This window comes from Gobius niger (genome assembly GCF_951799975.1).
Source record: "Gobius niger genome assembly, chromosome: 17".
In the NCBI taxonomy this organism is placed as follows: Eukaryota; Metazoa; Chordata; class Actinopteri; order Gobiiformes; family Gobiidae; genus Gobius; species Gobius niger.
Genome location: NC_136868.1, coordinates 1,400,699 through 1,689,056, shown reverse-complemented (window position 1 = coordinate 1,689,056; position 288,358 = coordinate 1,400,699). Strand labels below are relative to the sequence as shown.

General features: G+C 41.5%; 1 protein-coding gene across 1 annotated transcript; it reads left to right on the top strand.

The window, feature by feature from the left end:
- The first annotated feature begins 115,942 nt into the window (after positions 1-115,942).
- Positions 115,943-272,295, top strand: tshz2 (teashirt zinc finger homeobox 2). The gene is made up of 2 exons (XM_079574868.1): positions 115,943-116,094; positions 268,984-272,295. Exons 1-2 carry the CDS (start codon positions 116,055-116,057, stop codon positions 272,052-272,054), a joined length of 3,111 nt encoding a protein of 1,036 aa, XP_079430994.1. The 5' UTR covers positions 115,943-116,054; the 3' UTR covers positions 272,055-272,295.
- Positions 272,296-288,358: the final 16,063 nt, after the last annotated feature.

Sequence of the window (288,358 nt, the reverse complement as noted above, 5' to 3'; positions counted from 1 at the left end):
GGGGAAACCTGCCCGTTCATCTTCAAACAAGGAAAAAAAAGACACCCCTAATATAAAATCAGGTTTTATTTTATCATTTTCTGAGCGGTTTGTCACTTAGGTTCTGAAACACAGATGTCCCACTATTCTTCTTCTTCTTCTTCTTATCAATATTGTGGACGTTAAGAAGCCCGGCGCCTCGCTCAGCCCTCCCGTTCACCTTCCCCAGCTCGCACGTCAGCTCGGAGCGGGTCAAAGTAACATGTTCAAAGTCACTGCGCTAATCTCCTCTGTCACTCATAAAATTTACACTACACGTCCCAACTGGAAGGCTGTCAGTTCGCTGCTGTCAACCCGCTCCCGTAATTACTCTGTGGGATCGGAGCGCCGCTTGATTATTTATGGGCCCGCACGTCAGAGAAGAAAAAGGGGAGAAAAGGATAGTATCGCCTGATTTGAATTACTGCGGGTTAGTAATAATGCAAGAATAGGGTTGTTTTAAATCCTTCATCACGGGTTTGGAAGACGTGTTTGAAAGGAGAGTGGCTAATCCCTGCGCACGTGTATGTTTTATGCTCTGAAAGGTTAGGTTTGAGTGTGTTTTTTTTGTCGTGTAAACTATGCTGTTAATGTTTAATCAGATCTAAAAGACAAAGAGGAAAAGTGGCACAATTAGGTCAATCAAAAAAGTCATTATCAAAAGCGTAGTCAAGTTACAACCAACACACTTAGAAGAGGAAAGATAGAAAGTCAAACATTGGCCCATAATTGACCCTTGCAAAAGCCCCGCCCCCTTAAGAAATGTTTGCTAGCTCTGGCAAGAAGTGAGAATTAGTGAGTCTTTTTGTCCTAGCTATATACGCATTGCCCCACGTGATTTCCGACTGGACAATTAGATCAGCGCTGTCCTTCCTCTCGCCGATCTTTACGTTCACGATTATCAGGGTCCCACACAAGTGAAGTAGGCGGCTGCATATATGAAAAAAAAACACCTAACCCCCAAAAATTTCAATGGTTTTCTGTAGTATCAGGTGTGCTTATTAACATACTAAAAGTCTACCAAAATCTGACCACTGGAAAGGTCAAATTTTCAAGATGGCGTCCAAGAGGGTGGCGAGATCCTCCTTTATTATTCATCCTAGACAAGTCATTTTGGTTCTAGCCCCATGTTTTGGGTGTCTAGGAATCCAATGGGCTTGCTCACATTGTAGTCACATGATCACATAATTGTGAAATAGAAATCGTGGACAAATACTCTATATATTAACAATAGTGAGTTTGTCACAGCAACGGCACGTATTTTCAACGCAACCTTACATCGCTCCCCAAAGGCTTAGAGGGGCACGGATGGGCTCGTTTTAAAGCCCTATTTCATAATTATGTGATCATGTGACTACAATTTGAACAAGCCCATTGGATTCCATTGGGTTTCATTGAGTTAGACACCAAAATGACTTGTCCAGGATGAATAATGAAGGAGTAATGGGCATTTTAAGGATCTCGCCACCCTCTTGGACGCCATCTTGAAAATGAGACCTTTCCAGTGGTCAGATTTTGGTAGACTTTTAGTATGTTAATAAGCACACCTGATACTACAGAAAACCATTGAAAAACCTTTTGTAGCATTTTTTTGGGGGTCAAACCATGTATGCAGCCGGCTAAAGAGATTGCTCAAGGTTTTGTAAAGCACATAAGTTACTGATAGACAGTCACTGCAACGTGTCACAAACATCAGGTCGGATGTGAATCCTGCCCGAAAGGAAACGCCAGTGGTCGTTTAGGCGGAGCTTTTATCTTGGATCTAAAGGCTAGTGTTTACGAATTACAATATAACATGTATCCATCCATCCATTTTCGTCCACTTGTCCGTTGCAGGGTCGTGGTCGCAACTGTTGGAGCTGCCCAAATCACATTGCACCAGCCCCTATGGCTCCTCCTGTAGGTGGTGGGTCCACAGAAGGACGGCCTCATGATTAAACGGGCCTGTCGGTCTCTCATAAGAGGCTTCTGAACCGCTCTTTGTCTGACCCGTCACCTATAGGACCTGTTTGCCATAGGAGACCCTACCAGGGGCACAAAGCCTCCGACAACAGAGCTCCCAGGATCATTCAGGCGCTCAAACCCCTCCACCACGTTAAGGCGGCGGCTCCAGGAGGGGAACATGTAAAAAAAAACTCAATACAATAAAACTACTTACAGGCCGATTTTTTTTAACCCTGTAGCCTATTTTCAGTCGTTCACATCAAAGTGTCTTGAATAGGAACACTGTATAGTCTCGCTCGCCACCGTGCCACAGTCACCGCCACCTGCCGCATCCATGCATCACTAATTCTCTTGTCTCAAAGAAATTAGCGACCTAATATAGAGTATTTATTACATGGTTACTCTGCTCTAGACAGCACAGACACTCGAAAACAGTACATTATTTGCGGATAATAATGAATCGTGAAAGTGAAGTGAAATGAAGGTGAAATTGGATATTTTTCCAAGGCACACCAGACAATATCTCACGGCACAGTGGTTGAAAAACACTGGCTTATACAACCATGGTGCTGATGCTGCTAAATATAAGGTATTTTAAATGCAAAATGGCTAAAATTACTCTATGGACACAGACATTTCTATGGTTAGTCTGGTGTTATAAGTGATTTGCCTCAGGTGCTCTGTGGAGCGGGTCACACTGTTTTTAATGCAGGCTAGCTGATACCATAGACATGCACTAGCCTTGCACTAGCCTAGCGCCACGAAACTCTTCAAATATAAGAACTGCATGAATTTCAAGAAAAATATCTCCAGAAATCAGCAACACTCTGGATAACGAGGAAATGAGGCCCTATGTCAAAAATCCTGAAATATCCCTTATTCATTCACCGACCATCACCAATCTCTCACTCATTCACAACATTCATACACTGGCAAACTATGGATGAATGGTCTTGCTCAAGGACACAACGACAGTATGCACCGGTTTAAGTTTTCTCAAACTGCTGATCTTCACTGCAAAAAGTATTTAACTAGATCAGTATAAACATCTCAATTTGAGCACAATAATCCACATTTTAGTTGTTCTGACTGGTTAAGAAGTTGTTGGGCATTTGTCCTGGATTATTTCACTTGTTCTGAGATGTTTCTGACTCGTTTCGATACATTTCGTCCTTATTTCAGGTCATTTTCTTTGCCAATGGGGAAAGAAAACTGGTCTTATCTCATTGGCAATTTTACTTTCTTATTTCAATTGAGATTTACCCTAGAACTGGTCTGAAATGTCCTCAAACAAGCAAAGGAAACTTGGTCCGATCAGGAAAAGTGTCTAAATGAGTGAAAACCGCTCAAAACAAGAAACATTTCCTCAATTCAAGTCCTTTAAGACAATGCTTGATATTTACTTTTTGTAGTGTTTAGATCTATGGAGGAATGTTCCAACCACTGAGCCACCGTCAGCCCTGACACCGAAACATCCTCCGTGTTCGGGTTTGATCCTAGCAGAGCGGCACGTCGTGTGAGTGAAATGGTTTCTAAACTGTGTAATTGGTTTACTCTTTCTCTTCGAATCAAGTGTAACTCGCCGCGCAAATTGTCAGCTTTGACTGAGACAATAGCACAATAGCGGAGTTAAATGATTATGATGAAATGTAGTGTTGACTGCAGCCTGCCAGCGTTGTTGTTGTTAATGAATAATCGGGGGCTGTGAAAGTTTGACTCGGAAACCGCGGCGGGCGAGTGAGCTGTCAGTCAGAGCTGTCAGTCACAGTCACACCTCACGTCTCAGGGCCATTAGCCATAAATCCCAATAATGGAGCCGAGACTTACACCCTCCTCGCTCATTCCTGTCTGCAGTCTCCGCCGCTTTACAGCCGCCGCGTAATTGCCACCTGAACGGTGATTATGATACTTAAAGAGACATACTCAGTGGTCAGATACGTGTTTGTATTTGTAATGTAACGATTAATATTGCACTCTGTACGGACGTGTTCGAGAGCTGCAAGGGTAATGGCACTCAAAGCAATATTGTAGTTTAAAGAGTGGTTCTGAATGGTCGGGCCGGGACTCAGAAGTGGGCCACGGATCACTTTTTGTAGGTCGCAAGCTTTTGCCAGGAATCGAACCTTATGTAAAAGTAAGATACGTATTAATAAGTAACTGTAAAAGGCTTGAGTCTGGGGTAAGATTGTTTTGATCATCTGCTTTATTGACTTAGTTAAAGGCACTAAACTCATGTATTGTTTTCCTTAAAGGGGCTAGATTCAAGTTAGCCATTTTATACTCACTACTGCCACCTCAGGTCATACGTGTAGCTGCAGCTTCTATATTAAGCTCATGCATGACGACACTTCGGACCCGAATTAACACCTTTCTGAGTGACAGGGCAGTTGTGGTGAACAGGTCTGGGCTCATTACACATATATTATACATGTAGAGGGAGGAAAATACATACTTTTAATATTTTTGAACTCCGCATAGTCCCTTTAAGTATACTGTAAACTCAGACATTTGTGGAGTAAACACTGTTCATATGACGATAACGCATTTGTATCATTTTTATGAAGTTTCAGGCTTTTCTCGCGTTTCTGTGAAAGTGACCCTGAGAAGTGGTGAATTGTGCTTGTAAACTCGCCCCTGTGAAGATTTGTGATGCTACAAATATGTTCGGAAAGTTAGGAATGACTTTGGCTTCCTCTTTGACTGTCTGTAAAAAAAAAAAGAAAAAGAAAATCTGGAAGGACCTTGATGTCTTGATTTTGGTTTAAATGTAATGTGACATTGTGCTGAAATAGTTCAGTACAATAGGCCTGGACGTTGCTCCTCAGCCGGATAGAGGGACCCCCACCAGCCCTGGGTCTACTGTAGCCTGTCTGTCCATGGGAGTGGATCTCTCAGGGGACGCCCTGGACACGTTTCCATCTGCTGCTGACGGCTTCTTTAAACATTACATCTGTTTGGACTAAGGCCGGGTTTGCCTGGAAAGAGTCTGGTGACGTTTCTGCGTATGGGCCAATCAGAGAAGGGTGGGTACCTTTAAACCATACCAGTATGGCATCGATAAAAGCTTTAGGTACTATTGGTATCCGAAAAAACAGTATGGAAAGCAGGTACCAAAACTAATATGATATCTTTGCCAACTTTAGATGCCTGTTGGGTCCAGGGACAGCATTACAGGAAGTTTGTTGTTTCAGCACCAATATTTGTTTGTATACTTCATTGCCCCTGTAGGGAAATGTGTCCTCTGCATTTAACCCATGCTTCGATGCCGCTGGGGCGACCCGTCAGGAGCAGTGGTCGACGGCAGTGCTGCGCCCGGAGACCCGTCTCCATGATGTGGAGCCAGGCTGATGGTCAGAATCACCTGGCTGGAGGATTCACCTATTGCACATGTTTTTAGTGGTAGGTGTACCTGGAGGAACCCTACGCAGACACGGGGAGAACATGCAAACTCCACACAGAAAGGCCCCGTCCTGGTGGGAATCGAACCCAGAACCTTCTAGATGTGAAGCGAGGGCGCTAACCGCTGTGCTACCGTGCCGCCCATAAATGATGCACATTTAAAATAAATAGTCTTTTATGGAATAAATTAAAGGAATAGGCCACCGTTTTTATATACTGAGATATGCTCTTACCTCACTTTAGTCGAGTTAATATATCCCCGTCTGGTCTTTGTCCGTGCGCTCACACATACGCAGCCTCTCCCACATGTCATATAGCTCCAAAAAAGCTCACGATAGAAGCTACCAAGCTCTTCCACGTGTTCCCTATTTAAATAAAGTTACGTGGACGCGGACGTTTTGCTCCTCGTATCATTACGCCTCACAATATAGTTCCCCTTTTTATTTGCTTATAAAATCCACATGTTACATTTCTGTGTAAATATACTTCGCATGAAAACACTTCACGTAACTTTATTTAAATAGGGAACACGTGGAAGAGCTTGGTAGCTTCTATCGTGAGCTTTTTTGGAGCTATGTGACATGTGGGAGAGGCTGCGTATGTGCTCCGTTTGACAGAGCGCACGGACAAAGACCAGACGGGGATATATTAACTTGGCTAAAGTGAAGTAAGAGCATATCTCAGTACGTAAAAACGGTGGCCTATTCCTTTAACATTATTTTTCTGTTTTCTGGTTCTAGATGACTTTTGTATAGGTCAGGTATCAGCCCTAGTTTGGACATTACATTGTTTATTGTTTCACTATTTTATGTTTGGTGCAGCCATGACTTAAAGGAACAGGCCACCATTTTGACATACTGAGATATGTTCTTGCCTGAGCTTAGACGAGTTGATACGTACCTGTCTGGTCTTTGTGTGTGCCCTCAGTCACGCAAAACAACCAAAATGTTAGCACTTGGCCTCTCCCAATATATTCCTATAGCTCCAAACAGGGGTGAAGTTGGAAGCTACCGCGCTCTTCCACGGGCACATATAAATACCAGAGAGGTACGAATCAACTCGTCTAAGCTCAGGTAAGAACATATCTCAGTGTGTACAAACGGTGGCCTGTTCCTTTAAAGGGACTAGATACAAGTTGGTAGTTTTTTACACTCACTACTGCCACCTCAGGTCTTTCGTGTAACTGCAGGTTCTATATTAAGGTCGTGCTTGACGGCACTTCGGATTAACACCTTTGTGAGTGACAGTGCAGGATTTTAGAGACAGTTGTGGTGAACATCTGGGCTCATTCTACACATTAGAACATATAGCTGGAACATGTAGGAGGAGGAAAATACATAATTTTAACTCATGACATGATATCATCCTTTCCAAAACAACAAAAACGTATTCATTCCCTTTATTTGATCAGGCAAAACATTAACAACAAATTCTTATTTACAACGTTGGCCTGGACTTGCTTCAAGTGCACTCACAGGGACAGGGAAGGGGATGCAAAACAAACAACTACGACGAATAATGCATACACAAGACTGTTGCCAAATCACATAAAAAGGTAAAGTAAAAAAGTTGGCTCTGCGTGAGGCTGGATGCTCCCTCTGATGCACTCGGTGAAGGCGTTACAGAGCAGAGTCTGTGTCTGCGTGGAGTGAGGGATGTCAGAGTGAGCCGCTGATGCACACTCGTGTTCCCCTCTGCAGACTGAAGCTTTGTTGCCCCCGTCCGCCTGCTCGCTCAGGGCCTCACTCTCCTCTGACAGATCATACCGGCGCAATCAAATACACTTTTATTGGATCTGTCTTGCCTCTCTCTTGCAACAACATGTTTTGTTCTCTTTAACCTATTCCACGGGGGACGCAAACCAGCGGCGACACTGTCATCCGTGAGCGCCGCGGTCCCACGTGGCACAGATGTCAGATTATCCCGGCGCAGTTCCAGTTATCCTCCCCTAAATATAGCCGCCGCCGCCGTATCACGGGCCTGTCGCAGGAGATCCGCGGCTTCACACGCCCCAGACGCCGGCGCGAGGCGTAACAAGTCGCCAGGACGGGGCTAATTGTACATCCGTGCCTGTGACTCTGAGGAGGGAGACACCTGCCCCCGTCCCGATGTGGGCTCGTGGGCTCGTGATGTGCACTTTTCGCTCCCTGTAGAGATCACGTTCGAACAGTGGATTGTCGCCGCGTATTAGCCTTTGTGTGAAGCCGGAGACTGTCGGCGCCATCAGACACGTGTGATAAGGTCAGTTCATTCTCAAACCAGTCACTCACCCACTGTGGGCATGAAAAATTCAGCTGCACGTTCAACACGCATGCAGACGATGGTGGTATGTTGTGAACTGAGGATCGGAGGAACTGTTTTTTACATACTGAGATATGTTCTTACCTGAGCTTAGACGAGTTGATACGTACCTGTTGTTGTTGATAGGGCTGCTCGATTATTGAAAAAATAATAATCACGATTATTTTTGTCATAATTGAAATCACGATTATTCAAACGATTATTTGTTGCCTTTAAAAAAATCCAGCAAAAAAGTGACAAAAATCCAGCAAAAAAGGACAAAAATCCATCAAAAAAAATGACAAAAATCCATCAAAAAAGTGACAAAAATCCAGCAAAAAAAGACAAAAATCCATCAAAAAAAATGACAAAAATCCATCAAAAAAGTGACAAAAATCCATCAAAAAAGTGACAAAAATCCATCAAAAAAGTGACAAAAATCCATCAAAAAAGTGACAAAAATCCATCAAAAAAATGACAAAAATCCATCAAAAAAGTGACAAAAATCCAGCAGAAAAAAGACAAAAATCCATCAAAAAAATGACAAAAATCCATCAAAAAAAAAAGACAAAAATCCATCAAAAAAAATGACAAAAATCCATCAAAAAAATGACAAAAATCCATCAAAAAAATGACAAAAATCCATCAAAAAATGACAAAAATCCATCAAAAAAATGACAAAAATCCATCAAAAAATGACAAAAATCCATCAAAAAAAATGACAAAAATCCATCAAAAACAGTGACAAAAATCCAGCAAAAAAATTGACAAAAATCCAGCAAAAAAGTGACAAAAATCCTAAAATTAAAAATGAGGAAAAAAAACGTGATTTTTTTTTTTTTGAAAAAATAAAAAAATTGAAAAAACACTATTATAATTGATTTTTTGCGATTATGCTAATTTTGTAATTGTTTATTGTTGTAATCAAAATCGTTATCGAATTTCGATTAATTGCACAGCCCTAATTGTTGATGTTGTTTGCATTTGGCCTCTTCAAATGTATTCCTATAGCTCCAAACGGGGGTGAAGTTAGAAGCTACCGCGCTCTTCCACGGTCACGCACAAAGACCAGACAGGTACGGATCAACTCGTCTAAGCTCAGGAAAGAACATTTCTCAGTATGGAAAAACGGTTCCCTGTTCCTTTAATACCAGAGCAGTATATTCTCTTTTTCTCTTGGGACATGGACATTGTTGAACTCGCAGTGGAATAAATAAACGTTGTAGTTTGTCCTGAGCACATAAAAAGGATGTAGCCTACATGCTGAAGGAGAGAACGCAGGCATTAATGTAAAGATGAGGAGATCGAAGGGGAAGCAGCCACGCCTTCGTCCACACCCTCAGACGACCGGCCGCAAGCACGTGCACACCGTTGTTTGTACGCAAGAAACCTGGTTTTGAGCAGCGCTTTTATCACGGCAGGTGCAAGATCGGGCCTTTTGTCTTTTATAGGGGTCGTCTTGAATTGGTTGTGATCCTCTGTTCCTTCTTCTTTTGTTGTTGTTGTTGCACCTGTCTGATTCAAATTCGTCAGCTTTATTGTCAATTCTGCTAAATGTAAATGCAGAGAATTTAAAATGTATTTCTCTCATGCAAAAAAGACTATAGTTTATAGAGCAATATCAGATATCATGCATATGGGGAAGGAAGAGCGAGCTCAGCTTCCAGCCTGATAGATGAAGCTGTCTCTCAGTCACATGGATCTGTCTCTGGTTGAGACAATGCCGACTTCTTTCTCTTCTGAGACGGCATCGATAATTCTGTCCACTCTGCCACAGAAACAGTGGAACAGGCCCAGTCCAGATCATTGCTGAACCAAAAATAGTACAGAGAAGAGCCAATGGTCTCTACAAGGGAGGACAGTCTTATCATTTGACTTAGGAGCAAGAAAAAGCCTCTGAAGAAAGAGACGAACCACCCAGTTCAGTCATTTGCTAATATGAAAATTCCTGGATCACCGAGAGCTTACACCAATGGCCGCTGGTTGCACTGCTTTAAGACCGTGACGCTAGGGGCCGCTATATGTGTACCTCCATATGTGGGCGGCAAGCTAGCTTTCCATTAGAAAGCATTGCACTTTAGACACATTCTAAACAACTGTAAAGCCTGGTGCCTATTTTCTTTTTAAACTTTCTACTGCTATATTGCTACAATTAAAGGGACCAGGCAGGTTTTCGTAAGAAACATTTGAGAAATCTCGTATATTAACGAGGGCTGGACTGATTGACAGGCCGTTAGCATTAGAGCTAATTGGCTTGTTGCACGGTATGGCTATGCTAGTTCCTCTAACCTGAAGCTGTGAGCGCCAGTACTTCCTGTCTGTATTCTTTTCCTGGAATAATAATCAATATTTTCTAAAGATTTTGTTGTGGGCGGTGAGTTCCTGGTAGATGATCATTTACTGTGTTCAAATGTTGATGTAACAAGTTCAGAGGAGACAACTGTGATCATAAAGGATTGATAGTTTGTCTTGAAGCTAAAGGCTAACATGCTAGAAAAATAATAATATTTCAAATTTTAGAATGCATGAAATTAATGTTAGCCTTTAGCTTCAAGACAAACTCACTGATCGAACAGGAAGTACTAGCGCCCACAACTTCAGCTCAGAGGAACTAGCGTAGCCACATTGCGCAACAAGCCAATGGGGGCCGATTCTACGGTGAAGATCCCGCCCTCATGCCCTTTTTAGGAACATGCTCCGTCACAGCAGGGAAGGAGGAGGAGGAGTCTGTGAGTAGGAGGAGCCACGATTTCCCTTTCGAGCGTGGTCATCATGGTAAACGGGGAGGAGTGAGTGTGTATTAATTCTACAGTCTATGGCTTCCACACACTCAGAGAACACAGCTCTGAGAAACCAGAACTAACATGTTTACATCTCAATCTACCTGACACCGTGATTGAGGACACGCCAACCCCCCCGCCCCCCCCCTGGACGTGTTGTTGTTCCTCCGGTCGCCGGGCTCCTTCGAGAGGGGAACAGGTGCCTGATCTCCGGCGAGTGTGGGCCTCGGGGACGGGAACAGCCGCTCCGCCCTCGCCGGGGCGCTCTGCGCGGCGCGGCCTAATGAATTGCCTGGTTGAGCAGAATTACATCATGCTTGTTTTGCGTAAGAGGATTTGACAGGCGCCCTGATGTGCCGCTTGATGTTATAATTTCGAGTGCGACGCAGCGGGGAGGGACGGAGAGACGGGAGAAGCGCTGGAATGGGTTTCGGCGTTTCGCTAAACGGGAACAAGCAGGTGAGCCATTGATATAACGAAAAGTTGCTGGAGATTCACAAAGCATTCCCCAACATTTACAAACACAGGGACATAATCTTTATTCGGACTATAAACAAAACATAAAAACACAAACTCATACGAACTCAAAACACAACCTGCCATGATTGTGGCAGGTGTGAGCTCAGTTTCAGACGTGCAACTCAATACATTTACATCTTAGTACAAACAATTTTGTTTTACCTTTTGCACCTTTGAGATTAGGCTGTCCGAAAAGGAGTGGGGAAGTAAACACTTATTTAGTCCCACCCCTTTTAAGTACTGTCAGTCTCTTTTCCTATTTACTTTTTAGGCTTCATTAAAACAGTAATTTGAGCTCTGTGATCTAAATCAAGTTGTCATATACAGTGTGAATACTACCAGTCAACATCAGGTTTGCAACAGCTGAACATGAAAAGTCAGAGATTTTCTTCCGATACTTAGAGAATATCCATTCTTTGTATTGATATTTAAACTGTCTGATATTTGGACATGATGTAGTAGGGCTGCTCGATTATTGCAAAAATAATAATCACGATTATTTTTGTCATAATTGAAATCACGAGTTTTCAAACGATTATGTGTTGCCTTTAAAAAAAAAGTCCATCTTTATTTTATTTATTTATTAATCAAAACACTACACTTTATGTTTTCTGGACAGTCATAAAAGTACAAATGACTTCAAGTACGTCTCGATTAAGGAGAGGTCTCTGTTTCACACCTGCCCCCTGCTGGCCAGCCCTCACACCTGCCCCCTGCTGGCCAGCCCTCACACCTGCCCCCTGCTGGCCAGCCCTCACACCTGCCCCCTGCTGGTCAGCCCTCACACCTGCCCCCTGCTGGCCAGCCCTCACACCTGCACAAGCAAACTGAGCGGCGCGGCCTGATGACATCATCACACAGCGCCGTTTGTTTTTATGTCAGGCAAAAGCATGAGCCACGTCACGCGAAAAGCGAAGGGAAAATAATCCCAGCGGCCTGAAATAACGCAAGTCTGCTTTGAAAAAAATAAAGAAAATTGAAAAAAAAAAAAATTTTGAAAAAAAAAAAAATTGAAAAAAATAAATGTTGAAAAAAAAAAGAAAAAATTGAAAAAAAAAAAAATTATAATAGATTTTTTGCGATTATGCTAATTTTGTAATTGTTTACTGTTGTAATCGAAATCGTAGTCGAATTTCGATGAATTGCACAGCCCTATGATGTAGTACTTCTCAGTCCCTAAAACAACCTTTTCCTAACCTTTAAACACAGGGATGAAGACGCGGTGTTACTATGGCAACAGCATCTATTTATGTGCCATGAACGATTAATAAAACATCAGAAAAGCTGTTCATATAATGGATTAACGAATGTGTTTCAGATGCTCAATATTGTAAAGTGTGATCAACTTGTCTATAGTCACGATAAAAACTATATCAGCTTATTCAATGCTCAATATTTATCATTTCTCTAATGCAACTGCTTTACTCATCACCCTTAAGAGGTTGTGTTTCTTTGTACTTTATGTTTATAGTGGGATATTATAAGAGTAAGTGCTTTTCAAACAAAGCGTTGCTGTATTTTTAGAGCAGTAGATTTAGTTTCTATGACATTAAAAGGTCTTCAATTATACCATGTATCGCAATATTTCCGTGGCTCAATATGTTGAATTACTGTGACACACTACAAAAACTAAATATCAGGCATTGGCTTAAATTACTTGAATTGAGGAAATGTTTCTTGTTTTGAGCGGTTTTCACTCATTTAGACACTTTTCCTGATCGGACCGAGTTTACTTTGCTTGTTTGAGGACATTTCACACCAGTTCTAGGGGAAATCTCGCTTGAAATAAGAAAGTTAAACTGCCAATGAGATAAGACCAATTTTCTTTCCCCATTGGCAAAGAAAATGACCTGAAATAAGGACGAAATGTATCGAAACGAGTCAGAAACATCTCAGAACAAGTGAAATAATCTGGGACAAATGCGCAACTTCTTACCTAGTCAAAACAGCTAACATTTGGATTATTATGCTGAAATTGAGATGTTTATCCTGATCTAGTTGTCTGTGATGTTTCGGTAAAAGCATTAGCGAACAGAGGTGGTCCTTCCTGCCATATGTATGTCCCTCTCACGTGGCGGCAGGAGCCTGTTTTAACCTGCATCTGTGTTTTCAAAGGCTATATTCAAGTGCTTTTAAATAACAATGGCTGACACTGAATTCAAGTAAGGTTTTGTGTTGTACCTGAAGGGAAACTTGTCTTTTAGCAATTTCCTTCAGAGGCATTAGCGTGACCTGTACAGAGCGGGGGCGACCACAGGGGCCGGTGCCTTTTACTCTCTATGCCCTGATGAAGATCCAGCCAGGGTCTAAATGCTCCCTCTCTAATAAAGGGGGGGGTTTCGCTGTTCCCGTCTTTGAAGAGCAGCTGATATTTTTACTAGGGGTGTAACGGTTCAGCTGACTCACGGTTCGGTGCATCACGTTGCAAACACAATAGAAAAAAAACGTTGGGCAATATTTCAAATCTCTCTCTGTTTTTTCAAAGCTGCTTTAGAATAAAACGTGGCCCTGGGCTCACAGTGCAATAAAAAATAAAATAAAAATAGTAGCGCAGTGTAGACCATGTCCTCACTAAGTTTAGCGTCGGTACAGCTTGAATATTTAGAGATAGACTCAAACTTGCGGCGTCACTTTCGTACGGTGACATCGTCAGATTGTTAAACCGCGGGGCGCCCTGGCACAGTGCATTGTTACACCCCTAGTTTTTACTCTATACAACACGGATCTCGCTAAACGCTTCCTTTGCTGTTTTTAATCTTTATTTACAGTTCTTGCAAACATAACAATTCGAAAAGGAGGTAACAGTAAAATGTATATGTCCTACCCCTATACTGAGTATGTTCTTGCCTGAGCTTAGACGAGTTGATGTGTAACTGTCTGGTCTTTGTGTGCGCCCTCAGTCATGTAAAACAACCAAAGATGTTGATAGCATTTGGCCTCTCCCAAGATATTCCTATGGCTCTAAACGGGGGTGAAGTTAGAAGCGACCACGCTCTTCCACGGGCACAAAGACCAGACAGGTACACATCAATTCGTCTAAGCTCAGGTAAGAACATATCTCAGTGTGGAAAAACGGTGGCCTGTTCCTTTAAGAAAAAAGTTAATCTTTTCAAACATCCCCACCGTAGCTAATGACAACACTGCAAAAAGTCATTTACTAGATTAATTAGATAGATAGATGTCTCAATTTGAGCATAATAATCCAAATTTTAGTTGTTTTGACTAGTTTACATTTAGTTGGGCATTTGACCTAGATTATTTCACTTGTTCTGAGAGGTTTCTGACTCGTTTCAATACATTTCACCGTTATTTCAAGTACTTTTCTCTGCCAATGGGGTAAGAAAAATGGTCTTGTCCCATTGGCAGTTTTACTTTCTTATTTCAAGCGAGATTTACCCTAGAACTGGTCTGAAATGTCCTCAAACAAGCAAAATAATCTTGGCCAGATCAGGAAAAAGTGTCTAAATGAGTGAAAACCGCTCAAAACGAGATATATTTCCTCAGTTCAAGACATTTAAGCCAATGCTTGATATTTACTTTTTGTAGTGTAGATACCAGAATTTTCATACAACAAAATAAAAATATAATACAGTCAGTCTTCCATATCCTTGTGATTCATTTCTTTGTGAATATTTTAGATTGATGAGAAAAACTAGAGGTAACCCACCTGGAAGTGCAAGTTCTCGCAGCCGCAGAGGGGACCCTATTACACATGTTTTGGGGGCTTGAACGCCCAAACATGACTCACACCCTGGATCCATCCGCCGCCGGCTTGTCTCGTTAGCTAACCGCAAGAACGACGCCACAAACAAACTCACTCCACTTGTATTTTCGCCACTAAATCACAATATTAAGAATTCAGCGAGCGTCTCCCCGCGGCCTCGTGGCGCCGGGAGTTTCCTCGCCCGGCCGCCGCGACGGGAGGAGCACGTATTGCGAGACATATTGCCCTCCGTGTTGCCGACATCTTTACTGTGGCGCATAAAGCCGTGTTAGCGGAGCCGCCGGAATATTACACCAGCTCAACGCTCTGTGGAGATTTGGGGATCAGCAATGTGCAGGCGCTCTTTTTCCCACTGATATGTTTGAATTATTTCTTATGGCCGCGCATAATGGCAATATAAATCTTTTCCGGGTGTGCAATTACAAAGACTGGCGTGCTCTATTCCCCGCTGGGCGATCGCCGCGAACAATGACATATCACCGGCCGGCCAGCAGTGGTCATTAAGAGCTGATGTGGGATTTATGGCCAGTCTTTAAACATGAGATGGTATTGGAGAGATTTGAATGCGGCGAGAATGGCACGAAAGAGCTGAGCCCGGGCACGGCGGAGGTAATGAAGCGGGGCGGAGGGTAGGAAGTTATTTTGGGAAAGGCTAATTTCTCATCAAGCCAGAATGAGTCTGATTGTCAGAGGCCGTAACGAGCCCCGCCGTGTTGTTGTTGTGCGGCTGAAGATGACGGCGGCGACTTTAGGATGTTATTGCATTAACGCGTTGATCAAGCAGCTGCGGAAAGAGAGAGAGAGAGAGAGAGAGAAAAGAGAGAAAGAGAGAAAGAAAAGAGAGAAAGAAAGAGAGAAAAAGAAAGAAAGAAAGAGAAAAGAAAGTAGTTTGTGCATTATCTTTGCCATGTGATTAAGAGTAAATATAAAAGGTGAAACCTTTGCTGTAGATTACTGATAATGAGGCAAAACAACATTAAAAAGAATACAGCACACATTGTTATGGAGGAGATTGTGGATGTATTGTTTAGTTTTTGAATAAGCGATTGGAATTATGAGAAAACCATTCCAAGTTTTTGTAGTGTACATACATTATCTGCCCGTATCTTTTCTGGAAGCTAAATGACCATATCTGAAATACAGCGTCATCTTGGTTGTCTCTCGTGCTACTCGTGGATACCAAACATGTCCATACAGGGTTCATACTGTTTTGACAAGTCAAATGTTATTATTTTTAATACCAATATACAGTAGTATATTTTGAATTGTTTTTTCTGTTGTTGTTCTTTTAAGATTTCATCAAACGGAAAGAGAACTGGACGAAATGGTCCATTGCAGCCAACTCCAACTGAATATATATTTTAATCTTAGTGATGTTCGTTGTGTTTCCATGTGTTACTACCATCCACTTTTGTCACGATCTGACACGTGTCACGATACATACGATACGTATTGTGATACAATAAGTAATTCTGGTAAGTATATTTGCCTTAAAATGTGTGAAAAGTTTATAATCCAAATGCCATTTGGCATTTATTAAAGTGCTGTGTAACTGTTACTGCAGGATAAAAATGCCAAACACAAGTATTGAAAGTATTGAGATACTCGATAAAGCATCTGTATTTGGTGTTGCAGCACACAGTCATCCATCCATCCATCCATCCATCCATTCATTCATTTAGTCAGACACTATAGAGATTATTTTACCTTTTGCCTTCGTCCTCAGAAGAACCACCAGCGTGCGGTGAAGTGTCACTCATCAGCTGCTCTTTCTGCCAGGCCCGTCGGACTGGCCACGCCCCCTGCCGCCCTCTGTTCTCTGGGTTCTAATTAATAATTATACAAATTAACCTGTGGTAGGCGTTCACGTGACGTCACAACATTGTAAACAGTCGATCATTTAAAACTGAGTTGGTGCAGCTCAGACTTCTACCGTGGTAACTACGGTAACCGCCAAAACGCTCAATCCATCCATCCATTTTCTTCCACTTGTCCGTTGCCGGGTCGATCACATTGCACCAGCCCCTATGGCTCCTCCTGCAGGCGGTGGGTCCACAGAAGGACGGCCTCATGGTTCTAACCGGGCCTGTTGGTCTCTCATAAGGGGCTTCTGAACTGCTCTTTGTCTGACCCGTCACCTATAGGACCTGCTTGCCATGGGAGACCCTACAGGGGCACGAAGCCCCGACAACAGAGCTCCCAGGATCATTCGGGCGCTCAAACCCCTCCACCACGTTAAGGTGGCGGTTCCTGGAGGGGCCAAAATGCTCAATTTTATGGTTACTATCTCTGTAATGGCTGGACATATCCACATGAAACAAAAACTGCCGCAAAGTTCCAAGTCTTCTCTCTTAGCACATATGAACGAAGAGCAAATAACTGTCTCATAAAGGTGACGAAGAGTGGAGGTCGAATGAAAGGACTTTCAGCCGCGAGACGGGAAAGTCCAGGGAAAACATGATCAGGGAAAACATTTTGAGATTTTCTTCCCAAAACTCTGTCTGCTTTTCGGGCGTCAAAAACGCGGCTAAAGCCCGTAGTTAGACGCTTGTGCTCACCTGAAGTCAGACAGTCATCGTCAGCCTCGAGGCCCAAACACATTCCCAGCGCAGATTCAGCCACTGAAATAAGTTTTTTTGTCTTTTAATCCTGGTGTTTAGGTAAAGAAACACTGAAGTGTGTCGTTGTAAAAGTCCCAGAGCTGCTGTAGCTCTGGTTACCAATGAAGCTCCGTGACTTGTTTTCATTTTTTTTTTTTTTTTTCTTGGCCGGCACAGAATCTGTCCCGGTGGCTCAGCTACAACGTACGTCACTGTTGGAGAAAGCTCCTGATTGGTCGACGCCCGCAAATTTCTCCAAAAAGTTAAACATTTCCCAACTCTAGCGTGGGCTGCGCTGGACGCCCTGGAGGCGCGGAAAGCTTCAAAACGCGCCGCACAGGAGGCGCGTGACTCACTGCGAGATATTTTGATGCTTCCTGAGGCGCGTCCTCCATGTATTTTCAATGTAAACCCGACGCTTTGCCGCGTTTGGTGTGAACGCACCTTTAGGTCCTCGCTCCAATTGACATGAGAGAACATCGTGAACTCAACCTGTGCATTTTCCTCATTTGGATCATATTTACCATTGTGCCTGTTCCTGCCACACTCAGCCGCTGACTTACCAAACCGGTGGCTGTTTTACTGTACAGAAAAAGCTACGTAAAACACGGCCGTCCCGCAGTCAGCGCCGAATCTCTGCTTGACAACCTCCCCCCCTCCCCCCCTCCTCTCTCTCCCTTTGCATAAGCGCGGTGCTAATTTCTAAGAGCAATTAAGGCGACTCCATTGCGCGCGGTACCTGCTGAGTGAGTCTAAGGAGCTTAAACATCAGATGTGTTCATTGCGAAGTGAGAAATCGAGACTTCTTTTGCCTCATCATATTAGTGCCAGCCCTTTAAAGCGAGTGTTTATCATCAGGTGTAGCGCTCGGGCTTTTAATGAGACTCCTGCCTGTTCCAGTATAATTCCAATTAGTCCCTCCGTCTCGTAATGGCGGTGATCAGCTCGTGAAGCCTCCATTGTTTTGCCTGGGAAAGGAGCACGCCGGCCGCATTACGTGGAGGTGTGTGCGTGTGTGTGTGTGTGTGTGTGTGTGTGTGTGTGTGTGCGGTTTCCCCCCCGTCGGCGCCGCACCTGCCAAAGCCGAGTTCCACCTCCGGCGAGATGATCAGAGCCGCCCGTTCATTAGTAGCGGCGGCGGCGGCGTCTCGAGTGCGGCGCGCGGTCACACCTGCGAGCGGAGAAAAAAGGCGGGGGGGGGTTCGGGAGGCGGCGATCCCATCCTGACCCCGTGATTCGCGCATCAGTTTGAATAAAGCGCAGAATTACCCGACGATTGTGTTTGACTCTTTCTTTTTTTAGGGAGCTCCGCAAAGAGTTCAAACGTTCCATAAACGCCGCCAGAGGTTTTTCCGGTGAGACGATTTCACTTTTGTCGAGCGAGTTAAAGTGGACGTAATGTGCGTAATTGAGGTTTAAACACATTCTTTTGAGTCGCTCAGCGGTGATATTTTATTATCATTACCATTTTAAAATGTGAAATAATGCCTTTGTGAAGGAATGAGTGAGAGGGTTTGAATTCGGCTGCTTTCACACGGCGTCACATGTTAAACGGCCTGTGATTTTCAAATGGAGTTGGTGCAGCAGATAATTATATTGTGGTAAATACAGTACAAGTAAGGATTAAACAGCTCGGAGCCGCGTTAGACGGTTCCGACACAGTGTTGTTCCTCCTGCATTATAACGTCTAACGCGGCTCCTCGTTGTTTAATCCGCTTATTCCAGGGTCCCACAAACCTAACATTTATAATAAATGTTTTTTTCATTGACTAAAGTCACTAAATCTGCCAGACTACGGGACTATTTTGTGTGGGTTATTAGCCGGTCACTGAAGGCTGGTCTCAGAGCGAGTCATTCTCCGCAGCTATTACGAGGATCTCAGTCAGGCTCAACGACACAACATCAGCACAGAATCACAACACAACAGGACTAACCCGGAAACACTTTTCCCTGGAAGTAAACACCGATATGCGGCACTCATGGGCAGGAGTTATTTACCTTTTACAAGGTTTAACCTGAAGCTAGCTAGCTAGCTCAACCAGCTCAACTGTTTATGGAAACAGCTGCGGTGGAGTCGCTCACACCTGGGCCCCCCCAACTCAAACTTTAATGTTTGACTTTACTAATCCAGACAAAGATGCTTCAATGCAGGATCATTTTATGTCCGCCTGAAAATGATGAATAGCCTTAACCGTTTCCAATAGAAATGTAAAGCTCGTATGTTATTAACAGTAGCTAACCTAGCTGCTCACTCTCCTCTACAAACATTTAGCAAACACTAAATCCATCTCATACGTTCCTGTCAGTCACTAATTACGCCTTTATCTGACTCAGCTGTGTCATGCGTTGCTATGACGACGCCACAGCGGAGTGACATCCCAGTGATTTAACTACCGGACTACGTGTGCGGTTACACCAAAATAATGCACCAGCCAATCAGTCTTTAGCTCAGATGCTGTTTGTTTGCTTTTTAAAAGACTCTTTGCAGTAAAAGAATCAATCCATTCACAACAAAAACACAACAAAGATGAAAGCCTCCAGTAAAACAATGTGGAGCACAGAATCCACTCATGCAGTTCACAGGCAAGGCAAAAAACACAGCTGTGCCCAATTGCTGGGTTGCAGGTGACATCACAGCGTTCTAAAGGCCTATATTATTATATAGAGGAAAAATTATTTTGTTTTTGAAGAAATTTTTGGTCTTGTACAGAGAGATCTTGGACCCAGTGACTGATATTAAAGATCATTTTTTAAATTCATATATTTTCTTTTTAGCTATGACTTGTGAAAGTGTAATGTTATTAATAGGAAAAATTGGCTCTTGCCCCCCGCTGGGTCCGATGACATCATCACATTCTAGAACCTGCAACCCAGCAATAGAGAGGCAGGTTGCTGCTTGTTTACACATCGTTATTGTAACGATTCTTCTAAGTTTGGCACAGAATTACCCGACAACTGTGTTTTAGGGACGAGGCCTCGTGGAAGAGCACGTGTGCGGATCGGGAAGTCTGTGACCTGGTTTTACCAGACGCTCGTACTCATTGTGTTTCGTACAAGGGTCTGGACCTTCACAATTGAGCTCCGTTATCAGGTGGGAGGTGAACTCCTTTGAAACCATTGGATCTGATTTGGTCGTGACGTATGTAATGCGCCCGAGTGAGTGAAGCAGCCATTATAACTCTATTATAACTCTATCATAACTCTTGAGGGTATTCCTTGCACATTCCAAGGCTTTTTTCATTTATGGATATTTGGGAGCTGAGACAGAACAGATTGAAGAGCTTCCATTTCTTTCGTATCTGCCGCCATTGCCAAATAAAACTACAACCAGCAAATGCTTGACGTCAACAATAGGGCTGGGTACTGTTCGTTTTTTCGATACCACTACTTTAACGATACCTGCTTTTTGGTACCGGTGCCTTAACGGTACTTTTTCCGAACACGGCAAATCAGAAAACAGGAGCAGCAGCGTCACCTGGAACTTCATGTTTTGAGCAGAATTCCCACTAAAGCCGTGATAAAAAGAGAGTTGGGACATTATTCCCTCCTGAGCTGCAGGAACAGACCAGATCCACATCAGGAGCGTTTACTGAAGATAAACTTTTCTAAACTCACTGAGCTGTTCCACAGTGAAAGCTCCTCACACGTCACAGATCTGTTACATAGTGAGAGCGCTCACTCTGTCACTGACAATGCACCATAACTGTTCCAAACATGGCTAATGCAGAGTGAGCCTCACCTTTTCCAGAAACAATCTTTGATCCAAACGCTCCGGTGCAGCTGGAGTTTAAACAACAGCAGGAACTTCAGGCTCTGCGGCTGATCATCAAGCAGGCGCGTCTGTCCGACACGGGCCGCATTAGACGGTTCTAACGCCCGACACAGTGTTGTTCCTGTCCGACACGGCCAACTACACCTGTGTGGCCAAGAACATCGTGGCCAAGCGCAAGAGCTCCACCGCCGTGGTCATCGTCTACGGATTTCCCATCAACCAGTGCTCCTCCTGTGACCAAAACAGTGAAGATGGCGGCCGCGACACAACCATCTTTCACCAAAGAAAAAAAAGAGTGGTGCGCACTGAATGGGTGCTGCTGCCGGATGCTCTCTCATCGAATGCAATTTCTCCATCTGTGAGATCAATAAAGTACCATCTTATCTTATCTTATCTCTTAAAGCTAAAGCTAAAGGTAAAGCTAAAGCTAAAGCTAAAGCTAAAGGTAAAGGTAAAGCTAAAGGTAAAGCTAAAGCTAAAGGTGAAGCTAAAGGTAAAGCTAAAGCCCATGCTTTTCTCGTTGTCTAAGAGTCTAGTTTCTTATTCAATCCAGGTTTAGTCCTGGTTTAGTCCTGGCTCAGACCGCGGCTCTGCCATCTCAAAGCTATAGTAAGTTAGAGCTTTGCTTCTGCATTTGTGCTGAAGCTGCTCATGAGTTCAGGCTGTTTTAGACTCACTGTGGATCATTTATTGACGTTTGGGGAGAAAAAGTACCGAAAATTAGCACACAAAAAAAAGGTTTTCGATACCGAAAAAACTGAGCTTTTCGGTCGGTACCAAGTAGGAACCGTTTAACGGTGCCCAGCCCTAGTCGCCAACAAACCCCGCCTCCCCCGCTCGCTGAATGGTTGGTTGAAATTCCGATGAAACGCAGCCACTGAGATCAGACCCAGACGTACATGTAGGGAAATGATAATTGACCAGAGTTTACGGATGGTTAAGGCCAGGCTAGACAGTCTGGGCATCTCTGCTGAGACTGCTGAGGCTGCTGCCCCCGCGACCCGGCCCCCGGACAAAGAAAGAAACTGGATGGACGGATGGATGGATGACGCCCCAAATGCTCATTGTGTCATATTTTTAGAGGGTGTTCTTGATGCAGATGACGTCACAGCACGGCAACAGCATAGAAACAGAAACCAAATGAGCGCCGTTTACACATCTAGAAATCTAGTCCGCCTCATTATTAATTTCACTGCATTTTCAATACAATAAAGTATTCCGGAAGCAAAGTATGACATGGACACGCGTTTCTCTGAAAGATAGTGATCGCTAACATATAGTATGATTTCTATACATCGCTACAGCAAAACTAATTAAAAGGTGGTTTCATACGAAGTCTCGCAAAAAGGTAACCGCGAATAAGCCTGTGGGAAAGAACACGAAGTTGGAGAGGTGCCTCTTTTCAAGCAATGATTAATACTTTCACGAGTGTCGGCATCAGAAGCAAAGGCCCATTAGCTCAATTTTGGGGCCCGTCTTCTCCCCGAGGCGGAACAGGGAGCTATTTCTGATCAAAACCCAGGCTGTGTGGAGGAGAGTCACTCATTAGCAAGTGCCATTTGCCCTGTCATCTTGTTTGGACAGGCGGCTCCTCTGCTCTTAGAGAGAAAAGGCCCCGTGCACCTCCGCTCGCACCTGTCATAAGGCCAGCCAGTTCCAACGCGTAATAAGGATAAAAATGTCCCAATATCCCCATGCAAATTTCTCGATTTCTTTATTCGGTTGAAGTTGCGGCGGCAAACTGCAGTCATTTGGCAGATTTCGGTGCCAGACGCCCTCCGGTCGCAATCAGACGCATCGCTGAGGGTGATGGGAGGGAAGTGGGTATCGGGAAATGTGTCCTCTGCGTTTGACCCATCCTTAAGGCGAGACACTGCAGATATCAATTTCAAACTGTTGCTGTAGATCACTGGCAGAAATCCATCCATCCATTTTCTTCCACTTGTCCGTTGCCGGGTCGTGGGGGCAGCTGTTAGATATGCCCAAATCACACTGCACCAGTCCCTTATGGCTCCTCCTGCAGGTGGTGGGTCCACGGAAGGACGGCCTCATGGTTCTAACCGGGCCTGTCGGTCTCTCATAAGGGGCTTCTGAACCGCTCTTTGTCTGACTCGTCACCTGTAGGACCTGTTTGCCCTGGGAGACCCTATAGGGGCACCAAGCCCCCGATAACAGAGCTCCCAGGATCATGCGGGTGCTCAAACCCTCCACCATGTTAAGGTGGCGGTTCCAGGAGGGAACTGGCATAAATGTGAGAAAAAAATACATCGCAAGTTTTCTGTCATTTTATCTTTTCATATAAGAACAAGGTGTTTTATGCCTAAAAATGCCCCAAATTTCCCATCGTTTCGGCGACGAAATCTGAATAATGGACAGAGCTACATTCAAATGTATGGTTTCATTTTATTGATAAATGAGTTGCCAAGACTTTCTCAGAGGGGATTTTGGATTTCTTGTTTAGTTTTAAAATAAGCTGTTTTTTAGTGGAAACATTTGTAAAAATTAAATTTTCGCCTTATTTTTTGACATTCAAAACTCAATAAATGGGGCTTAAGGGATTAAATAATAAAAAATCCCTCTGGAAAAATCTTCCAAATATTGTTCAGTCCAAGGCTGGAAAACGTGAAGTCTTTCGGTCCGACTGACGTGGACATAGTGTCGTCACAATGACAGAAAAATGTGTTTGGAGAAAAAGGCCCTTGAAATTGCATTCTCCCATATAAGTCTATGGGGGAACATTGAATCAGTGCAATATTTAAACATGTTGTTGTGAAGATTAGGCAGATTTTCTGTTTCCGGGTGAAAGCTTATATGTTCAGAGACGAATTTGGCCCAAAACCTGAAAAATGAAAGAATTGAGTTTTGCCTGTAGTGTCTCCCCTTAAGTGCATCCTGTCAGGTTTGAGCTACTTTTTGTCTGGACTATCAAGCTGGAAGAAAAGGACATGCATGTTTTAGAGGGACGGGGGAAACCAGAGCACCCAAGGAAACCCATCCAGACGCGCGGAAAACATGCAAAATCCACACAGATCCGAGAACCTGGCCCCGGACTGACTGTGAGAAAGGAGCGCCGATCGCCAACACGACCTCTAGTGTTGAGTGTAAATGGTTTTCGAGAAGGTCCCGAGTTCAGGATACAATGCGTCCTTAGTCTGAATGATCAACCCGGCTTTATTCAAATGATGAATGAAGCCACTCACCGCTGGACTCTATAGATACACGTTGTTCTGTGCAATAGCAGTCTCGTCTCCCATTTTGACCAGGAAGCTGCCACATTCTGCCCCTCTTTCCAGCCGTCCTCATGTATTATTATCCAGTGAGTCTCCCCATTATAACAAAAGAAATCCGTTTGCTTTTCCAAACTCCGAGCTCTGTCTCTCGCCTCGTGAGACCTGCTGCAGTTGTCGTGAGGTTACACAGCTGTCAAGTGTCCCGTTACGGCCGGGAAACTACCGTATTTTGCCCCTCTTGGAGTCTGGTTGTCCCTTATTTTCAAAAACTATATATGCTTTACAGATATCGCAGCGACTGCCTCACATAAGAGTCTAAAAATGCCCTTCTTCCATTGTGAAATGTTTAGGCTCCATTGGTTTAGCGCAGGGCCAAAGGCCTGGGACAAAATATCGGATTGGATCACAGTACTTTGTGCTGCAATACCAAGTGTCAATACTTTATCAAGTATCGCAATACTTTCAATAATTGTGTTTGGAGGCATTTTTATCCTGCACACCGTTGTTTTCTAGGAACAGTTACACAGCATTTGCTACATTTTGGGTTATTGCACTTTTCAATCTCAACATTTCAATAAATGTCAAATGGCAGGGGGTTTATGTGACTTTTTACACATTTGAGGGTTAACGTTTTACTTATCATAATTACTTATTGTATGGCAATACAGATCGGCCCCTAAGTATCGTGATATGTATCGTAACGGCCGCTGAGTATCGTGATATGTGTCGGATTAGCCCCTGAGTATCGTGATACGTATCGGATTAGCCCCTGAGTATCGTGATATGTATCGTAACGGCCCCTGAGTATCGTGATATGTGACATATCGGCCCGAGAATCGTGATACGTATCGGATCGTGACAAAAGTGCATCACCCCAGCTCTCAAGAGCCACAACTCTTTCAAGTCCGGCCTCTGGTCTGGCTTTTTTGACCTTTGATGAAAAAAAAAAGTTAACTCATAAAGTGTGTTTAACTGAGTGATGAGCTGCTTTAGTATTAGGTACATCTGAGCCAGTGTTAATTTCGTCGACTAAAATATTTAGTCTTAATTTTAGTCAAAGTGATATTTTTGTGACTATAATTGGACTAAAACTAAATTAAAAGTTTCTCATGAGACTAAAACTGTGACTAAAATGTCCAGATATTTTAGTCGACTAAAATAAGACTAAATAAAAATGAAAAGGAGAGACTAAAATCATCCAAACTTGTATTGAGCGTCTGAAAGAGCCTCAGATCATGTAAATTCTCTGTTAAAGGATCAGCTCTGAGCTTTGTTCATGTGGAGCAGAAACATGAAGCAGAGGAACAACATTAAACATGATTATAATCAATATAATCAATGCAAAGTCGACTAAATTCGTCTTAAATTTAGTCGACTATATTTACTTGCAATTTTAGTCGACTAAAACTAGACTAAAATTGAATTACATTTTCATCAAAAGACTAAAACTAAATTCAAATATGTTGTCAAAATTAACACTGATCTGAGCTAGAAAGAAGACAAATGATTTTTTCAAATTTTTCAAGAAAGAAATGCACGGATCCCCCTACATTTCCCTCAAATACATTGTAAAACAAAACAAAAAGTATACTGTACACTGTAAGTTAGTGCTTTATTTGTCATTATGCAATTGTACAAATGTAATTATTCATTAATTGATCACCATACTATCAAAAAAGAATACGTAGGCCTTGTGGTTTGGGGATAAAAATACGACTGATGAAGGTGTCAGACCCATGGTTTAGCGTAACATCTTTAACATTGCCAGATACGAGCCCCCATGTTTCAATCCATGTTTATTTCTGCCGACACCGGAAATGTTGTGTCCTTCTCAGCGCATTTGTTCAGCCAGTAGATGAGATACAAGTTTCTTCGACGAGGTTCCTTAAGATAAGCAGCTCTCGAGAAACCCTCAGTGCAGCAAAAAGTCAGGAAAAATGTGCAATCAAAAAAGAAAAGATGATGTAATGAGTAAATAAAGGGATCTCATGCACCACCCAGTACTGTGTTGTCCAGCCACACCATGAGCACATTAACAACCTGCTTCCATCTTTCTGAAACACCACAGGGCCTACGATGCTGCGACGTCGTCTGAAAACCCACGCAGTTCCTCGAGTGCCGTCTCATAATTGATCCCGAGCACTCCTGCCTGGACACCCGAAAGGTTTCCCTCTCAAATCCCTCTTTAACAGCCTCAACGGGAGAGGACGGTAATAGCCAGAAGAACTTAGACTTATCAAATTTAGATTTTCTGACACTCGTTCAGAAAGAGGAGACGGGAGAGCGCCGCGGAGAAGGGAGGGGGGGAGGCGGGGGGGGGGGGGATGGTAATCTGCTTGAAAACCCTTAAAAGAATCAATTTGGCAAGGTGTCTGAATGTGACTCCATCCGGCACTGTGATTTCCACTGTCTCCGCCGCGAACGGTTTTTTTTGAGTGTCTTTCTTCCGCGTTGACAGGCAGCGCCGGGGCCAAATTGACAGTTCTTTAAAGCTCCCTGACAGAAAGCCGCATTAATTAAGCCGTAGCTGGACTTTAATTGTGTTAAGAAGTTCTGGGGGGGGGGGAGAGAAAATCTAATATGAGAAAAGGTTACCAAGTCCTCTGTGGTGTCAGATTTTCCTACTTTCTATGAATATTAATGCGCCTAATGAAGACAATCTCCGCTTCATCTGCCTATTGTTCTGGATGCAGGTGCCAAGCTTTCACCGCCATTGATTTGTTGTTAAAGAACAAATATGTCACGGGAGGAAATGACTGCCACGTCTTTTATCACGAGCGTATCAGGAAAAGTGCCGCTTTCTTTCAAGGTGGAAGGAGAGGAGTGTGAGATTTTTATTTATCTAAAAAAACTAGAAAAAAAAACTAAAAGGGAGCGAGGGTTTTTTAGCTGAGTGAGTGTCACGCGCAAGTTGTCAAGGTGCGTTAGGGTGTTAATTAGATGAGGTAAGACAAATGTGCTTTTTCTGCGTTTTCACAGAACAAAAGAGGAAGCCGTTCGGAGGAGGAGGAGGAGGAGGAGGAGGAGGAGGAGAGCTGGACAACGCGTCTAAATACTCAGCCAAAGTCTTTGTTTCAGGCTCATTGTGAACGTTCAGTTTGGTTTGGCAGAGCCTGGTATTAGAGCATTATATCACTGCGAGCATCATGAACGTGCTGGGTGTTAATAATGTGTGTTGAGATGTTTTTGACTTCTTTATGGGATTGGGACATGATCTGTTTACTCGTCAGTGACACGACACTAATCGCTGTTCTTTTTTTGTTGTGCTGTTTCATTAAAACCTTTTTTTTAAAATCTACATTAGAGCAGTTTTCAGGTTTTGGGCCAAATTGGTCTCTGAACATATAAGCTTTCACCTGGAAACAGAAAATATGCCTAATCTTCACAATAACATGTTTCAATATTGCGCTGATTCAATGTTCTCCCATAGACTTATATGGGAGAATGCAATTTCAAGGGCCTTTTTCTCCAAACACATTTTTCTGTCATTGTGGCGACACTATGTCCACGTCAGTCGGACCTAAAGACTTCACATTTTCCAGCCTTGGACTGAACAATATTTGGAAGATTTTTTCAAAGGGATTTTTTATTTTTTAATCCCTAAGCCCCATTTATTGAGTTTTGAATGTCAAAAAACGAGGCGAAAATTACATTTTTACAAATTTTTCCACTAAAAAACAGCTTATTTTAAAACTAAACAAGAAATCCAAAATCCGCTCTGAGAAAGTCTTGGCAACTCATTCATCAATAAAATGAAACCATACATTTGAATGTAGCTCTATCCATTATTCAGATTTCGTCGCCGAAAAGATGGGAAATTTGGGGCATTTTTAGGTATAAAACACCTTGTTCTTATATGAAAAGATAAAATGACAGAAAACTTGCCATGTATTTTTTTCTCACATTTGTTCCAGTGATCGACAGAAACAGTTTCAAATTGATATCTGTAAATATGCATTTTTTCCCCTATTCACCTGCAGTGTCTCGCCTTAATTTTACAAATCGGGTGAACAGATTTCTCACATCTAAAACCGGCACACGATTAGAAATGTGTGGCTGGGTTAAACGGCAAAAATGTTTGTAAAATCCATCCATTTCCTCCACTTTTCCAGGTTGTGTGGTGTTGTGTTGCTCCAGCCCCTTATGGCTCCTCCTGCAGGTCCATGGAAGGCCTCATGGTTCTAAAGGTCTCTCATAAGGGGCTTCTGAAACCGCTCCTCGTCTGACCCATCACTTAGGGCCTGTTTGCCCTGGGGACCCTACCAGGGGCACGAAGCCCCCGACAACTGAGCCCTCGGGATCATTCGGGCGCTCAAACCCCTCCACCACGTTAAGGTGGTGGTTCTAGGACGGGATGTTTGTAAAAGTCCAAAAGGTCAATTCAAAGGACCATAGACCTTTGGAAGGGAAGGGAATCTTATTTGTATAGTGCTTTTCATATGACACAAGTCACACCCAAAGCGCTTCACAGCAGTGTTAATTTCGTCGACTAAAATATTTAGTCTTAATTTTAGTCAAAGTGATATTTTTGTGACTAAAACTAAATTAAAAGTTGAGACTAAAACTGTGACTAAAATGTCCAGATATTTGAGTCGACTAAAATGAGACTAAATAAAAATGAAAAGGAGAGACTAAAATCATCCAAACTTGTATTGAGCGTCTGAAAGAGCCTCAGATCATGTAAATTCTCTGTTAAAGGATCAGCTCTGAGCTTTGTTCATGTGGAGCAGAAACATGAAGCAGAGGAACAACATTAAATATGATATAATCAATATTATCAATGCAAAGTCCACTCAATTAGTCTTAAATTTAGTCGACTAAAACTAGACTAAAATTGAAACGATTTTTTTCGACTAAATCTCGACTAAAATCACATTACATTTTAGTCAAAAGACTAAGACTAAAACTAAATTAAAATATGTTGTCAAAATTAACACTGCTTCACACATATAAGGGAGGGGGTTCATTCACTCCATGCTGATGGTGGTCAGCTACATTTAGAGCCACAGTTTCCCCTGGGGCAGACTGACAGAAGTGAGGCTGTTCACATCTGCGCCAACGGTCCCTCTGACCACCACCAACCACTCACACATAGGCATTGGTTGAAGTATCTTGCCCAAGGACACAACAACAGCATGCTTTTGCCGATAGCCTGGGGAAAACTGAGGCATGGTGTGACTGAGGGCTTGGTGAATGGTAAATGGTCTCAACTTATATAGCGCTTTTCCACCTACATGAGGCACTCAAAGCTTTACAGCAAGGATCCACTCACCCATTCATACTCTCATTCATACACCAATGTACGCAGACACTGGGGGCAATGTGGGTGAAGTGTCTTTGTGTGTGCACTTTCAGGAGGTGGGATTCGAACCCCCATGAGACGACCCGCTCTACCATCTGCACCACCGTCGCCCCTCTTCTGCGTCCTCTTCGCACTCTTCTTTTACATGAAATTTACATTCTGCTAACGATGAACGACAAATAATTTCTGCCACTGTGAGTTAAACACTGTCCACGTCCTGAGAGAGGTCGACGGTCCCAAAGCGCTTAAGGTTAGGGCTCTCCACGCCGCGGAAACATCATCAAACTACCAGCTAACCAGCTAACCAGCTAACCAGCTAACCTCACATTCACGTAGGTCAATCAGGTACGGGCTGTCGGAGGTAAAGCTTGGGGGCGGACCACTGCTGAGTCTGTCCAGTCCCAGTCGAGCCACGTGATGCGCCAGGTGAAGCTACAGTCGGGTCCTTGAGGTTTTTATTAAGGGTTCATCCGCTATGGACTTTTTGGTTTTGATGCCAACATAGCCAAGGGTCATCATGTTCCAAGTAAAAAATGCTGGAACTCCAACCTGTGACTGTCCCGGATTAACTTGTATGTCTTGTCACCCTATTTTTAGGCCTTATGCTACAAAAAAACGGGGTGTCTTTAGAGTCCTGTGTCCATGTTGACCAATCATACCCATGTATCTGCAGTCAGTGCGTCTTAGTGACACGCTGCATTGAAATGTTGAGCTCAGATCTGTCTGTTTTCGTTAAATGACGTACATAAGGACATGTTAATTTCATGAACTCACTCGGCACACAGCATCGTAGCCAGCTGCTCCTCAAGGAAAGTCACACATTTTCCTTCACAGATGGCTCCTGTCACAATAGGGCTGGCTGGAGGCAAGATAAATTTGAATCAATCTATAAACTTGAGAGTGGTGTCTGTTTCTCTTCCAAAAAGGAGAGACTCGCAGCATTCTTCACTTACAAGCCTTTACAGAGAAGCCGAAAAGCAGAACACGTCTCAAACTCTCTGGATTTTTTATCAGATCATTTTTAGTGAGGTTTAAATGTGGTTTTATTTTGTTGACATATTAGTAATACATTTTTCGGGGGGATAAGGGGATGAATTTAGTTTTAAAATGAGTTGTTTTGTAGTGCAAAACTCTGTAAAAAATTGAAATTTCACCTTGTCGAAGTTCTCACCTGGAGTACTTTCGACATCCACGCAGTATCGTCGAAGTGTTCCAGGTGTTATTTTGTGTAACGAGCCTTGGATTCATGTAACTGTATTTAAATGTGGAAAATGTGGAAGAGCTCGGTCGCTTCTAACTTCACCCCAGTTTGGAGCCTATGCTGGGAGAGGCTAAATGCTAACACTCGCCTGACTGAGCGCATGCACAGACCAAACAGTTACACATCAACTCGTCTAAGCCAGTGTTTTTCAACCTTTGTTGAGCCACGGCACATTTTTTTCATTAAAATAATCACGAGGCACCACCAGCAGAAAATGTCCTCATCAAAGTGTCTTGAATAGGAACACCGTATAGTCTCGCCACAGTGTCTCAATACATCACTAAATCTCTTGTCTCAAAGAAATGAACTGCCTGATATGGAAGAATATAATATGGTTACTCTGCCGATCACTAGACAGCACAGACACTCGAAAACGGTACATTTTTTGTGGATAACAATGCATTTGTTTAAAAAAAAAACAACTAGGTGAGATTGGATAATTTCCCAAGGCACACCAGACAATATCTCACGACACAGTGGTTGAAAAACACTGGTCTAAGCTAAGGTAAGAACATATCTCACTATATAAAAACCTTTAATTTGATTGTTTTTTGTTGTTGATTTAAGGTCATCATCAACATGATCACTTACGCTCAATCATTTGACTGCTGGTTTAATGTGTTGAATCATTGCAATAATATTATTTATGTTTCCGGGTGATTTTTTTTTACGTTGAAGTGCATATGACAGGTTTTAATTCTTTTGAAAATAGGACTTATTTAGAGGAATCTGTTGTTAGTAATAATAATCATTTTATTTCAGTGAAGAATTTAATGAAGAAATGTTGGAAATAAAAGTTATTTTTATTTGAATTTTTAAGCTACTGACAGGAAGTGACATCGAGATGAAGCACCACAGCAGTTTTACTCATTTCCCATAGATAGAATTGCCCATATAGGGTCATGTTGGAAAATATTTCAGAGAAAAATCTACTTTCTGTAAATATTCAATAACTACTTTAAAGGGACTATGTATATGTTAAAATGAAGTATTTTCCTCCCCCTACATGTTCCTCCATGTCCTAATGTGTAGAATGAGCCCAGACCACAACTGCCTCTAAAATCCTGCACTGTCGCTCAAAAAGGTATTAATTCGGGTCCGAAGTGCCGTCATGCACGAGCTTAACATAGAAGCTGCAGTTACACGTATGACCTGATGTGGCAGTAGTGAGTATAAAATGACCAACTTGCATCTAGCTCCTTTAACAAACGCTGAATTATGAATATAGTTTTCTACTAAATAAAGATACAAAGACATGGAGAGGAGCAAAGTGGTTCAACAGCCCATAAATGCATAAATAATGAATGCTAAAACCAATGGCCGCTGGCTGCTCTGCTTTATGACCACGACACAGGGGGCCGCCATTGCTGTAGTACCTCCATATCGCCACTAGGCCCCCATTGAAAAGCATTGGAGCTTAGACACGTTAAAAACAACTTTAACGCTTGGTTTCAATTGTTTCAACACTAGACTAGGCTGATCTTCCTCCTGAGATAACGCTGGGTTAGTCACAGTTAAAGAAACCAGGCTGGTTTTCGTAGAAGAATTTTTGAAATCTGGTACTTAATGAGGCTCGGACTGTTAGCATCGGAGCAGCACGAGCTACATGTCACACAAGGGCCGAGTCTACGGTGAAGATCCCGCCCTTATGCCCTTTTTAGGAACATGCTTCGTCAGAGCTGGGGAGGCGGAGTCTGTAAATCCGCCATGACTTCCCCCTCGACCGTGGTCATTCTGGTAAACGGGGAGGAGGGAGCATAAGACGTCCATTATTTTTTACAGTCTATGGCTAAAACAATGCTTCATGTTAGCATCGTGCTAATGCTAACGGCTAGCTAGTGCTAGTTACGACTGCCGTTTTTTCACTTCTACTGAACAATACGAGCAATCGCGATGTCGTCACATGGCCGTGGTCGGCATTTTACATTTTCATATTTGATAAACATTTTATTAAAATCCTATAATCAGCAAAAACAATGTCCATAAACAGGGCATTGTTTCTCTTGCGCTGTAACAGATCTATCATTTTATAAAACCGAGATATGCATCAGCTGCCTACCAAACATCCGGCAAAAATTGCGGAAGTAAACAATAACAGCGATCGCTCGTATCTGCTGTGATATTTTCCTACGGGGACAATAAAGTAAACAAACATATTCCACCAGAAAATGGCAAAAACGAGTGTTTCCCCAAAGATTCTATGTATTTCCCCCCTCGGCGAAGCCACGCCCTCTTCTATGACGCGGTGCCGTCTGTGTTCATTAACATAACATGGTCGCACTGCAAAAAGTAGTTAACTAGATTAGCATAAACATCTCAATTTGAGCACAATAATCCAAATTTTAGTTGTTTTGACTAGTTAAGTTGTTCTTGGGCGTTTGTCCCAGATTATTTCACTTGTTCTGAGATGTTTCTGACTCGTTTCGATACATTTCGTCCTTTTTACAGGTCATTTTCTTTGCCAATGGGGAAAGAAAATTGGTCTTGTCTCATTGGCAATTTTACTTTCTTATTCCAAGCGAGATTTACCCTAGAACTGGTCTGAAATGTCCTCAAACAAGCAAAGTAAACTTGCTCCGATCAGGATAAATGTCAAAATTAGCGAAAAACGCTCAAAACAAGATATATTTCCTCAATTCAAGTCATTTGAGCCAATGCTTGATATTTACTTTTTGCAGTGCAGCACTGCAACCGTTTAAAATGGTTCATCTATGTCACTTCCTGTCGGTGTCTAATAAAGAAGTGAAACTAAACATCACGAAACTGGTTTAGCCTAAGAAAGCTGGGTGACATTTTTAGGAAAATCAGACATTTTTTTAACTATGTTTTAGCAAAAAATGTGCAATGTGTCATGTGCACTTCATGAGACCAATTTGGCCCCAAACTGTGGCGCCTGTCGTGTCTCCTATGACGAGGATAACCATGGAAATCGTTCCCTGACATAAACGTGCGCTGATCCCTGAGGTGTCGGAGGTGCTGATCCGCTGCCACACCTGCCGTTTCCGCCGCGAGCCCAACACCAGCTTCAATATTACCTTTTCTCCGTGATCGCCAGGCACACCGAGGAGACGGGAATCCAAATGAACCGCGCGCCGGCGATAAGGCGACCTGAGCGCGGGTGAAAGATGAGCCGCGGCTATTCCTGGCGACGCCGGCGCTCGCTCTCTTGCCACGGGGCACACCGTGAATAGCCCCCGAATTTGGAATTACTTGAAAGGGAGAAAGTGTCTGACGGACTTGGCGCTTGTCATTGAAGGAGGGCCTTTTGTTCGCGGAGCCATAGATCTCCATCAGAGGAACATCACATACAAAAGGAGTCGTGCGTTTTTGCGAATCCTTTTTGTGAAAAATTAACGGGAGGAAGGCGAAAAGGAGCCCTGTCGGAGGATTAATTTTGCAACATCTCATCTGAATTTATGCAAAGAACTGGGGGAAACCTGGCTCGGGCCGCGGCGCCTGGACCCCCTCGGTGGATTTTTTCCCCTTTTCTTAAAACGTCCCGCCGTTTTTTTTTTTTCTCGCTCGACATGGCTAATTCATGCGGCGGGTCTTGCGGATGAAAAATGGGAAGCCGTTGCGGATTCTTTTATTGTACCCGACATGAGATGACTGGGTTGTGATGTCATTCCTGTGTGGCGCTGGGGAGTGGGAGTTCGCTTTTTTCCCCCTTTTTTTTGTCCCAGAGGCAGACGTACGCGAGCTCACAGGAGAAGTTTTGGACAAGTTTTGTGAAAACTTTGCAACTTCAGCGCGTGAGGTGAAGTTGGTTTAAGTCGAGGGACGGGGGAATAGAATGGACCTGTTACGGAGCGGCTGATATTTCCACTTCACTTCATTATCCATCAAAGAATTATAATTACATTTCCCACAAGTTATGCAAATGCACAGATATTAATATCAAAGGTGATTATGAGTACTATCTCATCCCTTTTTTCTGTGGGAAGTTGCGGCACAAAATGGTTCCGTGCCCTTCCTGTCACCAGCCTCTTACAACACTCTACTTAAAGTGGACTTGTGGTGTCGGCGCAATAGAACATTTGCATTTGACCCAGCGGAGAGAAACAGAACCCAGAGGAAACAACAAGCTCCTCACAGAAAGGCCATTCATAACAAGAATACATCAAACTTGTATAGCGCTTAAAGATGCTTTACATTAAAGGAACAGGCCACCGTTTTTCCATACTGAGATATGTTCTTACCTGAGCTTTGACGAGTTCTTTAGGACCTGTCTGATCTTCAGTCACGTAAACACAGCGCAGACGGCGTTAGCATTTAGCCCCTCCCTCTCTCCTCTATAGCTCCAAAACAGGTCAAGATAGAAGCTACCAAGCTCTTCCATGTTTTCCCTATTTAAATATGGTTACGTGAAGTGTTCCACTACAAAGTATAATTACACACAATTAAACAATGTGGATTTTCTAAGCGGATAAAAGGGGGAACTATATTGTAAGGCGGAATAATACCGGCAGTAGTTTGGCATCCGCACAGTAAAGTGAAGATTACTGCGCGGATGATCGAGTTAAAGGGGGGGTATTATGCCAAATGTACTTTTCCAAGCTTTCCATCATGTTATTCTGTCACTCCCTCATTAAAAACATGGCTGAAGTGTTGCCTTGGCACATTCACGTATTTCTGAGTAATCTGTAAAAACTCTGATGGCGGCCATTTTAGGGATAGGTTTGCCTGAGTCCTCCTAGGAACGCCCCCACCTCCTGGAGACGCCTCCGAGCCGAGTAACCAACCACTGCTCCTCAGCAGAACCCCCTCCCCACTGATGCCACAGACAGCGTGTGGAGGGGGCGTGTCTAAAGGCTCAGAGGTTCTTAAAGAGACAGAGGCCTATTTCAAGACATTCACTACAGCCATTTTGAGAGAGACATTTTATACAAGGCAGTTATTCTAATTTACTGCATTTACAGACCAACAGAAGGTTTGTCATCATTGTAGTGTGATATAGACTGGTGTTATGGGACTGACAAAAGCAGAACACCCCCTATTTAAGAGAATTATGAGTTGTTCCATTAAATCTAATCTAGTTAGATCTAAGACCAGACCAAATCTACTCAAACTTTAGATTGAATCTCTTCATTCAAGGAGGTTTCTGTCATTTCTTCCTTAAAATTATTACTATTTTTCCAGTGCACTTTCTACAAGTTGAACATAACATGACCTAATTGGGTGCATTGACAGTATTTCTCCCATTTAACCACAAAAAATGTTAAAGTACTCTCTGATTTGTGTAATAATGTTTCTCAAAATCATCTCGAGGGCCAGAGGTTCTGTGCTGGAGGGCCGGGTTTGGACCCCGGGCCTGAAAAGAAATGTTTTAAAGTTGAGTGAGCTTTACACCGTTACTTCAACATCGATAAGGCGACTTCTCAGCTTTGCATACTATAACACTCCCGTAAGCAGCTCCGGCTCATCCGTTTAAAAGTCTAAACTCTATACGTAACCCCGCGGACCCTTCTAAACATTTAGATTAAACACTTTTTCTTTTATTTATGGCGAAAGTTTAACTCCCGCCTGCTATTACTCCTGGGTCGACTGCGCCTTAGCATCAATCAGCCGCGGTGTTTATGTAGGACTGGCTTTGAACCTCGGACGCCTATTGTAGTGTCGTCCTCATACTTTCCCGTCACCCGTTCTGTCGAAAGTGACCCCCAAAAAAAAAAAAAAAGCAAGACACCAGGGAACAAATGAAGACCTAGAAATTAATGGAAGATCTCTCGACAACACTCCGTCTCCTCTTCCTTTTGGGTCCGGGATACCTATTAACACTCCCTTTAAATTATTCATTCTGATGGATAAAACACCTCCAACAATTAATTGCATGTGAGCCGCCCAGCCCCCTTTTAAATCCGCGAGGAGAAAGTATCATTTCCTGTGCCCCGGACTTTAAAATATGGATCGAAATGTAAAAATAATAACTTCTAGGTAAATACGCTAAAGGAGATTAATGAGGCGGGCGCGGAGCGGTCTCTTCCTCATTGGCCCGGGCGCAGGAAAGGAATATGTGCTTGACTTAAAAGTACGTTAATGTTTTTACTCACCGGGCCGATAATAAGGCAAGTTTGCAGATGAGGATGTTTGTTTAAGGAGGATCTCCGACCGGGAGTTCAGGAGATGCCGGGACCTCTCCAGCACTTTCTAGGTACAGCTCGACAAACACTTTATACAATTCCACTTACACTTTACAACTCACAGTTTTTATGCATTTTCTTTTTGTTCTGAACATGCTGAACACAATATGCAAGAGTTTGGGTCAATATAGTAAAGTATAAGGACAAAACTCAAGTCATTTTCTTTGAAATATCAACGTGACTACTAGGGCTGAAACGACTAATCGATTATTGAAAGAGTCGACTCTGGCTCACACAGACTAAAATGGAGCAAAAATGACCAAAAAATGTAGTATTTTTGAAGAAAACCTACTTTGATTTTATATTTAGTGTCTGTAGTGGTTTGTGCAATGTAAATGTCATGAATAGAGGCTTCAAAAAACATTTCCCTTTAGTTTACTCCATCAGCACTTCCTTAACCTCTTAACCCCCGCCTGAACCCAGAGGATCTTTTTCCTCACGTCATCAGATTTTTTTTCCATCATTTTTTTGTCGGGTATTCAACTCATTTTTGTCATTTTTTGGTCATTTTTTTGTAATTTTTTTGTAATTTTTTGTCACATTTTGTCACATTTTGGTCATTTTTTCATCATTTTTTCATCACTTTTTTGTCACATTTCCATCATTGTTTTCGTCTCAGTTTTGTTCCTATTTTCACAGCTTTTTTCCAGAAGCTTTTGGACTGGGGTGAAGCCAAACTGGAGAAAATGTGCTCAGTTCAGGTGGGAGTTAAGGGGTTAAACAGCGCGACTTAAGCTATAATGTGATAAAATTCACAGCCAATCGATTAATCGTAAAAATAGACTAATCAATTACAAAATAATCGTTAGTTGCAGCTCTAGTGACGACAATCTTTCCGAAGTTAAAGGATCAGGCATTTGTTTTTACATACTGAGATCTAAATCTAAATCTGATGCTGTATTAATCTCTGTAGAGAAATGAGTTCTCTGCATTTGACCCGTCCTCAGTGTCACATGGGGCGACCTGTAGGAGCAGTGAGCTGCCAGCGTGGGCCGGCGCTCGGGGACCCGTCTCCATGATGTGGAGCCAGGCTGGTGATCAGAAACACCTGGCTGGAGGATTCACCTATTGCACATGTTTTATAACCTACCACTAACCTACGCAGACACGGGGAGAACATGCAAACTCCACACAGACTGTCCAAAGAGATCTGTTCTTACCTGAGCTTAGACGAGTTGATTTGTACCTGTCTGGTCTTTGTGCCCGTGGGCTTCTAACTTCACCCCCGTTTGGAGCCATAGAGATATGTTGGGAGAAGCCAAATGCTATCAACATCTTTGGTCTTTTTGCGTGACTGAGGGCGCACACAAAGACCAGACAGGTACGTTAACTCCTCTAAGCTCAGGTAAGAACATACTCAGCCTGGCCTGTTCCTTTAAGAAACCAGCTGTAATAAGGGGTGGGACATATACATTTTACTGTTCCTTACTCCTTTTCGAATTGTTATCTTTGCAAAAACTGTAAATAAAGATTAAAAACAGGGATCCGTGTTGTATATAGTAAAAACTACGGGTGTAACAATGCACTGTGCCAGGGCGGTTTAACAATCTGACGATATCACTTGTCATCATCACTTTGCATTGACAATTTTATTCTGAGATTAGAAATACTGCCCAAAGTTCTTTTTCTATTGTACATGCGCCATGAACCAAAACCGAACCGTGAGACAGCTGAACCCACAGCGAAAACCCCCCAAAATAATAAGTATCCCTTAAAGGAACAGGCCACCATTTTTCCATACTGTGATATGTTCTTACCTGAGCTTAGACGAGTTGATGTGTACCTGTACAAAGACAGACCGGTGCGTATCAACTCAGCTCAGGTAAGAACATATCTCAGGATGAGTTCCCTTCATCCATCACTGTTTTTCCCCCCTTGCTTTTTGTCACGTTTTTGACCCTTTTTAGTCGTGTTTTTGTCGCTTTTTGATTGTGTTATTGTTATTTTTTTCCGGCATATTTTTGGTGCTCTTTTCTTGCCTCTTGGTTGCTTTTTTCTGGCACTTTTTTGTTGCTCTTTTTACTTTGCTTTTTCAACACTTTTTAATTGTGTTTTTGTCACTTGTTTGTGCCCTGTTTCCTTGTTTCCGCTGTAGATTTGTGGAATGCCAAACTGAGTTCAGGTGGGGTTAAGACGTTAAACATTTCCTAATTTAGTTCAGTTTTCGTCTTGTTTTGACTCTGCGTACACTGGTGTATGAATGAGAGTGAATGGGTGACTGGTTTGTTCCTGTAAGGCGCTTTGGGCCTGATAAAGGGCTGTATAAGTTGAGTCCATTTGTTTTGGTCCTTAGGTCATGTTTTTTATGTTATGTTCTTATCTGGGCTTAGATGAGTTGATGTGTACCTGTCTGGTCTTTGTGCGTGCGCTCAGTCACCCAAAGAGACCAAAGATGTAGCTGCATGTTGTTTCAAGCTAGCCACTCATAGCACTCAACACTTTAATCTTGTTATATAAGTTGAGACCATTTACCATTTACCAATTCCTATAAAGGCCCAAAAAACCTTTCAATGGAAACTAGAAGATTTCCAAAGGTTAGTGCTAGATCGTCTGCTCCGGAGGGACGGTCTGCTGCGAGTTTGTCTAAAAATACAAATAATCCTAATCCTTAAAGTTAACCCCTTAACTCCCACCTGAACCGAGCACATTTTCTCCAGTTTGGCTTTACCCCAATCCAAAAGCTTCTGGGGAAAAAAAGCTGTGAAAATAGCAACAAAACAATGATGGAAATGTGACAAAAAAGTGACGAAAAATTTATGAAAAAGTGGCAAAAATGTGATAAAAATGACCAAAACAATACAAAAAAGTGACAAAAAAGTGTCAAAAAATGTGACAAAAAATGGACGAAAAAAGTGACGAAAAAATTACAAAAATGTGACAAAAAATGGACGAAAAAAATGAGAAAAAAATTACAAAAAAGTGACAAAAAATGGGACAAAAAATGGACGAAAAAAGTGACAAAAAATTGATTAAAAATGGACGAAAAAAGTGACGAAAAAATGACAAAAATGTGATAAAAATGACAAAAAAATACAAAAAAGTGACAAAAAAACGTGACAAAAAATGGACGAAAAAAGTGACAAAAATGTGACAAAAAATTGATTAAAAATGGACGAAAAAAGTGACGAAAAAATGACAAAAAATTGATTAAAAATGGACGAAAAAAGTGACGAAAAAATGACTAAAATGTGATAAAAATGACAAAAAAATACAAAAAAATACAAAAAAGTGACAAAAAATGGACGAAAAAAGTGACAAAAATGTGACAAAAAATGGATTAAAAATGGACGAAAAAAGTGACAAAAATGTGACAAAAAATGGATTAAAAATGGACGAAAAAAGTGACGAAGAAATGACAAAAATGTGATTAAAAATGACAAAAAAATTACAAAAATGAGTTAAACACCCAACAAAAAAATGTTGGGAAAAAAATGTGATGACGTGAGGAAAAAGCTCCTCTCGGTTCAGGCGGGAGTTAAGAGGTTAACCATTTCCCTGGCCCTAACCTTAATTTGTGTCATGATATCTCACGTTTTCACAGCAGACTGTCCCTCCGGAGCAGACCATCTAGCACTAACCATTTCCAAACTGCGCAGACTGAGGACTAGGGGCAAGAGGACAACTCCCAGCATGCACTTCTTTGCAAACATTTGTCTAAAATGTATAAAAAATAGAGGTCTGAGGCTCTGTGGGTCCTTGAGGGTCCTTGCTCATTATCTCTGTAGTGGAGGAATTGTGTAATTGCATGAATAATATAAATTATGTTTTGTATAAGCTAAAAAATAATAATCAGTGACACACCAAATACCTTATTGGTCAACAAAGTAGACTCAAATGGGCCGGTGTAAGGTATTACGGGGCTCATTTCTTGATCTGACTGGCCCGACCGGCCCAGAAGTATGTCGGCCCACCGGGAAAACTCCTGGTTCTCCAGCCCTGGGCCTCTCCCAATGTTTTCCTATGGCTCCAAACCGGGGTGAAGTTGGAAGCTTCCACACTCTTCCACGGGCACAAAGACCAGACAGGTACAACTCGTCTAAGCTCAGGTAAGTCATAATCTGGCAGTAGATTTTGTGGAGTGGTTGGCAGGTTCATGGTTTACACTCCCATCAGAGAAAGAAAGACAAAACTTATCTGGTAAATAAAGATTAACATTCAGATTTACAGTCCGTCGAGCAGGTTTACTTTATTCCTCCTTGTGTCCCTTCTTCATACGACGCAGAGAAAAGCCGCACTCCTGATTTGAAACTTTCCCTCCGTTTGTCGATTCTCTTTCATGGACAGCACTTCAGAGAGCAGCGCCACACGGAGGGAGCTCTCATGCAAATTGCATCGGCCCCCGACCTCCCTCCATCCACTCTGCAAACCGCGCCGATGCATAAATCAGCAGCATTATCGATGGATGCGCTATTAATTGTCCCGCGTCTTCAGGAGTGGAAGGGAAAAGGTTTTTTAGCGATGGTCTCCGGGGCGATTCCGGGGTTCATAACAGGCTTCTGAGGCGCCGCTCTTCATTTACAGATGAGGCTGTAATAACTTCTCAAATGATTATAAACGTTACGAACAAAACAAGCACAACACAAAAGCCCAAAAAACTGCCCCCAAAACCCACGGACAAATGATGACGGACTCCCCCCTTTCTCTCTCTCACTGAGAAACCAGAGCGGATTGCTTCGAGTGTGAGATTGTTATCCAAAAAATAAGCCACACTGGAAAAAGGACCATCTTCAATGAGATAATTGACTTAAAATCGCTTGAATGAAGGTTCTTCGTTTTTCAATGAAACTCATGGATGGTTTTGTCTCTCAGTGCTCTTTGAATCACTGACACTAATCTCAGAGTCCTGGGATGATCAGTTTTCAGGTTAAGCCCAGTTAAGGGAAGAAACTACTGAAAAAGGTGTTCCACTTTATTAAGCAAACCATCATTTTCAAGCAATAAGGGAAAGAAAAAGGATCTCTCTGCTGATGAAAAGCGTGAAATAGTTGAATGTCTTGGACTGGGAATGAAAACCTTCGGTATTTCATGAAAGATTTAGTGTAGTCATCGTACTGTTGATTCAGACACACATGGGTTTGTGCAGATAAAGACACAATATGGACGGTTTCAGCCAGACAAATACATCTGATGAAGAGAACAGCTGCTACAAAGTCTTAGTTTTAGTTTAGTTTAGTTTAGTTCAGTCAGTATCTTGACACAGACACGATTAACTACAAATCATCAACACTGAAACAATGACTGAAAAGGGTTTTGGCTGAAGTGAAACACTGATCTAAAGCCAAACCCTGTCGCAACTTCATAGTAACTTAGAGTCTACAGCAGTTTGACCAACTGCAAGATGAGGACAAACTGATTATGTTTCTGTATCAATTAGTTACAAAATGAATTCGCACAAGTCACACATCAATCAATAATGTAATGTAAAGACAAAATATAGTGCACACAGGAGAGTTTATATGTGAGTTAGCGCTAGTGCCTTATAGCTACTAATTACATTAGATTTGAACATTTTTTTGAAAGCGTTTAAGGATGTTGAGTTTTGTAAGGTGTCGTTCAGAATATTCCAGACGTTTCCTCCTCTGACTGAGACACATCTGGCTTTGGTGTTTGTTCCAAATGCACTTTTCTGATAGATATGAGTTCCTCTGAGATTATAGCCAGTCTCTCTGGGTTTAAACCTTTCTTGTTACATTCAGGAAGCTCATGGTTATGAACCATATACATAACAATAGCTGTGCCAAGATCAACTAAGTCGTGCAGTTTTAGTATTTTTGATTTAATGAACAAAGGATTTGTTGGGGCATAATAATCTGCATAGTTGACTATTCTGACCGCTTTTTTTGTAGGATAAAAATGGGTTGGATTGTAGATCATCAAGGTGTCGGACCCTCCAGAGGCTGCAGTTGTGCATAAACCTTCTCTCCGGCCTCCCCTAAACTGTTCATTGAAGCTGAAGCAGAAACGGCTGCAGTGGCCACCATGTCCCAACAAGGCTGTGACATCAGTAAGGAGGGGGGGAGTCATGTTTTGGGCCAGAATCATGGGGAGAGAGCTGGTCGGCCCCTTTGAAAATGACCTCTGAAAACTATGTGGAGCTTCTGACTGACCACTGTCTTCTATGGTACAAAAAGTGATGTGTGCCAATTCACCAAGAAGCCTGAGGACCACACAAAAACCCGGTCTGAGGGCCACACTTGGCCCCAGAGCCGCACTTTGGCCACCGCTGTTCTATAGCAATGCTGTTTTGACATTGACTATCTTGTTTACCCCCCATATACAATGAGGCCTTATTGTTTATATAAAAATGTGAACAAATGAACTGGAGAAATACTTGTTAATTCACAAGGATGTTATAATAAAGTTTGATTTTTGTTTTTGCTTTATTCGCTGGGATTGTCTTGACCAAGAAACTGCTTGTTTACGTCACACTGAACAACCCATAAGTACATGTTTTAACTAACTCCGCACATACAGGCTCCTCGGGCTTGAGAATTGAACCTGGGACCTTCTTGTTGTGAGGTGAGAACAGTGACTTCTGCGCCTCCACCAGCCAGGAGTGAGCAAACAAAGGTCATGGAATCGAACCTGGGACCTTTCTGTTGTGAGGTGAAGGAACTAAATCTGCAAGAAGAAGACGGATATCCAGGATTACTGAAACAAAACACAATCTTTTTCTGAGGGAAGGCAGACGTCCCAGGGTGAAGAGCTCAAAGGAGTACCCCAGGGCCCCGGCATAGGGCCGTTAAAGAACAAATACACAGCGCTAGCACAGCAGTCATTAGGTTAGTGCTAGATGTTCCGGAGGGACAGTCTGCTGTGAAAACGTGAGATATCATGACACAAATTAAGGTTAGGGCCAGGGAAATGGTTCACCTCTTAACTCCCGCCTGAACCGAGAGGATCTTTTTCCTCACGTCATCAGATTTTTTTCCCAACATTTTTTTGTTGGGTGTTCAACTCATTTTTGTAACTTTTTTAGTAATTTTTTTTTATCACATTTTTGTAATTTTGTCGTCACTTTTAAATACATTTTTTGTCACATTTTTGTCATTTTTTTGTCATTTTTTATCACATTTTTGTCATTTTTTGGTCACATTTTTTTCGGCGTTTTTTCGTCAATTTTTCGTCAATTTCTTGTGACATTTTTGTGACATTTTTGCCACTTTTTCATACATTTTTCGTCACTTTTTTGTCAATGTTTTCCCACTTTTTTGTCACATTTCCATCATTGTTTTTTTTTCCATCACTTTTTTCCAGAAGCTTTTGGACGGGGGGCAAAGCCAAACTGGAGAAAATGTGCTCGGTTCAGGTGGGAGTTAAGGGGTTAACTTTAAGGATTAGGGTTAGGATTAGGATTATTTGTATTTTTAGACAAACCAACTCATACATCTATACAAACTCACAGCAGACCGTCCCTCCGGAGCACACGATCTAGCACTAACCCAGTCATTAATGGCACGGATGAGCCGCCTCTCGGACCGCAGCGCTGTGGAATGGAGGCGGTTTACAGCTCCGTACCGCAGTATTGATGCAGGACATAAACATAAAGACAAACAGATGGCCGCTGCTAAACGGAGGCCACTTCTGTATCGACGTCTGTGGACACTGCTGCCGGACAAAGGAAGTGCTAACTCAGAGGGGGAAAGTTACAGTAAGCAAAGCAGGCCAATGCGCTTTGTGTTTTGTTCCAGTTTGCTTCAGAGGCTCATCCACAAGAAGAAGTGTGTGCTGCCGCTGCTGCCGCCGCCGCCGCCGCTGCTGCTGCCTGGCTATTTATTGCCGAGCTGCTGAATGCAACGCCAGCTCAAAAGGCTTCAAATCATTGGGGAGATTGTTAGGCTTCTGTGAAAATTACGGAAATGCCGGGGAAATGGATGAGCAACACTTCATAACAATTAATCAGAGGCGGCTGATTAATAAAGTTCATTTTTTATTCTGGATGATTCAGGGTATTATCAAAAGGACACTGTCCTTGTCATTTTGATTAACAAACCCATCCTCGCTCGGGAGGAGGACGCACTGAAGGGAGACGCTTTCCTTCGTCCATAAAATAAATATTGAATGAGAATATTAACTCGTTAACCTTGACAAGTATTTGTAATTTTCATAAGGGGCAAAACCAGCGGATTCAGCACAAAAAACTGCTGTGGGGGTTTGCGAGCGGCTCGGCGGAGGGCGGGGGGACGACAACACACAACAAATTAGAGAGAATGAAGAATGCTACTGCATGAATCCTGTCATTTTTATGGGCTGTGATGATTAATTTGTTTGTTCAAATTCTCAATTAAGCCGGGAAGGAAGTGGCGGGATTAGAAAGGAGAGCAGAGCGGTGTCGCCTCAGCAGCCCTCGGGGAGACGCGGCCCTACCTGATCCCGGGTCAGCGGGCCACTCCGCGCACCAGCCGTTTTCAAAGCGAGCCGGAAAAATGCAAATCCAAATGTTTCGTCAGCCTTCTGTTTTGATAAATGGCTCTGGCTTTTTCTTTCATTCGTCCAGGTCGCCTTGTCGAGGGTAATGCCCTTAAAATGTCAATCGTCAGAGTGAGCGTGCATCGCATTAGACATAAAGTACAGTTGAGCTCACACAAAGCAGCCGCAGCCAGTCGAGCCGCGCGCAGAGGAAGAAATCAAATATGGCGCCTGCACTTCCCCGCTCCCCAGAGGCCCCTGCACTTATTATTTGTCAGAGTGACAGATGTTTTTCAAATGACGGTGTCTCATGTGAGCTGAACTTCCAGCAAAGCCCCACCGCGAGAGACTGCGGGACGTTACACACCATCTGACGGACTCTGAGGGAGGCGGCTGGGGAGGGGGAGGCAGGGTGGTCCGCATTGTACAGACGCCGCAGACTCATCCAGTCAACAATATGCACAAAGCAGAAGTCGATGTTTCCCCATTCTTCACACATTTACAGTGTTATGTTTGTCTTTTAAGCTCTAATCGCCCATTAGCATTTTTGGCACAAGGCTTTGGAGCAGCTTAAAGACCCATTACCTAGGGCTGCTCGATTATTGAAAACATAATAATCACGATTATTTTTGTCATAATTGAAATCACGATTATTCAAACGATTATTTGTTGCCTTTAAAAAAATCCATCAAAAAAGTGACAAAAATCCAGCAAAAAAAGACAGAAAAACATCAAAAAAATGACAAAAATCCAGCAAAAAAAGACAAAAATCCAGCAAAAAAATTACACTAATCCATCAAAAAAAGACAAAAATCCATCAAAAAAATGACAAAAATCCATCAAAAAAATGACAAAAATCCAGCAAAAAAATGACAAAAATCCAGCAAAAAACATTAAAAAAATGACCAAAAAAACATTAAAAAATGACAAAAATCCAGAAATTTTTTTACAAAAATCCAGCAAAAAATTTACAAAAATCCAGAAAAAAAATGACAAAAATCCAGCAAAAAAAGACAAAAATCCAGCAAAAAATTTACAAAAATCCAGCTAAAAAGTGACAAAAATCCAAAAATTAAAAATGAGGAAAAAAAACGTGAAAATCTTTTCTTTTTTTTTTTTTTTTATAAAAAAATTGAAAAACAAAATTATAATCGATTTTTTGCGATTATGCTAATTTTGTAATCGTTTATTGTTGTAATCGAAATCGTTATCGAATTTCGATTAATTGCACAGCCCTACCATTACCCGATTTCCTTTTTTTCATTAAAGGAACAGACCACCGTTTTTCCACACTGGGATATGTTCTTGCCTGAGTCGAAGAGCTCCTAAGGTATTATTACGCCTTACAATATAGTTCCCCTTTTTATCCAAGATCGGTATGTTTAATTTTGTGTAACTATACTTGGATTGTGTAAACACTAGGGCTGCAGCTACCGATATTTTGTAATCAATTATTCTACCTGTGAATCATGTATGAAAATTGTATAAAAAAAATCAATGATGCTGAAGTGGCATCGCTTGAGGACATGTTGAGTGTTTGTTGGAGGCTCTTGGCACTAATTCTGCTTCTGATTGGATGAGACACAGTCGGATATTTATTAAATATACAAAGTACAAACACTACGGACCCTAACTTTAAAAACAAAGTAGGTTTATAAAAATAAATACACAATATTCATGTGATTTTTGTGTCTATATTTACTAGAAAACGATTGATCGATGACTAAGATCGTTATCGACTATTCCAATAATCCATTAGTTGTCGATTAATCGCTTTGTTCTTTCAGCCCTATAGTAAACGCTCACGTAGCCGTATTTAAAGAGGGAACACGTGGAAGAGCTTGGTCGCTCTTGGTCGGAGAGGAGGAGAGGCTAACTGCGAAAAACATGTTTGGTGTTTTTGCGTGACTGAGCGCACTCACAAAGACCAGACAGGTACACATCAACTCGTCTAAGCTCAGGTAAGAACAAATCTCAGTAGAAACGGTGGCCTGTTCCTTAGAGCATGAAACACGGCAGAATTCCCAAATCTCAGCGATGGATAGATCCAGAGTTAAATGTATGGCTTTGTTTTGTTGATATATTATCACAAAGACAGTTTTTTCGGGGTGTGATCTGGTTTAGTTTTTGAATCAGGCCATTATAGGTGAAAACATCTGTGTAAAGATTCAAACTTTGCCTTGTTTCTTGGGTTTAAAGCTCAATAAATCAGGCTGGGAATTAGAAGGAGCTACTACAGTGGATATGTTGCTGCAAGAGTGGAATGAAAACCATCATTTTGAGAAAACGAGCCCCAAAGTTTTCTACTCTTCTCTCACAGAAAAGAAAAGACCATATTTGCATTATAGCATCGTCACTATGGCAACAAAACCCCATAGAATAAGCATCGTACGGGGTAAGTTTTGTCTGTTTTCTACTCTGACATGAAAACTAGCTGAAAATCTCCACATTTTTACTGTAGCATAACCGTGACAGTGAAGCTCCTCTTTGCTCCTAAAGCTTGTGAAATGTCACAAACTCATCCCTGTGAAGAAACGGGATATAATAGAAAAACAGGATTGAGTTTGGTCCACGACAAACAGCTTCGGAGGAGAGGAACATTCACAGATTTATAATAAAACATCACATTCCAAGGCCGTGGGAACCCAGGGTGCTGAGGGCGCTGCAGCACCCCCTGGTGGATAGTTTGTGAACTGCAGGCAATATTAACCCCTTAACTCCCACCTGAACCGAGCACATTTTCTCCAGCTTTACCCCAATCCAAAAGCTTCTGGGAAAAAGGTGTGAAAATGACAAAAAAAGACAAAAAAAAAGCAAAAAAATGACAAAGAAACAAAAAAAGAACAAAAAATGACAGAAAAAGACAAAAAAAGACAAACAAATGACAAAGAAACAAAAAAAGAACAAAAAATGACAGAAAAAGACAAAAAAAGACAAAAAAATGAAAAAAAAAATGAAAAAGAAAAAGAAAAAAAAAAGAAAAAAAATGACAAAAAAATGACAAAAAATGACAAAAAAATGACAAAAAATGACAAAAAAATGACAAAAAATGACAAAAAAATGACAAAAAATGACAAAAAATGACAAAAAATGACAAAAAATGACAAAAAAAATGACCAAAAAAATGACAAAAAATGACAAAAAATGACAAAAAAATGACAAAAAATGACAAAAAAATGACAAAAAATGACAAAAAATGACAAAAAATGACAAAAAAATGACAAAAAATGACAAAAAAAAGACAAAAAAAAAGACAAAAAATGACAAAAAAAAACAAAAAAAAAAAAATTACAAAAACAACAAAAGACAAAAAAATGACAAAAAAAAGACAAAAAATTACAAAAAAAGACATAAAATGAGTTGAATACCTCCCAAAAAAAAGATGGAAAAAAATCTCATGACGTGAGGAAAAAGATCCATTTAGATGAGTTTTGTAGATCTTAGCTTTCAAATGAGGCATTACTCTGGCCTACAGGGTTTGGGTAAAGCTGAACTGCAGAAAATGCTCTCGGTTCAGGCGGGAGTTAAGAGGTTAATAAATACGATTTATGCACAGGAAAAGTATTTTGGGGGTAAATTTTGTCCCTCAGCGCCCCCTAACTAAAACATCTTCCCACGGCTCTGTCACATTCTACCAAAGACGACCACAGCCCTCCCAGCTCTCAGCCACTGAAGTGTTAATATAAATAACTTTTAGCAGCGAACGCCCTCAAAAAGGCACGAGCACCACTTAAAACGCACTCCAATTCAAGGATGCCCCGGCGCTGTTTTCACTCGGCTTCCTTTTACGTAACGAGTTGTGAAGCCGCGTCTTCTGAATCTAAATGCTTCTTTTTCCGCGTTTAAACGGCGCATTACGGATACGCGACACTCCGGCTCCTCTCTGAACCACTCATGTGCAAACGCCGCCGCCGCCAACGCTTTTGACAAAACGCATTTGAATCAGCTGTGTTTACTTTTGCTTTAAAACTGTGATTTTTTTGAACAAGCGCGTCCTGAGATGTTTGGATCGACAGCACGAAAAGACAAGGCTTCAAATTAAAATTATTTATGACTTCTTACCCACGGGTAAAATGTTAAAACTGTGGAATATGACAGACTCAGATGTTTGTCAGGAGTCCGAATCTACCCTGCATTTGTTTGGGTATTGTCATATTGTGTCTTTGTTTTGAGTAGAAGTTGAAAAAATGCGTTTAAGGATTGGTTTGTTTATGAAGCTTGATGTGGTTTCTGTTACATTAGGAGAGTTTATTGACTGTCATGATTTAGTTAATTTAATTATTGTACTTAGAAAAGTATATGGTTGAAACAGTTAAGCCAAAAAACACAAAAGTAGATGGGATGGTCTCAAATGCTTATTTTGAAAGTGTCATTATTGATTAGATTATATGAAATCTGTTGTCTTCCCTAATTTGAGTGAACATATAAATAAAAGCGTGTGTTGCTGAGCCCGACCTGGACATGATCTGGACTGGACCTGGTTTTAAGAATCCTATAGACCTGGTCTGGTGAAGATAATGTCCTATATTTTTTGAAAAAAAACAAAACAAAAACAAAAATAGACCAAAAAAATAAATTTAAATAATTAAAACAATTATGCATGAATTTGTTGTTAATGAAAATGGTGCTGTCAATGGACCAGCAACACACACAGTTCCTTTGCCACGAACTTTCTTTCTTTGCAGACTGCAGTGATGTATATTGTGGGAGCCAGAGTATTGATACTGTAGGTAACAGCCCTTTTGTGTGAATGAGTGAGAATGAGTGTAAATGGGGGTGGAGGGAGGGAGGGAGGGTTTTTGGGTTGGTGCACTACCTGTAAGTGTATCTTGTGCTTTTATGTTGAATGAATAATAAAAAAAGACGAGGCTAAAACAGGGATGAGCCAAGCCATTCTACACATTAGGACATTGTTGGAACATGTAGGGGAAGGAAAATACATAATTATAGCATTTTTAAACTCCGTATAGTCCCTTTAAGGCAATAAAACAGAGCAAATAACTATAAAAATATAAAGTTCAGGAGAATGAAGTATCCAGGCAGGAACATAATGGGCAGCAGGCGGCGACGAGCGGCATGGGTGTCCCGTCCCCTGTCCATAGACTCTCCAGCACGGCGAGGAAAAACTCAAAAAGTGTGTTCATCACAGTGATTTTGATTAGTTAGCATCAGTGGTAATTTCGGCGACTAAAATATTTAGTCTTAATTTTAGTCAAAGTGATATTTTTGACGACTGAAATGGGACTAAAACTAAATGAAAAGTTTCTCATGAGACTAAAACTGTGACTAAAATGTCCAGATATTTGAGTCGACTAAAATCAGACCAAATAAAAATGAAAAGGAGAGACTAAAATCATCCAAACTTGTATTGAGCGTCTGAAAGAGCCTCAGATCATGTAAATTCTCTGTTAAAGGATCAGCTCTGAGCTTTGTTCATGTGGAGCAGAAACATGAAGCAGAGGAACAACATTAAATATGATTAGAATGAAGATTATCAATGCAAATTTACTTGCAATTTTAGTCGACTAAAACTAGACTAAAATCGAATTACATTTTCGTCAAAAGACTAACACTAAAACTAAATTAAAATATGTTGTCAAAATTAACAGTGGTAGGCATTCCATTAGGTTAAAATGAAAGCTTGTATCTAGTCCTAGAACAGTGCTATTCTTTAAATTATGCTCAGTGAAAATCCAGCACAAATAGGACCCGCCATAGTGGCCCACGCAGCCCACACCCCAGACCTTTGCGTTTGCTGCATATTTGGCATTTTGTTGTTCCAAAGACAGACAAAAGACTTTATGAAACGCACCGAGGTGTAACTTATAGTCGGCTGTTTCTGTTTTACATACACTGCAGAATCCCCCGACCAAAATGCAACTTTGTCATTATGTTTGCCACCATTATATGCTTTTTGTAATGAAATCACGGCGTGTTTTCCGGACCAGTGGCTGCTTTTAATAGCATTGGCCGCTACCTTTTCTCCTCCCTCCCCCCCCCCCCGATTCAAGGTGTCCTCTGCAGAGCATGTGTACACAGAGCGGCGGTGGCGGCGTTGACGAGAGCGAGCGCTGGTGAGGCGGAAATGCTTATTAGTCAAACGGCCCCCATTGGGATCGGGCCGTGGTCAGTCGGTGCTGAGGGAGATCTCTGTCTGCTGGAGGATGGGACCGGGAGCCAACGTGATGTATGCGGCATTCAGCCACTTCGGAAAAATAACCCGAAACGAGGACTGAACACGGGCAGAAAGAAGAAATATCCACCACTTTGTACTGTTCACATTAGGGCTGCACAATATATCGCGAAAAATATCGTATCGCGATATTAGCTGATGCAATATCCGTATCGCGAGAAGCCACGATATATCGCGACATCACCATAGCCTTCATCTGACTGAGATCCACCCTTTTTTTTTTGCAAACTCAAACTCGTGCATGTGTAAAAGTTCAGTTTTAGTTGAAAATGTACTAGCTTTGTTAAATTCTACCCTTGTTTCGGTCCTGATTGGGTGTTTTTTAACCCCTTAACTCCCGCCTGAACCGAGCAAATTTTCTCCAGTTTGGCTTTGCCCCCGTCCAAAAGCTTCTGGAAAAAAGCTGTGAAAATAGCAACAAAACTGAGATGAAAACAATGATGGAAATGTGACATAAAAGTGAGAAAACATTGACAAAAAAGTGACGAAATATTGATGGAAAAATGACAAAAATTTGATAAAATTTGACAATTTTTTTTTACAAAAATGTGACTAAAATGTGATAAAATTTGACAAAAAAAAAAAAAAGTGACTAAAATGTAATAAAATTTGACAAAAAAATACAAATATGTGACAAAAAAATGACAAAAATGTGACAAAATGTGACAAAAAAATGACAAAAATGTGACCAAAAAATGACAAAAATGTGACAAAATGTGACAAAAAAATGACAAAAATGTGACCAAAAAATGACAAAAAATTGATAAAAAGTTGACCAAAAAAAAAAATGACAAAAATGTGATTTAAAAAATGACAATAAAATCACAAAGCTACAAAAATGAGTTGAATACCCAACAAAAAAATGATGGAAAAAAAAATCTGATGACGTGAGTAAAAAGATCCTCTCGGTTCAGGCTGGAGTTAAGAGGTTAAGTCTTCTTGTGACACAATATCGTGTTGGGGGGGAAATATCGCAATAATATCGTTATCGCGATATTGCACAGCCGTATCGCATATTGCAAGTCACTTCAATATCGTGCAGCCCTAGTTCACATGATAGTTACGATGTATTGTCATTGGCAGAAGGACGTCGCCAGTTCCTCTGCGGAAATCTGTCTTTAGCAGGACTGAAACTGTATTTTCCAAAAACACAATATTTCATTCCACTGTTTTGCCGATGATGTCCAAGTCGATCTGCCATTAAAACCAAACACAGATAGCGCCCATGCCCTGGTAAATTGCCTCCAGGAAGTCAAACAGTGGTTGGCTCTAAACTTTTTTAAAGTTTAATGAATCTAAAACCGAGGTTGTAATGTTTGGAAATGCTTTTGATCCTTCCCTTTTAGGCCCTCTGAGTCACCACTGTCACCGAGCAGTCAGAAATCTGGGTGTGATTTTTGACAGCTCCTTCAAGTTGGATCAGCAGATCAGTTCGGTCGTTAAAGTTGTTTTTTACCAGTTGCGCCTTCTGAGCAAAGTAAAACCCGACCTACCACACGCTGACCTAGAGCGTGTAGTCCAGGCCCTGATCTCGTGCCGGTTGGACGACTGTAATTCTTTGTACTATGGATTGTCCCAGGCCTCCATCCATCGCCTGCAGCTGGTCCAAAACGCCGCTGCACGATTACTCATATGGCTTTTCCACCAAGGGGCTGGTTCCGGGCCGGTTCGGAGCCGGTTCAGAGCCGGTGCTGGTGCCGGTTCGGTGCTGCGTTAACTTGGTTTTCCACCAGTGTAGAGCCAGCGTGGTGCTGCGTAGTGACGCTTACGCGCAAACCCCCATTGCCATAGCAACGCTCCCGGAAGCCAGTAGTCACATCAAACATGGATAACAACAACAACTTACTTCTTCCGCTTCTGGCTGCGCAAATACACAAAAACATCCAGAGAAGTGCATTTGCTGCGCTTCGTGACGGCAGAAGGAGGTTGCGATCAAGAAGAGCGGTAAATGGCTTCGCTTTCACTTTCATTTCTTGCCAAATGGACAAGGTACAACGTTACATTTACAGTTGCGTGCGCGACTTTACCTTACAGATTGTATTGTGGCTGAGGGCTAGAGGACGAAGGACGCATGCTGTTTGGACGTATCCCCGCTCCTGCTATTGGTGGGATACCATCGTGCCAACGTTTACGCCAACGCAGTTCGTCCAAAACTTCAGAGTTAGCCGCGAGTCACTTGCGTTTATCACGGAGCAGGTTGGTCAACGCATGGCCAAGATTAACACAAACTACCGCCTGGCTCTACCCGTGAAGAAACGTGTGGCAATCGCGCTGTGGAAGCTGGCAACTGGAGGGGAATACAGAACAATCAGCCAACTTTTTGGGGTGGGCCTGAGTACTGTATTCAACTGTGTACAGGACTTTTGCAACGCAGCAATTCAAGATCTGTCACCCCAACACATCTCCACACCTGATGCTGCCAAATTGGTCGAGCTCGCCACATTCTTTAAGAACCGCTGGAGAGTGCCACAATGTGTTGGTGCCATAGATGGAAGCCACATCCCCATCATGGCACCTGAGGAGTACCCCCGTGACTATTTTAACAGGAAAGGCTGGCACTCCATTGTCCTACAGGCTGTTGTAGATGGGAAAGGGTTGTTTTGGGATGTGTGTGTGGGATTCCCTGGCAGTGTCCATGACGCACGAGTTCTCCGCCAGTCAGACCTGTGGGAACGTTTGGCTGATGGTGCTCTGTTGGGTCAAAACAAAATGAACATTTCCGGAGTCAGTGTTGGTCACTACCTCATAGGTGACCCAGCCTATCCCATGCTGACCTGGCTTATGAAGCCCTTTTCTGACACAGGACGCCTGACCCCTGAGCAACAGAACTACAACTACAGGCTGAGTGCTGCCCGCTCTGTGGTGGAGATGGCCTTTGGCAGGCTGAAGGGGCGATGGAGATGTCTCCTCAAAAGAAATGACTGCAAGCTGGAACTCTGCAAGAAGATGACACTGACTTGTTGCATTCTTCACAACATCTGTGAAGAGCATGGGGACAATTTCATGGAGGAGCATCCTGACAGGCAGCAGAACCATCAGCCCCCTATCCAGGCATTGCCAGATCACGGAGAGCCAGAGGGGGCAGACATAAGGGCTGCTTTAGTTACATACTTCAGCCGAAGAGAGGAGTAATGCGTGTCACTGATCAGTTTTTTTCTTACTTTTAAAAATGTATTTCTAAATAGTTTGGTAAAATTATATTTCTATTGTGATTTCTTTATACTTGGCTTGTTCTAATATTAACTTTATTTGTATTATGAGTGTGAGCGTGAGTGTGTGTATGTGTGTGTGTGTGAGTATTAAGAAGCAAATAGTTTGCAATTTAAATGATTGATGAGAATGTGTTAATACTGAGAATATTTTATGTAATAAAATGTGTTCATTTATTGCTATTGGTGATGTCCCTGCCACATTAAAGGCTTTTTTATTTCAGTCAGAGTGCCTCGGATCACCTCATTTTTAACACTGACATTTTATTGGCAAATAGATTTGTGAAGATGAAATATATACAATAAATATTGATTTGAAGAAAAATGTTGAGCCTAATATATACAGATTGTCATTAGCTTTTTGGTGATACAATAAGCAATACATAAGATTGGAAATGATTTTGTAGAAAAAAATAAATGTACATATTAAAACAAAATATCAACAATAAACAAACTATCTAATTATTTGTCAAAAAACAAAAAAGGCTTGCATATATACAGATTGTTATCTATTTAGATTGTGACTCCATAACAGCCACAATCCTTCCCATGAATCCAAGCAGAGCCGCTGAATCTGCCTCCATCCGTTGCATGCTCTGCCTGCTCATCTCGAAAAACTTCTCGTCTGATTTCTCCATGAATTCAAGAAGGTCATCTTGATCCCGCTTTCTCTTTCCTGTTCACAAACAAACAAAAAATATGCATAATAATTAATTAGGTTGTTTTATGTAATTGAACTATGACATGAAGCTGAAATATTCTCACATCAAAATATACATAAACATTGTTTGTAAGAAAGACAGAATTGTGACTAGTCTGTCTCCAGAGTGGACAATTAAGGGAAGCATTTAAAATGTACAAAATGTAACCAGAGGTGTGGCAATGTCAAAAGAAGATTTAACATCCTTCATCTTAGTTAGAGGCCTTTTGTCTTTTGTTTATCATTGTTTTTCAAAAGTGTCAAACTACGTCGTCGTTCCAAACTGTGGTACATATACCACAGGTGGTCCTCAGGCTCATCTGTCATTTTATTAATTGTAATTTGAATAAATATATTACCAAAGGACATATATTTATCATTTGGGAATGCACAAGTTGTTTTTTTTCTGGTTTAGACATGGATTTAAATCCGGTACAGTGAATAAAGAAAAAGCCTGCACAATTTCTCCAAAAGGACTGCATTTATTAAGACGTTTCGATCCAAGTGGACCGTTCTTTAAATCCAGTGCAGAAATAAACAGAGTTGGTTGTAGAAGCCAAAATATTGGCTCAACCAAGTAAGACGAAGAGTAACGTCACTTTAAAATTATTTTTCAATAGAAGTCAAAAGTACTGTGACAGAATACTCCTTACTTCAGAAAAGAATTCAGTGCATATACTTGAGTAAAAGCAATTAATAATACCATCGTGAGTCCAATTTAGGCTTTTTTAAAAAACATTTTAAACCTATTTTACTGCTTTAGTCTTGATTTTATCTTGATCTAGGCCTAGTGAGACGACAGTCAAACTTTTTATGAAGTGGTATTTGGTGTGAAAAGTTTTGAGAACTAGACTGGGTGAACAAAGAATGATTTGCAGTTGTGTAAAAAGACAAATAGAACATCTCACCTCGTTTGTCCAGTGGTTCAGATGGTTGCCGTCTTCCGGGGACTTGTGAACAGCTTTGCTGAGGAGTTGGTGTCACTGCTGCCTCCTCATCTTCGACTTCATCCGGGAGTTCTGTACATAAATGCATTTTAATTATATTATGTGAGTTAGTCACGGTATGTGCATGTAGTTATTGATTACTCCACTAGAGGGGCGCACGACTGCATATAAACTCGACACACCAGTTTTGACGGGAGTTTTTAGGTCTGAATAACTTTTTTTTTTTTTTTTATTGACCTGATATAACAAGGTGAGGCCAATTGAAAACCAATCCTCATTTACAAGGGCGACTTGGCCTTTGATAACCCCACATCTGAGCATAATGTTGGCCTGTTGCTGTCCTGGAAACTCGTTTTAAAATACTGTAGCCTAACACAAATACTAATACATAAATGCTTACTATAGTTTAGGAGAATAACAGTGTCTTTGGCTAAAATAAACGTGCTAATCGTCCCTGCTAGCTGACGCTGGCGCTGACCAAAACAAGTCTGAAAGCGTAGCGACATTGTAGCATGATGCAGTGACAGTAAAGGCAACTGTAGCATGTAAGAACAGCTGAGACATGACTTACCCAATTCAGCAGGACCCTGAGCGCTGTCATCGACCATAGCCTCCAGGATTGCCGTGGCCGAGTTGATCGCTCCAGTCGCGTTACACGCAGGTCGATCCCCGAGTATTGCGTCCAGGACATCATAGTGTGGGCTTTTTCTTGGCCGGTGATTCCCACTCTTCCCAAATTCCCTCTTCATGTCCCGGTAGTCTTTTTTGAGCTTTTTCAGCTTGTTGACGAGCTGGTCCACGCTCCGCTCGTACCCAGCCGTTATCATTTGCCGTTGAATCTCCTCAAAGACCGGTTTGGTCCTAACAGCCCCCTCAAGTTTCCGCTGAATTTCAGCGGAGGACCACAAACCAAGGAGACAGTTGGTTTCCTCCACTGTCCACTGCTTTGGCTTCTCCATTTGTATTAAAAAATAGTCCGGAGACTTTAAAAATGCCGGGTGCCTGTTGTTTTCCTGGAAGAAAGCCACGCCCCCGGCACCTGACGTCACTAGTGCTCGTTTCTCGGTCCAGCTCTTAACTGGTGCTCACTCGGCACCAGTTTCTGGAACCGAGAGCCAGCATTTTTTGAGTGGAAAACGAAAGAACCGGTTCTGAAGCTGGAACCGGCCCGGAACCAGCACCAGCACCAGCTTGGTGGAAAAGCCCTATCACTGGCTCACGGAGATATGAGCATATTACTCCTGTTCTGGCCTCTTTGGCTCCCAGTGAGCTACAGGGTCCAGTTTAAGATCCTACTGATGGTTTTTAAGTGTTTAAATGGAATGGCCCCGTCTTACCTGTCAGAGCTTCTGTCTGTTTATGTCCCAAAGAGGACAACGAGGTCGGCAGATCAAATACTGCTGGTTGCACCTCGATCTCAGATGAAAACAAGGGGTGACCGAGCTTTTGCTGATACAGGACTCGCACTGTGGAACAGTCTTCCCTCGAGCGTTAAAACAGCTCAGACTTTGAATGTTTTTAAATCTCTTTTGAATCTGTTTGCACTGGCCTTCAACACAAGCTGAGCTGATTTTCTTTGGTGGTTATTATTATTGCTATTGTTTGTTCTGTCTTTGTATTTATGTGTTCAGCACTTTGGGCAGCGATAGTTGTTGTAAATGTGCTTTATAAATACATTTGACCTTGACCTTGATCATCTGCTTTATTAAAGTCAAAGAGTTCATCATTAATGGTCAGTGAGCTTGTAACAGGTGTTCCAACACTCGTAGTCTTAATATTTATACATACATATAATGACAATCTATGTGAAAGTATTATAAAAGTATTCAAAGTGATTGGACAAAGTAACAGAATATGTTACAAAATACATTTTAAGGTCTTCAGTAACTAAATACAATTTCAAAGTATTCTCCCCAACACAGTTAGTTACAGTGTTTAAGTGTTAGTCACACTTAACTACTGACTGGTTCATGATTAATTAAGTGTTACCTCATCATTTATTAAGGCCAAATAAGGTGTAGTTAGTATAGTGTTTCCAAATCATCTTAAAATGATATAATGAATCTTATGTACTAAGGAGCTTATTCCTATTTTAAGCGCAAACATGCTTATTACACTTTCAGATTTGTTTCAGGTCAGAATTAATCAAAATAAGGAAAAAAGTATTCTTAAAGCAGTACTAAGTAACTTGTTTACCTTAGTAAATCCTTTCCGTAGTCCCTTTGGGGAAATACAAGTGTTAATGGGATGATTGGGGGGTCTCTTCACCTCCCCCGAGTGTCTCTGGCCAGAAAACCACAATTGCGACTTTCCGAATCAGGAAGAAGAAGCTAACAGGCAAAAGCTCCCTCTCCTTTTGTCTTTTGTGTCAGCGTAGTATTTACTCTCACGGACAATTAATGAGTAAAAAAAAACGCAACATGCTACGACACCTGCAGTGGCGCTTATGGCCTCTAGGGGCAGGAGTTACTGAGTTCTGCTTTAAGTTCAGTCATTGATTGATTGAACTTTTGCTGGATAAGGCATGATGTCTATGGTTTGAGTCTCATATATGATGTGGAATGAGCAGCAGAGTCGATCTAAAGGACTTTGAACATAAAGAAAAAATAATATTTTAATGGTTAATTGCTCTGACAATGATCCTATTGTTTCATCATTTCGTCAGGATCATAAGGAGAGTAAAGCAGAGGAGAAAATCAATCAATTGTTGACAATCGAAATTCAAGAGATTTATAAGGAGCAAACCCATTACTCTGAACATAGACTAAAACAAAGCTAAACCAGGACCTAATCATTACTTAAAGAAACAGGCCACCGTTTTTGGCATCCGCACAGTAAAGTGAAGATTACTGCGCGGATTTTGAATTACTCCTGGTATTATTACGCCTTACAATATAGTTCCCCCTTTTATCCGCTTAGAAAATCCACATTGTTTAATTGTGTGTAATTATACTTTGTAGTGGAACACTTCACGTAACCATATTTAAATAGGGAAAACGTGGAAGAGCTTGGTAGCTTCTATCTTGACCTGTTTTGGAGCTATAGAGGAGAGAGGGAGAGGCTAAATGCTAACGCCGTCTGCGCTGTGTTTACGTGACTGAAGATCAGACAGGTCCTAAAGAACTCGTCACAGCTCAGGTAAGAACATATCTCAGTATGGAAAAACGGTGGCCTGTTCCTTTAACCAGGTCAAACTTATGTCTATAATCAATATAACATGCCTGAACCAGGGTTACACTTCAACTTTTCAAGCAAAAAATGACTTTTCAGAGCTTTTACCGTGTTACGAAATTGTTTTCTGATCTTTGAGTAATCTTAAGATCATCACCGGATGCTATTCTTAGCACCGGCAGCTCAGAAAGAAGCTGTTCCTAAGACAAGAAGGACCGAACTGTGTAAACACAATGTTCAAGCCATGACTCAACTAGTTCAGTATTAACCAGGATAAACAAACACTGGACTAAACAAGCCGCGGTGTAAACCAGTGGAAGAGACTCCGCCGTAGCCGCGCTCTGGTGTTGAGGGATAACGGTGCCGGCCTGTTGGGGATATGTTTAGTACCGAGCTGCATGATGTATGGACACGTGTGCGGCCGCAGCATCAGGGGACCACACAGCTCCGGCAGAGCGGGATGAGTTACGGCAACCAGCTCCAACAACACAGACACTATGTTCCAGTTTCAAGTGGAACGATCCATGCAAAACCCGATCCAGATCAACGCCTATACGCACGTAAACACATGGATGTTTCCTTTGTTTGCCGGGCCCGTCGTGAACAGTACCTCCTACTACCACTGGCTTCTATAGTGTCCCCACACACTGTCAGGAGGAGAGTTTCAGTGGCCACAGAAATCTCTATGGATTGTAGTTGGAGAGCTGCAAGTTGGCAGGGTTCTGGGTCAGAAGGCCTTCAGAAGTAGGGCACCTAATATTAGTGTGGGGGGTACTGTGTTGGGATAGAATAGAACATCTATAGGGGGGATAGTAGGCAAAATCTACCTTTTAGAGTAGTCTTTGAATCAGCTCCAGTGGTCTGAAAGCTTTCCTCACCTCTGTATCTTGCCAAGCTTACGCCGAACTTACTGAAGTATAGGCCCCGTCCGAAACCAGTAAATTGGTAAGAGGTCAAAGCGGATGTGCGTCAGCGTCCGCCATGACAAGAAGCTTCCGGATTGGGCTGTCAGTGAGGAAGGAATTAGGAAACGAAGCCTCGAAGCTACTATCATAGTTAGCATTGAGGCTAACTATGGTAACTACCGTAAATTCTCTAATACTGGCCTGTATTACATTAGCGGCCAGGTCTCCGACAGAGGCCACGTCTCCGACAGGGGCCGGGTCTCCGACAGGGGCCGGGTTTGCGGCTGGCGGAGGCAAATTAAAGCCGGTCTCTAAAACAGGCCGGGGCTTTTATTAGAAACTATAGCAGTAGAAATATTCCCCATGTTAGGAATTTGCCTCATACTGGTGTAAATGAAAACTCACGTGCAGGAAGTAACAAACGGGAACCCGGGCCGAGGGCGACGCTGCGGAGGAGCTGATCCCAGCGTAACTTTGACACAGATTTAGCCACTTTTCAAACCTCCTGTGACCATATTTGGAAACAGGGCAAATGTTTATGACCCTCCAGGGTTTTAATAAAGTCTCCATCGCGTCTTCAAAGCACGTCCAGCTGCTCCGTGTGCAGGTCAGTCCCACGCCTCAAAATAACTCCTCCCATCAGCGCGAGCGTCTCGTCTTCTCTCGGGTCAGTCTCATGATCGATCACAAACACAAACGCTCCGTCTAAACTCGCCTTTTACACCAGATAACAACAAATAATCCGGTCCGCGGTAAAAACGAAACAGAAACCTGCAGTGACACTGATGTCAAAGCTCCGCTAACAGCAACGAAACACTTCCTGTTGTCCCGACAAAATAAAAGGCGTCAATGTTCCAGCCGCTGGGAGAGGGTTTGAAATGTTCATTAATAAATGAACCTAATATTTTAGGAGCAAATGGACACAAATCTCGTTTTTCTTCATTTTCCTGGTCGTCCGTTTTGCTCAAATAGAAATAAAGGCCTGTCTCTAATTGTGGCCTGGTTCCAATAAAGGCCTGGTCCCAGATGCCCTTGAGTAAATAAAGGCCCCGGCCAATATTAGAGCATTTATGCTATGTTTGCCTATGCTTAAGTCCCTCTTTGCTAAGAGGTCCCTTTAGCAAAGGGACCTCTGATGCAAACAGACCGGTGATTAGGAGCTATGTGCCATCCCATAAGCCACTGCGCCGCCAATCCCCCGCCCCCCTCGCCCCCTCCCTCGAGTGATTCATGCGCAACCACTGTTGATTGACAGGAGCATATTTAATTATAAAAATAATAATTAAAAAAAGAGCTCAGTCACATGTCAGTGTTAAAGAGCCGCCTCAGTAAACGGCTTAAATGAAGACAGTTTGTGCTTTTGTTTTCATTTAGTAGAAACTTGAGCCACGTGGATCATTTGCTGCTGTAGCTTTAAGAAACACCTGTTGAGATAAAATAACATAATAAAGATTTGTTTGTATTGTTTTTCTCTTTAAATGTCTTTGTTTGGACACTATGTTGTTGCTGGACACTCTACTATATACCAGGAGTGCCCAAAGTGGGGCCCGAGTCCCAAATTTGTCCGAAACAATTCTGTTGGCCCGCCAGAGCGTGACCTACTTTTACGCTGCGTGGTTAAAACTCTCTTCCATTCATTCTCAATGGTAAATATGGATGCAGTACACCTTTTGTCCACCTGGTCAAATTGGGGGCGCTGTTTCACTCCTTTTGGAAACACTTTTGTTGCGTCTTGGTATTTATCAATCACAGAGTGTTGTAGCATCAACTTTCACAGTTTTCCAACTTTTATTGCAAAGGTTGTTACGTCGACAACAGTATATGTTAAAAACTGACTTATAAAAGAATTGATGCTGAACTGACACTTTCAAAATGATCTAACGTGGCATTTTCTTTGAGTGAACTCATGAGGTAAAGTTACTGTATGTGCTGTAGATGCAGGTGTTGTTTTTTTACATTTGGCACTATATTGCTACAATTGTTGATTTTCTTTTACTAAAACTAGGCTTTTGCCACAGTTACCATTTGTTTTAATATAGCATGTTATTTGCATAGATAGAATCAAATGCAAATGTAATTTACAGTTATACGTGTTTCATGCTTGACATCGCCGTGTTTGACCTGCGACTCACAGGCACTTTCTCATTTTGGCCCTTGGAGACAAAAAGTTTGGGCACCCCTGCTATATACTATACACTTTTGTTTGGCCTGCACTCCACCAATAACTTTAAAGAAGAAAAACAGCTGTTGGTGATGTCACTTCCCCTGGGTAAGGACGGTCGAATTGGGCAAATGCTGCTTAAGGCGAGACGCTGCAGGTGAATAGGGAAAAAATGTATATTTACAGATATCAATTTGAAACTGTTGCTGTCGATCAGTGGCATAAATGTGAGAAAAAAATACATTGCAAGTTTTCTGTCATTTTATCTTTTCATATAAGAACAAGGTGTTTTATGCCTAAAAATGCCCCAAATTTCCCATCTCTTCGGCAACGAAATCTGAATAATGGACAGAGCTACATTCAAATTTATGGTTTCATTTTATTGATGAATGAGTTGCCAAGACTTTCTCAGAGCGGATTTAGGATTTCTTGTTTAGTTTTGAAATAAGCTGTTTTTTTAGTGGAAAAATGTGTAACAATGTAATTTTCGCCTTATTTTTTGACATTCAAAACTCAATAAATGGGGCTTAAGGGATTAAATAATAAAAAATCCCTCTGAAAAAATCTTCCAAATATTGTTCAGTCCAAGGCTGGAAAATGTGAAGTCTTTAGGCCCGACTGACGTGGACATAGTGTCGCCACAATGACAGAAAAATGTGTTTGGAGAAAAAGGCCCTTGAAATTGCATTCTCCCATATAAGTCTATGGGGGAACATTGAATCAGCGCAATATTTAAACATGTTATTGTGAAGATTAGGCATATTTTTGTCTGTAGTGTCTGCCCTTAAACTCTAGTTCACTAACTGCATAGATCTAACAGTCGACCCCATGAAAGGTTAAGGATTAGTTGCAGTGTTAGTGCTTTGAGGCTATAATTTGATGGTTTCAGACGCAAGAAAATGAGGTAACACAGAAGTGGTTTGTTTACAAATGCTTCTGCTTCACCTGTTGTGCAGTCGTGTCCCCGGTGGTTTGCTCATGTGCCGCTCCGTCGTCATGACTCTGGATAAACAGAGTGTCTGACAGGGCGCACGGACAGAAAGCTGCACGCGTGTCCGTCTGCCTTTCGAACGGAGAGCAAATGGGCTTTTAATCCTTTCATCGGAAAGTAAAAACACTCGCCATAGTTTCACTGCAGCTGCACAGCGAAGGGGAGCCAGAGGAGGGGGGTAGTGGGAGGGGCTTGCGATGAGATTGCGTGAAAATAAGGAAGTTAAACTACCGGATATTTTATTTCAGCCGTTTTAGATCAACATTTTCTAACACACGCTCTTTAATCATCACACATTCAAACAAATGACTCAAAGTTGTCCTTGGCTTTCACATTCGTATTTCTCATTGACTGAAGTTGCCTGGGGAAATACATTATGCTTCAAAAGAAGACTCTGATTTTGAACATTGATGATTTATTCACAGTAGAGTGGTTCTCAAACTGGGGTGTGTGTCACTTGTGATGCTCAGTGGGCTCCTGGTGGTAACTCTGATTGAAATTGGTTGTTTGTTTTTGTTTTTTTTTCACCTTTGTGCCAGACCTTATTTAGATTCAATGTAGTTTGAGCAGGTTTGGGCTCCAGTTTAAAGGATCTATACCCTGCTATTTTAGCCATTCCAAAGTTAAGTATAGGCATTTATATGATATATTGTACCTCTACCACTATGGAGCACTCAATTTTGTGATAAATATAAGTGTTTTCTGGAGGTATTTTTCAAACCCGGAAGACACAACGCTTCGATTCAGTTAACTCCGCCCCCTCTCTCCGCACATACTTTACCGTAATATAAATAAACAACAATAAGTGAAGTTACTTCACGATGCAGTTATACGGAGTTGACATCTGCAACACAGCTTGATAAATGGCTAACACACATGCTAATATGCTAACACACAAGCTAACACACATGCTAATATGCTAACACACATGCTAATATGCTAACACACAAGCTAACACACGTTTGGATTGACTCACCCTCTGGTCCATCACTGTTTACATTATGGGACTCGCGTTGGTTATAAAAGTTAATCCACTTTGGTTCTGGCGAAGGTTCACCAAACATCCATCAGTGACAGTCACAGAAAAACAATATTTTGGTGAAAGTCGCTGAATCCCGGAGAAAAAAAACAACTTCAAGTGGCCTCTCTCAAGTGGCTCACGTCGCCTGGTGCCGGTCAGCAAGCGGGCCGCTGCGTTTTGGACCATTTGTAGCCTCTTAATGGACGCTTTGTCCAAACCACAGTACAAAGCATTACAGTAGTCTAGACCAGTGGTTCTCAAGGGGGATCGCGAGACAAATTTGGGGCGTCGCCAGATCATTTAGATAAAATATACATATTTTCATTACAATATAATCTGATGTTTTATTGTAGCATGTGTTTGCTATTTTACCAGAGTGCCATTGTTTGTTCGTAGTTTGATGAATTTTATTTCAGCCATTTGTTTTTGTTTTTCTGTATTTTTTAAGAATTATGTAGGCTAATGTTCCTATTTCCCACGGTGTGACCCGGGCGGGGGGTCACGAACCTCTTTACCTGTTATAATGGGGGTCGCGGCTCCAAAAGGTTGAGAACCACTAGTCTAGACGAGTGGTAATGAGCGCATGTACTGTTTTTTCAAGTTCGTTTGGAGGAATGGAGGATTTTACTTTACTTAAAAGGCGCCTCTGGAAAAAGCTAGTTTGGATAACTGGACTAATTTGCTTGTGTAGTTTAAAAGAGCTGTCCAACATGACGCCAAGATTCCTCACACATGGACGAACATAAGGAGCAAGTGGGCCAAGCAGAGCAATATCTGCAGCGTTAGAATGACCAAATAATGCCATCTCTGTTTTCTTTTCATTAAGATTCAAGAAATTTTGTGCCATCCAATTTTTTATGTCTTGCAGACGATTTGACAGGGTTTGGAGCGAGGTTGATTTTAGAGGCAGATAAACTTGAATATCATCTGCAAAGCCATGAAAAGAAAGTTTGTGTACTGGTGGCTTGTAGTTACGTAGCATAGGTTTAGATTTCATCCTTTTACCTTTTAAAAGAGTCCCACTGTTAAGCCTATTGAACAAAGCGGAGGCTCTTGCCAGAGCCATGTATTTATTGGGAGGACTCTCTGCGTATGAGGAAAGAGAAAATCAATGTCCCGCCTGCTGATAATTGATCTGATTTTGAGCGCGCCTCAAAGACGATTTGTCAGGTTGGTCATTTCTGAAGAGGTAAACACGAATGGTCAATCTGAAAAGAAGTGCGTTATTGACAGTTTTTCAAGGCCCTTCAGCTCTGGTGATTTTCGAGGGATGAGAAGTCGAAATGTTCGGTTTGACGAAGAGATGAAGTTTTTCATTTTTAACTTAACCTAACTGTTTGGTAAAAGGTCTCTGTCCCCCATAATCCCCGTGACCCCCTCGCTCCAACATGTGACACGAATGGGGCCGAATGGCACTTTTCACCTCTGAAAATTCATAATGGAGGGACAAATACAGAGTGTGATTAGTTAATTTGGGGATTTTACAGAGACAAAGGATTCACCTCTACAACTGGGTTCCATTTAACGGTACTCAATCCATTCTGGAAGAGCACAGAGGGGCCACTGGCTCTAGGGCCACCAGTCCCGCCTCAACCGAGCTTTACGCAAATCTAAAAGCTAAAAAGAAAAGCATCAAAATAGCGAGAAAAAGCGGATGAAAAGTCAACAAAACATGAGAAAAACACGGACATAAAAAAACTACAAAAACGTGAGAAAAACAATAAAAAATGATAGAAAAAATAATTTAAAAAAACAACAAAAATATGACCAAAATGTGGCGACGATCACTTTTGTAGAAGAAGAAGAAGAAGATCTTTATTTATTTAGTATGGTGCACCACAAGGTTCAATTTTGGGAAAATTATTATTTATTATTTATATGAATGATTTTGCTTCTGTTTCTACGACCGCCTTTCCCGCTCTTTTTGCTGATGATGCCGATCAAAAAATAATAATAAAAAGCCAAACTGGGGAAAATGCACTCGTTAATGTTAAGGCGGGGGGTCAGAGGTTCACATATGTATTTGTGGAAGTGTCACAATTACGCTAATTTGGGCCAGGCTGGTCAGAGTCCAGGGCTGGTTTTCAGTCCCAGTCCGGCCCTGACGGTACTAGTACGGTGTTAAGTCAAGGTACTTCTGAGATCGATAGGTCTTGGTGTGACCACATTGGGGTGGGTGGGTTTCTTCTGGGATTTAGTTTAGTTTTTGTTTGGTTTTCTTCCATCCATCTTTGAACTAAACAAATGTACATATATTCACATAATTTTTCTTATGTTATTATGCATGGTTGGTCCTGAGACAGCACTTAAAGGGGCTAGATGCGAGTTAGTCATTTTATACTCACTACTGCCACCTCAGGTCATAAATGTTTCTGCAGTCTCTATATTAAGCTCGTGCATGACGGCACTTCCCCGAATTAAAACCTCTGTGAGTGACAGGGCAGGATTTTAGAGGCAGTTGTGGTGAACAGGTCTGAGCTCATTCTACACATTAGAAAATGGCTGGAACATGTAAGGGGAGGAAAATACTTAGTTGTAACTAGGGAGGCACCGATACCACTTTTTCTAAAACCGATGCGAGTACTTTGATTTAAGTACTCGCCGATACCGAATACCGATACGAGTACAAGGCATTTTCTTCAACATTCTTACTTTTTTCACAGCAGATTGGTTTGTAATTAGTAAATTTACTCATGTACATTTCCTTAAGTAAAGTCGGCGACACATTTAAGAGCAGTTATATTAGAATTGTGCTGATGCCATTTATTTATTTATTTATTTTCATTCAATATAATTTTAAATTTCTATGTCTCTGTCCATCATAGACAGAAAAGCCCATGTCCTAAAACTCCCAATGCCTGAGCTTTATTCATTTATGTGTTTTTATTTAACAATAGTATTGAGATGTTTCTTAAATGGTCTCTTTTCGTCTTTACTTCAGCTCCTGTAGATTTTCTCGTGTGTTTGTAGTAACTTAGCGAGAAGCTACAGCGTTTTCATTGTTCTGCTGCAGCTCATTTTCCCTCAATATAAACATGCTGTATGTCTTTACTTTGGATTTTCTGAGGACTTTTTAGTCGCTGGGTTAGATTTTCAGATGAATAAACCCCTGGGCGTAAAACGGCATCAGAATGGCCTAAACTGTTAGCCGCGAGTTAGCATCGTTAGCCTGTATGTTGTAAACACTGCAGACGCTGCAGCACGAACAACATTAAGCTCTGGTTAAATCCAGCTCAGACTCTGGTTTAGAGAGCGCAGTCTGTAATAAAGTCAGCTCTATGTGGATTATTGTGTTTACACTAAACTATTCTCCAGTTTGTTGCTTCTTCTCTCCTCAGCTGAGAGCTGCGCCTCGTAGCTGCGCCTCGTCAAATTGTATCGGTTCCTGGTATCGGCACCTCATGTATGAGTACAAGCATGTGGTATCGGCCCAATACCCGACACTGGTATCGGTGCATCCCTAGTTTTAACATTTTTGAACTCCGTATAGTCCCTTTAAAGTTCCAGTATCAAAATGTAGCGGTTCCCAGCCCTGATCCTGACCCACCAGTGTAAAACCACTGTCCTAACAATAATGTAGTACTGAAAAAAGCATCTTTCATGTAACAGTATTGTAACCATGCACTGTCAGAGTACTATAATGAAAGTACACAGTCCTATGTTTGGAGATGCTTGTATCAAAGACAAAAGTCTCACTGTCTTTAATACGAGCTACTGGATAACGCATTACAAATAACATTAAAGCCGATCGCCAAATGCAGTGAGGCGCATGTCCTTTCATTACACACTTCTCCCTCTACGTCACCACATCACCAAAGCGTTCCTGTTCTGACCGGACAGTACTTGCCCCGGAGCAGGAGCCGACTCCCCAACTACAAATAGCTACAAGATTTGCAAAAGGTTCCTGCAGTGTGAAAACGCCCACTGTGAGACTTTTAGCATCGCAATACATGAATGTAGTTAGAGAACAATTAGCCGGGATGGATTTCCAAGCTTCGATGTATTTATGTATTAGTCCTAACAGATTCCTTAGCCCCTCTCTGAGCGTATTTGCGTTAGACTCCTGATAAATCTCCCCGTCCTCGTGTGTCTGAGCGCGTTCACAGACACCTCATCATTAGCCGGTAAACCTTCTCAAAATAAATCCAATCCCATAAATCGGGCGCTGAAAGGAATCTGATACTTTTTAAAAACATGACAGCGGCTGACCTTGAGATTTATTTTTGTCACACCAAGAAAACTGTCTCCCTCAGCAACGCGACGGAGAGAGAGGGAGAGAGGGAGAGGGAGAGGGAGAGGGAGAGGGAGAGAGACGCCTGTCCGGGTGGTTTTGTGTGGCATCGTCTTGCTAATTGTCAGTGATGCCATCAAAGGGATGTAGCAGACCTGACAACTTAGCTGATGAGCAATAAGATGAATGTGCAGGGGAGGGGAGGGGCGGGCGGGGGGGGATGGTGGTGTGGGTGTGGGGGTGGGTTGGGAGATTTTGCATTACCAACCTATGTTTTCATTTTTGACTGAAAGACGACAACGATCAGAGTGATATCGAGATACAGGCGAATTACAGCGTGCAATTCTAACACTAACTGGAGCAGGAAACTGTAATGTTGCTTATGTATGTGCCTATACATGTTCTTTAATGACAGTTTTGATTGTGGTGTGGTGGTGTGTGTGTGTGAAATGCCCAGGACCATAAATAGAGGCTTGTCGAGAGCGGGGAGAGAATAGAGTAGGGCTGTGCAATTAATCGAAATTCGATAACAATTTCGATTACAACAATAAACGATTACAAAATTAGCATAATCGCAAAAAATCGATTCTAATTTTTTTTTTTCAAATTTTTTTTTTGTTTTTTTTCATTTTTTTTTCATTTTTTTTTTCATTTTTTTTCCTAATTTTTAATTTTTGGATTTTTGTCACTTTTTTGCTGGATTTGTGTCACTTTTTTGATGGATTTTTGTCACTTTTTTGATGGATTTTTGTCACTTTTTTGTCATTTTTTTGATGTTTTTTTGTCACTTTTTTGATGGATTTTTGTCACTTTTTTGATGGATTTTTGTCACTTTTTTGATGGATTTTTGTCACTTTTTTGATGGATTTTTGTCACTTTTTTGATGGATTTTTTTAAAGGCAACAAATAATCGTTTGAATAATCGTGATTTCAATTATGACAAAAATAATCGTGATTATTATTTTTTCAATAATCGAGCAGCCCTAGAATAGAGTTCTTTGTATTTCGTCATAAAATTAAAGGAATAGGCCACCGTTTTTCCATACTGAGATATGTTCTTACCTGAGCTGTGACGAGTTCTTTAGGACCTGTCTGATCTTCAGTCACGTAAACACAGCGCAGACGGCGTTAGCATTTAGCCTCTCCCTCTCTCCTCTATAGCTCCAAAACAGGTCAAGATAGAAGCTACCAAGCTCTTCCACGTTTTCCCTATTTAAATATGGTTACGTGAAGTGTTCCACTACAAAGTATAATTACACACAATTAAACTATGTGGATTTTCTAAGCGGATAAAAGGGGGAACTATATTGTAAGGCGTAATAATACCAGGAGTAGTTTGGCATCCGCACAGTAAAGTGAAGATTACTGCGCGGATTTCGAACTACTCCTGGTATTATTACGCCTTACAATATAGTATAGAAGACAGGTCCTAAAGAACTCGTCAAAGCTAAGGTAAGAACATATCTCAGTATGGAAAAACGGTGGCCTGTTCCTTTAACATCGCAGGAAAAAGTCTAGTGCTGGTCAGGAGGCAGCAATGTTTATAGAAATACACTGCACGACCAAAAGTATAAAGTCATCTCAAAAAACCTTAGAGAGAGTTGCATAGTCTCCACAACGTCTCCGCAACTCAGACCCAAAGAGATCTCAATGAGGTGTTTCGAGTCTCTTTGAGATCTCCTTGGGATCCAAAAGATCTCAGAGACATTGAAGGGACATCACAGAAACGTCTCACAGGTTGAGGACAACACAGGCCTCCATGTGGTCTCTGCTGAAATCGAATATGTTCATATTAACCGAGACTACCAGGAGACGTGCCAAGCATCTCCAGTCTCCGGTGAGATTGGCCTTTTACCTTTGATCACAGCAGTGTCATTGTTTCAATAAGTTTCTACAATGTCAAAAGATCCGGTGCTGTATTCATTTTTTTTGCCTGGGAAAATCCAGACTCACCGCTAAGCCATCAATTAAGTACATTTCTACTTCTGCAACAACCGTCCTAGAGCAGAACAGACTCCAAGAGGGTCTGAATGCAGCCGATGGAAAGTCACGTGGGTCGTGGAGCTCCACACATCCACAGGGAATGACGTCACCTCCATTTTTTCCATTATTTGTCTGTCAATAACACGCTTTCAGCAAACTTCACTATCCCTAAGGTTAGGTTTAGGGTTAGTTTAAGATAGCGTCCTGTGTAGGTGACGTCATTTCATGTGGAGGTGTGGAGCTCCACTGTTCACATGCTCCTCCATCAGCTGCACCCAGACCCTTCTCCACTGTGAATAAGAGCATGACATGAGTGGCAGGTTCTTTGCTGTAAAGCGCTTTGGGCCTTATGAAGGTGGAAAAGTGCCATATAAGTTGACACCTTTTACAATTTCTCACAGATGCAAGCAAACAGGAAGCGGAATAATAGTGGTCGTGCGTTGATATTTGAACAGGGTTATGAATCTCAAAAGTCACCGACCATTGATGTGTTCGTCTCTTTCTCTTGCTCCCTCCGTAGATTCCATGTCTCAAGAGTGACACTGCTCAACACGTGACGGCCATTTAACAAATCTGATGCACAGATCTGACTTGCCAGGCTTTTAATATTTCACCAAGATGTTGTATTAAGGATGGGAGAATGTAGCCACTGTGCAAAGTTAATTTTGACAACATATTTTATTGTATCATATCGTCTTTAGATGAAAATGTAATTCAATTTTAGTCGAGATTTAGGCAAAAAAATCTTCAATTTTGGTCTAGTTTTTTCGATTAAATTTAAGACAAATTTTATCGACTTTGCATTGATAATATTGATTCTAATCATGTTTAATGTTGTTCCCCTGCTTCATGGAGCTGCTCCACATGAACAAAGCTCAGAGCTGATCCTTTAACAGAGAATTTACATGATCTGAGGCTCTTTCAGACGCTCAATACAAGTTTGGATGATTTTAGTCTCTCCTTTTCATTTTTATTTGGTCTTATTTTAGTCGACTAAAATATCTGGACATTTTAGTCACAGTTTTAGTCTCATGAAAAACGTTTAACTTAGTTTTAGTCCAATTTTAGTCACAAAAATATCACTTTGACTAAAATTAAGACAAAATATTTTAGTCGACGAAATTAACACTGGTTCCATCTCATGCTCCCTGAACCGCTCTTTCACAACGTGAGCCCGATAAATCCTGCCGTTGTCTTCTTGGAATATGCCCGTGCCATCAGGGAAGAAGAAACCCATAGATGGAATAACCTGGTCATTCAGGATGTTCAGGTCGTCAGCTGATCTCACTGAACCCAGACCTGACCAACTGCAGCCACCCCGGATCAAATCCAGACAGTGTACGATAAAAAGTCATCACTATACAGCTCTAACCCAACATAATGCCAGAATATAATGAACGCTCACTCAAGTAGCCGTGTGTGCTACTTGAAATCTTTACTTCATTATGTGCCCAGCGTTTGTTGCTATATTTGTTGTCATTTTCTTCAAGCTCGCTCCTCATTGCAGAGTGTCCGCGTTAAGTCATGACTAGGGAGGCACCGATACCACTTTTTCTAAAACCGATACGAGTGCGAGTACTTGGATTTAAGTACTCGCCGATACCGAATACTGACACGAGTACAAGGCATTTTCTTCAACATTCTTACTTTTTTCACACAGATTGGTTTGTAATTAGTAAATTTACTCATGTACATTTCCTTAAGTAAAGTCTAAGAGCAGTTATATTAGAATTGTGCTGATGCCATTTATTATTTATTTTGTTTTCATTCAATATATTTTTTTATTTGTATGTCTCTGTCCATCATAGACAGAAGAAGAAGAAGAAGAAGAAGATCTTTTTTTATATAGCGCCTTTCACAGACATGGTCACAAAGCGCTTTACATGACAGAAAAGCTCATGTCCTAAAGCTCCCAATGCCTGAGCTTTATTCATGTATGTGTTTTTATTTAACAATAGTATTGAGATGTTTCTTAAATGGTCTCTTTTCGTCTTTACTTCAGCTCCTGTGTATTTTCTCGTGTGTTTGTAGTAACTTAGCGAGAAGCTACAGCGTTTTCATTGTTCTGCTGCAGCTCATTTTCCCTCAATATAAACATGCTGTATGTCTTTACTTTGGATTTTCTGAGGACTTTTTAGTCGCTGGGTCAGTTTTTCAGATGAATAAACCCCTGGGCTTAAAACGGTGTCAGAATGGCCAAAACTGTTAGCCGCGAGTTAGCAACGTTAGCCTGTATGTTGTAAACACTGCAGACGCTGCAGCGCTAACAACATTAAGCTCTGGTTAAATGCCTAGTCATGACACATTGTGCAAAATGAAACCTTTAATGCCATTGGAACACATTAAACTTGATTCCAACAGGCGTTATATCTTGGTTTCTTTCTTGGTTTCAGTGTTTTTACTATAAGTTCAAAGAAAGCAGGAGGAATACGGACCTGAGCAAGATGGCTGTTTGTCCAACATGCGTTAAAATATTGCGTCAGTGCATTAAAAAAGCTTCACATTTTGCTGCCTGTGAAAACCCCTGAATGGAATTCTACAGGGCTCTATATACTGTGCGTGTTCTGCAGCCCGTTTGATCGGCGCACATATAACTGTACTCCCCGCTTTATTGCCAGGTCCCGTCTCCCGCGGTCACAAAGGCTTTTCCTCAGCTGTCACTTCACCGGGCCGGAGCAGACTGCGGCTCCTTTCCCCGGTGACTGTAAAACATGCAAGACAAAACACATGACACAGAGGCCCGACTGACATGTGCTAAGGAACATTACAGTCATCGCCGGCAAAAAGGTCACATTGGCTTCTGGTATAAATCCGACCGGACAGCTCGAGCATACATGCAGTGTCAAGCGTGAGGAGGACTGAAAGAGATTCCCGGCAGACTCTACGGGGCAGTCGGACGGGGAGACGCTGGCGGGGCATCGGCGGGTTTAATCGGGAGTGAAGAAGAGGGGAGTGGAGTCGGTGAAGGAAGTTTGAAAATAGGGACGTAACGAGTGGTTTGTTTGGAGGAAATTACTTTGTAAGTAGAGATAGATAGATAGATAGATAGATAGATAGATAGATAGATAGATAGATAGATAGATAGATAGATAGATAGATAGATAGATAGATAGATAGATAGATAGATAGATAGATAGATAGAAGGTTCTCAATAGGGCTGAGGTCAGGGGAGGAGGGGGTCCACATCATGAGTTTCTCTCCTTTTATGCTCATAGCAGCCAGTGATGCAGAGGTTTTCTTTACAGCAGGACATGGTGCGTTGTCAGGATGAAGAGGATCTTGTTCAGGAAAACACGGCTCTTCTTTTTGTAGCATAGAAGAAAGTGGTCAGTCAGAAAGAGGTCATTTTCACACCTTCAGGGATCCTAAAGGGGCCGACCAGCTCTCTCACCATGATTCCAGGCCATAACATGACTCCGCCCCCTCCTTGCTGACGTCACAGCCTTGTTGGGACATTGTGGCCGTTCACCAACTATCCACTACTCCATTGATCTGACCATCCAGGGTCACACGGCCTCATCAGTGAACAGTTTAGGGGAGGCCGGATAGAAGGTTTATGCACAACTGCAGCCTCTGGAGGGTCCGACACCTTCATGTTCGGGAGACTCCAGAGGCACCAGCAGCTTCAAATACCTGTCTGCTGCTTTGTAGCAGCTGTTCTATTAATGTGATGTGTAGGGCTGCAACTAACGATTATTTTGTCATCGATTAATTTATCGAATTTTTTTTTTTTACAATTAATCGATTAATCGCTTGGCTGTGAATGGTGTAGGAAAATTTGATTTTTAAATTTAATTTATCACATAAAGCTAAAGTGGCGCCGCTTGAGGACGTGTTGATGGAGGAAACTTAAAGTAAATGTTTGTCGGAGGCTCTTGGCACTAATTCTGCTTCTGATTGGATGAGACACAGACGGATATTTATGAAATTTACAATATACAAAACACCACAGACCCGAACTATGAAAAACAAAGTAGGTTTTCATCAAAAATACTACATTTTCATGTCATTTTTGCTCTATTTGAGTCTGTGTGAACCAGAAAACGATTAATCGATTACTAAAATAGTTGTCGACTATTTCAATAATCGATTAGTCGTCGATTAATCGATTAGTCGTTTCAGCCCTAGTGATGTGTTTGTCTGGCTGAAACTTTCCTCATTGTGCCTTTATCTGCACAAACCTGTGTGTGTCTGAATCATCCACAAATCTCTTATCAGTGTGACGATTACGCTTCATCTTTCAGGAAATATCGAAGGCATTCAACTATTTCACTCATCAGCAGAGAGATCCTGCTTAATAAAGTGGAACACCCTTTTTCAGTAGTTTTTCCCTGAACTGGGTTTACCTGAAAACTACTCATCCCAGGTCTCTGAGATTAATGTCAGTGATTCAGAGAGCCCCAAGACACGACACCATCCATGAGTTTCATTGAATTTATTATTTATTTTTTTACCTTTTTGACACAAAAATACAATTTGCATAATAATTTGGAACGAGGTGTAAAAGCTACTGTTTAAGCCTCCAGTTATGAAGCTGCACATCCAGAACCCCTAGTTAAAAAGCTTTAATGGTTCACACTTGAATTGTAAAACCAGAATAAACACAACAATATATATGAAACTTGACAGCCATTTCTAATTCACTCCATTCTCAGTGATGGTAAGCTACTGTCAGCTGTCTCTGGGGTAGACATCGGCCCCTTCAACCACCAACCCCTCACTCACACTGTCATTCATTGTGGCCTATTGTACATGTTTGTAGTGGGAGGGGAAACCGGAGGCCAAGCTTCAATCAAAACTTCCAGAGTTCAGTCACCGAGCTTCGACTCCTCGAGGCCTGCAGCACTAATGGGGACAACAGGCAAACCAGAAGAAAAAAAACAATACAAAAAACACTGGATTTAACCTTAAGTAACAAATAAATAAAGGAATAAAACAGGAAGGAAGTAATTCTTCTGAAAATTAGCATAAACTGTATTTTCCTGGGAGTGTAAAAGCCGATGTTGGAGGTTTTCCTGGATAAACAGTCGCCTTCTCGGTGCAGAGGTGCGATCGCAGTGGGACCGTAAGCGCCGCTGTGCTCCTCGCAGCTAATGAGTAAATCCAGCCCGTGCTATAGAGAAGTGGCTCCAGCACATGTTAATTTGCGGCACGACGCTCGGCTCCGACTAAAGAACAAACCCCTCCTGCGCCACAGCCGACTCCTGCTCTCCCGCACACAAAGGCAAAACGACTTGAAAGGAAATAAGCAAATGAATGCAACGCCTCATTAGCCGCGTTTTCATTTGACCGTAGCCAATTAGAGAGCGTCTGTAATTTAAAACAGTCAACCCCCCGAAAATAATAATAACACTCACGCCAAGAACATGTTTCCTCAAGAGGACCGAGCCTTGTGTTCATCCCGACGATGTTTCAACGCAGACCTTTAGGATTCCTGCATTTACAGGCCACGCATCCAGGAAAAGGAAGTCAGAGAATGAACTTGAACAGTGCGCTCTGCAAATCTTATAAAACGGATTTCAAAGGTCCAATGTCGCGAAGAAAAATAGACTTTTTGGAGCTTTTAACCATGTTGTTTTGCTATTTCCTTCACGCAGTTCTAAGCACTCCTCCTGAATCCTGCAGCTGCCCCGCCCTCTCCTGGAAAACCACTGACTTGTTCCAAAATGGAAGTGGTCGACGTCTGTAATGTAATGCCCTACGCGAGAGGAAGAGCTGGACGTGTCTGCGCCGCGATGCCCCTGTGGAGAAAACAAACGCCCCCCTGAGCTTCTGAACAGACGTCATGTTTGCACCGAAAGCTGTGAAGAAGGAGCTCTTTCTAACCTACTCTGGACACCTGTTCTTTTTTCTTACCTAACGATAATGTGGCTACGAGAGGACAGACTTTCTAATTCAACCTTCCTAAAGAAGAGTCCACTCAGCAGATGTTGGCTTTTCTCTCCGGGATTCAGCGACTCTCAGCCAAAGTAGTGTCTGTGACCGTCACTTCACTGATGTTTGGTGAACCTTGGTCAGAACCAAAGTGGACTCAACTCTTATAATCAGCGATGATGGAGCGGCCGGTGAGACTCCAACTCTGGCCACTTTTAAAGCACGTTTTAAACTGTGACTAAAGGAAAACCAGGCCTGTGACACTTTTAGTTGTTACTGCATTTATTGTTGTCACATTATGTTAATTGTAAATTGTAAATTGTGTATGTGCCGCCTGCCTCGGGACTACAGATGGAAACTAGCATCCCTGCTATAATCTGGCATATTTACAGTGCTCATGTGCAACTGTTCAATATGCATTGTCCCTATCAAATAAATCAATAAATCAATCAAGTGTTAGCTTGTGTGTTAGCCATTTATGAAGCTGTGTTGCAAATGTTAACTCCTTATAACTTCACTTTTTGATGTGATGTTGATTACGGCGTGGGTAAAGAGGTTAACTTCGTCTGGACACGTTTGTGTTTTCCAGTTAGTGTCTTTCTTGTTCAGCAGTTTAAAGGAGTTTGTTTAGGATTTAACACATTTAAACACAAAATATACAAGAAGCTTGAACTTTCCTCCACATTTTTAAATCCCATAATCCATCACCAGAACCGTTCGCAGCAGTTGCACTCTCTAAATACGCAAAAAAAACAAAACTGCACTTCATTTTTTTCTGTTTCTTATTCCCAACGCTGCCAGCAGAGGGCGCTCCAGGCCGAATCGCAATCCTGACCAACACACGCCCACATACAGACATTATTTTAAGGCGAGACGCTGCAGGTGAAAACATTTTCACAAAGTTGGTCAATGTTGAGATTTCAGTTTTATTGTCTGAGTAAAACTAGAGCAAACTCATTCTCTTATTTTAGGACGTTTTGTTGAGGATTGCTGAGTATTGATTCTGTGTTTTCTGGGAAATCACCAGCGCAGCGCTCCAGCTGGTTTTCCACCCTTATTCCTTCACAAATATTGACATGTTTGGTATCCAAGTGTAGCAACGGAGATGACGCTGTAATACAAATATACAAAAATACATAACACAGACTTCACGATACTTGCACTTAACAATATTTTTAAGGGATTTATTCAATTTAGGGATTAATTCAATATCTAGATCCTAGTCTGATTTATTAAGCATTAAACCACTAAAAACAAGGTGAATGTTCAACTAGAATATATATAAACTAAACAAGATATCCATAATAAATCTTTATACCATATCATCAAAATAAAACCATTCATTTAAACCTGGCTCTATGCATTATTTGGATTTTGTCATTGAAAATATCTAGCCTGGCTAACGCTAGACTAAAATCACAAGTGAAATGAGTCTGGGGATCACCAATTCATTTTCTGGTAGGAGAGGTGTGGTTTACGATCGTCCATAGTCGTTTGGTGAATGTCTGTCAGTGTCTGCACGTAGCTATAGTCAATCGTAGGACGTACCCGCTGTAAACTTTCCAGCTAAACTATTTAACAATTTAACACGGTCTAAAGCTTGATCGAAAGATGGCGAAAGATGCTGCTGTCGTGTTGGATCCATAAACAAACTGCCCCCTCATTCAGTGATTGGTCCCCAAATCCAGGCCAAGATCTCGGCCATGGTCCCCAGTCTGCTGTGCACATTTGAGCACACATTTTTATGCATAACATGTCAGAAAACTTGCAATACATTTTCTTGTTTTCTCATGAGGGCAAAAAAAAGATTTATATTTGTTCATATTAGACCTTGTAGTGACCCAGTGTCTGCATCAGTGGTCAGCATGTGGTCCATCACAGTGGTCTCTAGGATCAAATGTTTGGTGGACGGAGCCACCCAACAGAAAAACTACAATACAAGTGATCCTGGACCACTGTGATCGAAAGTTAAGTCGCCATGGTGACATCTCATACAGCCGCTTAGTCACTACATGGTCAATTATGCACAAATATCAGCTTTCTTATAAAAACTTTTAACCTCTTGACTCCCGCCTGAACCGAGAGGATCTTTCTCCTCACGTCATCAGATTTTATTACCATCACTTTTTTGGTGGGTATTACACTCATTTTTGTAACTTTTTTGTAATTTTTTTGACACTTGTTTGTCCCATTTTTGTCCCATTTTTGTCAATTTTTTGACATTTTTTGGTCATTTTTGTGTCACTTTTTTGTCACATTTTTGTAATTTTTTGGTCATTTTTTTGTCACATTTTTGTCCAATTTTTGACATTTTTTGGTCATTTTTTTGTCACATTTTTGTCACATTTTTGTCATTTTTTTGTCACATTTTTGTCATTTTTTTGCCCCATTTTTGTCCAATTTTTGACATTTTTTGGTCATTTTTTTGTCACTTTTTTGTCACATTTTTGTCATTTTTTTAGTCATTTTTTGTCACATTTTTGTCATTTTTTTGTCACATTTTTGTCACATTTTTGTCATTTTTTGATCAACTTTTTATCAACTTTTTGTCATTTCTTCGTCAATTTTTTGTCCATGTCTTGTGACATTTTTGTGACATTTTTGCCACTTTTTTCGTAAATTTTTCGTCACTTTTTTGTCAATGTTTTCTCACTTTTTTGTCACATTTCTTCTTCGTCTCAGTTTTGTTGCTATTTTCACAGCTTTTTCACAGAAGCTTTTGGATTGGGGTAAAGCCAAACTGGGGAAAATGTAATCGGTTCAGGTGGGAGGTAAGGGGTTAATCTAGACCATCATTAGCAGATCATAATTGTATGGTATCTGAAATTCTCCCCTAATGTTATGTTCCAGTAAAAATATTTCGATTCTACTCATACGGTGATTGGAACTCAGTCTGCTGAGGCTAACCAGTGTCACAGCTTTATCTTCTTCACACTTACATTTTTTATAAGCTACTGCACAAACCCCCACAGAAACTGCCCCGTAAACACTTTGCGCAGGTTATCTCCGACGTGTTTAGCCCTGGCTTTTGGCCCCGCGCCGCTCTCTTGTTTTCGCCGCTCTGATCGATATCTGCCCCTCCGTCTTAATCGAGGAGCCACTGAGGTGTTCGGGGCCGTTACCGTGACGACATAAAGTGCTTTTTTTCTTTTCTTTTTTTTGATGGGGGCGAGACTGACAGCGCGATTAGCCCCGGAGCGCGTCTACAGGGACCGATATAAACAGCAAACAAGACGGCGCTGAAATATTGATATAAAGCGGATCAGGAGCTGGAGAGATATATCTGTGGGTGATTGGCAGGTCCACTCTCAACCTGAAGACACAAACACGGCCCTTTTAACATGGGGTTTTTCTGCTTGCAGCATTGAAGGTCCTGGGTTTGATTCCTCCCACTAAAACAGTGGTTCTCAACCTTTTGGAGCCCCCATTATAACAGTTCATTAGGATCGTGCCCCCGCCCGGGACAGACCATGGGAAACACAGGGATATTAACCTATATCATTCTTAAAAAACAAAGAAAAAACAATGGCTGAAATAAAATGTATCAAATTTAGAACAAATAATAGCACTCTGGAATTATAGCATGTATGCTACAACAGAGGTTCCCAACGTTTTTTGTCTTTCGTACCCCTTTGGCCTTTCAGTGGTCAACCGTGTACCGTATCTCAAAGGTCTTTATTTAGAAAGTAATTGCTTAAAAGTGGTATTTGTAAGAAAAAGGACAATGTTGCACTCGAAATAAACCTAAAATTCTCCCAAAGCAACACATTTTACTGAAAAATATAGCTTTTCCTATAACAATGATGTTACATTTTCCCCTTTTTTCAATCTGAAATAGTTCCAAGTACCCCCTGCTAGGTCCTCGAGTACCCCTGGTTGGGAAACACTGTGCTACAACACCATAATAATAATATTAGAATATATATTTTTCTCTATATGCTCTGGCGAGTCCCCAGGTTGAGAAACCCTGCACTAAAACATGAACATCACATGACGCTTCAATATATTCAGCTTGATCAGCTCTTTAGATAATGTCCCACTTTCTTATCCAGACTCTATACTCAAACCGCAATATACCACATCAGGAGTCCTATAGCTTTCTAGGCGGAATATGGTTCTATTACGTCTTTATCTACGTTTTCATTTCTTCCAATGTTCCACCGAACTCGACTTCTTAATATTCATCATGGCGACGCCTAAACAAGCAGCAACCTCCCGCTCTCTTGGTACAGCAGCGTTTTTTGCCTTTTCCTTCTAACTGCATTTGTAGCTTCTGTGTTGTTTTACTGGATGCTTTTGTCCATCTCTTCTGTGTTTTTGTGAGGTTCAGTGGATTTGAAGCCATGAAGGACCCAGCTAGCTTATGAGCTAAAGAGATACACACACACACACTCACCTGCAACACGGTGGAGGCGTCCAAGAGGCGCTACAGGAAACAAAAGTGGCAAACGAGGAGGTATCCGGGCAAGCCTCACAACGAAGCCACATAAATCTTCTATCCCGACTATTGCTCTGGCTAATGTTCGTTCACTGGAGAATAAACTGGATTTTATCCGTCTGCGACGCTCTTCCCAGAAAAATGATAAAAGACTGTTGTGGAAGAGGAAGGAAGGAGCTGATCAGTGCAGGACACCATGCTCTGAAACAGGGACAAACCCAGGAGGCAGAGCACTGTTTCAGAGGCAGTACTCCACAATGACAATGTGCTCAGGACTAACCCAACACCTGAACGCAATTTTATTGTACAATTGTATAATAACAAATAAAGCACTTACTACTTACTTACATCTCCTCTAATGGGGTTTCCTCATTTGGCTCCGCCTTATGTGGAAACAATTTTAGTCCATTTAATCCGTCTGTCTGTGAGTGAGTGAGTGAGTGAGTGAGTGTGTGTGTGTGTGTGTGTGTGTGTGTGTGTGTGTGTGTGTGTGTGTGTGTGTGTGTGTGTGTGTGTGTGTGTGTGTGTGTGTGTGTGTGTGTGTGTGCGTGCGTGCGTGCGTGTGTGTGAGTGAGAGAGGTGTGTTTGCTGCATTTACTGTACATTTGAGGGTTAGGGTTGGGGTGATTTTTATCTGTAAAGGTCTAAAAAGTGCTATATTATTAAAGTTTGATGGATTGATTTTTAAAAATATATATATTTATTTAAAATACTGGAAGAGAAACAACAAACTGTATTTGTCCATTAGTTGTTTTTGACAAGTCTTTTCTGAGTTGTGTCATTGTAAAGAAACAACGATGCAACTAAAATACAGAGTAAATCTTTATTTATATAGCACATCTAACATGCACACATACGCTCATATTTTTGTGAGAGTTCACAAGAGTATCGAGTATATTTAATATTAATATTTAATTTTAGTATTAGTCCTTTTCCTTTTGTCCCACTTTTATCTCTTCATCTTTTTAAAGCAGTCACCCATTAAACATGATGGTTATGTTAGACAGTATCACCTGCCTGTTTTTGGTGATCGTAAAGGACAAAATTTGAGCTTTTGTCAAAGTCAAACTCCCGACGACTTTTGACTTTTTGCTGTGCTGCACCACAAGCCGCCTTTGAGTTGGGAGTTTTTCCCCAAAATGAGCTGAAATGCCCACTTGTGTTTGGACTCCATCATGTCGTATCAGTCTGTGGGGCTCTGACTTCCGGATCAGCGTTTTCTGAAGCGCTCAGAGCTGGTCCGTCCGAATCCACCTCGTCACTTCAGAAGTCACTTAAATATGAACCTGATCTTGACGCTCAGCTCTGAGTTCCACTGGTTTCTCCTGCTCACGTCTGCGAGCCTTAGTATCAGCATCATGTGGGAGAAATGGACTCTTGAAACCAAGTCTTGAGAAGCTACAAGCGAGTGATGCTCTTCATGAAGGTAATGACAGGGAACAAGGTCACAGCAAAGCTCAAACCCCGTCTGCTCTAACCTTGTGCTTCCAGCGACTTTTGGGATTTCACATCTTGAAAGAGTCCAGTCTCCAACGTTCAGAGCATCCTGGTGTTTCGGACCAATCACGAAGCGGTTTTGCCGTGGATAGGCGGGTCTTGCATCGCCAACGACAGCGAGCTCTTTCTATCGATACTAATGAACATCTCGGTGACGATGATCTATAATATCAATCAGTCCCTCCAGGATTTCGCGGGCAATTTTTGAGATTGTTGCGATGAAAAGTCTATGAAACCAAGAACATCCCCGTCCACAGCTGAGGAAGGTGGGCGGAGCAAACAAACGAGACTCAGACCCAGGGTGGAAGGAGCACAGGGCGGCGCTCGCTGTAAAGTCAGACCAGGGCGAGTGAGAGGAGGGCGGGGAACAGATGCAACAGTCAACGCTTCAGTCCTACGAGCAAATATAAGAAATAAAATGGATTTTTACAGGTCAGAAACTCACTTTATTTGTAAGGAAGTTACATGGTTTAGGAATAGTTGCCTATGGTCATGAGATAACCATAGGAGATGACCATGAGATCGTCATGACTGACGAACGAGATCGCGGATATAAGCGGCCAAAATGAGTTTCCTTCGCAGGGTGTCTGGGCGCACCCTTCAAGATCGGGTGAGGAGCTCAGTTACTCGAGAGGAGCTCGGAAAGAGTTGCTGCTCCTTCACATTGAAAGGAGCAGCTGATGTGGCTAGAGCATGTGTCTCGGATGCCCCCTGCCCCCCTTTATCTCGGGAGGTGTTCCAGGCATGTCCTATTGGGAGGAGGCCTCGTGGAAGACCAAGGACACTGGTGGGACTATGTCTCCGAGCTGGCCTGGTGTCGCCTCGGGGTCCCCCAGAACAGCAGCAACCCGGCCCCGGATAAAGCGGAAGAAAATGGATGGATGGAGGAATAGTTGCCCCTCGTGGAACCGCCATTTAAACGTGGTGGAGGGGTTTGAGCGCCCGAATGATCCTGGAGCTCTATTGTTGGTAGGGTCTCCCAGGGCAAACAGGTCCTCGGTGACGGGTCAGACAAAGAGCCCGTATGAGAGACCAACAGGCCCGGTTAGAACCATGAGGCCGTCCTTCCGTGGACCCACCACCTGCAGGAGGAGCCATAGGGGCTGGTGCAATGTGATTTGGGACACGGCAACGGAAAAGTGGAAGAAGATGGATGGATGGATGGATGGAAGGAAATCACGGATTATTGGAATAGTTGTGGTAAAGCTGAAAGTCTTTTTGAAAGGTTTCCGCACTCGTGGGACTGATGCTTGACCCGCTGTGGTGCTGCTGATTCTTCAGGGTAAATATTGTAAGGATTATAACGAAATCTGAACAAACCTCTGACTCATGCTTTGCTCACACGCTACAGAACAAGAAGACCATGTCACTGAGATGAGCTGATAGACAATGGTCCAAACCATAATCATTCTGAACATAACGTGAAGTACAGATAATATACAAACACATAGACACAAACAACTGACTCACAGATAGGCCTCACCCTCTCTGTGCAGAGAAGTGCAAGACTAGGATAAAAGGGGACTGTCAACGGAGGTCTGGACTTCACTTCTTCTCTTTCTCTGAAGTCACCAGCTGGTTATACTGCTTTGTAACGAGGAACAATGGCAATAAAAGCCTTATCTTTGAGACGACTTCTATCTCCAGTGTCTGCTTTGGCTATATCCAAATAAGGCAAGGCAAGGCAAGTTTATTTGTAGAGCACAATTCATACACAAGGCAATTCAAAGTGCTTCACAGTTGCATAAATACAAGAAAACAAATAAAATCAATAAAAACATCAACATAAAATTAATCAATTACAGTAAAAGGTGAGAGTGCAGATAAAATACTTTCAGTCATATGCATTGGTAAAAAGAACTGTTTTCAGCCTGGATTTGAACATTGTCAGAGTTGAGGCCTGTCTCACATCCTCGTGAAGACTGTTCCAGATTTTAGCTGCATGAAACTGAAACGCAGCCTCACCGTGTTTAGTCCTGACTCTGGGAACCACCAGGAGGCCCCTCCCTGAAGTTCTCAGGGCCCGAGATGGTTCATACGGCTCTAACATGTCAGATGGACTTTGGAGCTAAACCATGGAAAGACTTGTAACAAGCAGAGCTGTTTTAAAGTCTATTCTCTGAGTGACAGGAAGCCAGTGCAGAGACCGGAGCACTGGACTAATATGCTCGTATTTCCTGGTTCTTGTCAGGACTCGAGCAGCAGCGTTCTGGAGCTCGTTTAGAGAGGCCAGTGAGCAGCCGTTACAGTCTAACCTGCTGGAGACAAACACATGGATAAGTCTCTCTAAGTCTGGTTTTGACACTATTCCTCTGATCTTAGCCATGTTTTTCAGATGGTAAAAAGCTGCTGATGTTATGGCTTTGATGTGGCTGTTTAAGTTCAGGTCTCAAATAACTGTTCTCGCGTGATGCAAAAGAACCAGATCCTAACAATCTGTACGATCGAATGAAAAAAAGATGAGTCTCTCTTCGAACAGAGCTGTCAAAAATAGCCAGTGTCCGGTCTTGAACGTCACGTCGCTAGTTATTTGGTGGCCTCCCTGATCGGTGGACTTTACTCCCCCGACACTTCTTCTTCCGGACCTGCCCTCGCCCCCCCCCCCCCCCCCCCCCCCCCCCCCATATGTCCCTGCACGTCCCTCAGTCAGAGCCACGAGCCACGAAACGAGCCCGTGTGCCTGTCACTTGTCCCTTACCGTTGCTTTCGCCCGCGTCGGCAGAGTGTCCACCTCGGGTTTGTCACTGTCTGCTCAGAGCCCTCCTCGTCCTGTCCGGGGGCTCACGGCAGCGGGGGCGGGGGGAGAGGGACGGACGGAGGAGGGGGTGATGGACGTATCCAGCTCTCCTTCTCAATGTCCGTCAGCGCGGCGATGGATGCACGCCTGACGCGCTTTAGCCTGAGCTCCTGGAACGTGTTGACGGCTCGCAGGAGGGTGGCCCCGCGCTCGTGTCGCCCCGCGTTAAGGCGGCGGGGGGGGGGGCGGTCCGGACTCCGGCGATGTAGGTTGCCTGCCGCGCATAAATGCTCAGTTGCGGTGGATCGATAGCTCGCTAATAGGTTTTGAAAATGGAAAAACAATGCGAGCGGGGGAGGATGCTGTGGGATTTTTTTTGAAACTCGAACCCCGCGGGCTAAGTGGAGGCTGGAGAAGCGACGCAGTTTCTTTCTTTATTCGCCGTCCGGGAGGATTACTCTCACCGTGTGCCGCGCTTCGCTGCCAGTCAATCTCCTGTTTGTTCTCCTAATTCAGCCTGATGAAAAAGAAGGAGGGTTTAATTAGGCCGCTTTGTGTTCTCTTGAAGCATTTAGAGTGTTTCTTATTGAAGTCGGTTTCCAGTGCAGACAAAGGCGGTTTGGAAAGCCGTGTGCTATAGGTTTCACAATTTTAAAGAATGCATAGTTGGAAATCAATGTTATTATAAGATTACATCAAATGTCAAAGTTTCCCCAAACATTGACATTAATAAAGTGACCCACAGTAGTTCTTATGGTGTCACGACCCACCAGAATCCTGGACAGGGGCGGACTGGCCATATGTCCTGTATTCTGGAAGAGCACAGAAGGGCCACTGGCTCTAGGGCCACCGGTCTGGCCTCTCACTTTACCTTACCCTAACCCCCGAGCTTTACCCAAATCTAAAAGATTAACCTCTTAACTCCCGCCTGAACCGAGAGGATCTTTTTCCTCACGTCATCAGACATTTTTGTCAATTCTTTTGTCATTTTTGTGACATTTTTGCCACTTTTTCATAAATTTTTCATCACATTTTTGTCAAACTTTTCTCACTTTTTTGTCACATTTCCATCATTGTTTTCGCCTCAGTTTTGTCACTCTTTTCACAGCTTTTTTCCAGAAGCTTTTGGACTGGGGTAAAGCCAAACTGGAGAAAATGTGCTCGGTTCAGGTGGGAGTTTAGGGGTTAAAAGAAAAGCATCCAAAAACAAAAATGTGCTGGAAAACCACCAAAAAGCAACAAAAAGGTGACAAAAACACTACAAAATGTGATGAAAACATGACGACAAAGCGATGAAAAAACAACAATAACATGAAAAAAACCCCGAAAAACAAGAGACGAAAACACAACGAAGAGTGAGTGAGTGAGTGAGTGAGTGAGTGAGTGAGTGAGTGAGTGAGTGAGTGAGTGAGTGAGTGAGTGAGTGAGTGAGTGAGTGAGTGAGTGAGTGAGTGAGTGAGTGAGTGAGTGAGTGAGTGAGGGAGGGAGGGAGGGCCCGATGGCACAGACTGGCAGCCTCGCATCTGTCAGTCTACCCCACGGACAGCTGTGGCTACAATAGCTCACCACCACCAAGTCTGGTGTTTTCTGGTTTGAAATAAAGTGGCTTTTCAAAACTCTTCAAACTTTATTTATAAAGCGCTTTTCATACCGAATGGCTTCACAAAGTGCTTTACAGATTACAACATTTAAAACAATGCGCCTGCACAACCTTCCAAATATCTATTTTATATATTAGGATTAAATAAATAGATCAGTCAGTTAAAAGCTAAGCTAAAAAGGTGGGTCTTGAGCTGCTCTTAAAAACATGAACGTTCTCCTCAGCCCTGAGCTCCTCCTCAGGTTTTTAACCTCAGGTAAGAACATATCTCAGATGGAAAAACGGTGGCCTGTTCCTTTAACATTTTGAAGAGCAATGACTGCACAGGTCCGGACCCTGGACATATGTTGAAAGTTATGAAAGAAAAGTTTGCAGACCTCGAGCTGGTTTAGTTGGGGACCCCTGACATAGAGAGCATCGAACACCAATAGTCGACCCGGGGGCCAAATCTGAACCCCCAGTTCTTCTTTCAGAGACAATGTAGTAGTTCATTCCACGTTTTTGGTCTCAAATGATGGCGAACATGCTCGTCTATGATTCTTGTAATTATAAATAAAGCTCAAGTGGTAAGTAGACTTTAACCATTGTGCGAGAGCAGCTGACCCCAGTGTCATTTTGGCCCTGAAGCAAATGTAGTCGGTGACCACTCGTATAGATGTTTAGGAACTGGAATGTACTGCAATGTGTCTTTATCTCAATCATTACAGATGAAACTGAACAAGAGACACAAAATCTCCAAAATAAACCCACACACACATCCATATGTTTCACACATCGCGGAGGATCTTTCACACGAGCCTTGAGATGTTTAAAGGAGAGGCAGTGGAACCTACAGCCGCCGATGCGCTCCCCCCTTGGTCCCGAGGAGGACGACTCCAGCTTTTAATAAACATGTAATAAGAAGGAAAACAGCTGGTCGCCGCTCCACAGATGGCGCCGTTCTTGGCATCTCGGAGGACGGGACCGCACATGCAGATGGCTCATTATTCCGGCATTCGGTGATGCATATTGCACGAAATTTTATTCCAATGCTTAACAGCCAGCGTAAGCAATACAGGTGTTGCTGTTTTTCACAAGGCTCTCGCTGCAGAGATGAGCAGCCGCGAGGACTGCGTGTCGTGTATCCCGCCTGGTCATCTCCGGGGTTTAATACGTCGAGGGAAGGTCATCAAACAGAGCAGCGGTGAAAGGTCGTCGTCATAGTGCTGGCTGCATGCATTTTAAAACCTAATATGTTTCTAATGCTGTGAAGAAAACTCTTTAAATGATCAACTTTGGAGTCTGGCAGGGCCGGACTGGGACTGAAAAACAGCCCTGGGCTCTGACCAGCCTGGCCCAAATTAGCGTAATTGTGACACTTCCACAAACACATATTTTAACCCCTTAACTCCCGCCTGAACCGAGCACATTTTCTCCAGTTTGGCTTTACCCCAATCCAAAAGCTTCTGGGAAAAAGCTGTGAAAATAACGACAAAACTGAGATGAAAACAATGATGGAAATGTGACAAATAGTGACAAAGAATTAATGAAAAAGTGGCAAAAATGTCACAAGAAATTGACGAAAAATTGAAGAAAAAATGACACAAATGTGACAAAAATGTGATAAAAAAGTTATAAAAAATTGACGAAAAAATGATTTAAAAAGATACAAAAATGTTATAAAAATTTGACCAAAAAACGCAAAAAATAGACGAAAAATGACAAAAAATAGACGAAAAATGACTAAAAAATTGACGAAAAATGACAAAAAAATGACAAAAAAGTAAAAAAAAAAATGAGTTGAATACCCAACAAAAAAATGATGGGAAAAAAAATCTGATGACGTGAGGAAAAAGATCCTCTCAGTTCAGGCGGGAGTTAAGGGGTTAACCTCTTACCTCCCGCCTTATCATTAACGAGTGCATTTTCCCCAGGTCGACTTTTTATTATTATTTTTTTGATCGGCATCATCAGCAAAAAGAGCGGGAAAGGTGGTCGTAGAAACAGAAGCAAAATCATGAATATAAATAATAAATAATAATGGTCCCAAAACTGAACCTTGTGGTGCACCATACTCCACGGAATTCCTTTTAGATTCATGTTTTTCTATACTGGGCTTTACCCAAATCTAAAAGCTTCCCGACTGGAGATCAACAATGTAACGCCTCATTTGAAAGCTAAGACCTACAAAAGTGACGGAACCTTTTTTGTCATATTTTTGTTTTTTTAATAATTTTTTCTATCATTTTTTTGTTGTGTTTTTCTCACGTTTTCATCCTCTTTTTCTCGCTATTTTGATGCTTTTCTTTTCAGCTTTTAGATTTGGGTAAAGCTCGGTTGAGGCGGAACCGGTGGCCCTTCTGTGCTCTTCCAGAATGGCCCGTCCGCCCCTGGTGTCCGGCTTTTCTTTTCCTCAGAACATGGATTGATATTTGTGATAGAGCATCCTTCATGAACAGTCGCACAAACTCAATAAAAACAAACTAAATGTCCGCTGTGTCTGAACAATGACCTGCCATAGATCGTCCCTCATTGACTGAAATTAATCTCCGAGGCGGTGATGATGTGTTTAACTGAACTTTTACTCAAGGCGAGACATTTAGTGAAATTTGAAGCTTTTGCTGGAGATTACTGATTTAAATATGAGGAACGTTATGCATAAAAATACCCACATTTATTACATTTTAAATATTATCATAAACATGCTCTAAATAATGGATCGAGCCAGGTTTGATTTATGGTTCATCTAAGTTTAAGTTTAAGTGTAATGGTTTTGTATAGCCCAATATCACAACAGAAGTGGCCTCACAGCTGCACCAAACATCAAGGCAATAAAACAGCAATAAATATGACAATTAAAAGTTCAGGTGAATCCAGGCAAATATAATGTCCAATAGGAGGCAGCGACGAGCGGTGTGGGCGTCCCCCGTCCTTAGACTCTCCAGCACGGCGAGGAAAAACTCCAAAACCCGGCAGGAGAAAAGAGAAACCTTGGGGAGAACCACAGAAGGAGAGATCCACCCCCATGGACGGACAGGCTATAGAGACCCAGGGCCGAAGGATCCCTCAGCAGACGGGCCAAGATCACAGACCGTCCTGTCCTCAGATTCCAGAATGCAGGTTCCTCCGTTCACCCTCCGTTCGATCTAGACAGGCACTCCCTACTGCCACCTCAGGCCATACATGTAACTGCACCTTCTATATTAAGCTCGTGCATGACGGCAATCCGGACCCGAAGTAACTACTGTTTTGAGTGACAGTGCAGGATTTTAGAGGGAGTTGTGGTGAACAGGTCTGGGCTCATTCTACACATTAGGACATTGTTGGAACACGTAGGGGGAGGACAATACATAATTTTAACATTTTTAAACTCCGTATAGTCCCTTTAAAGCTCTGACATGAAGCTGTCCTGACTCCCTGCCTGATCACTCAAAACATGCATTAAAAGTCCAGGTCCGACAACCATATAAGATAATTGACGTCACGGTTAAAAGCTCCATCTCCGGCGCTCTATCAACTCGTGTCTCCCCCCCCTGTCACCCCCCCACCCCCGCCGTGCCGTGATGTGCGAGTGCTATTGCGTGTGTCAATCCTCCAGCGTAGCCATGTTCGCAAAGCTCTTCGTTTTGAAACCAGGCATGAATAATTAAGCCATTTCACAAGGCCGCGTTAACCGTGCTACAATACCCGGGCAGGAAATAGGTCAAGCAGCAGCCGCGCACATTGTTTCCTCCGCTGTTTGTTGGGTTAAAAACGGAACAATGCCGCGGCTCTCTCTCCTCGCGGCCCATATAGTGTAACGGGAAGGGAGAGGGAGAATGACAGCTCCTGCTAAAGAATCATTTTACCCGGGATTCAAAGGGGGGGCTCGTCTGATGAGTTTTGTCTCGGCGATGGCAGTTCCAGTTACATCTGGGTCATAACTCTATTCAACCTGACATAAAGCTGTGTAACAAGAAACTCACCGCGCCGGCGACTCATGGGAAAATGCTGCTGTCTTAACTTTTTTTCCATAAAAGATCAATGTGGGACGCGGGGGCTTCGCATTAACACTGACGATGGCCGACTGCCGTGCACGTCGGAGCTTAAATATAGATGTGGGTTTGTGCGCACGTTAAAGATAAGAAACGTTGTACTCCGATTGTAGGTCGAGTTTAGTTTTCATCTATGGGTTCGATAAAACCATCACGAGGCTTTTGTTAAATGTGACTGTTCCTCCTGTTCATGGCGAGTTTGTTTGTAGAGCTCAAGGTAATTCAAAGTGCTTCACGGTTGCATAAAATTACAAAAAAAAAAAAAAAGTGACGAAAAATTGATGAAAAAATGATTTAAAAAAATTACAAAAATGTGATAAAAATTTGACCAAAAAAATACAAAAAATGACCAAAAAAATGACAAAAAAATGACAAAAAAATGACGAAAAATGACAAAAAAATGACAAAAAAAATGAGTTGAATACCCAACAAAGAAATGATGGAAAAAAAATCTGATGACGTGAGGAAAAAGATCCTCTCGGTTCAGGTGGGAGTTAAGAGGTTAACCTTTTATCCCCCGCCTTAACATTAACGAGTGCATTTTCCCCAGTTCGGCTTTTTATTATTATTTTTCTGATCGGCATCATCAGCAAAAAAGAGCGGGAAAGGCGGTCGTAGAAACAGAAGCAAAATCATTCATATAAATAATAAATAATAACGGTCCCAAAATTGAACCTTGTGGTGCACCATACTCCACGGAATTCCTTTTAGATTCACGTTTTTTTATACTGGGCTTTACCCAAATCTAAAAGCTTCTCGACTGGAGATCATCAATGTAACGCCTCATTTTGAAAGCTAAGACCTACAAGAGTGACGGAAGCTTTTTTGTCATATTTTTGTCGTTTTTTAAATAATTTTTTCTATCATTTTTTTGTTGTGTTTTTCTCATGTTTTCATCCCCTTTTTCTCGCTATTTTGAGAGCACAAGGTAATTCAAAGTGCTTCACAGTTGCATAGAATTACAAAACAAAAACAAATGAAATCAATAGAACATCAACATAAAAATGAATCAATTACAGTAAAAGGAAAGAGAGAGTTCAGATAAAATACTTTCAGTCATATTCATGGGCAAAAATAACTGTTTTCAGCCTGGATTTGAACATTGTCAGAGTCGAGGCCTGTCTCACACCTTCATGAAGACTGTTCCAGATTTTAGCTGCATGAAACTGAAACGCAGCCTCACCGTGTTTAGTCCTGACTCTGGGAACCACCAGGAGGCCCCTCCCTGAAGTTCTCAGGGCCAGAGATGGTTCATACGGCGCTAACATGTCAGAGATAGCCTGGCCTGAACCATCCGTAAACTCCGGTCAATCATCATTTCCCTACATGCACGTCTGGGTCTGACCTCAGTGGCCGCGTTACATTAGGTTGAATTTCAACCGACCATTCAGCGAGCGGGGGAGGCGGGGCTTGTAGGCAGGGGCGTAAGCACCACATTCTGGGCCCTAGGTACAGACTATCTTTTTGGACCCCCTCATATTTCTTGTTCTTTAACCACATAACGGTGGTTTGACAGTGCAGTTGATTTATTTTCTATAATAACTTTATTATAAACAGCGAAAATCTCGATTAGTCCTGGATACTGAGTTCATTGTTTTGTTTTTGTTTGTTTTGTACTCGATGTTTGACTTGAAATTTCATCTGGATCGGCTTCAGTTACAGAAATTGAATAACCTTCAATCCCGGTAGTGATATAGAGGTTTAAATTGGTGGTGGAATATTATCAGACCACAGTAAACAGGCCGACTGCACCAGGGACAGAGGATATTTGTGCTGGGAATAACAAATGTGTGACTTTAAAGTAGGCATTAAAATGAAATATTCTACTATATGTTGTCTCATGAACAAAAAAGCTCAAGGGCTTCAGCCTCATTTAGTCTCGCTCCATGTTTGAAGCTGAACCATTTGGCACATTTTTAAATTCATGTTTGTGCAAAATTCTGTGTAGCAGCCGTTGTATTCCAGCCCGGGTGTTCAGTTCTTATAGTATCAATTATGAGGAAACTTAGGAAAGTACAATACAGAACGCTTTTTGCAGCACTTTTTAGGGCCCCCACCCTGCTCTGGGCCCTGGGTACACAGCACCCTTTACCCCCCCAGTCCGACGCCCCTGGTTGTCGGTGACGTCATTTGCTGGTTGTAGTTTGGCAATAGCGGCGGATACAAAGGTAATGGAAGCTCTTCAATCCGCTCTGGCTCTGCGCGAGGAATGCCCCCAAGAGTTATGATAGAGCTGCTTCACTCACATTACATACGTCACGACCAAACGCTGGCGAAAATCAGATCCAATGGTTTCAAAGGAGTTCACCCTCCCACCTGATAACGGAGCTCAAGTGTGAAGGTCCAGACCCTTGTACGAAACACAATGAGTACGAGCGTCTGGGTAAATGAGATGGACTTTGGTGCCAAACCATGAAAAGACTTGTAACGAGCAGAGCTGTTTTAAAGCCTATTCTCTGAGTGACAGGAAGCCAGTGCAGAGACCGGAGCACTGGACTAATATGGGCGCAATTCCTGGTTCTAGTCAGGACTCAAGCAGCAGCGTTCTGGATGTTCTGCAGCTGTTGTTTTCTGTCAGTGTGAAAACCTGAACCCATTTTCTCACAGATTTGACCTTTTAAAAGCACGTGGTCCTAAACTTTTGATCAGCTGCAAAACCGTCTCTTTCAGCTAAATGGTTGTTTTCGATAAAAGCTGCATTGTTGCATTTTGAAGTTCTACTTGGAACCTTGATGAGATCCAACCATGCGTGTGTGTGCCATGTTTCAACTGGTCTTAAAATTTTGATTGGGATTCTATGTACATTTTCTTTTTTTTATACAAAGTAACAGGGTACCTGATAATCCTAATTTTTGACAATATGAAGCCCAGGCGTGAATTCAACCTGGAAGACTAATTTCAGCGTCACCCACCTCAGCCAGTGATTGCGTCTGCGAGGGTCACACCTCCACCTTATAAGTTATACTTTATTTATCTCTGTAGAGAAACTCTGCATTTCACCCCTCCTCAGTGTTGCTGGGTGAGCTGTAGGAGCTGTGAGCTGCCAGCTTGGGCCGTCTCCATGATGTGGAGTCAGGCTGGTGGCAGAAACACCTGGCTGGAGGATTAACCTATTGCACATGTTTTTACCACGAACCTACGCAGACACAGGGAGAACATGCAATCTCCACCCAGAAAGGCCCCGTCCAGGTGGGAATCGAAAGTTAGCCTCCAGCGTTTTTGCTGCGACCCACCTCCACCCCTTCACCGCCTCCTCTGTCCACGGCTTCACCCCCTGCTGAGTCACTCACAGGCCTCCCAAACCACCACCAGTGTCCAGGCTCCAGGAGAGGAGAGAGGACATCCCCCATCCACACTAACTGTAATCCACTTATCATGTCGGGTCTGATCGGCAAAAATAAGTCACTAAATCTTCCTAATCTCTGCTTTTGTCTGTTTGAGTCGATCCAGGCTGAACTGACTGTGTGTAAGAACCTGAAGCCGCCGCAAACACGACATGTATTATGTTTCTAAACCCCGATAAAGCCCAACATGAGAACTTCCACTTTTGAAGCTCAAACTCAGCTGTCAAGAAAGCGCTTCGACATCAGACTGTGACATGACACGTTTGCTAAGAGGGGGTTTTATGGGCACAACAGGTTTGTATGTTCACGTGGGACGCAGCCTGCCCTTACGGCGCCATCCAAGCAAAAGCCAAACCCGTGTAAGTGATGTCAGAAATCACACGCGGTTCTCAGAAACGCCGCCGCGGCTCGGTCTCTGCGGCGCCGTCTGTTGTACGAGAACGTTTGTGAGTGACGCGAAAGAGAGAGAAAAGCCGCTCCGATGGCTGTCATCTGCGACACTCCGCCCCGGGACACAACACAGAGGCCCAGCAAATCCTTCAACAGAGCTTTTAACAACAGATCACTTCTACTGCAGTGTTTCTGAACCAGAGCAGCTCCAGTCAGACATGAGCCGCCCATGCTCGGACACACAACACGCCTGACCAGGTCCAGGACGGTGAGGACTCGGACACACAACACGCCTGACCAGGTCCAGGACGGTGAGGACTCGGACACACAACACGCCTGACCAGGTCCAGGACGGTGAGGACTCGGACATGACAAAACTGGACTAATGAACAAGGAGCAAACCCGCTCTAATCATTGTTTTACTTGATTATTGTATTCAGGATACTGTAGTTTACAGTAGAGTACCAGGAACCTGTATTCTTAAAAGAGCCATCTAGAAGATCTCCCTGCATATTTTCCTCTGGGGCCAGTTGTCCAAAGATAATCTGGTAGGATTTCGGTTATCGGATTGGATCAAATCTTGAAAATGGGCTGTTCAAAAGGGAAAGAAGGATTCTGTAATCTGTAGATCATGTAATCCATATACTTTTATTCTGGAGCAAACCTTCATTTTGTGTAGTGCAAAACATTTCAGTAGGATCTGGATAACTTTGATAAAAAATAAATAAAAAAAAGACAGGCTTATTTCACGGCGGATCTCAGCAAGAAAATGTAGCAAAACTTAAAGGATCTGTATCCTGCTATTTTAGCCATTCCAAAGTTAAGTATAGGCATGTATATGATATATTGTACCTCTACCTCTATGGAGCCTCATTTTTGTGATAAATATAAGTGTTTTCTGGAGGTATTTTTCGAACCCGGAAGACACAAAGCTTCGATTCAGTTAACTCCGCCCCCTCTCTCCGCACATACTTTACCGTAATATAAATAAACAACAATAAGTGAAGTTACTTCACGATGCAGTTATACAGAGTTGACATCTGCAACACAGCTTCATAAATGGCTAACACACATGCTAATATGCTAACACACAAGCTAACATGCTAACACACAAGCTAATATGCTAACACACATGATAATATGCTAACACACATGATAATATGCTAACACACAAGCTAACCCGCGTTTGGACTGACTCACCCTCTGCTCCATCGCTGTTTACATTATGGGACTCGCGTTGGTTATAAAAGTTAATCCACTTTGGTTCTGGTGAAGGTTCACCAAACATCCATCAGAGACAGTCACAGAAAAACAATATTTTGGTGAAAGTCGCTGAATCCAAGAGAAAAAAACAGCTGAGTGGCCTCTTCCTGAAAAAGGTTGAATAAACTCCTCGTCCTCGTAGCCAAACGCGCTTCTTTTTCTCCGTGACATGATCGTTAGGTAAGAATAAAGAACAGGTGTGTCCAGTTATAACGAGCTCCATCTTCAGCTGCAGCGCAAACATGACTGATCTGTTCAGACGCTCAGGGATGTGTTTGTTTTGACCTCAGCTGACCTGGAAGCACCTTTTTATTCTTTTTTGTCCTTTTTTTTTCCTCTTTCATCTCTCTTACAACAGAAATAATTAAAAAGCTGTTTTACAAATTAAATTCCGTCCGTAAGCATAGAATTAAGACATTACTTTACAGACGTCGAGCACTTCCGTTCCGCTGTGACGACACAACTGAGCAGGTCAGTCGTTCACCAGGAGAGGGCGGAGCCTCAGAGAGCAGGAGGGCGGAGCCTCAGAGAGCAGGATTCAGGAGGATTACTGAGAGCTGCGTGAATGAAGCCACAAACCACTCTGGGGGTGTTTTTGATAAGGAAATAACATTACAACATGGCTTAAAGCTCCAAAAAGTTGATTTTGCAGGATATAGGACCTTTAATAATTTGTCAAATAATCAATTTGTGTTTATTCTTTTATTTATATTTTGCACTTGATTTGTTCAACTGTTACAGTGATGAAGTAGATAAAGTGGACATAGGCAACCAGTGAAGCCTTTCAGTATAGTCAAGGAAAAATAAAATAATGTCACCATGAAATAAACCCACAAACAGATTTGAATAACAAACAGAAATGATATATTTCTGTCATTCATCAAATATCATATATTGATTTCAACAAAACAATCCTCAGAGATGAAACTGTCAAATATCCTTAAAAGATCCAATGTGACAAATCGTTAGCCACATAAGTCTTGTGTTGTTAAAATGGCAATAAGAGAAAAACAATGTGTTTCCTATAAAACGTCTTTTTACATGTTTTCCAAAATCAAAACAAAAATTAGTTAGGCAATTATGCTATGTGGCGAACGATATGTATTCTTCATTAGATATAGTTGGAATACTACATTTTACTGTGTATCTTTAATTTAAGATGCCATATTCCAGGAATCACTTATTTATCAACCATTTCACATTTTAGATCAATGTCATAAACCAGCGTTCAAAACATTAATTACTTTTACATGATAATAAAATTTCTGCATAGCCTCTTGAAATCAGACAATCAATGATGCCTTTCTCAAGAGGAAAACGGAAATATTTCCTTTAACCTTTACCATACCAACTTTATTTATAAAGCACTTTAAGAACTGTACAGTGGCCAAAGTGCCGCACACAGAAACAGATACAAATATTTACAGTAAAAAAATATGAGGTAAAAAGTACAACAACAGCAGCAGCAGCATCAATTTGCGTTAAACGCCAGAGAAAAAAGGTGCGTTTTTAGGAGATTTTAAAAACAGGGACTGGGCCTGTCTAATCTCTAATGGAGCTGGTTCCACAGAGGAGGCCCGATCTCCCCGAAGTTTGCGCTTGGTTTTTGGGACCAGTTGCAGCTGATCCGCCTTTGAAACGGTCCTGTTTAGCGAGAAGGGAGACGACTGTGATTTTCCTACATCCCATTGATTGTAGAAACACTTGAGATGAGAAAATGGTGTGTATTAACAATGTGACAATCTGCTTTTTTTGGTGATATGGTCATGTCGTGATTCAGTTGTTTTTAAAGTGTATTATTACTGCTCTCTCTGCTCAAACACAGACTTTCCCCCATTCACTCACTGCTCCTGCGGGTCAGTCTCGTCAATGTTTGAGTGAGTGACGAGGAGATTTAATAATCACAGCCAACAGTGAACTTTCAGAAGAAGGAGGAGGCTTTAGTTTGTCTCTAAAAGGTGATGAACTGATACGGCCAAAGAGAATTACAATACATTTTTATTGCAGTATCGCCCAAACCTAACACTCAGACTAAAGGCAATATACCTGATTTATTAGTAGTGGAACAGCACATTTCTTTTCCTCCTTTAGTGTATTGTAATCCTATACATTTGAGGGAAAAGAGCTGTGCATCTACTTAACAATATCAGTTTGCTGAATATACAGGCCAGTTTTCTGTGACAGTGACCCTTAAAAGTGAATTAGGAAACGTGGCAATAAACTCGTCCTGTGAAGAAGCGTGATACTACAAATATGTTTGGAAAGTTAGGAATGAGTTTAGACACAACTAACAATTTAGTGGCTTCCTCTTTCATTGTTTGTGGAAAAAACAATCAGGTACAGGGGCTTTCATTTGGTTTAAGAAGAATGACAACTTGAATCAGCACGAACCAAGTCTGAGAAACTGGTGTAAATGTGACAGAGTGGAAGTTTTAGCTTAGTCCAGTTACAGATAAAAGGACCACAGACTCGTTTAACTGATTGACAGAGACATTTTATTTTAGGATTTCTTATCATTTAAACATGTCACTCCAACACAGGTGATGGCAGACCAATAAATGCATTGTTGTAGTAGTTCATGTTTCACGTTACGTTTGCCGAGTCTACGCAACATATGCATTCAGGGTCGGACTGGCCATATGTCCTGTATTCTGGAAGAGCACAGAAGGGCCACTGGCTCTAGGGCCACCGGTCCTGCCTCAACCGTGCTTTACCCAAATCTAAAAGCTTTCAAATGAGGCGTTACATTGATGATCTCCAGTTGAGAAGCTTTTAGATTTGGGTAAAGCCCAGTATTAAAAAAAACATGAATCTAAAAGGAATTCCGTGGAGTATGGTGCACCACAAGGTTCAGTTTTGGGACCATTATTATTTATTATTTATATGAATGATTTTGCTTCTGTTTCTACGACCGCCTTTCCCGTTCTTTTTGCTGATGATGTCAGTCAAAAATAATAATAATCAAAAGCCGAACTCGGGAAAATGCACTCGTTAATGATAAGGCGGGTGGTAAGAGGTTAACCCCTTAACTCCCGCCTGAACCGAGAGGATCTTGTTCCTCACGTCATCAGATTTTTTTTCCATCATTTTTTTGTTGGGTATTCAACTCATTTTTGTAACTTTTTTGTCAATTTTTTGTCATTTTTTCGTCCATTTTTTGGTGATTTTTTTGTCAATTTTTTATCAAATTTTTGTAATTTTTTTGTCACATTTTGTCACATTTTTGTCATTTTTTCTTCAATTTTTTGTCAATTTCTTGTCACATTTCCATCCTTGTTTTCGTCTCAGTTTTGTTGCTATTTTCACAGCTTTTTTCCAGAAGCTTTTGGACTGGGGTAAAGCCAAACTGGAGAAAATGTGCTCGGTTAAGGCGGAGGGTAAGAGGTTAAAATATGTATTTGTGGAAGTGTCACATTTACGCTAATTTGGGCCAGGCTGGTCAGAGTCCAGGGCTGTTTTCAGTCCCGGTCCGCCCCTGTATGCATTGACTGCCATCACATACCGATAATTGGTGTCAGTATCTGCGCCACCCAAATGTGGCCAACCCAACGCGCGTAGCCGGAGTCCAGGGCCACCGCCATGTTGAGACAACAACCACCCATTCAAGGGATATTTCAGGATTTTTGACATAGGGCCTCATTTCCTAGTTATCCAGAGTGTTGCTGATTTCTGGAGATATTTTTTTTTGTAATTCATGCAGTTCTTATATAGGCTAGTGCTAGGCTAGTGCATTTCTATGGTATCAGCTAGCCTGCATTAAAAACAGTGTGACCCGCTCCACAGAGCACCTGAGGCAAATCACTGATAACACCAGACTAACCATATAAATGTCTGTGTCCATAGAGTCATGTTTGGAATATAACTGACCTGCATCACATGAATGATCGCATTTTGAGGGACTATTTTCTAGCAGATCACTCCGCCGCCGCGTAGCTTATACAACCACGAAGCTGATGCTGCTCAAATATAAGTTATTTTAAATAAAAAATGGTTAAAATGATTCTATGGACACAGATATGTATATGGTTAGTCTGGTGTTATCAGTGATTTGCCTCAGGTGCTCTGTGGAGCGGGTCACACTGTTTTTAATGCAGGCTAGCTGATACCATAGACATGCACTAGCCTTGTATTAGCCTAGATCCACGTAGAAGAACGCAAGTTTTTTTACACATTTCTCACCGACGATTCCCCACAGCACCGCCCAGTCACTGGCCTTCACGGCTTTACACAATGACCCTAGTGAGACTGATCGTTCTCTTGGCCCGGTCTCCAGTGTCAGGTGAGGGGACGAACGTAGGTAGTAACGCCCTTTAATAGGTGGGTTTGCAGGGCAGACAAACCCGTCCAAATAAGGGCGAAGCCATGAGTAAACTAGCCCTAAATCAGGACTTAACTATGACTGAACCTGTGCTCAGAATGTATGGGCTAATCCAGGACTAAACCAGGTGTAAAGTCGTTCTACGCTTGGATTAAGCAGCATAGTCCTAATCCAGTCATCAAGACAAAAACCAGGACTGAACCCAATGGTATTTGAAATCCTCCGAAAGCATCCCCGACGACGCGCTTCCAGGCTGTTTAAGTCGACCGCCTTCTCCGCGATTACATCCATCACACGTGTCACTTCTGAAACGCGCCGCCGTTCGCTGGGACTTTATTTGAAAACAACTGTCAATCACGGTGAAATGCGCGCCGGCGTTTTGTAGACACTTTGGTTTAAGTTTTTTTTTTTTTTTACAAATCGAGCTTTCGGCTGCATATGTTTTTTTTTGTTCCGCTTTGAAACCGACAAAAGGCACACTTCAATCACGCTGTCTGTTTCTACACGGGATTTTGACTCAGAACGCCGGCTCAGATGCGGAGCGTTGTTCGGCTTTCATCGAGACCAAAGCCGGGTAATTAATACCGATGTACTTTGGTAAACGCAGACACCAAATGTAATCAAGTCGATGGGTAAGAGTTATATTCCAAACATGATTCAGTCACACAGACATGTATATGGTTAGTCTGGTGTTATCAGTGATTTGCCTCAGGTGCTCTGTGGAGCGGGTCACACTGTTTTTAATGCAGGCTAGCTGATACCATAGACATGCACTAGCCTTGCATTAGCCTAGCGCCACGAAACTCTTCAAACAGAAGAACTGCATGAATTACAAAATAAAATATCTCCAGAAATCAGCAACACTCTGGATAACGAGGAAATGAGGCCCTATGTCAAACACCCTGAAACATCCCTTTAAGGGTCAAATGCACTGGAGCAGTTTCAGTAAACGGCCAATAAAGGCCAGGAAATTGCAACCCAACACCAGAGGAGTAAAATAAGATCATTCTTTCCCATGTGTTCTGTCCTTTGTTGCTGTTGTTGTTTCTTTTACTGTGACGGTATTGCGGTATTGGGAAAATATTTTGGCTAGGGGGTGCTGAGAGACAAGATTGCCCCCCAAAACGCTATTTCTTTGCTTATTTCAGCGACAGAACTGAGACAAAAACAAAGATGAAGATGTGATAAGAAAGTGAGAAAACTTTGGCAAAAAATGACAACAAAAGACAAAAAATTGACCAAAAAAAAGACACAAAAAAAGACACAAAAAATACAAAAAATGACCAAAAAAATTGACCAAAAATGACAAAAATTTTTACAAAAAATGACAAAAAAAATTGACCAAAAATGATCAAAAAATTTACTAAAAATGACCAAAAAAGAAAAAAAAATGACCAAAAAAATACGAAAAATGACAAAAAAATGGACAAAAAATGACAAAAAAAATTGACAAAAAATGACCAAAAAAAGAAAAAAAAATGACAAAAAAATACAAAAAAATACAAAAAAATGACAAAAAAATGACAAAAAAATGACAAAAGAAATTACCAAAAATGACAAAAAAATACGAAAAATGACAAAAAAAATTGACAAAAAAATTGACAAAAAATGACCCAAAAATGACAAAAAAATGACAAAAAAATGACAAAAAAATGAACTAAAATGTGAAAAAAAATGACCAAAAATGAGTTGAATACCCCCCTCAAAATTTTTTTAAAAAAAATCTGATGACGTGAGAAAAAAAGATCCATTTAGATGAGTTTTGTAGATCTTCGCTTTCAAATGAGGCGTTACACTGGCCTACAGGATTTGGGTAAAGCTGAACTGGAGAAAATGCTCTCGGTTCAGGCGGGAGTAAAGAGGTAAATATTGCTTGTCATGCATAGACGATCCACCAGGGGGTGCTGTAGCGCCCTCAGCACCCTGGGTTTCCACGGCCTTGGTATTGCTCACTGAAAGTTGTTAAACCTGATCATAATCTCATCACTCAGGAAGTTCAAATGTGTTCGCTCCCTGTTTCATTGTCTGTAAACCAAAAACAACCAAATCAGACACAGGACTTTTCTTTTGATTTATAGAACTTCATCCCATTTGTTTCAAGAATTAACTTTCAGGTCAAATATTCGAGAACAGAGAACGTGTTTATCACATTTCACTCACATCTCTCACATTTTGTTTTCGCGTGAAGCCATAATAATTTACTTTGACAAGTCAAGGACACCCCCTCTCCACAGTGCCTCTCCCACACCGCTTTATTATAATGTTATCGCTCCAGAAATGTCTACTGTTGACTTGTGGGGAATTCAGGCCATTGTTGAATCAAATCTCCAGCAAACATTTAAGGAATGCACGACGCTCCCTCCCGTCAGCGCCACTTAACAAACAGCTGCTCAATCGCATACGTTAGAGCGCGCGTATTCTGTAAAACCATTAGCCTCGTAACCTGGGTGCCCCACTTTCCCCTTTCTGCTTACAAAACATGTACAACAGTGTCCCCTCTGAGCCCAGAACTCTCCTGAAACAGAGATTATGTGACCATCCTTGTGGCTGCTGGGTTTCCCAAACTTTTCAAACTGTATCTCCCAAAATGATATGGAGCGAACTATCCGGGATCCCCACCATGAAAACACTTTAAAGAGGGGGTATTCTGCTTTTGTCAGTCCCATAGCACCAGTCTATCTCACACTACAATGATGACAAACCTTCTGTTGGTCTGTAAATGCAGTAAATCAGAATAACTGCCTTGTATAAAATGTCTCTCTCAAAATGGCTGTAGTGAATGTCTTGAAATAGGCCTCTGTCTCTTTAAGAACCTCTGAGCCTTTAGACACGCCCCCTCCACACGTCAAAAAAGACAAAAAAAGTGACGAAAAAATGACTAAAAATGATTAAAAAATGACAAAAAAAATGACCAAAAAATGACAAAAAATGACAAAAAATGACAAAAAATGACAAAAAAGTGACTAAAAATTGACAAAAAAAAGTGACTAAAAAATGACGAAAATGTGACAAAAAAAGATTTAAAAAAAAGTGAGTTGAAAAAAAAGAGTTGAATGTCTTGAAATAGGCCTCTGTCTCTTTAAGAACCTCTGAGCCTTTAGACACGCCCCCTCCACACGCTGTCTGTGGCATCAGTGGGGAGGGGGTTCTGCTGAGGAGCAGTGGTTGGTTACTCGACTGGTGACGAAAGCTCGGAGGCGTCTCCAGGAGGTGGGGGCGTTCCTAGGAGGACTCAGGCAAACCTATCCCTAAAATGGCCGCCATCAGAGTTTTTACAGATTACTCAGAAATACATGAATGTGCCAAGGCAACACTTCAGCCATGTTTTTAATGAGGGAGTGACAGAATAACATGATGGAAAGCTTGAAAAAGTCAATTTTGCAGAATACCCCCACTTTAATATTACAGATAATATCAAGCTCAAAACATTGATTTTTACATACAGAGATATGTTCTTACCTGAGCTTAGACGAGTTGATGCGTACCTGTCTGGTCTTTGTGTGTGCGTGCGTTAGCAAAAGCCTCTCCTCTTCTCATCTATGGATCCAAACGGAGGTGAAGTTAAAAGCGACCAAGCTCTTCCACGTTTTCCCCATTTAAAAACAGTTACATGAGCCTTTGCACGATCCAAGTATAGCCACACAAAGTTAAACAGGTTGATTTTCTGAGCAGACAAAAAGGGGAACAAAAAAAAAAAGGCAAAAGCGTAATAACACCAAGAGCACTTCACAGTAAAGTCGATACACTTGGATCGTGTAACGACTCATGTAACCGCATTTAAATAGGGAAAACGTGGAAGAGCTTGGTCGCTTCTAACTTCACCTCCGTTTGGATCCATAGAGGAGAGGAGGAGCATCAACTCGTCTAAGCTCAGGTAAGAACATCTCTCAGTATTTTAAAACAGCGGCCTTTAAAGAGCATTAAAGGAGACCAAAAAGAGTTGAAATTATGATGAAAAAGAATCCAGTCATTGTAAGACAGTGATTCTGTACCTTTAGCTGTTCATAAACATTGTATGATATAAATTATAGGACTTTTTAAGTACCACCAGATCGAGATCAGATCAGGACTGAACTGGGTGTAAAAAGCATCCAATAATAATAACGAGAGCTGATTATTTTTTGCGATTACTTCTGAACTCTTCCCCACATAAAGCTAAAGTGGGCCGCTTGAGGACATGTTCATGGAGTAAACTTAAAGTGAATATATATAAGTTACTACGGCTGAATTTGCTTGCTCACAACACAAGCACAAGTTTCTGTGAGCAAGGCATTCCTCATTTGAAAGCTAAGAATCTCCAGAGTTCGGCCACTGAGTCTGCACTGGCGCTGACTGGGACTTTATCGGGGACAGGAGCTGGGATTGAGGAAGTGAGAGAGATCATTCTTCTTTCTGATTGGATGTTTGTCCTGACACACAGACATATCATATTTATGAAATTTACAAAGTGTGTGTGTGTGTGTACCTTTACTTACGACATTGTGAGGACCAGTTTGACTTTTTAACCAACAGAGTGAGGACATTGTTGTAAAGTGAGGACATTTTGGTTGCTCCTCACTTATTTGAAGGACTGTTTGAGGGTCAAGATGTGGTTTTAGAGTGAGGGTTATAGTCACAGAAAATATATTTACAACAACACACCAAATTGGGAGTTATTGTTGTTACAGAATATACCATTTTAGAAACCTGCATTTCCTTACATTTAACGGTGCAAAAACGTACCTTTTCCATTATCTAACTGTGAAGTTGGCATTGTTAACTGTAAATAATATTACAGAATTGACCTGTAAAAAGTACAGTTTACTCAACGACCAGGTTGGATTACTGTAACGGCCTTTATGCTGGTGTGAGCCAGGGGGCGCTCTCGTTCAGAACGCTGCAGCTCGGCTTTAACAGGGACACGGAAACATGACCAGATCTCAGCGGTTTTAGCTTCTCTCCATTGGCTCCCAGTCAGATTTACAGTTGATTTCAAAATTCTTCTCTTTACTTTTAAAAGTCTGAATGGCCCCGCCCCCTCTCGTGCTCTCAGGTCACGCCCCCTCTCGTGCTCTCAGGTCAGCGGATCAGCTGCGACTGGTCGTCCCAAAAACCAAGCGCAAACTTCGGGGAGATCGGGCCTTCTCTGTGGAACCAGCTCCATTAGATCAGACCGGCCCAGTCCCTGTTTTTAAATCTCTCCTAAAAACGCACCTTTTTTCTCTGGCGTTTAACACAAATTGATGTTGCTGCTGCTGTTGTTGTTGTACTTTTTACCTCATATTTTTTACTGTAAATATTTGTATCTGTTTCTGTGTGCGGCACTTTGGCCACTGTACAGTTTTTAAAGTGCTTTATAAATAAAGTTGGTATGGTATGGTAACATTAACAGAGGAAACCTGTAATAATTACAGAAAATATATGTTGAAAAACACAGTAAATGGGCGTAATTGCGGTTACAGAATCTGTCATTATAAAAACCTGCATTTCTTTAAATTTAACAGTGTAAAAATGTACATTTTCCATTATCTCACTGTAAAATTTACATTATTAACGGTAAATAATTTTACAGAATTGATAGTTTACTCAGCAATAACAGAGTAAACCAGTAATTTTTGCAGCACATTTATGTAAAATGTACAGTATGTCACAGTTTTCAAAAAAATACTTATACACTGTAAAATAAACAGCAATTTTCCATGAAACTATTAACATGCTTTTTCTGTAGGTAAATTACAGTTTTTTACTGTATAATTTACAGACTTTTTTTACAATGTAGAATTGGGTTTAGATTAGGACTAGGGTTAGGATTAAAGTGAGGGTTAGTGGTCTGGGTAATACATTACGCCTATGAGTGTCCTCACTAAGGTAGAAGTACAAGATTGTGTGTGTGTGTATGTGTGTGTGCACGTTCTCAAATCCTGTGGAAACCGTCCTAATTTTTCATTTCTGAACATGCCGCCGCGCCCCCCTCCCCCCCCTCCCACGGCACAGGCCTGTCCGGTGTCCAGGCTCAGACCAGGCTTTGATGGATGGGCCCGGTCCAGCTCCGGTCCAGGGGAGGTCGTCCAGCGCCAGCGTCTCCGCGGACGTGAGTGACGCGCACAAAAGCGGCTGATGGGACGTTATCAGGAAGCCGTTTTGTAGCTGCGCGGCTCCGAGGGGTGTTGTCTCTCCCAAATGAAGTCATCCATCACCGCGCTTCATATTTGATCAGGTCACGAGCGGCTTTTAGGCGGAGGCAAACGCGAGCCGAGAGCGGGGGGGGGGGGCGATCCCGCGGCACCGCAAACAAAGGCGCGGGGCGAGCGTGTGCCAGATCACGTGCTTCACATCTGGAGGGGACGGACAGAGGAAAACACAGACCAAACTCACCCTTTTCAGATGCTTGTTTGGTGATGTTTTGTCCACTAGCTGAGCCGCGACATCGTCTTTCACTCTCTCATCCATTCAGACTCCACGACCGGCGCTCAAGGGAGAGGGTTTGTGGAACATGTGCTTTTGTTTTGGTCGTGTTAACGCAATCATGGCCAAGCGAGCGCCGACCCGGGCCACAGCATATCTCTTTCTCTCGGGACACGAACAATAATAACACAGTTTTTAGTTTGACCTGTGAGAACCGATAATAGATGCAAGTTTGTTATTTTTATACTCACTGCTGCCGCCTCAGGTCATATGTGTCACTGCAGGTTCTATATTAAGCTCGTGCATGACGGCAATTCGGACCCGAAGTAAGAACTTTCTGAGTGACAGTGCAGGATTTTAGAGACTGAAGGTCTGAGCTCATTCTACACATTACGACATGGAGGAACATGTAGGGGGAGGAAAATACGAGGAAATGAACGAGAGGCTTCCATTACTCTCAGTGCTGCTTGTAACAAACCACACCTCAGTCGACCTCTTCTCTTTTTGGCACATAGAGCAACAGCTGCACTAATGGAAGATGACCATCGCGTTTGGAGCAGCGCTGTCCTTGCGCCGGGCATAAGTTCTGCACTACAGTCTTCTACTTTAGATACGTTGTATGTTGTCAAAGCCAGTTTTTTCCAGCTGCGCCTTTTGAGCAAAGTTATACCCTTTCTCTCGCGCCAAGACCTCGAGAAGGCAACGCATGCGTTCATCAGTTCTCGGTTGGACTACTGTACTTCTCTTCTCTGGCCTCCCACACTCGTCACCGGTTACAGTTACAGAAGCAGCAGCCCGTCTTCTCACCGGTTCATCCAGACTCAGCCACGTCACTCCCGTCCTCTCCTCCTGCACTGGCTCCCGCTCCGTTTTCGGATTGATTTCAAAATGTTAATGTTTGTTTTTAAAGCCCTCCATGGTCTCGCTCCGTTATATCTGAGTTGGTGACCGTACATCGCCCCAGCAGAGTCTCCGGTCTCTGAGCAGATGGTTCTGGACGTGCCCAGGTCCCGGTACAAACAGTGGGCGATGGTTCTTTCAGGGTTGTAGCGCCAAAACTGTGGAACAGCCGCCCCTCAGTCTGCGTGTTTTCACAGAGACGTCCCTCTTTAAGTCGAGATTGAAGACACATCTTTTCAAATTGGCTTGTTGCACGGTGTGGCTATGCTAGTTCCTCTGACCTGAAGGTGTGAGCGCCTGGACTTCCTGTCTGTTTTCTTTTCCTGGAATAATAATCATCTTTTCTAAAGATTATGTTGTGGGCGGTGAGTTCCCGGTAGACGATCATTTACTGTGTTCAAATCATGAAGTTCAGATCAGAGACGCCTGTGATCATGAAGGATTGATAGTTTGTCTTGAAGCTAAAGGCTAACATGCTATAAAAATATATATAAAGGCACTATTTCAAGTTGTGTAATGCATTAACCCCTTAACTCCCACCTGAACCGAGCAGGTTTTCTCGACGAAAACAATGATGGAAAAGTGGCAAAAATGTCACAAAAATGTCACAAGAAATTGACGAAAAATGTACGAAAAATGACAAAAATGTGACGAAAAAATGACCAAAAATGTGACAAAAAAATGACCAAAGAATTACAAAAATGTGACAAAAAAATTACAAAAATGTGATAAAAAAAATTTACGAAAAAATGAAAAAAAATAAAAAAAATAAATGTGACCAAAAAAGTGACAAAAATGAAAAAAAAAAATCTGATGACGTGAGGAAAAAAGATCCTCTCGGTTCAGGCGGGAGTTAAGAGGTTAAATTAGCCTTTAGCTTCAAGACAAACTCTCTGATCCTCACAAACATAAACGTCTCCTCTATGGAAATATTTCTACCAGGAACTCACTGGTCTGAGCTCATCTTAATGGAAATTAATATACGAACAGGAAGTACTAGCGCCCACAGCTTCAGCTCAGAGGAACTAGCGTAGCCACATTGTGCAACAAGCCGATTAGCTTTTAAGACTTAGATCGCACTTATTTGATTGATTGATTTTTTAATATTGTTTTATCTTTCTGCGAAGCACTTTGGTCTTCCTTGTGTTGTTGTAAGGTGCTATATAAATAAACTTTGATTGATTGATTGATTGATACAAAGAGATGGAAAGAAATATGTATGTTTTAATTTGTGTGTCACTAATTCTTTTGGCGATGAATTTCATGTCAGAGTGCACAAACAAGGACTATAAACCAGATGTTTTCGCACCTTGTATTATCATAAATATATCATTTGGGTGACACGGTGGCGCAGCGGTTAGCGGTCGTGCTTCACAGCTAGAAGGTTCCAGGTTCGATTCCCACCAGGACTGGGCCCTTTCTGTTTGGAGTTTGCACGTTCTCCGCGTGTGTAGGTTTCCTCCGGGTACTACTGTTTCCCCTACCACTAAAAACATGTACACTCTGGTGTTAACCCCCACCTGAACAAAAGCACAGTTCCTTCAGTTTAGCTTTACCCAAATCTAAAGGCTTCTTGAAAAAAGTGTCAAATTAGCGACAAAAGCGAGGATGGGAAAGCCAGGAAGACGAAGCAGAAAAGTGACAATAAAAAGATCCGTTTAGATCAGTTTTGTTGGTCTTAGCTTTCAAGTGAGGCGTTACTCTGGCCTGTAGTCTGTACCAGTGTTAATTTAGACAACAGATTTTATTTTAGTCTTAGTTTTTTGACTAAAATGTATTTTAATTTTAGTCAAGATTTAGTCCAAAAAAACGTTTCAATTTTAGTCTAGTAAAAGTCTTTAGTCGACTAAAATTGCATGTCAAATTAGTGGACTTTGCATTGATAATATTCAGTATAATCATATTTGATGTTGTTCCTCTGCTTCATGGAGCTGCTCCACATGAACAAAGCTCAGAGCTGATCCTTTGGCAGAGAATTTACATGATCTGAGGCTCTGTCAGACGCTCAATAGAAGTTTGGATGATTTTAGTCTCTCCTTTTCATTTGTATTTAGTCTGATTTTAGTCGACTCAAATATCTGGACATTTTAGTCACAGTTTTAGTCTCATGAGGAACTTTTCATTTAGTTTTAGTCCAATTTTAGTCACAAAAAAATCACTTTGACTAAAATTAAGACTAAATATTTTAGTCGACGAAATTAACACTGGGCTGTACCATTTTAGATTTGGGTAAAGCTGAACTGGGGAAAATGCACCTGGCTCGGTCAAGCAAATAAATGCTACAATTGCATTTTGCAGAAGTGGTTTGCGAGTTGTTGGTTGAGTGATTTGGGGGGAAACGGCCTGTACTGGTAGATTTGGGAGCTCCTGTTTTAGAATCACTTTAGTCATTTTGATGAACTCATTCAGTAAAAACTGTTGAGCGATGTCATCATGTTCCAAGAAATGTACATTTAATGTTAGTGAATGCTTTAATGACGTTTAAGGCTTGAATTCTGGCACAATTCATTCAATGCTTTTAACCCTGAAATTCTCTCAAATAAAAGGTGAAGCTGCTGATTAACTTTATTGCAGTTTTAGGACGAGGTCATTATTTCAAGACCCGAAGAGGCCTTTGTTTTTCCGTGTTACATAAAAGCCGAGGTGTGCACTTTGTTGAGGTTATATCTGCCCTTATTAGGAGCCTTGAACTTTGACCTTTACATGAAACCTGGAAGTCCTTTTATTTTTTACATAAAGGTTCAAATTCACATAACACTGATCAATAACGGGCTGTTCGGTTTTAACAGTCCTTACAAAGTCACATCGTGCCACATGTCAGAAGGAAATAACTCGATTTGTTTTTAAATTCCGCCTTTTTTCTTGCACTGCGCAGCCACTTCGACCTTTGCCCCCCCCGTCCCACCTATTTAAACAATGTCCCACTTTCCCCATAAAGTTAAATTTACATAAAGAATGACAAATGATCCACGTTTGATGATTCATTCAAGGATTTGTGCCAAAATGAAGGCCTTAAATGTCACTGAAAAGCGTTGCAGTTGTTTCCATGTGGCGATAAACCTACAGTTCTCCATCTTTAACGCCATGAATTCAGTCACATTCAACTCTATGTTTCATTATTTGGTCCGTTTTATTATTTTTGGCCTAATTTGTCAAATATCCAAATCTTACTCCATTCCCATTTACTTTAGGAATGATAAATGCACAGATTTCTTTAGGGCCGATATCGGTACATTAAAGGTACCGTAAATTCTCTAATACTGGCCTGTATTCCATTAGCGGCCGGGTCTCTGACAGAGGCCGGGTCTCCGACAGGGGCCGGGTCTCCGACAGGGGCCGGGTCTCCGACAGGGGCCGGGTCTCCGACAGGGGCCGGGTCTCCGACAGAGGCCGGGTCTCTGACAGAGGCCGGGTTCGCGGCTGGCGGAGGCAAATTAAAGCCGGTCTCTAAAACAGGCCGGGGCTTTTATTAGAAACTATAGCTGTAGAAATATTCCCCATGTTAGGAATTTGTCTCAAACTCGTGTAAATGAAAACTCAGGTGCAGGAAGTAACAAATGGGAACCCGGGCCGAGGGGGGACGCTGCGGAGGAGCTGATCCCAGCGTAACTTTGACACAGATTTAGACACTTTTCAAACCTCCAGAGACTATTTGTAGAAACAGGGAAAGCAACAAATGTTGTGTGACCCTCCAGTGTTTTAATAAAGTCTCCATCGCGTCTTCAAAGCACGTCCAGCTGCTCCGTGTGCAGGTCAGTCTCACACCTCAAAATAACTCCTCCCATCAGCGCGAGCGTCTCGTCTTCTCTCGGGTCAGTCTCATGATCGATCACAAACACAAACGCTCCGTCTAAACTCGCCTTTTACACAAGATAACAAATAATCCGGTCCGCGGTAAAAACGAAACAGAAACCTGCAGTGACACTGATGTCAAAGCTCCGCTAACAGCAACGAAACACTTCCTGTTGTCCCGACAAAATAAAAGGCGTCAATGTTCCAGCCGCTGGGAGAGGGTTTGAAATGTTCATTAATAAATGAACCTCATATTTTAGGTGCAAATGGACACAAATCTCGTTTTTCTTCGTTTTCCTGGTCGTCCGTTTTGCTCAAATAGAAATAAAGGCCTGTCTCTAATTGTGGCCTGGTTCCAATAAAGGCCTGGTCCTGATGCCCTTGAGTAAATAAAGGCCCCGGCCTCTATTAGAGCATTTACGGTACTTGGTTTTAGTTACAGAATACTTGCCTTAAACTGTATTGTGTTACATAATCCGTTACTTTGTCCAGAGTATTGCATTCTGAATAATTCATGTTAATCTTCATGCATAAAAGCGGCGTATGATTAAAAAACATGCAGCTACACATCGCCGTTATGAACTTATTCACCATTAACTTGGAATGCAAAAAGCACTTTGTGAATGACCTCAGCCCAGAATAACATAACATATCTGATGGTTATGATTATAAAGCTGAAATGTAGGATTAAATGGAGTATTAGGAAAGTAAGTGTATTCTAAATGGCTGCAAATGATTCACGTCTAAATACACATTAAGTTCTGACCCAACAGTGGTTTTCAGGACCGATACCTGAGCGATACATTCTTCGATACCGAAAATATTTGCCATCTAGAACCAGAAAACAGAACAATAATGTTAATGGTATGTTTATTCATGCTGCGCATTTCGTACACAAGGCAAGTCAATGCGGCTTAAAGGAACAGGCCACAGCTCTTCCACACTGAGATATGTTCTTACCTGAGCTGAGACGAGTTGATCCGTACCTGTCCGGTCTTTGTGCCCGTGGAAGAGCGCGGTCGCTTCCAACTTCACCCCCGTTTGGAGCCATAGGAACACATTGTGAGAGGCCAAATGCTAACAACATTTTTGGTTGTTTTTTGCGTGACTGAGCGCACGCACACAGACCAGACAGGTACGCATCAACTCGTCTAAGCTCAGGTAAGAACATATCTCAGTGTGTAAAAACTGAGATATGTTCCATAACAGACCTTTTCTTTTGAATTTGAATCATTTATTTGCCCCTTCTGGAACCGCCGCCTTAATGTGGTGGAGGGTTTGAGTGTCCGAATGATCCTGGGGGGTATATTGTCGGGGGCTTAGGGTCTCCCAGGGCAAACAGGTCCTCGGTGACGGGTCAGACAAAGAGCGGGTCAGAAGCTCCTTATGAGAGACCAACAGGCCCGGTTAGAATCATGAGGCCGTCCTCCTGTGGACCCACCACCTGCAGGGGGCGCCATAAGGGGCTGGTGCAATGTGATTTGACCCGGACAACGGAAAAGTGGAAGACGATGGATGGATCATTTATTTGAGCTGAAACGACTTCCTCTATTATTTTTCCGGTTCCTTCTTTTAGAGCCTAAACATTTTCTTTTTACCCCCAAACCTAAACTGGTATCGTTGACCCAGCTCAAAACATGTGTTGCATTTGAGGCCCCTGAACCAAGCACATTTTCCCCAGTTCGGCTTTACCCAAATCTAAAAGCTGTTTGACTGGAGCTTTAGAGCCTCTCATTTGAAAGCTAATGTAACCCGTTCATAAGTAATAACGGTATAATTACGCAAAATCGTCCTTTTGGTTACTTGAATTTTGTCCAGACCTGGCGTTTGATACTCTGTGCAGACTTGGTCCTCCAGCCACTTCTTCTATGTTTTCGTTTCTTCTTCGTTGACTTTTGAGATGCCCCTCGTATATATTCGGGGTTTGACCCTTGACCCCTGCCTCTTCCCTTTGCAAATCTGATATTGGGAAGAGGTCAGTCATCCATTGTAATCCAATGTTTAAAGAGTCCGTTTGTCAATATTTTGCATTTATTTTCTTCTGGGAACATATTTGATTTGTATTTACGTTGACATTGAGCTTCATCCACGACAATGTTTTTATCTATTCATGTGAAGAAATGCGTGGAGATGCTAATATTGTCCATTGTCCCTTTAGTTTGGGCTGGATCTTGTTGATGATTGTATTTTTGTATACATTTTTGCCAGAGGAAACGGAGACGCCTCCAAAAGTGACCGCTGTGTCTCATGGAAGTCCACCGGTCACACTAAGACACACAAAACCTGCCTTTTCATCACTTTATCATTGGGTTTTCGTCACTTTTTTGTTTGGCGCTTTCGTGCTTGTTTACGTCTGTTTGGGTAAAGCCGAACTGGAGAAAATATGCCAGATTAAGACGGGGGTATGAGGTTTAAAAGGTATCGGAATTTTCTAGGGCTGAAACGACTAATCGATTAATCGACGACTAATCGAAAGAGTCGATCGTTTTCTGGCTCACACAGACTAAAATGGAGCAAAAATGACCCAAAAATGTAGTATTTTTGATGAAAGCCTTCTTTGATTTTATATTTAGGGTCTGTAGTGGTTTGTACAATGTAAATGTCATGAATAGAGCCTTCAAAAAACATTTCCCTTTAGTTTACTCCATCAGCACTTCCTTAACCCCTTAACCCCCGCCTGAACCCAGAGGATCTTTTTCCTCACGTCATCAGATTTTTTTTCCATCATTTTTTTGTCGGGCGTTCAACTCATTTTTGTCGTTTTTTTGTCATTTTTTGTCATATTTTTTTTCATTTTTTCGTACATTTTTATCAAATTTTGGTCATTTTTTTGTCGGTTGTTCAACTCATTTTTGTAACTTTTTAATCATTTTTTATCACATTTTTTTCATTTTTTTGTCATTTTTTTTATCAAATTTTGGTCATTTTTTTGTCACATTTTGGCCACTTTTTCATCATTTTTTTTCTTTTTTTCGTACATTTTTTATCAAATTTTGGTAATTTTTTGTCGGGTATTCAACTCATTTTTGTAACTTTTTTGTCAATTGTTTGTCACTTTTTTTGTCACATTTCCATCATTGTTTTCGTCTCAGTTTTGTCGCTGTTTTCACACCTTTTTTCCAGAAGCTTTTGGATTGGGGTAAAGCCAAACTGGAGAAAATGTGCTCGGTTCAGGTGGGAGGTAAGGGGTTAAACAGCGCGACTTAAGCTATAATGTGATTTAAAAAAGAAAAAAAAAAAAAAAAAAAAAACTTTACTACACCATTCACAGCCAAGCGATTAATCGTAAAAATGTTCGTTAGACTAATCGATTACAAAATAATCGTTAGTTGCAGCCCATAAAACGTACAATATTGTCTCCTAACATTTCAGATAATAACATTTTGTGACCTTTGTGTGTGTGATTTTGGGGTTTCTACGCTTTGTCCCGCCACGTCACACCTGTCCCGCTTCCACCACCACCTGAGCCGCAGCTCCTCATCCCTGTCACGGTTTTCCACTTCAATTCCCAGACACCGCATCCGAAACAACCTCTGCCTAAAACAAACTACTTTACTTTTCCCTCCGGCTCCGCGCCTTCACCCAACGCGTAACCGCAGCCTCCGTGTGCGGTTGGACGCGGCCCCGGAACCCACCGCGTCCCACCGCGTCCCGGGGCGGTACAGCGCGCCGTCCCCGCGTCCATCCTCCAACAAACTTTATTTCTTTGATCGTGGCGCAGGGCGGAAGCGGTGTGCGCGAGGAGGAACAAAAGCCTCCTCTCTTCTCCCTCTCTCTCCCTCTCCCCCCCCTCTCTCCCCTTCTCTCTCTCTCTCTCCCTCCGCTCCGCTGTGTGCTTTTCCCCGGCCTCTGTTCCTTTAATAAACTCATGGTTATCTAGTGTAACAAATGTCTCGCTGCCATCATCAAGTCCGGGCGAGGAGGGAGGAGTTTTTAATGTTCAGTTTGTTCTATGGATCGATGTCTGCCGCTGCCGCCGCTGCCGCCGCCGCTGGCATCGCCTCTCCCCCTTCGCCTGCACCGCGCGTAATCCACTCCCGTACTCTGTAGCTTTACCTCTTCTTTTTTTCCCCCTTCACCGTTTTCCCCCCCCCCCCCTTCCCTTTGAGCGAGCCCCCTCTTTTACGCACCGCTCCCGCTCCTCTGAAACCTCTCGCGCGCTGAGTGACACGGGTCGATCACATGCGGCTCCGGGGGCTGGAAGGAAGCGGACGGTTCGCTGTTGCTGCTGCTGCCGCCGCCGCTGCTGCTGCTGCTGCTGCTGGGTGAGGAGGAGGACATGACTCGCTCCCTCTGGCTGTAGCGAAAGGGAAGAAGAAGAAGCAGAAGCAGAAGAAGACGCACACACACGAGTGCCCGCGCGCAAGGTGAAAGGAAGCCCTGCTATAGTACTGACACCGCCGTCTGTTTTCCGGAGGATCTTTTTTTATTTTTTTTTATTTTCTTCCTGTACGTTTCTACCAGAGAAGCGAAGAAGAGAAGCCCCCGGACTCTTTGACTCTCTCTCTCTCTCTGAATAAAAAAACACCCCGTGCGGCTTGTATGGACTACTAGAGAGCTCCGGCTTCCACACACTCTCCACCTGGGCGCCCCCGTGAAGAGCCGCCGCCGAACATGCCGCGGAGGAAACAGCAGGCGCCTAAGCGGGCAGCCGGTAAGACACGACCCTTCCACTCCTACCACGAGCCTGTGTGTGTGTGTACTTTGTTTATTCCTCTCGTTATCCCTCTAAAACTTTTGCCAAGTCTCTTACGCTCCGATCACGCCGCGAGTTATACGGACGTGCTTTTTACGCATGGAAGTTTTCCCAAATTTTCAACCAATTTTTTTTTTTTTTTTTTTAAGATTATCAACCCGAAATGGATGTGTTTTCTACAAATAGGAGCTTTGCCTTTTGGAGTCCTTGTTTAAGTAGCGTTGAGACATCAGAGCATCACACACTGTCCCAAAAGGAGGGATAATAATCAGAAAAATCCATCCGTTCTAGGTTTTTCCACCTCCAAATACTCATAATAATAATCATAATTTAAAAAAAAGACATTCCAGCTTCACCCCCTCCCTTGAACAGCCCAGTTCTCGTCCAGCTCTCGCGCATTGATTGATGAGAAAGTTAGTGTTCAAACTAATGTGTGCCTGTCGTTCTGTCGGTGGCGCGTGATTGGACGCAGCCGTAGCAGGAAAGAGAAAAAAGGAGGAAAAAAAAGAGAGCTTGAAAGATGTTGAACTCTGCGTGAACTCTTCATAATCTTATGGACAAATGGAGTGCGCGTTACACTCACTCACACACACACATGCGATCCATCCGCCGCCGCTGCCAGAGAGGAGTACATTACGCACGGACGTCTGAGGCCAGATAACCATTCAGCTGATAGTTTTTTTCCCATAGCGTTTTTTTTTTTAATGTCTGTTCTTGCTCAGATGACAGAGTCCAGTCGCTGTGGCCTTTTTGTCCTGCTTGTTTTTGAAGCCCCACTGTGTTCACTTTTATAGCCGGGGTTTGTGATAAAAGTGCGACGTGACGACAATACGGCACTACTTTACGAAACCCCGGGCGCCTTTAAAACGAAGCAAAAGTCGGAGTCGTGTTTTCCGGCGAATCAGACGCAACAACAAATGAGGGAAACCGTGACTTAAACTCATCTTTTGGCACGTTTTTTAAGTTGCCTCTTGTTTGCGCGAAAAATAAATCGATCTCGATATATCGGGAGCGAGATCGGCGTATCCTCATCTCGGATAATGTCGCAATAACGTGGGCGAAACATCGTGCCGATCCCCACTTCCATTCCAACCTTCAACCTTGAACTTGTACATTTTGTTGTTGTTTTTTTTTCCCCCTCCCTTCTTCTTCTTCTTCTTCTCCTTCTTCTTCTTCTTCTTCTTCTTCTTCTTCTTTTCCTTTTCCTTCTTCTTTTCCTTTTCCTTTTCCTTCTTCTTTTCCTTTTCCTTTACCTTTTCCTTCTCCTTCTTCTTTTCCTTTTCCTTTTCCTTTTCCTTTTCCTTTTCCTTTTCCTTTTCCTTTTCCTTTTCCTTTTCCTTCTCCTTCTCCTTCTCCTTCTTCTCCTTCTCCTTCTCCATCTCCATCTCCTTCTTCTTCTTCTTCTTCTTCTTCTTCTTCTCCTCCTACTCCTTCTCCTTTTCCTTTTCCTTCTTCTTCTTCTTCTTCTTCTTCTTTTCCTTCTTCTTTTCCTTTTCCTTTACCTTTTCCTTCTCCTTCTTCTTTTCCTTTTCCTTTTCCTTTTCCTTCTTCTCCTTCTCCATCTCCTTCTTCTCCATCTCCTTCTTCTCCTTCTCCTTCTTCTTCTTCCCTGGCTAATTCCCCCCCCCCTCCGACCAACGCTGCACCCCCAAAGTTATCAGTCTTTATTACGCTCGCGGATGCAGCGACCAGATGGCGATTGTTCCTTGCCAAAACGACGCGCGTCCCTCCATACCGGCTTAAGATACCGAAACCGCTTATCGACGCCGCGCAGTGCACACACTCGTCACCCCCCCCCCACACCCCACCCTCGTCCACCCCAGAATCCAGAATCCGCCTTTTATCCCGTCTTTCCCCCAAAACAATTATCATGCCCTTGCTTAATTTCCCCCCTTCCTCTCCCTGTTTTTGTTTTGAATTTGCCGAACTTTCTTCCGCGGGGGTTGCCTGAGCGATCCCTTTTTTTTATTTTTTATTTTTTTTCTTTACACACGGCCTCTGGTAAATATGTCAAGCCCCACAGAGGACGGGCCCCGGCTCCTTCCCCCCCAAAAAAAGACTTTCTTCATTGTTGAGGTAATTGTCTCCTCGCCTGACAGCGGCATTCATCAGCGACTTAATGGTCAATCAAAAGTTGGCAGGCAGAGTGTTTTCATTCTTTGCTACTACGCACTACATTAGGAATACTTAATCAAAGTGTCTCCCGGTAATGGCTGCGAAGAGTTCATGACTGACTGATCCGTTGTCTGCCAGCGCCCCGTGGAAAATTAACAGCTCGGCACCGGCGGCGGGAGAGATGCGGGCCCCGCGGATAAACAAATTGTGCATTAATATTTCATCTTCAAGACCTGGGATGTGCTATCAAGCGGGCGGAATATTCCTAGCCGGTGTTGTCATTTTTTCTCTCCCCCCCTCCCTCCTCTCTCTTTCTCTCTCTTTACCTCCACCTCCGCTCACTCACTCACTCCTTCTCCTTCTTGTGCATTGGTGAAGGCTCTTTGCAGCTGTAACTCATTTCGCTTGATGACTTTACTGGGGTTACGGCGAGTGACGACAAATTGATTACCTGGCAGAGCGCGCGAGCGGAGCCGGGAGAGACGGGCCTGACACTCATGTTATAATAATATGTTTAATGGTGTGTGGAGGGAACAAGGAGAACAGGGGAGGGATTGGAATAAGGTGATGCAAAAAAAAGGAATTGTGTTGTGGTTTTGTTTTTTGGGGGGCGGAGATGGGGGGGGGAGGGCTCTTAAAGACGCAGCGCGCGGGTTTGCTCGGGCCTAAACGTTCCGCTTGTTTTGTTTTGTAGATCAGATGTGTTTGAGTTTGAGCTTAAATGTCGAGCCCCGTGACCTTTGCCCTTGTGTGACGATAGTGTTTATTCATATAGTTTGTGGAGACACTACAGGCAAAAGTCATTTTTTTCAGTTTTCAGGTTTTGGGCCAAATCTGTCTCTGAACATATAAGCTTTCACCCGGAAACAGAAAATATGCCTAATCTTCACAATGACATGTTTAAATATTGCGCTGATTCAATGTTCCCCCATAGACTTATATGGGAGAACGCAATTTCAAGGCCCTTTTTCTCCAAACACATTTTTCTGTCATTGTGGCGACACTATGTCCACGTCAGTCGGACCTAAAGACTTCACATTTTCCAGCCTTGGACTGAACAATATTTGGAAGATGTTTTCAGAGGGATTTTCTATTATCTATTAAAATTTTGACAAAAAAATTGACAAAATGTGACGAAAAGTGACAGGAATGTAACGAAAACGCAACCAAATCTAAAAAATATCAATAAAGTGACTTCACATTTTCCAGACTTGGACTGAACAATATTTGGAAGATTTTTTCAGAGGTTTTTTTTTATTATTTAATCCCTAAGCCCCATTTATTGAGTTTTGAAAGTCAAAAAATGAGGCGAACATTACATTTTTACTAAATTTTCCACTAAAAAAACAGCTTGTTTTAAAACTAAACAAGAAATCCTAAATCCCCTCTGAGAAAGTCTTGGCAACTCATTCATCAATAAAATGACACCATAAGTTTGAATGTAGCTCTGTCCATTATTCAGATTTTGGGGCATTTTTCGGCATAAAACACCTTGTTCTTATATGAAAAGATAAAATGACAGAAAACTTGCCATGTATTTTTTTCTCACATGTATGCCCCAGTGATCGACAGCAACAGTTTCAAATTGATATCTGTAAATATACATTTTTTCCCTGTTCACCTGCAGTGTCTCGCCTTACTTCTCATTTTTTGGGCTTTAGCACTCGGAACATTTGAAGACGCGAAACTCCCCTTCCTGGATACAAACTATAGGGCGATAAATCGATTAATTCATGCTTTTAAAAACAGACGATTCGAAAAATGGCTAAATCGTAAAGTCCGCCGCTCCACGTCCTCCTTTAGACGCTCCGCAGTCGGGCTGAAACATAAATCGTTATCGTATCGTTAAAGCAACGATATATCGCTATTGCATTGATATTGAGATAGGGCTGAAACAACTAATCGATTAATCGACGACTAATCGATTATTGAAAGAGTCGACAACTATTTTAGTAATCGGTTAATCGTTTTCTGGTTCACACAGACTCAAATAGAGCAAGAATTACATGAAAATGTAGTATTTTTGATGAAAACCTCCTTTGTTTTTAGAGTAAGTGTGTGTAGTTCACTTTGTACATTGTAAATGTCATGAATATCTGTTTGTGTCTCGTCCAATCAGAAGCAGAATTAGCGCCAAGAGCCTCCAACAAACATTTACGTTTACTCCATCAACACGTCCTCAAGCGGATCCACTTTAGCTTCATGTGATAAAAAAAGGAAAATATAAAATGTTCCTACACCGTTCATAGCCAAGCGACTAATCGATTAATCGTAAAAATAGTCGATAGATTAATCGAAAATAATCGTTAGTTGCAGCCCTATATTGAGATACTAGCTGAGACCCGGCCTTCGGCCGGGCCTCGCTAGTCTCCACATTTGATATTCTGGGATTATGAGTGATTACAAAGAAATGTCCAACCCGTCACACAGTTCAGCTGTAGACCAGTGGTTCCCAACCCATTCCAAAAACTATGGCCACTACAAATTAGTAAAAGAATGAATGCAAAAAAAAATGTCAAACAAACTGCAATTGGAGTGTTTGATGCACCCGTACTCCTTTCTTATAAACTACAACGACAATATTTTCGCTAAACTCGGGGAACAGGATTCAAGAGACAGTGGAATAATTATGGATAAATATTAGGGGTTCAGTTCTAAGGGTTTGGTTGACGGTGCAGGACCCGTGGTTTGGTGCATCACGGTAGTGTACAATCCAAAAAATAGTGAGTAGGTTTTGAAATGAAATAGCCTAATGATTGGTGTTAGACAGTATTTATAACCTTACAATAAAATTGGCAATGCTTTCCAAGCTGCTTTAGAATAAAATGTACCTCTGGGCTCAATACGTGAAAGCAAAATAGAAAACAAATGGTCCAGCAGCAAAGTAAAAAAAAAGATAAAAAGAAAAAAAACTAAGCAGTGCAGGCCATGCGCTCGTTAAGTGGTAGTGTCATTGTCGCTTTTACGCACACGGAGGATAAATCAGTTGGAGCAGCGCGTGTGATTAGAGGCTCGTGTTTGAGCAGGTTTGGGGCGCACACGCACACACATACACACACGCACACACACGCACACATACATACACACACGCACGAACACACACACACACGCGCACACATACAGACGAACGCACACACGCGCACACAGCGCCCTGTTGGGATGCGCACGCGCACACATACATACACACACGCACGAACACACACACATGCGCGCCCACACACATCGCCCTGTTTGTACGCGCGCACACGCACGGCAGTCAGATCTCGTGCACTCGCGTTTTTGTGACAGCGGGTTGTCCTCGGACAGCAGCACCGCGGTCCATATGGACCCGTGGCCAATGCCCGCGGCCGGTGGGACTCGTCACGTGGGGGCCGGCCGCGGATGTAATAACACCAACCACGCACACACGCAGTACTGTCGCCAGGCTTCCTGGTGTTCCCAAACGGTCTCCCATCCCAGTCCTAACCAGGCCCTTCCCTGCTTAGCATTCGAGGAACGGTCTCCCATCCCAGTTCTAACCAGGCACTTTCCTGCTTAGCTTCAAAGTCGGTATGGGAAATAAACATGGCGGCGCCCAGGCGGCGGCCATTGAGTTAGCGTTTTCTATAATAGATGGACATTCAAAACATTACAATCGAAAAGGCAAGATATAAACGATATAGATTTTCATCAATAAAACGTTTGTGTTATGTGTTTATTTTTCTGAAAAGTGCTTAGTTTTCACCAAACCCATAGTTATATCGTATCGTATCGATATCGAGATGTATAATATAAAGTATAATATAAAGATAATAGGGTTTGGCTTTAGATAAGTCACTTCAGCCAAAACCCTTTTCAGTCATTGTTTCAGTGTTTTCATGTTTTATAGTCAATCGTGTCTGTGTGAAGATACTGACTGAAATAAACTAAACTAAACTAAAAAAAAAAACTAAACAAAGATGTCTGGCATGAATATCGAGATCTGACATTTTGTCCATGTCGTTCAGCCCGACTCCAGAGTGAAATGACTCCAGCGGAGAAGCAGAGACTTTCCGACGATCTGCTGCTTCACAAAGGCCAAAGTGTTGTGCTTTAAGAGTTTGAATTTAACCTTTTATTTTGAGCCATATTAGCAACACGAACAAATACAGAGACAAGTGAACCTGCCATGTTTACCTTTACACACAACACACTTCCTATACTTGGCCAACAAAATAAAATAAATAAGCGAGTTTTCTTCCGCTGCTCCTGTGCCTTTCTCTCACTCTGCTCTGAGCGGACCATTTAGCTCCGCCCCTTTCCCTTGAGTCTCCATGGAGATGGTTGTCAATCACAGCAGAGGCATGACAACGATAAAACTAGAACACTTTGGAAAACTCTAGGGCTGAAACGACTAATCGATTAATCGTCGACTAATTGATGGTTGAAATAGTCGACAACTATTTTAGTAATCGATTAATCGTTTATGGCTCACACAGACTATAATGGAGCAAATATGAAATAAAAAATGTAGTATTTTTTGATGAAAACCTACTTTGATTTTATATTTAGGGTCTGTAGTGTTTTGTACATTGTACATTTCATGAATAGAGGCTTCAAAAAACATTTCCCTTTAGTTTCCTCCATCAACACATCCTCAAACAGCGCCACTTAAGCTATAATGTAATAAAAAAGAATTGAAAAAATAACATTTTCCTACACCATTCACAGCCAAGCGATTAATCGATTAATCGCAAAAATAAGCGATAGATTAATCGCTTACAAAATAATCGCTAGTTACAGCCCTAGAAAACTCCATGGCTTATTAAGAGGTTTTACTTTTGAGCAGACGAGGAATATCTGAAACGGAAATAACACTTTTTAAATAGAGGGTTTGTTTTCTTAATGGGCCTGATTATAGCGACATTATGAAAGATTAATGAGCAGTTTGACTCTGAGCGGTTTTCTTCATATGAAAGATCAGGAGACTTTTTAAAGTTTAGTTCAAATAAAATCGAATGGATTTTTTGGCCCTAATACAGCCTACACTGAAGTATTTGTCATCTGAAACCAGAAAGGAGAACAATAACATTTGAAGATCTGCACTGCAAAAAGTAAATATCAAGCATTGTCTTAAATGACTTGAATTGAGGAAATATATCTTGTTTTGAGCGTTTTTAGCTAATTTAGACACTTTTCCTGATCGGACCAAGTTTACTTTGCTTGTTTGAGGACATTTCAGACCAGTTCTAGGGTAAATCTCGCTTGAAATAAGAAAGTAAAGTTGCCAATGAGACAAGACAGTTTTTCTTACCCCATTGGCAAAGAAAATGACCTGAAATAAGGACGAAATGTATCGAAACGAGTCAGAAACATCTCAGAACAAGTGAAATAATCTAGGAAAAATGCCCAAGAACAATTTACCTAGTCAAAACAACTAAAATTGTGATTATTATGCTCAAATTGAGATGTTTATACTAATCTAGTTAATTCTTTTTGCAGTGTGCAAACTTACAGTATGGGGTTCATCTCCTTGACAGGAAATGTGTGAAAATTTGGGAATCATTTGGGGGGGAAATTGGGAGAAATTGAGGCAAAAATGGGGGAACAATTGTAGTAATGAAAAAAAAAATGAGGCGAAAAAAAAGTGATCAAGATATATGTTTTTTCTTCTCTGTACTTTAATTGTTTCGATGCCGATAGCACCTGATACCATCCACAGCCCCCAGCCCTAAGAATGACTGATCACAGTATTACAGCGCAGTTCCATTGAGCGGATCATTCAGTGAAGTATCATCACTTCCACCTCTTCCAGCACGTCTCGTATCGTCGCTCTTTTGTCGCTCTGTATTTCCTGGTCTCGTAATGGAGTCCGGTTCACAAAGCACTGATAACACACTCGTGCTGTTTAAACCTGCAGCATCTCCACTTTTCTGTTGACTTTACAAATGTTTATCCTTCTCTCCTCTGAATATTGAGTCAGAGGTAAACTAAGTGAAGGGACAGAACCCTGAGGCCCTGCACTGGCGGCTTCCGTTGGTCGACCTCGAGGCCACGCCGCTCACTGTGTGGATGAGTGGATATGGAAACGGCCATGGCCAGGAGGGTCGGGCACTGTTCTCGGATGTCGGTGCTTAAATGATGCTTAATTTCCGATACCTTTACTAAAATGTTTGTCATCTAGAACCAGAAACCAGAAAACAGAATGTGAAATATAAGTAGCTTCTTTAAATGCTCTCCCTGGACCAGCTGCTTCTTCTTTTTCTCTACAGATATATTTCTGTCAGTACTTGCTTTCGATACTTTTGTTTTGTCGATACCAGCAGTACTTCTCCGCACCACACCGGTGTCGTTTAACGGTGCCCAGCTCGACATGGCAACAGTGTTAAGTGTTAGTCTAGTTTTAGTCAAAAAAATATCTTCAATTTTAGTCTAGTTTTAGTCGAATAAAATTGCAAGTAAATTGAGTGGACTTTGCATTGATAATCTTCATGATAATCATATTTAATGTTGTTCCTCTGCTTCATGTTTCTGCTCCACATGAACAAAGCTCAGAGCTGATCCTTTAACAGAGAATTTACATGATCTGAGGCTCTTTCAGACGCTCAATACAAGTTTGGATGATTTTAGTCTCTCCTTTTCATTTTTATTTAGTCTGATTTTAGTCGACTCAAATATCTGGACATTTTAGTCACAGTTTTAGTCTCATGAGAAACTTTTAATTTAGTTTTAGTCCAATTTTGGTTGGAAAAAATATCCCTTTGACTAAAATTAAGATTAAATATTTTAGTCGACGAAATTAACACTGCTTTGCGATGTGCTTTGTGACCAGGTCTGTGGAAGACGCTCCACAAATAAATCCCCTTTTCACACAGTGTTAGAATGAGTGGAAGAAAACATAGTGTGTCGGCTCAGAAAGAATGAAAGCTTTTACACAGGCCTGTCACGATCATTACTGTATCGACTCATCGACCGATAAACAACACGTTTTGGGCAATATTTATCGTCTGTACATTAAAGGTACACTGTGTAACAATCCGGACTATACTAACACAAAGCTCGACACAGAAAGTGCTATTTTTGCAGTGGATGATCAAAGAATGGATCTGGATTTGGACCTAACATGTTTAACTCCCAATTCTGCTGACTTTAGTCACATCTCCATGGAGACGAGCTGGAGACACGCCCACTCCCGGTAAAGTTAAAGTCATGTTTTAGCAGAGGTGATCCGCTCACAGCGAAAGCACACGTTTGTTCTTGATCTTACGTGGTGTGGCTTTAAATACATTTATTCCCCTTTTGTCTAATGTAGTTCCTAAGATCTGGTGCCCGAAGTAAGTTATGCTTCATTGTGTTTCATGCCTATTGTGGGATGTTTTAGTTTGGGCGATGAATCGAATTCATTCAGTTACTTCATGCTTTTAAAAACAGACGATTTGGAAAATGGCTAAATTGTAAAAATCGAGTCCGCCGCTCCATGTCCCCCCAACGTGCGGCCATTTTAGCGGCGTTTTAGACGCTCTGCAGAGAAATGACTCCAGCGGAGAAGCATCGACTTCCAGACGATCTGCTGCTTCACAAAGGCCAAAGTGTTGTTTTAAAGTAACAGGCCAGCGTTTTTCCATACTGAGATATGTTCTTACCTGAGCTTAGACGAGTTCTTTAGGACCTGTCTGATCTTCAGTCACGTAAACACAGCGCAGACGGGCGTTAGCGCAGTAATCTTCACTTTACCGCGCGGAGGCCAAACTACTCCTGGTATTATTACGCCTTACAATATAGTCCCCCCTTTTATCCGCTTAGAAAATCCACATTGTTTAATTGTGTGTGATTATACTTTGTAGTGGAACACTTCACGTAACCATATTTAAATAGGGAAAACGTGGAAGAGCTTGGTAGCTTCTATCTTGACCTGTTTTGGAGCTATAGAGGAGAGAGGGAGAGGCTAAATGCTAACGCCGTCTGCGCTGTGTTTACGTGACTGAAGATCAGACAGGTCCTAAAGAACTCGTCACAGCTCAGGTAAGAACATATCTCAGTGTGGAAAAACGCTGGCCTATTCCTTTAACTAAAACACTTTGGAAAACTCCGTGGCTTATTAAGAGGTTTTACTTTTGAGCAGACGAGTAATATCTAAAACAGAAATAACACTTTTTAAATAAAGGGTTGTGTTTTCTTAATGAGCCTGATTATAGCGACATTATGAAAGATTAATGAGCAGTTTTCTTCGTCCAAACCGAGTAAAAAAAAATTGAGCCCTAATTTTGGTTCTGTTTGAACAATTTTAGATATTACTGGATGCGACGTCCAATAATATCGTTTATCGCGATATTTTCCCGCCTCAATATATCGAACCTCAGATTTTTCCCATTTATACAGTTTATACATTTCCAGCTCTGCCGTAGCACGAGGCCTACCTGAGAAATCCTGTAAATATTGTGTTCTCAAACTACGAGCAAACAGCAAACATTCGGTAATATGTTCCCGAAAATAACCAGCCATATTTGATTGAACTTTACATTTAATCGTGTTATAAATCACCTTATTAGCACATCACAAGCGAGGGCCACTTAAAAGAACAGGAAGCACTAACCCTCCGCTTCGAGCACCTCTCCCTCTCCAGCATCTCGCTCGTAAACTCATCGCCCTCGTAAGTGCACGGGATGCATTTTTGAGTGAGAGCAGCCATATGTTATTTGGTGGGAGTATTCCCTTTACGTTTTTCCCCCCCACTTCTCTCTCTCCCTCCCTCTCTACCCTCTTCTCTCTCTTTTTTTTTTTACAACAGCTCTGCGCCTCCGAACCGTTAGCCCAATTTGCTGTTAACAAGATAAATTGGTGAAGAGACAAAGGCATTAAGTGTTGCGGTGCCGGGGAGTGAGTGACAGCAGCTTTTGGGAATTGCCGAGCACAAATTCCTCCTAAGTGGTTTGTTCCGAAAACATCCCGCGATCAAGGCAGATGTTGTTTATCCAGTTTAGGAGAGAGAGAGAGAGAGGGAAAAAGGGGGGGGGGGAATAAAAGAAGAGGAAGTCCATTTTTTGAATTTTGAATGACAAACGCTTGAGTGGAAAATGGCACCGAATTCAAGGGTGGCTGTTTTTTTTTGTGTGTGATTTATGATTTAATACCACGTTGCAGGCGGCGTTTGAGTGGCTCCCGGCTCCGCTCCTTTTGTCTAGTGCATTTGTAGCGACTAATCATTTCCCTGTTTACCGACCTCAGCTGTCAATTCAGACTGAAAAAAATAAATTAAATAGATTTGAGTTAAGGCCGTACGATGAATCGCAAACGCAAATCTCAAAGGCTGCAAGTTTAGGCGGCAAAATATCCTAAAACACATGGGATTCTTGTGTTGGTTTGGCTGTTACTATTTTAGATCACGGGTTCACAAACTTTTCAGACCTTTGGAATAATCCTGGGCACCCGAATGTAAAAGCAAGCTTGTAATACATCGTTTTGGCAATGTATCGTTATGGAGCATGTGGCAATACGTGTATCGTATCGAGGCTCCGGTGTCGAGATACGGAACCTTAGTCTTTATTCAGAAACTGTGAATGAATGCATTGTCATACTGTATGTTGTTATGTTTTTCTCTGTAACCTATGGATGGAAACTATTTACATCTGTCTCTATGAGCTTAATGAAAAAAAAGCTTCAAAAACTGTGACAAAAATCGGATAAACTCGTGCCGGGAAAGCAACGCAATAAGAAAGTGTCACAAATGCGACAAAAAAGCTTAGATGAGTCTTCTGGTTCTAAGCTTTCAAATGAGGAAACACACTGGCCTGTAGTCTGTAAGCTCCTGTCGAGAAGCTTTTACATTTGGGTAAAGCTGGAGAAAATGTGCTCAGTTAAGAGGTTACAGATTATGTAGAATAATTATTTTTTTATGAGTTTTTTATATCCTTTTTTCTTCAAACATGGAACACACTGACACCTTATCATGATGTGTGTCGTATCGTGAACTCTGTATCGCAAATCGTTTGGTGAAGTTGTGAAGAAAGACATTTTTAAATCTGCTTTATCTACATTGTTTACGACATTATTTGACCTCGGTTCATAATGTGGATTGTGTTGTTGTTTGTCGAGTGTTGCGTGTCCCTTTTCAACTCTTAACATATCGAAAGAGAAACCCCTTTTCTGTTTGCAGTGTGTCTTTGTGCTTACACTAAATGCTGCTGGAGGTTTATTTCCTGTCGTTTGTGGACTTTTATCTACTACATTTTACTGTTTCACTAATTTTCACACTGGTTATGCTATTTGTGTGTCATGAAGACAGCAGTACAATATCCTTTTTCATTTCGACCTCTGCAAACTTGTTTTAGTTCTCCTGGACATGTTTAGAATCTTCAGCTTATTGCAAAACAAAATCACGATTAGTTTCCAAAATCGTACCGGCGCGTTACTGCTGTCTCTTGTCTCTTGAGGATTTTTTTTCCCCTTGAAATACAAATAATAGGTTTGTAAACTTCAACAGATGCCACATTTTGTGCTTTTTTGAACTTAGATGAACTTAGATTATACTGTATTTCCCCCCTAACATACAGTTCATGCATTCATTGGTAACATACTTTTTAATCCATTATTTGAGGATAAATCGATTAACTGATTGTGACAATGTACTTCTTAAAGTTTTACGTTTTAAGTTTTACGTTTTACCGACCAAAACAAGGCCATAATGGCGCTTAAAGGGGCTAAATGCAAGTTAGCCATTTTATACTCACTACTGCCACCTCAGGTCATACGTGTAGCTGCAGCTTCTATATTAAGCTCGTGCATGACGGCGCTTCAGACCCGAATTAACACCTTTCTGAGTGACAGTGCAGGATTTCAGAGGCAGTTGTGGTGAACAGGTCTGAGCTCATTCTACACCTCAGGACATTGTTGAAACATAAACTCCGTATAGTCCCTTTAACTTTTGAAGAATATGACTAAAACTGAACTTTGGCTCATTGTTGTTCGAAAAGGTAAAACAATTTACCGTAACTGCTCTAATAGAGGCCGGGGCCTTTATTTACTCCAGGGCATCCAGGACCAGGCCTTTATTGGAACCAGGCCACAATTAGAGACAGGCCTTTATTTCTATTTGAGCAAAACGGACGACCAGGAAAACGAAGAAAAACGAGATTTGTTCCATTTGCACCTAAAATATTAGGTTCATTTATTAATGAACATTTCAAACCCTCTCCCAGCGGCTGGAACATTGACGCCTTTTATTTTGTCGGGACAACAGGAAGTGTTTCGTTGCTGTTAGCGGAGCTTTGACATCAGTGTCACTGCAGGTTTCTGTTTCGTTTTTACCGCGGACCGGATTATTTGTTGTTATCTTGTGTAAAAGGCGAGTTTAGACGGAGCGTTTGTGTTTGTGATCGATCATGAGACTGACCCGAGAGAAGACGAGACGCTCGCGCTGATGGGAGGAGTTATTTTGAGGCGTGGGACTGACCTGCACACGGAGCAGCTGGACGTGCTTTGAAGACGCGATGGAGACTTTATTAAAACCCTGGAGGGTCACACAACATTTGCCTTGTTTCCAAATATGGTCACAGGAGGTTTGAAAAGTGGCTAAATCTGTGTCAAAGTTACGCTCGGATCAGCTCCTCCGCAGCGTCGCCCTCGGCCCGGGTTCAGTTTGTTACTTCCTGCACGTGAGTTTTCATTTACACCAGTATGAGACAAACTCCTAACATGGGGAATATTTCTACTGCTATAGTTTCTAATAAAAGCCCCGGCCTGTTTTAGAGACCGGCTTTAATTTGCCTCCGCCAGCCACGAACCCGGCCCCTGTCGGAGACCCGGCCTCTAATGGAATACAGGCCAGTATTAGAGAATCTACGGTAGATTCTTTTCGCGCCTTTTTGTAAAAACAGCACATTTTAAAATGAAGCGCAAAGCCTACAGCGTCTACAGGGTGAAGCGCTCGCTCTTATTTATTCCTTTAACCCGTAACACATTATTTATTCTATTTTCTCTCCCCTTTTCGCACATTCCCTCCACCTTCTTTGAAATCCCGCAGTGAAAAGTGAAGCGAGTCTCGGGGCCCCGGTCAGCGGTTTCCTAATGTCGCGGCAGCGCATTTTAAAGTTCTAAACCGCGGATAAAACCGGCGAGATCGTCATTAGCGGACACTGCTCCTGTTTATCCGCCTCGCTAGTGTCAGCTCGCCCTCTTTCTGATCAAACGCAGCTTTTAAATCTAATGGCAACCCCCCCCCCTGCTTCTCTGACCCGGGGTTTCTATGTTATTGCACGGTTTGCATTTTTGAGCCCCCGATTTTGAACAGAAAAAGGAAGAAAAAAGAAAGAAAGAACCCTCCACTTCGCAGCCATCCTTCTCCTCCAGCCTCGCACTGCGGTATCGTCCCCCCCCCGCTATCCCCCCGCTCTGGGGTGACAGGCGCAGATAGCTAATAGTTTTGCTTTTGTTTGTCGAGACGGGGTGGTGCACTGTCTAGGTGATAAGAAGCAAGACTCCTGTGCCCTCCAGCGCAGCCATCGCTCTCGCTTTCTTTGCTCCGCTCTGGGAAAAGGGAAGAAAAAAACACACACAAGTATATTCACACACACGGAGAAGAGGATTGTGTGATTTTGAGTCTTTTTGTTGTTTCTGGAGTCAGTTAATAAGTGCTATAAATGAGGAATGGCGCATTAGATACTAGGGCTGCAACTAACGATTATTTTGTAATCGATTAGTCTAACGATCATTTTTACGATTAATCGATTAATCGCTTGGCTGTGAATGGTGTAGTAAAGTTTTATTTTTTCATCTTTGTTATCACATTATAGTCGCGCTGTTTAACCCCTTACCTCCCAGTGCAAAAGCTTCTGGAAAAAAGCTGTGAAAATAGCAACATTGACAAAAAAGGGACAAAAAAAATGATGAAAAAGTGGAAAAAATGTGACAAAATGTGACAAAAAATGATCAAAATTTGATAAAAAATTTATGAAAAAATGAAAAAAATGTGACGAAAAAATGACAAAAATGTGACAAAAAATGACTAAAATTTGATAAAAAAATTTACGAAAAAATGAAAAAAATGTAACAAAAAAATGAAAAAAAGTTACAAAAATGAGTTGAATACCCGACAAAAAAATGACCAAAATTTGATAAAAAATTGACGAAAAAATGAAAAAAATATGACCAAAAAATTACAAAAATGTGACGAAAAAATGACAAAAATGTGATAAAAAATTTACGGAAAAAAAAAAAAAAATGTGACAAAAAAATGAAAAAAAGTAACAAAAAAATGAAAAAAAAGTTACAAAAATGAGTTGAATACCCGACAAAAAAAGTGATGGAAAAAAAATCTGATGACGGTTCAGGCGTTTTAAGGGGTTAAGGAAGTGCTGATGGAGTAAACTAAAGGGAAATGTTTTTTCAAGGCTCTATTCATGAAACTTACATTGTACAAACCACTACAGACCCTAAATATAAAATCAATTTAGCCTTTCATCAAAAATACTACATTTTTTATTCTCATTTTTGCTGCATTTGAGTCTGTGTGAGCCAGAAAACGATTAATCGATTACTAAAATAATTGTCGACTCTTTCAATAATCGATTAGTCGTCGCTTAATCGATTAATCGTTTCAGCCCTATTAGAAACCACAAGGGCTACACGCTGTTCTTATTAAGTGACGCAATATCTATTTATACCGCACATCTTTTTTGCAAACACAGCTTAAAACAGCAACACCTGAAGCTTAAAATAGAGCATGTTTAGTTTTAGTCATGAGTTTGGTCTTTTAATTCAATTTTAGCCTCGTTTGTGCCCATTATTTAGCACTATGTCAGTCTTGTTTTAACACAGTTTGGTCAAAGTCTGTTTTATGGAAAGCGTTGTGTCGGAATAGTTTGGGAAAGTGTCGTAATGATCGTTGAAATACTGAGTGCTGGCGACAATTGTTGAAAATTGCAAACTTTTTGTCATGTTGTGCAGCTTTTGTTGGAGAAAATTCAGAAAAGTATTGCAATTAGATTAGAAAACGTTCTGATTATAGTGCAGTTTAGCAAGAGGTTTTTTTTACAAGGGGGCCATAGATGAAGTAACACTGATGTAAAGTTAACAGTTTTGTGGTAATATTTCAATGTCACTTTTGAACGGAATAAATGAATAGAAAGAAAACAATATAGAGCCATTTGAGCCACTCTGGCAGGGGATCGTAATGGTGTCTCTGATCACGGGTTCCACGGGGCATTATGAAGCATTAAATGACTGCAAAATCAGGACCTTAAAGGGACAATACGGAGTTTAAAAAGTAAGTATTTTCCTCCCCCTACATGTTCCAACCATGTCCTGATGTGTAGAATGAGCTCAGACCTGTTCACCACAACTGCCTCTAAAATCCTGCATCTAGTCTCTTTAAATGTCATTAAGGAACCAGAATCAGAATTGTATTTATTGCCATTGTTTGAGAACAGGTTCACAAACGAGGATTTTTTCTCTGTACACTCGTGCAACATAAAACATCCACCACAGAATTTAGATAAACTATAAGACTATAAGGGCATGCATAAATACAGGGCATTAAATTATATTCAAACTGGCATTATATCTACATTAATTGGAAAAGTATGACATCGCTCAACACATTTTCACTATAAGTCCATTCCAAATATGAATAAAGTATGGTCTAAAACCTATTATGCTGCAGTTTTGGCTGAAAATGACCACAGTTTTTTGCTTACAAGTTGCTTGTTTTGTTCAATTCTCTCTCCTCAGTTTTTTTTTCTGCATCTACGCCGTTAAAATAGAGTAATCTGCTGATGCACTTCTACTCCATTCGTCGTGGAAACTGCCCACCAAACATTAAGTCATTATGGAAAGAGTTGAGGGCCAAACACAATTGCTTGGAGGGCCCTCTCCGGCCCGCGCGCCACAGTTTGCCCACCTCTTCCTTTGTCACTGGATATGTCAGTTTTTGTTGTCGTTTTAAGACAATAAAACGCATCTTAAATAACTGCAGACATTGCGACTTTGCAACTGAGATTTTAGTCAGATTTTCCCGCAGCTCTAAACCTGATGTGTTTTAATTACAAACAATAAAAGAGGAAGCCACAAAATGAAGATGTTTATTTTTATCCAAGCTAATTCCTAACTTTCCATATTTGTAGCATCCTGATTCTTCATAAGGACGAGTTTATAGGCACATTTTGCAGCGTCACTTTAACAAAAATACTAGAAAACCGGCCGGAGAGTTCATAAAATTGATACAAATGTAGGGCTGAAACGACTAATCGATTATTGAAATAGTCGACAACTATTTCAGTAATCGATTAATCGTTTTCTGGTTCACACAGACTCAAATAGAGCAAAACTGACATGAAAATGTAGTATTTTTTGATGAAAACCTGCTTTGTTTTTCATAGTTCGGGCCTGTGGTGTTTTGTATATTGTAAATTTCATAAATATCCGTCTGTGTCTCGTCCAATCAGAAGCAGAATTAGCGCCAAGAGCCTCCGACAAACATTTACTTTAAGTTTCCTCCATCAACACGTCCTCAAGCGGCGCCACTTTAGCTTTATGTGATATTTTTTTTTAATCCAGTTTTCCTACACCAATCACAGCTAATCGATTAATTGTAAAAATATTCGATAGATTAATGGATGACAGAATAATCGTTAGTTGCAGCCCTGTACAAATGCTTTATAATTTGATGCACAAATGTCTGAGTTTACAGTGTACTAAAGGAGGACAAAGCAAATTGTGTTATTATTATTATTATCATTATTTATTGAAACAGGGACAATGTACAGAACTATTAGTCTTTACAAGAGGAGATGTTTGTACCAGATTTAGCTCAGCAGATGTTTTCCATCCGCAGTCCCTGGACAGGTGTGAACATAAAACATTACAATGACAATCTATAAATCCAATCTACAATAAAATCACTGTAGGAAACACGTTCTTTGCTTTTCCTAAAAGTGTACACACACACACACAAAAAAACTAAACAATCTCTATAGTTTACAGTACATTCATTAATGCTGACACGACTGATGATCTAAAATGTACATTTTCAAATTTCGAGTAAAACTATTAAGATCCACAGACAGTTTCAGACGGTCTGGAAGTTCGTTCCACTGTTTAATGGAGCGAAACGAGGAGGCTCACTGTGCAAAGGCCGACCATCTTTTTGGTTTGACACAGTTTTTATTTGCAGTGGATCGAGTCGCTCTTGTATTTTGCTCAGAACAAAGTCTGACAAAGTTCTTCAGTGGAGGTGGAGCCGCGTTATTGGGGTCGGCACTTATAAGCTTTACCTTCAGTCGACTCCCTTTGAGCTTCCATTAACTGTATGATTGTGAAACTATGGAGAAAGAGAAAATGTTAATTGCTCAAATAAACTACACAACAACAATTGGTGATTTTGAATATAGTTCTTTGATTATTGTATAGAATTAGATTGTCAAAACTGAGCAGTTTATACTTACTCAGGATATTGCAGTGATGATGATGAAGTGTTTTTTTATCGAGTGCCTTTAAAGCCTGATTATACACGGATCTCAGTGTTCCAGTACTAGGGTAAAGAATCTGGTATAGCGCCTTTAAGTTGGATAGGGTTAACAAGCTTAAAGGAACAGGCCACCGTTTTTACATACTGAGATATGTTGGCGTAATGATACGAGGAGTAAAACGTCCGCACATTAACTCCTAAAGGTTATTGACGGAAGTGAGCGGGGGAAGTCTTTAGGAGTTACTGCGCGGACGTTTTACTCCTCGTATCATTACGCCTCACAATATAGTCCCCCTTTTTAGTTGCTTATAAAATCGACATGCTACATTTCTGTGTAAATATACTTTGCATGAAAACACTTCACGTAACTTTATTTAAATAGGGAACACGTGGAAGAGCTTGGTAGCTTCTATCGTGAGCTTTTTTGGAGCTATGTGACATGTGGGAGAGGCTGCGTATGTGTGAGCGCACGGACAAAGACCAGACGGGGATATATTAACTCGACTAAAGTGAGCTAAGAACATATCTTAGTATGTAAAAACGGTGGCCTATTCCTTTAAGTTGGATAGGATTAACAAGCTTAACACATTTGGTTGCTTTCAAAGAATCCCACACAAGTGCTTTGTCTATTGGCTGCGGTGAATGATTCCGCCGTGTACAGTACCTACAGTACGAGCCTCTTTCCCGCGATGGCTCGGAGGCACGGCTCCCCTCTGCTGCCTCTGCTGCCTCTGCTGCCTCTGCTGCCTCTGCTGCCTCTGCTGCCTCTGCTGCCTCTGCTGCCTCTGCTGCCTCTGCGTCGCGTTCACCTTGCCTTCCCTCCGAGACCTGCGCCAGTTTCCAGGCAAATGACACAATTCGATATGCCGCCGGGGTGATTCATGTGGGTAATGTTTCCGCGGAAAAGCGAGGGGAAAAACACATGCTTTCTCTCGTTCCTTTTCTTCTTTCTTTCTTCTTTCGGTTATATCTTTACTCATTACGCCTGACAATAAGTGGGATATCGGGAGAGTTTATTGCGATCGGGCTCAAGCTCATTACTTCCCGGAGAACGGTGGAAATGATGTTGTTTTTTTCGCCGACGGTCCCTGCAGATGCCGGTTTACGCAGGGGCTGATTGGGAGGAGACGACGGGGATATACAGTTACAGTGCGGAGGTTTGTGGCGCTCGTGCAGCTGTGGAGACGCCGCAGTGACTGAGGTGTGCGCTCTGGAAAAAGACAAACCTGCTGCATTTGTTCACCTGGGCCTCGACAAACTGGTTAACTCCATTTATTCCCATCCCCTCTGTCAGAAAGCACATTAGCTTCCTTTGTTTTTATTGAACTTTCTTACAATACACGAGCATTTAACCTCTTGAACCTGAACCAAGCAGATTTTCTCCACATTTTAAAGCTTCTTAAAGGGACTGTGCAGGGTTTAAATATGTTGTATTTTCGCCGATTTCCCCCCAAGCCGGAACTCTAGAGCCGGAACCTTTCTGTTTGTTTCTGTTCTGCGCCCGTTTATCCGACGCACATCCGCCCACAACAGCAAGGTTAGTGCTAGATGGTCTGCTCCGGAGGGACAGTCTGCTGTGAAAACGTGAGATATCATGACACAAATTAAGGTTAGGGCCAGGGAAATGGTTCACCTCTTAACTCCCGCCTGAACCCAGAGGATCTTTTTCATCAGATTTTTTTTCCAACATTTTTTTGTTGGGTGTTCAACTCATTTTTGTAATTTTTTTGTCATTTTTTATCACATTTTTGTCATTTTTTCGTCCATTTTTAATCAATTTTTTGTCACAATTTTGTCACTTTTTTGTCAATTTTTTGAATTTTTTGTCACTTTTTTCGCCCATTTTTCGTCAATTTTTAATCAATTTTTGTCACATTTTTGACGTTTTTTGTCAATTTTTTATCTTTTTTTTTTTAATTTTTTTGTCACATTTTTTCGTCAATTTTTTGTCCATTTCTTGTGACATTTTTGTGACATTTTTGCCACTTTTTCATACATTTTTCGTCACTTTTTTGTCAATGTTTTCCCACTTTTTTGTCACATTTCCATCATTGTTTTTTTTTCTCCATCACTTTTTTCCAGAAGCTTTTGGATTGGGGTAAAGCCAAACTGGAGAAAATGTGCTCCGTTCAGGTGGGAGTTAAGGGGTTAAACCTTAAGGATTAGGGTTATTTGAATTTTTAGACAAACCAACTCATAGATCTATACACGCTCACAGCAGACCGTCCCTCCGGAGCAGACGATCCAGCACTGACCCAACAGCAATGGACGGAGACGCTTCACGTGGCCCGTTGGGGACTCAGGTTTGTTTTAAAACACGTCCTGATGGGACGATAGACGCTGCGCTGCTGTGAGCAGGTCGTGTTAAAGAGAGTTCTCCTTCCACTGTAGCTACTCAAGTCTAAAACACCATCTCAATGTAGAACATGTGGGGGCAAAACACAGAGACGACCTCGATGCTAATGCTAGCGTTAGCCTCAAACAAACGCTCCAGCCACGCCCACTCTGAGCCACATTAACCCTAACCCTTGTCAGTGTAAGAAATTCCACTTTGATTTCTGTTTACAGCAATTGTTAAACACTTAAAGCTGCTGTTTTATGGCTTTTTTCACTGCAAAAAGTAAATATCAAGCATTGTCTTAAATGACTTGAATTGAGGAAATGTTTCTTGTTTTTGAGCGGTTTTCACTCATTTGGACACTTTTCCTGATCGGACCGAGTTTCCTTTGCTTGTTTGAGGACATTTCAGACCAGTTCTAGGGTTAATCTCACTTGAAATAAGAAAGTAAAATTGCCAATGAGATAAGACCGTTTTTCTTTCCCCATTGGCAAAGAAAATGACCTGAAATAAGGACGAAATGTATTGAAACGAGTCAGAAACATCTCAGAACAAGTGAAATAATCCGGGACAAATGCACAACAACTTCTTAACCAGTCAAAACAACTAAAATGTGGATTATTGTGCTCAAACTGAGATGTTTATACTGATCTAGTTAATTACTTTTTGCTGTGTTGCTGTATTTATTTTTTACTTTTATATAAATGTGGCATCATTATTACTGTTTTATGAACTACACGTTACATGAGTGATCAGAGTTCCTAAAACACTTGAAAGCTTTATAGCTATAAATGCACTTTGCGTTTGTTACTTGAATAATTATACAGATTAACAATAATAAATACATTTGTTGTTGAACCCATGTTTCTAGTAAAAAAGTTTTTGGTTTTCGATTAAAATGCGATTAATTAATTCATCAAGTCTCAACACTACAAATTGTGTTAATTCTGACACGCTAACTGTGTAAATTGTAAAAATGAAACTTATGGCACAATAAAGTAATAAAAAAAGTCTCAACACTACTACTACTGCTTTTGATATATAAGTTGCGCCTAAGTATAAGTCGCACCCCCAGCCGAATTATGAAAAACAGTGCGACTTATAGTCCGGAGAATACGGTACATTAAGCAGTTTGTTAACAACATAATTCCTGATCAACCCAACAACATCTTTCAAAAAACCCTTGTACAGAAACGCGAAAACCTTTCTTACTTCTCACCTGACATGGATACTGCGCCGCCTCATGTGTTTTGTAGCGATAATTGTTTATTAAAATAGTTGTCAACTACTTTAATAATTGATTAGTTGTGGATGAGTTGTTTGAGACCGACTCTCAGGGCAGGTTTGTAGAGGTTTTAGCTGCAGCTGTAGAATATATATATATGTTTTTTCTGTAGCAACCCAGTTGTGACGCTTAATGTGTCCAGAGACCTGTCCGAGCTCAAACAATAAATACTGTAACAAATGAACATTATCTTTCTGTTAAACGGGTCCAGATAATGAATATTGCAGGACAGGTATCTGAAAGGTGTCGCTAGTACTCTATATTATTAAAGTACCGCCCCAAGATTTCAGTTAGATCGCAGCTCTTTAGCGCTTCACTTCAATACTGTTTAAAATCCTCATATATGTATTTGGTTGTAAGATTATTATTAAGTTGCACCTGAGTATAAGTCGCACCCCCAGCCGAACTATGAAAAACAGTGCGACTTATAGTCCGGAGAATACGGTACATTAAACAGTTTGTTAACAACATAATTCCTGATCAACCCAACAGCATCTTTCAAAAAACCCTTGTACAGAAACGCAAAAACCTTTCCTGTTATTCTCACCATTGGAGATTTGGAAAACATTTGTAAAACCCTGACTAAAAACTGACTGAGAGATATATTGCGGCTTCTCCAGACATGGATACTGCGCCGCCTCATGTGTTTTGTGCAGCCCTCACAGTAAAAGATCCCCCCGCTCGGCTCATCCCCCCCCCCCGGCTGCTGCAGTAGCTCCCCGGACCTGCTTTGGATAAACTCCGGCGTGTTTAGCTCAGATCTGCTACATATTACCCCCCCCCCCCCCCCCGTTTCTCCAGGGCCTTGTCAGGAGCCCGTCTCGCGGTCGTCGGGCGGAGATTTAAGTGAAGACATCCATCTTGTAGTTGTTGACCTACATGTGCGTGGAGGCGCGCGCGGGCCAGATGGTCGGGCCCTTAAAAACAATCGCACGCGGATCGAGTTAACCTCACCTGAAACGCTTCTGAAAGGGCAGCGCGGATCCGATTCAGCAAAACACTTCCTGTTCGGTGAATCAAACAAAACGGGGAGAGAGGCGGGTCCGATGGCAACGCCAGGTCGTGACAAAGGAGGGGTTTTACTCATTAACAGATGTTTTAGAAGGATTTTTCAGTATCTACTTTCTAACATGATTTATTTACATTTTATTTTCTGACTGGCTTATTCTCTGAGCTCATTCTCTTAGCTCATTCATGAGGACATGGAGGAATATGTAGGGGAGGAAAATACTTAATTTTAATGTTTTTAAACTCCGCATAGTCCCTTTAAGTGATCAGATCTTTACACGTTACAAACCTTCTGCAGTGGCTAATATTGTTTTACTACTTTAGGTCAGGGCTCAGTATTTATCGTCTGTTCATTTATTTATATTTTCCTCCTATTTCTTCTTCGTAAAACTTACAGTTTATATTTCATGTTTATTGCAGCTTGTGTGGTATTTTCTGATTGTCTTTTAGAACAATTGTTATGCTTTAGAGTTAACGTATCTCGTATCATTATAGTCAATAATATCATTTATCGAGATATTTTTCTGTATCAATATATCGAACTTCAAATTTGCACTAGCATTAGCATGCTGCTGCTAGCTACACTTCTTTGCCCTGCGATCAAAAATACATTTGCAGAAGTTAAAACAAAATCAAAGTTTTCTCCAGGTCTGCTTCAAAATGACCATATTCACTCTGATTAAGTTGGTGAATGTTGTGTTTTTAAAACGGTCAGAGCTGAAACAAGTATCGGTTCAACATCAGAGATTCTTTCCAGTATCAGATCGGTGCATCCCTGATGTTACACATGTGCAGGAGCACGAACATGTGAGAGAGACATTCAAAAGAGGACATTTAAATAAATACAATACAGCGGGCTGGAAGTCTTAGCCCGAGCCTGGGGGTGTCAGCCATGACTTTCAGGTAGGGCTGCAAGTAACGATTATTTTGATTCATCTACCGATTGTTTTTATGATTAATCGATTAATCGCTTGGCTGTGAATGCTGTATGAAAATTCTATTTTTTTCAATCACATAAAGCTAAAGATGATGGAGTAAACTTAAAGCCACATCTTTATTTATTCATATGTTTATTTGATAGGGACAGAACAAGAAGCATTGTTACAATAACCGATGCCATGTTCATAGGCCGTATAGCTAAAAGCTAGTTCGCAGACCTGGTCCCTAAGTGAAGAATTTTACCCAATAAATAAAACTGAAATACAAACATTTATATTATGACAGATATTTTCATCAATGAAAAATACCTCATAAATGTACAAGCTAACATGAGCTTTTGCTGTGTGGGGCTCAGCTCTACTAAGACATGACTGTATCTTTACCGGGAGTGGGTGCGTCTCCTGCCCGTCTCCATGGAGATGTGACTAAAGGCAGCAGAATTCGAGATTGAAACAGATTCGGTTCACATCCAAATCCATTATGTGATAACCCGCTGCTGTGATAGCATTTTCTGTGTCGATATGGTCATTAGGAGGATGTTCAACAGTATAAAATGTTACGCAGTGAACCTTTTAAAGTGAGTGTTTTTGGAGACTCTTCGTGCCAGTTCTTTCTGATTGGTTGAGACACAGACAGATGTTTATTCTATAAGTAGGTTTCCACCAAAAATATAAAATGTCATTTTTCCTCTATTTAAGTCTGTTTTTACTCTCGTTTTCTAAAATAGTTGTCAACTACTTCAGTAGTGGATTAGCTGTGGATGAGTTGTTTGAGCCCGACTCTCAGGGCAGGTTTGTAGAGGTTTCAGCTGCAGCTTTAGACCATTTTACAGCTCATGTAAACAGAGCATTTTGTTGTTTGCGAGGGATAATTTACTTCCACTCTTTGCCATTTATTATTTGCAACCATTCAAACTGAGATTGGGCTGGGTACCTTTAAACAATACCGGTAAGTAATCCGGGTAAAAAAGCTGAGGTACTTCAAAGATTTGGTGCTGAAAACAAAGACCCAGTTGAGACGCTTACTGGGTCCAGAGACTTGTACCAGCCCAAACAATAAATACTGTAACAAATAAACATTATCTTTCTGTTAAATGGGTCCAGATAATGAATATTGCAGGACAGGTATCTGAAAGGTGTTGCTAGTACTCTATATTATTAAAGTACCGCCCCAAGATTTCAGTTAGATGGCAGTTCTTTATCACTTTACTTCAATACTGTTTAAAATAAATCCTCATGTATGTATTTGGTTGTGGGATTATTGGCGCTCCTGAAGCACATGTGACGTGTGTGTCTCCCAGAAGCGGGTGCCAAAACACACGGCGCCCACATTAATCTTAAGTTATCGGCGCTGTACCTGATTTGCTTCTTATCAGAGCCTTAATGAGCTTCAATTAAGATTTATTATGCAAATTAACCCTCGGCAGCTCGCGGCGGCGGGAGCGGCGGCTATGACAACATTGTGCTAATGGCGTGATCTGTAACAATTACAAAGGTAAACCGGCGCGGCCCGCTCTCCGGCGCGCGGCCAGGGTCACTCCTCCGCCGCCGCCGCCGCCGTGGTGCCTTCGGGAGAGGGGGGGAGATGTGTGCGTTTGATCGAGAAGGAGGCGACTGCTGTTTGTTCTCCCATTCTGCCGCGGTGCGTTCAAGTACACGGGACACTTTCATTCTTTACGCACTGATCACTGGACTTTTATAGACGACATAAAGACTGAAGGACAGAGATCATACGGTTCATTTTTATTCAGATTAAAACTTGAAATGATGCTGCTTTTTAGAGTGAAAACAATTATAGCTAAAATATTCTTGAAGTAGATTTGCCCTTTTTTTGAGTTAGTATAAATAGTATTTGAGTTTTGGCTTTTAGAATTAGAATACAATTATTGTATTACTCAAATTAAGGTACAATATTATGTATTAAGCCATTTGCCATCTGTTTTATTTAAAAGATGCTTATTAAATGTTATCTTTATATTGAGAAACTCTGCAACAACGACTAAAATGGACTTGAATGTGGAAAAGTGTGAGCGTTTGCAGAAGAGGAGACACTATAGGCATCGGTATCACTGTATTTTACACTACCTTGATACATTGTACCAAACTAAATTTAGTACAATTTAATGTGCTCTGTAAGAATGTGTAACAACTTGTAACTATGGGTTCGATACACGATGGAATAATATGTATTTGTGTAACTCTACATAACTCTAACCCTAACATTAAAGGGTCTCAAGTCCTGTTTCATTATGTAGCTACAAAGTACTAATACAAGTTATTCCACTGTGTATCTAACCCAGGTACACGTTATTACACATTGTTACAGAGCTCATTACATTGTACTATATTTAGTTAGTTACAATGTATCAAGGTAGTGTAAATAAAGTGATACCATTACTTTTTTTTTTGGGGCCAAATTGGTCTCTGAACATATTCACCTCATTCCGGAGGTTCGCGTGGGCGTCGCCATGAATTGTGCCCGCCCCTTTTCTCCTATGTGTTAACATGGGGCTGGAGAAGTCCACATAAAATCAGTCACTACAGGAAAACAAAGCCGTTTTCAGGCCGACAGAGAAACGCTGCAGTGTCGACATGTCGGACATTTTACACAAGCCAATCGACTAAACATCAGATTTGAGCGGAGAATATTTCCCCTCGTTCTCCGTTTAAATGAACGAGCTTCGCGCTCGACCGGAAGTGTCTGGAAAACGAGGCGCCGAGACAACGCAGAAAGTGGCAAAAGTGGGCGGGGCGGAATAAGGTGAATAAACTCACCTGGAAACAAACACAACCCCTAATCTTCACAATAACATGTTTAATTCTGCACTGATTCGGTGTTTGTGACGTTTGGGAAATTGTAATTTCAAGTGCATTTTTCTCACACTGGGGCAACAATATCTCCACGTAAGAACTTTACATTTTCCAGACTTGGACTGAACAATATTTAGACATTTTTTGGCATAAAAGGCCTTATTTTTACATGAAAACCGAAATTGTCAGAAAACTTGCAATGCATTTTTTACTCAACAGCAAAAGCTTTGAATCGATGTCTCTAAAATGATAAAAGTTTCCCTCTTCACCTGCAGCGTCTCGCCGTAAGTGCAAGAAGTTGATTTTGTTTTAGAATAGTGTGGCTCAGTTAAATGGAAGAACTCATTGTTTCTGTGGCTCATCATGTAAAATTAAAGACAATTTGATGATATAAAACAGGGGAGGCAGGTTTGCGTCGTGTAGGGACGATTTTCATCATCGCCAAAACACCCAAGGGCCGAACCTCGACAATGTCGCCCCAAAGTAAAGAACTATTTTCTGCAAATGCCAATGTTTTACATCAGTGGTTCCCGAGTGTCGGGGCTTTGGGAGCGGCCATTACCCTCGGATGACGAGCCGGGGAACCAAATAAAACTGTCATTTGTCATGCATCGTATTAAATATTGTATTTTCCACACAAGACTCACGACCCACTGAAAAGGTTTATATGACCCACTTTTGGGTCCCGACCCACGAGTAGAGAATCACTGTTTATCATTATATTTGGATGGATGTTCTGACGGGACATTTTTAAAATACTGACACTATTTCTCGCATTTTAAAAGTACTTTAACATAGAGCTGGTCGATTATTGAAAAAATTACAATCACGATTATTTTGGTCATAATTGAAATCCCGATTATTCAAACCATTATTTGTTGGCCACCCTGCTCAGTTTATTTGCGCAGGTGTGAGGGCTGGCCAGCAGGGGGCAGGTGTGAAACAGAGACCTCCCCTTAATCGAGGCAAACTTGAAATCATTTGTACTTTTATGACTGTCCAGAAAACAGAAAATATTCAGCATAGTTTTTTTTTTTTTATTAATAAATATATAAATAAAATAAAGGCTTTTTTTTAAAAGCAGCAAATAATCGTTTGAATAATCGTGATTTCAATTATGACAAAAATAATCGGGATTATTATTTTTTCAATAATCGAGCAGCCCTATGTGTGGGCCTAAATGAAAGAAAGTTCTCCTTATTATGCACAAACTCCGAGCTCCAGAACTCTTAATACACGAGCTGTTATAGCAGGAAAAAAAACATAATCCTTCCCACTTACCAAACACATTACGCACCTTTACTCGCACCAGCCACTGAAGCCGAGCACCTTCTTATCCATCGACACCCGGGTTTCTCTTCGCGATCCTGTCTTCTCTGTATAGTATGGATCGAGTTTGCACCTATTCAGCTCTTGACAACTCCCCTCTCACTCCCCTCTCCCTCTGCCCCACTCCCCCCCCTTCCTTTCTTTCACTGTATGAACGTGTGAACCCTGCACCTCGGCTAACTTCATTTAGCGCCGCGCTGATGGCTGCCTGACAGCTTTACGGCCCTCTTGCTTTATAAGTCGTCATGCCGCGCAATTACACCGGCCCTAATGCGATGAATCAAGTCGGCGCCGGAGCCGCGCCGCTGACCTGGCTCACCCTTTGCTCCTCCGTCTCCGAGCGGCGGGTCAAATCCGAGGCTCTCTCTCAAACAAAAGGACAAAATAACTTTATTACAGCCCGATCAAGCCCGTTCTGATCCGTAATGAGCAGTTGTTCCGTCGCCTTTCAGACAAATGAATCCACTAATCAGCCAGTCACATTTCCCCGACGCCACACAATGATTACCGCGCCTTCTCGTGCGCGTTTACGTTCAGGGGTAGGAGCGTTAAATTACACCGCGGCGAGATACGTATGCTAATGTGCCGGCGCATTCATAACGCGCACCTATGGGGAGCCATTCCGCGCGATGCCTCTCCACGGGGCCACAACGCAGTAATAATAATCATCACACAGGCTCGTAATGAATTTCTTTTTGTGCTTGTGACCCCGCACTTTTCGGAGAGTGTGAAAACTTTCCGTTGTTTGTGGGAAACGGTGGGAATGTACTTGTACTAGCATTATGTCGAGTTAAATCATCGTAGAAGTGGCACTGAGTGAGTATGGAGGCATCTTGGAGCACCGCCTACTAGTGCGGATAGTGTTAATCATAGCTTGAATTGAGGAAATGTATCTTGTTTTGAGCGGTTTTCACTCATTTAGACACTTTTCCTGATCGGACCGAGTTTGCTTTGCTTGTTTGAGGACATTTCAGACCAGTTCTAGGGTAAATCTCGCTTGAAATAAGAAAGTAAAATTGCCAATGAGATAAGACCAATTTTCTTTCCCCATTGGCAAAGGAAATGACCTGAAATAAGGACGAAATGTATCGAAACGAGTCAGAAACATCTCAGAACAAGTGAAATAATCCGGGACAAACGCCCAACAACTTCTTAACTAGTCACAACAACTAAAATTTGGATTATTGTGCTCAAATTCAGATGTTTATACCGATCTAGTTAAATACTTTTTGCAGTGTAAGTAGCTAGGCTAACTGCTAGCCTTGCTGCTTCTAGCCTAGCCAAACGTTGCAACTTTTGGGAACTATTTGTCGCGGAAGTCATTAAATAAACCTTTCCACCTTCATGAAAGTGTACGAAGTTTATGTTGTGTGTTCAGTTGGCAAATGGCCGAATAATAAGTACCTTCAGGGCGAAATTTTCCCGATAATGACCAGCGTTCTATACATTATCCCTTACCTATTCTATAACTGAGTCGGGCATCAAAGTATCACAATGGTCTCTCATAAAGCTTGCAATAATCTGTTCCAACCCATCATACAAGCCTTTGTGAATGAAGCAAAAACACTATTCCAGGTATTTTTCAAAGCTCAAAAAGTCCTTTCTTCATGACGTTTCTCCAGTTTTTTTGCATTTTCTCTAAAACCCATAAAACTGTCCATTGTTTCCTCTTCACTTTAACAGCTTCCCCCTCTTGATAAACCACAGATTTGAGGAATAAACTCAAATCCTCACTTCGTAATTAGCGGAGCTTTCAAACGCTCCACGGCTCATTTGATAATCCGGGCGAGCGGAAAACAAGTTTGAACGCCGGCCCTGATGAAGTGACAAGAGTAAAGAGTTTGCTTTTAGAGGATCACGGTCCCGTTAAACACATGAACAACAGTAACACATTAACCAGCGGCGAAAAAAACACGGCCATCTGAACCCATGACGCACGCGTTTAAGAGCTTTTCACCCTGATACCATGTGGTTCAATCATCAAGACTAGGGATGCGCCGATGCCACTTATTCTAAAACCGAGACGAGTACTTGGATTTAAGTACTCGCCGATACCGAATACCGATACGAGTACAAGGCATTTTCTTCAACGTTCTTACTTTTTTCACAGCAGATTGGTTTGTAATTAGTTAATTTACTCGTGTACATTTCCTTAAGTAAAGTCGGCGACACATTAAAGAGCAGTTATATTAGAATTGTGCTGATGCCATTTATTTATTTTATTTTCATTCAATATAATTTTGAATTTGTATGTCTCTGTCCATCATAGACAGAAAAGTCCATGTCCTAAAGCTCCCAATGCCTGAGCTTTATTCATGTATGTGTTTTTATTTAACAATAGTATTGAGATGTTTCTTAAATGGTCTCTTTTTGTCTTTACTTCAGCTCCTGTAGATTTTCTCGTGTGTTTGTAGTAACTTAGCGAGAAGCTACAGCGTTTTCATTGTTCTGCTGCAGCTCATTTTCCCTCAATATAAACATGCTGTATGTCTTTACTTTGGATTTTCTGAGGACTTTTTAGTCGCTGGGTCAGTTTTTCAGATGAATAAACCCCTGGGCTTAAAACGGCGTCAGAATGCCCAAAACTGCGCTAGCCACGAGTTAGCATCGTTAGCCTGTATGTCGTAAACATTGCAAACGCTGCAGCACGAACAACATTATATCTATACTGGTATCGGTATCGGTGCGTCCCTAATCAAAACATACCTGGAGCTGTGGTAGTGTCTTCTTCCACTATTTGAGAGCTCTGATCTGGGAGTTCTCTTCAACAGTTTGTAGTTTTCTTCTTGGTTAAATCTCATCGACTCTGTCTCTTTTGTAATTTAGTTTCTGCCAAAGATACAGCTGTAAACCTGATGATTGCAAATATAAAGACTTTAGAAAGTTTAGGTACTGGTATCGGGGGAAAAAAAGCAGATACCGGATAGAATAAATGTCCAAGTTTTGTTGCCTGTTGGTCCAGGAACAGCATTAAGAGGAAGTTACTTGGTTTCAGCTCAAATTATACGTTTAAATGGAATAGTATTTTATGGAGATTTTCTAGTGTCTCTATGGTATCGCTCTATGACAAATGTATTAGTATGGGTATCGGGGAAAAAATTGTTCAGGTATTGGTATCAAGTATCGGTAAAGTACCTGATTGTGTTCTTGATTGAATTTCGATGATTTGCCCAGCCCTACTGACCACACCCCCTAACTTAAACGGGCTAGATGCAAGTTAGCCATTTCATACTCACTACTGCCACCTCAGGTCATACGTGTAAACTGCAGCTTCCGAAGTGACACCTGTCTGAGTGACCGTGCAGGATTTTAGAGGCAGTTGTGGTGAACAGGTCTGAGCTCTTTCTACACATTAGGACATTGTTGGAACATTTAGCGGGAGGAAATTGGATAATTTTACCATTTTTTAAAGTCCATATAGTCCCTTTAAATTAACTTCACAGACAGAAGGTCCTGGGTTCGATTCCCACCTGGACGGGGCCTTTCTGTGTGGACTTTGTATGTTCTCCCTGTGTCTGCATAGGTTTCCTCAAGTTACTCCAGTTTACCCCACCACAAAAAACATGTACAATAGGCCAGTATGAGTGTAGTGTGTGATTTGTCGGAGAGGCCGATGGCTCAGACTGGCAGCCTTGCTTCCGTCAGTCTACCTCAAGGGGCAGCTGTGGCCCCAGTAGTAGCTTTCCATCACCACAGAGTATGGAGCGAATGAATCATGACTGTAGCGCTTTGAGAGACTGGGTAACACAGGCTCGTAAAGTGCAATACAAGTGTATGCCGCTATTATTGATTGACTGCTGAATTCTTCCGCAGTCAATTATTGGTTTTCATGTTCTTTATTATTATTCCTCTTCCATCTTTTTCCCGATTTTCGCCAGCTTTCAGCATTTTCATGCTTTGTGCAATTTATGCATCAAAATGTTCCGCATGTTGAGGAGAAGGTGCTGTTACTTTTGGGACTTCTGCAACTTACGGTTTTTCCGCAATCGGCCAAAATGTCGGAGATTTTTCCCATTGATTTATAATGGGGCTGCCGCAAATCCATGCTTTTCTGCACTTTTTTCTGCATTTTATGCAATTTCTGCACTTTGTGCAGGTTCAGCTTCTGCAACTTGTGGGTTTTGAGAAAAAATTGTCCTTCTGCAGTTTTCCAGTTTTTTTATACGAGAGTTTGAAATTTTTGCATTGGTGTGTATGTGGGAATCCAGCCAATGGGGAAACTCCGCCTTTCAGCCATTTGTGCTTCTGCCAATCAAGCACTGAGGCCATTTCAACAGTTTGACCAGTTTATGGAATATAAAAGTTTATGCAATATTACAATTTATGCAAAGTAAACACTTTATGGGATTTAACCAGTTAATGCATTTTAAGCCGTTTATGCAACTGAAGAGTTTATGCCATTTAGGATTTATGCAAATTAACCCATTCATGCATTTTACCACTTTATACAGTTTATGCAACATGACATTTTATGCATTTTACCAGTTTATGCAAATTTGAACAGTTTATGCAATTTCTGCATTCGCTTCCCGCATTTCCGCAGTCAATCGCAATGGCACAGCCATTCTAGTCATTATTACTGTTGTTACATGCATCTTATGATGCAGTTACTTGGACACATCATCAGTGATCGTACCTGGGGCCATAGGGGGTTTCAGGTCTTTCACCCGGGCGACCCAGCCGGGAGTGATCAGTTCCCGGTCTGTGTCCAAGAAATGCTCGTCCACTGCTTGTCCCTCAGGATCCACAGCCGTCATTCATCTTTGCCTATTGTACATGTTTTTAGTGATGGGGAAGGAAGCCTATATGCAAACATGGGGAGAACACGCAAACATCGCACTGAAAGTGCCCGCCCGAACCCGTCCGAACCCGCTTAAAGGTTCTTAAGCTGTCATCTGTACTCTGTAGTTTAAGTAGACTTTAAAAGCTTCGATTATCAAGAAGCCAAAGAAGCTTTGTCAGCAGCACTAATGATCTTAGTTTTGGCAGCGGGCAGACTACATAAGGTTACGAGTGCTGAAATATTTGCATAAAGTAATGGGAAACCTCGATAGAAAACACCCCAAACTCGGAGGCCTCGCTCTGCGTTCGTGTTTCCGACCAAATAAAGAAACAATTATCACAATAAAAGTTCACAAATTGCCTCCAGTTCAAACCGCTTCCTGGGTAGAAACAAACATTGTACACTCCAGCGCTGACGGATGCGTATTTGATGTGAGCGGCTCAGAAAGTGTTACACCTATAGCAATAAGCCTTATCTGAAAAAGTGCGAGCGCTGTTGACTTTCCTTTGTGTTCGCCGAGCCGGAGTGTGGCATTTCCGCGCGGTAATAAAGTCGATGCGTGTCAGGCGGATGAAAAATGTGCATCTCGTATTATTTCAGTTAGAAATTAGAGGCAATTGGAAAAGGTTCAAAATGGACTGTCTCTGTAATGAGTGTATGACGAATGGCATCATTTACCGGAGAAAATGAACGCGGTTGGAGAAAAAAAAAAAGAAGCATAAAAATAATATTCTGCAGCGTTTTATAAGCCATGATGCTCCCTGACGACAGGCTCGTTTCTCTAAAGAGCAGATCGTGTGTGGAGATTGGAAACAGCGGCTGACGGAGGAGGGTTTGCGTGTTGGTAGTTTTGCTTTGTGCATTATGAGGAATCAACAGGAAAGGGTTGAGTTGTGCTTAAGGCGAGACACTGCAGGTGAATAGGGAAAAATGATAAATGTAGAGATGTCAATGTGAAACTTTTGCTGAACATCACAGATATAAATATGAGAAAAAAATGTATCGCACTTTCTGTCATTTTATGTTTTCACATAAAAATAAGGCATTTTGAGCATTAAAATGGCCAGAATTGCCTATATTTTGGGAAATCAAAATAATGAATTGAGCCAGATTAAATGTTATGGTTTTATGTTATTGATATATTAGTAACTAAGATTTGTTCAGAGGGGATTTTGGATATTTTGTTTAGTTTTTCAATAAACTAATCATCAGTGAAAAAATCTGCAAAAACTCAAATTCCGCCTGTTTTTTTGGTTTCAAAGCTGAATAAATCAGGCTAGGAAATAGGTATTAAAAAATCCCTCTGAAAAAACCTTCAGAATCTTGTTGTGTCTCAGCCTGTAAAGTGTGGAGTCTGTGGGAGCTTCTATCAGGGCTCAGGCTCTGCCCGAGTGCGGCTTCTCTCATTCAGAGAAAACCAGCCCTGAAGTTTTGTAGCGAGTGCGCATGCTCGGCCCGTTCTTCCACTTTTCCGCTCCAGCGTCTCGTAGGAGGAAAAACACCATATTTGGGTGAAAGCGTCATCACGGGGCCCCTTAGCAGGACACGTGGATGTCAAATCTGTCAATATTTATGAATGAAAACCCGCGGGAAAGACGGCCTTTCTACTTCCGGGTCGCCCCCACCTCGCAGACAAAACATCATCAAATAAACATCATCATTTTTATATCTGACATGAAAACTAAGATGTAAAGGGAGGAAAACAGATACAAATCTCCCACTTCCACCACTGCGGGAAACATCAATACTTTCACCTGCCGTGTCTCGCCTTAAGTGATCAATACTCAATACTTAGGGTCATTTATCAAGACACGTGTGTTTGTGGGCGTGTTGCACCTACTTCACCATTTGGAATCGCTTGTGTTACAGTTTTAAGGCCTCAAACCTGATGTGTAAATGTGAGAATGCTGCGTGAGTGTATAAAGTGTGTAAGTGACTCCACAGTCTGGTATCGGGACAAAAAAAGGTTTATGGACGGAAGAAGGCACCAAAAGGAAATATAAAATCGTTATATTCAAGTTTTGATGCTGTTGGTCATCAAGATGTAAAACACAAGCTGGAATTTTTTTTTACACAAGTTGAAAAATTTGGGGTAAATTTGCACAAAAAAAATTGGGAATTGTTGTTGAAAAATTGTGGGGAATTTTTTTTTTTGGGGGGGGGATTTTTTTATTATTATTTTTATTTGGGGACATTTAAAAAAAAAAAAAAGGAGACAGTTTTGAAAATAAAATGGGGATATTTGTGGACAAAAATGGGAAAAAACAAGGGAAAAAACTGGGAAAATGTGCTGTGAAATTGGGGGGGGGGGAAATAGGAAAAAATGAAAACAAATTGGGATTTTTTGGGGGGGAAATTTGGAGACACAAAAAAAGGATGCATTTAAAAAAAAAAAATGGAGACATTTTTAGAATAAAATTGGGAAAATGTCCTATGGAATTGGGAGGAAAAACAAACAAAAAATAATCGAAATTTACAGATTTTTAAAATATTTTTTCAAGCAGGAAAACTTTGGATTAAATGTGAAAGAAATTGGTAAAAACAAAAATTAAATCTGAAAAAGGTTTTTTTTTCTGCCCTTTTGTAGTTAAAGGAAGTTTCTTCTATTCACCTCAAACAAATGATACAAATGCAAAATAAATGAAATAGAAGGAAAAGGAATCAATCAACATTATTAATCTGTTTTATGGTTCTATATAACAAATAATTTATTATAGGTATTGAAAAAAGTACCCACAAAGCAACGGTATTGGAAAAAATGAACAGCACCCAGCCCTAGTGAATGCTCCCTTTAGTTAAGGATGTTTTGTGTTATATCATCATATCGTGATTCTGTGGTTTTACAGAAAGATGTATCTAGATTTGATCCCAGTAAGAGTGTTGTGTCTCCTCATAAGGGATTATTATAATCTCTCTCCAAAAGCATCATATATAGCACCTCACGATATGACGATAAGAGACACTTCTTCCTTCTCACTGAGGAAACTTAAGCAGTCAGAGGGTCGAGCAAACTTTCGGCAGAAGCAGCTGAGCTTTAGTCGCCTCTAAAAACGATAAATTGTGGTAAAATCAAAATTAAATCGCGACAGGGATCATTTTGCTGTTACTAATCATTACCTTAAGTGCACAGAGAGTAAAGCAGCTGATGAAGCGTTGTCCAGGCGGCCCCTCTCTCACGTTTCCTCCTCGTAACCGTTTGTCCCGGCCTCATATCTCCGCTCAGACGTGGAGAGCTTCTCAGTCGGGCTAAACCGTAAGTCTTCCTGTCAATCACCGAGCGCCGCCGTGATTCTCAGCCTCGCGTCGTAAAGCGGAGCAGCTTTCTTCAGATTAACGCGGCGACAGTGAGGCCTCTAAAAGAAAACTATAACATTTACAATAAGTTACAGACGTTCTTTACGGCCCTGACTGAAGCGGGGGGCGGTAAGTGCGGGCGGGGGGGTCAGATTGGATTGCTCCAAAAAGCTAAAACTCACAAACCTATACCTTCACGGGAAAAAGATCCTGGTACTTTGTGAATATGAAATATGTCAAAGGATTACACTGCAAAAAGGGATTAACTAGATCAGTATAAACATCTCAATTTGAGCACAATAATCCACATTTTAGTTGTTTTGACTGGTTAAGAAGTTGTTGGGCATTTGTCCCGGATTATTTCACTTGTTCTGAGATGTTTCTGACTCGTTTCGATACATTTCGTCCTTATTTCAGGTCATTTTCTTTGCCAATGGGGAAAGAAAATTGGTCTTATCTCATTGGCAACTTTACTTTCTTATTTCAAGCGAGATTTACCCTAGAACTGGTCTGAAATGTCCTCAAACAAGCAAAGCAAACTCGGTCCGATCAGGAAAAGTGTCTAAATGAGTGAAAACCGCTCAAAACAAGAAACATTTCCTCAATTCAAGTCATTTAAGCCAATGCTTGATATTTACTTTTTGTAGTGTGACTAAAAAGTAAAAAAAAAATATGACAAAAAACTACAAAACATGACAAAAAACTGCAAAAATATGACAAAAAACTACAAAAATATGACAAAAAACTGCAAAAATATGACAAAAAAACTACAAAAATATGACAAAAAACTGCAAAAATATGACAAAAACTGCAAAAATATGACAAAAACTGCAAAAATATGACAAAAACTACAAAAATATGACAAAAACTGCAAAAATATGACAAAAACTACAAAAATATGACAAAAACTACAAAAATATGACAAAAAAACTGCAAAAATATGACCAAAAAAATGCAAAAACATGCACTGCAAAAAGTATATAACTAGATCAGTATAAACATCTCAATCTGAGCACAATAATCCACATTTTAGTTGTTTTGACTGGTTAAGATGTTGTTGGGCATTTGTCCTAGATTATTTCACTTGTTCTGAGATGTTTCTGACTCGTTTCGATACGTTTCGTCCCTATTTCAGGTCATTTTCTTTGCCAATGGGGAAAGAACATTGGTCTTATCTCATTGGCAACTTTACTTTCTTATTTCAAGCGAGATTTACCCTAGAACTGGTCTGAAATGTCCTCAAACAAGCAAAGCAAACTCGGTCCGATCAGGAAAAGTGTCTAAATGAGTGAAAACCGCTCAAAACAAGAAACATTTCCTCAATTCAAGTCATTTAAGACAATGCTTGATATTCACTTTTTGTAGTGTGACTAAAAAGTAAAAAAAAAATATGACCACAAAAACTACAAAAATATGACAAAAACTGCAAAAATATGACAAAAACTACAAAAATATGACAAAAAACTGCAAAAATGACAAAAAACTACAAAAATATGACAAAAACTACAAAACATGACAAAAAACTACAAAAATATGACAAAAAACTGCAAAAATGACAAAAAACTAAAAAAATATGACAAAAAACTGCAAAAATATGACAAAAAAACTACAAAAATATGACAAAAAACTGCAAAAATATGACAAAAAACTGCAAAAATATGACAAAAAACTGCAAAAATATGACAAAAAACTGCAAAAATATGACAAAAAAACTACAAAAATATGACAAAAAACTACAAGACATGACAAAAAACTACAAAAATATGACAAAAAACTGCAAAAATGACAACTAAAAAAATATGACAAAAAACTGCAAAAATATGACAAAAAACTGAAAAAATGACAAAAAACTGCAAAAATATGACAAAAAACTGCAAAAATATGACAAAAAACTACAAAAATATGACAAAAAACTACAATAATCCAAATTTGAGTTGTTTTGACTGAGAAGTTGTTGGGCATTTGTCCCAGATTATTTCACTTGTTCTGAGATGTTTCTGACTCGTTTCGATACATTTCGTCCTTATTTCAGGTCATTTTCTTTGCCAATGGGGAAAGAAAAACGGTCTTATCTCATTGGCAATTTTACTTTCTTATTTCAAGCGAGATTTACCCTAGAACTGGTCTGAAATGTCCTCAAACAAGCAAAGGAAACTCGGTCCGATCAGGAAAAGTGTCTAAATGAGTGAAAACCGCTCAAAACAAGAAACATTTCCTCAATTCAGGTCATTTAAGCCAATGCTTGATATATAGTTTTTGTAGTGTACTAATTCGTTGTGTATCCTAGGGCAGGGGTTCCCCGAACTTTGCAGCCTGCATCCCCCAAAATCATCTTTTGAACAATTCTGGGCCGAGACGGGAAAGTGACTACCGCTTGTACACATTTCAAGCAGCAAAACTAGATATTGAAATAGTTTATTTTTGATATTTGACTTTGTTTTTGCCATGTGTTCTGGCTTTTTGCGATTTTGATATTCCTTGCGCCTTTTAAATAAATAAAAAATGAAGGAACACAAGTGCAAGTATTTAGAAATGCAGATGTTTTGACTCGGTGTAAACTTGCATTAACTTCAACAAAAGCTCCAGTTCGTTTCTCATAAAATTGTCCAAAAGTGGTGACGATATTGAACGAAACCTGTGCTTGACGTCGGGCGCTACGAAGCTGGATCCGAGGGTTAGCGGTTAGCTTGAGCGTTCAGGTTGGCCTCCATGGAAACATGCCCGAAGCACAAAACCTGCTTTAGGTTTGTGGTGCGTTCCAGGCCGCTCGTAACCGGTAACTTTCCCACTTGCAAATTACAACTTACGACCTCAGAGCGTTCCAGGCGATTAAACTTGTTTGTCACCAAAGCGGCTAATGCTACAACAGCTAGCTCATACGCTGCTTATTAGAAAGTGTCTCCAAACCAGATGTAACTGAAAACATGCGACACAATGATGAAAGATGATGCAGATGATGCAGATACATGATTACTGTACACGGTTGGGCCATATTAAGCCGTTTTTGATTGACTGTGGAATTCTTCCGCAGTCAATTATTGGTTTTCATGTTCTTTATTATTATTCCTCTTCCATCTATTTCCCGATTTTCTAGAGCTTTCAGCACCTTCATGCTTTGTGCAATTTATGCAAGTTATGCATCAAAACGTTCCGCATGTTGAGGAGAAGGTGCTGTTACTTTTGTTCCGCATGTTGAGGAGAAGGTGCTGTTACTTTTGGGACTTCTGCAACTTACGGTTTTTCCGCAATCGGACGAAATGTCGGAGATTTTTCCCATTGACTTATAATGGGGCTGCCGCAAATCCATGCTTTTCTGCACTTTTTTCTGCATTTTATGCAATTTCTGCACTTTGTGCATGTTCAGCTTCTGCAACTTGTGGGTTTTGAGAAAAAATTGTCCTTCTGCAGATTTCCAGTTTTTTTATACGAGAGTTTGAAATTTTTGCATTGGTGTGTATGGGGGAATCCAGCCAATGGGGAAACTCCGCCTTTCAGCCATTTGTGCTTCTGCCAATCAAGCACTTTCAACAGTTTGACCAGTTTATGGAATATAAAAGTTTATGCAACATTAACAATTTATGCAAAGTAACCACTTTATGGGATTTAACCAGTTAATGCATTTTAAAGAGTTTATGCAACTTAAGAGTTTATGCCATTTAGGATTTATGAATTTTAAAGAGTTTATGCAATTTACATAATTTATGCAAATTAACCCATTCATGCATTTTACCACTTTATGCAAATTAGATTATGCAAATTAAGCAATTTATGTAATTTGAACAGTTTATGCAATTTCTGCATTCGCTTCCCGCAATTCCGCAGTCAATCGCAATGGCGCAGCCATTCTAGTTATCTTTTAATCTTTTTGAGCAAGTCGTGCACGCTTTTATTTCAAGTCGTCTGGGATACTGCAACGCACTTTACTCGGGCATCAGCCATAAAGCACTTTCCCGCTTGCAGTTGGTCCAGAACTCCGCGGCACGACTTTTAACAGGGACCAAAAAAAACGTAAACATATCACCCCAATCCTCGCGTCTTTGCACCGGCTCCCTGTTCATTTTAGAATCGATTTTAAAATTGTATTGTTTGTTTTTAAAGCTCTGAATGGACCGGCCCCGCAGTACATCACTGACCTCATCCACATGTCCCGCCCCCCACGCGCTTTGAGGTCCGAGGGCCGGCTCCAGCTCGTGGTTCCCAAGACGAACCGTAAACCCAGAGGGGGCAGAGCGTTCTAAGCTGTGGAACGCTCTGCCCCCTCTGGGTTTACGGTTCGTCTTCCCCTCCACATCCGCACGGCCCCCACCGTGAATAGAATAGAATAGAAAAACTTTATTGTCCACCATGCACAAAGATGGCAGAAATTTGTCTTTGGCTTGCTCATACATTCCACTCATACATTCCAATACATTTAAAATCAGTTCATTATAAAATCGGTTCACTGCAGACACAGCAGCAGCAGGTTCACTACATTACGAAAAGGAACAGACTGACTCAACGACATTAGTATTTACAACTTATTTAGCTCCTTGATGGCAAAGGGAACAAAGGAATTCCTGTACACATTTTTCTTGGCACAAGGAAGTCTGTATCTCTGCCCTGATGGAAGGAGCTCAAAGTGATGGGACAATGGGTGGCTATCGTCATCTGTGATCTTAATACAGACACGACTGCTTTACTATAATGCTGAGATAAACTGGTTTGTTCTTGGCCTGTTATTTTGCTGCCCTGTTTAACAACTCTGCCAAGTTTAGCTTTGTTTTTGACAGTTACATGACCAAACCAAGAGACTATGTTAAATATCAGTACGCTCTCAATTAAACACTGATAAACCCTTGATAAGATGTGGTCACTGACTTCAAAACCTCTCAGCGACGCAGCAGGAAAAGCCTTTGCTGAGCTTTCTTGTAAACACAGTCAACATGTTCGTTAAATGTGAAAGAATTGTCCAAAATTGTTCCCAAATATTTGAATGTGTCCACTTGCTCTACATCATGTCCGTTTAACTGAAGTGGTTCGAACAGTGGATTTGACGGCTCCAGTTTCCTTTGGCTGCTGAAGCACATTTCTTTTGTCTTATTTACGTTAAGTTGGAGGTTACTGTCCTGGAACCATTTCATAAGCTCGACTGTCGAGTTTACATAGTGAGCCGCCGAGTCAATGTTAGTGAGACGTGCAACCAATGCCATGTCATCAGCATATTTGATTAAGGTTAAAATGTTTGTTTCATATCTGATTTCATTTGTGTATATTGAAAATAACAGGGGCGATAATATGCACCCTTGAGGCAGACCTGTGTTTAGCGTTAAACTGTCAGACATCACATTATTAACTTTGACTCTTTGGGGTGGAGTGTTTTAAATCTCGTCTTAAGACTCACTTTTATTCTCTGGCTTTTAGCACCGCGTAAGTTGTGTGGTCCCCTGTGTCTTTTTATTTTTTTTATTGAGTTTTATTCTTATGTATAGTTTTTAATGTGTTTTTATTCATATTTATTCTTTTGCATTGTTTTGATTTGATTGATTTTGTTGCATGTGCAGCACTTTAGAAAACTTTTGTTATTTAAATGTGCTATAGAAATAAAGTGGATTGGATTCAAAAGGAAATGAAGGATGTAAACTCCTTGAGTAGATCAAATTTGCGAGGAAATTAAAAGAAGAAAAGAATATGATATCACTGAAGTAATCTTCCCAATAGGCGTAAGGCTGGGATTTTGAAGTCATTGTCTTTGTCCATCGTCAAATATATCGTGATATTTCTTTTTTATATCGGGATATACTGTAGATTTTAGGCCATATCGCCCTGCCCTACATGAAAAAGGCTTATTTCCTGTTCACATAATAGTACAAGTGTTGCATTTCAGTTGTTATAACGATCGTCAACAAATGTGAACATACTCCTCATGAGCTGCCTGGTTCATGGCTCTGTGTAATACAGTATATTCCTCATGAGTTTAGTGATAGATCTCGATATTCAGATGAACTGTGTCTCTTCTGTGAAATCTATTTCTTGCTGCTCAAATATAAGGTATTTTAGATGCAAAACTGTTGAAATTGCTCTATGGACACAGACATTTATATGGTCAGTCTGGTGTTATCAGTGATTTGCCTCAGGTGCTCTGTGGAGCGGGTCACACTGTTTTTAATGCAGGCTAGCTGATACCATAGAAATGCACTAGCCTAGCACTAGCCTAGCGCCACGAAACTCTTCAAATATAAAAACTGCTTGAATTACAAAAAAAAATATCGGTAACACTTTACATTACGGGCCGGTAAGTCCGTGGTAATTACAGTGGTACTTCTTGGTACTTATCGTGGTACTTAAAGTGGTAAGTACTAGTAACTAGGGTTAGGGAGTCACAGTTACCACAGTATCTCTCATTACTAAGAGATACAGCGGTAACTCTTTGTAATGAAGGTTGTACTTCTATTTACTTTGGTACTTATATAGTTTCTAGTAGTTACAGTGATGCATCTATGGTACTTATTGGTAATTCAAGGATACTACAGCAGCAATTCATAAGTAGTAAATGTGGTACTTCTACAAACAGACGTAATTTCTAGGATTGCGTGACTATAAAACAACATAAATCAGCATTAGAGAAAACAAGAAGTACGACCTTCATTACTAAGAGTTACCACTGTTTCTAGAAGTACATAATTCTCACTATAGTATCCTTTAAGTACCACAATAAGCACCTAGAAATACCACTATTATTACTAGTAAGTACCACCGTAAGTACCACAATAAGTATCTAAAATTACCTCTGTAAGTACCAAGGACTTACTGTCAGGTTTTTTCTAGCCTTTTACTATTTTTTAAACGGGCGGGTTCCCACACCTGACGTGAGATGGGCTCACTACTGAAGTTATGTACAGGAATTTACTCTAGGCCAGGAAGTTGTCCTTCTCCTTTTATTTACTTCATTCGTTGGTTTGTTTAGTAAAAAACCTTAGTGGAAACAGAAAAGAAATTCCCAATAAGTAAAAATACAAACACAAGTTTTCAGTACAAAATCTAACATTTTTAACATGCATTTTAAATCATGGAGTTCACAGCGTTTTATATGTAGATACGGATAAATATTTACACTATTTTAAACTATGACTTAAACTTTTTACACAGTACATTTTAAACACTGCATTATTTATGCTTTTAACAAGTTTACCACAGTTAATTAAATGCAGTGATGAATTTCTAAACTATACATTAAACCCAGGTAAACCGCATAAAAATCAATATTTACGCTTGTGTTCCTTCATTTTTTATTTATTTAAAAGGCGCAAGGAATATCAAAATCGCAAAAAGCCAGAACACATGGCAAAAACAAAGTCAAATATCAAAAATAAACTATTTCAATATCTATTTTATTAAGTTTTGCTGCTTGAAATGTGTACAAGCGGTAGTCACTTTCCAGTCTCGGCCCAGAACGGTTCAAAAGATGATTTTGGGGGATGCAGGCTGAAAAGTTCTGGGAACCCCTGCCCTAGGATATACAACGAATTAGTACACTACAAAAACTAAATATCAAGCATTGGCTTAAATGACTTGAATTGAGGAAATGTTTCTTGTTTTGAGCGGTTTTCAGTCATTTAGACACTTTTCCTGATGGGACCAAGTTTCCTTTGCTTGTTTGAGGACATTTCACACCAGTTCTAGGGTAAATCTCGCTTGAAATAAGAAAGTAAAATTGCCAATGAGATAAAACCAATTTTCTTTCCCCATTGGCAAAGAAAATGACCTGAAATAAGGACGAAACGTATCGAAACGAGTCAGAAACATCTCAGAACAAGTGAAATAATCTAGGACAAATGCCCAACAACTTCTTAACTAGTCAAAACAACTAAAATTTGGATTATTGTGCTCAAATTGAGATGTTTATACCACGGGAGGAGCACAGGAGTTTTCCTGTGCTCCTCCCGTGGTGTTGGGCGGCTCCCGGGGCATGACAGTGGAGTGAGTGAGAGTCATTTTGAACAGTCCAGGTGCGCCTGATTGCAAATTGGTCCCACCTGGCCTCAGACGAGGAGGGCGGCAACCAAACGGGGAGGGCAGAGGAGAGGGCAGATCGCCGCAACACTTACCGGCCCGTAATGTAAAGTGTTCCCAAAATATCTCCAGAAATCAGCAACGCTCTGGATAACGAGGAAATGAGGCCCTGTGTCAAACATCCTGAAACATCCCTTTAAAGAGTCGAGCCCTCGTTCTGGAGAAAATGACTTTGACCGAGCGCTCGTAACGCTGGTGGCCGTCGCTGTTTATGCACCAGTTCTCCAAAAGTTTCCCGTTGTCAGTGTTGATGGTGTTGTGTTTTTGTTGCTGAAGCGCTCGCGCCGCCGTCTGTCCCCCCGATATAGAGCTAAGTGTCAGAGGGAGTCGTGTTCAATCCAAAAGCGTTTAAGTTGTCACGGAGCCTTTTCCCCCCCCTCGTCCCGCCCTCCGTCCTCGCCAACACGGAGTCCGCCGTCGTCTGGAGGTATTTTCAGTCCCCCCCGGTCTCGTGCCTTCTCCCTCAGTTCATCGGGACAGAGCGAAAGTGGTCATTTTCTTTGTGTCAGTGGGAGGGCGGCGCTGGCACTCGGCGGGAAAGACTCTCAGGCCTATTTTCCCCGTGGAGGTCATTTCATTCAAGTACGACAGGATCCTCAATCTTTTTACATGTGTTTTTGCAGTTTCTGCCGTTTTCAGGCGATTGTAAGCGGCTCATTTTATCTACAGCATGAAGGACGTGCAGTCATGTGTAACTGTGGCTCATAAACCTGCTTTTATTTCACTCATTTTCAAATTTAAAACAATGAGTGGGTTTGGAAAAGGACTGTGCTGGTCTCATCCACTTAATATCCATAGACTGTAATCGCTCACTTAGGGCTGGGCGATATATCGATATTTCAGATTTATCGGTATATTTTTTAAATGAGATATGGAATTAGACTATATCGCGTATCAGGATATTTCAAATCCAGATAAGCTATTGAGTTAAAGGGACACTGCGTAACATTTGGGACTATACTGTTGACATCAGTGCAAAACATGCTCCTATTGACCAGCTCAACACAGAAAATGCTGTTACTGCAGTGAGTAATCAAAGAGTGGATCTGGATGAGGATCTAACCTGTTTAAATCTCACATTCTAATAGCTTTATCTCCATGGAGACGAGCTGGAGACGCACCCACTCTCGGTAAAGTTACGGTCATGTCTTAGGAGAGCTGAGCCGCTCACAGCAAACACACATTTGTTTGTACATTTATGAGGAATTTGTCCAATGATGAAATGATCTATCAAAAAATGAAAGTGAAAATCCTACGCGGTGTGGCTTTAAACATAAAGAAACAGGTCATTTCAAGCTGATTTTTAAACTGAGCACTTTATTTAGTTATCTCTTTACATATAAATGCTGCCCTCAGAAAAAGATTGACCTATTTTATTTTATAGGCTAATGTTAAGACTAAGTATTTTCCTCCCCCCACATGTTCCAGCCATGTGAGCTCAGACCTTTTCACCAGAACTGCCTCCAAAATCCTGCCCTGTCACTCACAAAGGTGTTAATTCGGGTCCGAAGCGCCGTCATGCACGAGCTTAATATAGAAGCTGCAGTTACGCAGAAGACCTGAGGTGGCAGTGGTGAGCACAAAATGATTAACTTGCATCTGGCCCCTTTAAATGCAGTGTTAATTTTGACAACATTTTAATTTAGTCTTTGTCTTTTTACTAAAATGTAATGTAATTTTAGTCTAGTTTTAGTCGACTAAATTTAAGACTAATTGAGTGGACTTTGCATTGATAATCTTCATTATAATCATATTTAATGTTGTTCCTCTGCTTCATGTTTCTGCTCCACATGAACAAAGCTCAGAGCTGATCCTTTAAACATGATCTGAGGCTCTTTCAGACGCTCAATACAAGTTTGGATGATTTTAGTCTCTCCTTTTCATTTTTATTTAGTCTCATTTTAGTCGACTCAAATATCTGGACATTTTAGTCACAGTTTTAGTCTCATGAAAAACTTTAGTTTTAGTCCAATTTTAGTCACAAAAATATCACTTTGACTAAAATTAAGACTAAATATTTTGGTCGACAAAATTAACACTGTTTAAATGACCTCATGGAGCTTTGTTATACAGTGTTTATGTTTACATTTTATAGTGTGTTTTCAATAAAACTAACTAGCACAAAAATGGAAGTGTTTCTGGATCGAAGCTTTTCACATTTTTTCGTGTGTCTGGGGCGGAGCTAATGCAGACATTGCTGCCATTATAAACCACTTTATACGATTAACACAAAGGTTGCTCAGATTGTCTCCATTGTGTAATTGGATGAACAATATCCCTCTCTCCTTTTGTCTTTTCTCTCAGCGTAGTATTTACTCTCAGGGACAATTAATGAGTAAGAAACCACAACATACTATGACACCTGCAGTGGCGCTTGTGTCCTCTAGGGGCACGAGAATTGCTTTAACGTCTTAGTTTTTACGTCAGAGTCTAAAGCATCAGGAGTAAATGCTTAAATACTCCGCACTGACGAATCCCCCTCGTCACTCTCCCCGTCGCTCCGGGAGTTCAGGGATCACGGCTTCGTTACCGTGGGCGACGCAGCGATGCTCTGAAACAACAGGAGCGTCGCCTGACTCCCATCTTCACCTGTCGCCATAGAAACAGCCTCCGAACAAAGCCTCGTCAGGACGCGTTAATCACCGCGTTAAGGCCGGGTTAGTCACACACGGGGTTTTTATGTTTAGCTGGTTATTGTTAGATCGCAGTGGGCTGTTACTGTAGAGAAACGGAGCACACGTTTGACTCATTTATGAATTTAGGCCCTGCAATAAGAGCTCAAAATGTAATAAAATGTTCTCAGCATTGGGTAATAAATCCACCTTCAGTTGTAATGTCAGCATTTTGCAGTAACTTATTACATAATGTGGTGAATTCTACGGTAACACTGAATCATTTAATACGTTTCATTCTGTCTTTATTTAACCGGAAAGTGCTTTGAGGTATCGAAAGGCGCTATATAAATATGACAATTTAGCTTTCTCCCTTGACTTAAACTTATTTAAAGAGGAGGTATTCTGCTTTTGTCAGTCCCACAGCACCAGTCTATATCACACTACAATGATGACAAACCTTCTGTTGGTCTGTAAATGCAGTAAATTAGAATAACTGCCTTGTATAAAATGTCTCTCTCAAAATGGCTGTAGTGAATGTCTTGAAATAGGCCTCTGTCTCTTTAAGAACCTCTGAGCCTTTAGACACGCCCCCTCCACACGCTGTCTGTGGCATCAGTGGGGAGGGGGTTCTGCTGAGGAGCAGTGGTTGGTTACTCGGCTGGTGACCAAAGCTCGGAGGCGTCTCCAGGAGGTGGGGGCGTTCCTAGGAGGACTCAGGCAAACCTATCCCTAAAATGGCCGCCATCAGAGTTTTTACAGATTACTCAGAAATACGTGAATGTGCCAAGGCAACACTTCAGGCATGTTTTTAATGAGGGAGTGACAGAATAACATGAGGGAAAGCTTGAAAAAGTCCATTTTGCGGAATACCCCCCTTTAAGAGAAAACTTACCCCACGTGTGATACTTATTTTATAATGTTTTGTCGCTAGCGAGGTGGAGATATCCCAGAAGCAGCTACATCATTTGCAAAGCCGGCTTTTCCTTGCACATTCATTCACAAATATTGACATATTTGGCCTCCGCGTGTCCTGCAAAGGGTCCACAGGACGACATAATCCAAATTTGGTCATTTTCCTTCTGGGAGCCACCTGTATGAAACACCAGAGAAATGCACAAACAACTCCAGGGCCTTTCCAGTCTTGGACTTCACAATATTTTGAAGGTTTTTTTCAGAGGGATTTTTCGGGATCTAATTCCCAGCTTGATTTATTGCAGTTTCAAAAAAACAAAAGAAAAAAAACAAGGCACAGATTTACATATTCTTTCACTTGTGATGAGCTTATTCAAAAATATGTCAACAAAATGATACTGGGTCTAGCCATTATTTACATTTTGTCGCTGAAAATATAGGCAATTTTGACCATTTTTAGGCATAAAATGTCTTGTTTTATATGAAAACATAAAATTACAGCTCCTCCTGGAACCGCCACCTTAACGTGGTGGAGGGTTTGAGCACCTGAATGACCCTGGCAGGGGCGGACTGGCCATATGTCCTGTATTCTGGAAGAGCACAGAAGGGCCACTGGTCTGGCCTCTCACTTTACCGAGCTTTACCCAAATCTAAAAGGTTAAAAGAAAAGCATCCAAAAACAAAAATGTGTTGAAAAAGCAACAAAATGTGACAAAAACGTGACGACAAAGCAATGAAAAAAAAGCGATGAAAAAACAACAATAACATGAAAAAACCCCCGAAAAACAAGAGACGAAAACACAACGAAAAAGCAACAAAATCATGACAAAAATGCAGCGACAACGTGACAAAAAGTTACCATCACTTTTCTAGATTTGAGCTTTCTAATGAGGCGTTACAGTGTTGCTCTCCTGACAAGAAGCTTTTAGATTTGGGCAAAGCCGAACTGGAGAAAATGCTCTGGGTTAAGGCGGGGGGTCAGAGGTTCACATATGTATTTGTGGAAGTGTCACATTTACGCTAATTTGGGCCAGGCTGACCAGAGTCCAGGGCCGTTTTTCAGTCCCAGTCCGCCCTTGGATCCTGGAGCTCTGTTGTCGGGGCTTCGTGCCCCTGTAGGGTCTCTCAGGGCAAACAGGTCCTGTAGGTGACGGGTTCAGAAGCTCCTTATGAGAGACCAACAGGCCCAGTTTGAACCATGAGGCCGTCCTTCTGTGGACCCACCACCTGCAGGGGGAGCCATAAAGGGCTGGTGCAATGTGATTCGGGAAACTCCAACAGCTGCCCCCACGACCCGGAAACGGAAAAGTGGAAGAAGATGGATGGATGGATAAAATTACAGAACACATGCAATACTTTTTTCCCTCATCTGTATGTCAACAGTCTACATCTGAAGTTTGAAATTGATATCACGAACTTTAGATATGTTCCCTATTCACCTGCAGTGTCTCGCCTGATAATCGATTAATCTAGCGAATATTTTTACGATTAATCGATTAAACGCTTAGCTGTGAATGGTGTATGAAAATGGTATTTTTTCAATTTTTTTAATCACATAAAGCTATAGTGGCATCACTTGAGGACGTGTTGATGGAGTAAACTTAAAGTGAGTGTTTTTGCAGGCTCTTAGTGCCAATTCTGCTTTAGGACTGGATGAGACACAGACAGATATTTATGAAATTTTCAACGTACAAAACACTAAAGACCCTAACTTGTAAAACAAAGTAGGTTTCCATCAAAAATAAAAGAAAATTAATGTCATTTTTGCTCTTTTTAAGTCTGTGTTTACTAGAAAACGATTAATCGATTAGCAAAATAGTTGACAACTATTTCAATAATCGATTAGTTGGCGATTAATCGATTAGTTGTTTCAGCCCTAGTCAAAAGCCACACTGGACAGAAGGTTTGTTCTGCTCGAGTCCTGACAAGAACCAGGAAATACGACCATATTAGTCCAGTGCTCCGGTCTCTGCACTGGCTTCCTGTCGCTCAGAGAATAGACTTTAAAACGGCTCTGCTTGTTACAAGTCTTTTCATGGTTTAGCTCCAAAGTACATCTCTGACATGTTACAGCCGTATGAACCATCTCGGGCCCTGAGAACTTCAGGGAGGGGCCTCCTGGTGGTTCCAGAGTCAGGACTAAACACGGTGAGGCTGAAGCTAAAATCTGGAACAGTCTTCACGAGGATGTGAGACAGGCCTCAACTCTGACAATGTTCAAATCCAGGCTGAAAACAGTTCTTTTTACCCGAGCACATGAAAGTATTTTATCTGCACTCTCGCCTTTTACTGTAATTGATTAATTTTATGTTGATGTTTTTATTGATTCTATTTGTTTTCAACTGTGAAGCACTTTGAATTGCCTTGTGTATGAATTGTGCTCTACAAATAAACTTGCCTTGCCTTGCCTTGCCTTTGTGGACGTCTGAGAGCCCGAACAAACCACAGCCTCAGACCCGGGGCTCAGCTAACCGGGCGCACGTGCTCGCGTCGGCGACACGGCGTCTTCAAAGCGCAGACGTAATTACAGAGCGCGCCCGTCGCCCGTTTGCGCCCGCGCCCGTTTGTTTTCATTAGGTTTCGCTTCCCGTCAGCGCGGCGAGAGCAAACACCCGCCCACGGCTTTAATCACGGGTTCGTTTCAAAACGCCGCGCACTTATCTGGATGATATCACCGCGCGCTCGTAAACGCCGCCCCCCTCCCTCCCGGACGCGGGGACGAGAAAGGGATCGGGGAGAGGCCGCCGTGTCGGGCAACGGAGAAGGTTGAGTCACGTTACAGCGGTTTTATGAGTAACGCATTAACCACCGCCCGGGGGGGGGGGGGGGGGAGGATACTCGGGGGAAATAACGACGTGGGAAAAAATATCCTGCAGATTATTTGCATTCTCACATGTGCCTGATTCCTCCTGTTTTATTGCTTTATCAAACAGATGATTTATCCGAGACTTTCTTATTTATAGGTCCTGTTGTTGTTCGGCGTCATGTGGACTTTAGTTTTAGTCGACTAATTTTAAGACGAATTGAGTGGACTTTGCATTGATAATATTGATTCTAATCATATTTAATGTTGTTCCTCTGCTTCATGTTTCTGCTCCACATGAACAAAGCTCAGAGCTGATCCTTTAACAGAGAATTTACATGATCTGAGGCTCTTTCAGACGCTCAATACAAGTTTGGATGATTTTAGTCTCTCCTTTTACTTTTTATTTAGCCTGATTTTAGTCGATTAAAATATCTGGACATTTTACTCACAGTTTTAGTCTCATGAGAAACTTTTCCTTTAGTTTTAGTCCAATTTTAGTCGTCAAATATATCACTTTGACTAAAATTAAGACTAAATATTTTAGTCGACGACATTAACACTGATTGTAACGATTGCCACCGGGTCGGAGGCCCCAATACACACTAATGGACTCACGAAGAAGACGCTAACAGCTTCTAGCTATCGGGCAAAGCTAACTGTGGGCTAGCGCCACAGTGAAAAAAAATATCTCCATGGTGTCATTTGATGTACAATATCCCTCTGTCCCTTTGTCTTTTCTGTCAGCGTAGTATTTACTCTCACGGACAATTAATAAGTTAAAAAATCGTAACTTGCTACGAATCTAGGGGCAAGAGTTACTTAGTGCTGCTTTAAATAAAGTTGCCGAGTTGACTGTAGAATGTAGTTTGTCATGTGCAAAGTCCAGCAGCAACTTCTTCTCCCTTTTCTGCGAACTGCATTTGTATCGTCCATGTTGTTTTGCTGGATACTTTTGTATATTTGCTGTGTGTTTGTGAGGTTCAGCTGATTTGTCCGTGCTAGCCCTGAAGGACCCAGCTAGCATACGAGCTAAAGAGATTTGATACCTACACATTTCTTCTTCTTCTTCTTCTCCCCCTAATATTGTTCTGACTAATGTTCATTCACGGCTCAATGACTCCACAGAAAAACCACAAATACATCACCTAATGCGCCTCCGTGGCTCTGTCACAGGTTTGTGGAATATTTAAAATCCGGACAGACTTTGGCAGGACATAAAAGACAGGCTTTCATCATTTCCGAGCGGTAAATGCATATGTATGTCCCGCAGCGAGGGGGAAGTGCGATTTACATGTGCGTGAGGAGGGGGGGGGGGTGAAGGGTCTGGACAGTGTGTGTGAGCTGGGACGGTGCCAGGACCCCCCTGAGAGGAGCAGGAAGTGCATTTTAACATCAACATGTCTCTGATCTCGGAGGTTTATGACTGAGAGCTGGTACAGATCAGGTACAGGAGGATTAACCTCTGTGTACGTTTGTGTCGCTCAGGCTGGAGCTCAGACCTGACAGAAAAAAGGTCTGAAGTGTCGCCGTACGACTATAGGCCATTGGTTAAAGGTACATGATTTCATAGCGTAATAATCAGAGGTGGGAGTAAGTCAAGTCGAGTCATAGCTTTTGTCAAGTCAAGTCTTCCTTTAGCCAACATTACTGAGACAGCATGTTAAGTAAGGGGGACCGGGGGGCCTCCTCAAGAAAAAAATGGAAACATGTCTTTTAAACATGAGTTGCTTTCCCCTGTAGTCTGAAATATAAATATAAAATAATATTTTTGTTAGTTTCTGGCAGTTTTTCTGTCAGTGGTTCCCCTGTAGCGCCCCACACTACAAAAGGTCAATATCAAGCATTGGCTTAAGTGACTTGAACTGAAGAAATGTTTCTTGTTTTGAGCGGTTTTCACTCATTTAGACACTTTTCCTGATCTGACCAAGATTATTTTGCTAGTTTTATGACATTTCAGACCAGTTCTAGGGTAAATCTTTGTTGAAATAAGAAAGTAAAATTGCCAATGGGACAAGACCATTTTTCTTACCCCATTGGCAGAGAAACTTACTTGAAATAACGGCGAAATGTATTGAAACGAGTGAGAAACATCTCAGAACAAGTGGAATAATCTAGGTCAAATGCCCAACTAAATCTTAACTAGTCAAAACAACTACAATTTGGATTATTATAATATTATACTGGGATCCGCCCCTGCTCACAGTAGATTCTGCACAGCCTTCAGTCCCACCGTCACTGGGCTCTGTGTGGATGCGCAAAATAACCTCTAAATGCTGTAACTTTCCAGAGAGCGCCTTAAAACACCGAAAAGCCCCAGGATTTCTGTCATGAATCCAGCTCTTACATGGTGGTTCTGGAGGCTCCGTCTGCGCCGGAGCTTCAGTCCATTGTTTCAAACGTTTTCCTGTCCTTCATAAATGTCCATGAATCTTCACCTCTTCACTCACTGTAGAAAACTGTTAATGCATCCAAAGAAACACGCTGTATTTCCTCCGGCCTTTTCGCGCTGTATTGATCAGACGTGCGAAGTCGAGAAAGCGTGTGGCCAAATGTAAACATAGATGCGCCGCTTTTACGCAGTGAATCCTGATCTTTGGACAGTTTCACTCAAATAAACAACAACTATAAAGTCACAGCGAGACATTGAGAGTCATCGGCCTCAAGTCCAAGTGAAGTCTCAAGTCACACACTGCAAAAAGTATATAACTAGATCAGTATAAACATCTCAATTTGAGCACAATAATCCACATTTTAGTTGTTTTGACTAGTTAAGAAGTTGTTGGGCATTTGTCCCGGATTATTTCACTTGTTCTGAGATGTTTCTGACTCGTTTCGATACATTTCGTCCTTATTTCAGGTCATTTTCTTTGCCAATGGGGAAAGAAAATTGGTCTTATCTCATTGGCAATTTGACTTTCTTATTTCAAGCGAGATTTACCCTAGAACTGGCCTGAAATGTCCTCAAACAAGCAAAGCAAACTCAGTCCGATCAGGAAAAGTGTCTAAATGAGTGAAAACCGCTCAAAACAAGAAACATTTCCTCAATTCAAGTCATTTAAGCCAATGCTTGATATTCACTTTTTGTAGTGTGACTAAAAAGTTAAAAAAAAAATATGACAAAAAACTACAAAAATATGACAAAAAACTACAAAAATATGACAAAAAACTACAAAACATGACAAAAAACTGCAAAAATATGACAAAAAACTACAAAAATATGACAAAAAACTACAAAACATGACAAAAAACTACAAAAATATGACAAAAAACTGCAAAAATATGACAAAAAACTACAAAAATATGACAAAAAACTGCAAAAATGACAAAAAACTACAAAAATATGACAAAAAACTACAAAAATATGACAAAAAACTACAAAAATATGACAAAAAACTACAAAAATATGACAAAAAACTGCAAAAATGACAAAAAACTACAAAAAAATGACAAAAAACTACAAAAAAATGACAAAAAACTACAAAAATATGACAAAAAACTACAAAAAAATGACAAAAAACTGCAAAAATATGACAAAAAACTACAAAAATATGACAAAAAACTACAAAAATATGACAAAAAACTACCAAAAAAAGACAACAAAAAATGCAAAAATATGACAAAAAACTACAAAAATATGACAAAAAACTGCAAAAATATGACAAAAAACTACAAAAATATGACAAAAAACTGCAAAAATATGACAAAAAACTGCAAAAATATGACAAAAAACTGCAAAAATATGACAAAAAACTACAAAAATATGACAAAAAACTACAACAAAATGACAACAAAAAACTGCAAAAATGACAAAAAACTACAAAAATATGACAAAAAACTACATAAATATGACAAAAAACTACAAAAATATGACAAAAAACTGCAAAAATATGACAAAAACTACAAAAATATGACAAAAAAACTACAAAAATATCACAAAAAACTACAAAACATGACAAAAAACTACAAAAATATGACAAAAAACTACAAAAATATGACAAAAAACTGCAAAAATATGACAAAAAACTACAAAAATATGACAAAAAACTACAAAAATATGACTAAAAACTACAAAAATATGACAAAAAACTACAAAAATATGACAACAAAAAATGCAAAAACAGTCTTTTTGGAGCTTTGGTCAAGTTGTGCCTATAAACCAGTCGCTGTGAAGAATATAATAATAATATGTGGGGTGAGTTTGGCCCACGCCTAACATTTGAATTTAGTGGCTTCCTCTTTCACCCTGAGCCGTCCTGGCAAATAAAGCCTGAGGGCCTTTGAATAATAATTAAACTCTCCAGGAATGACTATGCTATTGTAGAAACTGCTTTAAGGTTGCACAATTTGGGGGATAAAAGCAGCTTATCGAGATTATGCGACTGATTGAGACTTGTCCCGGAGCGTCGAGACTGAAATAGGAATTGTTACGCTCGAAACAAGACTCCCGTGCATTTCAGAACATGTTTTAAGACGTCGTTCCCGAAAGTTTAGATGCTTTCGAACTGGTTTGTGTCTGTAAATATCCGTAATTGCCGGGCAGGTAGCAGTGCAGACGGGGGCGTGGCGCGGGGGGAGGGGGGGGAACCAATCGGGAAGCGGGACGAGGCATCGCCACAGCAACGGCAAACACAGGCGTACACAGAGGATCGCGAGGGGATCATGTCCTCCTCCGCCGGGATAAAGAGGGAGCGGAGAGGAGAGCAGCGGAACAGAGAAGAGGGAAGAGTCCTGCTGGTCCACTGTGAACCCTCTCACAGCCTATAGGCCAGTGTAGCGCCTCATTTGAAAGCTAAGACCAACAGAACTGATGCAGTGCAAAAAGTAAATATCAAGCATTGTCTTAAATGACTTGAATTGAGGAAATGTTTCTTGTTTCGAGCGGTTTTCACTCATTTAGACACTTTTCCTGATCGGACCGAGTTTGCTTTGCTTGTTTGAGGACATTTCAGACCAGTTCTAGGGTAAATCTCGCTTGAAATAAGAAAGTCAAATTGCCAATGAGACAAGACCAATTTTCTTTCCCCATTGGCAAAGAAAATGACCTAAAATAAGGACGAAACGTGTCGAAACGAGTCAGAAACATCTCAGAACAAGTGAAATAATCTCGGACAAATGCCCAACAACTTCTTAACTCGTCAAAACAACAAAAATTTGGATTATTGTGCTCAAATTGAGATGTTTATACTGATCTAGTTAAATACTTTTTGCAGTGTACTTGTAAAGAAGTGAGAATCCTCCCCCTGCGACTGACTGTGGATCCGAGCGTGACTTGCACTTTGGGAGTTGTTTGCGCGGCCTGGTCCGCCCCAGACGGCGTGTGTGGCTCTAAACACTGGTTTGGCTTCAGCCGCCAGTGACTCACGTATTGTGTCACTTATTATTACAGTCTGTGAGAATTACTAACAAACTGTAGGTCAAATATTGCTGAACGTGTTGCATGTCATCGTCTTTTTGACCTGAGAGTTTGTATGGCTTGTTTGTTCACACACTTTACTGTTTGTAGAAAAGTAGAGAAGGAAAAACCGATGAATTAATGGGGCAGTTTTTAGTTTCTCATGGGAAATTGTTTGGAAAATCCTGACTGTAAAGCTGAAAAAATATCTATTGTTGATGAATTCATAATCACATAATGAATCCGGATTCTTAACACACGTCTCATTATCGGATCAAAATAACAAAGACAATTCATAGTTCAGGAACAGATGATTAATTACAGGAGTTTTGCAGACTTTTCAAGTATAGTTCTGTACATTATTTTAAATTGTACGACAGTTGAACGCATTTTTAAATCCTCTTCTAATGAGTTCCAGAGGTCGACTCCACTTCGTGTAACAGACAGACTTTTTTGAATCAAAGGTGCTGGTATTGAAAAAAAGAACAACTAAACTGAGAAAAGCCTGAAATAGTAATTGCTAAACTGGTCCACTGTGAACCCTCTCACAGCCTATAGGCCAGTGTAGCGCCTCATTTGAAAGCTAAGACCTACAGAACTGATGGTAACTTTTTTGTTGCATTGCCGCGTTTATGTCACATTTTTGAAGCATTTTTGTTGCTCTGTTGTTCGTCGTTTTTGACACTTTTTTCAAGACTCTTTTCGATCTGAGAAATGTCAAACTAGAGAAAACATTCACTAAAGTCTGGGCTTTGTGCATTAAGGAGAAACTCCATGAAGCAGTGAATCTGTTTTATTTGCATTATTGTTTTATTTCTATTTAATGTATGATTTTCTATACATCTGATCTCTTGTTTTTTAATATTTTCATTTTTTTAAATAATTGTATTTATATGTAACAGACAGACTTTTTTGAATCAAAGGTGCTGGTGTTGCAAAAAAGAACAACTAAACTGAGAAAAGCCTGAAATATTAATTGCTAAACTAGCAATTGGTTTGATATAGCACTTTTCTGGACACTCAAAGATGCTTTATATTGTGTTATTCATCGGCTCCTCCGGCCACCCCCAGCCACTCACTCACACACTGCTTTCACCCGGGCCAAAGAAACTGGCCTTGAGTTTGACACGACTGCTGCAGACGGTTGTAGTTCATATATCCATCCATCCATCCACGTTTCCGTTGCCGGGTGGTGGGGGCAGCTGTTGGAGCCGCCCGAATCACACTGCACCAGCCCCTTATGGCTCCTCCTGCAGGTGGTGGGTCCATGGAAGGACGGTGTCATGGTTCTGTTGGTCTCTCATAAGGGGCTTCTGAATTGCTCTTTGTCTGATCCGTCAACTAGGACCTGTACCCTGGGAGACCCTATGTTAAGGTGGAGGTTCCAGGGTAGTTGGTACATTTAAAAGGTTTTCCTTCCCGGCACTTTTATGACACAAGGACGACATGAAGTATTTCGTCCAGGTGGGAAAAGCACTGGAGGCGTTTGTACAAATGAGCAGCTCTCAAGTTTGTAGAAAGGCTGTAGTTATTGCGGCTTTTTAAAAATTGCGTAATTCTTTTATTTTCTCTAAATCCCCGGCCCCCGTCTCATCCGTCGTAGCCATATTTTTAGCTTCACTTTGACTTATTTGGGCTAAAACGTGTAAGAAGCGTGACAGTGGAGTCCAGGCCATCTGCCACATCCAGACAGTAACTGAACTAAGCACCGCTCCGGGACCCGCGGAGCTAACTGTAAACATCTGCAGTGACCTCACCTCAGCTCCAGACACAAGAGAGAGAGAGAGAGGACCCTATCCCCCAGTGGGACGTCCCATCATCGCGGCCCCTGGAACCCTAAATCCACCGTTATCCATCCAGGAGAGAGCCCGGACGCTAACGGGTCATGTTCATGTGACGTCACCGCGTCTCAGCTCGATTCTACGGTTGGAAATGCAGATGTTTTGACCTGGTTCGTGGTTAATATCTCTGTAATTACCGGGTCCAGCCACATAAAACCACAGCAAAGAGATGGCGCAAAGTTCAAAGTCTTTTCTTTCAACGTAAACGATGGAATTTTTACTTTTACAACAGCGAGAGTGAGAGGTTTCTGAAGCCGTCAGTTCGACTTGGTTGTTTGTGACGTTTTACCGCTTCCCCTCCACTGTTCCTGTTCAATCTAAGTCCGTTTCATGTTTGCGAAAGCTCTCAGTCGTCCATGGATTACACTGGTTTACAACAAACGTTTTATGAGCTGATTTAGGAACATTTTCTGCTCCTCGGCCACATTTTTCCAAAGGGTATTGACCTCGTAATGCCTTCCGTCCTGGTGCCGGTCTGTCCAGATTAGGGAGAGACTGTGGTTGTTTGTAACATAATTTGCTTTTGTGGATTTTCGAAACAAAGCAGCTTCGCATAAAGGGACTATACGGAGTTTAAAAATGTTAAAACTAGGCAAGGCAAGTTTATTTATACAGCACATTTCATGCACAAGGCAACTCAATGTGCCTCACAGCAACACCAAAAACACAATATAAACACAATAACACAAGTCAATCAATACACTTATGAAAATATACAAAATTACAAATATGAGTAAAACTATATATTAAAAGTAGTTAAAATACTATCAATTGCCATAGGCTGCAGTAAAGAGGCATGTTTTCAGTCTGGACAAACATATTAAGAGTTCCTGTCTCACGTCCTTGTTGAGACTGAAAAGCAGCCTCACCATGTTTAGTGGCGACTTTAGGAAGCATTTTCGTCCCCCTACATCAGGGGTGTCCAAAGCGCGGCCCGGGGGCCAAATGCGGCCCTCAGACCAATGTTTGGTGGCCCTCTGCCTTTTTGCTGAATCGGGACACATCATCAGAGATGGTCCTTTTTATTTGAAGTGTAATAATTCTACACAATTCTAACCCAACAACTAACCTTGTACTGTGAGACAGAGCTGCATGAAGGTGTTGAGCAGAAATAAAGGTGTGGGGGGCAATTTAAACCTCTGCTAGTCAAAGGTTTTGCAGCACTAAGTACCGATCTATGGCCCTTCACCCTGTGTACGCTTCAGTATGCGGCCCCCCAGGAGTTTGGACACCCCTGCCCTACATGATCCGAGCCATGTCCTAATGTGTAGAATGAGCCCAGACCTGTTCACCACAACTGCCTCTAAAACCCTGCACTGTCACTCAGAAAGGTGTGACTTCGGGTCCGAATTAATATAGAAGCTGCAGTTACGTTCAAGACCTGAGGTGGCAGTAGTGAACATAAAATGACCAACTTTGCATCTAGTCTCTCTAAAGAACGAGCGTGTGTTGATGACAATTCACAGCAGCGATATACAAGCACTTTTAATATTTGATACATAAGAAAAACATGAAATAAAAGGGTTGTTGAAAGCGACCGACCTCGGCTGGTCGGTAGATTGTCTCTTCGGGTTGGTTTTAACAGTGTTCCTCATGGAATACATTTACAATAGATTGGAAATCCCCCCAAAATGGATGTCATCTTCAGATTCTGTGTTGCAAAAACGCTCTAAATCTCGGACTGGGCAGTTAAGGCGAGACACTGCAGGTGAACAGGGAAAAAACGTATATTTACAGATATCAATTTGAAACTGTCACTGGCATAAATGTGAAAAAAAAAAATACATGGCAAGTTCTCTGTCATTTTATCTTTTCATATAAGAACAAGGTGTTTTATGCCTAAAAATGCCCCAAATTTCGGCGGCGAAATCTGAATAATGGATAGAGCTACATTCAAATTTATTATTTCATTTTATTGATGAATGAGTTACCAAGACGTTTTTGAATTTCTTGTTTAGTTTTAAAATAAGCTGTTTTTTAGTGGAAAAATTTGTAAAAATTTAACTTTCACCTTATTTTTTGACATTCAAAACTCAATAAATGGGGCTTAAGGGATTAAATAATAAAAAATCCCTCTGAAAAAATCTTCCAAGTCTTGTTCAGTCCAAGGCTGGAAAATGTGAAGTCTTTAGGTCCGACTGACGTGGACATAGTGTCGCCACAATGACAGAAACATGTGTTTGGAGAAAAAGGCCCTTGAAATTGCATTCTCCCATATAAGTCTATGGGGGAACATTGAATCAGAGCAATATTTAAACATGTTATTGTGAAGATTAGGCATATTTTCTGTTTCCGGGTGAAAGCTTGTATGTTCAGAGACAGATTTGGCCCAAAACCTGAAAACTGAAAAAATTGAGTTTTGCCTGTAGTGTCTCCCCTTAATCGAAGTGTAACCAAAATCACAATCTTTACTTTGGTCAATCTCATTGATCGTCGTGAGATTTTACAATCGTCAGGTTTACACCCATTTTACACCCACCTAGTCTTGGAGTTTGGACGAGACATTTGGACGAGACATTTGGAGATCCTTGCGTGTTAAATCATTTGCTCATCATTGAATCATTTGTTTTTGTCTGAGCTGAGCTTTGTGTTCAAGGTGTGTCTAAGTTCATGAATCAGTATGAGAAAAAAAACTTCACAAAGAGTTTTCTTCGTAACCCATCCTAGTAGATATGTTCAGACATCATCGACTGGACTGGTTCAGTTGCGGACGTTGCTCGACACAGTTTGTCTCCTCTTGTACAGTGGATTCCTCAGATCAAGGGAGTGGCAGGGCTTTGCCAATGGAACCGAGCGAATGAAAACTATTCTAATTAGTGGAACTGTAAACAGGAAGTGCAGTGGGTGGGATTAAGGCCGTCCAGTCGATGACACACTAACAGCCTTAAGCCTTTTGAAGAGGGTCTTTCTGTGCAGGGTTTGTGTCTCCCTTCAACCCCAAAGTAAAATACGAGGTACGAGGTAATGCCACCCCAATATCCCACTGGTGATGGGTCCCTGGGTGCTCGAACAATGGGTCAAATGTCAAAGAAACAAAGCACATCTTACGCCTCAGAAGTTGTGGATTTTCCGTCGTCGCGTTGCTTCCTAAAATGGCGCCTCACACACACCCTGACATCCGTGCGTTCTGCTCCCCGTGCCCTGAGTGACATCTGTTTTTATTTTCGCGGGATCCTACGGGCTTAACCCCCACTGAAAAAGCCCATTACTATCAAATAAATGTCAAATGTTGGGCATTTGACGCACGGGGCTAATTGCTTAGAGACATGAGATGGAAGCGGAACGTGAGGTAATTTGTTGTTGCATATTTTACTTTGACGAAGTTTATATTTCCAGGAAAACACTCTTTGACACTTGCATCTGAAAAGCAATCGAAAAGTCTCTCAAAGGAGACTATTGTGCAAAAAGTTTCAACCACGCCACAGCGTTTTCCTGCCAAAGTCGTACCTGGAGTTGTATTTTGCTTCTTTCGGTCGGTTTTGAGTAACCATGTTCCCTTCGGTCACTTCTTCTTCTACTGATGAAGCTCTGATCTGCATTTCCTGGATGTTATTGCTCCACTGAGGAAAACCAAATCTGTCCTGCACATTTTTTTATCCGTTTCCCGGACCTGGTCAGTGCTGGAGGTCGGGTATTTCACAATATCAGCCGATACATGCCGATCAAAGACCGATATCTCCGACTGTGATAGAGACAGAGCATTAAAATGAGTCTCAGTCACAAGCTTGTACACCTCGGAGGCTCGAATCGCGTTTTATATATTGTCTCTGAACCTCCACATGAACCAAGCACATTTCTCCCAGTTTGGCTTTACTCAAATCTAAAAGCTTCTTGAGAAAAAGCAACGAAAAGAACGTCAAAAAAGTGACAACAACATAAGGAAAAAGATCTGTTGAGATCAGTTTTGTAGCTCAGGAAACCTTTCGATTTGAGCGAAGATGAACTGGAGAAAATGCCCTTGGTTAAAAGGACTATATGGAGTTTAAAGGTGCACTATGCAACTTTTGAAGTGAAAAAAAAAACACCTTAATATTTATGTATATTGGACCTTGCAGTGACTCAGTGCTCACTCGGCACAGTGGCCTTTATGACGCTCCAGGAAACCCCAGAACAGTTGGTTCTGGAGCATCACAGACGCCACAGTGAGGGGAAGCAAAGTCGCCCTGCTGCACCCATGAAGCCACTTAGTCAATACAAGGTCAATTATACACAAATATTAAATGTTTTTTTTTCCCACGTAAAAAGTTGCATAGTGCACCTTTAAAAATGTTTAAACTAACTTAGTGTTTTCCTCCCCCTCCATGTTCCAACCATGTGCTCATGTATAGACCTAATCACCACACCTGCCTCTACAATCCTCCACTGTTACTCAAAAAGGTGTCACTCCGGGTCCGAAGCACGAGCTTAATATAGAAGCTGCAGTTACATGTAAGACCTGAGATGGCAGTAGTGAGTATAAAACGACCAACTTGCATCTCTTTAAGGCGAGACACTGCAGGTGAAGAGGGAAAAAAATTTAATTTAAAGATATCAATTTGAAACTGTTGCTGTTGATCACTGGCATAAATGTGATAAAAAAAAATACATTGCAAGTTTTCTGTCATTTTATCTTTTCATATAAGAACAAGGTGTTTTATGCCTAAAAATGCCCCAAATTTCCCATCTTTTCAGCGACGAAATCTGAATAATGGAAAGAGCTACATTCAAATTTATGGTTTAATGTTATTGATGAATGAGTTACCAAGACTTTCTCAGAGGGGATTTTGGATTTCTTGTTTAGTTTTAAAATAAGCTGTTTTTTAGTGGAAAAATTTGTAAAAATGTAATTATTGTTCAGTCCAAGGCTGGAAAATGTGAAGTCTTTAGGTCCGACTGACGTGGACATAGTGTCGCCACAATGACAGAAACATGTGTTTGGAGAAAAAGGGCCTTGAAATTGCGTTCTCCCATATAAGTCTATGGGGGAACATTGAATCAGCGCAATATTTAAACATGTTATTGTGAAGATTAGGCATATTTTCTGTTTCCCGGTGAAAGCTTGTATGTTCAGAGACAGATTTGGCCCAAAACCTGAAAACTGAAAGAATTTAGTTTTGCCTGTAGTGTCTCCCCTTAATGTGGGGGGTAAGAGGTTAAAAGAGCTCCCTGTGAAGTCCTTACTAAGCATGATTGTCCTGAGTGAATCAGCCCTAAGCCTCGAGTAAAGCGCCCCCTGCTGTCACAGTTCAACACTGACACATTTTACAGTGAAGACGTTTTGTACACAGGATTATAAATGCTAAACTTATATAGTGCTTTCCTACCTTCACTCTCATTCATACCCCAGTGTACGCAGACACTGGATGACTGGATTACAGATGAGTTGCCATTGCTGTAAAGCATGTACTTCCCGCTGCCGCCTGCAGAGAGCGCCCCAGGGCCGATTTGAAGTCCTGACCAGCCCAAGTCTCTCACTCCTCACCGTCACGCAGATTGTTTTAAACTCCGAAATGAGAGAGGCTCTTAAGAATGTCATGACGTTATGGGAAGGCAACCCATTTACAGCAGCAGGAGCACTCAGCCGCGGCGGTAACTGTAGCCGCGGAGAGCAGGGCCGGCCGCCATCTTGTGCCTCCTCTCCGCATTCGGGCCGGCGTGAGTTATCGCCCCTCTGCCGTAAAGGCGCTCTGAATGACAGGGGCATAATTCAGCCTAAAAGTTTGCACTGTCACGGGGACGGGCTAACTGTCTCCGCCGGAATATATGGCAGCAATTTTGGGAAATAGGTTTATAGCGATTGTTGGGAGAGGAGGGGAGCGCAGAGAGAGAGATGGTGATATTACCGGCTTTATGGCTGCGGAGGACAGGAGCGGCACACCTCTGTATCTCTCTATTGGAGCGCCCAGGATGGAGACGGCATCGCGGCGCTGCTCGGCACTCGGGTCTGATTCCTCTGTTTCACCGACTGAAAGGCTGTTTGAATAGGGAGGACGACGCTAATAAGTTTATGATTGTTTTTTGTTCAAGAATGATGCTTGAATCTGTGAGAAAAGAGTCATAAATAGGCCTTTCACAAAACATTTTAGCCTCTTAACCCCCACCTGAAGTGAGGACATTTTCTCCAGTTTGGCTTCACCCAAATCTAAAAGGTCACAGTCTATAGCAGGGGTGTCCGTTTATAGACGTGTATCAAGCATGGAGGGCCACAGATCAATGCATTCAAAGGTTCAACTGTGTGTATTTAAGAGACCATTCCACACACAGAACCATAATGCCAGCTCAGTCCCACAATAAATGTTCTTTTTTGAGGTTTTAATTGCGTGGAATTATTCAAATTGGAGTAAAAAGACAATCTCTGGCAATGTGTGGCAATAAAACAAGAAGGCTGTGGGCCACCCAAAAATTGGTATGAGGGCCGCATTTGGCCCTCGGGCCGCACTTTGGACACCCCTGGTCTATAGGCCAAAGTAACGCCTGATTTGAGAGACTTAAACGGCTGGAAGGTCCGGGTTGGATTCCCACCAGGGACAGGGCCTTTCTGTGCGGAGTTTGCATGTTCTCCCCGTGTCTGCGTTGGTTTGGGTACTCCGGTCTCCCCGACCACTAAAAACATGTACAATAGGCCAGGATGAGTGTGTTTTAGAGTGCGCATGGCCAAGGCTACAATCCGGTGTGGCTTGTTTACATGCATGTGACCCATGTATGTTCATTAACATGCACTGTCCCGACCAAATAAACCAATAAATTAAAAAAAACTAAATAAAAAAACTGAAAACTGAAAAACTTTTTGTCTAATTTTTTAAAACAGTTTTTGTTGCTTTTCGTCATTTCTTTGGTTGATTTTTTTTTTTGGTAACTTTTTTGTAATTATTATTTTTTTGTCATTTTTTGGTTGGGTTTTTTTTGGTAATTTTTTGTTGTCATTTTTTGGCTGCTTTTATTGTCAATTTATTTGTCGCGTTTTCATCCGGATTTACGTCTCGTTTTTGTCGCCTTTTTTCCCCCACTTTTTTTCCAAGAAGCTTTTAGATTTGGGTAAAGACGAACGGGAGAAAACATTCTCGGTTCAGGCGGGGGTTTAAAGGTTACGATTGAAAAAGAGTTGGTAAAAGTAAAGCCTCGGGGATGGATTCTGCGTGTCCTAAAAGTGCTGCAGAAGCAAAACAAACCACCCAGTGCGATTCCTCCTGTGAACGTGTGGTCATGTGACCTCAGGCCTCGGCTCATGCGGAGTCTTTTTAATGTGTGTCGGCAAACTGAGACACGCTTTTCATCACTAGTTTACTTTCAAAATGTATTTTCCCTATACCTGCAGTGTCTCGCCTTAAAGTGATAGTCTGTAAGTTTGCAAAGTGAGGAGAGATAGAGAGACATTTAAAAGTAAACAATCAAACTCGTCCCCTCTTAAAGCAGAAAGCCCTTCTTCGTTTGCAAAATGAGGAGAGCTGGAACAGAGTTTTCAAAAATAAATGATCAAGCTCCTCCCCCTCCCTCCTGATTGGACCTGACAGGAAAAGCTCGTCTCATTGGTCAACGCGGGAGGATACAAGACTCTGATTAGTTGCTTTGATCCGGAAAGAAAGGGCTCAAAAAAATAATCATATGTATATACTATTACTTAATTCAGTGTTTTTCAACCACTGTGCCGTGAGATATTGTCTGGTGTGCCTTGGGAAATTATCCAATTTCACCTAATTGTTTTGTTGTAATTTGTTTTTTTAAACAAATGCATTATTATCCACAAATAATGTACTGTTTTTGAGTGTCTGTGCTGTCTAGTGATCGGCAGAGTAACCATATTATACCCTTCCATATCAGGTAGTTAATTTCTCTGAGACAAGAGAATTAGTGATGTATTAAGGCATTGTGGCGAGTGAGACTATACGGTGTTCCTATTCAAGACACTTTGATGAGAACATTTTGTGCTGGTGTTGCCTCGTGATTATTTCAATGAAAAAAATGTGCCTTGGCTCAACAAAGGTTGAAAAACACTGACTTAATTTACACCAAAATAGAAAACCAGGTGGTCGATTTCGCACATTTTATAACATCTGTAAAACATTTAGACTTCCAGACTTCACTTTAACCTCGCGAACATCACGGCCCCAGAGCGACCAGGGGGGGGCACAGTGGGATTTAAAGACGCTGTAAGACTTTCACTGAACTACAGCGAGGAAACTTTAGTTTGTTTGTGATTGACGTCTGGTTCATCTGCACATTCTAAATGAGCATTAATGTCGGAATCTCATGCATTTTAGATGTTTGCAAATCGAGGGGGTCCCCGGCCACTCTGCTAAAGGAGTCCCCAGTATGTAATAACGATAATAATGGCTTTCATAATTATTCATTCTCTCTCCAGTGAGAAGCCCCCCAGGGTTTTTATTTACTTATTTATTCAATAATGTATCACTTTACGATGGGACGGCGCATATTAATTAACAAAAGTCCTTCAAAAGCAAAGCCAGAGGAAAGGGATGGTTATAGTGAGAAGGAGGGGTCTTGTGTACAGAAATGGGGGAATATCATTAAAAAATACAACAAGATAGAAGAATAGAAATAGAAAAGTAGATCTGAAGGTCAGCATTGGCAAAGTTACAGTCTTAGGGCGCACTCACACTTGACATCCGAACCTGCCACTCTCCAGCTCGTTTGAGGAAAGGCCTGGATGCCCCGAACGGCCCGCGCTCACACTTACACAAACGAACCGAGCCGTGGCCGAACACGAGGAGTTGTTTACAAGTGCACGTGAGCAGCAGCAGCGCAACATAATGCGGAAGAAAAAAAACCTTAAACAGCTGCATGAAATAATGTCTACTATGAGCCCTGTCAAATCTCTTCACTCCACTTTTCTTTGCATTTTACTACAGTTTAACAAAAAGGGCTGTGGTGAATATAATAGTCGATTTTAATAAAGCAGAGAAATAGAGAAGTGCGCGTCCCTCTGTCCCGCTCAGCTGAGGCGGGGGGGGGAGCAGCACCTGCTGCCCTGAGCCTTTCTTTGGAGTCATATACAGCCTTCAAAAAAGGCTACGAGAACAGAAGATCTGACGCTTAGTTTATGTCATTCATTGCTGCTTCGGCCACTGGTTAAACAGCTTTATGTTGGTGAACTCCTGGAAGTATAGACTATACTTCGTATACGCTACATTGCGACAAAGCACTGAACACGAACACGCACCGAAGTCACAAGCGATAAAAGCACCCGCAGGTTTTATCTGTCCCACTAAAGCCTGTGGCCAAACCAGGTACAGCAGCAGAGAAGCTCGGACACAGGGCGGGAGAAGCGCAGCCGCTCCCGTAAAGTCAGCCCGAGACGAGCGTGAAGCGGCCAGGGCGTCGGGAGTGAGCGGTCGGGGAGACGAGCGGTATGTGGCCGGGGGTCCGGGGAGCCGCCCGGGAGCGAAGCAGTCGGGGGCCGGGGAGACGAGAGCGAGTGAGCCTTTTCTCACTGTTTTACGTGACAAATGCACCCGCCCATACAACCGCCGCTTGTATCCGTGCGTGTGCGCAAACACGAGCAACCGAGCCGCGCTCTGGCCCCTCCTCTAAGCGGCCAAAGTCCGGAACCGAGTCCAACTCGGGCACGGATTGATTGCACTCACACTGCACAAACGAACCGCGCAGAAGGGGCTTCCAGCGCTTGGGCGCGGTTCGGATGGACAAGTGTGAGTGCGCCCTTAGTGCAGGTAAAGAAGTGACGCTGATGCAGAGAGTATTGCACATAGTACTGCAAAGAGGTTATTGCACATAGTATTGCACAGAGGTTATTGCACATGTTCCTTCATAGTGTTGTTGTGCAGTGTAGCAGCTGCCCCCCTCCTGCACTGAGGGGGTCCAACACTCACCGAAACACACACTGAGGCTGCAGTGACGCGCGGCGACGCTAAACCCTGCACCACCGTTCAGATCTGCTGAATCCTGACGCGGCGCCTCGGAGGGAAACACAGGCTTTTAACCTCCTGCAGAGGCGCAGACGCGGGCCCGGCCTGGGACAGACAGGGAGGCCACGGTAAACTTGGTTTGGAGGGACGAGAGAAGCAGTGGAGACAGAGAGACATGTTTCAGGGGAAGATAACTCACTATGAACCTGCAGAACAGCCACGTCTGCCCTCTCCTCCAACACGGACATACGTGTCTTCTAGGGCTGAACGATTTTGCCAAAAATCAATATTGCGATTTCGATTTTATTGCGTTTTTCCGCTAATACAATTAAATATTTACTACTGTTTTAATAAAGTATTACTCACTCTTAAGTCCTTTATAATCACATGAAGATAATTCCAAATAGTCCACATAGTCATTTAGCCACATCATTTCCAATAAGCTTATATTGAATTTTTTTTTTTTTGTAAATAGCCTAAATAATTTCTTGCTATTTGCTCTTGTGTTTTAGTCAGTGGTTGTGAGAAAAGTTCTTATCTTTATCCAAAACATTCCTAAACATAAGCCTCCAAAAGTGAGTCACAAAGGATCTGAACATCAGCTCAGGCTCAGCTTCATCTGTGGAGCCGAGACGTGTGAATCCAGAGGAAAGTTTTCTGTGATCAGAGCATCAGAGCGTGTAGCGCTGCAGCTAACGCCATGCTAACAGAGGAAACACTAATAGTCCTGAGCGCTGCTGCTAACGCGATGCTAACGGAGGAAACAGCAATAGTCCTTCGCGGTGGCTGCTTTATATGCGCTGATATTTTCCCAGTACATCCACGATCTACGCACACCTTAAGTAGACGCAGAAGTAAACAAAAGCAGGCGGTGGAGCCGGAGCCGGACGTCGGTGGCGTCTCTCGCTGCTACACTCACTTCTATGGGCAGCGGCATCAGCTGCACGGGCCAAAATCGCGTGTCGGTGCGATTTCGATTAATCGTTCAGCCCTAGTGTCGTCTTTTGTTTGTGACAAATGTATGAATCACGTGTTTAAAGCCCTGCACGGTTTGAGAAAAGCCTCTGAAGTGCCGGGACGTCCAGTGTGTGTTGAAATCCCACATGGTGTCAGAGGACGTGCCGCGGCGCACTGTGTTCTGGTGTGGCCTTCAGCTCAGCTCCTCTACCGCCCCGTGCAGAGTCCCCGCATCTTTATTTGGACCCGGAGCCTAATAACCAGCTCTATAAAATGACGTTACGTTTGTGAAACTTGTAAAAAGTACCGTCTCTGTTCTTCAGCTCAACGAGAAGCCTGAAGGCCGCCAAAAACTGGTCTGAGGGCCACACTTTGGGTCCCCCTGGCTTCGCACTTCATGGCCTTGTTCTTGATGAGGGACCTTTTAAACCATTATACTGAATCTAAATAAATATATAAATAAATAAACGAGGGACAAAAAAGGTTCAAACCGTGCTCTACATGTTTGCAGCTCTTTTCAAAGATACTGTTTCCTAAATAATTGTGAGCGATTCACTTTACGAGTTTGATTGAGTGAAATCTTGGTTCCCCGACTCTTTAATGAAATGAGCCCAATGTAAGTCACACACTGTCCGTTATTCTCAGCCAGCTGTGATTCAGCAGGACAAAAGCAGAGCAGATGTTTTTGTTTCAGAGGCGCAGCAGAGACATTATAATCCCAGCGTCCGCCGCGGGACAACGACGCCGCGTGGGGCAAAGGCTCCGTCACTTCACAGGAACAATTTCAAACCGTTTCCGCCGCGGGGCCCCTGGACCGGCTCTGCTCTGTAATTACGGGGCACTAAAATAAAATACAAAAGAATCAAAGGTACAGAGGGCTGAGAAGGATCCTCCAAACGCTCTGTTCCTCCTGCTGATGTCATGAGGGGGTGATGTCATGAGGGGGTGATGTCATGAGGGGGTGACGTCATGAGGGGGTGATGTCATGAGGGGGTGATGTCATGAGGGGGTGACGTCATGAGGGGGTGATGTCATGAGGGGGTGATGTCATGAGGGGGTGATGTCATGAGGGGGTGAAGTCATGGATGATGTCATGAGGGGGTGAAGTCATGAGGGGGTGATGTCATGAGGAGGTGATGTCATGAGGGGGTGATGTCATGAGGGGGCGCACGAGCGAGGGATTTTTCAATATCTAATTCCTGCCTGATTTATTGATCATTGAACCATGAAAAACTTTGATTCTTGCTGATTTTCCTTTTTCTCTTATAAATTTCTTACTTAAAAACTAAACAAGATCCAAAACCACCAAATATTTGTAAATAATCATTTTAAATCGTGCTCTATCCGTTATTTAGATCTTGTGACTTAAAGCAGAACTAAGTAACTTGCTTCCCTTAATAAACCCATCCCGTAGTCCCTCTGGGGGTAATACAAGCGTTAAAGGGATGATTGACGGGTCTTTCACCTCCTCCTGGTGTCTCTGGCCAGAAAACCCCAATTGCAGCTTTCCTGCCTCCAGGTCGGCGGCTGCTGACATCATCAGTGACGTCATCTGGAGGCAGGAAGTGATCAAGAGAAATAAGATTAAACTAAAACTAGCGATTACAAGTGTAAAACTACAGCTAAATAATGTGGTCCTGTTGTGGGTTCAGGTGCGAGACCAAGAGGAACCACATTTGAGACGATAAAACAAGGTTTATCTGATATTTCCAAAAGCAGTTAAACGTTTGTTTATCGTTACCATGACAACAGCTCCAATGGAAATAGATAGAAATCTCAACTTCCTGCCTCCAGCTAAGCCCCGAATGTTTACAAACATTTAAAGGGTCTATACACACTAATAGAATCACGAAGAAGAAGCTAACAGGCTAACGGGCAGAGCTAACCGCGGGCTAGCTCCACTTAAACAGTATTTACAGCCAAGTTTGCGTGAAAACAAATGATCTCCGTTACGTAATTGGATGAAGAATATCCCTCTGTCCCGTCGTCTTTTCTGTCAGCGTAGGATTTACTCTCACGGACAAATAATGAGTAAAAAAATGTAACATGCTACGACAACGTTACTTAGTTCTGCCTTAAATATAGGAATTAAGGCTGGATATTGGACATATTTTTTTTTGTAGGATAAGAATCTCTTCTCTTCTTAGCATTATTATTTAAGGCGAGACACTGCAGGTGAATAAAAAAATAAATGTAGAGATGTCAATTTGAAACTTTTGCTGAACATCACAGATATAAATATGAGAAACAAATGTAATGCATTTTTTCTGTCATTTTATGTTTTCACATAAAAATAAGGCATTTTGAGCATTAAAATGGCCAAAATTGCCTATATTTTGGGCAACGAAATCAAAATAATGAATTGAGCCAGATTAAATGGTTTTATTTTATTGACATATTAGTAACTAAGATTTTCTCAGAGGGGATTTTGGATATTTTGTTTAGTTTTTCAATAAACTAATCATCAGTGAAAAAATCTGTAAAAACTCAAATTCCGCCTGTTTTTTTGGTTTCAAAGCTGAATAAATCAGGCTAGGAATTAGATGTTAAAAAATCCCTCTGAAAAAACCTTCAGAATCTTGTTGTGTCTCAGCCTGTAAAGTGTGGAGTCTGTGGGAGCTTCTATAAGGGCTCAGGCTCTGCCCGAGTGCGGCTTCTCTCATTCAGAGAAAACCAGCCCTGAAGTTTTGTAGCGAGTGCGCATGCTCGGCCCGTTCTTCCACTTTTCCGCTCCAGCGTCTCGTAGGAGGAAAAACACCATATTTGGGTGAAAGCGTCATCACGGGGCCCCTTAGCAGGACACGTGGATGTCAAATCTGTCAATATTTATGAATGAAAACCCGCGGGAAAGACGGCCTTTCTACGCGGCGCAGTATGACGAGTGCATTTGTTGTTCTGTTCTTTACCACCTTTACTAATGAATGCCTTCAAACATGTTTTCATACACATCATACGACTGTTTCAAACCCCTGTGCGCTGTGTGTTTCGGGGGGGGGGGTCGCCTCCTCTGAGCCTCTGCCGCTCCGTCACTGAGAATCTGCAATAATCAAGGCGCAGTAATTAGCCGCCGTGGCCGCGTCGTAATTGAGGGCGCAGGAGGTCGGCCATTGTGAATTTTCTCCACTCGTTGATAATTGCAGACTTTGACTTGCCCTTTTTTTCTTTCTTTTTCTTCTTTCCGTTTCTGGATTCACGTCTGCGTCGCGTTTTGTGCTGCGGGTGTTGCGCCCCCGAACCCGGAAAGTTTGAATCGAGATCAGAGCGAAAGTGTCATTTGTGCGGTTCGTAATTGGCCAAAAAAATATCCCGTTGCCGTGGGAAATTGTAGATGTAACCCTGCAATTTGGACCCGATGAGTTTCCAAGTGTCCTCTCGTGTTTTGTAGGAATTTCAAACCTATTTTTTAAAGCAATTTCAACCCTTTTTTCCCTCCGATGATGTTTGTATTTGACTGTGTTTAAGTTTGAAATGTTCCGCAGTGTGGCTTTAGTCGCAAACGTTTCTCGGGTTATTAATCTTTCAGCCCCCGGAGACTTGTCGGTTCCCCGGGCCTGCGTCTTCTCTCCTTATTGGGCTGAGTTCGTGGGCCTCCCCTGTCCTGACACTGTCCAGGACCGTCCCACTTGGCAGACGAGGAGACGAGGAGGAGGAGGAGGAGGAGGAGGAGGAGGAGGAGGAGGAGGAGGAAGGGGGAGAGAGGGTCCAGTGGATTTCCTGCTCTTGTGAATCGTACAACGGGACAATCCCCCTCTGAGCTGTTCGGAGCGGCGGACTGACGCGTGTCATCTATCATAGGCCTGAGAAAGAGAGAGGAGGGGGGGGTGAGTGAGGGAGTGAGGAGGGGGGGGGGGGGTGAGGGCTGTGGGAACAGGGTTTTGGGACGGGATCACGGCGGACTCTGCTCGGAGGGGGGGGGGGGAGGCGTTTAACGGAGCAGGTTTAAGCTCACAAACAAATAGCATCGTTTCGCTGTAACGAGATTATTTCACGTTTGAATCGTTCCTTGTGTAAAATGTGGCGCTGACGTCGCTGTTTGGAAGTTTTGCAAATGCGAAATGAGAGGAGTGAGAGTTTAACAAACCGGGAACGCTCTGAAAAGAGAGGCTGCGATTTGCTGATGCTCTGAAAACAACAGCTACCTTCATTACGCTTTAAATGTCGTCGTCTGCTCTGCTTTATGCCCACGACACTGGAGGCCACCATTGCTCCGCCATGGCTGTAGTACCTCCATGTCGCCGCTGGTCCCCCATTGAAAAGCATTGAAGTTTAGACACGTGAGAAACAACTTTAACGTCTGGTTTCAATTTTTTCAACACTAGACGAGGCTGATCTTCCTCCTGTGGTAACGCTGAGTCACAATATATGAAACCAGGCTGGTTTTCGTAAGAAGAATTTTAGAAATCTCGGACTTAATGAGGGTCGGACTAGGGCTGCTCGATTATTGAAAAAATAATAATCACGATTATTTTTGTCATAATTGAAATCACGATTATTCAAACGGTTATTTGTTGCCTTTAAAAAAATCCATCAAAAGAGTGACAAAAATCCAGCAAAAAAAGACAGAAATCCAGCAAAAAAGTGACAAAAATCCATCAAAAAAAGACAAAAATCCGTCAAAAAAATGACAAAAATTCATTAAAAAAAAAGACAAAAATCCAGCAAAAAAATGACAAAAATCCAGCAAGAAAAGACAAAAATCCAGCAAAAAAAGACAAAAATCCAGCAAAAAAGTGACAAAAATCCAGCAAAAATGACAAAAATCCAGCAAAAAAGTGACAAAAATCCAGCAAAAAAGTGACAAAAATCCATCAAAAAAATTACAAAAATCCAGCAGAAAAAAAGACAAAAATCCAAAAATTAAAAATTAGAAAAAAAAAGAAAAAAGAAAGAATTATAATCGATTTTTTGCGATTATGCAAATTTTGTAATCGTTTACTGTTGTAATCGAAATCGTAATCGAATTTCGATTAATTGCACAGCCCTAGGTCGGACTGTTAGCATTGGAGCAGCGCGAGCTACACGTCACACAAGGGCGGAGTCTACGGTGAAGATCCCGCCCTTATGCCCTTTTTAGGAACATGCTTCGTCAGAGCTGGGGAGGAGGAGTCTGTGAATCCGCCATGACTTCCCCCTGAGGATGACGACAGCTCACACTAAACTCAAAAAAGTAGCAGCGTTTAACTAAAAAGCTCACGTTAGAGAATTAAAGAACAAATCAGCTGATTTCCGCTGTCAGGTGCGGAAGTCGGGAAGCTCTTTTTGAACCAAGTCATGTCTGTTTTTCTTTGTTAAACAGGGGGTGTTCTGCTTTTGTCAGCCCCATACCACCAGTCTATTTCTCACTACAATGATGACAAACCTTCTGTTGGTCTGTAAATGCAGTAAATCAGAATAACTGCCTTGTATAAAATGTCTCTCTCAAAATGGCTGTAGTGAATGTCTTGAAATAGGCCTCTGTCTCTTTAAGAACCTCTGAGCCTTTAGACACGCCCCCTCCACACGCTGTCTGTGGCATCAGTGGGGAGGGGGTTCTGCTGAGGAGCAGTGGTCGGTTACTCGGCTGGTGACGAAAGCTCGGAGGCGTCTCCAGGAGGTGGGGGCGTTCCTAGGAGGACTCAGGCAAACCTATCCCTAAAATGGCCGCCATCAGAGTTTTTACAGATTACTCAGAAATACGTGAATGTGCCAAGGCAACACTTCAGTCATGTTTTTAATGAGGGAGTGTGACTGAGACCAGACAGGTACACATCAACTTGTCTAAGCTCAGACAAGAACATATTGATACAGATGGAGGCGTGGCTTCGCCGAGGGGGAAAACAGAATCTGTTGGGAAACACACCAATCCACTCTTTTTAGCCATTTTCTGGTGGAATATGAACTTATTTACCACTAAATAAATATGGATATTTTCTCACAGCAGATTGTTCAGTGGAATTGAAAAAACGGCAGTCGTAGCTAGCGCTAGCTAACCGTTAGCATTAGCACGATGCTAACATGAAGCATCAAGTTAGCATTCTCCGTTATTTATGTATTTATGGGCTGTTGAGCCACTTTGCTCCTCCCCATGTCTTTGTATCTTTATTTAGTAGAAACTATGTTCATCATGCAGCATTTGTTCAAGAGTTTTTGAATAATTAGTGAAAGTTTAGATTTGGATCCAAATTATTTTCCCAATAACTGTTTTCAAACATGACCATATATGGACGATTCCAGAGATGTAAAAACGGTGGCCTGTTCCTTTAAAGAACAACATTGGAATATCTCATGTTTAAAATGGTGCAGCACGGTTTATTTGGACTTTTAAACGAGGATAAAGTTCATATTTTCCTTAAACACTGAGATCAGCTTCATAAATGTAAAAAAAACATGCCCACATTTCCAAGCAGTGCCGTCTAATTATCGTCATACGGATAATCCCAAAAGCTATTGTGATTTCCCTCAATATTGCTCTCCCCGAATCACATCCAAGTGGACTGAGAATAATCGCGTATATTCCAAGTGCTGTTTTCTGAAACCGCGAGCAGATTTTCCGGCTCAATCATTTAAACGTCTGAAATACAAGGTTTTTTTTTTTTTTCAGTTTTTTCTCGCAGAGCGCTGTTGGGACGTGGCATTTCACTCGTAATGGGGGATTTTGTCCTGAATCCATTAAGTCCTCCTCGAGCCTCTGGTCGGTCACGCTTTGGCAAGAATTAAATCCGAGCTAATTTGAATTTACAAATTTGATTAGCAGCGCGTTTGTCAGCCTGACTGTTGTCTGACTCAAACCCATGACATTTCCCGTCGTGTGCAACTCTCTCTCTCTCTTCTCTCCTCCCTCCTCTCTCCCTCTCTCTCTCTCTTCTCTTCTCCTCTCTCTCTCTCTCCTCTCTCTCTCTCTCTCTCTCTCGCTATCTCTCCCTCCTCTCTCTCTCTCTCTTCTCCTCTCTCTCTCTCTCCTCTCTCTCTCTCTCTCTCTCTCGCTATCTCTCCCTCCTCTCTCTCTCTCTCTTCTCCTCTCTCTCTCTCTCCTCTCTCTCTCTCTCTCGCTATCTCTCCCTCCTCTCTCTCTCTCTCTTCTCTCTCTCTCTCTTCTTCCTCCTCTCTTTCTCCCTCCTCTCTCTCTCTCTCCTCTCTCCCTCCTCTCTCTTCTCTTCTCCCTCCTCTCTCTCCTCTCTCTCCTCTCTCTCTCTCTTCTCCCTCCTCTCTCTCTCCCTCTCTCTCTCTCTCTCCCTCCTCTCTCTCTCTCTTCTCTTCTCCCTCCTCTCTCTCTCTCTCCCTCCCCCCCGTCTCTCTCTCCTCTCCTCTCTCTCCCTCTCTCCCTCCCTCTCTCTCTCTCTCTCTCTCCCTCCCTCCTCTCTCTCTCTCCTCTCTCCCCCCTCCCCCCCCCTCTCTCTCTCTCTCTCCCCCCTCTCTCTCTGTCTCTCCTCTCTCTCTCCCTCTCTCTCTCCTCTCCCTCCCCCCCCTCTCTCCCTCCCCCCCTCTCTCCCTCCCCCCCTCTCTCTCCTCCCTCCCTCTCTCCGCCCGTATTTAAGATTGTGCTTTATAAACAATTTTGGGATTTGGCTTCTCACTTGTCAGCCGCGGTTACTCTTTCCCACGTTTTGAGCGGCGCGATCAAAAGGAAATGGGTTTTGATCGGTCGTCAGCGGCTCCTCGGCAGAAATAAACGTGTCAAAAGCTTTAACTTCTCCTCGTCGGTGGAAGGAGGAGGAGGAGGAGGAGGAGGGGGGAGAAGAAGAAGAAGAAAAAACGCTGCTAACTGCGCTAACCCCCGCTGCTCTAATGGAGGGTCGCTCTCTCGCTTGTGAACACACACATGCAAAACGGACAGATCATAAATCAGACTTCTATGGACAGAACCCCCCCCCCCTCAGCTCTCCCCCCCCCTCCCACTGAAAGAGCGATGGCTGCCGACCAACTCTCCTCAGTCTCCCCTGGATGGACCTCCTCCTCCTCCTCCTCCTCCTCCTCCTCCTCCTCCTCCTCCTCCGGTCTGTGGCTCGGCCTGAGCGTCGAGATCAGGGGCAGAAACCCACAGTTTTATCACGATGTTTCATATAAAAAGAGAAAAAAAACTTACCTGAAGAGATGAAGACGAAGCCCAAATATTCAGCATATGCATCGCAGATCTTCTCCTTCTTTTCTGCTCTTCTTCCTCTTCTTCTCATCTTCTTTTTCTTCTCCTTTTTCTTCTTCTTCTTCTTCTCCATCTTTTTCTTCTTCTCCATCTTTTTCTCCATCTTTTTCTTCATCTTTTTCTTCATCTCTTCATCTTTTTCTTCATCTTTTTCTTCATCTTTTTCTTCTTCTTCATCTTTTTCTTCTTCATCTTTTTCTCCTTCATCTTTTTCTTCATCTTTTTCTTCATCTTTTTCTTCATCTTTTTCTTCTCCTTCATCTTTTTCTTCATCTTTTTCTTCATCTTTTTCTTCTCCTTCATCTTTTTCTTCATCTTTTTCTTCATCTTTTTCTTCATCTTTTTCTTCATCTTTTTCTTCTTCATCTTTTTCTTCTTCTTTTTCTTCATCTTTTTCTTCTCCTCCATCTTTTTCTTCATCTTTTTCTTCATCTTTTTCTTCTTCATCTTTTTCTTCTTCTTTTTCTTCATCTTTTTCTTCTCCTCCATCTTTTTCTTCATCTTTTTCTTCATCTTTTTCTCCTTCTCCTCTCCTTCTTTTTCTTCTCCTTTTCTTCTTCACCTTTTCCTTCTTTTCTCCTCCTTTTCTCCTTCTTCATTTCACCCTCTTCTTTATCTTCTCCTTCATCTTTTTCTTCTCCTTCTCTTCCTCCTCTACTTCTTCTTACTCACCTTTTCTTCTTCTCTTCTTTTTCTTCTTCTTTTCTTCTTCGTCTTTTCTTCTTCTTCCACTTCTTTTCTCCTTCTTCATTTCACCCTCTTCTTTTTCTTCTCCTTCATTTTTTTCTTCTCCTCTTCCTCCTCTACTTATTCTTCATCTTTTTCCTCACCTTTTCTTCTTCTCTTCTCCTTTTTCTTCTTCGTATCCTCTTCTTTTTCTTTTCCTTCTTTTCTTCTCCTTCTCTTCCTCCTCTACCTCTTCTTCTTCAGCTTTTTCTTCATCTTCTCCTTTTTCTTCTCATTTTCTCCTCCTCCTCTTCTTCTTCATCTTCTTCCTCACCTCTTCTTCTTTTCTTCTTCTTCACCTTTTCCTTCTTTTCTTCTCCTTTCTTCTACTCCTCCTTTTCTTCTTCTTCAACTTCTTTTCTCCTTCTTCATTTCACCCTCTTCTTTTTCTCGTCCTCTTCTTCTTTTCTCCTTCTCCTCCTCCTCTTATTTTGTTTCCTCTCCTTCCCGACCTCCCAGTTCAGACCCTCTAATGTGAAACGATCCCGTCCAAACATAAACAAAACACACCGACAAACCGGTCTTTCCTGCTCCACAAAACAAATAAAACAACATGTCATTTATATTGATTTATCACCGTTACATCGACGTGTTAATACAAATCAATGAATTGGTTATTTCTTAATCAATGAGCAGAAGGAGTTCGACCAGTCGTTCTACATGACTGTGATCTCCCACTCGCACAAACACTTGAATCACAATTTGAACACTTGCAATGAGCACAAACATCACAAAAGGGTCTATATTGTGACTTGCACCTTCGGGGGAAATGAATCTTCTTCGGGATTAAAGGAACAGGCCAGCGTTTTTCCATACTGAGATATGTTCTTACCTGAGCTGTGACGAGTTCTTTAGGACCTGTCTGATCTTCAGTCACGTAAACACAGCGCAGACGGCGTTAGCATTTAGCCTCTCCCTCTCTCCTCTATAGCTCCAAAACAGGTCAAGATAGAAGCTACCGAGCTCTTCCACGTTTTCCCTATTTAAATATGGTTACGTGAAGTGTTCCACTACAAAGTATAATTACACACAATCAAACAATGTGGATTTTCTAAGATTTTTTTTTGTCACATTTTTGTTGAGTTTTTGTTGAATTTTTGTCACATTTTTGTTGAATTTTTGTTGAATTTTTGTCACATTTTTGTCACATTTTTGTCACATTTTTGTCACATTTTTGTTGAATTTTTGTTGAATTTTTGTCACATTTTTGTCACATTTTTGTTGAATTTTTGTTGAGTTTTTGTCACATTTTTGTTGATTTTTTGTAATTTTTTTGTTGAGTAATAATACCAGGAGTAGTTCGAAATCTGCTCAGTAATCTTCACTTTACTGCGCGGATGCCAAACTACTCCTGGTATTATTACGCCTTACAATATAGTCCCCCCTTTTATCCGCTTAGAAAATCCACATTGTTTAATTGTGTGTAATTATACTTTGTAGTGTAACACTTATTTTAGTCACAGTTTTAGTCTCATGAGAAACTTTTAATTTAGTTTTAGTCCCATTTTAGTCGTCAAAAATAACACTTTGACTAAAATTAAGACTAAATATTTTAGTCGACGAAATTAACACTGGTTAAAGGCAGATTTCGATGCAAAGAAGTGCTCGTTTTGGCTTTGGACGATACGAGGTTATATGAGAAGAAAGAGCAAATGAACAGCGGGAATCTTTAGCTGTGAGCCGGTGTTTCATTTCGACGAAAATATCCATATATTTCTGCCACTTTCTCTCCAGTTTTGGCTTTGCCCAAATCGAAAAGCTTCTTGGAAAAAAAAGCATCGATGTAGCAACGAAAAAAGTTGAGAAAAACACAATGAATAAAGCGACAAAGAAGCGATAAAAGAGCGACAAAAACGCGAATGCAAAGCAACAATATTACACTTTTGTTTTTTACTAAAGAGCGACTAAAATCTTCACGTAACCATATTTAAATAGGGAAAACGTGGAAGAGCTTGGTAACTTCTATCTTGACCTGTTTTGGAGCTATAGAGGAGAGAGGGAGAGGCTAAATGCTAACGCCGTCTGCGCTGTGTTTACGTGACTGAAGATCAGACAGGTCCTAAAGAACTCGTCACAGCTCAGGTAAGAACATATCTCAGTGTGGAAAAACGGTGGCCTGTTCCTTTAAAAAAGTCTTATCTTATCTTTGAACCTGTAACCCTGTAGTTTTCAATCCTGCATCATCACGACAGTCCACTCCCAACACAAACATTTACCTCCAGCCCGGTCTTGTCTCTGTGGTCTGTGTGGTCTGTCCTCGCCGTGGCTCGTCTCCGGTCGTGGAGAGAGAGAGAGAGAGAGAGAGCGGCGCCCGAGGTGAATGAAAACGCTCGGCCGTCGCCAGCGCCGCTCAGGCCAGCGCCGCTCAGGCCTGCGCCGCGCCACACGATCTGGCAGGTGACGCGTGTTTCGGCAAATCCACACACACCGCGAACCGCCCCTGCTTTGGCCTCGCTCTCCCTCCTGTCTGCGCCCGGGCCGTGACCCGCAGACTCGCAGCAGCCTGACCCCGTGTGGTCACCTGGGGGGGGGCGGGTTTCATTCAGCCGGGGGTCAGCGATGTCGAGGGAGAAACCGCTCTGGGCAATGCTACGCTCTGCCTGAGGTCAGCTGTGAGGTCGGAGTCTACGTCGGAGCGCTCAGTATGAGGAAACGTGTGAGAACTGTCTGGAAAATGACAATAATGACACAGGGCCAGATCTTGTGGCTCATGGCGCAGGCTGTAGAGCAGACGACTGCGCAGACGGTGGCGCTCCGTGCAATCTTCAGTGTCATACCTGGCGCAAAAAGTGGGCAGGACAGGAGGGTGGACAGACTCACATTGCGATGTTGTGGTGCCGCCCCCTCCCCATGCTTTCCCCAGACCTGTGGAAGGCGGTGGTTTGCGAGGGGAGGGTTCTCCTGTAAACGCGTAACATGCGTGATGCAACGCCCGATGTTTAATAAAGAAAATAAATAAATAAAAGTGTCCCTCCGCTGCTGCAGACCCAAGCTGAGCGGGCGGGACAGAGAGGCAGCAGCCTCGCGCTGGACACCGTTCGAATGCGCAAAGTTACGAAATGTACAGGATTTAACTGATCAGAAACTGTCATATCGGCTGCGGAGGAGTTACAGAGTTATGCAGCAGTTGCAAGAAAACTTTAGCGTGTTGGAACATTTGCGCTGCAGCTGCAGGATTCTTGGAGCGGCTGAATTGGGAAAAAAAGTTGCGATGCGTCCTGTAAAATGCGCTACACAAGGAAGTGTCATCAGGAGGTAAAGACTGACACACGATGGTAACGATGTCACCTTAAAATGCAGATTGGACTTGGTGTTGTGGCCCTTGAAGGCATGTGTGGTTTATTTATGGAAAACTGTTGTTTTGGTGTGAGGGGTGTGCACGTTGATCTACTGCATCAAAGTCAGCCCGTGCGTAACCGATGCTCAAACAGACTTTTCAAGGCAATTTCACTTTTGTTTTCAGTTTGACGTCGATTCTAAGGAAGAAGACGAGGCAGCGCGATGTAAAGAGGAACATAATGCTTTTAATGAACCACGCCTCAGTCGGCCTCTTTTTCTTAAATAACGCCCTCCCCCTAGTGGCGCAGCCTTAAAGCTACACCGCGTAGAATTTTACCCCAAAAAATCAAATTGAAATACAAGCTTTTTTTTTAATGACAGATATTTTCAGCATTGAAAAATACCTCAAACAAACATGTATTTTTGCTGTGAGCGGCTCAGCTCTCCTAAGACATGACAAAACTTTACCGGGAGAGGGTGCGTCTCCAGCTCGTTTCCATGGAGATGTGACTAAAGGCAGCAGAATTTGAGATTTAAACAGGTTAGGTTGCCATCCAAATCCATTCATTGATTTCTCACTGCATTAATAGCATCCTGTGTCGAGCTGCTCATTAGGAACATATTTTGTACTGATGGCAACAATATAGTCCAAAATGTTACGCAGTGTACCTTTAAACGCAAAGCCTTCGCTACACGCAAGATCGCGCGTGTACCATGTTGCGTTTAGAGTTGCGCACGGACTGCGCCAGTCACAAGATCTGGCCCACAGAGCCTCTCGAAAGTATCCACACACCTTGAACTTTTGCACATTTTGTCATGTTTACAACCCTAGCAAAATGATACATGAATCTGTTAATTTTCAAAAAAGTGAAAAGTATCATTTTGCTTTTCACTTCACAGTCGTCTGTTACTTGTGTGTGAACGTTCAGTATAAAAATCAAAATAAAATCTTTATGTTTAGGGTTGTAAACATGACAAAATGTGCAAAAGTTCAAGGTGTATGAATACTTTCGAGAGGCCCTGTATTACACTTTACATTTCCAACACTATGTTCTCCAAAATCAAGATAAAAACAGGCTAAAAGTGTAACTAAATTCAGAAAATCGCGACTGGAACATAATGTTATATGATCATTTGAATATACTGTATGTGTGACTGACTTTCTGTTTAAAGCAAACGTGTTTACTTTAATAATCCTTCCCGTCGTCCCTGTGGGGGTAATACAAGTGTTAATGGGACGGTGTCTCTGGTCAGAAAACCATAATTGCAACTTGGCTGCCACCGGGTCGGAGCCGCCAATACACACTAATGGAATCAGGAAGAAGAAGCTAACAGGCTAACGGGCAAAGCTAACCGCGGGCTAGCGTCACTTAGACAGTATTTACAACCAAGTTTGAGTGAAAAAATGGTGTAATTGGATGAACAATATCCCTCTGTCCCTTTGTCTTTTCTGTCAGCGTAGGATTTACTCTCACGGACAATTAATGAGTAAAAAAAGGGTCGCGCTACGAGACCTGCAGTGCCGCTTATGGCCTCTAGAGTAACCGCCCATTCGTCCAGTCAAATCATAAAACGCGTGTCAACAACAGCTCGACTCAGCGACAAAGTTTCCACTAAAGCCATTATAAAACATGCTGCATTTTCCCACGGGGGAAAGGACAGCAATTAAACACACGGGGCAAATGTTAATTAAGCAAACTTCCAACTCCTCTGTAATTATTTAAGATGTTTTTACCCTTCAAATTTACTTAACCTCACGCTCTGAAGCAGCCGATCCCAAAAAGTCCGGGACATAATGGCCTTATCGATCCCAAAACCTCTCTGGGTCCCTTAATAATGATCATTGACTCATGAACCCTTTATGGGGCACTCATTTAAATACTTTGAAATAAATAATGGGAAACACTTTATTTAAGGTAACACACTGCTTATTTTATCTGTTAACATACTAATAGGCCATTCATAATATGCTTATTCATAGCCAACCCTAACCTTAACCCTTAACCTAAAAGGATTACTAATGCTTATTAATACTTAGTGAGCACACCTTAAACTAAAGCGACACCAAATCATTCCAGTTTAGGAGGGTTATTGCGGGACATAACGCAGGTTTTCATTCTAAACCAACACATGTATCATCATTTAGCACAATTATTCACCAAAGAAATGTGGATAGTTAGAGAAATGGTTAGTTTTCAAGGAATGTGAAGAAATGTACCATGAGTTCAGCCAGACTCGGCTCTTTTTCAGACTTCAGAGGAAACAGGAAGTGGAGAGCGTGACTGGTCTCTGCTGATTGGTCAAATGCCACAGAGGCGGGTTCTGTGATGGAGGATGAGCTGATTAAAAGGCTTAACCTCTTAACTCCCACCTGAACGGATCCCATTTTCTCCAGTTTGGCTTCACCCGAATCAAAAAGCTTCTTGGGAAAAAACTAAATAGCCACAAAAAATAAGAAGAAAGGAAGGATGTAAACGCAACAAAGATGTGACAAAAATGTGACAAAAATGTGACAAAAATTCAACAAAAATGTGACAAAAATTCAAGAAAAATGTGACAAAACTGACAAAAATTCAACAAAAATTCAACAAAAATTCAACAAAAAATTGACAAAAAAGTGACAAAAACTCAACAAAAATGTGACAAAAATGTGACAAAAAATCAACAAAAATTCAACAAAAATGTGACAAAAATTGACAAAAATTCGACAAAAAATTCACAAAAAATTCACAAAAATTTGACAAAAAATTGACAAAAATTCAACAAAAATTCAACAAAAATGTGACAAAAAATCAACAAAAAGAAAAAAAAAAACATACAAAAGGTGACACAACACAGCAACAACGCGAGGAAAAAGATCAGCTTTGTGGGTCTTAGCTTTCAAATGAGGTGTTACACAGCCAAAAGAGGACAGAATGCATTGTGTTTAGGCGGGTGGTAAGAGGTTAAAACTAGATGTAAGGCTGGACGATACTCACAGAAGTCTCAATATTTTTTGGGAACTTTTTCAACAGCTTTGTCGCTCATAGAGATCATTGACTTTCCACTTCTTCCCCCAATTTTTTCCCCAATTTTCCCCCTTAGATTTTTAAATGTTTTATATATTTGACTAAACGATGACTAAACGAAAAGCAGTTAAGAGACTAAATGTCCAGATGTGTTTTGTCGTCTCATACAAGCTGAATATAAAAGGAAAAGAACGACTCGGATGGTCATTATAGCGCGAGCACTTATTTACAGATCCGGTTTTTCCGTTGCCGAGCGTTGCCGAGCGTTGCCCCGCGGTTTGTGGCCCCCGCGCTCCCCCCGCTGCAGTTCATTGGGTTATTAAATCAGAACGAGGGTCCGGGCCGTGTGTGATTGATGAGGCCGTGTTTATTTGCTGAGGCGGGTGTTTGTGTCGGTGTAATTGTGGAGCAGATGGCTAAGGTAACGGTTCTTTAAATGCCTTCGGAGCAGCGGGGGGGGGGGGTCGGGCCTCGGCGCTCTCTCCCCTTTCTGAATGACACGGGGCCGCGAAACACACTCCTGGTTTTACTTTGTGACGGTTCAAAGTGCAGTTTTTGTCCATTGTAGTCGAGAGCAGCTATTTGTAGCCATAGCTGCAAAGGGGCTTTCTGGCAACAAACATGGCTGCCAATCTGCACCTCATTCACACAGATATGTTTCATCATAGCCACTGGTGTGAGGACTCTTTAGACTCGGTAACAGGGCAGCACATACGTCTCTGCTGTAATATGTGTGTCGTATCAGAAACCATGTGATACTTTTGATCCTCAACTCAGTTATTGAAGAAAATAACAAATGTTTTTGACTCAAAGGTAGTTTTGTTTAGACCAGATTTGGTGCTGATTGGTTTAAACCAGGGGTGTCCAAAGTGCGGCTCGCGGGCCAAATGTGGCCCTCAGACCAATCTTTGGTGGCCCTCAGGCTTCTTGCTGAATCAGTTCACATTATCAGAGATGGTCCTTTTTATTTAAAATGTAATGATTCTACACAATTCTAACCTAACAACTAGCATTTTATTGTAATACAGAGCTGGCATTAAGGTTTTAAGCATAAATAAAGGCATGAGGCACAATTTAAACCTCTGCTAGTGGAAGGTTTCGCGGAACTAAACACCGACCCATGGCCCTTTACCCCGTGTACGCTTCAGTATGTGGCCCCCCATGAAAAAAGTTTGGACACCCCTGGTTTAAACAAGCGACGTTTAAAAGGCTTCTGCCATTTTGTGCTTTTCAAAATGTTTTAATACAAATCAGAATAATTCATTTATACATTTCGGGAACTCTACTTGCTCTTTCTTATTGAATTCCATCATCCCATTGTCCCGCGACCCGGCCCTTTCGTGGGGCAGCAGTCTCAGCAGAGATGCCCAGACTTCCCGATCCACACACACCTCCTCCAGCTGTTCTGACCCCGAGGCCACACCTCCTCCAGCTGTTCTGACCCCGAGGCCACACCTCCTCCAGCTGTTCTGACCCCGAGGCCACACCAGGCCAGCTCGGAGACATAGTCCCACCAGCGTGTCCTGGGTCCACGAGGCCTTGTCCCACTAGGACATGCCTGGAACACCTCCCGCGGGAGGCGACCAGGAGGCATCCGGAACAGATGCCCGAGCCACCTCAGCTGCTCCTTTCGACGTGAAGGAGCAGCGACTCTACTCCGAGCTCCTCCCGGGTAACTGAGCTCCTCCAGCCACCCTGCGAAGGAAACTCATTTCGGCCGCTTGTATTCGCGATCTTGTCCTTTCGGTCATGACCCAAATCACATGACCATAGGTGAGGATCACATGACCATAGGTGAGGATCTCATGACCATAGGTGAGGATCACATGACCATAGGTGAGGATCTCATGACCATAGGTGAGGATCTCATGACCATAGGTGAGGATCACATGACCACAGGTGAGGATCACATGACCATAGGTGAGGATCACATGACCACAGGTGAGGATCTCATGACCATAGGTGAGGATCTCATGACCATAGGTGAGGATCACATGACCACAGGTGAGGATCTCATGACCATAGGTGAGGATCACATGACCACAGGTGAGGATCACATGACCATAGGTGAGGATCACATGACCATAGGTGAGGATCACATGACCATAGGTGAGGATCTCATGACCATAGGTGAGGATCTCATGACCATAGGTGAGGATCACATGACCACAGGTGAGGATCACATGACCATAGGTGAGGATCACATGACCACAGGTGAGGATCACATGACCATAGGTGAGGATCACATGACCACAGGTGAGGATCACATGACCATAGGTGAGGATCACATGACCATAGGTGAGGATCACATGACCATAGGTGAGGATCACATGACCATAGGTGAGGATCACATGACCATAGGTGAGGATCACATGACCATAGGTGAGGATCACATGACCATAGGTGAGGATCACATGACCATAGGTGAGGATCACATGACCATAGGTGAGGGCGGGAACGTAGATCGATCGGTAAATCGAGAGCTTTGCCCCGACTCAGCTCCCTCTTCACCACATGAAAATGCAATGTTGATTTAAAACAGTCAAAACTAAATATCTAGTTTTACTTCCTAATTGTGAAAGCGAGTTACACTAAGCTCCGCCTTCTCGCCTTGCAGCTGTTTCAAGCCATTCCTGGATATTTTATTTATCTATTGGTTTTATGGTCGGGACAGTGCATGTTAATGAACATACATGGGTCTCAGGTATCTAAACATGTCACACCGGATGACAGCACATCCTGGCCTAACATTGTACATGTTTTTAGTGTTGGGGAAATGGAGTACCAGGAGGAAACCTGCTCAGACACGGGAAGAACTGCAGGTTCTATATTAAACATGACGGCACTTCGGACCAGATGTGACACTTTCTGAGTGACAGGGCAGGATTGTAGAGGCAGTTGTGGTGAACAGGTCTGAGCTACTTCTACACATGAGGACAAGGCAACGTCAGGCCCGGGGGCCAAATTCCCTCCAGCACAAAACCTTTTTGCCCCAAGAGAATTTTGAAGAAACATTTATTCATAAATCAGACCAAAAACATGAACAGGACTCTAAAATGTGGAAAATACTAGGGCTGCTCAATTATTGAAAAAATAATAATCACGATTATTTTTGTCATAACTGAAATCACGATTATTCAAACGATTATTTGTTGCGTTTAAAAAAAAAGTCTATCTTTATTTTATTTATTTATTAATCAAAACACTGCACTTGTTTTCTGGACAGTAATAAAAGTACACATGACTTCAAGTACGCCTTGATTAAGGAGAGGTCCCTGTTTCACACCTGCCCCCTGCTGGCCAGCCCTCACACCTGCCCCCTGCTGGCCGGCCCTCACACCTGCCCCCTGCTGGCCAGCCCTCACACCTGCCCCCTGCTGGCCAGCCCTCACACCTGCCCCCTGCTGGCCAGCCCTCACACCTGCCCCCTGCTGGCCAGCCCTCACACCTGCCCCCTGCTGGCCAGCCCTCACACCTGCCCCCTGCTGGCCAGCCCTCACACCTGCCCCCTGCTGGCCAGCCCTCACACCTGCCCCCTGCTGGCCAGCCCTCACACCTGCCCCCTGCTGGCCAGCCCTCACACCTGCCCCCTGCTGGCCGGCCCTCACACCTGCGCAGGTAAACTGAGCAGCGCGGCCTGATGACATCATCACACAGCGCCGTTTTCTATGTCAGACAAAAGCGTGAGCCGTGGCACGTGAAAAGCGAAGGGAAAATAATCCCAGCGCCGTGAAATAACGCAAGTCTGCTTTGCAAAAAATAAAGAAATAAATAAAATAAAAAAAATATATGTATAATCGATTTTTTGCGATTATGCTAATTTTGTAATCGTTTACTGTTGTAATCGAAATCGTTATCGAATTTCGATTAATTGCACAGCCCTAGAAAATACTGTCAGTATTTTCACATTTCCCAGCAAAACGCTCCATTAGGTCATTATGTGCAAAACGTTTGTTGAATTTGTTGAAAGCTTACTTTACTTTGGGCAAAACTTGTATGTTTCGGCCCTTGGTGTTTTGGCAATGAAGAAAATGGGAACTCCATGACACAAACTTGCCCACCCCTGCATTAGCACATGGCTGGAACATGTAGGAGGAGGAACATACTTCTTTAACATTTTTAAACTCAGTATAGTATTACATGATGTTGCGGTGGCTTTGTGCGATACAGATATTACATCACCTAATATTGCAGTACAACATTGTTTGTAACATATCGTACATATATATATATATATATATAACACATCTCGTATACGAGCGATCGCTGTTATTGTTTACTTCCGCAATTTTCGCCGGATGTTTGGTCGGCAGCTGATGCACACCGGCCTCTAACTCGGTTTTATAAAATGTTAGATCTGTTACAGCGCAAGAGAAGCAATGCCCTGTTTATGGACATTGTTTTTGCTTTTAAAGGATTTTAATAAAATGTTTATCAAATATGAAAATGTAAAATGTCTCCCACGGCCAACGGATGTGACGACATCGCCATCGCTCGTATTTGTCCCTCTGCAACATAAGTGTATCGTCTCGGCCGTACCAGGCAGCGTGTTTTGGAACAAGCTCCCAGATTCAGATGAAATAAGTGATAAATATGTAGATCTGCTTCTCCTGACGGGACCTGAGGAGTCCGACTGGAGCTGAATGGATGTAGGTGGCGGCGCAGTCATCAATCACGGCCTCAGGAGAGGAGCAGGACTAAAGCTGCTCTCAAGTGTCATCTGTCAGCTGTACCACCAACCCGGAGGAGAGGGGGGGGAGAGCTGTACGACCAACCAGGAGGAGAGGGGGGGGAGAGCTGTACGACCAACCCGGAGGAGAGGGGGGGAGAGCTGTACGACCAGCCCGGAGGAGAGGGGGGGAGAGAGGGGGGAGAACAAAGAGAAGCCAAGGGGATGTGAGTGAGGGGGGGGGGACAGAGCCTGCAGCCCCCTCCCCCCTCACACTGTCTGTCTTGTAAACATGTGCAGGTGCAACAGGCTCACCCCAGGCTCAGGTCACCGTCCCGTACAGCAGGCAACATGAGAGCAGGAGGCTGGCGGGTCATGTTCTCTCTGAGGGATGTTACGAAAGGCTGTTCCTGTTGACTCGTATCCAGGGTCTTGTTGTTCAGGGTTTAAAAAGCGGGTTTTATGTAATAATGACACTTCTTTATCTTACACGTTGTTGGTTGGGAAATGTGATGTTGATCTAAAACAGCTAAAACTAAATATCCATTTAGCGTTTGACTTCTCCCCCCCCCCGGCCCCAGCAGCATTTTCAATGAAGAATAAGAATAACAATACACTCACAATGTGGTGCATTTCCTGTATATAGTCGGACCTCAGGAGCAAACTTGAGCTTAGAATAGCCACTGATGGAGATTCAGAGATGACTCAAAGATGTGCGAGTGGCTCCAGGTCTGTTTTTGCCGATAGAATAACGTTGAAAGATGGTAAAATTCATCTTTGCATAAAACCTCCACTTTTAGCTTGTGTCGTGGAAACAGGAGCTGCAGAGAAATCCCTCCCATCCCGTACCCGTTTTTTTTTTCTTCTTTTACTTCAAGGCTTTTTATATTGTAGATTCTCACTGACACATATGGAATTATAATAATAATGTGTTGGTTTTCTGGACACTCAAAGTCGCTTTGAACTGCATTATTCATTCACTCCATGGTGATTGTGAGCTACTACTGTAGCCACAGCTGCCCTAGGTGGACTGACGGAAGCGAGGCAACCAGTCTGCGCCCTCGGCTCCTCCGACCACCACCAAGCACCCACTCACTCGCTACCTTCACCCCAGGCTTCCAAACACTCTCCCATCCAAGCACCGACCAGACCCCGCCCCGCTGAGCTGCCGGGGTCTGAGCAAAATATATTCATCAAAATGTCCGCCTTTTGCTTCATTACTGCTTTCCACAGTTTGGACATTTCCTCCATGAGCTTCACGATGTGGTTTCCACTTCACAGACCGTTAAAAGGGGGGGTATTCTGCAAAATGGACTTTTTCCAGCTTTCCATCCTGTTATTCTGTCACTCCCTCATTAAAAACATGGCTGAAGTGTTGCCTTGGCACATTCACGTATTTCTGAGTAATCTGTAAAAACTCTGATGGCGGCCATTTTAGGGCCAGGTTTGCCTGAGTCCTCCTAGGAACGCCCCCACCTCCTGGAGACGCCCAGAGGTTCTTAAAGCGACAGAGGCCTATTTCAAGACATTCACTACAGCCATTTTGAGAGAGACATTTTATACAAGGCAGTTATTCTAATTTACTGCATTTACAGACCAACAGAAGGTTTGTCATCATTGTAGTGTGATATAGACTGGAGCTATGGGACTGACAAAAGCAGAACACCCCCTCTTTAAACAGTTTCCGGTGACGGCCTTATGAAGCTCACTGAGACAATGCCAATAATTAATGGTTCATTTAAAATATAAAACACATTTGACCCCTTTTCGATTCCTAATCCCACCACACAGAGTTGAATGTCTTTAATGAGAATCAATGTAAATAGTGTTGAAAAAACATAAAAAGTGTTTCCAAATGTTTGACTTTTTCGGTGCCGTCGGAGAAAGAAAATCACGATTAATCATCATTTCAATTGAATTTAAATCATTTGCACAGCCTTGGTTTTTAATGACTAAACTTTTGCACCTTTTCCGAGATATTTCAAAACATTTCAAAACCATTACTCGTGTGTGTCAAATCAATCCTTTTCTAACAACTGTAAAAGCTCATGTTTAACCAGCATTTCTCAAAGTGTGGTTCTATAATGATGTGAGATCGATAGAAGTCATGTTGTGTTTCTTCCTGCCACACACTCTTCTTTTAATAAACACGACACAAAGACAATGATATCCATCTTTTTCCAGTCGTTCGTTGGCGTTACATGTGCAGTCCTTGTTTCGCTGTGTGAAACTGAACCTAGTCTTCGGACGGCCTTTTTTACAAAACCATTGTCAATGAATATTTAAGTACAGAGGCGCCCGCACTGGCACCGGCCTGAGCGAGACCTGATACTTGTGAGAAATTCCCAGCGATCTCCCGGAGAGGGGAAGAAAGGAGGCTAATTTTAGCACCTCGGCACCGAGCGCTGATATGTCCTACAAAAGCCTGGGCAGAGGCATTAAAGGAGACTTAAAATGCTTCAGTCAGACTTTTTAATACAGTCAGAGGGAAAACAGGGCCATTAATTCAACCCAGATTTCAGTTCGTGGGAAGTTCTTGTGTTAATATTCTCGCACCGACAAACAAACAAGTCTGAATATGGCGTCAACATTGAGAATCAGCCTTTAATGCTTCATTGTAGGGTCGGGCAATTGATCCAAATTTACCGTAAAGTCTCTAATAGAGGCCGGGGCCTTTATTTACTCCAGGGCATCCAGGACCAGGCCTTTATTGGAACCAGGCCACAGTTAGAGACAGGCCTTTATTTCTATTTGAGCAAAACGGACGACCAGGAAAACGAAGAAAAACGAGATTTGTGTCCATTTGCACCTAAAATATTAGGTTCATTTATTAATGAACATTTCAAACCCTCTCCCAGCGGCTGGAACATTGACGCCTTTTATTTTGTCGGGACAACAGGAAGTGTTTCGTTGCTGTTAGCGGAGCTTTGACATCAGTGTCACTGCAGGTTTCTGTTTCGTTTTTACCGGACCGGATTATTTGTTGTTATCTTGTGTAAAAGGCGAGTTTAGACGGAGCGTTTGTGTTTGTGATCGATCATGAGACTGACCCGAGAGAAGACGAGACGCTCGCGCTGATGGGAGGAGTTATTTTGAGGCGTGGGACTGACCTGCACACGGAGCAGCTGGACGTGCTTTGAAGACGCGATGGAGACTTTATTAAAACCCTGGAGGGTCACACGACATTTGCCCTGTTTCCAAATATCGTCACAGGAGGTTTGAAAAGTGGCTAAATCTGTGTCAAAGTTACGCTGGGATCAGCTCCTCCGCAGCGTCCCCCTCGGCCCGGGTTCAGTTTGTTACTTCCTGCACGTGAGTTTTCATTTACACCAGTATGAGACAAATTCCTAACATGGGGAATATTTCTACTGTTATAGTTTCTAATAAAAGCCCCGGAAATCAGGTAAAACATTGGAAAAAATGTGGACTCTTTTCTTTTTAAAGGGATTGGATGCAAGTTGTTGATTTTTATGCTCACTACTTTATGCCACCTTTGGTCATGTGGGTAACTGCAGCTTCTATATTACAGCTTTTTGAGTGACAGTGCAGGATTGTAGAGGCAGTTGTGGTGAACAGGTCTGGGCTCATTCTACACATTAGGAAATTGCTGGAAGGGGGAGGATTTTGGATATTTTTGTCAACATCGCCCAGCCCTACTGAGCACCTGTCTTTTGACTAGGGCTGGGTACCGTTCGTTTTTTTCCGATACCACTACATTAACGATACCTGCTTTTCGGTACCGGTGCCTTAACGGTACTTTTTTCGATACCTGTGTTATTTTAATTGAGTTAAAATAATGTGTATAAAAAGTATCGTTCAGGAAAACAAACAGCTCAGCGGCACAAACACGGCACATCAGAAAACAGGAGCAGCAGCGTCACCTGGAACTTCATGTTTTTCTCAGAATTCCCACTAAAGCCGTGATAAAAAGAGAGTTCGGACATTATTCCCTCCTGAGCTGCAGGAACAGACCAGATCCACATCAGGACCGTTTACTGAAGATAAACTTTTCTAAACTCACTAGTTTCTTATTCAGTCCAGGTTTAGTCCTGGTTTTCAACCTGTTTACTGTAAGTCCTGGTTTAGTCCTGGTTTAGTCCTGGTTTAGTCCTGGCTCAGTCCGCGGCTCTGCCATCTCTGATAATGACTGAAGTGTGAGTAAGTCACAGCTTTGCTTCTGCATTTGCACTGAAGCTGCTCATGAGTTCAGGCTTTTTTAGACTCACTGCGGATCATTTACTGACGTTTGGAGACAAAAAGTACAGAAAATTAGCACAGAAAAAAAGAAGTTTTTCGACACTGCCCCCTACTGGAGCTTTTCGGTCGTTTAACGGTGCCCAGCCCTAGTCTTGATAAATGACCCTGATTGCCTTCTCTACAAACAAGCACTTGCTGATATACATTTTTTAAACCACAAACTGCGACGGAGATACTTTGCTCTGCTCACATCAGTGCTCAAAACAAAATCAAAAGGTGCCCATAACCAGAAAAGCTCCCGTGATTCGCCTTTCCGCCCGCAGCCCTGTGCGTGTGAACTGCGCTTCCGACTGCCGCGATTGCCGGGTGGTTCGTCGTCGTCGTCGGAGAGAGCTCGCCGTGCTTTGTTTCTTGCTTGGCTCCGATAAAAAGCCACCGAGTGTTTCCCGGGCCCGGTGCGGCGGGAGCTGTCGATAGCGCTCAAGATGGATCGTTGCTCTGCGTGCTCATCGATCCGGCCACGGCCACAGATATAAGTATCATTTGTCATTTCTGGGATTATTCGGACTCCTAGTTAAAAACCGAGAAAGCAAGGGGGGAGAGGAGACGAGGAAGGGGAGTGTGGGGATGGTCCCGCCTGCCTGGAGGGGTAATGGCGGGGGGGGGGGAGGAGTTGTCCGGCGTTTGATGAATGGCTGCATGGCTTTTTGCTTTTTACTGCGTGCGCCCGGGCCCGTTAGCTGCTGTTTGCTTTCAGCGCGTTACAGGGGGAAACAATGCGAGGGGTCCCAGGCCTGAGCGGAGGGAGCAGGGTGGTCCCCGGGAGCAGACGGGGGCAGACAGGGGGACAGGGAAGGGGGGGTGGAGGCTCGGAGGGTGTTTTGTATTTGTATAAACACTGCATGACCCGAATAAAAGTCGCCACCTGGATTTAACTTAAAGGGGCTTAGGTGCAAGTTGGCCATTTTATACTCACTGCTGCCGCCTCAGGTCATACGTGTAACTGCAGCTTCTATATTAAGCTCGTGCATGACGACAATTCGGACCCGAAGTAGCATGTTTTTGAGTGACAGTGCAGGATTTTAGAGGCAGTTGTGGTGAACAGGTCTGGGCTCATTCTACACATTAGGACATGGAGGAAAATACTTAATTCCGTATAGTCCCTTTAACTGTTCTGATCTGGGGCTGCTGCAGCTGGGCAGGTCTAGACTCAGCAACACTGCAGGACAAACATTTGGAAACACTTTTTATGTATGTGCATTTCTTTATTACATAGTGTGTTTCTCATTGAAGACATGATGCACACATGTAACTTTGTAATGAAAGCACAAGGCGGAAGATATATTTACATAAAGAGGGGGTATTCTGCTTTTGTCACCCCCATAGCTCCAGTCTATATCACACTACAATGATGACAAACCTTCTGTTGGTCTGTAAATGCAGTAAATTAGAATAACTGCCTTGTATAAAATGTCTCTCTCAAAATGGCTGTAGTGAATGTCTTGAAATAGGCCTCTGTCTCTTTAAGAACCTCTGAGCCTTTAGACACGCCCCCTCCACACGCTGTCTGTGGCATCAGTGGGGAGGGGCTTCTGCTGAGGAGCAGTGGTCGGTTACTCGGCTGGTGACCAAAGCTCGGAGGCGTCTCCAGGAGGTGGGGGCGTTCCTAGGAGGACTCAGGCAAACCTATCCCTAAAATGGCCGCCATCAGAGTTTTTACAGATTACTCAGAAATACGTGAATGTGCCAAGGCAACACTTCAGCCGTGTTTTTAATGAGGGAGTGACAGAATAACATGATGGAAAGCTTGAAAAAGTCCATATTGCATAATACACCCCCTTTAAATCCAGCCCTACTCAAAATTATCGTTTATTGCGATATTTTTGGTCCTATATATCGGACTTCAGATTTTGTTCGCTCGCTGTAGCATTTTTACAGATTTATACTGTGGCGTATCTATTGTATCCTTTTACCTTCGAACAACCACATAGTTTCCCTCACCTCCTCTGAAGCTGCTTTTGCGATTAGTTAATTGCAACATCGAGTTTGATTGTGATTAATCCTGCGAGTCCAGTCCGTAGTTAAAGAGCAGGAGAGTGTCGGCGCCGTCACCTCCCTCTCTCTCTCGGGCTCTGAGCCAGGACTGAGCCGGGCTTCGTTAGAGAATATGGATCATGTTTTCACAGCGTTTAGCATCAACACGACCACTGGCCTCTCAAGTCCACGATAAGAGACTGACTCAGTCGCTGGTACACACATTAAATACTGAGGTCAGGCAGGATTTCAATTAGATTTAATGACATTCCGTGACTATTTTTCTGTCTATTTTGCACAAAAGTTGTCCCTGTCCACCTTGCTTTTGAATATCAACATCATTTCTCTGTTTGATGGGATGTTAAAGGGGGTTAGAGCTGTGTTTCGACCCACTCACACATCTTTGAGTAACTTTTGTATCTCCTCCAGTTCCTTCGCTCACTTCTCCATCTCCTGCTGAGCTCAATCCTTTCATCTCGAAGTGAAAACACCGGCCATAGCTTCACCAGAGCCACATGGTCCATTTACTTTTTCTTCTTTTTCTTCTCTGCTTTTTCTATTTATCTGCTCAGTAGAGGAAAAAAAAAGGATGGGAGTAGAAGAGGCTTATGGGGAGATCACAGTTTATTTATTATCTCATTGATTGATTTGATCGGGACAGCGGCGCACATTAATGAACTATCATATACAACTGTACGCAGATTACAGTAAATTTGCCAGACTGATCATTTACAATACAGTTTTTTACAGTGACAATGATCATCTCGGGCCCTGAGAGCTTCAGGGAGGGGCCTCCTGGTGGTTCCCAGAGTCAGGACTAAACACGCTAAGGCTAAAGCTAAAATCGGGAGCAGTCTTCACGAGGATGTGAGACAGGCCTCAACTCTGACAAATGTTCAAATCCAGGCTGAAAACAGTTCTTTAGACCCGAGTATATGAAAACTGAAAGTATTTCATCTGCACTCTTGCCTTTTACTGTAATTGATGCATTTTATGTTGATGTTTTATTGATTTATGTTTTTTTTTGTAATTTTATGCAACTGTGAAGTACTTGTGGCAAGGCAGGTTTATTTGTATGGCACGTTTCATGTACATGTGCCACTCAATGTGCCTCACAGCAACACCAGACACCCAAACACAATGAAAAGCATTAAAAACACAGTAAAATTACATTCAAAATTAGATTAAACACAGCTGCACCAAACATTAAGGCAATAAAACAGAGCAATAAATATGACGATTAAAAGTTCAGGTGAATCCAGGCAAATATAATGTCCAATAGGAGGCGGCGACGAGCGGCGTGGGCGTCCCCCGTCCTTAGACTCTCCAGCACGGCAAGGAAAAACTCAAAAACCCGGCAGGAGAAAAGAGAAACCACAGAAGGAGAGATCCACTCCCATGGACGGACAGGCTATAGAGACCCAGGGCCGAAGGATAGGTATTAAAATGTGTTAAATACAATCAGTGGCCGTAGGCAGCAGTAAAAGGCCTGGACTTAAACATAGTCAGGGTTGAGGCCGGTCTCACGTCCTCACGGAGGCTGTTCCACACTTTTGCTGCGTGAAACTGACAGGAAGCCTCACCGTGTTTAGTCCTGACTCTGAGAACCACCACCAGGGCCCGGGTGGTTCATACGGCTGCGACATGTCAGAGATGGACTTTGGTGCTTGACAATGAAGGGACTTATGCAAAAGCAGAGCTGTTTTCAAGTCTATTCTCTGAGCGACAGGAAGCCAGTGCAGAGACCGGAGCACTGGACTAATATGGTCGTGTTTCCTGGTTCTTGCCAGGACTCGAGCAGCAGCGTTCTGGATGCACTGCAGTCGTGGATGAATTGTGCTCTACAAATGTGCCTTGTCTAATCAGGAGGTGAAACTACTGGATGTTTTGTTTCCGCTCTTTTAGATCAAACTTTTTCAGTGATAGTGATGAAGATGTTTGACCTTATTATAAAATTCCTGCAAAATATAAGTTGAGACCATTTACCATTGTGTATATATATATATTTTTTTACCTTTGTCCATTAAAACGATAGTATTTCGACATGACCTTGGCCTGTAAAAGCATTTGACTTGTTTGAACTCAGATCACAGTTGTAGTTCTGGATCAATGGGCTTCTTCAGGTGGTCCTTAGTTAGAGCGTTTCACACCCAGTTTAGACTCTCCGCTTGAGTCATCAGTTAAATCCAATTAAATGTTTTTACTGAGACTGAAAATGCAGTTTACAAATGTGTTAAATCTATAAACAATAAGCCTTCCCAGTTTCCTGAACCCCACAACAGCTCAATACCTTTGTAACTGTGTAACTGTGTAAACCCAGCACCGCCTGCTCCAACACATTACACAACACACCTTTTTTTTAACCAACAACAAACAGTTTTGTTATTTCCGATCTGAAAGTGCGACTTCAGAGTTGTTTGCGAGCGCGGGGCGACGGCGGGAAGTGGTGAGAGAAACACGTTTAACGGCAACAGAAGACGGAGCGAGAGGAGAAGTCAGACACGTGAATGACAAGTAATTATTTCCCTTGTCCATCACGCGCTGTTTTGATGCACGGATGCGATCAGACATGAGATGAGCAACTCCGGAGCCTTCAGACGGGAAATCACCAACCTGAGGCGCCGCCGCGGAGGGGGCGGGCGGAGAAACGCGCCGGAATGAAGCGGGGACGGTCGTTTTTTTTTTATTTTTAACCAAGATCTTGTATTGTTGATGGGAGAGTGCGACCACTGCATGAAGCCTTCTCCAGCACAAAGATCCTCAACAACGTGAGCCTGATGAATCCTGGCATTGTCGTCTTGTTCAGCTCGGCCTGTCACGATCACTATGACATCGATTTATAAGTTAAGCCGTACTTTATTAAAGGGATATTTCAGGATGTTTGACATAGGGCGTCATTTCCTCGTTATCCAGAGTGTTGCTATTTCTGGGGATATTTTTTTGTGATTCAAGCAGTTCTTATGTTAAAGAGTTTCGTGGCGCTAGGCTAATGCAAGGCTAGTGCATGTCTATGGTATCAGCTAGCCTGCATTAAACACAGTGTGACCCGCTCCACAGAGCACCTGAGGCAAATCACTGATAACACCAGACTAACCATATACATGTCTGTGTCCATAGAGTCATTTTAACCATTTTGCATTTATAGAAAAGGAAAAATCTCTCGCACACTGTATACTTGCAACACCAGTGTTCTTTTATTAATGCAACGTTTCGGCCAGTGGCCGTTTTGCCTGACGAAGGCCACTGGCCGAAACGTTGCATTAATAAAAGAACACTGGTGTTGCAAGTATACAGTGTGCGAGAGATTTTTCCTTTTCTATATTTGGCCTTTATGCCTTCTCTTACGCACCTGTTGAAAACAAAGGAGATGTGCGAAGTAAACCTTCTTTAACCATTTTGCATTTAAAAGACCTTATATCTGAGCAGCATCAGCTTCGTGGTTGTATAATCTACAGCGGCGGCGTGATCTGCGAGAAAATAGTCCCTCAGAATGCGATCGTTCATGTGATGCAGGTCAGTTATATTCCAAACATGATTCTATGGACACAGATAGGGCTGGGCACCGTTAAACGATACCAGTACGGTATCGGAAATGAAGGTTTAGGTACTACCGGTATCGGAAAAATAAAAGTATCGAAAGCAGGTACCGAAAAGAAATATAAAATCTTTATATTCAAGTTTTTATGCTGTTGGTTATACAAATTTGAAAAGAAAAAAAAAAAGTGAAAGACAAGTAAAAAAAAAAAAAAAAATGCAAATAGTGGGAAAAATTGGGTTAAATTTGGGCAAAATTTCAGGAATCAAAAATATCGAAAAGGGAAATAACGTGGGGAAAAAATAGACAGAAAAAAAATTGGGGGTGAATTTGTGGAAAATTAGAAAAAAAGGGGAAAATTGGGAGAAAAAAAAAAATTTGGGGAAAAATATGGGGGGGACATTTTTCTTTTAAATTATTAAAATGGGGGAAAAAATAATAAAGGTGGAAAGTTTTTTTCCGCCTGTTGTTAAAGGAAGTTTCATCTCAATTGTCTCATGTAAAGCGCTTTGTGACTATATGTCTGTGAAAGGCGCTATATAAATAAAGATCTTCTTCTTCTTCTTCTTCTTCTCAAACAACTAATACAAATGTAAAAGAAATTAAATGGATGGAAAATAATAAATTAACAATATTCATCTGTTTTATGGTTCTAAATGAAAAATAATTAAGTATCGGTACCGAAAACTAAGTATCGTTAAAGTACCGGTATCGAATTTTTTTTTATGGTACCCAGCCCTAGACACAGACATGTATATGGTTAGTCTGGTGTTATCAGTGATTTGCCTCAGGTGCTCTGTGGAGCGGGTCACACTGTTTTTAATGCAGGCTAGCTGATACCATAGACATGCACTAGCCTTGCATTAGCCTAGCGCCACGAAACTCTTCAAACATAAGAACTGCATGAATTACAAAAAAAAATATCTCCAGAAATCAGCAACACTCTGGATGACGAGGAAATGAGGCCCTATGTCAAACATCCTGAAACATCCCTTTAACCTCTGTTGGGAAATCGGCCTCTGCATTTGATCCGTCGTACTGAGGAACCCGACAGCATGTTTTGAATCCACAGTGTGATCAGTTCAAAGACGCAGAGAGACAGACTTGACTGTTTTTCCTTTTTTATCTCAAATCTGGACATCCTCAGGAGACTAATGTGACTCATAGATTATATACGTTCTTGTTTAAATGAAGCGCTTCCTGTTTCCCAGACCGGCCAGACCTAATCTTATTGCCTATATGGGAATAATTACAATCATTTAAGTCCAAGTTCCTCTTTGGCCTCAGGTCCTGGAGCCTCGTTCGGCTTTATGAGCGTGTGCAGACAAACGGCAGCTTCATCTCTTTAAGGAAACGCTCACGTGGAGTCCATGCTTCCACTTTTCCTTTGCCTGTTCAATGACACTTCAGAGCCCAAACCTTGTCTTCATTGTATAAGTAAGATCTTAAATATACTGTATATCAGTGTTCATTTTGTCAATTATGAATAACATAAAAATAGACGATAACGGGACAGAATGTAACAAAACGAATATTGAATCGAGGCGAAACGCACCATTGTTCTGTCTTTTACGGGAACAGAACGCAATTTAGACTCTGAAATGTCCTGTTTAGGCCTCCCTCCCAGAGAGAAATTGCACGTTTTTCAGACATTAATTCATTTATTTACTTTATTACACTGTCCAAAACACTGAGCGAAAGGATAGAAATGAAGTCTGCGAAGGCCGAACATGCGTCAGAAACAGTGTTAATTTCGTCGACTAAAATATTTAGTCTTAATTTTAGTCAAAGTGATATTTTTGACGACTGAAATTGGACTAAAACTAAATTAAAAGTTTCTCATGAGACTAAAACTGTGACTAAAATGTCCAGATATTTGAGTCGACTAAAATGAGACTAAATAAAAATGAAAAGGAGAGACTCAAATCATCCAAACTTGTATTGAGCGACTGAAAGAGCCTCAGATCATGTTTAAAGGATCAGCTCTGAGCTTTGTTCATGTGGAGCAGCTCCATGAAGCAGAGGAACAACATTAAATATGATTAGAATGAAGATTATCAATGCAAAGTCCACTCAATTTACTTGCAATTTTAGTCGACTAAAACTAGACTAAAATTGAAAAGTTTTTTTTGACTAAATCTCGACTAAAACTAAAATAAAATATGTTGTCAAAATGAACACTGCTGTATGTATCTTCACAACTCTTCCCAGAACCCCCCGTGTCTCCGAGCGGGACGGGGACAAACTGCATGTGTGCGTGTGGCGCTCCGTGGACAGATGTTTGGGATTACTCTCAGCTCATTGCTCTTCTGTGTGCACTGTCAGGGCTCAGCTGAGGGGGGGCCGGGGGGGCACTCTTTAACCCTGTCTGTGAGTGGATGTGCTGCATGTGCATTTCTGACCCTGCTAAACACTGCTTCGTGCACGTACGCTTCACTCGAGCAGGGTTAAAGGCAGATCTCAATGCAAAGAAGTGCTCGTTTTGGCTTCGGATGATACGAGGTTATACGAGAGGAAAGAGCAAATGAACGGCGGGAATCTTTAGCTGTGAGCCGGTGTTCATTCCGAAAAAAATGTACTATAACATCCATATACCGTAAATTCTCTAATACTGCCCTGTATTCCATTAGCGGCCGGGTCTCTAACAGTATCCAAAGTATAATTACACAAAATTAAACAATGTGGATTTTCTGAGCGGATAAAAAGGGGGGACTATATTGTAAGGCGTAATAATACCAGGAGTAGTTCGAAATCCGCGCAGTAATATTCACTTTACTGTGCGGAGTCCTAAAGAACTCGTCAAAGCTAAGGTAAGAACATATCTCTTGGCTTGTTGCACGGTATGGCTATGCTAGTTCCTCTGACCTGTAGTTGTGAGCGCTAGTACTTCCTGTCTGTGTTCTTTTCCTTTAGAGATGAGCTCGGACCCCGGATAATAATCATATTTTCTAAAGATTACGTGGTGGGCGAGTTGGTGAGTTCCTGGTAGATGATTATTTACTGTGTGTTCAAATCTTAATGTAGGATGTAGGGCTGCTCGATTATTGAAAAAATAATAATCACGATTATTTTTGTCATAATTGAAATCACGATTATTCAAACGATTATTTGTTGCCTTTAAAAAAATCCATCAAAAAAATGACAAAAATCCATCAAAAAATGTCAAAAATCCATCAAAAAAGTGACAAAAATCCATCAAAAAAAATTACAAAAATCCATCAAAAAAAGTCAAAAATCCATCAAAAAAAGACAAAAATCCATCAAAAAAAATTACAAAAATCCATCAAAAAAAGACAAAAATCCATCAAAAAAAAGACAAAAATCCATCAAAAAAATGTCAAAAATCCATCAAAAAAGTGACAAAAATCCATCAAAAAATTACCATAAAATTAGCATAATTTTGTGATCGTTAAGCTAATTTTGTAATCGTTTACTGTTGTAATCGAAATCGTAATCGAATTTCGATTAATTGCACAGCCCTAGTAGGATGTAACGAGTTCCGAGGAGACACCTGTGATCATAAAGGATTGATAGCTTGTCTTGAAGCTAAAGGCTAACATGCTATAAAAAATGGAATAAAAATATATAGCGCTAAAAAAATTAAAGTATTAATTTATATTTGAGGCACTATTTCAAATTGTATAATGCATGAAATGAATGTTAGCCTTTAGCTTCAAGACAAACTCACAGATCCTTATAAACATAGACGTCTCCTCTACGGAAACATTTACTCTGTACAGCAACTCGCTAACCTGCAGGAAGAGATCATCTACCAGAAACTCACCGTCCACCACAGAATCTGTAGGAAATCCGATGATTCGAAGGAGTCTAAGCTCATCTTAATGGAAATGAATACAAACAGGAAGTACTGGCGCCCACAGCTTCAGCTCAGAGGAACTAGCGTAGCCACACTGTGCAACAAGCAGTGAGCGACAGTGCAGGATTTTAGAGGCAGTTGTGGTGAACAGGAGCTCATTCTACACGTTAGGACATGGAGGAACATGTGAGGGGAGGAAGATACTAAATTATAACATTTTTAAACTCCATATAGTCCCTTTAAATGAAATGACATTTTCATCACAAGACTAAGGAAACTAAAGCTGAGTCAAAATGTTGTCAGAATGAGCACAGTTATGAGCAAGAATCCAGATGCTCCTGCCTTCAAAATGAAAATATGAACGGCCGGCTTAAAGGGATGTAGTGATTCATTGAAACTGCTTAGAATGTGAATCGATATAAAGAAATAAGAAAAAATCTATGTAAAGAAAAAAAGAAAAAAACACACTGTCAAAATAATTAATTACAATTTTTTGGTTATAAAATAAAAAAAAAAAAAAATGAAATCAGGGCCTTAAAATGAAATGGAGTCAGGGCTTGACGCTTTCTTACATACAATACATATAGTTTCAATAACAGCACCACCGTCATAGATCAACATTTCTCTGCTTATAAAACTTTGCGTGTTGATTGTGTGTAGCTCATTTGTAAAACTAACTCGGGCTGAAACGACTGATCGCTTAATCGACGACTAATCGATTATTTAAAGAGTCGACAACTATTTTAGTAATCGATTAATCGTTTTCTGGCTCACACAGACTCAAATGGAGCAAAAATGACATAAAACATGTAGTATTTTTGATGAAAACCTACTTTGATTTTATATTTAGTGTTTTGCACATTGTAAATTTCATAAATAGAGCCTTCAAAAAACATTTTCCTCTAGTTTACTCCATCAACACATCCTCAAACAGCGCCACTTAAAGGAACAGGCCACCGTTTTTCCACACTGAGATATGTTCTTACCTGAGCTTAGACGAGTTGATCCGTACCTGTCTGGTCTTTGTGCCCGTGGAAGAGCTCGGTCGCTTCCAACTTCACCCCCGTTTGGAGCCATAGGAATAAACTGGGAGGGGCCAAATGCTAGCAACATCTTTCGTCTTTTTTCGTGACTGAGGGCACGCACAAAGACCAGACAGGTACGCATCGACTCGTCTAAGCTCAGGTAAGAAAGAAAGACTCCATTTCTTAAGGAGGCTGCGTCTGTTTGGTGTGAGCACAGAAATGTTGATCCACTTCTACGATGCCATTCTTGAGAGTATTGTCCGGTACGGGATCGCAGCCTGGGACGGTCCTTTAACTGTGAAGAGCAAAACACAACTTGAGAGACTCGTCCTGAGGGAAGCTGACCAACACAAAGGAGTTTCCGTCCTTGAGGGGAAACCTTTGAAAGCTCTGTCCTCTTCCAAGCTCAGAAAATCACTGAGAATCCATCACATTTTCTGAATGGTGAATATGAAATCCTCCCATCAGGAAGACGGTACAGAGACACAGGTTCAAGAGCAACAGATACAAGCTCTCATTTCTCCCCAACTCTGAGTCTCTTCTAAACAAACTGAAGGATAAAGAGCAGGTGAAGAGGCGTCAGAACTAAGATGAAAATTGTTTTATTGTGATGTACTGGCTGCACTGACTCACTGAATTGTTTTATATGAATGGTTGTACTGTATGAGTGACAACTGCGGCAATGAGCCCAAGACAAATGTCCACATTGAGGACAATAAAGTTTATCCATCCAAGAACACATCTCAGTGTGGAAAAACGGTGGACTATTCCTTTAAGCTATAATGTGATGTTCCTACACCATTCACAGCCAAGCGATTAACCGATTAATCGTAAAAATAATCGATATATTAATCACAAAATAATCGTTAGTTGCAGCCCTAAAACTAACGATTCTGTGTGATATCAGCACTAAACATTGAACTATATATTACAGAAATGACATTCGTACACAGTTTTAGGCGCTGTGTCAATATTTGTGGCCCCTCCCCCCCCCCTCCCCGCCCGCCGGCGTGTTCAGAGATGTAGAAACAAATGGTCCGTGCGCCGCTGATATGGTTGAGAGCTGACATTATCTTTGGGTTTGGGCTCTTATCTCCTCTGTCTGCTGCTAAGCTCTGCAGGGAGAGAGGCTGGTGGAGAGAGGTGGCTCTGGGACAGGGGGAAGGGGGGGGGGCTGCATTTTTAATTACCATTGATACCGCCATAGAGAGGGAGAGAGAGAGGGAGAGAGGAGGGGAGAAAACCCATGTTCACTTTTTAATTAAGGCTCCGTAGTGTAACTCGTCAATGTACATTATTGGGAGAATGAGCGTCAATGCCAGGGCCTTCGCGGCGACTGCTTTATCTCTGTCAATGACTGAAAGACATGATTTATGGTCGCGCTCCGTCTTTGAGGATCATCCATCACCGCAGCTCCGCCGCCGCGCTGCCCGTTGTAAATCATTCTGAAAGCCTGTCACTCATTTCCATTAAGCGCTCCGGTGTCCTATGTCCCGCCCCCTTCCCCTCCCTCCTCATCCCGCTTCCCCACACATCCACGAGCGCCGCGCCTCCCTACCTACCGCGGGGGTCGGTTCTGTGTCGCCGCGGCGTCCGCCCACTTACGGCTCCGGGAGTTAACCTTTTTATCCCCGTAACGTCGGGGAAGATGAGAGTTTAGAACGAGTCCTGTTGGGATGTTTTAACCCAGACCTGGAGAGACTTATCGGGGCATTTGTCTCCAGGTCAGACCCAAACTTTTCCCACAAAACCAGGGACCAGGAAAGCAGCAACATGGACAATCGAGTTTGTTAATGTGTATTTTAATCATTTGTTTGGTTATTTGAGCTAAATGTTCAAATATATTGTGTTTCTTTGTCTACAATTGAAGTAAAGACAGTGTCAGTATTTGTATTTAATCTGAAAATCCTCTTGGGACCTCTTGGGTCTGCTCACTGGCCTCTCTAAACGAGCTGTAGGGCAGTGGGAGTAAACTCATAACACGGCTGCTCGAGTCCTGACGAAACCCGGGAAATACGACCATATTAGTCCAGTGCTCAGAGAATAGACTTTAAAACCGCTCTCAGTTTGTGCACATGGTCGATCACCTGAGAACATCTCTGACATTTTAGAACCATGTGAATGATTTTGGGTTCCTCAGGGAGGGGTCTCCTGCTGGTCCCAGAGTCAGGACTAAACACAGTGAGGTGCAGTTTTGCGGGGCTAAAATCTCGAAGACGTGACACAGGTGTGAACTCTGCTAATGTTCAAATCCTTTCTGTTTAGGGCTGCAACTAACGATTATTTTGTATTTTGTATTTTTACGATTAATTGAGTAATAGCTTGGCTGTTAATGGTAGAGGAAAATTGTATTTTTTTCAAAAAAAAATCTCACATACAGCTTAAGCGGCGCTGCTTGAAGATGTGTTGATGGAATAAACTAAAGAGACATGTTTGTTGGAGGCTCGATTCATCACATTTACAATGGAAAAAAATGTACACAGACCCTAACTATATAAACAAAGTAGGCTTTCATCAAAAATACTAAGTTTTTATGTCATTTTTGCTCCATTTGAGTCTGTGTGAACCAGAAACGATTAATCGATTACTAAAATATTTGTCGACTATTTCAATAATCGATTAGTTGTCGATTAATCGATTAGTCGCTTCAGCCCTATTTCTGTTAACAACTTTTAATTTCTTTTGCAAATTGTTCTCTACAAATAAACTTTCCTATTTTGGTTCAAGTGTGCTGCTGTTTGCCTTTTCGCAAAAAAAAAATGAAAAAAGAAAATACACATATCTTTGGAATTAGTTAGAATATAAGTGAATCTTGTTCCAGTTAGAGCTGGACGTTTTTTTTCCTCTAAAAAAATCTGCAATTTTTAAAAATAAAAAACCCGGTTTACGATTCGATTTTTACGAAAGATTTTTTGAAAATATGAATGGATTTGACCTGCCAACTCCATTTTTAAATCAACTCGATTTTTCCCCAGCCCTAGATCCAATAAGTAAATATGGCGCTACGGTGGCCCAGCGGTTGTGCTGTGGATGTATAGGTTCCCTCTCAGTTCTCCGTTTACCACTAAAAACATGTACATTAGGGTGTATGTGAGAGTGAGCGGTTGGTTGCAGGGTCGTTGTGCCCTTGGGCAATACACTTCACCCACCTGGCCTCCGTTGCTGTATGAATGAGAGTGAATGGGTGAGTGGCTCCTGCTGTAAAGTGCCTAATGCAGGTGGTAAAGCACTGTATGAGCTGAGGCCACGGAGTGAATGTAAAATGTTCCGTTAGCCGCTTTGTGACCAAGTCTGACTAATATTCTGAATTCAAGTCATTGAACTCACATCGTTTCTTTTTGCTGTGAATGAATCTGAGAATCCGCTCTCCTCTGCACTGTAGTGTGGACTGTTTGACTTTTCCAGTGTAATTCTTGAACAGCTTGTGATGGAGCTGGCATTAATAAACAGACGCCCACTCCTGCTCTGTTTCAGAGTCGCTGCGACTTAAGGATCGTTTGTACCAGAATAGAAGCAGAGAACGTTAGCGCTGACAGAAAGTTAAACACTGCACGCAGAAACTAAATTAAGTCAGGTCAAATAGAGCGGACAAACCTATTAAACCAAATTATTTAGATCTATACAACAAACCTTCAGAGTCAGTTAGTTCCCCCAGGCTTTGTATCTGCTATTTTTGTAGTTTTTGCTCCATGTCGTATCAATAAATGGATCGTTTTGTTGGAAGACATTGAGACATTTTGTGACATGTAGTCGCTGAATGTTTCCTGTTGCTTTTTTGTTCCCCATTAAGGCGAGACACTGCAGGTGAATAGGGGAAAAAGAATAAATGTAGAGATGTCAATTTGAAACTTTTGCTGAACATCACAGATATAAATATGAGAACAAAATGTGTTGCATTTTTTATGTCATTTTATGTTTTCACATAAAAATAAGGCATTCTGAGCATTAAAGTGGCCAAAATTGCCGATATTTTGGGCAACGAAATCAAAATAATGAATTGAGCCAGATTAAATGTTATGGTTTTATTTTATTGACATATTAGTAACTAAGATTTTTTCAGAGGGGATTTTGGATATTTTGAATAAACTAAACAAAAAACAAAAATCTGCTCAAATTCCGCCTGTTTTTTTGGTTTCAAAGCTGAATAAATCAGGCTAGGAATTAGATATTAAAAAATCCCTCTGAAAAAACCTTCAAAATGTTGTTGTGTCTCAGCCTGTAAAGTGTGGAGTCTGTGGGAGCTTCTATAAGGGCTCAGGCTCTGCCCGAGTGCGGCTTCTCTCATTCAGAGAAAACCAGCCCTGAAGTTTTGTAGCGAGTGCGCATGCTCGGCCCGTTCTTCCACTTTTCCGCTCCAGCGTCTCGTAGGAGGAAAAACACCATATTTGGGTGAAAGCGTCATCACGGGGCCCCTTAGCAGGACACGTGGATGTCAAATCTGTCAATATTTATGAATGAAAACCCGCGGGAAAGACGGCCTTTCTACTTCCGGGTCGCCCCCACCTCGCAGAGAAAACATCATCAAATAAACATCATCATTTTTATATCTGACATGAAAACTAAGATGTAAAGGGAGGAAAACAGATACAAATCTCCACTTCCACCACTGCGGGAAACATCAATACTTTCACCTAAAGTGTCTCGGAATGAAAGCTCAGAGCGGCTTTATAGTCCGGCCCAAAGTGGGACGATTCACAGTGGGTCGAGAGCCACAAAGTCGACCTAACCAGGGCCAGTGAGAGAGAAACCTTTGTGTGTTAAATCACTAAACAGTTCAGAGTCTCCCTGCAGAACTTTCCAGGCTATATGTCACTTTTATTCCAAGAGGATCGAAACCGTAAAGCTCAAGCTGGTCTATCTATAATCCTGTAAAAAGAAATACTCGGCCGCTCCAGCACTTGCCGATTTTATTGTATTACTTTTGTTGATCCAATCGTAGCTTCTGTCCCAGATTTGATTAGCTGTTGTTAGCATTAGCATATCGTTACTAGCCATTTTGCGCCGTGATCAAAAGCACAATAGTGGAGGTTAAAACTACCTCAGCAATTGAACTCTCCAGCTTCTGCACTTCAGAATGACATGCAGCCTGTCCATGTTGACGGAGGTTTAGTGAAACTTGTGTTTAAAGCAGCACTAAGTAACGTGTTCACCGTAATAAATCCTTTTTGTCGTCCCTGTGAGGGTGATACAAGTGTTAATGGGATGATTGGAGGGTCTTTCATCTCCCCCGGTGTCTCTGGCCAGAAAAACACACTTGCAACTTGACGGCCACCGGACCGGAGCAACTAATACACACTAAGGCTATATACGAATGTCCACATTATTCCCTAACCCCTTATTCACTACATAGGCCGCACTATATACTCACTGATTCTGTTGGCAATTCGGACACAAGACACGACTTTCTCCGTGCTGCTCCGTCAGTGTTTTTAAAAAATTTTTTATCTGAATTTATTTTTTGTTACATGTGTTTATTTTTTGAAACAGAACGACTGTTTTGGCACTTTTACAGGCGTTTTATTTGTCATTTAAATTAAAATTAAAACTATCATCACAAAAAAAGGAAGAAAAAAAATAGTCACTCCAGCGTGAGGTCATATCGGTCATTTAACAGCTCGAGCTAAAGGTTAGCGGCTAACGTTAGCATGAAGCTGTCGGTCATTTAACAGCTCCAGCTAAAGGTTAGCGGCTAACGTTAGCATGAAGCTATCGGTCATTTAACAGCTCCAGCTAAAGGTTAGCAGCTAACGTTAGCATCTTTTCACCGTAACCGTTTATATTTAGGTCGTTTATTCATGAGAAACACAAACACTCGACTGAAACAGCTGATTTACTTCAGTCGTGTTTAGTTCACAGACCTGTCTCTGTCAGGCTCTTCTCCCACTCTCGCAATGCATTGTGGTCTATATTGACCCGTTTAGTGACCATCGATGCTCCAGATGCATTGTGGGAAATTTCGAGTGCACTACTTTGTTCTCTCTGGACATTCGGACGCCCCTACAACATGGCGTGAGCACTATATAGTCACTATATAGGGGATAGTGCGGACATTCGGATACAGCCTCATAGAATCACGAAGAAGAAGCTAACAGGCTAACGGGCAAAGCTAACTGCGGGCTAAACATTATTTACAGCCAAGTTTGAGTGAAAAAAAATATTTCCATTGTGTAATTGGATGCACAATATCCCTCTGTCCCTTCGCCTTTTCTGTCAGCGTAGTATTTACTCTCCAAGACAATTAATAAGTTAAAATTGCAACTTGCTACGACACCTGCAGTTGCGCTTATGGCCTCTAGGGGCAAGAGTTACTGCGTTAACAGACTTGAAGCTAACCAATTTTCGATCCCGGAAATATCGTTCTTTTTTCAGCACTAGATCGGGCGATATCCGATGTTGTAAAATCGCCAAATATCAGCCGATATCTCTCGTTGACACCATTTAAATCTCATTTTTTGGCTGCCTTTTGTCTGAGCAAAGCAGCGACATCTCCGAGGAAAGTTATTTGCAGTCCTGAGAAGAGGCGCATGTTAGTTTCCCCCACTAAAAACATACAAACGCTGTTATTTAATCCCGTTTATTGAGTGAAACGTTACACCGCGCGGCCTTAAGTGACTTATTCCAGTATCCGACACTCCGCGTTAGGAACATCTCGGAGTAATATGCACTTTTTTGGCGCGTGTAATTATGCAGTAACAGTAGCTCTAAGTGGGCCGCCCTGCCACGTTAAGCACTTCTGTTAAAAATCCACCGACGCTTTCATTTTTATTCAGTCACTCCCAACACCGACAACGAGTGTGGCTTTAACCAGCTCTTACTCACGCGGGTCCTACCACGGAAATAATTGGCTCAATGGAGGGACTGTCAATCTCCCCACAAAAAAGCTTCACGAGTCGTCAGGGGTGCCCGTTCTCTCCGAGCGTCTTTTCTCATTCTAATCAACATCTCGATATCAGCGCGGCGGCGGAGGATATCCACAAACAGCGCCGGGCCTAGGGTTTTTTTTGTTGTTTTTTTTTGTTTTCAGGGGAAACTTTCAACAGATTTGGGGCCATTGTTCAGGGAATGGGCCTGTCAAATGTGGTGACAGTGCGCGCGCTATGCAGGCAAATCTAGACTTTTTCTTCTTCTTTTTTTCCCCCCCCGCACTTTTCACAAAAACAGCAGGCTCCTAATCATTTTGTGGAGGACACTTGACAACAAATTTGCCATTAAAATGGATAGGATCGGGGAGAGCGAGGAGGGAAAATGGATAGGAGCGAGGAGGGAGGGAGGGAGGGAGGGGTTGAGGTGTGCGTTTTCAGTCGTTTTCCAGCCCGGGCGGTGGAGAAAAAGCTGGGGTGATGTTTGCGGTAATTGGGGATGCTAAACAGTGGCGTTGTGGGCAAATGATTAGCGGTGATGATTAAAAACTCGAGCCGCACAACCACACGGTCCCCGGGATTGAATCGGAAGACCAAATGGGGACTTTATGTGCGGAGTTTGCGAAATCCTCCAGACAGGAAATTCTAGAACGAGATGTTTTGGATGTACAGCACCAGTAAGTTTGCTGTGCTCTTTGTTTGCACCAGTGTTAATTTCGTCGACTGAAATATTTAGTCTTAATTTTAGTCAAAGTGATGTTTTTGACGACTAAAATTGGACTAAAACTAAATTAAAAGCAAGTAAAAACAAGAGCGAGTCAAAACAAGACTTAAAAATGCATAACTGAAAGTATTTTATCTACACTCTCGCCTCTTACTGTAATTGATTAATTCTATGTTGATGTTTTTATTGATTGTATTTGTTTTCTTATATTTATGCAACTGTGAAGCGCTTTGAATTGCCTTGTGTATGAATTGTGCTCTACAAATAAACTTGCCTAAAAGTTTCTCATGAGACTAAAACTGTGACTAAAATGTCCAGATATTATTAGTTGACTAAAATAAGACTAAATAAAAATGAAAAGGAGAGACTAAAATCATCCAAACATCTCTGAAAGAGCCTCAGATCATGTAAATTCTCTGCCAAATGAACAGGTTTGAGCTTTATTCATGTGGAGCAGCTCCTTGAAGTCAAGGACCTGGATTAAATATGATTATAATGAATATTATCAATACAACTATTTATTATTACATATTAAATAAAAAGGACTATCTCTGATGATGTGAACCGATTCAGCAAGCAGCCCGAGGGCCACCAAAAAATGGTCTAAGGGGGCCGCACATTGGACACCCCTGGCCTAGTGGTACTTAAAAGTCCAAACATTTTATATTATAGGTACTTGGTGTGATAAGTTAAAGAATCACTGTTTCAGGTCATAGTTAAAGGAACAGGCCACCGTTTTCCCACACTGAGATATGTTCTTACCTGAGCTTAGACGAGTTGATACGTACCTGTCTGGTCTTTGTGCCCGTGGAAGAGCTGTTGGGCTGTTTGGAGCCATAGGGATATGCTGGGAGAGGCCAAATGCTAACAACATCTTTGGTATTTTTGTGTGACTGAGTGCACGCACAAAGACCAGACAGTTACGCATCAACTCTTCCAAACTCAGGTAAGAACATATCTCAGTATGGAAAAACGGTGGCCTGTTCCTTTAAGGGCTCCACACAACAAAAGCCAGCTTATTGATCAGCACAATGACACATGTGCCGAACACTCTGAGAGTAACTGATTCAAACCACAGTCAAGTATTTTTGCTGAGTTTGACGATTTGCCGAATAAGTGAGTGTGAAGTCTCTCTTTATGTGTGCCATAAAACCTTCTTCAGTCGCGCTAGAACCCACGGCCGCCGCTCGCCTCGGCTGCAAACCCGCTCGGTCGCCGTGTTGTATTTAATGAAGGGAAAAAGTGGCAATCTACGATTAATGAACTCAGAAGAGGGAAGAGGCTGTAAAAAAGAGCTAATAAGGGCAGTTTTTGTCTGGAGCCGGGCCAAAGTCTTCTGAAACATCCATACACTGCTAAAAGGATTATCATCTGTAGTTTGGAATTACGTGGAGTCATTAGCTGATGCTCTCCACATCGGCTTTTGTAGAGGACATTGCCAGCCACGTTTTTTCAGATTTTCAGATCAAGCATTGGCTTAAATGACTTGAGCTGAGGAAATGTTTCTTGTTTTGAGCAGTTTTCACTCATTTAGACACTTTTCCTGATCGGACCAAGTTTGCTTTGCTTGTTTGAGGACATTTCAGACCAGTTCTAGGGTAAATCTCGCTTGAAATAAGAAAATAAAATTGCCAATGAGATAAGACCAATTTTCTTTCCCCATTGGCAAAGAAAATGACCTGAAATAAGGACGAAATGTATCGAAACGAGTCAGAAACATCTCAGAACAAGTGAAATAATCTGGGACAAATGCCCAACAACTTCTTAACTAGTCAAAACAACTAAAATGTGGATTATTGTGCTCAAACTGAGATGTTTATACTGATCTGGTTAAATACTTTTTGCATCCCATTTTTGTCAAATTTTCATGACTTTTTTGTCACTTTTTCGTCAAATTTTTAGATTTTTTTCTTGTCAATTTTTTTTGCCACTTTTTTGTCCATTTTTTCCAAATTTTTTCTAAATTTTTTGTAATTTTTTTGTACATTTTTTGGTCACTTTTTAGTCAAATTATTCCTAGTTTTTGTCAGATTTTTTGTCACTTTTTTGTCACTTTTTCATCAAATTTTTCGCACTTTTTTCACATTTTCATCCTTGTTTTCGTCTCAGTTTTGTCGCTATTTTCACACCTTTTTTCCAGAAGCTTTTGGATTGGGGTAAAGCTGGAGAATATGTGCTCGGTTCAGGTGGGAGTTAAGAGGTTTAGCTGCTCAAGACGTTAGCATGCTACCGGTTAGCATTTAGCTTCAACAGCTCAGGCCCCGCCCCCGTGTGAGAACCACTAACCCCTGAGCCACTGTGAGACTGGGGTTTTGAGGAAATGTTTCTTGTTTTGAGCGGTTTTCACTCATTTAGACACTTTTCCTGATGGGACCGAGTTTGCTTTGCTTGTTTGAGGACATTTCAGACCAGTTCTAGGGTAAATGAAATAAGAAAGTAAAATTGCCAATGAGATAAGACCAATTTTCTTTCCCCATTGGCAAAGAAAATGACCTGAAATAAGGACGAAATGTATCGAAACGAGTCAGAAACATCTCAGAACAAGTGACATAATCTCGGACAAATGCCCAACAACTTCTTAACTCGTCAAAACAGCTAAAATTCTGGATTATTGTGCTCAAATTGAGATGTTTATACTGATCTAGTTAAATACTTTTTGCAGTGAAAGCACCTGGAGGAAACCTGGCTGGCTGCCTTTAGCGCCCCCTGAGTTTCCCTGTTTCAGAGCGTGGTGTCCTGCACTGGTTAGCACCTACTCCTTCTTCCTCTTCCTCCTGGGCAGCTTCCTCCGCTCCCTCTGCTCCACAAGTCTTTCCTCATCTTCTCCACTGTGCTGCAGGTGTGGAGGCTCTTGGTGCCTCTTCAAATGTCTATCTCATGAACAGTGTTGGTAACGTTGCTTTTAAAAGTAACTGGTTATCTTGTTCTGTTACTGCACTTCTTTATTATGATGGTAGCTTATCTGAGTACTCATGTATCACCAATAATACACATCTATATATAACCATAATGCTCCTTTCCACAATCACGCCTGAAACAAAAACAAACAAAGATGAACAAAAGTGCCGATATAAAGGCCGATATTTTAAGTAATTTAATTTGATGTTGTTTTTTTAAATCTGTCAAATAGCCTAAAATGAAGCATTTATTCTTATAGTTAAGGTTTTTATCATAGAAATATATAGAAACATTGGTCGATTGATGTGGGGATTACAGATGGAAATGAACACAGTGCTAATGTAACTGCACAATGTTCTTTCAATAAACTAAACTAAACAATTATCAGGTATTGGTCGATGCGCCACTGATATTTTTGACCAGATTTTAGAACTGTTTATAATCCTAAATGTGTCAGTGCTGAACTGTGACATAATCACGTTTAGTAGTTTCTTCAGAGGGAGCTTGATTGAAAGACAAAAATCAGTCGATTCCAAAACAAAAAATGCTAAATCTCTTACGGTTCCGAAATTATAAACAAAGGTTTATAAATTAAAATATGTAAAATAGGTGCAACAATTTTCACCGCGGTTTTCCTCTGCTCCCCTGAGGCCTAGGAAGCTGTGGGTGGGCTCAATATCGGCCTTTGTATCGGCCGATTTTGGCCAAGAGCCGATATGGCAAATATCCATAAATATTGGCTGACAATATTGGGCACTAGTAGCTACAGTTCCTTGAAAAAAGAAAAAAAAAACTAGGTGGAAATCTCTTAATACCAAGGCCGTGGGAACCCAGGGTGCTGAGGGCGCTGCAGCCCCCCTGGTGGATAGTTTGTGAACTGCAGGCAATATCAACCCCTTAACTCCCACCTGAACCGAGCACATTTTCTCCAGCTTTACCCCAGTCCAAAAGCTTCTGGAAAAAAGGGGTGAAAATAGCAACAAAACTGAGACTAAAACAAGGATGAAAATGTGAAAAAAGTGAGAAAACATTGACGAAAAAGTGACAAAAAAATGTACAAAAAATTACAAAAATGGACACAAATTTGACAAAAAAATGACAAAAAATTGACAAAAAAATGACAAAAAATTGACAAAAAAAGTGAGAAACATTTGACGAAAAATTGAGGAAAAAATTGACGAAAAAGTGATAAGAATTTGACAAATAAATGTGAAGAATTTGACGAAAAAGTGACAAAAAATGTACAAACAATGACTAAAATTGACAAAAATTTGACAAAAAAAATTGATGAAAAATCAAGGAAAAAATGGCCGAAAAAGTGATGAGATTTTGACAAAAAAAGTGACAAAAAAGTCACGAAAATTTGACAAAAATGAGACGACTGCCCGACAAAAAAAGTGCTGAAAAAAAAATCTGACGTGAGGAAAAAGATCCATTTAGTTTTGCAGGTCTTTCAAATGAGGCGTTACACTGGCCTACAGGATTTGGGTAAAGCTGAACTGGAGAAAATGCTCTGGGTTCAGGCGGGGGTAAATTTTGTCCCTCAGCGCCCCCTAACTAAAACATCTTCCCACGGCTCTGCTTAAAACAAATCAAATGAAGTAATTAAACAGTAACTTTTGCAGACACTTTTTTGAGGGTCAAACAATACATACAGTTCTAGTTTTTTTCTTCTTCTTTTTTTTATTATTAGACACAATACGCCATTGACTGCACCAGTTGGCACACAAAACCCATTCTATACTTTCGTTTTTTTTCAAAGCCAAGGCACATTTACACTGTTTCAACTCCACAGCTCACTTAGCACAAAAACTAAACACATCTTCATTTGCTTTTGCAGTTTCATATAGTGGCAAATCGATCTTATATCTGCTGTACAAACATTCTTCCAAGAAACTGTGACATGGACCCACAGGCTGCACAGCTTTTGAATCGAGTCCTACAGGAACAACAGCAGCCAGTGTTTAGGCAGACACAGTCAAAGCTCCTGAATTGAATCTTCTCTCGCTCCACCTTGTATCGATGATCGTTTTAGCTTCGGGGACGGCGTCAGTGATGGAGGAGCTGCCGTGCGCTCGGAGCGTCTGCAGCTGCGCGCTCAGATCCATCATCGCGCCGGACGCTGATGGAGCGTGTTGTTGTTTCCGAGGCCTGTGTTTAGGTTCATGTTCGGTTTATGACGCGCGGCAGAACTGTACGTCCTCAGTGCGAGCGAGAAGAGGATCGGCTCCTGTCCCGGGGGGGGTGGGGGGGGGGTGAGCGGGCACAGGGAACACGCCGTCCACACAGCGCAGTGACCCAGCTTCTCACAGCCACATGTTACAGAAGAGCCATGTCGCCGCCCGCTTTCTGTCCAGTATCAGTCAGTCTCTTGTACTTGTTTCACGAGATCACGCCCACTCCGTTTGGTCAGCCGATCCGGGAAGTGAACCCACAACCTCTTTGCTTTGGGTGTTAGAGAGCCAACCTCTGTTCTCTTCATTATCAGTTCAAGCACATGCACAACATTGCTCTAGCATTGCCAATCGTCAACAATAGGGTGCAGCAGAGGAAGGGAAGGAGAGAGTTCAGCTTTCTTTTCTTTTTTTTTTTACACATTAAGGCGAGACACTGCAGGTGAACAGGGAAAAAATGTATATTTACAGATATCAATTTGAAACTGTTGCTGTCGATCACTGGCATAAATGTGAGAAAAAAATACATTTCAAGTTTTCTGTCATTTTATCTTTTCATATAAGAACAAGGTGTTTTATGCCTAAAAATGCCCCAAATTTCCCATCATTTCGGCGACGAAATCTGAATAATGGACATTTATGGTTTAATGTTATTGATAAATGAGTTGCCAAGACTTTCTCAGAGCGGATTTTGGATTTCTTGTTTTGTTTTAAAATAAGCTGTTTTTTAGTGGAAAAATTTGTAAAAAGTAAATTTTCGCCTTATTTTTTGAAATTCAAAACTCAATAAATGGGGCTTAAGGGATTAAATAATAAAAAATCCCTCTGAAAAAATCTTCCAAATATTGTTCAGTCCAAGGCTGGAAAATGTGAAGTCTTTAGGTCCGACTGACGTGGACATAGTGTCGCCACAATGACAGAAACATGTGTTTGGAGAAAAAGGCCTTGAAATTGCGTTCTCCCATATAAGTCTATGGGGGAACATTGAATCAGCGCAATATTTAAACATGTTATTGTGAAGATTAGGCATGTTTTCTGTTTCCGGGTGAAAGCTTGTATGTTCAGAGACCAATTTGGCCCAAAACCTGAAAACTGAACAAATTGAGTTTTGCCTGTAGTGTCTCCCCTTAATTATAGTGTTTGTTGTTGTGTTTAAAAAGTAAAAAATGGCGAAAACATCCAAATCCAAAGAACAAGAAAAATATTATTTTCCTTTGAAACAGACGTTATACATGGGCCATATGGCCTCAGCATCAGTGTAAATTTTGACAACATATTTTTATTTAGTTTTAGTTTTAGTGTTTTGACGAAAATGTAATTTAATTTTAGTCTAGATTTAGTTTTGCTTTTTATGTACAATATTTATTATAATCATATTTATTCAAGGTCTTCATCTTCATGGAGCTTCTCCCACATGATTTGAGGCTCTTTCAAACTGTCATCGGATGATTATAGTCTCTTTCTTTTTTTCTTTTTTCTTATTTTAGTCATAGTTTTAGTCTCATGAAAAACTTTTAATTTAGTTTTAGTCCAATTTTAGTCTGAAAAAATATCACTTTGACTAAAATTATAACTAAACATAGTAGTCAGTTGTTTTTCTATACAGCTGCCAACTATAGATGAATTCTCATATATATATATATATATATTTGTAAAAACGGTGGCCTATTCCTTTAAGCTCCTCCCACCCACTTATATTTCAAAAAAATATCTATACAATGCATTTCCTGGATACATAGGACCTCAGGAGGAGCTTTATGGGAGCTAAGAATAACCACTGGAGAAGAACAACACTATATCTGACTGAGAAGCTCTAAAAAAGTGGATTTTGCATAATAAACCCGTGGGCAATGTTTCATTAGAAATCAAAATGGACGCTTCGGCGGTTTCATTTTCGCCCTAATGTCGTGTATGTGAGGACCGTCCCCGGGGAAAAGGCTAAATAGAACATGCCGTCCACAGAGTGCACAGTGAAGGTGACTTAGCACCGGCTTCTTTACATAGCTCCATAATATATTAGAGCTAAAGTCACCTCAGAGTAGTTTTTACCCAGTGAATGAACGGGGAGTGAGGCATCTGGAACTAAACGTCTCATACCGATTCAGCTTCTGACCAGTGTTCATTTAAACATATTTAATTTTAGTTTTAGTCTTTGACTAAAATGTAATTTAATTTTAGTCAAGATTTAGTAAAAAAAAACTTTTCAATTTTAGTCTAGTTTTAGTCGACTAAAATTGCATGTCAATTTAGTCGACTAAATTTAAGACTAATTTAGTCGACTTATATTTATAATATTCATTATAATCATATTTAATCAAGGTCCTCGACTTCATGGAGCTGCTCCACATGAACAAAGCTCAGAGCTGTTCATTTGACAGTGAATTTAAGGGGAGACACTACAGGCAAAACTACATTTTTTCAGTTTTCAGGTTTTGGGCCGAATCTGTCTCTGAACATACAAGCTTTCACCCGGAAACAGAAAATATGCCTAATCTTCACAATAACATGTTTAAATATTGCGCTGATTCAATGTTCCCCCATATGGGAGAAATTGCGTTCTCCCATATAAGTCTATGGGAGAACGCAATTTCAAGGCCCTTTTTCTCCAAACACATGTTTCTGTCATTGTGGCGACACTATGTCCACGTCAGTCGGACCTAAAGACTTCACATTTTCCAGCCTCGGACTGAACAATATTTGGAAGATTTTTTCAGGGGGATTTTTTATTATTTAATCCCTTAAGCCCCATTTATTGAGTTTTGAATGTCAAACAATGAGGCGAAAATTACATTTTTACAATTTTTTCCACTAAAAAACAGCTTATTTTAAAACTGAACAAGAAATCCTAAATCCCCTCTGAGAAAGTCTTGGCAACTCATTCATCAATAAAATGAAACCATAAATTTGAATGTAGCTCTATCCATTATTCAGATTTTGGGGCATTTTTAGGCATAAAACACCTTGTTCTTATATGAAAAGATAAAATGACAGAAAACTTGCCATGGATTTTTTCTCACATTTATGCCAGTGATCGACAGCAACAGTTTCAAATTGATATCTGTACATTTAATTTTTTTCCCTCTTCACCTGCAGCGTCTCGCCTTAAATGATCTGAGGCTCTTTCAGACGCTCAATAGAAGTTTGGATGATTTTAGTCTCTCCTTTTCATTTTTATTCAGTCTTATTTTAGTCGACTAAAACATCTGGACATTTTAGTCACAGTTTTAGTCTCATGAGGAACTTTTAATTTCGTCTTAGTCCAATTTTAGTCACAAAAATATCACTTTGACTAAAATTAAGACTAAATATTTTAGTCGACGACATTAACACAGCTTCTGACGCATGTTCGGCCTTCGCAGACTTAATTTCTATCCTTTTTCTCAGTGTTTTGGACAGTAAAAAGTAAATAAATCAATTCACGTCTGAAAAACATGCAATTTCCATCTCGGAGGGAGGCCTAAACAGGACATTTCAGAGTCTAAATTGCGTTCTGTTTCCGTAAAAGACAGAACAATGGTGCGTTTCGCCTCGATTCAATATTCGTTTTGTTACATTCTGTCCCGTTATCGTCTATTTTTATGTCATTCATGATTGAATTTTCCTGCCGTGGTTTGTTTTGGGTTAGTGCTAGATGTTCTGCTCCGGAGGGACAGTCCGCTGTGAAAACGTGAGATATCATGACACAAATTAAGGTTAGGGCCAGGGAAATGGTTAATCTCTTAACTCCCGCCTGAACCGAGAGGATCTTTTTCCTCACGTCATCACATTTTTTTCCCGACATTTTTTGTTGGGTGTTCAACTCATTTTTGTCATTTTTTGTCACATTTTGTCACTTTTTTTTATCACATTTTTGTCACATTTTTGTCATTTTTTAATCAATTTTTTGTCATTTTTTTGTCATATTTTTGTCACTTTTTTATCACATTTTTGTCATTTTTTCGTCAATTTTGAATAAATTTTTTGTCACATTTTTGTCACTTTTTTATCACATTTTTGTCATTTTTTAATCAATTTTTTGTCATTTTTTTGTCACATTTTTGTCATTTTTTCATCCATTTTTTGTCATATTTTTTGTCAATTATTTATCAATTTTTTGTGACATTTTTGCCACTTTTTCATCAATTTTTCGTCACTTTTTTGTCACATTTTTGTCATTTTTTCGTCCATTTTTTAATCAATTTTTTGTCATTTTTTTGTCATATTTTTGTCACTTTTTTATCACATTTTTGTCATTTTTTCGTCAATTTTAAATTTTTTGTCACATTTTTGTCACTTTTTTATCACATTTTTGTCATTTTTTAATCAATTTTTTGTCATTTTTTTGTCACATTTTTCTCATTTTTTCATCAATTTTTTGGTCATATTTTTTGTCAATTATTTATCAATTTTTTGTGACATTTTTGCCACTTTTTTCATCAATTTTTCGTCACTTTTTTTGTCACATTTCCATCATTGTTTTCGTCTCAGTTTTGTTGCTATTTCCCAGAAGCTTTTGGATTGGGGGTAAAGCCAAACTGGAGAAACTGTGCTCGGTTCAGGTGGGAGTTTAGGAGTTAACCTTAAGGATTATGGTTAGGATTAGGATTATTTGTATTTTTAGACAAACCAACTCATAGATCTATACAAAATTACAGCAGACCGTCCCTCCGGAGCACACGATCTAGCACCGACCTTTGTTTTGTGTCACTAAATGATCAGGGAACGCGCTCTGTTTCGGAAGAACTCAAACCTACTTTCATTCTAGGCTTTTGTTTTTACTCATTGTGTTGTTTTCTGGTCAGGTCGGTGCAAACAGCATTAGCCCCGCCCCCTCCCGCTAAACGCTCCCTTAACGCGGTTCCGTCTGGCGGAGCGGTGCAGATCGGTGCGGGGTTTTCGAAGTTCTCTGTGTTTTTAGTTAACAGAATGTTGGTTGTGAAAACACTTTTGATTAATTGCCATAATTATTGTGATCATTTTTGCCCAAATGAACAGCCAGATGGCGGGAGATGGTGTCATATTTGCGCTCCCATCTTATTAATCTGGCTCGGGGTCCATCTCAACACATGGTGCCGTTTGCCGCGCTCCCAATCTGTTCTCCACTTGTGCCTCCCTCGCTTTTTCTCTCTCTCTTTGTCTCCCTCTCTTTCTCTCTGTCTCTTCTCTCTCTTTTTCTCTCCTAACTTTCTCTCACCCTCTCTCTATTTCTTGCTCTTTTCTCTCTTCTTTCGTCCCTTTCCCTCCCCTCTCTCTTTTCTCTCTCACGCTTTTTTCTATCTTCATTGTCACTCTCTCCTTTCTTTCTCTTCTCGCCTTTCTTTTTCTCTCCCTCTCTCCCTCCCTCCCTCTCTCTTCTTTCTCCTCACCTTTTCTCTTCTCTTCTCTTCTCTCTCATCTCTTCTCACTCTTCTTTCTTTCTCGCTCCTTCCTCTTTCCTCCTTCTCATTCTTTTCTCTCCTCTGTCTTCTTTCTCCTCACGCTCTCTTCTCACCTTTCTTTCTCGTTCCTTCCCTTCGTCTTTCTCCTTTCTTCTCATTCTTCTCTCTCCTCTTTCTCCTTTCTTCTTACTCTTCTCTCTCCTTTCTTCTTACTCTTCTCTCTCCTCTTTCTCCTTCCTTCTCTTTCTTCTCACTCCTCTTTCTTCTCTCTCCTCTCTCTCCTTTCTTCTTATTCTTCTCTCTCCTCTTTCTTCTCTCTCCTCTTTCTCCTTTCTTCTTACTCTTCTCTCTCCTTTCTTCTTACTCTTCTCTCTCCTCTTTCTCCTTCCTTCTCTTTCTTCTCTCTCCTCTTTCTCCTTTCTTCTTACTCTTCTCTCTCCTCTTTCTCCTTTCTCCTCTTTCTTCTCTCTCCTCTTTCTTCTCTCTCCTCTCTCTCCTTTCTTCTTACTCTTCTCTCTCCTCTTTCTCCTTTCTTCTCATTCTTCTCTCTCCTTTCTTCTTACTCTTCTCTCTCCTCTTTGTCCTTCTCATTCTTCTCTCCTCTCTCTCTCTTTCCTCCCCTCCCTCTCTCTTCTCTCCTTTTCTTTCTCCCTCTCTCTCCCTCTCTGTTTACAATTCTGCAATAACCACATTATCACAACATTTTACTGAACCATCACCAATCATTTGCATTAATAATAATACAAAATTCACAAGGAACATGTTCTTTGTTTCATCATCTAAAACTGTGCATATTATATTTATACTTTTGTCTCCCCCGTCTCAATGTCTGTCGATAAAAACTGTATCAGGTTCAATTCCAGGGACCAGATCATCAGTGAAAGACTTATTTTCTATATATTGTGAATGGAAAACACCAGTATTGTTTTTTCTTTGTTTTTTTAGGGTTTTTTGTAGATCTTCCAAACGTGGCCTCTCAAATGTAAAAGTACATCTCTCAGTCCCGGTTGCGAGGCCTCATTTGATTATATTAGTCCATGAAATATTAAAGTTGAGGGCGTCGGAAGCGCGGCGTTTATCTGCATGGATAACTTGTGCTTAGTGGAGGAAATAATGCATTTGAAGCGCAGTCCGGTCATGCATAAAGTCATGAAGTGCTTCTGTGTCGCGGTTTTGTAAAGACAGGAGGGTTCACTCTGCTCCCTCGTCTCGATCCTGACCTGGGTCTCGGTCGCAGGAAAGATTATAGACGTGTTTAAGGCGAGACGCTGCAGGTGAACAGGGAAAAAACATAATTGTAGAGATGTCAATTGCTGAACATCACAGATATAAATATGAGAAAAAAATGTATTGCACTTTTTTCTGTCATTTTATGTTTTCACAAAAAAATAAGGCATTTTGAGTGGGGCTGAAACGATTAATCGATTATTGAAAGAGTCGACAACTATTTTAGTAATCGATTAATCGTTTTCTGGCTCACACAGACTCAAATGGAGCAAAAATGACATAAAAATGTAGTATTTTTGCAGAAAGGCTAAATTGATTTTTATATTTAAGGTCTGTAGTGGTTTGTACATTGTAAATGTCATGAATAGAGGCTTCAAGAAACATTTCCCTTTGGTTTACGCCATCAGCACTTCCTTAACCCCTTAACCCCCGCCTGAACCCAGAGGATCTTTTTCCTCACGTCATCAGATTTTTTTTTCCATCATTTTTTTGTCGGGTATTCAACTCATTTTTGTAACTTTTTTGTCATTTTTTGTCACATTTTTGTAATTTTTTCGTTATTTTTTTATCAAATTTTTCGTCATTTTTTTGTCGGGTATTCAACTCATTTTTATCACATTTTTGTCATTTTTTCGTCACATTTTTTTTCATTTTTTCGTAAATTTTATCAAATTTTGGTCATTTTTTGTCACATTTTTGTCACATTTTTGTCATTTTTTTTGTCACATTTTTTTAATTTTTTCGTTAATTTTTATTAAATGTTAGTAATTTTTTCGTCACATTTTTGTCATTTTTTTGTCACATTTTTGTCATTTTTTTGTAATTTTTTCATCAAATTTTGGTCATTTTTTTGTCGGGTGTTCAACTCATTTTTGTAACTTTTTTGACATTTTTTTTCAAATTTTTTTCATTTTTTCGTCAATTTTTTTTATCAAATTTTGGTCATTTTTTGGTCACATTTTGTCACATTTTTGTAAAATTTTCATCATTTTTTTGTCCCTTTTTTGTCACATTTCCATCATTGTTTTCGTCTCAGTTTTGTCGCTATTTTCACAGCTTTTGTCCAGAAGCTTTTGGATTGGGGTAAAGCCAAACTGGAGAAAATGTGCTCGGTTCAGGCGGGAGTTAAGGGGTTAAACAGCGCGACTTAAGCTATAATGTGATAAAAAAGATGAAAAAATAAAACTTTATTACACCATTCACAGATTAATCGATTAATCGTAAAAATGATCGTTGGACTAATCGATTACAAAATAATCGTTAGTTGCAGCCCTAATTTTGAGCATTAAAATGGCCAACATTGCCTATATTTTGGGCAACGAAATCAAAATAATGAATTGAGCCAGATTAAATGGTTTTATTTTATTGACATATTAGAAACTAAGATTTTTTCAGAGGGGATTTTGGATATTTTGTTTAGATTTTCAATAAACTAATCATCAGTGAAAAAAATCTGTAAAAACTCTCGCCTGTTTTTTTTGTTTCAAAGCTGAATAAATCAGGCTAGGAATTAGATATTAAAAAATCCCTCTGAAAAAACCTTCAAAACCTTGTTGTGTCTCAGCCTGTAAAGTGTGGAGTCTGTGGGAGCTTCTATAAGGGCTCAGGCTCTGCCCGAGTGCGGCTTCTCTCATTCAGAGAAAACCAGCCCTGAAGTTTTGTAGCGAGTGCGCATGCTCGGCCCGTTCTTCCACTTTTCCGCTCCAGCGTCTCGTAGGAGGAAAAACACCATATTTGGGTGAAAGCGTCATCACGGGGCCCCTTAGCAGGACACGTGGATGTCACTCATTTTTGTAACTTTTCTGTCATTTTTTTTTTCTTTTTTTATCACATTTTTATCACATTTTTATCACATTTTTGTCATTTTTTTCGTTAATTTTTTATCACTTTTTTTTTCATTTTTTGTCATTTTTTGTCAATTTTTTGTATTTTTTTGTATTTTTTTTGTAATTTTTTTTGTCAATTTTTGTAATTTTTTGTAATTTTTTTGTCAATTTTTTGTCATTTTTTGTATTTTTTTTGTAATATTTTTGTCATTTTTTTGTAATTTTTTTGTCATTTTTTGTCATTTTTTTGTCCATTTTTTGTCATTTTTTGTTCATGTTTTGTAAATTTTTTGTCAATTTTTTGTCTAATTTTTTTCAATTTTTTGTTATTTTTTCATCAATTTTTGTCAATTTTTTGTCATTTTTTTGTCACATTTTTGGAAAAACACCATATTTGGGTGAAAGCGTCATCACGGGGCCCCTTAGCAGGACATGTGGATGTCAAATCTGTCAATATTTATGAATGAAAACCCGCGGGAAAGACGGCCTTTCTACTTCCGGGTCGCCCCCACCTCGCAGACAAAACATCATCAAATAAACATCATCATTTTTATATCTGACATGAAAACTAAGATGTAAAGGCAGGAAAACAGATACAAATCTCCACTTCCACCACTGCGGGAAACATCAATACTTTCACCTGCCGTGTCTCGCCTTAATTTATTAAAAATGTACATGTTTTTTCTAATCTCTTTAAGGATCAGCCGTATTTACATTGCATTGACAGCTCATTTTAAAATGTTTACACCCTTGGCTTTAGTTGTGTCACATTGTATTTTAATGATAAGGATCTTTATTTCATCCTCAGTCGTTTTGTAGAAGACTTGATATAGAAACAGCTAAAACAATACTAGAGTCATTTGCATTTTAGGACATATTTGTCGAGGTTGAAGAAGATGAGTATATTTAGTTGTTTGCACAGGTCAGTATCTTACCCATTCACTGGTGCCCTTCAGAGCCGTGGGAGGATGTGTTAGTTAGGGGGCGCTGAGGGACAAAATGTGCCCCCAAAATACTTTTTCTGTGCATAAATCCTATTTATTAACCTCTTAACTCCCGCCTGAACCGAGAGCATTTTCTCCAGTTCAGCTTTACCCAAATCCTGTAGGCCAGTGTAACGCCTCATTTGAAAGACCTACAAAACTGAATGGATCTTTTTCCTCACGTCACATTTTTTTTCATCACTTTTTTTTGTCGGGCAGTCGACTCATTTTTGTCACATTTTCGTGACTTTTTTGTCACTTTTTCGACAAATTATTCGCATTTTTTTGTCAAATTCTTATCACTTTTTCGGCCATTTTTTCCTCGATTTTTCGACAATTTAAAAAAAAAAAAAGTCAATTTTTGTCCATTTTTTGTCCATTTTTTGTCCATTTTTTGTCACTTTTTTGTCACTTTTTTGTCACTTTTTTGTCAAATTATTCACATTTTTTGGTCAAATTCTTATCACTTTTTCGTCCATTTTTTCTCAATTTTTCGTAATTTTTTTTTCGCTTTTTTGTAAAATTTTTGTCCATTTTTGTCACTTTTTTGTACATTTTTTGTCACTTTTTCGTCAAATTATTCACATTTTTTTGTCAAATTCTTATCACTTTTTCGGCCATTTTTTCCTCAATTTTTCGTAAAATTTTTCTCACTTTTTTGTCCATTTTTTGTAAATTTTTTGTCACTTTTTCGTCCATGTTTTCTCACTTTTTCTCTCATTTTCATCCTTGTTTTCATCTCAGTTCTGTCTCTATTTTCACACCTTTTTTCCAGAAGCTTTAGGACTGGGGGTAAAGCTGGAGAAAATGCTCTCGGTTCAGGTGGGAGTTAAGGGGTTGATATTGCCTGCAGTTCACAAACTATCCACCAGGAGAGGGATGCTGCAGCGCCCTCAGCACCCTGGGTTCCCACAGCCTTGGCGTCCTTTGCTGTTTCCTAACTGATGATTGAAGCGACTGATCGGGATCTCTCTCACTCCCTCACAAGTTCACTCCGTCCTCTGTCTCCTTCACGTCTTCGCTAACGACCGTTTAACGCCGAGTAAAACCGGACTCTGGTTACGCCGTGGCCACATTTCCAGGTCTGTTGGAGCCGCCGTTAAAGGAGTAATGACGAGAAACTATAGGTCAAACAAGAGCTGATGTTTTACGACAGATGTGCTCGGCGTGTCCTTGAGACCGTGGCTCTGGTTCGGGGGTAAAGTCTCGACTCGTGACGACGGGCTGGGCGCCTGTACTTTAGCGATACGCGGTTTTCGATACCGATACCTGAACGATACTTGTTCCCGATACCTATACTAAAAATGTACTAAAAAAGATCTGCAAATTTACAATATCGGGCTCATCTCCAATGAAATGTGTTAATAATGGGGAGTCATTTTGGGGGGGGAAACGGGAGAAAAATGGGAGTAATTGTGATCAAAATATGGGGGGAGAAATGCAAAATAAAATTGGGGGAAATAACTGGAATAAATTTTTTTTTTTTTTAAATGGCAAAAATAAATATTAAAAAATGGGGGAAAAATAGGGAAATTTGAAAAAAAAAAAAATTTAAAAGGCAAAAATATTGGGGAAAAAATGCAAAATAAAATTGGGGGAAATAACTGGAATAAATTGGGGGGGGGGGGAACCTGTACATTTGAATAAATTAAGTGGGAAAAATGGGGACAGAAATTGGTAAAATGTTAGTAAAAAAAAATGAAAGGGAATCATTTTTGAAAATAAGAAAAAAATTGGCAAAAATAAATATTAAAAAATGGGAAAAAAAATGAAAAAATAGGGATATTTGAAAAACAAAAAATATTTGAAAAGGCAAAAATAGTGGGGAAAAAATGCTAAATAAAATTGGGGGAAATAACTGGAATAAATTGGGTGGGAAAAATGGTGCAAAAATTGGTAAAATATTAGTTAAAAAAAAAAAGATTTAAAAAAAATTGGGAAAATGGGAACAAAAACATGTACATTTGAATAAATTCAGTGGAAAAATGGGGACAGAAATTGGTAAAATGTTAGTAACAAAAATGAGGAAAAAATGAAAGGGAAACATTTTGAAAACAAGAAAAAATTTGGCAAAACAAAATAGAAAAAAAATAGAAAAAATAGGGATATTTGAAAAAAATAATTGAAAGGGCAAAAATAGGGGGAAAATGGGGGAAAATGTTCTTTGAGCTAAACAACCAAGTCACTTCCTTTAAAGAGACAAGATGCGAGTTGGTCATTTTCTGCTCACTCACTACTGACACCTATAGAGCAGTCTCTATATTAAAGAACAAGGCACCGTTTTTCCACACTGAGATATGTTCTTGCCTGAGCTTAGACAAGTTTATACGTTTATATGGCCAAATGCTAACAACATCTTTGGTCGTTTTGCGTGACTGAGGGCACGCACAAAGACCAGACCGGTACGGATCAACTCGTCTAAGCTCAGGTAAGAACATATCTCAGTGTGGAAAAACGGCGGCCTGTTCCTTAAAGAGTAACTAAACACCAAATCCACTTTTTTTTGCTGATAAACGGTCTAAATGGTTGTTGAATAGAGTTAGCTACATGTCCCAGTCAATATGTTGACATTTGGTGCAAACTTGTTCAAAATCTCACTTTTGTGTCTAAAACCGCATGGTTCGCGCCCCCTACTGGTTTCAAGCAGCAACTACATTTGATATTTTGTGGTTGGAGGAGAGTGTGTCCACGGCGTCCACAAAACGTCATCAGTTCTGCCTCTGTGCCTCTGTGGCCCCGCCCACACACGCCTCCGCCTCCGTCACGCAGCAACCAGGACACGCGTCGCGCAGTCAAACCAGTAGATGGCGCCCCTGCGATGCTCACACTTCGGCTGAGGTGGTGTAGAGGAATAAATCCCTTAGAAAAGCTACTGTGCCATGCTCTCTCTCTGTTCGCAGTCACTGACAGCGAGCGAGTAGATCTTTTTTTTTTTTTTTGTAAGATAGTTGCTACTAGTGATGCGCGGGTTGCGGGTTCCACCGTCGTCTTTACAGCAGGTTTTTGGCGTAAATATACGTCGGATTTTCATAAAACAAGCAGCGTTTTGCAGCTTGTGATCCAGAGAACACATGTCTCCTATTTTCCACCGTATGTGACTGTGTGACTTCGGTTAGGCCGACCTCTGCTCTCTTCCTCTCTCCCTCTTGCCTCTTCGGAGGGAGAGAAAGCGAGAGCGCGCGCGATGACACGCCGGTGCTGTTCATACGGATCATATTTGTAACGCGTAATATTTAATGGTTGCGGGTGCGGGGCGGGGCAGGTTGTAAAAATAGAACGACGTTGCGGGGCGGGCTGGGTCGGGTTAGAACCTGCTCCAAATGCGGGCCCGCGGGTTGAAAAAAAACCCTGACCCGCATCACTAGTACATCAAGCAATCACAAGTCATGAGAGTGCACCAACTCTCCTACGAAAAAAATCAACCTTGCGCACAGTCGTGACAGCGGTAACAGCAGTCTGTCAGTCCTGTCAGATCGAGGGGCTTGGTCTGAGACTGTCAACAGAGCAGACCCCGCCCACACACTCACCCCCCTCGTCTCCCCCAAAGCCTCCGAGACCACCCCTTTCTCAGCACTTTTTGACTTGTGTTTGTGGGTGGGGAAAGGCTCTGCCACGCCCGTTGAGTTGCACTTTAAAGCTCGGACCTGAAGTAGCACTTTCTCAGTGACAGTGCAGGATTTTAGAGGCAGTTGTGGTTAGGGCTGGGTACCATTACATTTGTTTCGATACCGGTACTTTAACGATACTTAGTTTTCGATACCGATACTATTATTTTTCATTTAGAACCATCAAACAGATGAATAATGTTAATTTATTATTTTCCTTCCATTTAATTTCTTTTACATTTGTATTAGTTTTTTGAGATGAAACTTCCTTTAACAACAGGCGGAGAAAAACTTTCCACCTTTCTTATTTTTTCCCCCCATTTTAACAATTTAAAAGAAAAATGTCCCCCCTATATTTTTCTTCAAGTTTTTCCCCAATTTTTTTCCCCAAATTTACCCCCAATTTTTTTGCTTTCTATTTTTTCCCCACGTTATTTCCCTTTTCGATATTTTTGATTCCCCAAATTTTGCCCAAATTTAACCCAATTTTTCCCACTATTTGCATTTTTTTTTTCTTTTTAAATTCGTATAACCAACAGCATAAAAGCTTGAATATAAAGATTTTATATTTCTTTTCGGTACCTGCTTTCGATACTTTTATTTTTCCGATACCGGTAGTACCTAAACCTTCATTTCCGATACCGTACTGGTAGCGTTTAACGGTGCCCAGCCCTAGTTGTGGTGACCAGGTCTGAGCTCATTCTGCACATTTTCCCCGATTCCAAACTAGTTTAACGGTTTCCCCTCAGCAGATGGACTAGACTTGGCTGTTTGATAATTAGACTTCATCATGAGCCGCTGCTGCTCTTTCTTCTTCTCCTCCTCTTCCACGTAACCGCACGCCGGAGCGCTCTCCTGTCGCTCACCTGTCGCCGCACGTCGATCGCGGCGTGTCCTTGGGCTGGATCGGCGTCCCGCTGACAGCCCCACGGTGAAGCCGCGCCGCCTGTTTACACGTCTCCCACGTTTAGCTCCGGGCGCTAAATTAGCTTCCCCTCCACATCTGCTGCTTCCGAATTAACTCGGCGTGTCATCAGGACTATCATCTCTCGCCTGACAAACCTTCTTTTTTTCTTTCTGATGTTTCTGACACTTTTGACGCGCCGCTCTCCGTCAGAAATGAAAACCTCGCGTCTCGGATCTAATGATAGCTCGCCGCGGTGAAAGCTACTTGCGTGTGACTTTTCGGGAAGGGAGACGAGCGCAACTTTTCTTTTTTTTTTTGATTTTTCTGAGTGGTTTTGTTACGCCGCGTACTTTTGATTGATGCCTCACACCTATTTATATCAGCGCAGACGGAGCCGACGTGACGGAGACAGAGATGTTAATTGGGGCCAGGGCTAAACGAGCGCTCAGATGTGCTTTTGTAAATGAGCGCTTCTGGGGTTGTTGTTTTTTTTTTTAGTTTATTTGCCTGTTGATGTGTCTTTTTAGGCCACAGACGCAGCGCTCGCCCGTGAGAAACTTTGCACCATTGTTGCTATAAACACGTCCCTTCAATCATTCCTTCTGTGGGCGTCAGTCTGAGTGAATGGCAGGAGGGTTTAACCAATCACAGCGATGTTTGAACCGTCAGAAGCTGCACATGGCTTATATCAAAGTGTTTTGTGACCAAATCTCTCCAGTCGATGTAAGTCTAAGTGAAGTCTCAGTGATGTTGTTTGAGCAGTTTTCATGTTTGATACATCTGTGGAGTCACGGGTTTGGTCCGGGGGATTTCAAGGTAAACAATGTTGGGAACCGATAACCGACCTTTTTTTGTGAGCAAGGCCGGATTTATGCAGAGGCTTACAGGGGCTAAGCCCGGGGGGCCCAGCAGGCTGAAGGGGCCCTGGGTATACTTTAATTTAATTTCTCCATCTGTGAGATCAATAAAGTATCATCTTATCTTATCTTATACGGCGAAAAATGAGTGCTCAGTGCGGGCTGTAAACTAGTTCCCTCTCTCTTTGCAGACTCCCTCACATTTATCAGAGGATTTGTTTTGTTTTTATCAGAGGATAAACAATTCAAAATTCAAATTCAAATTCACTTTATTTATCCGTTAGGAACTTCATTTGCAGGAGAAGTGCCAGTACAGGCCCAATAAAAACATCCACAGACATTCAACAACATACAGCAATAATAAATACATTAAAAAACAATATAGTGGGCCTTTGATAGACCGAGGTCCACACAGTCCTTTATTCAGCAGGGGGATGGAGGTCGGGAGGAAAGTGGAGGTCGCCCTCTTTGTCCCCAGAGGGCGGGGCCTGAACCTGCACCCTGATGGTAACAAGGCGTAATGAGAGTGCAGAGCGTGTGAGGAGTCTGTGGAGATCTGGGTTCCTTTCCTCAGAACTCTGGAGTCATAGATGCTGCTGAGTGAGTCCTGCTCCTGACCCATGATTTTATTGCTGATTTTGATGATTTTATTGAGCATGTTGCAGGTCTAAACCAGGACTAATCCAGGACTAAACCAGTTCTAAACAAGGTCTGAGTCATTTTCATTTCGTCGACACTGGGAAAAAAACACGTACCTATTGGTCTGTTAAAATGCACCAAATTGCACCATTAAAATAAAAAAATACTCTCTGTGGGAGGACGCCCAGACCCCCCTTTTAAATGAGCCCCCCCACCAGTTTGGCAGCTTCCTAACCTGCGTATATTTTTCACAAATTTGTCATTTTTTGAAACTAGTGCTGTGTTTAAGAAGTTACTTCTGTGTTCAACTGAAAAACAATTATTCATTTATCCTTTAATTGTAGAGAGAGAGAAACCCGACAAACAGTATATGTACAGATGTGGTTAAGCCGCTATATATATATAAAAAAAAAAAAGAAAAGAAAAGAGTGGTGCGCACTGAATGGGTGCTGCTGCCGGATGCTCTCTCATCGAATGCAATTTCTCCATCTGTGAGATCAATAAAGTACCATCTTATCTTATCTTATCTCATATGAATAAATATTGATAGATTTTGGGGGGCCCTGAAAAAACTTTAGCCCTGAGGCCCGTTTGACTTAAATCCGGCCCTGTTTGTGAGCAACTAAACTCAGATTATTCAGTAATTAGAAGAGTGCTGTGTTCTAAACGAAGCTAAGATGCACTCAAACGAAAAGATTTCACTGGAAAAACATCATTTAGAAACTGGAAATATGACTCAGAAATATGACTCATCACTCAAATCTGGTTTATTCACGTATGTTAGGACACTATATTTAGATTTTTTGCTTAATTTCACTAAAATCGGTTCAGGTGGGAGTTAAGGGGTTAAGGAGAGACACTACAGGCAAAACTAAATGTTTTCAGTTTTCAGGTTTTGGGCCAAATCTGTCTCTGAACATACAAGCTTTCACCCGGAAACAGAAAATATGCCTAATCTTCACAATAACATGTTTAAATATTGCGCTGATTCAATGTTCCCCCATAGACTTATATGGGAGAACGCAATTTCAAGGGCCTTTTTCTCCAAACACATGTTTCTGTCATTGTGGCGACACTATGTCCACGTCAGTCGGACCTAAAGACTTCACATTTTCCAGCCTTGGACTGAACAAGATTTGGAAGATTTTTTCAGAGGGATTTTTTATTATCTAATAAAATATTGACAAAAAAATGGACAAAAATGTGACGAAAACACAGTAAACAAAAGCCACAAAACAGCAACAGGAAAATGACGCAACAAAAAAGTGACAAAAAGTGACGGGAATGTAACGAAAACACAACCAAATCTAAAAAATATCAATAAAGTGACTTCACATTTTCCAGCCTTGGACTGAACGATATTTGGAAGATTTTTTCAGAGGGATTTTTTATTATTTAATCCCTTAAGCCCCATTTATTGAGTTTTGAATGTCAAAAAATGAGGCGAAAATAAAAATTTTACAACTTTTTCCACTAAAAAACAGCTTATTTTAAAACTAAACAAGAAATCCCAAATCCCCTCTGAGAAAGTCTTGGCAACTCATTCATCAATAAAATTAAACCATAAATCTGAATGTAGCTCTGTCCATTATTCAGATTTCGTCGCTGAAAAGATGGGAAATTTGGGGCATTTTTAGGCATAAAACACCTTGTTCTTATATGAAAAGATAAAATGACAGAAAACTTGCCATGTATTTTCAGTTTCAAATTGATCTGTGTAAATATATATTTTTTTACCAATTCACCTGCAGTGTCTCGCCTTAAATAAATAGGAAATAAGCAAAGAAATGGCGTTTTGGGGGGGCAATCTTGTCTCCCAGCACCCCCTTGCCAAAATATCTTCCCACGGCCCTGGTGAACATACATTACTCATGAATGTCATGAATTCTGTCGCGTGGCCGGAGCCTTTGCTGGATATATTTGTTTCTTTTTTCTAACATCTCTTTTTTTTCCATTTTTATCGACCCTCCCTCCCCCTCTCTCCCCCCCCTCTCTCTCCCTCTGTGTCTCCCTTTCCACGGCATAAATCGGGCAGATGAAAATGTCAGGGAGCAGGTTCATTTTGCGGAGAGCTTTTGATTGCCGCGCTCGTGTAATTGATTGTTCCAAGGACAGGGGGAAATCTGGAAATGTCATAACAGCGCTGGTTAGGTCGGTCCCACCGCCGGGCCGATCAATGGGAAGTAAAAAGAGGCATCGATTCGCGAGCGGCAAAAAGTGTAGCGTGAGCCGAGGCAGGGAGATCGGCCCGGGCCTGTCACCGGCACCGGAGAATTACCCCGTCTCCTGTGAAGATACTGTTACCGGGGGGGGGGGGGGGGGAACAGACCGCTCACTCCCAGCACTCCTGGGCTTCACATTTGAATTCTGACTCTTGTTTTAGTGTCGTTTTGGTGTTAGGAGACAACGTTTGATCCAGTGTTAATGTCGTCGACTAAAATATTTAGTCTTAATTTTAGTCAAAGTGATATTTTTGTGACTATAATTGGACTAAAACTAAATTGAAAGTTTCTCATGAGACTAAAACTGTGACTAAAATGTCCAGATATTTGAGTCGACTAAAATCAGACTAAATAAAAATGAAAAGGAGAGACTAAAATCATCCAAACTTGTATTGAGCGTCTGAAAGAGCCTCAGATCATGTTTAAAGGATCAGCTCTGAGCTTTGTTCATGTGGAGCAGAAACATGAAGCAGAGGAACAACATTAAACATGATTAGAATGAAGATTATCACTGCAAAAAGTGAATATCAAGCATTGGCTTAAATGACTTGAATTGAGGAAATGTTTCTTGTTTTGAGCGGTTTTCAGTCATTTAGACACTTTTCCTGATCGGACCGAGTTTGCTTTGCTTGTTTGAGGACATTTCAGACCAGTTCAAGGGTAAATCTCGCTTGAAATAAGAAAGTAAAATTGCCAATGAGATAAGACCAATTTTCTTTCCCCATTGGCAAAGAAAATGAAATGTATCGAAACGAGTCAGAAACATCTCAGAACAAGTGAAATAATCTGGGACAAATGCCCAACAACTTCTTAACTAGTCAAAACAACTACAATGTGGATTATTGTGCTCAAACTGAGATGTTTATACTGATCTAGTTAAATACTTTTTGCAGTGTATAAATATAAGTCGACTAAATGAGTCTTCATTTTAGTCGACTAAATAGACATGCAATTTTAGTCGACTAAAACTAGACTAAATTTGAAAAGTTTGTTTTGACTAAATCTAGACTAAAATTCAATTACATTTTAGTCAAAAGACTAAGACTAAAACTAAAATAAAATATGTTGTCAAAATTAACACTGGTTTGATCATGGGGCAAGTTTTTGTATACTTGAATTCATCTCATCGCCCTCATAATTAGAGTAAAAATCTTAATTTGCCTGAAGTAAGATTGTTCCCCTGCGTAACATTTTACCAAATATAGAATTATATACAAAAATAAATACAAGCATTTATTTTCTTTCTTACGTGTGTCACTGTAGCTGGGACAGGGCTCCACATTTTGCCTTGAATCGTTTTGTCTTTGTGTTCAGTTTAAGCCTCGTCACGATAATTAATTTGAAGTTCGATATATCGAGGCAGGAAAGTATCGCGATAAACGATATTATTGACTCTGACGATACTGGATACTGTCGACTCTCAGGCATAAAAATGACAGTGACCCTTTGTTCTAAAAGTGCATCATCATATCTTAAAACACCACAAGCTGCAACAAACATGAAACCTAGTGTAACTCATCTTTTACAAAGTAAAATAAGGGGAAAATGCTAATAAATATACAGACGATAAATATCTAGGCCAAAAATATATCGTTTATCTGTTTCTTATTGAACGATAAGTCGATAGTAAGTAATGATCGTGACTAGTGTTCAGGGAAATTTCCAGAAAGCCATGTGATAGCGACATGGCTAACGTGTTTAGCTCCTTATCGTTTTCGTCATTAGCCCCAAACATCCAGGACTGCAGTCGTTCATATACGTAGAGGTCTTGGTTTCTCTGAACATGTAAACATCCAGAGTAATAACCAGGATATGAGTAATAACTGGAATACCTGAGCGCATGTCAACACACTCATTGATAACCCACTTTGAACCCTTAAAGGAACAGGCCACTGTTTTTACATCCTGACATACAGTATGGAAAGTGTGCGGAAATTACCAAAAATAGTCACTTGCCCCATAAAGGGTTTTACATAGTTTAAAGGGGCTGGATGCAAGTTTGCCATTTTATACTCACTACTGCCACCTCAGGCCATACATGTAACTGCACCTTCTTTTTGAGTGACAGTGCAGGATTTTAGAGGCAGTTGTGGTGAAAAGGTCTGGGCTCATTCTACACATTAGGACATGGAGGAACATGTAGGGCAGTGTTAATTTTGACAACATATTTTAATTTAGTTTTAGTCTTTTGACTAAAATGTAATTTAATTTTAGTCTAGATTTAGTCCAAAAAATCTTTTCAATTTTAGTCTAGTTTTAGTCGACTAAATTTAAGACTAATTTAGTCGGTTTTGTTTTTATATTTAATAAAGCTCTTCTGCTTCATGTTTCTGCTCCACATGAACAAAGCTCAGAGCTGATCCTTTAACAGAGAATTTACATGATCTGAGGCTCTTTCAGGCGCTCAATACAAGTTTGGATGATTTTAGTCTCTCCTTTTCATTTTTATTTAGTCTTATTTTAGTCGACTAAAATATCTGGACATTTTAGTCACAGTTTTAGTCTCATGAAAACGTTTAAATTAGTTTTAGTCCAATTTTAGTCACAAAAATATCACTTTGACTAAAATTAAGACTAAATATTTTAGTCGACACTGATGTAGGGGGAGGAAAATACTTTGTTTTTTTCCTCCCCCTACAACAAATTCCCTGTAGTCCTTTAACATAGTTTTCATGTCAGAGTATAGTAAAAAAAAAAGGACAAAATTGAAGGGTTTTCACGCATATTCATCCACAAATATTGACATGCTTTATATCCACACGTGCGAACGGCGCCTGAGAAAAAAGTGACAAAATCTGTCGGAAACACGACAAAAAAGCGACAAAAGCATGACAAAGAAAAGAGTCGAAAACATGACAAAAACACATTGCGCTGTTTTCTCTCCAGTTGCGAAGCTTTTCGGTTTGGATAAAGCCGAACTGTAGAAAAGTCGGGGGTAAGAGGTTTTCAAACGTGCCCGCGGATGTAAAGTCTTCATTTCTCCCAAAGTGCTGATGCTTTTCGTATCGTCCCGCCCGACCCCCCCCCCTCGTCACAGCAGTAAATCTAATCTCCCACAATGCCGCTAGCCCGTTAGCATCTCCGCTATCGGACCTGAGAGGCCTCGCCGCGCTCTCCCCTCGCAGCCTGCCTCCGTCTGCGTAAATCCAGCCCCGCGCTTTGCCAAGAGTCTGCTGCTGCGGATAAAGGTTATAAACACTTCAGGGCCTGATTGATGACGGACACCCGGCTCTCCTGACCTTTGCATATCGCCGTCTGAAGATATAAATTTGTCCTGACACAGATTGGAGCCTTTACAGCGCTTTATGACATGCTAAATCTCCCCGCGCGCCGCGCCAGACGCTTGTTTTGTATCAGGCTAGTTAGGCCACGGCGAGACGGCGGAGACGCGGCGTTCGGAGGAGGTTTTTCAGAGAGTTTAGGGAAGATTCTTCACATGCACGAAGTGATGTATCAGCAAATGATCATTACTGTGAGATTAATGAACGGAGAATCCATGAAATCACGAAGGCTCTGCATCTGACCGAGACTAACAAAGATGCAAAGTACCTTTAAAGAGGGGGTGTTCTGCTTTTTTCAGTCCCATAGCACCAGTCTATATCTCACTACAATGATGACAAACCTTCTGCTGGTCTGTAAATGCAGTAAATTAGAATAACTGCCTTGTATAAAATGTCTCTCTCAAAATGGCTGTAGTGAATGTCTCTGTCTCTTTAACCTCTTAACTCCCGCCTGAACCGAGAGCATTTTCTCCAGTTCAGCTTTACCTTTACGCCTCATTTGAAAGCTGAGACCTACAAAACTAAATTGATCTTTTTCCTCACATCATCAGAGTTTTTTCACTTTTTCGATTTTTTTTGTCAATTTTTTTGTCACTTTTTCGGCAAATTATTCGCATTTTTTTGTCAAATTCTTATCACTTTTTTGTCAATTTTTTCTCACTTTTTCGTCCATTTTTTTTCAATTTTTCGTCATATTTTTCTCACATTTTTGTCATTTTTTTGTCATTTTTTTGGAATTTTTTTGTCACTTTTTCGTCACTTTTTCGTCACTTTTTTCTCACTTTTTTAACATTTTCATCCTTGTTTTCGTCTCAGTTTTGTTGCTATTTTCACAACCTTTTTCCAGAAGGATTGGGGTAAAGCTGGAGAAAATGTGCTCGGTTCAGGCGGGAGTTAAGAGGCTAAGAACCTCTGAGCCTTTAGACACGCCCCCTCCACACGCTGTCTGTGGCATCAGTGGGGAGGGGGTTCTGCTGAGGAGCAGTGGTTGGTTACTCGGCTGGTGACCAAAGCTCGGAGGCGTCTCCAGGAGGTGGGGGCGTTCCTAGGAGGACTCAGGCAAACCTATCCCTAAAATGGCCGCCATCAGAGTTTTTACAGATTACTCAGAAATACGTGAATGTGCCAAGGCAACACTTCAGCCATGTTTTTAATGAGGGAGTGACAGAATAACATGATGGAAAGCTGGAAAAAGTCCATGTAGCATAATACCCCCCCTTTAAAACATGTAAAAGGGTCCGTTTTAGCCATGATTTCCCTCTTTTAGCTCCATTTTTAGTCTTGTTTGGAACCAACGTCCCATCTCACGAATCAGACTGAGAAACACGGCCTCGAAACAGTTTAGGAGGGAAAATGTTCAGGACGACCGCTGCGTTTATCATGATCTAAAAGTGATGTTGTTGTTTTTTACTATTAATGGTATTAAAGGGGCTGGATGCAAGTTAGCCATTTTATACTCACTACTGCCACCTCAGGTCACATGTGTAACTGCAGCTTCTGTTTTAAGCTCGTGCATGACGGCACTTCAGACCCGAATTAACACCTTTTTGAGTGACAGTGCAGGATTTTAGAGGCAGTTGTGGTGAACAGGTCTGAGCTCATTCTACACATTAGGACATGGAGGAACATGTTTTAAACTCCGTATAGTCCCTTTAAGCACTTTTTTACTTTTCCTTGAATACTTATTTGTGATAATGCGTTTTACTTTTATTTCAGAGTGGTGTAAATCTTACTTGAGTAAATATTGTTGCTCCTCTTCCCACCTCTGCCGCTAAACATATCTGTTGTTTTCCTTTCCATTTTTAAATTGCCACTAAGTTAATCTAGAAAGTCCCATGGGGTTTTCAGAATCTTTTATCAGGTGGATGCTGAACCTATTAGACATGTTTTAGTGCCAGGAGGAAACTTGCCCACAGACACAGGCCCCTTTCCCTTCCCGCCAATGGAACCAGGGAACTTCTCACGTTTTATTACAGACCACATAATCATTTCTGGAAGACTGGGATTCGTCAAAATGAACTTTTCCACAATCATGACTGATTTATCGCCAGAAGCCAGGGGCGGACTGGCCTCATGTCCTGTATTCTGGAAGAGCACAGAGGGACCCCCGGGCGTAACCGAGCTTTACCCAAATCTAAAAGCTTAACCTCTTAACTCCCGCCTGAACCGAGAGGATCTTTTTCCTCATGTCATCAGATTTTTTTTTTCCATCATTTTTTTGTTGGGTATTCAACTCATTTTTGTAACTCATTTTTTTGTCATTGTTTGTCACATTTTTGTCACTTTTTTAATCAAATTTTTGTCACACTTTTGTCATTTTTTTTGTCACTTTTTGTCTTTTTTTGTCATTTTCTTTTGTCATTTTTGTGACATTTTTGCCACTTTTTCATCAATTTTTCGTCACTTTTTTGTCAAACTTTTCTCACTTTTTTGTCTTTTTTTTTGTCCATTTTTTATCAATTTTTTGTCACATTTTTGTCATTTTTTTGTCTTTTTTTGTCACTTTTTTCATCTAATTTTTGTCATTTTTTGGTCAAATTTTTATCACATTTTTGTAATTTTTTAGTCACTTTTTGGTCTCTTTTTTTGTCATTTCTTTTGTCATTTTTGTGACATTTTTGCCACTTTTTCATCAATTTTTCGTCACTTTTTTGTCACATTTCCATCATTGTTTTCGTCTCAGTTTTGTCGCTATTTTCACAGCTTTTTTCCCAGAAGCTTTTGGATTGGGGTAAAGCCAAACCGGAGAAAATGTGCTCGGTTCAGGCGGGAGTTAAGGGGTTAAAAGAAAAAGCATCCAAAAACAAAAACGTGCTGGAAAAGCAACAAAATGTGACGAAAACGTGACGACAAAGCGATGAAAAAAGCGATGAAAAAACAACAATAACATGAAAAAGCTTGAAAAACAAGAGACGAAAACACAACGAAAAAGCGACAAAAACATGAGGCGTTACAGTGTCGCTCTCCAGTCAAGAAGCTTTTAGATTTGGGCAAAGCCGAACTGGAGAAAATGCTCTTGGTTAAGTATGTATTTGTGGAAGTGTCACATTTACGCTGATTTGGGCCAGACTGACCAGAGTCCAGGGCTGGTTTTTAGCCCCGCCCCCTTCAGAAGCCAGAGGTGAACTCTTCCTCCGCTTCGCCCGACATCTCGTAAGTGTCCGGGAGACATTATCCCCCTGACTTTGCGCATCAGTTCCCGTCGCCTCCTGAATTGAGACGCTCGCTCTCCGTCTCGCTGGGGTGAAATACGAGCGCCCTGCTCTGTATTCCAAACCCACCCGTCCCGGTGACATAATGATTTTTTGTTGCCGTTTGCCGTCCTTGGCTGTGATCTTGTGTGAGAGAGTGATGGGTTCAGGCGTCGCCGGAGTTCAGGCCTGGAGTTCTGGAAGCGCCACGTCTTTCTGAAAACGCCGCTGTAAACGATCGTGTCCAAAACCACTTAATGCCTTTGATGCTGCGGAGTGAGGGTTTGTTTCTACAGAGTCACATTTCACCAAACAGAATAAAGTCAGGTTTGAATGTGTTCCTATAGAGCAGAGTGTATGTGCAGTGAAAGGTAACCACACTAGGAACTTTTACATATCGTGCAAAATCAACTGTTTAAGCTTCAAAACTAATCTCACAAAGCTTGCACTGAAAAAATGCAATCTTATCTTCAACAAAAATGACTTTAAAGTGCTTTAAGGTGCTTGTGCCAATTTTTGTCACTTTTTGTCCGGTTTTCGTCAATTTTTTGTCACACACATTTCCATCACGTTTCCGTAACTTTTTGGTCAATTTTTTGTCACTTTTTTGTCAAATTTTTGTCACTTTTTCTTCACATTTTTGTCACATTTTCGCCAGTTTTTTGTCAATTTTCTGTCACATTTTTGTCACTTTTTGGTCCAATTTTTTTCAGTTTTTCATCACATTTTTTACTTTTTCGTCAATTTTTTGTCACTTTTTCGTCAGTTTTTCGTCACATTTTCGTCACATTTTCATCTCATGTGATGCTTTTATCAAGAAGCTTCTAGATTTGGGTAAACTGGAGAAAATGTGCTCGGTTCAGGTGGGTTTCAAGAGGTTATGATGCAAGAAATGTCGATTTTCCTGTTGCTTCTACATTTAACTCTGCAAAAAGTGATCTTGAAATAAGTCAAATGTTCTTGAAATGATTGAATCTGTCGCTGATTGGAGAAACACGTTTTTTAAACATCGACTCAACATAAAGAAGCTTAACTCCAGCCATTTTAAGTTATCTAATTTAAGACGCTCTCATATTCCATGTCATCTCCTTGACGCATCTCCTTGTTTATTTATCTTTTACTTCAAGAAATACTGTAAATGTCCAAATTATAACATGCCAGCTCTTTGGGCACCGCTGCTGTAAATTGTCCCTTGCACTTTTTGACCAATCCCTTCAAGGACGCCGTGATCTCAGTAGCTACACTCACAAAACCCACATCCAGATCTGGGGTCGGGATCCGGGTCCGGGATCCGGGTCCGGACCGGCTGGACGTTTCCGCTGTGGTGCGTGTTAATGGTAGAAAGCGGAGACTCCGGGACGATCACAGAAACCCCGCACTCCACCATCGCTCCACCGTCAGTCACTCCACCGTCGCCGTGTTCTAAATGAAGGGAAGAAGCGGAGACGGTCGGAGCCGACGCCGATCTGAGGACAGGGTTAATTGGAGTCGGCGGAGGCGGAATCTCGGGTTCATCTGATAGAAAAGAGGAGCAGCTGTACATCGAGTCCGTGTTCGAGCCGTGACACTTTCATAAGGATAATTATGATGCCAGTTCTCAGATTGTAGGACTTGTGACTTTAGTATTGTTGAGTGAGTTTGAGTGTTGGGGACTTTATGGGGGGAATGAACAAACTTTTCACAGATACATGAACTAGAAATGAGTGTAATAACTTTTTGGTCAATTTTTTGGCACTTTTTGGTACAATTTTTGTCACACACATTTCCATCACATTTCCGTAGCATTTTGGTCAATTTTTAGTCAAATTTTTGTCGCTTTTTTGTTACATTTTTGTCACTTTTTGGTCAATTTTTTGTCCAATTTTTGTCAATTTTTTGTCACTTTTTTGTTGCATTTTTGTCACTTTTTGGTCAAATTTTTGTCAATTTTTCTTCACATTTTTGTCACATTTTCGCCAGTTTTTTGTCAATTTTTTGTCACATTTTTGTCAATTTTTGGTCCAATATTTGTCAGTTTTTCGTCACATTTTTGCCACTTTTTTGTCACTTTTTCATCAGTTTTTCTTCACATTTTCGTCACATTTTCATCTCATGTGATGCTTTTATCAAGAAGCTTCTAGATTTGGGTAAACTGGAGAAAATGTGCTCGGTTCAGGTGGGGGTCAAGAGGTTGTGATGCAAGAAGATGAAGAAATGTAGATTTTCCTCCTTCCTTTTTTTTAACTCTGCAAAAAGTGATCTTGAAATAAGTCAAATGTTCTTGAAATGATTGAATCTGTCCCTGATTTTTAAACATCGACTCAACATAAAGAACCTTAACTCCAGCCATTTTAAGTGATCTGATTTAAGACCTACTTCTGTATTGGTTTGTGGTGTTTGTTTAACCTCTTAACCCCCGCCCTAACCAAATGCCCATGGTAGCGCCTCATTTGAAAGCTAAGACTTACAAAACGTATCTAAATAAATCCCTTTTCTTTGCATTGTTGCTGTGTTGTCACATTTTTGTCAATTTTTTTGTCCGTTTTTCGTCACATTTCCGTAACTTTTTGGTCAATTTTTTGTCAAATGTTTGTCACTTTTTCGTCAGTTTTTCGTCACATTTTTTTGTCACATTTTCGTCACATTTTTGTCACATTTTCGCCATTTTTTTGTAAATTTTTTGTTACATTTTTGTCCGTTTTTTGTTACATTTTTGTCACTTTTTGGTAAATTTTTTGTCACTTTTTTGTCAGTTTCTCGTCACATTTTTGTCACATTTTTGTCACATTTTTGTCACATTTTCGCCAGTTTTTTGTAAATTTTTTGTCACATTTTTGTCACTTTTTGGTCCACTTTTTGTCACTTATTTGTCAATTTTTTGTCACTTTTTTGTCAGTTTCTCGTCACATTTTGGTCACATTTTGGTCACATTTTTGTCACTTTTTGGTCACATTTTTGTCACATTTTCGCCAGTTTTTTCGTCACATTTTTGTCAGTTTTTAGCCATTTTAAGTTATCTAATTTAAGACGGTCTCTGCCTGGATAGATTTCTCAAAATCAGTTTCTCAAATCAAGGACAAATTGACTCATTTCCAGAGAATGTTACTTATTTCAAGAGGACTTTTTTACATTGAAAATGAAATCTCACATTCCATGTCATCTCCTTGACGCATCTCCTTGTTTATTTATCTTTTACTTCAACATATACTGTAAATGTTGACTGCGTTCTAGATTAAAAGTAGTCGAAACAGCTCAAGTGAACGGCGAGCGCTCTCTTGTCATTTGAAGTCGTGTAAAGTAACACGTGTAAAGTAACCACCACACAGTAACCGGCCGTTTCTCTTTCCGAATCCTAAAGAACGTAGAGATTATCCATGAATAAAAAAACTGTATTTAATCTGAGCGCATTGAAGAGTTTTCTCCAGCATCAAACATTGCGGAGATAACCTTTTGTGACGGCGCTGGCTGTGAAGGATCTGTGTTTAAACAGGAGTGGGCCCCGGCTTCAGTGAGGGCTTTGAAGAGCTTGTCATGGCCGCCGCTCCTCTCCCCGTCTCTCCGGATCCTCTACAAAAGGCCATACATAAAACATCTCCAGTCACTCTGCTGCACGCGCCACAACATGCAGCAATAAAGAAAGGAAAGAAGTCATTAGATCGTGCGGTCTGAGTCCTTTCGAATGTTTATTTACACATCGGATCAACAGAGATTATTATACCTGGGTTTAAGATGGATTTAAAGCTAAATTACTCCCATCCACCTACTTCTGTATTGGTTTTTGGTGTTTGTTTAACCTCTTAACCCCCACCCTAACCAAATGCCCATGGTAGCGCCTCATTTGAAAGCTAAGACCTACAAAACGTATCTAATTAAATCCTTTTTCTTTGCATTGTTGCTGTGTTGTCATCGCTTTTTTTTAGTCACTTTTGTTGCTCTTTTGTGGATTTTTTTTTAGATTTTCAACACTCTTTTTTTTGTCACACACATTTCCATCACATTTCCGTAACTTTTTGGTAAATTTTTTGTCAATTTTTGGTCAAATTTTTGTCACATTTTCTTCACATTTTTGTCACATTTTCGCCATTTTTTTGTCCATTTTTGGTCAAATTTTTGTCACTTTTTTGTCACATTTTTGTCCATTTTTTGTCAATTTTTTGTCAATTTTTGGTCACATTTTGGTCCAATTTTTGTCACATTTTTGTCACTTTTTCGTCAGTTTTTCTTCACATTTTCGTCACATTTTCATCTCATATGATGCTTTTATCAAGAAGCTTTTAGATTTGGGTAAAGCCAAACTGGAGAAAATGTGCTCGGTTCAGGTGGGGGTCAAGAGGTTGTGATGCAAGAAATGTAGATTTTCCTGTTGCTTCTACATTTAACTCTGCAAAAAGTGATCTTGAAATGAGTCAAATGTTCTTGAAATGATTGAATCTGTCGCTGATTGGAGAAACACATTTTTTAAACATCGACTCAACATAAAGAACCTTAACTCCAGCCATTTTAAATGATCTAATTTAAGACCTACTTCTGTATTGGTTTGTGGTGTTGGTTTAACCTCTTAACCCCCGCCCTAACCAAATGCCCATGGTAGCGCCTCCTTTGAAAGCTAAGACCTACAAAACGTATCTAAATAAATCCTTTTTCTTTGCATTGTTGCTGTGTTGTCATCGCTTTTTTTTGGTCACATTTTTGTAAAAAAAAAATTGTCAGTTTTTCGTCACATTTTTGTCACTTTTTCGTCAATTTTTTTGCCACACACATTTCCATCACATTTCCGTAACTTTTTGGTCATTTTTTTTATTTTTTATTTTGTCACTTTTTTGTTACATTTTTGTCACTTTTTGGTCAAATTTTTGTCACATTTTCGCCGTTTTTTTGGTCACTTTTTGGTCCAATTTTTGGTCCAATTTTTGTCACTTTTTAGTCACATTTTTTTCACATTTTTGCCAGATTTTTGTCAATTTTTTTTCACATTTTCACCAGTTTTTTGTCATTTTTTTGTCACATTTTTGTCACATTTTTGCCAGATTTTTGTCAATTTATTTTCACATTTTCGCCAGTTTTTTGTCCATTTTTGGTCACATTTTTGTCACATTTTCATCTCATGTGATGCTTTTATCAAGAAGCTTCTGATTGAATCTGTCCCTGATTGGAGAAGCACATTTTTTAAACATCGACTCAAAATCAACATAAAGAAGCTTAACTCTAGCCATTTTAAGTGATCTGATTTAAGACGCTCTCTGCCTGGGTAGATTTCTCAAAATCAGTTTCTCAAATCAAGGACAAATCGACTCATTTCAAGAGAATGTTACTTATTCTCTGAAATCTCATATTCCATGTCATCTCCTTGACGCATCTCCTTGTTTATTTATCTTTTACTTCAACATATACTGTAAATGTTGCCTGCGTTCTAGATTAAAACTAGTCAAAACAGCTCCAGTGAACGGCGGGCGCTCTCTTGTCATCTGAAGTCGTGTCGTCTCTCCCTCTCCACACTGATCCGTCTCTGTCCATTAGTCGTCCAAAGCGATTCACCTCGGGCCCCCTCCAGAGGCACTCGTCAAATATTGATACCGAAAAGTCCGTATTCCTGAGAGCGGCGTTCGATGTAGCGGCCAGTGTGGGACTCCTGAGTGCTTTTCGCCGCGGCCCTCACGGCGGAGTCTGGAGGAATATCCAGCGCGGGAGAAGCATAAGTGCCGGGACGGTGCTGTTACGTCCCATTCATATTTAAAGGTCTCCAAAATGCACATGACCGGGAGGCGGAAACCCTTCACATGTGCGACTCCGCCTGTCAAACTCCATCGAGAGCGGAGGCGCCTCGTCGTGTCAGGCTGTTAATACGTCCAAAAAGCCTCGGCGCTTCTGCAGAAGGAAAAAGACATGTTTTCCCCGAAGAAACTGGAGTGCGGTGTGTTTTTGGAGCATTTATATCAAATCTCATTGCACGTGTAGAGCCAAGAAACAATAAGATTTAATTCAAACATAATTGAGGGTTTGCTGTGAGTTAGTTACAGTTGACAGTAGTTGACTTTAATCCAGAGCGCCTCAAACCGAGCTTTATCCACGGGGAGGAGGGGGAAAAGGTCGACTCTTTTAAGGACTCGGGGAGTGTTTTTGATTCCTCTCTACGATTTGATGAAAACACAGAGCAAAGTGTCAAACGTGGACGTCAGCGAGTTCACCTGAGGAGGAAACTGAACTCTTTTAATGTTTCAGCAAATATTTTAAGCAACTTTTATCATTCTTTTATCACTTTTTATCACATTTTTGTCACATTTCCGTCGTTTTTTTGTAAATTTTTCGTCACATTTTTGTCAAGTTTTTGTCCATTTTTTGTCACACATTTTCATCACATTTCCGCAACTTTTTGGTCAATTTTTTTCACATTTTTGTCACTTTTTGGTCCAATTTTTGTCAGTTTTTCATCACATTTCCATAACTTTTTGGTCAATTTTTTGTCAATTTTTTGTCACTTTTTGGTCCAATTTTTGTCAGTTTTTCGTCACATTTCCATAACTATTTTGTCAATTTTTTGTCACTTTTTTGTCACTTTTTTGTTACATTTTTGTCACATTTTTGTCACATTTTTGTCACATTTCCGTTTTTTTTTTGGTTTTTTTTTCGTCAAATTTTTGTCACACATTTTCATCACATTTCCGCAACTTTTTGGTCAATTTTTCGTCACATTTTTGTCACTTTTTCATCAGTTTTTTTGTCAATTTTTCGTCACATTTTTGTCACTTTTTCATCCAAAGTGTCTTAACCTTTTCTTTTATTTGCTGGTTTGACGCCGGTCTGTGGAAAATCAGAACCGTCTGAACCACATTGTCAAAGTGTCAGATTCCTGGTGTGCGTTTTGAAGACCTCGCCTCACTCTGTAAGAAAAGAGTCGTCCAAAAGACTCCATCGATTTTGGGTCAACAAAACCATGTCTTGCGGTCGCACTTTCCTCTGATGCCTCCGGGGGGCGATATGTCTGCTTTCCTGCGATCACTGTCAGAACTTGCTTTGCTTGGACGTAAAGTTTTTGTTTCACTCACAACCTCCAATCTGAGTCAAACAAACTTTATTGAACGAGCAATATGACGATTAAGGCGGACGATGTCGTGATTGCTGTTTTGGGGGTTTTGGAGAAAAGGTGGACGAGCTCTGGGGCTTTCATCTGCGCTGACCTCGAAGACAGAACGGGAACGCTGAGGAGACGCTGACCTCGATTTAAGACAATGCCCTTTTGGTGCTCTTGAGTGCAGGGATAAAACAAGGGATGAAGCAAAAAAAAACAACTAAAAACACTCGAAAAGATAGGGACAGTTAGCACATTGATTTAGCTGTGAGTGCCAACAATCCAGATCATTTTTCATGATGTTTGTAGCACCACAGCGTGTTCTATGTTATAGCTCTGGACACAGGCTGTGGCTCGTTTAAAGCTGAGACTCTAAGCTCTCCGTAGGTGAAAACAGTTTAATTCTACGTGCCTCGGTTCTTGAGAAATCTAAGCTGAACAGAGGCTTGTTTTGATCAAAATCACACTCTCCTTTCTGATCGACTCCTCTCTCCTCTCTGGACGACACTAACGTTATGGGAAGAGGCAAACATTGTTTTGAAGCACTGCGTTTTATCGATCGTGTGCATTTAAACAGCTGGTTCTCGGATTGAAGTCGTGCTTGGACCAATTTTGACCATTTAAAAACTCAGAGAAATGTTAAAATCTCAACTGTTTCGATCTTGGGAAGTGGCTCTGCTTTGAGAGCGAGAGAGAAGTGTCAGGTTTACAGCTGATCTTCATTTATTTCACTTCTGTTCCTCACAGAGCTGCCAAAACCACACACAGGTGTATTAGAGTGGCTTTTCCTGTAAGTCTTTGTTTAGAGGTATTTTGCTGTAATATCTTGATCTTTAATGTGACAAAGTGGGTTTGTCCCATTGTGTGTGTTTGTTGTTTTGCTTCGTTTGTTTCGTTTGCAATAAACACCAGCCAACAATAACCCTCAGAGTATACAATTTACCTGTACAACCTGGTGGGGAGAAGGGAAGGGGCGTGGTCTTTGTCGGCCATTTTAAAAACTTCAGGCTGAAACATGTGGAAGGGGGAAACTAGATTAATCTTTGTTTTGAATATCTTTTGTGTTTGATTTTTGGCTTGTATTGTATTTATTCATTTGAGTTGAACACTGATTGTTTTGGACTCTTAACTCATCTATTTTATGGATAATGTTAAAGCTTACCAGCAGAACTTTTGTTTGGAAGTGACCCATCAAGTCCTTTCCCGTTAGGGTAGGTATAAAAGCTGACCGCTGTAGTCACTGGGGGCCATTTTGTATGTGACATGTGCGTCACTGAGAAGTTCTGTTGGTCTTGCAAAATAAATGCCTGGTGAGAACTCTACCTTTGTTAAGTCTGCCTGCCCGTTTGACCCCTCGTGGCCGGCTTCCTCACATTTAACATGAATCTTTATATTAAACCTTACACATGTACAATACAATACTTTCCCCCCCAAAAGCCTTTCTTTTCTGAGCAACAAAAAACAACATGTGTATGCTCTTTAATTGTCCAAGATTTGCTGTTTTTGTCCATTTGTGTTGTTCGTAAACAGAAAACTGTATGTTCGTCTGATCCTTTGACTCATTTGAAAGCAGGTTCAGCAAAACCCAAGACCTTTTGCAGTTCGATCCAGACCATGACTTCCTTCCTCCATCTCTTTTCCGTTTCCTCCTAACACCATCGTGGTTCCTCTCTCTCTCATAGTCGTGGTTCCTCTCTCTCTCTCTCTCATAGTCGTGGTTCCTCTCTCTCTCATAGTCGTGGTTCCTCTCTCTCTCAGCCCTGTCTGTGCTGTAACTCTGCTGACTCAGCCCGGCTCTAATTGTCTGATGGGAAACGTGTCAATTAGAAATACTGTTGTTTAATTACGTGTTAATTGAAGCCATAATGCTTGTGTTATGAGCGTGCGGAACAAACAGGTGAATAATCAAACTTGTAATTGCTGTTTATGAGATTGTCAGGGAGAATAAAATGACGAGACAGATTGCCGGTAATCTCCCCCAAATTTGGTTTAATTGTGTAGTTTCAGCTCTGATAATTGAATCTGTTTAGTTTTTTTTCCTTCCCCGCTCGCTGCCATCATCTTTCCGCAGCATCAGAGCGCGCATTCGCAACAAAATCCATTTTCTAAACATGAGCCGCCACGTAGGAAGATTGTTTGATTGCTGTTTTTCCAGCTTTTTCACTCAAGTTATTCCAGTTAAACAAGTGGGGGCGGGAAAGGCTCCAAACTCCTCTGGACTCAGTGAATCACAAGGCAAAATATCACTATGTATTTTTTTAAACTAAATTTACAAACGACCGTCCACTCTTCCTATTCCACTTTTTTGTCAGTTTTTTGTCACATTTTTGTCACTTTTTGGTCAAATTTTTGACAGTTTTTGGTCCAATTTTTGTCACATTTTTGTCAGTTTTTGGTCCAATTTTTGTCAGTTTTTTGTCACATTTTTGGTCCAATTTTTGTCAGTTTTTTGTCAATTTTTTGTCAATTTTTTTGTCACATTTTTTTGTCACATTTTTGTCACTTTTTGGTCCAATTTTCGTCACATTTTTGTCACTTTTGGTCCAATTTTTGTCAGTTTTTTGTCAATTTTTTTCACAATTTTTTCACATTTTTGTCACATTTTGGTCCATTTTTTGTCAATTTTTTGTCACATTTTTGTAAATTTTTCCTCACATTTTTGTCACTTTTTGGTCCAATTTATGTCACTTTTTGGTCCAATTTTTGTCTGTTTTTTGTCACATTTTTGTCAATTTTTTGTCACATTTTGTCAATTTTTGGTCCAATTTTTGTCCATTTTTCGTCACATTTTTGTCACTTTTTGGCCCAATTTTTGTCCGGTTTTTTGTCACATTTTCGCCAGTTTTTTGTCAATTTTTCGTCATCAGCATCAGAGCGCACATTTGCTGCGTCAACAAAATACATAAACATGAGCCACTACGTATGAAGATTGTTTGATAGCTGTTTTTCCAGCTTTTTCACTCAAGCGCTTTTGACGGTTGGAATTAATTTTGCAAAGTTCCAGTTCTTCCAGTTAAACAAGTGGAGGCGGGGAAAGGCTCCGACCTCCACTAGGGCGACATGTTCGCAAGATATCACTGTGTATTTACAAACGACCGCCCACTCTTCCTTTTCCACTTTTTTTATCTGCTGCTGGTTTGCCCTGACTTCCTCTTAAAGCACCATGGAAAGTTTATCATTTATTATTGTGATAATGCAAATCCCAAGTAGGGGTGGGCCACATCGCATCGCACATCGTTATTGCGATACCATTTTTGATATCGTTGAAATTATTCATATCGCGGTTTATTGGGGGCTTACACCCACTCTCAACAGGCCACTACACACTCTGGCTTTTTAACACCACCTCACTAGATATAGGGTATACAAATTGGACATGTCATTGATCTAATATCGATAACAAATAGTGGATAGTAATGACAACAAGGAAGTGGCAAGATGGCAGAATATAAAGTCCAATATGACGATAATATGAAATCAGACATTCACTGATAATGACAAGAATGAAAATTATGATAAATAACAATAACTACTAATCACATTTATTACTATTTTTTATTAACATGCTGTGTTAATGATATGAAATGGTAAAACCTCCTTGTTTGCCAGTGCTGCAAAAGTCTGCTGATTGTATGTTGACAATTGTAACAACGGTAGATAAAACTTAACTCACAAATACATATAGGTCTATATTTGTGTTCTGAAACTGATATAGAATACTCAGAAAGGATTGTATTTTGTTTATTTAATGTAAAAGTAATGTAAAACTGTAGCATCAGGAATTGCAAATGTGATGCATATGAACAAGGGGTCGACTCCCTTTGAGCTTCCATTAACTTTATGATTGTGAAACTCTGGAGAAAGAGAAAATGTTAATGGCTCAAATAAACTACACAAACAAACACGATATAATAGGTCGTGTTCATGTGACGTCACAATATTTACTAAGTGGCTGTAGTTTAAAGTTGAGGTGAAACTCCATGACTGTAACTGCGGTAATGAAGAAAATGCAGATTTGTATGTCTTTGTTTCTGGTTAATATCTCCGTCATTACTGGAGGAATCCATATGAAACAAAAACTGTCGGCACATATGTCCAATTATTTTCTCTGAAAGCCGTCAAAAAGTGGTGACAATGTTGGGAAAACATGAGTGCGATGTTGTCCAGTCAAAAGGACTTTCAGTAATAAAATCATTTCACAGCTTTGTTAATCCAATCACTGTCGAATACTGATGAGTATTCTGGAGATTTCTTACAAAAACTGTATTTCTCCCATAGAGTTGTATTGGCCCCGCCCTCCATCTGACATCATCACATTCGAAATCGTGAATGCCACCTATTGCTGCTCTATTATTTATTTATTTATTTCTTCCCTGGCATTCTTCATCTTTTTGCTGTTGTCCCTTTGTGGCTACGTATTATCTATCTCTTCTGTATGCGTTCCTCGGTTTTCTGTTGCCCCTCGCTGTCTTTTAACTGTGTGTGTTTGTGTTATGTCTGTATCTTATTTGTGTACCAAAGTGCGTCTATTTTTCTGTGTTGCTGTTAATGCCATAATATTGTCCACATGCACAGTTACTAAATAAAAAAACAATAAAAAAAAACCTATTGCTGGGTTGCAGGTTCAAGAATGTGATGATGTCACCGGACCCAGTGGGGGCAGGAGCCAGTTTATCCTATGAACGACACTTTCACAAGTCGCCTCTAAAAAGAAAATGTATGAATTACAAAAATGATCATTAATATCAGTCACTGGGTCCATAAGCTCTCTGTGCCAGACCAAAAATGGGCGGCACGGTAGTACAGCGGTTAATGCTCATGCTTCCCAGCTAGAAGGTCCAAGTTCAATGTGTGGAGTTTGCATGTTCTCCCCGTGTCTGCGTAGGTTTCCTCCGGGTACTCCGGTTTCCCCTACCACTAAAAACATGTACAACAGGCCATGATGAATGTGAGTGTGTTTGAGAGTGCGCATGGGGGACGACGGATGGGAATTAACCCAAGGCTACAATCCAGTGTGGCTTGTTTACATGCATGAGACCCATGTATGTTCATTAACATGCACTGTCCCGACCAAATAAACCAATACAAATAAAAAATGAAAAAAATGGCCTCAAAAACTAAATCATTGTACCTCTATATAATATTATAGGCCTTTAGAACTCTGTCATGTTCCGCTCAGCTCCATCAGAGCAGCGTAAACACTCACTGTGCAGAAAATAAAGTCAAATGAAATTAAGGATATAATCGGCTTAATAAACTAGTATGGCGTTAAAATAGAAAGAATGAAATATCTTTCCGTCAACTTTCCAAATGGGCGTAAGGCTGGAATTTTGAAGTAACGTGTCCGTTGTCAAATATATCATAGCGTATTCGTGATATTTCTTTTTTATATCGTGATAGAGATTTTAGGCCATATTGCCCTAATGCTCAGGCCAAAACAGGAAGAAGATAATGTTTGACTAAACCAGGATTTTAGTGGCACCATTAATGTTTCTTCTGTATTTGCTGCATGTTTAAAAGCTTGTTATTGATGTACTTCAGCGTGAGTTTAAGGTAGTATCAAAGGTAGTTCAGGAACCCATTGTGGATTTTATAAATATCTCTACTGCATTCATAACAGCTATAGTGACATTGTTGACCTCATATTCTCAAAATCCTAATCCATGTTTTGTTGTAAATGCTTGAAACCCCAGAATTTAACTGTATTTTTATTTGCTTGTTTGTTTAAAAGGCTTCATCTGACATTTTTGCTGTTTTGATTTACATTTGATCAAACTTCATAACCCAGCGTTCACACCCTAATTCTCTGTACTTTGAAACAAAATAAACCTTCACTATAAGTATTGTTTCCAAAGGTTAACGTTCCTTTCCCCCTCTCTCTCTCTTTTCCAGAGTACGAGGCTGACGAAGACGCCGTCATGGACGAAACCATCCCGGAGGAAGACGGCGACAACGACGGCCAAACCGAGGAGGAGTGCTCTGAGAAAACCAGCCCGAAATTACCCTCGGAGGAGCGGGAGATCGACAACAAGAGCACCAACACCTACAGCAACGCCAACTCCCCCGTCAGCGTGCTGTCCAATCAGGAAGCCGAGCTGGAGTCCCGGCTGAGCGACAGCAGCGACAGACTTTCCGATTTCAAAGCCGCCCCTTCGCCCCCGGAAAGCCACCGGGACGACGAGGCGAGCCGGGGCTCCAAGAGCAAAGAGGAGAGCGCCGCCGCCACGGGGAACAGCCTGGACAAAATGCGAGCGGCCTACGCGAACTTCCTGTCGGACTCGTACTGGACGGGGGCGGAGCTGAAGGTGGTGAAAAGCGCGAGCAGAGCCAACTGCGACAGCACCAACGGGAGCAACGCCAACGCCGCCAAGAGCGAGTTCGACTGGCACCAGGACGCGCTGTCGAAAACCTTACAGCAGCAGAGCCTGTCTCCCAAACCCACGTCCAAGCCCAACCTGTTCAGCTCGGTGCACCTCTACCGGCAGAGCTCCAAACCGTGCGGCTCCGTCTTCACCGGGGCCAGCCGCTTCCGCTGCAAAGACTGCAGCGCCGCCTACGACACGCTGGTGGAGCTGACGGTGCACATGAACAAGAGCGGGCACTACCAGGACAACAACCACGGCAAGCAGGGCAGCAACTCCGCCTCCTCCTCCTCCAAGTCGCGCAAGCGCAGCCTGCACGACATGGAGGGCAAGGAGGACGCGCAGAAGGTGCTGAAGTGCATGTTCTGCGGCCATTCCTTCGACTCGCTGCAGGACCTGAGCGTGCACATGATCAAGACCAAGCATTACCAGAAAGTGCCTTTAAAGGAGCCCATCCCGGTCCTCACGCCGAAGCTCTTGCCGCCGTCGAAAAAGCGGGCGTTCGAATCGGCGCGGCCCTGCTCCCCCGACTCCACGACGGGCGTGGCCGGGTTCGCCGACGCCGCGCAGAGGGCGGCCGGCGTCCCCAGCGCGGGCGCCAACAGCAACCGCTACGGCTACCAGAACGGCGCCAGCTACACGTGGCAGTTCGAGACGTGCAAGTCCCAGATCCTCAAGTGCATGGAGTGCGGGAGCTCGCACGACACGCTGCAGCAGCTCACCACCCACATGATGGTGACGGGACACTTCATCAAAGTCACAAACTCGGCCTCCAAGAAGGGGAAGCAGCTGGCGCTCGACCCGCTCGCTATTGAGAAGATGCAGGGGTTGGCGGAGCCGGCCGCGGGCGAGGCGGAGGGGGAAAAGGCCTCGGAGAAAAGCCCGTCCCCCGGGGGCAGCGAGGGGGACAGCCGGGGGGAATGCGCTTCAGACAAAATGGAAGAGGGCGCGGCGGCGAAGGGGGACAAGGCAGAAGGCGAGGATCAAAAGGCGGGGAATGGGGCTTTTAAGTACCCTTACCTTCGCGAGGAGGATCTAGAAACTGAGACTAGCGGGGGAGGGGACATTCTGAAGTCGCTGGCCAACACCGTCGCCTCCGCCATCAACAAGGCCCAGACAGGCACCCCGAGCTGGAGCGCCTACCCCAGCATCCACGCGGCCTATCAGCTCTCCGGCATCATCAAAAGCCCCCCCCTCTCCGCATCTCCCCCCGCGCAGCTCAAGCACACGTTTAACCACAAGCTGAGACCCATCGCCCCGAAGGCGAAGCTCTTCCCTCCCCAGGGACAGCATCCGAACGCGGACATCAAAAAGGAAAAGGGCGGCGTTATCGACGGTAAAGAGAGTCAGGGTTTAAAGTTTGATCTTTTGGAGAGAGACGACGACAGCGATTGTCAAGACGACTCCTCCTCGTCTTCAAAGCCGGATGCGGACTGCGCGGCGGAAGGCGGCGAGGCGATCAAAGCCAAGCCGAGCCCCGATTTTTCTGACAGAGGGAAGAAAACGCCGAGCCCCTGCGCCAGCAACGGCCGCGGCACTTCAGAGCCGATCAGTGACACCCCGGATATCCTCTCCTTAAACCCTCTTAGCGCCTTGCAGTCCGTCCTCAACACACATCTCGGCAAAGCAAATAAGCCCAACAACTCCAGGCAAGATAAGCTGGCCGCGCACGCCCAAGCCATATTCGCCGACATGAGCCGGAGCTCCGAAAAGCAATCTCGGATTCTCGGGGGTTCGGCGAGGAGCAAACCCGAGAGCGCTTTCTTGTTCGTGAACGACGACCAGCCGATCGACCTGACGAAATCGAAGCACAGCAAGCAGAGTTCTCCGCTGCTGCACCCGTCGGCGCCGCTCCCGCAGAAATACGCGCTGTCCGACATCGCCGACATGGTCAAGGTGCTCCCGAAAGCGACGACCCCGAAGCCCTCGCTCCCGTCGAGGCTCCCGACGATGAAGCTGGAGTCGGACGTGCGGCGGTTCGAAGACGTGTCCGCCGAGGTCTACTCCGTCCACAAGCGCAAGGGGAGGCAGTCCAACTGGAACCCGCGCCACCTCCTGATCCTGCAGGCCCAGTTCGCGTCCAGCCTTTTCCAGACGTCGGAGGGCAAGTACTTACTGTCGGATTTGGGCCCTCAAGAGCGTATGCAAATCTCCAAATTCACCGGATTGTCCATGACCACCATAAGCCATTGGTTAGCGAATGTGAAGTACCAGCTTCGGAAAACCGGAGGGACGAAATTCCTCAAAAACATGGATTCGGGACATCCGGTGTTCTACTGCAATGACTGCGCCTCCCAGTTCAGGTCGCCTGCTAGTTTTATCGCCCATTTGGAGTCGCATCTGGGCTTCCAAATCAAAGACATGTGCAAAATGCCCGTGGAGCACCTCACAAAGGTGGAGGAGCCGGAACTGCCCAAGGCTCTGAGCGCCAGGCCCGCTCCGGACGCGCTAGCTTCCGAGGAGGACGTTGACTGTAAATTCAAATGTAAGCTCTGCTGTCGGACATTCGCCAGCAACCACGCGGTCAAACTGCACTTGAGTAAAACGCATAGCAAGTCGCCCGATAACCATTCACAGTACGTAGAAATGGACAAGGAGTAGCTTTTTTGATACGACTGTGTTTTTTCCTACTTTTAACACACGGGTTCAAACATTCAGCCTTTTTTCTTTTCGATGTAGTAGGGCAGTGGTTCTCAAACTTTACGGAAAAGCACCACTAGGTCCAGACCGGGACTAAATCAGTTCTAAAACATTCTTGAATTAAATCACATTTGGTCCTAGGGGTGGTTGATGCGGCGATGAACATGATATTGCAATTGTATAGGACTCGGTTATGTTTGTTTTCACAACTATTGTACACTTTGCTCTGCTCTTTCTGACACATCACTGCACCATTCATTGCAATCAAATGGAAGTTGGGATTTGAACTCCTCTCAGGATCCTTTACAAAACAAAATGTAAGGTCCATGTGGTCTTTCTCAGTTTCAAACGGGCTAATCCCATCTTTAAGACCAGTGGTTCTCAACCGGTATATAAATATCAAGCATTGGCTCAGATGACTTGAATTGAGACACTTTTCCTGATCGGACCGAGTTTCCTTTGCTTGTTTGAGGACATTTCAGACCAGTTCTAGGGTAAATCTCGCTTGAAATAAGAAAGTAAAATTGCCAATGAGACAAGACCAATTTTCTTACCGCATTGGCAAAGAAAATGAGCTGAAATAAGGACGAAATGTATCGAAACGAGTCAGAAACATCTCAGAACAAGTGAAATAATCTGGGACAAATGCCCAACAACTTCTTAACTAGTCAAAACAACTAAAATGAGGATTATTGTGCTCAAGTTGAGATGTTTATACTGATCTAGTTAATTACTTTTTGCAGTGTGACCCAAATATGACTGAAAATATTGACTCTTCCTCAAAAAAAGTTAGAATAAGCTTTAAATAAGGCAAAAAAAGCTGAATTATGATTAAAAAAGACAACAACCGAAAACCGCCATACTAGAGTCAGACTAACGTAAAGTCATTCTATACGTTTTCTGTACATAAATATAAAAATAAATGTTTTCTGGGAATGGCTCGTGACCCACAATGACTGGCTGCTCTGCTTTGTGACGACGACACTTGGGGCCGCCATGGTCAGTGCTGGATCGTCTGCTCCGGAGGGACGGTCTGCTGTGAGCTTGTATAGATCTATGAGTTGGTTTGTCTAAAAATACAAATAACCCTAATCCTTAAGGTTAAGCCCTTAACTCCCACCTGAACCGAGCACATTTTCTCCAGTTTGGCTTTACCCCAATCCAAAAGCTTCTGGAAAAAAGCTGTGAAAATAGCAACAAAACTGAGACGAAAACAATGATGGAAATGTGGCAAAAAAGTGAGAAAACATTGACAAAAAAGTGAGAAAACATTGACAAAAAAGTGAGAAAACCTTGACAAAAAAGTGAGAAAACATTGACAAAAAAGTGAGAAAACATTGACAAAAAAGTGAGAAAACATTGACAAAAAAGTGAGAAAACATTGACAAAAAAGTGGCAAAAAATTTATGAAAAAGTGGCAAAAAATGGACCAAAAAATGTAAAAAATGTAACAAAAAAAGATTAAAAAATTGATTAAAAATTGACGAAAAAAAGTCAAAAATGGGACAATTTGTGACAAAAAAATTACAAAAATGTGACAAAAAAAGTGACAAAAATGTGATAAAAAATTACAAAAAAGTTACAAAAATGAACAAAAAAATGTTGGGAAAAAAATCTGATGCCGTGAGGAAAAAGATCCTCTGGGTTCAGGCGGGAGTTAAGAGGTTAACCATTTCCCTGGCCCTCACCTTCATTTGTGTCATGATATCTCACGTTTTCACAGCAGACTGTCCCTCCGGAGCAGACCATCTTGCACTAACCGGCCGCCATTGTTCCGCCATTGCTGTAGTACTTCCATATAGCCGCTAGTCTCCCATTGGAAAGCATTGGAGTTTAGACACGTTAATAACAACTTGTTTCTAATTTTTACGACACTTCTACAGCTAGATGTTACTCCTGTGATAACACTGGGCTGTTAGCATTAGAGCTAATGTGGCGGCTACGACTGAACTACGTGCCCTGCGAGGCCGAGTCTACAGGCCCCGCCCTTATGCCCTTATTAGGAAAACGCTCCGTCACAGCAGGATAGGAGGAGTCTGTAAATCCCCCATGATTCCCCCCTCGAACGTAGTCATGGTGGCAAACGGGGAGGAGTGAGTTGTCTATTCTTTTTAACGGACTCTGGTCCCGACCCACCAGTTGAGAACCACTGGTTTAGACAGCTAAAAGTGATGTGAGTTTTGCATTATTTCAGCAGCACAATCTCCTCTCAAATGTTACTGCATATCAGGGGTGTCAGAAGTATTTTCATTCCGGGGTTGATCGGGTGCATTGAGCAGAGGTTTTTCTCTAGTATTTCAGTTTGCCTTTATTGCAGCCTTAATCTCAATTAGTTTGGTTATAAATATGTACAAAGGAAAAACTGCAGCTATATATTTCTAAACACTAACTTGCAAGGCGAGACACTGCAGGTGAAGAGGGAAAAAATTTAATTTACAGATATACATTTGCTGTCGATCACTGGCATAAATGTGAGAAAACTTGCAATATTTTTTTCTGTCATTTTATCTTTCCATATAAGAACAAGGTGTTTTATGCCTAAAAATGCCCCAAATTTCCCATCTTTTCGGTGACAAATCTGAATAACGGATAGAGCTACATTCAAATTTATGGTTTAATGTTATTGACGAATGAGTTACCAAGACTTTTTCAGAGAGGATTTAGGATTTCTTGTTTAGTTTTAAAATAAGCTGTTTTTTATTGGAAAAATTTGTAAAAATGTAATTTTCGCCTCATTTTTTGACATTCAAAACTCGAATTAGATAATAAAAAATCCTTCTGAAAAAATCCTCCAAATCTTGTTCAGTCCAAGGCTGGAAAATGTGAAGTCTTTAGGTCCGACTGACGTGGACATAGTGTCGCCACAATGACAGAAACATGTGTTTGGAGAAAAAGGCCCTTGAAATTGCATTCTCCCATATAAGTCTATGGGGGAACTTTGAATCAGCGCAATATTTAAACATGTCATTGTGAAGATTAGGCATGTTTTCTGTTTCCGGGTGAAAGCTTATATGTTCAGAGACCAATGTGGCCCAAAACCTGAAAACTGAAAAAAATTAGTTTTGCCTGTAGTGTCTCTTGTGTTGTAAACCGAAGACTCGAGTCACGATAAAAGCATTTCTCACGGTCACAATGTGATTTCATGTTGTTATCGCGCCCGCCCCAAAGCATCCCTCACTTCAAAGCAAACCAAACCACTCCAAAAACGGACTGAAGATCCTGTTTGAGAACCACTGGTGTAGTTTTTCCTCCATAGCAACACTTCAGCCACACTGGTTTAGGACACGTGCGAGTAAAGGAACACTCGACGGGATAGTTTCGCCTCCCGCCCCGACGCCTCACCTCAGTAACGGATTGTATTACTGCTTGAAGAGAACATTATTGCTGATGTCTGCATGCGATCTCCCTGGCTATGACTACTATTTATTTGTATATGTCGAGTTTCTATTGTACGTCCGAGGAGGGATAACGAAACTAATTGTAATTTACATCCTCCGTCTCCTTCGTAAAGAATCTCACGTTGACTTTAATTAAACATTCTAAGTCGGTTTCCTTTCAAAATGTTTACGTTAATTGTGCGTAATGAATTCAAGCTAAAATAATCGCCCACTATTCGATGTAAAAATGTTTTTGATTAGCGTCAACATGACATTTTTTTGGAGCGAGGCCTCACACGCCACACAGTTGTACAGTGTAAAGTTATGTAAAGACTTTTTTTTTTTGTGTCGCAACGATAGAAGAAAAAAAGAAAAAGCACTTTAATAAATGTTTAATCACCCGTTCACTGCAAAGAAGGAATATTTTCACAGTTAAAATGACTTGAGTTCGCAATGAGTAACGTCTACTCAATTTCTTTAGTTAGGATTACAGTTTCAGCTGTTTCTGGATTTGTTTGGCTTTTCAGTGCAGTTTTCTTACCCCGTTGTTACTGACAATATTGCTGAAGAGGTTAGTGAGTGAAGGGGTTAATCGTCCGGTGAAACCAAAGGGAGTTTGATTCCCGCCTTTGTGTCGCCAAGCAACACACAGTGTCCACGCTTGGATACAAATATGAAAACAAAAGCCAGGTTTGTGGTGTTTCCCAGCCTTTTTTCTGTCCCAAGTTCCCCTTGAAGATTTATACTGCGAGTACTCAACATGCGGCCCAGGGGCCAAATGCGGCCCACAGACCAGTTTTCGGTGGCCCTCAGGATTCTGATTTAATTAGCTATTGCGAGAGACGGTACTTTTTACAACTTTCATTTTTCTACACAATTGTAACCTCAAAAACGAATATTCTATTGTGGGAAAGAACTGGTTTTAAGGTTCCGAGCCTAAACTAATGTGTTAGACACTTTAGGTGAAAGTATTGATGTTTCCCGCAGTGGTGGAAGTGGAGATTTGTATCTATTTTCCTCCCTTTACATCTTAGTTTTCATGTCAGATATAAAAATGCTGATGTTTATTTGATGATGTTTTGTCTGCGAGGTGGGGGCGACCCGGAAGTAGAAAGGCCGTCTTTCCCGCGGGTTTTCATTCATAAATATTGACAGATTTGACATCCACGTGTCCTGCTAAGGGGCCCCGTGATGACGCTTTCACCCAAATATGGTGTTTTTCCTCCTACGAGACGCTGGAGCGGAAAAGTGGAAGAACGGGCCGAGCATGCGCACTCGCTACAAAACGTCAGGGCTGGTTTTCTCTGAATGAGAGAAGCCGCACTCGGGCAGAGCCTGAGCCCTTATAGAAGCTCCCACAGACTCCACACTTTACAGGCTGAGACACAACAACATTTAGAAGGTTATTTCAGAGGGATTTTTTAATATCTAATTCCTAGCCTGATTTATTCAGCTTTGAAACCAAAAAAACAGGCGGAATTTTTTCACTGATGATTAGTTTATTGAAAAACTAAACAAAATATCCAAAATCCCCTCAGAAAAAATCTTAGTTAATAATATGTCAATAAAATAAAACCATTTAATCTGGCTCAATTTATTATTTTGATTTCGTTGCCCAAAATATAGGCAATTTTGGCCATTTTAATGCTCAGAATGCCTTATTTTTATGTGAAAACATAAAATGACAGAAAAAATGCAATACATTTTTTCCTCATATTTATATCTGTGATGTTCAGCAAAAGTTTCAAATTGACATCTCTACATTTATTTATTTTCCCTATTCACCTGCAGCGTCTCGCCTTAATTAGCTATTGCGAGAGATGGTACTTTTTACAACAGCTTTCATTTTTCTACACAATAACCTCAAAAACGGAGATTCTGTTGTGGCAAAGAACTGGTTTTAAGGTTCTGAGCCTAAACTAATGTGTGGGGCATGTGTTAAAACTCTGCTTAACACATTTTAAAGTTTCACTGCATTGACCCCTGGTCTGTATGTTGCCCTAAAGCAGCGGTTCTCAACCTTTTGGAGCCGCGACCCCCATTATAACAGTTAAAGAAATCGGAACATTCGCCGACATAATTCTTAAAAAACAAAGAAAAAAAACAAATGGTTAAAATAAAACTCATCAAATTACAAACATATAATGTAGGGCTGCACAATATATCGCAAAAAATATCGTATCGCGATATTAGCTGATGCAATATCCGTATCGCGAGAAGCCACAATATATCGCGACAAGATCCACCCAGCATTGAAGTCATGTGTAAAAGTTCAGTTTTAGTTTAACATTTACTAGCTTTCTTAACCCCTTAAATCCTACCTGAACTGAGCACATTTTCTCCAGTTTGGCTTTACCCCAATCCAAAAGCTTCTGGAGAAAAGCTGTGAAAAAGCAACAAAACTGAGACGAAAACAATGATGGAAATGTGACAATAAAGTGACAAAGATTTGACCAAAATGTGACGAAAACATGACAAATAATTGACGAAAAAATGACAAAAATTTGACCAAAAAATGAAAACAACAAAAAATGACAAAAAAGTGTAATACCCAACAAAAAAATGATGGAAAAAAATCTGATAACGTGACGAAAAAGATCCTCTCGGTTCAGGCGGGAGTTAAGAGGTTAAATCCTACCCTTGTTTTGGTCCTGATTGGGTGTTTTTTAAGTCTTCTTTTGACACAATTTGCTGAAATAAATGGAACATATCGTGTTTGGTGAAATATCGTAATAATCTCGTTATCGCGATATGCACAGCCATATCGCGTATCGCAAGTCACTTCAATATCGTTCAGCCCTAATATAATGGCACTCTGGTAAAATAGCACACACATGCGACAGGAAAATATTATAATATACGCTTAAAAAAGTATGTATGTTTTATCTACATGATCTGGCAACCCCCCAAATTCGTCTCCCCCAGGTTGAGAACCACTGCCCTCAATGAATAAAGTTTGGACACCCTTGGTCTAAGGATTCTACCAAAATCTGAACAAAGTGAGAAGCTAAGATAGATAGATTTCTCAGGAGTTATAGTGTTATGTTCAAAATATTGCAAAAACACAATAAAAGTCAAAGCTTTTAATGAAAACCATCATTAAAGCAAAAACAAAGTGCTTAAGGGGTCCCTGTACCCCTGGGTGGGAAACACTAGTTTACCGTATGGACCGTTTGGCTGCAAGAAACTGAAAGAAACTGAAAGAAAATCTAGCTTTGTTAACCCCTTAAATCCTACCCGAACCGAGCACATTTTCTCCAGTTTGGCTTTACCCCAATCCAAAAGCTTCTGGAGAAAAGCTGTGAAAAAGCAACAAAACTGAGACGAAAACAATGATGGAAATGTGACAAAAAAGTGACGAAAATTTGACCAAAATGTGACGAAAACATGACAAAAATTGCTAAAAAAATTGACAAAAAAAATACAAAAATGTGATTAAAATTTGACCAAAAAAGTGACAAAAATTTGACCAAAATGTGACAAAATGTGACGAAAACATGACAAAAAATTGACGAAAAAATTACAAAAATGTGATTAAAATTTGACCAAAATGTGACAAAAATTTGACCAAAATGTGACGAAAACATGACAAAAAATTGACGAAAACATGACAAAAAATTGACGAAAACATGACAAAAAATTGACGAAAACATGACAAAAAATTGCTAAAAAAATGACAAAAAAATTACAAAAATGTGATTAAAATTTGACCAAAAAAGTGACAAAAAAGTGACAAAAATTTGACCAAAATGTGAAAAAAATGTGACGAAAACATGACAAAAAATTGACCAATGATCTGGCAACCCCCCAAATTCGTCTCCTCCAGGTTGAGAACCACTGCTCTAAATGAATAAAGTTTGGACGCCCCTGGTCTAAGGATTCTACCAAAATCTGAACAAAGTGAGAAGCTAAGATAGATAGATTTTTCAGGAGTTATAGTGTTATGTTCAAAATATAGCAAAAATACTATAAAAGTCAAAGCTTTTAATGAAAACCATCATTAAAGCAAAAACAAAGTGCTTAAGGGGTCCCTGTACCCCTGGGTGGGAAACACTAGTTTACCGTATGGCTGAGAGAAACTGAAAGAAACTGAAAGAAAATCTATGAAACGCTCTCCAACCGATTCACAAACGACCTTTTCTGAAACAAAAGTCAAACATTGCATCCAGATTTTCATGAATCATTGTCAGAAACACTCGGAATAGGAGGGACAAAATCATAATGTGTTACAGCTGCTCAAAGATTCAAGTCATTTTAACTCAGTTTTGCTTTTGCAGTGCTTCCATTCGGATCCTGTACATGATTGAAAAGTAACTACGTGGACGCTTCACATGTAAATACGTTTTGAATGGACGAACACACACAGACGCACGAACGATTCCAAAAGAGCATCGACCGGGACGAACGATCCGTGTGATTACCTGCACCTTTTTTTACTTATTCAAATAAAGACTTAACATTTGATAAGATGGCCGTGGTCCGTCTCTTCTTTCGTCACGTGGAGGCAGCGGGAGACGCGCTGCTGAGATTAAGCGCCGCCGCGATCCCCGGTACTTAGACGAACATCTGCTTCACATTTGCAAATCAAGAACAATAGGAGTTGTACATCATCTAAAAATATGTCCACCAGCGAGCGGAGCGGCGGGCGGGGCTGACGGGGGGTGAGTGATGAGTGGACGTTTGAGTGCTCGCAATTAACTCACGGTAAAGGCTGCTGCTATTCAGGTCAGAGAGTCTCAACCCGAGGTGCGAGGACCATCAGGAGTTAAAAATAAATAAAAAAATGGAAGACCAACTAGAAAAAATGGTACATTGTCAGTTTGGTAATGGGTTGAAAATAGCATTGTCACAACTCACTTCACTTAAAATATAACCCAGTACAGAAACATTAAATACATTTCCAGGAAACATGGCTGCTATTTATTATGAAAATAGGCTTGAAAAGTGCATTATTAAATGCATTGAGGCAAATATAAGGCATTCAATGCCACTGAAAATTATATAATTAGATTCAAACTGGCATTAATTTGGAATATCTTGGGAAGAAGGACACAACTAAAAATTCCTCGCTTGTTGTGTTAAATTATCTTTTGAATATAAAATGTCCCCTAATTTCTCAGTTTGATCGAATATTTGCAAATTAAACCTGCATAGATTTTTTTGTGTGTTTGTGGCATAATCTATGTATACAGATATTGGTAACACTTTACATTACGGGCCGGTAAGTGCATGGTACTTACAGTGGTAGTTCTAGGTACTTTTTGTGGTACTTATGGTGGTAATTACAGTGGTAATTCTAGGTACTTTTTGTGGTACTTATGGTGGTAATTACAGTGGTACTTACAGTGGTAATTCTAGGTACTTTTTGTGGTACTTATGGTGGTAATTACAGTGGTAATTCTAGGTACTTTTTGTGGTACTTATGGTGGTAATTACAGTGGTACTTACAGTGGTACTTACAGTGGTAATTCTAGGTACTTTTTGTGGTACTTATGGTGGTAATTACAGTGGTAATTCTAGGTACTTTTTGTGGTACTTATGGTGGTAATTACAGTGGTAATTCTAGGTACTTTTTGTGGTACTTATGGTGGTAATTACAGTGGTACTTACAGTGGTACTTACAGTGGTAATTCTAGGTACTTATTGTGGTACTTAAAGGATACTATAGTGAGTATTACAAGGTATGTACTGCGATACTTCTAGACACAGTGGTAACTCTAGGTAATGAAGGTTGTACTTCTTGTTTTCTCTAATGCTGCTTTATATTGTTTTATTGTCACACAATCTTAGAAACTACTTCTGTACCACAGTTACTACCTGTGAATTGCTGCTGTAGTATCCTTGAATTACCAATGAGTATCATAGATGTATCACTGTAAGTACTAGAAACTATCACTTAAAGTAACAAAAAAGAAAAATAGAAGCACAACCTTCATTACTAAGAGTTACGACTGTATCTCTTAGTAATGAGAGATACAGTCTGTGCCTAGCACCACGAATCTTTTCAAACACAAGAACTGCATGAATTACAAAACAAATATCTCCAGAAATCAGCAACACGCTGGATAACGAGGAAATGACGCCCTATGTCAAACATCCTGAAATATCCCTTTAACTGTAATAAAATAAATGCTTTTATTTTATTCTATTGATTGGGTGAAATGCTACACAGTGTGGCTTTAAGTTTGCAGCAAATTTACCATGAAGTCTCCTCACATAATTGCCGTTCAGTCTCTTTGGCATTGAGCGTGTAGGGACTGAAGACTGAAATGGAACTGAATGAGCAGAATCAGGTGTGGTTTTGTTTTACTCTCAAAAAAAAAATGTAAATCTCAGTTTAATGGAAGACTTTTGTTGCAACATTTCACGACTTCCCGCGTTACTGATATTTAGTCCGTTCTCCCCGGCGCGTTTCCGTTCCGATCCAAAACTAATCTAATCGGCTTGTTGCACAATGTGGCTACGCTAGTTCCTCTGAGCTGAAGCTGTGGGCGCTAGTACTTCCTGTTCGTATTCGTTTCCATTAAGATGAGCTCAGACCAGTGAGTTCCTGGTAGAAATATTTCCATAGAGGAGACGTTTATGTTTGTGAGGATCAGGGAGTTTGTCTTGAAGCTAAAGGCTAATTTAACCTCTTAACTCCCGCCTGAACCGAGAGGATCTTTTTTTCCTCACGTCATCACATTTTTTTTTTTTTTCATTTTCGTCACATTTTTTTTTTTTCATTTTTTCGTCAAATTTTTATCACATTTTTGTCATTTTTTGGTCATTTTTTTGCCACATTTCCATCATTGTTTTCGTCGAGAAAATGTGCTCGGTTCAGGTGGGAGTTAAGGGGTTAATGCATTACACAACTTGAAATAGTGCCTGTATATATATATATTTTTATAGCATGTTAGCCTTTAGCTTCAAGACAAACTCTCAATCCTTCATGATCACAGGCGTCTCTGATCTGAACTTCATGATTTGAACACAGTAAATGATCGTCTACCGGGAACTCACCGCCCACAACGTAATCTTTAGAAAATATGATTATTATCCAGGAAAAGAAAACAGACAGGAAGTCCAGGCGCTCACACCTTCAGGTCAGAGGAGCTAGCATAGCCACACCGCGCAACAAGCCAATTACGATATTCGTCCGGGGAAACAAAACTGATAATTTCGAAAAAACCGCTCGGCCTCGGGACAAACCTTTAGATTATCCGTCTACGCCGCTCCCGCCGCAAAGATGCTTATCGTAACAATTAAACATATTTCCTCCAGCGCTATTATTCCGAGGCCATTAAAAATAATTGCCTTCTAGATTCATAAACATTTGATGCAATTCGTCTCTTTCGCGGCAATCAAGGCCCCTCAATTACCTCCACCCATCAAAAGCTTGTCTTTACAGCGGAGCGAAGGATGACATTTTGACGCTGAATGGAGGGAGAGGGGGGAGGAGGGGGGGGGGGACGGGGGGGGCGCAGGGGGGCTCTGCAGTCATTTGAATGCGGCGGCGGTGACACTGGCTTGGCCCCTATTGTTGGAAATGAGGAGGCAATCACGTTGTTCATCAGCGGACTCTTAATGCCGTTGAAGTATTCAGCCATAATTCCTGCCCGCATTTATAATTACTGTCAAGACCGCACACCTCGCTGAGCAGATTAAAGCTATAAATTATTTAGAGCCTTTTCTTCCCTCGCCCGACGATCGCTTGATTTGTCCGCAGGGTCGTTAGCGCTTTTAAAGGAGCGGCTGCTCATTGTGTGAGAAAAAAAGAAAAGGAAAGGAAAGGAAAGGAAAACGGGAGAGGCGTTGTTTCCGCAAATGGCGTGATGCTAAAATATCAGGACGATGCTGTTTTTTTTTTTTTAAGTTTTAAAGCCACACCGTGTAGAATTTTACCCAATAAATAAAATAGAAATACAAGCATTTATTTTCAGCAGATATTTTCATAATTGAAAAATAGACATTCATGAGGCTCACCCCCTCTAAGATATGACTGTAAACTTAAAGGAATAGGCCACCGTTTTTACATACTAAGATATGTTCTTACCTAACCTTAGCCGAGTTAATATATCCCCGTCTGGTCTTTGTCCGTGCGCTCTGTCAGGCAAACGGAGCCTCTCCCACATGTCACATAGCTCCGAAAAAGCTCACGATAGAAGCTACCAAGCTCTTACACGTGTTCCCTATTTAAATAAAGTTACGTGAAGTGTTTTCATGCGAAGTATATTTACACAGAAATGTAACATGTCGATTTTATAAGCAGATAAAAAGGGGGACTATATTGTGAGGCGTAATGATACGAGGAGTAAAACGTCCGCGTAGTAACTCCTAAAGACTTCCCCGCTCACTTCCATCAATAACCTTTAGGAGTTACTGCGCGGACGTTTTGCTCCTCGTATCATTACGCCTCACAATATAGTCCCCCTTTTTATCTGCTTATAAAATCCACACGTTACATTTCTGTGTAAATATACTTCGCATGAAAACACTTCACGTAACTTTATTTAAATAGGGAACACGTGGAAGAGCTTGGTAGCTTCTATCGTGAGCTTTTTTGGAGCTATGTGACATGTGGGAGAGGCTGCGAATGTGTGAGCGCACGGACAAAGACCAGACGGGGATATATTAACTCGACTAAGGTTAGGTAAGAACATATCTTAGTATGTAAAAACGGTGGCCTATTCCTTTAAGGCGAGACATTGCAGGTGAATAGGGAAAAAAAATAAATGTAGAGATGTCAATTTGAAACTTTTCACATTCACGTGTTTCTGAGTAATCTGTAAAAACTCTGATGGCGGCCATTTTAGGGATAGGTTTGCCTGAGTCCTCCTAGGAACGCCCCCACCTCCTGGAGACGCCTCCCTCCCCACTGATGCCACAGACAGCGTGTGGAGGGGGCGTGTCTAAAGGCTCAGAGGTTCTAAGCCCCTTAACTCCCGCCTGAACCGAGCACATTTTCTCCAGCTTTACCCCAATCCTTCTGGAGAAAAGTTGTGAAAATAGCAACAAAACTGAGACGAAAACAAGGATGAAAATGTTAAAAAAGTGACAAAAAATGTACAAAAAAATGACAAAAAATTGACAAAAAAGTGAGAAAAATATGACGAAAAATTGAAAAAAAAAAATGGACGAAAAAGTGATAAGAATTTGACAAAAAAATGCGAATAATTTGACGAAAAAGTGACAAAAAATGGACCAAAAAAAATCGAAAAAGTGATGAAAAAAAATCTGATGATGTGAGGAAAAAGATCAATTTAGTTTTGTAGGTCTTAGCTTTCAAATGAGGCGTTACACTGGCCTACAGGATTTGGGTAAAGCTGAACTGGAGAAAATGCTCTCGGTTCAGGCGGGAGTTAAGAGGTTCTTAAAGAGACAGAGGCCTATTTCAAGACATTCACTACAGCCATTTTGAGAGAGACATTTTATACAAGGCAGTTATTCTAATTTACTGCATTTACAGACCAACAGAAGGTTTGTCATCATTGTAGTGAGATATAGACTGGTGCTATGGGACTGACAAAAGCAGAACACCCACTCTTTAAGATTTACCTTGATAGATTAGCGGGTTAGGCTTCTGTGCACATATACGGTGTACTGTTACGGCTTCATCATCATAAGTTCAAATATGAAATGCAAAGCTAGGACTCAGTTTGGACTCGAACAATTACTAAATCCCTCTTTTATTGTTTGGAAACAACAACAAAACCCTGTATAATGGCTTTAAACAGGGATCATTTAATACTGAGCTGCCAGTCAGATTCTCTTCCCATTTCTTCCCTCTTTTGATCGAGGCCACGAGCTTTACCTTAAACACAGTTCATTATTTGAGCTCTAATACATAATGTAGCACATATTGGGAACTGATTTATTCACAGCCATTTTCTTTGCACGTAGAAATGATTATTGTAAAGCACACGCGCCCCGAGTGCATTTTGAGGATTCAGCAGAACGTAGCATGCTAACCTAAAAAGCTATCATGATGGTCATTTGCGGGAGGATATTAGCTGTCCGCGGACCTAATTTGGACTAATAAGTCAAAGTCTGAAGGATTTATCGTGGGTACAGACTCCGCTATGGGCAACATTTAAACAAACAAGGCTTAATGCAGTTTGTATCACTGTTGCCTTCGCTTTCAGTGGGATCAACATCGCATTAAAATGACCGGAATTCATGAGGGTTTGTTTAAATAGATTATTGGACTTGTTGATAATGTAATAATTGTTGGATCATAAACCAAAGCAGATTTTAAAATGTGGAGTTTTTATTTAGATTTGTAGCTCATTTATGTTTCTTCAGGATGTTTGCTCGATCCCCCTAAAATGTTGTATTTCTTTAGCAAAGGCAACTATTTCTAGAACACACAAGAAAACAAGTGCCACAAATGAAACATGGAAACATTCACTTTATTGCACTTGATTCCAAACATATATTTCGATATTGGGCTTAAAGCAGAACTAAGTAACTTCCTTTTCGTAGTCCCTGTGGGGGTGATACAAGTGTCAATGGGATGATTGGAGGGTCTTTCATCTCCCCCTCGGTGTCTCTGGCCAGAAAACCACAATTGCAATTTTCCCTGCACTGGGTCAGAGGCGCAATACACACAAATGGAATCACGAAGAAGAAGCTAACTGCGGGCTAGCACCACTTAAACAGTATCTACAGCCAAGTTTGAGTGAAAAAAATCATCTCCATTGTGTAATTGGATGTACAATATCGCTGTCCCTTTGTCTTTTCTGTCAGCGTTTATTTAGTACAAGTAAGTAAAAAAAATGCCACATGCAGTGACGCGTATGGTCTGTAGGGGCATAAGTTGCTTAGTTCTGCTTTAAAGTGGTGTTTCAGGATTTTGGACATAGGGCCTAATTTCCCAGAGAGTTATTAAAGTAACAATTAATGAGTGAAAAACTGCACCATGCTACGACACCTGCAGTGGCGCTTATAGTTCTGCTTTAAAGCTGCATTATACAACTTTGCATGTAAAAAAAAGTGTGTATTAACCTTCAGTGACCCAGCGGCTGTATGAGTGGTTTGCTTGGTGCCTTTACTTTCCATCCTGTGGCTCCTGTGATGCTTCTGGATCAAGTTCATGGTGTGAAATGAAATGTATGCGTAACCATGGAGATGATTCAAGCAGCAGTGAGAAAACGGCTAATCGATTAATCGACGACTAATCGATTATTGAAATAGTCAACTATTTTAGTAATTGATTAATCGTTTTCTGGTTCACACAGACTCAAATGGAGCAAAAATGACATAAAAATGTAGTATTTTTGATGAAATCCTACTTTGTTTTTATAGTTAGGGTCTGTGAACATTTTGTTCATTGTAAATTTCATGAATCGAGCTCCTCCAACAAACATTTCCCTTTAGTTTACTCCATCAACACATCTTCAAGCAGCGCCGCTTAAGCTATTTGTGATAAAAAAATAAAAATAAAAAAAAATCCTACACCGTTCACAGCCAAGCGATTACTCAATTAATCATAAAAATAATCGATAGATTGGTCGATTACAAAATAATCGTTAGTTGCAGCCCTAAGTGAGAACCTAAAAACATCCTCAAAACAATTAATCATGGAGCATCTTTTTTTTAATCTTCCTTAAAGGGACTATACAGAGTTTAAAAATGTTAAAAAATAAGTATTTTCCTCCTCCTGCATGTTCTAATGTGTAGAATGAGCTCAGACCTGTTCACCACAACTGCCTCTAAAATCACTCAGAAAGGTGTTACTTTGGGTCCGATGTGCCGTCATGCACGAGCTTAATATAGAAGGTGCAGTTACACGCGTGACCTGAGGTGGCAGTAGTGAGTATAAAATGGCCAACTTGCATTTAGCCCCTTTCAAGAAACTTTCTCAGCAAAAATGTGCGTACAGGACTTTATTCAACCTAAAGAAGAATCCAATCACCAGAAATCGTTGGAATTTCTCTCCAGGTCTGTGTTGTCTGTGTTTTCTTGGCGAACCTTGGCCAGAACCAAAGTGGATTAGCTCCTATAACCAGTACGATTATACAGGGTTATGATTAGGGTTTGGAACGGCAAATGTGATGTTAATTGTATTTCACATGGATCTCAACCATATTTTTTAGAAACTAGAAGGTCTTGGCTTTCATATGAGGGATCACACTGGCTGTAAACTCTCCAGTCAACATGCTTTGAGATTTGGATATGTGTGTGGATAAGGTGGCAGGTAACAGGTTAACATCAATGAAAGGTAAACATTTCTATCATTTGATAAACTAAAACTACTCCTATTTTCTACATTCATTGTCCCCCAATACGGCCGTTAAGTTAAATTGTGTGAACCCGTCTTACACAAATACTGTGATTAAGGGAGCACGTCATGGGCGTCAGAGTGAGATTTCTTTTCTGGCCCGTTCAGCTGTTTGCATATTAATTCAGTTAATGGCGGCGTATAGCTTAACATGTCGTGGCTAATTATGGAGACAGCGCGTTCGGTAATTACACACACAAGACAAGTGTTAGCTTAAAATGGATAATGAGCTAACAACGTGTGCAGACGCAACAGCGGAGCAGGTACGAGGCGGCGGCAAAGCTCATGTTAACCCACAAGATGAACGGGTGATTTGTGCACGAAGGGCTGAACAGACTGTAAATCATTTTATTCAAGTTTGATTTTTTTTCTTGATAAAAAACACAGTATACATTTTTGTATTACTGAAATTTATATCTAATCTATCCATGGGTTTCAAGTTGCCATTGAAATCATCCAATAATAATTCAGCTTTGTCTGGTGTCAGGTCTAAGCAGAGACGCCCAGATCCCAATCCTCCAGCTCTTAAAGGGATAGTCTGTAAGATTGCAAAATAAGAAAGTGGAAGTAAATTCAAAGGTGAACAGTTGAGGTCTCAGAAAAGCCCGAGCGTCACAGCAGATCTG

Coding starts and splice junctions, on each gene's coding strand:
- tshz2 (XM_079574868.1), top strand. CDS start 116,055: ATGCCGCGGAGGAAACAGCAGGCGCCTAAGCGGGCAGCCG. Junction 116,095..268,983: donor GGCGCCTAAGCGGGCAGCCG/GTAAGACACGAC, acceptor TCTCTTTTCCAG/AGTACGAGGCTGACGAAGAC.